Source organism: Antechinus flavipes, chromosome 3, assembly GCF_016432865.1.
Source record: "Antechinus flavipes isolate AdamAnt ecotype Samford, QLD, Australia chromosome 3, AdamAnt_v2, whole genome shotgun sequence".
Taxonomy (NCBI): domain Eukaryota; kingdom Metazoa; phylum Chordata; class Mammalia; order Dasyuromorphia; family Dasyuridae; genus Antechinus; species Antechinus flavipes.
The window spans coordinates 548,713,135-549,001,492 of record NC_067400.1 but is presented as its reverse complement, the minus strand read 5'-3'; the positions used below and the strand labels follow the sequence as shown (position 1 = coordinate 549,001,492).

Sequence of the window (288,358 nt, the reverse complement as noted above, 5' to 3'; positions counted from 1 at the left end):
GGACCCTGCCCACTCTTTGTGCAAGTCCTGATGTGTTGTATAGGAAATGACGATTCTGGTGGGTGGAGGCAGGGGAGTGAAAAAGGAAGGGGAGGAGAGCTCAGAATTATATACTGCAACAAAGATAATGTATGAGGATGTATTCTGATGGAAGTGGATTTCTTCAACAAAGAGATCTAACTCAGTTTCAATTGATCAGTGATAGACAGAAGCAGCTACACCCAAAGAAAGAACACTGGGAAATGAATCTAAAACATTTGCATTTCTGTTTTTCTTCCCAGGTTATTTCTACCTTCTGTATCTCGGATATACTGTTGCATATTTAACATGTATAGGACTGCTTATCATTTGGGGGATGGGGTATAGGGAAGGAGAGGAAAAATCGGAACAGAAGTGAGTGCAAGGGATAATGTTGTAAAAAATTACCCTGGCATGAGTTCTGTCAATAAAAAGTTATTTTAAAAAGTTAAAAAAATAAAGTCAGGCAAGGAGCCTTAAGCTTTTGGTCTAAGAAGAAATAAAACATAATCATTGTCATTTCTTCACCTGAGATAATAAAATTGACCCCAAATAGTAATGAAAAAAAAGAAGAAGAAAAGAAAAGTGGGAGGGGAAAGGGGAAAAGTGAAGGGATAGGCCAAATAAAAGGGAAAAGAGAAATAGTAGAGGAAAGGTATACAAAAGGGGGAGCTCTCTAAAGGGGCAGGACTTCTTGAGACAAGTAGTGTTTATAAGTAAAATACTGGGGAGGATGCAAAGGGGAAAAGGAAAAATAAAATCATATTTGGGTTTAATAAGATGGCAGGAAATACAAAATTAGTAGTTTTGACTGTACATGTGAATGGAGTGAATTCTCCCATAAAATGTAAGTGGATAGCAGACTGGATTAAAAGGCAGAATCCTACAATATGTTGTTTTCAAGAAACACATTTAAAGCAGAGCAATACATATAGAGAAAAGACAAAAGACTGGTGCAGAATCTATTATGTTTCAGGTGAAGTACAAAAAGCAGGAGTAACCATCCTGATCTCAGATCAAGCAAAAGCAAAAATTAATCTAATTAAAAGAGATAAGGAAGGGCACTATAGCTTGCTAAAGGGTAGCACAGATAATGAAGCAATATCAATATTAAACATATATGCACCAAGTGCTATAGCATCTAAATTCCGAAAGGAGAAGTTAACAGACTTGCAAGAAGAAATAGACTGCAAAACTATAATAGTGGGAGATCTTAACCTTGCTCTCTCAGAACTAGATAAATCAAACCACAAAATAAACACGAAAGAAGCTAAAGAGGTAAATAGGATACTAGAAAAACTAGATGTGATAGATCATTGCAGAAAATTGAATAGAGACAGAAAAGAATATACTTTCTTCTTGGCAGTTCATGAAAACTATACAAAAATTGACCATATATTAGGACATAAAGATCTCAAAATCAAATGCAGAAAGGAAGAAATGGTAAATGCATTTTTTTCACATCACAATGCAATAAAAATTACATTCAATAAAGAGCCAGGGGGAAATAGACCAAAAAGCAATTGGAAATTAAATAATCTCATCCTAAAGAATGAATGGATGAAACAGAAATCATAGATACAGTCAGTGATTTCATCCAAGAGAATGACAATAATGAGACAACATACCAAAATTTGTGGGATGCTGCCAAAGCGGTTATATGGGGAAATTTTATATCTCTAGAGTCTTACTTGCATAAAATAGAGAAAGAGAAAATCAATAAACTGTGCTTGCAACTAAAAAGCTAAAAAAGAACAAAGTAAAAATTCCCAATCCAAAACCAAACCTGAAATTCTAAAAATAAAAGGAGAGATCAATAAAATTGAAACTAAAAAAAAAAAAAAAACCTATTGAATTAATAAATAAAACTGAGTTGGTTTTATGAAAAAACAACAAAATAGATAAATCTTTAGTTGATTAGAAAAAAGAAAGAGAAAAATCACATTGTTATTCTCAAAAATGAAAAGGGAGAACTATCCACCAATGAAGAGGAAACCAGAGCTATTATCAGGAATTACTTTGCCCAACTTTTTGACAATAAATTTGACAACCTATGTGAAATGCAGAAATACCTACAAAAATATAGGTTGCCCAGATTCACAGAAAATAAATTACTTAAATAGTCTCATTTTAGAAAAAGAAACAAAACAAGCTATTAATCAACTACCTAAGAAAAATTCCCCAGAACCAAATGGATTTACATGTGAATTCTGTCAGACATTTAAAGAATAATTAACTCCAATACTATATAAACTATTTGAAAAAAATTGGGAATGAAGGTTTCCTACCAAATTCCTTTTATGACACAGACAGAGTACTGATACCTAAACCAGGCAGGATGAAAACAGAGAAAGAAAATTATAAACCAATCTCCCTACTGAATATTAATAACAAAAATCTGAAACAAAATATTAACAAAGAAATTATAGATAATCATCCCCAGGATAGAACACGACCAAGTAGGATTTATACCAGGAATGCAGAGCTAGTTCAATATTAGGAAAATTATTAACATAATTGACTATATCAATAATCAAATAACAAAAGCCATATGATTATCTCAATAGATGCAGAAAAAGCATTTGATAAAATCCAACACCCATCCCTATTAAAAAAACACTACACAGTATAGGAATAAATGGACTTTTACTTAAAATAGTCAGTAGCATTTATTTAAAACTGTCAGTAAGCATCATATGTATGGGGATAAAATGGGACCATTCCCAGTAAGATTAGGAGTGAAACAGGGTTGCCCACTATCACCATTGCTATTCAATATTGTATTAGAAATGCTTGCCTTGGCAGTAAGAGAATAAAAAGAGATTAAAGGAATTAGAGTGGAGAATGAGGAAATAAATTATCACTCTTTGCAGATGGTATAATGATATGCTTAGAGAACCTCAGAGAATCAATTTAAAAAATTATTAGAAATAATCCACAACCTTAGCAAAGTTGCAGGATACAAAATAAAACCATATAAATCATCAGCATTCTTATACATTTCTAACAAAAATCCAACAGCAAGAAATACAAAGAGAAATTCCATTTGAAATAACTGTTGATAATATAAAATATTTAGGAATTTATCTGCCAAGGGGAAGTCAGGAACTATATAAGCAAAACTACAAAATGGTTTCCACACAAATAAAGTCAGATCTAAGCAAATGGAAAAATATTAAGTGCTCTTGGATAGATCAAGTGAATATAATAAAGATGACAATACTCCCTAAACTAATTTATTTAACACAATACCAATCAAACTTCCAAGAAACCATTTTACTAAACTATAAAAAATAACAACAAAATTTATCTGGAAGAAAAAAAGATCAAGAATTTCAAAGAAATTAATGAAAAGTAAAGTAAATGAAGGTGGCTTAACTGTGCCAGATCTAACACTATATTATAAAACAATAATCATCAAAACCATTTGGTATTGGCTAAGAAATAGGGAAGTTGATCAGTAGAATAGGTTAGGGTCACAGAACAAAATATGCAATGACTATAACAATCTAGTATTTGACAAACCCAAAGGCCACACCTTTTGGGATAAGAATTTACTATTTGACAAAAACTGCTGGGAAAAAGTGGAAACTACTATAGCAGAAAGTAGGCATATACCCACATCTAACACTGTATACCAAAATAAGGTCGAAATGGGTTCATGATCTATCCATAAAGAATCAATAAACATATTAGAAGAACATAGGATAGTTTACCTTTCAGATTTGTGAAGGAGGAAGGAATTTGTGACCAAAGAAAAACTAGAGATCATTATTGATCACAAAATAGCTAATTTTGATTATATTAAGTTAAAAAGTTTTTGTACAAACAAAACTAACACAGACAAGTTTCGAAAGGAAGCAATAAACTAGGAAAATATTTTTATATTCAAAGGATCTGATAAAGGCCTCATTTTAAAAAATATATAGAGAATCGACAAATTTATATAGTTATATAGTATCTATATATTTATATAGTTATATAATTATATAGTTTATATAGTTCAAGTTTATATATTTCAAGCCATTCTCCAATTGATATATAGTCAAGGGATATGAAGACAATTTTCAGATGAAGAAATTGAAACTATTTGAGCCACATGAATAGGTAGTCCAATCACTATTGATCAGAGAAATGCAAATGAAGACAACACTGAGATACCACTACCCACCTATCAGATTGGCTAAAATGACAAAAAAAAAAAGATAATAATGAATGTTGGAGGGGATGTGGAAAAACTGGGACACTGATACATTGTTGGTGGAACTGTGAACAGAGCCAACCATTTTGGAGACCAATTTGGAAGTGTGCTCAAAAAGTTATCAAACTGTGCATACCCCTTCATCCAGAAATGTTTCTACTTGGATTATATCCCAAAGGTAACAAGTTACTTAACAGACCCCTCCATTTTCTCATCCATAAAAGGAGCTAGAGAAAGATATAGGAATCCACTTCCGTATCTTTGCTAAGAAAACTCCAAATAGGGTCAGGATACAACTGAAAAATGATTTAACAACAATTTAATTATCTCTGGTCTATAGAGTCCTTGAATATTCTATTGAACATTGTGAAACTTGCCATGGATTCTTTTCAACACTATTATCTATCCTTCCTTGATGCTAAGAATCTGTGTTGGAAATAGCAAAAGAAAACTAGAAATTTAGGATAAAGGGGTTGAACATTGTAAAAGGTACAAATTTGTGTTAAACCCAGATACAGTTATCCCCTTCATGGAGATTAGGGGGATAGTTCCCCCACAATCTAGAAAATTGGTGTAAAATTTTATGACTTCCCAGTCTCTGGCTTCATGGATTTCCTAATCTTTTTTTCTTGAAATGTCTTCAATTGACTTATTAATGCCTCAGTGGTGGCCAATTGCAGCAGCCATTTTGTCTAACTGAAGCGTAACCAACAATTTCACTTTTTTTCACTATATTTTCTGTGTTGTCTGTTATGGGCCAGAACTTGAAACAAGGTGCTAAGTAACTGGAATTGAGGAGATAGTGGTTAAATCTAGTTTAGCATTGATTTAATCCTACAATAAATAATGGTTTCCTAGTGATATAATGATTGATGTATACTCAGTGTGGGGCATATAAGGAAGAGCTGTCAGAGCTAGGAAGGAGAAGCACACTGGAGGCTCTTGGAGGCAGAGATAGATTCATTCCATCTTCCACCTTTGTTCTGGTTGGAGGCTGAAGTACAAATCTTTGGATTCGGAGACATTTGGAGGGAGCTAGAGGCAAAAGCTGGCAGAGGCAAAGGACTAGTAGCAGGAGCTCTCAGAACCAAGGAGAGAGATATGCCTCTATTAAAGCTAACAGAGTCCCAGGAAAAGAGACAAGACTTTGAAGGAGACAATAAAGGATTTGGCTTTAACACCTGGCTGCATTTGGGGTGATTACTGAAGTGAAACTAAGGCTGCCTCCAGAAGCCCCCCAAGAAACCTGCTCTCAGAGAACATTATATTTTAGAGAAGAATATTACAGTTGTCTACTAGCCTTTGCATATCATGTAGCTTCTACAAAATTCCCCAAAAAATGTAATTTAATTTCTTATGCTAACCCATAATATATTGAAATGTCAACAGGGAAAGTCATCATATGGAAAGAATAATTCTATAGCCAAGGGACCAGAATTTCCAACATGCATAACCTTTACAATCTCTGGCTGGTTCCCTTAAATTTTCTATGCATCAAATTAAAATTGGACAAAAAACTTCTTAACCTTCATAGAATTTTGTAGTGTTCAACAAATGTTTGTTCTTTAAAAATGTTCTTTAAAAAATAAATGCACTCTGATTTAAATGATTCAAACAGAACAAAGGAAAAGGTAGCAATAGGAAAAATACATATTGTCAAATTTCTCTTTGCATTTTAAAAGATAAATTGTTAAGACTAAATCACGTGCTTATTTAAAATGTCATGCAATACTCCCTTTTTACAAAGGATGTTAATGTGCAAACTTTCTAAACTCAGGCTTTTTTTTTTTTTTTTTTAATTTTTTTATTTAATAATTACATTATATTGACACTCATTTCTGTTCCGATTTTTTTCCCCTCCCTCCCTCCACCCCCTCCCCTAGATGGCAAGCAGTCCTTTATATGTTGGATATGTTGCAGTATATCCTAGATACAATATATGTTTGCAGAACCGAACAGTTCTCTTGTTGCGTAGGGAGAATTGGATTCAGAAGGTATAAATAATCCGGAAGAAAAACAAAAATGCAGATAGTTCACATTCGTTTCCCAGTGTTCTTTCTTTGGGTGTAGCTGCTTTTGTCCGTCATTTATCAATTGAAACTCAGGTCTTTGTCAAAGACATCCACTTCCATCAAAATATGTCCTCATACAATATCGTTGTCGAAGTGTATAATGATCTCCTGGTTCTGCTCATTTCACTTAGCATCAGTTCATGTAGGTCTCTCCAAGCCTCTCTGTATTCATCCTGCTGGTCATTTCTTACAGAACAATAATATTCCATAACATTCATATACCACAATTAACCCAGCCATTCTCCAATTGATGGGCATCCATTCATTTTCCAGTTTCTAGCCACTACAAACAGGGCTGCTACAAACATTTTGGCACATACAGGTCCCTTTCCCTTCTTTAGTATTTCTTTGGGATATAAGCCCAATAGAAACACTGCTGGATCAAAGGATATGCACATTTTGATAATTTTTTGGGCATAATTCCAGATTGCTCTCCAGAATGGTTGGATTCGTTCACAACTCCACCAACAATGCATTAGTGTCCCAGTTTTCCCGCATCCTCTCCAACATTCATCATTATTTTTTCCTGTCATCTTAGCCAATCTGACAGGTGTGTAGTGGTATCTCAGAGTTGTCTTAATTTGCATTTCTCTGATCAATAATGATTTGGAACACTCTTTCATATGAGTGGTAATAGTTTCAATCTCATCCTCTGAAAATTGTCTGTTCATATCCTTTGACCATTTATCAATTGGAGAATGGCTTGATTTCTTATAAATTTGAGTCAGTTCTCTATATATTTTGGAAATGAGGCCTTTATCAGAACCTTTAACTGTGAAAATGTTTTCCCAGTTTGTTGCTTCCCTTCTAATCTTGTTTGCATTAGTTTTATTTGTACAAAGGCTTTTTAATTTGATGTAATCGAAATTTTCTATTCTGTGATCAGTAATGGTCTCTAGTTCATCTTTGGTCACAAATTTCTTTCTCCTCCACAAGTCTGAGAGATAAACTATTCTATGTTCCTCTAATTTATTTATAATCTCGTTCTTTATGCCTAGGTCATAGACCCATTTTGATCTTATCTTGGTATATGGTGTTAAGTGTGGGTCCATGCCTAATTTCTGCCATACTAATTTCCAATTATCCCAGCAGTTTTTATCAAATAATGAATTCTTTTCCAGAAGTTAGGGGCTTTGGGTTTGTCAAACACTAAATTGCTATAATTGACTATTCTGTCTTGTGAGCCTAGCCTTTTCCACTGATCCACTAATCTATTTCTTAGCCAATACCAAATGGTTTTGGTGACTGCTGCTTTATAATATAATTTTAGATCAGGTACAGCTAGGCCACCTTCATTTGATTTTTTTTTCATTAATTCCCTTGAGATTCTCGACTTTTTATTGTTCCATATGAATTTTGTTGTTATTTTTTCTAGATCAATAAAATATTTTCTTGGAAGTCTGATTGGTATAGCACTAAATAAATAGATTAGTTTAGGGAGTATTGTCATCTTTATTATGTTCGCTCGGCCGATCCAAGAGCACTTAATATTTTTCCAATTATTTAAGTCTGACTTTATTTGTGTGGAGACTTTTTTATAATTTTGCTCATATAATTCCTGACTTTCCTTTGGTAGATAGATTCCCAAATATTTTATGGTATCAACAGTTATTCTGAATGGAATTTCTCTTTGTATCTCTTGCTGTTGGGTTTTGTTGGTGATGTATAAAAATGCTGAGGATTTATGGGGATTTATTTTGTAGCCAGCTACTTTGCTAAAATTATGAATTATTTCCAATAGCTTTTTGGTAGAATCTCTGGGGTTCTCTAGGTATACCATCATATCATCTGCAAAGAGTGATAGTTTGGTTTCCTCATTGCCTACTCTAATTCCTTTTATATCTTTCTCGACTCTTATTGCCGAGGCTAGTGTTTCTAATACGATATTAAATAATAATGGTGATAGTGGGCAACCTTGCTTCACTCCAGATCTTACTGGGAAAGGTTCCAGTTTTTCCCCATTGCATATGATGCTTACTGATGGTTTTAAATATATGCTCCTGACTATTTTAAGGAAAAGTCCATTTATTCCTATGCTCTCAAGTGTTTTTATTAGGAATGGATGTTGGATTTTATCAAATGCTTTTTCTGCATCTATTGAGATGATCATGTGGTTTTTGTTTGTTTGGTTATTGATATAGTCAATTATGCTAATAGTTTTCCTAATATTGAACCAGCCCTGCATTCCTGGTATAAATCCTACTTGGTCATAGTGTATTATCCTGGTGACAATTTTCTGTAATCTTTTTGCTAATATTTTATTTAAGATTTTAGCATCAATATTCATTAGGGAGATTGGTCTATAATTTTCTTTCTCTGTTTTCAGCCTACCTGGTTTAGGTATCAGTACCATATCTGTGTCATAAAAGGAGTTTGGTAGGACTCCTTCAATCCTATTTTTTCAAATAGTTTATATAACATTGGAGTTAATTGTTCTTTAAATGTTTGGTAGAATTCACATGTAAATCCATCTGGTCCTGGGGATTTTTTCTTAGGGAGTTGATTGATAGTTTGTTCTATTTCTTTTTCTGAGATGGGACTGTTTAGGATATTTACTTCTTCCTCTGTTAGTTTGGGCAAGCTGTATTTTTGGAGGTATTTTTCTATTTCATTTAAGTTGTCGAATTTATTGGCATAAAGTTGGGCAAAGTAACTCCTAATTATTGCTCTAATTTCCTCTTCGTTAGTGGTGAGTTCTCCCTTTTCATTTTTAAGACTAACAATTTGATTTTCCTCTTTCCTTTTTTTAATCAGATTTACTAAGGGTTTGTCTATTTTGTTGGTTTTTTCATAGAACCAACTCTTAGTTTTATTAATCAATTCAATAGTTTTTTTACTTTCAATTTTATTGATCTCACCTTTTACTTTTAGAATTTCAAGTTTAGTGTTTGACTGGGGGTTTTTAATTTGTTCCTTTTCTAGCATTTTTAATTGCAAACCCAATTCATTGACCTTCTCTTTCTCTATTTTATACAAATAGGCCTCTAGAGATATGAAATTTCCCCTTATTACCGCTTTGGCTGCATCCCATACATTTTGGTATGATGTCTCATTATTATCGTTTTCTTGGGTGAAGTTATTAATTATGTCTATGATTTGCTGTTTTACCCAATCATTCTTTAGTATGAGATTATTTAGTTTCCAATTATTTTTTGGTCTACTTCCCCCTGCTTTTTTGTTGAATGTAATTTTCATTGCATCGTGGTCTGAAAAGGATGCATTTACTATTTCTGCCTTACTACATTTGAGTTTGAGGTTTTTATGTCCTAATATATGGTCAATTTTTGTATAGGTTCCATGAACTGCTGAAAAGAAAGTGTATTCCTTTCTGTCTCCATTACATTTTCTCCAGAGATCTATCATATCTAGCTTTTCTAGTATTCTGTTTACCTCTTTGACTTCTTTCTTATTTATTTTCTGGTTTGATTTATCTAATTCTGAGAGTGCAAGGTTAAGATCTCCCACTATTATAGTTTTACTGTCTATTTCTTCTTGCAGCTCTCTTAGTTTCTCTTTTAAGAATTTAGATGCTACCCCACTTGGTGCATATATGTTTAATATAGATAGTGCTTCATTATCCATGCTACCCTTTAGCAAGATATAGTGTCCTTCCTTATCTCTTTTAATTAGGTCAATTTTTGCTTTAGCTTGATCTGAGATCAGGATGGCTACCCTGCTTTTTTGACTTCACCTGAAGCATAGTAGATTTTGCTCCAACCTTTTACCTTTAACCTGCATGTATCTCCCCGCTTCAGGTGTGTTTCCTGTAAACAACATATTGTAGGATTCTGGCTTTTAATCCATTCTGCTAACCGCTTCCTCTTTATGGGGGAGTTTACCCCGTTCACGTTTATGGTTAGAATGACCAATTCTGTATTACTTGCCATCTTGTTAACCCGGTTTATGCTTTCCTCCCTTCTTTCCCCTTTCCCCCCCTTCCAAGTATTAAGCTTGTGAGCACCCTTGCTTCTCACAGCCCTCCCTTTTTAGTGTCCCTCCCCCCGCCTTAGAGTTCCTCCCCCTATCTTACCCCTTTCCCTCCCAGTTCCCGTATTCCCTTCCGCTTAGCTTATTCCTTCCCTTTCCACTTTTCCCTTCTCACTTTTCAATGAGATGGGAGAAGTTTCACCATAGATTGAATATGTCTTAAGATTTTTCACTTAAAGCCAATTCTGAAGGCAGTAAGATACCCACTATATTCATCCCCCTCCATTCTTTCTCTCAGATATAATAGGTTTCCTATGCCTCTTCATGAGATGTACTACCCCCACTTTACCCTTTTTCTGGTACAATGTCCTTTCCACATCAATTTCTAGAACAAGGTATACATGTATTCTTTATACATCTATGTAGTCAAAATATAGTTCCCAAGATTAATCTTTACCTTTTTAGATTTCTCTTGAGTTCTATATTTGTAGATCAAACTTTTTGTTAAGTTCTGGTTTTTTCATCAGAAATAGATGAAATTCGCTTACTTCGTTGAATGTCCATCTTCTTCCCTGGAAAAAGATGCTCATTCTCGCTGGGTAAGTTATTTTTGGTTGCATACCAAGTTCCTTAGCCTTTCGGAATATCATATTCCAGGCCCTTCGATCTTTTAATGTGGATGCTGCCAGATCCTGGGTGATCCTTATTGTGGCTCCTTGATACTTGAATTGGGTTTTTCTAGCCGCTTGCAATATTTTTTCTTTCATCTGAGGGTTCTGGCATTTGGCCACTATATTCCTTGGTGTTTTGATTTTAGGATCCCTTTCAGTGGGTGATCGATGAATCCTTTCAATGTTTATTTTTTCCTCTGTTCCTATGACTTCTGGGCAGTTCTCTTTGATAATTTCCTGGAAGATGGTGTCCAGGCTCTTTTTTTCATCATGTTTTTCTGGGAGTCCAATGATTCTCAGATTGTCTCTCCTGGATCTGTTTTCCAGGTCTGTTGTCTTCCCCAGAAGGTATTTCACATTTTTCTCCATTGTTTGATTTTTTTGGATTTGCTTGACTGATTCTTCTTGTCTCCTCGAGTCATTCAATTCCACTTGTTCAATTCTGATTTTCAGTGAAGTATTCTCTTCACTCACTTTTTTAAAATCTTTCTCTAATTGTCCCATTGAGTTCTTTTGTTCTGTGGAATTTTTTTCCATTTCGCCAATTTTGTTTTCCAGTTCACTAATCCTATTTTTCAAGGATTTTACTTCTTTATCCACTCTCTCTTTAACTGACTTCTCCAGGCTCTTTTGCCAAGCCTCCCTCTCCTTTTCCCAAGCTTCCTTCTCCTTTTGCCAAGCCTCCCTCTCCTTTTCCCATTTTTCTTCTAGCTCCCTTGTGAGAGCCTTTTTAATCACTTCTATGAGGTTCATCTGTGCTGAGGAACAGACAATCTCCTCCTTTGGGGAATCACCTGGGGACTGCCTGTTTTTAGTCTCCTCAGGATTTAGAGTCTGCTCTCTATCTGTGTAGAAGCTGTCAAGGGTTAAAGTCCTCTTCAGCTTCTTGCTCATTCTGTCTATTAATCAGAGACAAACTACCAAAGAAAAACAGAAAAAACTGGAGTCTTTCTTTGGGGGGGCTGGGTGTGTTATCGAGCTTCCTCTACAGACTGCAGGGGGCAGCAGTGAGGCACTAACAGGACTGTGCTGCGCCTGCGCTCTGAGATCCCAAAGCGTGCTGAGTCACTGAGGGGGGGGAAGGGGGGGGCGGCCAGGTCCTGAGAGACTCCAGCTGTTTGCGGTTGTATTTTTCAGCCCCGGTGTTTTTAGCTTCTCTGCTGGGCTGTTGACTTGCTGCAGGTTCCAAACCTGTAGCGAAGCTCTCCCCGCAGAGACGGCTACGATCACTCCCCACCCCCTCTCAGCTCTGCTCCCGTGCTCTCACTGCCGCTGCCCGCCGCCTGCGCCCGATCTAAAACCGCCCCAGCCCTCCAGTAAAGACAGACCTTTCTTGGCGGATCTCAAGGATGGCTTCTCTTGGTAACTATTTGTGGGTTTTTTTTTCAGTCAAGCATTGATTCAGAGGCTTGTAATGAAGTGGATAGTGAGAGAAAGCGCGGAGCTTATGCAACTGTGAGCCTCCTCTCCGCCATCTTAACCGGAAGTCTAAACTCAGGCTTTTAATAAAATAATGTCTGCAAACTCAGACTTTTAAGCTTTAGTCAAACAATGATAATTCAAAATGACAACCATAAGAAGTTCTGGAAAGGGTAAGTATGGAGCTACATGTTCCTTATGGTTTTGGAGAAAAAGGATCTTGGATCTTCTACACAAACTAGATCATGAGTCCAATAATGTCTCTTCATTCATTTTGTTATAAATACATGTAAAAGACATGAGTATTTTTATCCTCAATTAGTATCCTTTTTTTTCTAAAATTTTCATCCATTTTAGTCTCTCTCAGCCCACATACTATTGCCATTTTTCTGAGTTGTCTTTTCTAATATTTTTTTTCTCCTTAATTTTTTTTTTTTTTGCTATCAGGATTTTATTAAAGGTTTCCACAATAATGCACTTATTTTGAATGAAAGAGGATAGACACTCTGAAAATAGAGATGTCTCTGTGACATTGTCACATTTCTACATACCCAGTATTATGTAATACCTTAGGATAAAGGCAAGGGGATGGGGATGGGGGAGCTTTGGGCAACTTTGCATTCCTCAGAAGGAAGTTTGTAAAGGAGAACAACATATCAAAGAAAAAGTTACTATGAAATCCCTGCCCATTATTCACTCAATTTTCCATTTCTTTAATCATGTTAGTTGGTTTCTACCCTCAATGTGACTATATTGGTATCTGTAAAGTGAACTAAATAATTAAATGACAAACCACTGTAATGGGCTGAGGCTTGAGTTGATGCATTGAGGTGCCAAGCACGTGAGGCTAAATAGTAATTGGACCATACTCTATTAATATATAAGCTTGGAGAAAGAATGGCCCCTGCCCACTCTTTGTGCAAGTCCTGATGTGTTGTATAGGAAATGACATTTTTTTGGTGAGTGGAGGCAAGGGAGTGGAAAAGGAAGGGGAAGGAGAGACTGCTGGCTGGCGTCTTGACAATGCTCGTGTTGCCATTGCGACGGCCCTTCATCTCCAATCTCCCTCTGCTAGCTGGCTTTCTGTCACAGTTGCCCATATTGCTATCGCAATCTTTCTTGCCCACATTGCTATAGCAATCCCTCTCATCTCTACTAAGAATAAAGATTGAAGATTTTTCCCTTAACCTGAATTCCTGACTCCAGCTGATTTTAAATACATGGTCATCACAAACCACAATAGAATCTTTGCCAAGAAAACCCCAAATGGGGTCAACAAGAGTTAGAAATGACTGAAATGCATAAACAACAAAAAGTATCAAATCCTCAGATTTCCCTGATTTCAAGAGATATAAGCTTTCAAAATTCAGATATATCCAATGCCCCATGTAGATCATAGGATAATAGAACAAAAGTTAGAAACCTTAGAAACAACTAAGTTCAAATTTTACTCTAGAAGGACTGTAGATCACAGCATAATATTTTCACTCTTTTTGTTGTTGTTTGCTTGCATTTTGTTTTCTTTCTCATTTTTTCTCCTTTTTGATCTGATTTTTCTTGTGCAGCATATTTGTGGAAAAATATAGAGAGGAATTGCACATGTTTAACATATAATGGATCACTTGCCAACCGGGATAGAGAATGGGAGAAAATAATTGGAATGCAAGACTTTGTAGGGGTGAATTATCCATGTATATATTTTGAAAATAAAAAAATTTAATTAAAAAATGTTGTTGGAGATACAGGATTTGAGGAACAAGATGAACTGAGGAGTCTTGAATTTGAGACATTGGAATTAATAGAAAAAAGAAATTTTTGTTCATGCAATATGAAAGATTAAATGAATAACACTGACATGAAGCTGAGCCTGAATGACCAATAGGATTTGAATAGATGGAGAGATAAGGAAGATATCCCAAATAGAAGGAGTTTTATGAATAAAAATCTAGAGATCAGAATAAACATGTGTATATGCACTCACATGAGCAGCGGACTATGCAGAGAAGATTTTCCAAGTACATTCAGAGTCTTGATAGTCTCAAGTTCAGATTCCCTCTGCCACCTTCACCTGACTCACCCTCCATATATGCTTCAAACCTTCCTAAAAAGACATTGGGGTGCATACCCTTTAGCAGTGTCTCTGCTGAGTCTATAACCCAAAGAGATCATAAAAAAGGAAAAGAACCCTTTTTGTAGAAGTAAGAAACTGGAAACTGAGTGAATTCTCATCAATTGGAGAATGGCTGAATAAGTTATGGTATATGAGTATAATGTAATATTATTGTTCTCTAAGAAACCATCAGCAGGCTGAAAGACCTGAAGAGACTTAAACAAACTGATGCTAAGTGAAATGAGTAGAACAAGAGAACATTATACACAACAACCACAACATTATATGATGATCAGCTGTGATGGATGTGATTTTGCCCAATTCTAATAGATTTGTGATGGAGAGAGTCATTTGTATCTATCACATTTTGTATATGACTGAATGTGGATCACAATATAGTATTTTCACCTTTGTTGTTGTTTGTTTGCTTGCTTTTTTTTTTCTTTATCATTTTTTCTCCTTTTGATCTGATTTTTTTTTTGTAGCATGATAAATGTGGAATTATGTCTAGAAGAATTGCACTTGTTTAACCTAAAAAAAGAAAAACATTTGAGTATAGCAGAGAAAAAAAAAAGGGCTGTCTGATATATTATATAACAGACCAAAAGACCATACAAGAAAACTAAAAGATTTTATTGTTTAGTTGAATACAATTATTATTTTGTAAAATTATTCAGAGTTTTCATATGCAATTTCAATCATAATTAAGCATAAAAACATATAGTGCATATTATTTTGCAATATAGACCATCATACAAAATTACTAGAATTTTATTCAATTTTTTAAAAATTGAATTTAACAAAGTTCCAATATAATCAATGTCTGATCCTACCTCTTCAGGTTGTTGTAAAAATCAAAAGAAATTATAGGTAAGGCAATTTGCAAACCTCAAAGCACTCTATAAATGTAAGTTATCCATCAATTGCTATTATTATTAACTAAAGTAGAGCAAAATAGACCTTTTATACCATTTCTCATCAGTAGTCTGAAAATAGCTTATTTTAGCAATTAATTATCAAGAATAATTAGGTAATATAGGAAGCTATTTGATAACCTTTTTCATCACATAATAAGGCCTTCTTATTCAGCTTTTTTCTTCTCTCAGTACCCTCCAGGTATTAAAAATTGTCAATTCTAGTTCAGGGAATGTGATAGCCAGATATGTATATGAGAGATCAGTCATATTGTATGAATTGATCTAGAAAAACCTTATCTTTTTTTGTTTTTTTAAGAAAAGTATAGTTTTTCATCTTATGATTTATACAGATTTTGTTTGACATTAGGAAATATGGTTAGTTGTTTTCTTTTTAGTCATATAAAAGAATGCTTAAGATGAAAAAAGAGAACCTGTGATGTGTTAATAATTTTTAATATGGTAGTATCTCCCGTGTCTTCTCTGTATATTATCTATGTAATGTTAGTTTCTAATAAAGTAATATTTTAAATTAAAAAAAAGAAAAAAGAAAGAAAAACCTTATCAAACCACAGTCAAAACAATGCCCCCATGATCTCTGAGAAACTGGTCAGCAAAATAGAAGGTATAGATTATTTCACATTTGCTACTGACTGTATGTGTTTGCATGTATCTCATTGTTGTACTTATACAAATGTAAGAATAATTTTCAAAAATATTCAAGTATTACATTTGTTTTATGATCAAATTAGAACTTAGTCTTATTCAGTAATATACAAATTCCAGTATCAATACTAAACCAAAAGTCTTGTTAGAAGCTAACCAGGAGAAAAGCATATAGCTTCCCATTTGTATATTGTCTTATCTGGAAGGATACCAATAATCCCTTAAAATTTCAAACATTTAGACTAGGGGACCAGAAAGTATTAAGTTTAACATTATATTTGTGAGAATTTTTGTCTGTACTTCAACCCTGAATTCCCCACACACTCTGCCCTCAACTTCAAGTCACTTCTTAGAGTAAATAGATGATTTATGACAGTCATATTCACAAAAATATCATTTATATTGCACTTTAATATTTCTAAAACATGTCATATTACCTTACCCAACATAACAACCTTGTGAGGCAGTTATTATTATCTTCATTTTCCAAATGAGGAAACAGATTGATAAAGGTTAAATGAGTTACCTGGTGTTTCCAAGTTAATAAATATCAAAGGAAAGACTGAAATGCAAATTTTTCTAACTTTAAGTCCCATTAACTATTTAAGGAGAAAAAATTTCATTGACTTATTCTGGCAATAATTGAAAACAAACTGTAATATGCTGTGCTTAAATATGACTTGGTAGTTGAAAGTCAATCCCAGAAAAAAAAATTGTTTCTAAAGTAATATTAATGTTAAAACTCCAAAGAACAAGATGAAAAATGCTACAACCTCCAGATATGGAACTAATGGACTCTGAGGAAAAATTGGAGCATATTTTTTCCTTTTTTTCTTTTTTCTCATATAACAATATGACTATTGTGGAATTATGTTTTGTATGACTTCATGTGTATATGGTTATGGTATTTCTTGCCTTCTCAATGGGTGGGGAGTGTAATGTTCTTGTTGATTTTCTTTTCAGCAGATTAAAGTCCAAATTCTTTATTGTCTCCTTGCCTGGCTGGGCAGCTTTCTGGAGAGCCTTTCAGACTGGCCTTGGTCTCAGTGGGGGAAGTGCAGGAGGCCTGTCTGAGGGCTTGTGCTTCAGCCTCCAGCCACCACAAAGATGGACAATGGAATTAGTCTGTCTCTGCATCCCCGCTGGCTGTTATATACTCTATTATAATTACACTATCATAGGTGTGAATCTTGTAGAACTATATCAAGTACTAAGTACATGTACTGAACTAGAGAACTATTAATCACCATGCTAAACTTGATAATTCCAGTTAGTTAGCACCTTGTAAGAATCCTTGTTTTAAGTACAAGAGTTCTGGCCCATAATAGGGAGGAAGAAAAGGAAAGAGAGAACTTGAAACCAAAAATAAAAAATAAGTGATGTGCATATAGGAGTTTGCCTTGGTGAAACTTATGCTGCACTGAACAAGTCAAGTTGTTAAACACCACTGACCTTATTTTGTAGACTCATTGGCAGATAAAAACATAACAGAATCTCAGTATACTTAAGAGTTGAGAAGACATCTTGTCACAAAACTGTAAATTAAGAGTTAGAAGAGACTTTAGGAGATATTTAGTCTAAATCCTTAATTTTACGATAAGGAGTATGGGGCAAAGAATGCTTCAGTAATTTACCCAAAATCACATAAATGGCAAGGGGCAGAGCCAGAATCTGAGTATAGATCTTTTGAGTCCAAATAAAGCAGGTTTTCTCCTTCCATTTTTACATAGATGTACCATTATTGGAATCATGCTCTTAATTATTCATGAAGAAACTTGACAATAGTGATGTGCAGAACAAATTGATAGAGAACTCACCTTGAAACTAGAAATCACTAAAGGAAGAATTAAAATTGTAAAAGCTGGGAGATAATGGTAGATTAAATGGTAAGATTTGAGTGGAAGGTGATTTCTCAATTGATTATTGAATTTAAAGGACTAATAATGAGATAGCCAGGTAAAGCTACTAGAGAGCAATTGGAAATGGAAGTCAAATGAGAGGTCAGAGCTGAAAATACACATTTAAGAATTATTTAATGCATTGTTTTCATTTGGTTATTAACAATAGATAAATTAATCTATCAATACTTTATCCAAGGATTGATCTGAATTTCGTGTGTGTGTGTGTGTGTGTGTGTGTGTGTGTGTGTGTGTGTTTATAACCAGGGTTTTTAGTCAAACTTAGGGTACATTCCATGAAATTCTTTAAAATGGTGAGGGAACTGCTCACACAATATATTTACTTCTTTGAAGAGCAGAATAAGTGAAAGAGCTTTGGAAGGAGAAAAAAAATTTGTGATATTTTCAGAACATGTGTAGTGACAGATTTCATTGGGTATCAATCCCAGGCAAGTAAAAAGAGAGAGATTCACTTTGGAAGTAGTACACACAATTAAAGGAAGCTGATGGTTCTCAATATCTCTGATTTTCAGTTTATCTCTATAAAGATTCTGAGGATTTTTACCTTGGGTACAATTAAACTGTCTTTCTAGGTTGAATTATAGTTTTATCTTGTAAAAATTTAATGTAAAAATGTAATCCTCACTTATTTTTCTGGTATAATCTGTAGAATTTAACTGATACCTGTTCATTATTTGCTTAGATAAATAGATTTATCTTCTCTTTACTATGTGGTCTGATATTTTGTATATCCAGTATTTGGTGGAAAGGAGTGAAATTAAGTTCAGTGAATGAATTAAAAGCTTGATGGACCCAAACCCAAATGAATTTTCCATATACAAATAGCAATTGCCATTTAGCAATGTATTAGGCAGCTAGGATGCAAAATGTATTAAACTTCTCTGGATATATTCATGGACAGAAAAGAAGGAAGGAAAGAAGAAAGGAAGGAAGGAATGAGGGAGGAACAAAAAATTATGTATATTATGTAAAAAGATTGTTTAATTGGAAGGGTCCTCAGAAGCTTTATACTCCAATCTTTATATTATGAGGCAATAATTAATCTTACACAAAGCAAGATTTAGATGTCATCTGGTATAATTGTTTTTTTTTTTTTAATAGAAATAGAGACTAGAAGAGATGACCTATTAAGATCATACAGATAGAAATTGGCAAAATTACAATTAAACTTAGATTTTTGGATTCCAAATCTAGTACTAATATTTTAAAGAAGCTGGTAAGTATCTGAATAGGATTTGAATTGGCCTATTTTCTCTACCTCCAGTGCTCTTCCTACTACGGCAGTGTGTCTCTCCATATTGCATTTCATACAACAATAACAATATGAATCATCATCATCATCATTGTCATCAAATAACTAACATTTATATAATACATTAAATTTTGCAAAGGATTAAATGTGCTATCTCATTTGAACCTCAAACATCCCAGTTATGCAAGTATAGTTGTTGTGCACCCTTTCTTTTCTAAGAAGACCAATCATATCATGGGTGATGTCTTGACTTACAGAGTTGCTCAAAATCATCATATCCACTGTATTTTATAGAATCATCAAAGTCAACTATTTAGGTAAAAGTCAGGATGACTAGAGAAGGCATAGGATGTAGTAGATGACTTGATATCTTTGATGTCTGACTAAGTCAGTCTAAGAGGTCTACATCACTGGGTTCAACCACCTTCATGGAAGACTATTGGAATAAATTATTTTATACATATTTTAACTAAGGCAAATCTTCACATACTTATGGTAAACATTCCCCTAATTCAAGGAAACAATCTGTCAGTTGTCCTCAATAGGGTTTAGGCTACCTCAACAGGGTCTTATTGGGGTCTGGTCACTGCAAATGCTACTTGGAGCTACAGGTGACTGCTGAGTGTGTATAAAAACCAAAGATGAAGAAGCAGCTCTGAAAAGGGCTCAGCAATTCCTCCCACCAGAGGTACTATTCCTCCTTGAATATTCCATATACCACAATCATATCCATTTTACAAATGAAGAAATGAACACACAGAGAGGTATGATGACTTTCCCAGCATCATGTACCTAGTAAGTTTCTAAAGCAGGTTTTGAATTCATCTTCCTGACTCTAAGACCCACATCTACCCATTGACTCTTAACTTCCATAGATATAATGGCTGATGCTATTAATGATTTTTTTTCATTCAGTATAAAAACATAGAAAAGAAATAAGATAATTCATCTACATTTGTCTTATTTTTATGTCTCATTTGTAACAATTTAGTACATTTTAGTATATTATATGTTCAGAAAATTTCTGAGTTCTTTTTTATTATATAACTAAAGACAAGAAAATAAGATAGATTAGTCATGTGACACAATCAGAATATTCTACTGGTATTCTCAAAATATCAAAGGAAAATGAAGAAAGCTTTTAGCATGATGACTAAATCTCCTGTGGTGAACTTGGGGGCTAATATGGACGCATCTTCCATGGGAGTAGGCAGGTCTCTATTGGTTACATTCCATCTCATTGAAAGAAAACCTCAGTGAAATCATGGATTATAAGTATTTGAGAACTAGAGATCAATAGTTTTTTTTACAAATTTTTATGATTTTTAAAATATTTTACTGACATAAAGAAATGTATTCATTTTATATACAAGTATACATAGATATGTGTGTATGTGTGTGTGCGTGTGTATATACATACATATATATATATATATATATATATCATATAGCTATATATCATGTGGTATGATACATTCCAAAGTGGTAGTTGTTTTTTTTTTTTAATTCAGTTCATACCTACCTATCAGTGCCATGAAAAATGTATTAAGAAAGAAGCTACATTTAGAATCCATATTAAGTTGAAGGCATTCATTAATTCTTTTAATAACATGGTTTTCCCCTGTGGCTAAAATAATCCAGAACATTTGTGAAATATTATGGTATTTATAGTTCTAACACAACACTATTTCCAGTAACATGCACACACACAGGGTAATAAGAGTAGTATCCTTTCTACATAAGGGTATCCTTACATATCTTTTGATGGAAAATATATATTTTAAGTACATTATTATTTTAATAGAGTAATGCCCATTCTTATTTGTAAGCATGTCACATGATTATCCATGAGCTGAATGTAAATTAGATCATCTATTAATTTCTGGTGAGGTGGTCTATAAAACCTAAGTGATGAAAATGATTAATGCATTATTCTGTTTGATTCTCCTTTCCAAGTAGTGAACTTTGCATTTTTAAAGAAAAAAAAAACCCTACAATCACCTCCAAAATTGGTGACTCCAGTCTCAAGTTCTGACAACTTTGTTTTAAAATTAAAAAGTAAATAATCTCCCTGGGTTCACAGAGACTCTCATCTGATGCTACATAGAACACTCTAAGGATGCCCTGATGGTCACACAAATGTTACCACAAAAAAGATGAGCACCCTTGACCACTACTCAAAGAAAAGCAAACTTTATACTTTTATGTATTATACTTGAATAGATAAAGCCACAGAGACCAAAATTTTCTTTTGGCCATAGGTCATCAGACTTTGCTATCTGCATTTATCATATTAAGTGAGGTAAAGAAGGGAGGTCTTTTATCAATTTGATGAGTTTTTTCAATTAATTGAATGAAACCGTAGAGCATTACCTTTTTCTTGGTTGCATTTAAGAAGAAACTCTTTTTGGCAGAAGGGCACATTCACTGTTGTCTTATACAAAAAACTTTTGTTTTGGTTTCAAGGATTGGGAATAGTGCCACTTGTTTACTCCCTGGAATTTTGTAGGAGAGACTCTTCTCAAAGATGCTGCCTTTCTCTGTGATGTATAAAAGCAGCTTAGAATTTATTTTTACTTTCAAAAGATAAATCAATAGACAAGTGATATCCATTTCCTCTCCCAAGGCAAAAGAAATGGTTATTTTGGGATAAGTTCTTGTAATAAGAGAAGACTTAGGAGTAGATTTTCTAAGGTCAAAATATGATAGCAGCCAGGAAGTTATAAGATTTCCTAAAGAGGTACATGATAGAAGAACAAGTGAATGCCAACTCTGGTAAAGGGAGGAATCCTAAGCTTGGAGGTTGACTCACAAGTAATGCATACTTTAAGAGTTCTCAAGTTCAACAATCTCCTAAATTTGAGATTTCAAGGAATAGACCTTCCAGAGAAAGAAGGGGTTTCACTGATGTAATGTGGTCTTTAGTGAAAGAAAATCTCAGTAACATAGTTACAGCACCATCCTATTTGGAGAACAAAGGCAATAACTTATTTTGATAGTGTATGTAGCCAACTCTCTGACAATCCCAATTTTAGCTCCTTCTGAGAGACAAGAGTATGGGTTATTTGGGTATCTTGAGTATTTCTATATCTGTTTGCAGATTCTTTTTAATCCTTTCCATCCTCTGCATTATTTTTGTTGAATGAATAAATCTGTCTTATACCATATTTGCATATGCTACTTTGTATGTTTGTATGGGACCTAGTGATACTTATTACCCACATTGGGGGAAAATGAATATAAGCTTTATTTTAGAAATTTGTTAGAGGATCTCCATGTCAGGACAATAAATCAAAGTGAGAAAATAATACTCTTGGTGTCTAGGAACATATCTTGTCTATTTGAGCCTTGGAGTAAAGGTTACATATGTAATAAAATCACTGGTACTAGAATAAAAAGTTCTCTTCACATTAGTCACCAGACACCAATATTCATGAACCTCAAAGTTTTAAAAAGAATAAATTTGACTTTTAGAAAATATTCCTTTCTAATCCCATAGATAAGTATAAGAAAATGATACATACTATTTTAATGTCAGTAATTTAAAATATTTAAGCTAATGTATTATATGTTAAAAACTAAAGTACTAATCAGAGCAGAGACTAAACAAAATAGAAGGGGCATGGGTCCAGGGAGTCAAATATTATGAGTATAGGTGTCAGTCAGTTAGTATTTATTAAGGGACTACTATGTGCCATGTGTTTTTCTAGGTGCTAACGATAAGGAATGAACATATGACTTCTATACCTCATTTTACTGCGTTTGCTTCTTTTTATGCTTCTCAGATACTGTTTTGTTTTTTGTTTTGTTTTGTTTTGTTTTTTTACAAATTGAAGGTTTAGGGCCACCTTGCATTGAACAAATTTATCTTGTCATTTTTCCAATAGTATGTATTCACATTTTTAACTCTGTGGAGTATTTTGGTAATTCTCACAACAGTTGAAATGTTTCATTATTGTTATATCTGTTACAGTGATCTGTGACCAGTGATCTTTGATGCTACTATTGTAATTATTTTGGGATGCCATTAACTGTGCCATATAAGATAGCAAATAATTGATAAATGTAGTTTGTATTCTAGCTATTCTACCTATTAGTCAGTTCCCATCTCCCTCCTTCTTCTCCAGCTTCCCTATTCTCTGAGATACAACAATGTAAAATTAGGTAAAGTAATAACCCTACAATGTTCTCTAAGTATTAAAGTGAAAGAGTCAATTGATGAGGCAAACTTCATTTTTGTCTTACTTTAAGAAATGGCCACAACTACCTCAACTTTCAGCAACTACTATACTGATCAGCAACAGCCATTAATATAGAGTTAAGATCTTCTACTGGAAGGTCTAGAAAAGATTATAAGTCCTTGAAGGTTCAGATGATAGTTTCCTTTCTTTTTTTTTTGCAATAAAATATTTTAAATTAAGATATGTGGGGTATTTATTTAGACATAATATAGTTATACATTTAAACTATAGTATTGTATAAACATAACTATTATATATACTGGGAAATAAAAAATTCTTATGATTTGATTTATTATGGTATTCTATTGTGGTGTTTTGAAACTGAACCCACAATATCTTCAAAGTATATCTGTATAAGGAATTCCTGGGAGAAAAATTTTGCTCTATCAATGTAAGTTGGGGATTCTTCTGCAATTTATAGTCTTAGAAAATACTAGAGTACTAAGAGGCCAAATAACTTGCACAGTCACACAATCTTTTTGACTCAAAAGCCAGCTCTCTTACTTTGGCTCCCTGTAAAAAAAACTAGTAAAATTGGCATCCTGTTTAAAAAAAAAAAAAAAATCCTTGGATCTATTTCCAGAATTTAATTGTTTCAAGGAACTAAGTCTTACACAGTTAAAATACTGTCACTTCCTGGTCATCCAAGGTTTAAAAAGCCTACCTGGCCTACAGAGTACCACAGATAGTTCTACTATCTCTTTGAGTTCAACACATTTGATTGGCATGACTTTATATGAAGCAAAGGAATTGACATCATATCTTCGCTGAACAACCTTTCCAAGTAATTATTAAGTTAACTTTCATTTATAAAATATTTTATAATTTATAAGAATTTCATTTCTTTTTAATCCCAAGCCTGAACCACTGAAATAGCCTGAGTTCTGCCCTGTAATAGAGGGTAGTATGTATTCTCTTTCAGATGAAGAGTTATATTTGTATTCTCAGTATTTAGTGCAGTTTCTAGTACATAGTTTGTGATGAATAAATACTCTATTTTTCTATCTGCCATTTATTTATTGACATGGTCAGGTATGAAAATCATTATGCATTATATTTTTATAGCAGGAAAAGATCAAAGGTCCTCAATGTTCTCACTAAAAAAAAAATACAACTTTCATTCTTTTTTATGATATCTGTGGAAAATGTGAATATGCACATGTATACATTCATACCTGCCTTTTAAGGAAAGACTTGGGCACAACTCTCATGAATAAATCAAATTTATTTATAGTTCTTTAAACAATTCTCTTGTTCCAAAAGTGGAATTTATGTTTTTAGCTATAGAACTTACAGTTCTAAAAAGAGATGGAGTTGGCCAGACAAGAAATAGTTTGCATAGTATGATATATACATACCAATTATAAAAGAAACTAAGTTTAAATATTATGTTTAAGATGAAGGGTATAAAAATTAACAATTCTGAGAGTAGTTATGATTTCTGATTTGTACTTATTTAGTTATTCAGAAAAAGAGGCAGAGACAGAGGAGACAGAAATATATTTGAGTAAACTGACCAATTTTTGCTCTTCTCAGTGGTATGAAAAATTTATATGAAATAGAACACCCATTAAAAGAAGCAAATTGTGAATAATATGTCTAATACTGAACCAGAAATTTCTCTTAAGAAATACTGCAGAAAAACTCCCACAGAACAATATAGTATATAATATTCAGAAAATAATTGTAATTATAGAGCTCAAATCTTGTTTTAAACTCTAGATTTGTGACTTTAATCAAATCATTTGATTCATCTCAGCTTCTATGAGTTGTAGATTATTTTGATAATAAGAGAGTAAACTGCCCCCAAATGAATGTACTCAGAAAACTTTCTAAACATACAGTAATGACAGAAGCAAATGATAGTTGTAGGGTATCAGGGTCTACCAGCCCATTTTGGTGTGACTGTCTTTAGAGTTTTGATGTTTATAACTGATAAAATTTAAGTCTGAGTTTCCTCATTTGTAAAATAGGAATAATGATAATAGTACCTAATCCATGGGGTTATTGGGATATCCAAATGAGATAACATGAAGCATTTTCCAAGTCTGAAAATGCAATAAAACTATTATTGTTGTTGTAGTTATTGTTGTAGTAGATATGATAGGATATATCATGTAGAAGAGGGATTAACTTTGTTCTGCTTGGCCCTAGGAAGAAAAACTAGAGCAAAATGGAATTCGCAGAGAAGATTTAGTGTTAGAAAAGCTTCCTAATAATTGAAGCCATCCAAAATTAAAGTGGTTGTCATGGCCCTATTTTACTCATTATTTCTATTAATGATTTGAATTTGTGGATATGTGAATTTGGAATAGGGTAAATGAAATGCTGGAGATAACTTTATCTCTAAGGTATGCTGCTTTTGTTTCAAAATTCTTTCCTGGGACCTCTACATGAGGAAGTATCCATGCAAGACACCACACTTGTATCTCAGTTTGGCCTCTGCCTCTCCAAAATACTTTTTCACCCTTATTTACAGCTTGTATTGTTTTCCCCTAATGGAATATAAACACCTTGGGGTCAAAATCTGTATTTCTTGTGACTTTTGTTTGTATTCCAAGGTTTAGCACAGTGACTAGCAAAAACTAAATGTGCAATAAAAGCTTAAACTAATCTTTGTGGAGCTAATGACTTTTTCATTACTATTATTCAATTACTCAGTAGTAACCTTATAGACCTTAATGTTCATGGGATTTTTTTTTTTTTTTTGGCATAAATACTAGAATTATTTGCCATTTCCTTCTCCAATGGGTTAAGGCAAACTGATTATGTGACTTGCCCAGGTTACCGTTTCTGAGGCTGAATTTGAACTCAGGTCTTCCTGACTCCATGCCCCACACTCTATCCACTGAGCTATTTAGCTGCCCCCATTAGACTTTACCAAATTCTGGTGAGATAACTATTTATTGATAAGGAAGTAGAAGGGATTTCTGGATAGGAATAAATTGAACTTGATAAGGTTTGAGGTCCTAAGTTACCCCAAGGATTATCTAAAATGACATACTATGAAGTGATTTTGATTTTCTTTTTAGCCTAGTTAAGAAAGATTGGGGGAGAATAGGGGAAGTAAGACATGAGGCCTATCAGTAAGTTTTGAAGGACTGTCATAGAAAAGAAGAATTTACTTCCACTGATTTCAGAGGACAAAAGTGGGAACAACAGATAACAGAGGCAGATTTCAGATCCTTAGAAAGAAAATGCTTTTAAATAGCTAATGCTGTTAAAAAGCTGAATGTAATAAATGTGGTAGTTTTTAAGCAGAGATTTGACCATTTGCTTGGGAAATTTTAAAGAGAATTCCTAATTATATATAACTTAGATTATATGACCTCCAAAGTTCTTTCCAGATCTGATATTCTATATCTATGTACATTTTGTAATCCAAAAATGATTTCTTGCCTCCAGGGAAATACAATGTGGTTAGTGTAGCCTTAATTGTGCCATTAAGAGAGATAAATGGAGCTGTACATTTGTCTGATGTGAATTAACCTGTTTTAAAAATCGTTTTTGTTTAGCAAATCAGATTTCAATTTTGTTATTACATTCATTGTCTTTTTTTCTGTTAAAGTACATTCCTAATTGTGTTTTGTTAGATTTAATTTCAATGTATCATTAGATTAGCCAAGATGTTATTAATTTTGAAATGCTTTCAGATTTTTGCCAACCTTAGCTATGTTCTAATACATAGCTATGTATACACTATAAATCATGTAGCACAATTAACCCATTCACTTTTGCAAACAATATGTTTTGTTGGTGAACACAGTAATGTAACCATTCCATTGTGCTAAAAGAAAGAGAGAGAGAGAGAGAGAGAGAGAGAGAGAGAGAGAGAGAGAGAGAGAGAAAGGAAGAAAGAGAGATAGAAAGGAAGAAAGGAAGAAAGAAAGAAAAGAAAGAAAGCATCGCTTGCTGTTGTCACTGATCCTACCTCTCTTCCCAATCTGAAGTTCACAGCATTTCTTTCATGGTAAAATCACCAAGGAGAGAGATGTCAATTTCTTATGTGTATACCTTTTGTATGCATACTCAGGTCTAACTCAACAGCTAGCTAAAAGATCATCCATGCAGTAAGCTAATAGGAGGCAGAGAATATCTGTGCATTCTCTGGATCAGGGAAGTAAAAAAGCTAACCCTCCATCATGAACTTCTTTGGAAGCAGGATCAACAAATTTCCATGTGGAACTGATACTAAGTGAAGTAAATAGAACCAAGACAACATTGTACACAGCAACAATAAGAATACACGATCATCAATTCTGATGGACGTGACTCTTTTCAACAATAAAGTGACTTCAGGCCAATTCAAGACTTGAGAAGGAGAGAGCCATCTACATACAAAAAAGAGGACTATGGGGACTGATTCTGGATCAAACATAGTATTTTCACCTTTTTTGTTGTTGTTTGCTTGATTTTTGTTTTTTTCTTTTCTGATATGATTTTTCTTGATCAGCATGATAATTGTGCAAATATAGATGAATTGCATGGTTTAACATGCAGGGGAAGGTGGGGGAGATTTGCAACACAAGGTTTTGCAAAGGTGAATGTTGAAAACTATCTTTGCATATATTTTGAAAATAAAGTTATTATTTTTTAAAATACATCTTTCACAAAGATTTCATAAAAATTACAAATTTCCATGTACAACTGCTCCAAGCAGAGCATATTGCATATGCTTTAAGGACTGAGTTCTCATTGACTAGTCCCTTCTTTTTTAGTTGCATTCTTTCCAAAATCATATATTGAATCTTAGAATCATAATCCTATTCCTTAAGATATTTTTCTTCCTTTCTCTTGATTTAAGTTCTTCTTTTTGTTCTCCTCTTCCTTCTCATCCCCCTCCCATTACTTCCTCTACATATGGATACAATAGTAAGATTTTAAATGGAATTTAAAAAAGAATAATTACATTTTCCTGTCTTTTGAAACAACATATAAAGGAATATAATGTAATATTTTATTGTTAATTTAAAGTCATTTTAATGTACATTAACTATTCCAATGGGTACTATTAAATAATGATGTCATCATGGGGCTATTAAGGTAGATAAAACTAAGATTTTTCCTTCAGTGATTTTCCTCAGGCTGCTATTCTTTTCTTTGTTACTTGTTTTCCTTTCCTTAGCTGAGCTCCACAGTCTCTTTTTGGTAACTGTAAGTAATCGGTGTGCCCTCCTCTTTCCTGGCTCTTTACTGCTATTTTTTTACTACACACACTTGCACACACACATGAATGCAAGCATAAAACTCAATAGATGAATATATATTCATTGTCATACAACTGGATGTACATTGAACTACAAAGTATAACAATGTTCTAGACATAAGGTGATCAGGATCTAAACTAGAATACAGGCTGTATGAATACATAGGAGATAATAGAAGAATGAATAAAACTTGACAACTGATAGGATATAATGGAAGGCAATGGAAAAGAAAGTGTCAAGGATGAAACAAATTTTATGAAATTTGGTGACCAGAAGGACATTGTTGTAATGAACAGAAATAGACATGGTAAAAGAAAAAAATTCTCTTTGAGTAGAAATAAATTAATTCCATTATTGACATATTGAACTTGAGATGGTTGAAATAGAACATCTTTGTGGAGATTGGTTGGTTGTTCTCTTTTGTTCTCTAATAGAAACAAAATGAAATCATTAGCTTAGAGTCAAATTAGTGGGTCCCGCTGTGAGTGATCAGACTAATGTAAGTTCAGAATGCTCTGCCACAGGTGGGACACAAATAGTCCCTACTATGAACATTTGGGGTAGATTATCTAACTTTGTACATATTGTATTTCTTATTTCTCATATTGTATTTCTGTAAGCTAATTCAATTCTGCTTTGTTCATCGAGCACAGTACCTTCTCTGAGGAGGGCATGTCATACCTGGTGGTTCTGTGCCAGTGTCTCCCATCTCTTATAATCAATTCTAAACTTCTTTAGAGAGATCTTCAGTATCCTTGTATCACTTGTAAGTGCTTGTCCTGTGTGAGTTCTCCACAAAATACTCTTTTTAGCAAGCATACATTTGACATTCAAACAATGTAGCCAACCCAATGGACTCTGAAATAGATTTTGAATGCTTGACAATTCATTTTGAGAAAGAACCCCAGTGTTTTATATTTTATTTTGCCAGGTGATCTTCAGAATCTTCCTTAGAAAATTCAAATAGAAGCAATTCAGTTTTTTGTCATGATGCTGGTATATAGCCCAGTTTTCACAGGCATACAACAATGAGGTCAGCACAACAGCTCTGTAAACATTCAGTTTGTCAGTCAAATACCTCTTCTCTCCCACATTTCCTTCAGAGCCTCCCAAACACTGAGCTAACTCTGGCAATGCATATGTCAACCTCATTATCAATGTAGATATAACTGTAAAGTATATTGCCATGGGAAATGAATTTATCCACAGCATTCAAGATTTCTCCATTGCTGTAGCCAATGGTTGGTATGGTGTTGGCTAATGAAGTACCTGTGTTTTCTTGGTGTTAATTGTTAGGTCCAAATTAGCATGAGTAGCAAAGAATTGATCCATACTTTGATGCATCTCAGCTTCAAAAGCTGTATTGAATATACAATCATGTGCAAACAAAAAATCAGGCACCATACTACCACCAGTTTAATTTTGACTTGTATCAATTTCAAATTGAAGAATTTACTATCAGTGTAGTAGATAACTTTGATGTCATGTTTGTCCTTATTGAGGGTCTTTAACCACATGGCTTTAACCATCCTGCTAAAAAGCAAACACACAGCCTTGTTTCACTCCACTGGTAACTGGGAAAGCTCGAGAGCATTATCCAGAACCTGGGCAAGCATGTTATCATGAAACTGACAACCAAATTTCAACATAATTTTTTTTGAGAATTTCTTTTTTTAAAAATTTAATAATAACTTTATATTGACAGAATCCATGTCAGGGTAATTTTTTTTACAACATTATCCCTTGCACTTGTTTCTGTTCCGATTTTTCCCCTCCCTCCCTCCACCCCCTCCCCTAGATGGCAAGCAGTCCTATATATGTTAGATATGTTGCAGTATATCCTAGATACAATATATGTGTGCAGAACCGAACAGTTCTCTTGTTGCACAGGGAGAATTGGATTCAGAAGTTAGAAATAACCTGGGAAGAAAAACAAAAATGCAAATAGTTCACATTCGTTTCCCAGTGTTCTTTCTTTGGGGGTAGCTGCTTCTGTCCAGCATTGATCAATTGAAACTCAGTTAGGTCTCTGTCAAAGAAATCCACTTTCATCAGAATACATCCTCATACAATATCATTGTCGAAGTGTATAATGATCTCCTAGTTCTGCTCATTTCACTTAGCATCAGTTCATGTAAGTCTCTCCAAGCCTTTCTATATTCATCCTGCTGGTCATTTCTTACACAACAATAATATTCCATAACATTCATATACCACAATTTACCCAGCCATTCTCCAATTGATGGGCATCCATTCATTTTCCAGCTTCTAGCCACTACAAACAGGGGCTGCCACAAACATTTCCCTTCTTTAGTATCTCTTTGGGGTATAAGCCCAGTAGTAGCACTGCTGGATCAAAGGGTATGCACAGTTTGATAACTTTTTGGACATAAATCCAGATTGCTCTCCAGAATGGTTGGATTTGTTCACAACTCCACCAACAATGCATCAGTGTCCCAGTTTTCCCGCATCCTCTCCAACATTCATCATTATTTTTTCCTGTCATCTTAGCCAATCTGACAGGTGTGTAGTGGTATCTCAGAGTTGTCTTAATTTGCATTTCTCTGATCAATAATGATTTGGAACACTCTTTCATATGAGTGGTAATAGTTTCAATTTCATCATCTGAAAATTGTCTGTTCATATCCTTTGACCATTTATCAATTGGAGAGTGGCTTGGTTTCTTATAAATTAGAGTCAGTTCTCCAGTTATATTTTGGAAATGAGGCCTTTATCAGAACCTTTAACTGTAAAGATGTTTTCCCAATTTGTTGCTTCCCTTCTAATCTTGTTTGCATTTGTTCTGTTTGTACAAAGGCTTTTTAATTTGATATAATCAAACTTTTCTATTTTGTGATCAGTAATGGTCTCTAGTTCATCTTTGGTCACAAATTTCTTTCTCCTCCACAAGTCTGAGAGATAAACTATCCTATGTTCCTCTAATTTATTTATAATCTTGTTCTTTATGCCTAGGTCATGGACCCATTTTGATCTTATCTTGGTATATGGTGTTAAGTGTGGGTCCATCAACATAATTTTTCATAAGCCCTTTTGACCAACAGTGTCAAAGGCCTTGGTCAGATCTACAGATTTTGTATACAGAACTTTATTCTGCTCCTAGCATTTCTCCTGGAGTTGTCAAGTTGCAAACACCATATTGACTGTTACTTGGCCCCTTTTGAAGCCACACTGGATCTCAGGTAGATGACCTTCTTCCAGATATAGGATCAGCCTATTAAGAAAGATTCCAACAAAAATCTTGCCAGCAAGGACTAAGAGAGAGACACCTCTCCCCAATGATTGTCACAAGACAACGGTTCCCTTTACCTTTAAAGTCATGGACAATGGAAGCATTCTTAAACTCTTAGACTATAACCTCTTATTTCCATATAATCTAAAAAATTGCAATCAGCTTCTATATGAGCAATGGACACCCCCAGCCTTGTAAATCTCAGCTGGAATTGAATCAACATCAGGTGCTTTGTCATATATAAGGAATTCAAAATCTTTTCTTCAATTGGGACTTGAACTAGGGAATGATTGATTTCAATTTGAGGTAAATAGTCAATGGCTTCAGTATTGATTGATAATGTTCTGTTGAAAACACTATGGAAGTGTTCAGCCCATCTCTGCAGGATTATGTCCTTATCACTAATCAATGTGGCTCCAAGCATTGAATCGTTGAGATGCACTATAGACTTTAGGCCCATAAATAACCTTCAGTTCATCATTAAAGCACTTTGTATTATTACTCTCAACATAAAACTGAATTTCATCTGCCTTCTTACTGAGCCAACAATTCTGTATCTCTCTAAGTTTAATTGTAGTTTACTTTTGATGGAAACAATGCTACCTTTTTATACTGTGCACACCCTGTGGAGTTATTTTTCATTTAGAAATTTCTAAATTTCATCATCATTTTCATCAAACTGGTCTTGATGTTGTAAGTGTTCTGACCCAGATAAGCAAATGTAGTGCTGTACACCAAATTTCTGAAAGCTGCTCACTCCTTTTCTGCTTCACTGTTGTCAATTGTGTGTTGCTCAACTGACCTTCCAAGTTAGCAACAAACTGTTTCTCTCTAAGAGAAGCACTATAATTTGTTGATATTAATTCTTCTAGTTATTCTTTGCCTTGGGGCTATCACTTTTGTTGAATTAGAATATTCATCTTGGAGACTATAAAAGTATGATCAGTCCTGCACTCTGCACTACACATTGCCTTTGTCACTCTCACATCCTCTCTGTCTCTTTCCTTACAAACCCAAAGTTTATTAAATGCCAATATATGCTGCTATCCATGAAGTTTTATTGTGTTTAATTAAACAGAATGTAGTATTGATGATGAGAGGATTAAGAGATGCACAAGTCTTCAGTAGTAAGTGACCATTACCATTACTGTTTTCTACTTCATTCTTTTCAAGAACTCCCTGCCATTTCTGGTAATCTGAGCCACCTCTAGAATTATAAACTTGAACTCTTTTGACATGTTGATGATGAGGGTCTCCAGGTCTTCATCAAAAAAATTTTTTTGATCTCATCTGGGTTCATTATGATGGGAGCATAGGCACTGCTAATGGGGCATGACTTTCCTGCAAGTGGCAATTACATTGCCATGAGTCTGCCGTACCTTCCTTTTGGAAGGAATATGAACTTGTTTACAAAACCTATACCAGCTTCATGGTGCTTCCTTCACTGTGGAAGCTCATAAAAAATGTGTGTCCAGCTCTGACTTCAATAACCTGGTCTTCATTTGTCTTGTTTCTCTCAGGGCTGCTATTTGGATATAATACCTACTGAACTCTTTAGCAATAAGAGATTTTCATCTTCAGGTTTATTGGGTTTTATGTTGTCTATAAGTGTGCTCACATTTCATGTACCAATGATGAGTAGAATAAACTTTGCAGAAGTTTTTGGTGCATTTTTTAGTGTTTCAACCACAAAGTGAAATCCTCACCTATCATGGAAATCAGACCAGGGTTGGGCAAACAGACAATTTTTAGGGCACCTTTTCTAGTCCCTTCCTCACACCTGGAGGTGATCAGTGTGATTCTTAAAAAGCTGCTCAGAGCCTAGAAAGATGCTGAATCCCATTGTGGCTTCTAGTGAGATGACCCTGTGGCCTGAGCTGTCTGTGTTCATGGTTGTGAATACAGCTCCCAGTGTATCCCGCACCTGTTACTTTGTGACTCACTCATTGCCACAGGAGTTTGAGATAGGTAGAAACAGCAATATGATATGGTGATGTCTTTTGATCTGATGAATTAGATTTAAGTAAGGCAGAGTTGTATGAAGTCACCAGCCCCATTCTCTTTTAGAGTCATCACTATTCAGCGGCAGAACAGAATTAAGGTCATCTTAATTCTGGTGATGACTTGGGTAGCAGTGGGTGACCTTGACATCTCTGAAGTCTAACAAAGTTCTAAGCACTCCACAGCACCTACATTAGCTACCTTTATGGTCATTGAAACAAATTTTTCTCATCTGCCCATTCTACCAGGGGACGCTTCATATACTTGTGGTAAAGATTCCTTTAACTTATGTATATGTCTATATCAGAGATAGACATATGACTATGAATTGAGAAAAGGAAAAGAACAGATTACTTATTGAACCTGATAAAATTAAATTTATTTTCCCCTAAAGGTTATTATTAATATAATTGGGACCTACAATGCAAAAAATATTAACTTTCTTTTTGTTATTTATTATTATTGTTGTATTACTATTATAATAATTTATATATTATTTGTGATATATTATTAATAGTATTGTATTATTATAGTATTATTAAATACCAAAAACAATATTGTAAATACATTGGATAACCTTTTAGAAAATTATCTCACAAAGACAGGGAAAAAAAATTTAGCAGGGCATCTGTTGATCTAATGATCTAATTATAGGTTATAGACTTAGACTTCAAGGAGCCTCAGATATTTATCTAGATCTATCCTTTTATGTGGGCATTTTTAATTGAAATTGCAGGAAAAAGTAAAATAATGTCCAGACAAAACTGAAATACTAAAGACACTGGTGAACAGCAGATGTGACAGAAAAAGATTCACCAGAATGGAAGATATAGCCAGTTATTTTCGGGCAAGATAATCTGAAAGCAGGTTAGTTAAAAGATTTATGTTCTCATGTATCTATAATGTCACAGATTAGACAATAGACATTCTTCACACATGAGGTTTCACTGAATGAGCTCATACTTTTAAAGAACACATATAATAGATAGAAGGAGGGGCACAAAATTGAGAATGAGTACTAAATAATGGCACAATTTTTCCTAGAGTGAGTTGAGACTTGAGGAAAAATGCTATAGACAATAAAGGCTATTTTAGCTGTGCTTAGGTCTATGATGAGACTAAAAAGAAGAAAGAAAGGCTAGGTCTTCACCACTGGAAGAAGATGGAATAATGAGAAGAGAGAAGATGGGGAGCTTATATCTGCCTTTTCTAACAAGAAGATTGGTCTTTAAATTAGAAAAGAAGATTGGTCTTTAAATTGCAAGAGGAGAAATGTATTCTTGCTTTGTAGTTGATTTAGGGAGAGAAAGTAAAATGCCACTAATAAATTATTTGGGTATCCTAGTAAAATTAATTCCAGGTGAATAGTATTCTATATTTTAAAAAAGTGAACTTGTAGAACTGATCATATAAACATGATAGATAATCTCTGAGAAATCGTGGGGTGAAAAGTAGTGATACACAAAAGATTGCACTCAGAAAAAAAAAATGTTATTCTGATTTTCATAAATAGGATCAAGATTGAGACTGGCAACATAAACTGATAAGTTTGAATTCAATCTCTACAAAAATTCTAAAAACAATTATTAAATGGTTTACAAGTGCTTAGAAAAGAAAATACTGATTCCTAGCCACCAGCATATTTTCATTAAGAATTATGCCTAAGAAAATTAATCTTATCAGTCAATAAATTGGTACTGTCAGACTCTTTGTGACACACTTAAGGTTTTCTTGGCAAAAATAGTGGAGTGTTTTACAATTTTCTTCTTCAGCTTACTTTACAGATGAAGAAGCTGAGGCAAACAGGGCTAACTGATTTATTCAGGGATACAACTAGTGAGTATCTGAGGCTGTTTTGAACTTAGGTCTTCCTAACTCTAGACCTGGAACTCTATCTATTGTACCACCTAGTGACATTTTTTTCATTTTCTATGGAGTATTTATATGAATGAGTCAAAAGAGAATATGTAAGGCTTGGACACTTGTGAATAAAAGTCATATAGTGATCACCAATATGTTGAAGGACAAAATTAGATTTGAGATCCCAAACTGCTGAGTGATTGCCAAATCCAATGAGATAGAAAATCATAGAAGTAACTAGATACCATGAATAGAATGCTTTACCTGGAGTCAGGAAGACCTGAACTCAAATCACACTAGCTGTATGACTCTGGACAAATATTTTCACCTCTATATGCCTCAGTTCCTTCATCTATAAATTGAGCTTAATTATAGCACTCATCTCCTGGATTGTGGTGAGAATGAATGTGATATAGTTCTTATGAAACATTTACAACTTTAAAGTACTATATAAATATAATTTACTATTATTATCATTAGTTATTATATAGACAGATGAAAAATTACATATTGCATGAGTTAAGATTGGAGAGATTCTGCTAGTAAATTATTAATATGAAAAGGCTTTAGAGCTTTAGAAAATTTCAAGTTCAATGCAAAGTCAACAACAGCACAAGAAATGCTTTAAACAAATATAGTATTAGGATGTATTCTTAGGAGATTATTTTGTGTAACATGGGAAGTTCTAGTCCTACTACACTCTGTCTTGGTCATCCCATATCTAGAGTATTGTGATCAAATCAAGGAATCATATTTGGGGGGGGGAGAATAATGACATGATAGAATGTGTCCAGAAGGAGGTAATCAAGATATGAAAGCGTTTGAGGATCAGTTGAAGAATTTTAACATCTTTGATAGTGGAGATATTACAACTGTATTCAAATATGTGGTGTGATAATGGGGTAAAGCAAGTGTGTGATGTGGTAATGTAGTGAGTTGAACCACTGACAAAGCTAAATTGGTATTGTTTGATTGTTAAATTTTCATTTTAATATTTATATCAGAAATCGGCAAATTAAATTTGACAATTTATTAAACAATTAAAACAAAAAAATAAGCCAATTTACCTTAAAAGTGATAGAAAATGTTAAAATAATACAAATCAAACTTAAATATGTTATAAACATATTATTTGAGAAATGTAAGGGATTAGAGTTGCATTTGAGTGAGGAATGAAGAACATTGGTCAGAAGTCTAAGAGATGAAATTTTATTTTTCCTTTTAAATTTTTCCTTCCTCTTTTCATTCATTCTGGAGCTTCTTGTTCTACACTCTTTTTCTTTTAGGTCTTAAATTATTAAAAGAGCTTTATAATTTCCTTGAGGACTTATTATTCACATTTCATTATATTTTTTACAAATTCTCTATTGATTTATCTTCCTAGACTCTGAGTTTTTATTATGATTTTTCCTCTTGAAATATGTGATCTTTCATCTAAAAAATATTCTGGCATTCTCTTTCTTACTCTTCTTTCTTAACTAGTGGGTATAGCCCCTGATGTGGATTGTAATGGATTCTCAGATTCTTTATATCAGTAATTATATCATGTATCACACTGAGTCAGTGTCATGAGTAGAAAATCCTTTTTGTTTCAAATCTAGAACAATCATAAATGATTGCCTCCTTTACCATTTCCTCCTTTGTATCTGTTTTCTTTATGGTCTTGATGAACATATAAATACTTAAATTCATCACTGGGGAAAGTGGGGAAATTTAAGGACCACTAACCTAGGATCAGACACTATTAAGAAGATAGTATATTTTCAGTGACCCCTCTCTTTCATTTGAGGGGGCAAAATCAGATTCTTCCACTTGTATGATGGGGGAGGTCAAGGGTTGTGCTGACAGAGTTTCTGAAGCTTAAGAAATATGGGTAGGGGTCCCCTAATGGGCCACAGATATAACCAACTAAATCTGCCCCTGGCATTGAAGTGTTTAGGTTGATGGCAGAGTTAGATTTCACTAATGAGATCTTAAGTTTGCAGTAAGAAGTATGATATAGAGGAACAAATTAGGGATAGTTCCATTTTACTGTCTTGGTCAGGTTATAAGCGAAATATTTTGTTTAGCTTTGGATATCAAGTTTTAGGAAAGATAGTTATAAATTAAAGGAACTCAAAAGGAGAATGGTCAAGATGAATTTCAGATAGCATTCATCCTTCTTCCAGCCCTGTTCTTAGGTTCTAGACATCAAAATCTTAGCATCTCATCTTGATAGTTCTCTTAGTGCATAAGGCCTTTAACCTTGGAATATCTAAGCATCCTTGTTGTCTTATTAAGATAGAAGTTTCCTCTGCAAAATCAACCCTTTTCTCCTATTGAGAAGGCCAAGTCTGACCTCCATTATTGTGTCCCTGAGTTTTGGACTTCAAAATCATAATCCCTTTAGTGTGTTGTTATCAGTTAAAATATAATTTCCTTGAGGTTAGGGACTGTTCTTAATTTTTGCCTATCAAAGTTTTGTTCTATAAGTCCCCCTTCCTTTTCCTTCCTTCCTTCCTTCCTTCCTTCCTTTCTTCCTTCCTTCCTTCCTTCCTTTCTTCCTTCCCTTTTTTCCTGACAATATAAGGATGGCTTGAAATAATGACCTCATAATATTACCCCCCAACTAAATATAGACTGGACTTGTTTTTCTTGGTCCAAAGAGATAAAACTGAGAATAATATTCATATAAAGAAACAAAAGTAAGGGAAAAGCTCCCCACAATTAGAGCTGTTTACAAGTATAATGAGGTGCTTTAGGAAGCAGTAGTTTTTTCTTCTTGGAGGTCTTCAAGCAAAGACTAGAAGACTATTTATCTGGGATTTTCTACAATTTGGTTTAAGCCTTAGTCATAGAACATTCACCCCTCATTTGCTTTTGTTTATCTTCTTATGTGTCAGTATGACTAGTGGTTTTGTTCAAATTCTACTTAAATCCTGGCAAGTTCTTTAATTCAGAGCTTTGTTTGAAAATTTACAGGTGGAAAATTCATGGATTGTAAAGTCCTAGAATAGCTGACATGAAAAACTCTTGACAAGAAACCCTGCCAAATGTTGGGGAACATTAAACATTTTTTTAAAAATGTGTTCCCAGCCTGAGGCCTTGTGTATTGAACATCAAACCAAAGTGAATTGTTATTAATGACTTGGGTCAGACCCTCGCAGCTGTAGCAACCTGGCCCTACTCCATTTAACCTTCCTTCTCTTTCTTATTGCCTCTCTCTACAGAAGAATAGCCTTCATTTTGCCTTTGATAATTTTGAAGATATTTTTATTAATAATCTTTTGTTTTTAATTTCTCCTCTATCTTCTCTCTCTGCTCAGAAAGCTATTCCTTTTTTTTAATTGCTTAAAAAAGGGAAAACGAAAAATAAGAAAAATCAGCAAAGCTAATCATCATTTTACAAGTACTTTTTGTTTTAATTGTAGATTACTATCTTAATTTCATGTTATTTCATTTTATGTAGAACTAGTTATCAAATGTATTCACCAGTTTTTCCTTTCATGAACCTCTATCCCATTTCACCCTATTAATCCCACCCCAAATAGTCTTAAAACAATTGCCTCTACAATTTCAATTACCCCTTTGACTGATGGGGTAGGGTAATGGAAATGAAGGGGAGTGAGAATTAATAGCTTGTTGTGCTATTAAGAACATAAATTGAAGAGTGAAGTGAGCAGAACCAAGGAAATGTTGTATAGTGCAATAGCATTTTTTTCAAAGAATAAATATGAATGACTAAGTTATTCTGACTGTAGGTATTCAAATCAACTACAAAGGAATTATAAAGGAAGATGCATCCATCTCCAGAGAAAGAATTGATAAATGGAATATGCATAGTATTGTTTTATATTGTCGAATGCTGGTTTTCTATAGTATGGGGTGGGGAGGGAGGGAGAAAGGGAAACAGTCCAGAATTTAAAATGTAACAAAAAATTTTAAAAAATATTTTTGAATGGGGGAAGAGAACACATTTTGTATTATGATGGAAAGAGGCTGTGGAACCTTGAGTATGATTCTATATCTTTATATCTTTGTATACATTCATAAATACATATATATGTATATTGAATTATTCTCTTAAGTATAATATTTGAAAAAAAATTTGTTCTTATTCTTTCATCCCTTTACATGCTATCTTATAGTAGATAGCATTCCAGATTTGGAATCAAAAAGTGTATTTGAGAAAATAACTAAATCTCTCTGATGAGACTGCTTTCTCTTTTATAGAACAAGGATAATCATGTGACCTATTTCAGAGAGTTTCAGAGCAAATAAGGTGATTTATTCAAAGCACTTCGCAAACTAGAACAATGTACAAATGCAAAATATTGTTATATTATTTTATCATCATTTTTACCTACTGTGAATAGCTAGAATATTGTATGCAGCTTCAAGGAGTTAAGATACATGTATCATCATGTGCACTAGGATGATATAATGTCTTCAACTTGTGAATCATTTAATTTAATATTTAGACTTAATTGTGATAAGTATAATTTGCCATTACCTTATTTAAAATTTTGTCTATATTTTAAAAAATATAACCCTTCCCAAACAAATAATGATTTAGTGAAGCATGTCAGAGATATAGGGAAAGATATTTTTTTTATTTAGGTAATAACAACAAAACAAATAAACACCCTGTCCCTTACTTAAGAAAATGAAGTTACTAATTCATTTGTCAGCAGTATATCACTAAGTTTTGAAATTATGAGTTGATTCTTTTCCACAGTAGTAGTCCCATAGTTGTCTCAAACTAGTTCCCTTGTGAGCAATAATACATATTTACTAGCTAAAAGTCAAAGTTAATAATGGCCATAGAAGGTAAAGTAGAGTGAGGGAAAGTGGATGATAAGTTCAATGAACCAGCAAGTCTGGCATCATTAGCATTGCAAGAATGAATTCAGCTCACAGGTCTCTAGTTAACTCTGGTTTTGTAGTACAATTAAAATATTAAAAAAGTAAAAATAAAATAAAATGTCAGTCATGATAGAACATGTGGAAATTAAGTCATTGGTTCTAAGGACTTTTTAATGAACACAATTTGTGGGAAAGCATTTTTAAAGCTAACTTGCCCACAGAATTCCTTAAGGCTTAAAATGAGAGAAAAAAATGAAATGGTAGGAAGAGAACTGAATTTGGAATCAAATCTGGATGTCCTTGGCTGAGCAGCTTTATGTCTATGGATCTTATTTTCCTCATTTGTAAAAATGAACATTTTCTCCATTTATGAAAAGAGATCCACTCAGACATCTTATTTCTCATTTGGCTATACTATGCTAGGACTTCTTTGATGGTCTTTTATATCATGTTCCAGGAAGCTCATTATTGGGATAACTATCCTGCAAGATCTCATCAGTCTTTGTATTCAACCTTATTATTATCCTTGGTCTCTCTGATTGAAGGATAGAAGCCATGATCTCCAAACTTTCTTTTAACAGAGAGCTCACCTTAGATTCTTTCACATTTCTCACCTGGATGAACTAGTCTGGGTCTTATCTGACTGGGTTCTCTACCATGTTCCATCTTCCTGCTTTCCTCTCTTGCTTTCAGCTTGTCTTTCAATGTTATCTTCCCCTGGTAAACTCCAAGTTCCTTGACTTTAGTTGTCCTTCTGTCTTTCATATCTATTTCTTTAACTTTTAGCACAGAGTCTGGTACATAGTAAAGACTTATTAAACTGAAATAAATATTTCAGTTGTTTGTAAAAAAAAGAAAGAAAGAAAAAAAAATTCCCATTAGACAATTAGAGTTGTCTAAATGGAATGGGTTTCTTTGAGATTTTTGAGTCTCTTCAAAAGAATTCAAATTGGCAGCTTTAATTAGGTAATTGTAAAAGGAAATTCCAATTCAGATATAATTTGGGTTCTATTACTCTCAAGATTCCCTGGCTTCTTTGAAGACACTATTCAAATCCTGCTTTTTGCAGAAAGCCTTTCTTAGCTCTTCTCTCTTGCAATTGTTAGTGCTTTCCTCTCAAAAATTACCTTCAAGCTATTGTGTATATAAATTATATAGCTATATCTATTAGAATATGAGCTTTTTGAGAGCAGAGACAATGCCGCCTCTCTTTATATGGCCAAAACTTCACACAGTTCTTGGCATATAGTAAACATTAAAATAAATGAATGTTGACTAATTCCTTAACTAACTGTTAAATGTTTTAAGACTGGCTAAACTTGACTGATTATGGTGGCCCATGCCTGTAGTCCCTGATGCCTGGGAGGCTTAAACTGGTAGATTATTTGAATTCTGGAGTTCTACCTGTATTAGTTCTAAGCTATAGTCAATTGACCAGGTGTCCATACTAAATCTAGAACCAATATGATGATCCCTAGAAAGGGGAGAGCTAGTCTCTCTAATCATGGGGATTAGATATGCCCCCACATAGACATGCCCCACATAGAAAGTCCAAGACAGAGAATGGGAATGGGAGAGGGAAAGATTAATTAGATTCATTTGTCCTCACTTATGTGTTAGCACAATTTTCCCAGGAAAGATATTTTCATATACAAAGATTCATGAAATTATCCAGTCTAAATGGATAACAAGTTACATAAAATTATTGGCTGGAACTGTCAGTAGGCATCAGCTGGTCAATCTATCAACAAGCATAAGTGCTTAGCCTCTGTGCTAAGAGGAAATTTAGCAAGTAAATGAGGAGATATTTCAGTTGAAGTGATTAAGTTTCTCCCTATTCTATCTCCTTATATTCTCTAAATTATTAGTTATTTTTATTTTCAGTAAGTTGTCATGAACGAACTCTTATTTTCAGCACTATAATGAAGTGGAATCTCAATTGCCCTAAGGGATATGAATGAAAGCTCCTTTCTAATTAGTTACTGCCTAAGGTTTCTTCTTCAAATTAATCATTTGTCTCTAGGATTTATTTTTCTCTGAATGATGAATGAGTAAAGTACTATTACAGATTTTGCTTTTTTTCCCTATTAATTGAAAAATTACAGTTTTCAATATATGCCCTATGTCATTAGGGAAATGTAGGGAGTAACGAAGGAGTCAACAAAAATAATTGAGAACAGTTAAAGAAAATTAATAACAAAAATATAGATTATTGATTTTCTTCTTAATTGTGGGACAGACCTTTTCCTACCCCAAACAAACTAAGTGAACTCTAGCCTTCCAACATACTACCATACTTTGCATGCTGATCTTATCAATTCTTACAAGTCAAACAGAGTTGAGATTTAAAAGGGAGGAAGGGAAAACCCTGAAGCCAAAAGGAAGCCGTGTTGATCTCCCAGATGATTTGTTTTAGTCCAGTCAAAAACCAATCCAGTGTCATATAGTGCAGGTAAAGGTCATAGTGCATTGAGTTATAACATCTCAGAAGTAAGACTTCTAAAGCAAAGTTTGTAATTTTAAAAAAGAAAAAAATGAGGGCCCATGGAATTTTGTGAGAAATGCTTTATTTAGCAAAAACCGTGCAACTTATCCCAAAGATCACAGATTCAAAGTTGTAAGGAATCTTGGAACTGAAGTATCTAATTCCACTGGAATGACTGAAGTATCTAATTGCACTCTTTCATTTTACTAATGAGAAAACTGGGATACAGAAGGAGTTAAAGATTATACACAAAAATAAGCATCAGCGATAAGGTCTGAATCTCTGATTCCCAGACCATTCTATTGTACCATGCTCACCATCAAAATTTCCTTTTTTTAGATAATGAAATATACTTTCAAAGTCTAAAATGTGACTTTTCTCTCTTAGATAGGAGCAAGTATTGGATCTGTGATTTCAGCCATATAAGAATTCCTGTATAAGAAAACTCTATCAATACAGGCTCGCTACTTCTTTACAAATCTCAAAGCAATGAGAGGTTAAGTCCTTGGTCACCCAGTTATTATGTGTTAGAAGAGGGATTTGAACTTAGCACTTCTGGACTCTAAGGCCAATTGGCTGTCCACTATGCCACACTGTTTCTTATTGGCTCTTAGATATGGTGAGAAATTAAAAATGTACTAATCCGAGTATATAAGACCACTTTAATATATACATTTCTATATAAATATATTATTGACATTATTATTGGCATCACTATAGTCATCCATTATATGATAAAACCCTATGGTTAAATTAATATGTGCTTTGATATTTAGTAGTACATTGTAAAAGTGCATAGGAGGAAGATGATGAAAACTATGCTGTGGAATATGCATCAAGTGAAGTGAGTAGAATCAAGAGAACATTGTATACAACAAGAAGATTATGTGATAATCAACTCTGATGGATGTGGCTTTTTTCAATAATGAGGTGACTCAGGCTGGTTCCAATAGACTTACAACGGAGAGAATCATTTACATTGAGACAGAGGATTGTAGGGACTGAATGGGGATCACAATATAGTATTTTCACCTTTTTTTTGTTGTTGTTTGCTTGCTTTTTTTTCTTTCTCATTTTTCCCTTTTTGATCTGATTATTCTTTTGCAGCATGATAGATTCAGAAATATATATAGAAGAATTGCACATCTTTAAAATGTTGTATGACTTGCTATCTAGGGGAGAGCATGGGGCAAAGGGAGGGAGAAAATATTGGAACACAAGCTTTTTCAAGGGTGTATGTTGAAAACTATCTTTGCATATAACAGGAAATGAGTGAACCCAAAACCTTGTCTACCTCATAAAATCACAAATTTAAATTGGAAGGAATCTTAGACATTATGAAGTCCATCTTCCTCATTTTACAGATGAGGTAACTGAAGTCCAGAAAGGTCACACTGCTAGGAACTGTTCTAGGTTGTATTTGAATCCATGTTTCCCTGACTTTTTATCTAAGGCTTAAATCTTCATTTCATGAATGCTTTTTTAAAGAAAAGAATCAAGAGATATTAGTCATGATAAGCATCATCTAACATCCACAAATACTTGAAATTGATTATAATGTAATATTAAAGCATTTTAAACATTATGAACAATGGATCAGAGAAATGATATTTTATCAAGATTTTGACTGTGTAGGACAAATCATAGCTGTCTAGAATGTTGAAATAAATTTAATAGGACAAAATTCATCAATCATAAATATCAAGTCTCATCCTTGGATTTGAACAAATGAATTGTGCAAGTATAGTAAGAGGAAAGACATGGTTAGACATTAGTTTGTCTGAACAAGTTCTGAAGATCTTAGTGGCCTCCAAGTTTGATGAATTAAAAGTGCAATGTTTCAGCATTATAAATACATATAAAAATATACACACATATGTTATAATATATTCTAAATGTTATACATGTTATGCATACACACATGTATATATACATATACTCACATAAGCATAGTTAAATATGTAGTACTATATATGTATGTGTGTGTGTATATATATATATATATGTGTGTGTGTGTGTGTGTGTGTGTGTGTGTGTGTGTGAATATATATGTATATATGTATGTAATTACAGTTATATAGTCTTGGACTTCTTTGAAAGTTATAACTTCTCGGAATAAAGAGGTGATAGTTCTCCTGTACACTGTTTTGGTGAGTGAATAAAGTATCAAGTTCCTTTCTGGGGATTTCTGTCCAAGAAAGAAATCGATGGAGTATCCAGAGGAGAACAACTAAGATGATGATGGACTTTGAGTCCATGCTCAAAGGATCCATTAAAGGACGCGGAGATATTTCTTTCATGGGGAAGAAAAGACTGGCTGTATATGATAGCTTTTTTCAAGGACTTGAAGGGCTGTCATGTGAAAAAGGAAACATAAATTCAGTTTATTTTAGAGGGCAGAATTATGAACAATGGATTAAAGATACAAAGGGACGAGTTTAGGCTTTAGACACAGAAGAGGTTTCTAACTATTAGAGTATTCCCAAAGTAACATGTTGTTGATGTTTAGTTATTTCAGTTGGGTCTAACTTTTTGTAGCTCCATTTGGGGTTTTCTTGGCAAAGATAACAAAGTGGTTTGCTATTTCTTTCTCTAGATCATTTTACATATAAGGAAATTGAGTCAAACAAGCAAGTAATTTGCCTAGAATAACAGAGCTTCCAGTAAATGTCTTGTGGCAAAATGGGACAGCTCACTTAAAATTTCCTTTTTGCCAGATTTCAGGGTTCACAAATTCTTTCTCATTTGGACCTGTGTCTCCAAGCAGATGGGATCTCTCTCCCTATGCCCACACCTCAACAGTCTGAGGCCATATTTGAACTTAGGTCCTCCTGATTCTGGGCCAGCATTCTATGCACAACATCATCCAACTGTCCCTCAAAGTAACACAGTCAGCCTCAGAAGTAATGAGTGGAATTCTACTTACTGAAGATCAAATGGTCACTTGTCATGCATATTGTACTAAGAATTCCTTTTCATGTATGAGTTAAACTATATTGCCCAAGAAGTTGCCTTCAATACTTAATTCCCATAAGTCTATAAAGATGTACAAAGAAACCTGCCTTCTAAATGAAAAATTATCTCTATGATACTAAATGATTTAGAATATTGGAATACCCTACAACCCAAAAAATAAAACTATGAGATGCCAAAAAGACAAGGGAAGATGCATAATGGGCATAAATAAGTTTCAGTGTATTTCTTATATTCTAAGTGCTATGATGGTTAGAGTGCTGGAACTGAGGAAGCTCATGAAGGCCTTGGTGAATATTATCTCAAGTATTTATCAACTATATGATCACTTAACCTCTTTCAGTCTCAACTTCTTTATCTGTGAAATGAGGATAATAGCACATACTTCACAGGGGTTTTTAATTAATCAAATTATGTAATATAGACTTTGCAAATTTTAAAAGGACTATCTAGCAAATTTTAAGACCTATTTGAAGTCTCAAAAAAAAAATGGAACATGTGGATTGTTCATATGGAAAGAAAAGAAGGATATATTTATTAACTAATTATTATGTCACAAGTACTGTACTTGCCCAGAGCCACACAGTCTACCTTGCTATAGAACCTTAGGTAAATTACTGAATCTTTCTGGTTCTTAATCTCTTTATCTTTATCTTTAAAATTAGGTTAATCTAAAAGAGAGCCACTAGGTAGCACAGTAGATAAAGTTTCTGTCCTGAAAGTGAGGAAGATCCAACTTCAAGGCTGGCCTCATATATTTACTAGCTGTATGACCCTAGGCAAGGGTGTGTGAACCTCTTTGCCTCAGTTTCCTCATCTCCAGAATGTGCTGGAGAAGGAAATAGGAAACTATCTCAGTATCTTTGCTAAGAAAACCCCAAGTGAGCACACAAAAAGTCAGACGCAACTGAACAATAACGAAGACTAAAAGATCTCTCAGGACCCCTTTCAACTCTGAATATTCTCTAAAGCAAAAGTTGATAGTTTTAAAATTTCCAATTATGTTTTTTTTTTTCCCTTTCATTCTATGGACCTTCTAACACCTGACAGTATCCTTTTTTGAATCAATTTAAAGAACCAAAAAGAAGCTATGCCTAAGCTAAGTTCTGCAACTTGTCTACTTGTCACAGATAAAATCCTCACCTCCAAGTATTTCAAGTGCTGTCTCATGAAAGAGGTATTAGGCTAGCTTGACCTTCAAGGACAGAAGCTGAAGCAACCATCAAAGGAAATGAATTAAGGAAAAAACTTGCTAACAATCTTAGCTATCCAAATATGGAATAGACTGTCTTTGAAGAAAATGAATTTTCTATAGAGGTTTAGAAGCAAAGATTGGGAGCAACTAGATGGAATGATGAATACTTAAGTGCTGGAGTCAGGAAGATCTGAATTCAAATGCAGCCTCAGATACTTATTAGCTATGACCTTAGGCAAGTCACTTATCTCCCAATTGTCCCAAAAGAATAACTACTTGTCTAATATATTGAAGAGAGTATTTTTATTCAGGAATGGGTTGGATTAGATAATCTTTAGGTCCCTTCCAAACTGGAACTCTAATTCATATCATGATAATGCCATAAACTCTGCCCCATGAGAATTTCTATTCTTCTGGGATTCTTGTCCTAAAATTAAGAATATATTGAATTAGAAAGTTTCTCCGAATACTAAATTCTGTGTTACTAAATAGGTTTCTTTCAGCTTATTATTTAGGGACTGGGAATAATGAAGCAAATACCAGTTTAGCAGTTGCAATGTTGATATTCATTAGCCCCTAAAAATTTACTATTGGATAGCAATGTAAAAGAGTATTTTTAAAGTGGATAAAATCATTTCACAATAGGGCTGTTAAATGGCACAGTTGATAGAGCCCCAGATCTGGAGTCGGAAAGATCTGAGTTCAAATGTGATCTTAGATACAACTAGTTATATAAACCTGAGCAAGTAACAAAACCCTGTTTGTCTTAGTTTCTCATCTGTAAAATGAGTTGGATAAGTAAATAACAAATCATTTCAGTATCTTTGCTAAGAAAAAAATCAAATAGACTCTCAGGGTTGGACAGAACGAACAACCATCACAACAAGGGATGCAGATTACTTTTCTGTATTTTAATAATAACAAGTTACATAGCATCTTCATACTTACAAAACTCTATATTAAATATTATCTCAATTTTATCCTCATAACAATCTTGAGGTGTAACTACTATTCTTATCTCCCACTTTACAGATAAGGAAACACATATAGATTTAGTGACTAATCTATAATCACGCTGTTACTTTTGGAACACATAAGATCAGGTCCACTGCTCAATCCACTGTATCATCTCATTGCATCATCAACAGGAAGTTATGTACTTTCTAAACCATTCAATTCTTGTCTTTTTTTTTTTAAATAACTTTTTATTGATAGAACGCATGCCAGGGTAATTTTTTACAACATTATCCCTTGCATTCACTTCTGTTCCGATTTTTCCCCTCCCTCCCTCTACCCCTTCCCCCAGATGGCAAGCAGTCCTTTACATGTTGAATGGGTTGCAGTATATCCTAGATACAATATATGTGTGCAGAGCCGAACAGTTTTCTTGTTGCACAGGGAAAATTGGATTCAGAAGGTATAAATAACCTGGGAAGAAAAACAAAAATGCAAGCAGTTTATATTCATTTCCCAGCGTTCTTTCTCTGGATGTAGCTGCTTCTGTCCATCTTTGATCAATTAAGGCTCTCTTTATCGAAAAGATCCACTTCCATCAGAATACATCCTCAAACAGTATCGTTGTTGAGGTATATAATGATCTCCTGGTTCTGCTCATTTCACTCAGCATCAGTTCATGTAAGTCTCGCCAGTCCTCTCTGTATTCATCCTGCTGGTCATTCCTTACAGAACAATAATATTCCCTAACATTCATATACCACAATTTACTCAACCATTCTCCAATTGATGGACATCCTTTCATTTTTCAGCTTCTAGCCACTACAAACAGGGCTGACACAAACATTCTTGCACATACAGGTCCCTTTTTCTTTAGTATCTCTTTGGGGTATAAGCCCAGTAGAAACACTACTGGATCAAAGGGTATGCACAGTTTGATAACTTTTTGAGCATAGTTCCAAATTGCTCTCCAGAATGGCTGGATGTGTTCACAATTCCACCAACAATGTATCAGTGTCCCTGTTTTCCCACATCCCCTCCAACATTCCCCATTATCTTTCCCTGTCATTCTAGCCAATCTGACAGATGTGTAGTGGTATCTCAGAGTTGTCTTAATTTGCATTTCTCTGATTAATAATGATTTGGAGCATATTTTCATATGTCTATAAATAGTTTCAATTTCTTCATCTGAGAATTGTCTGTTCATATCCTTTGACCATTTATCAATTGGAGAATGGTTTGATTTCTTATAGATTACAGTCAATTCTCTATATATTTTGGAAATGAGGCCTTTATCAGAATCTTTGATTGTAAAAATGTTTTCCCAGTTTTCAATTCTTGTCTTACAAAATGTGAAGACATTTTAAAGATACTTTAAATTGTCTAAATGAACTGTTTTGAGTATTACAACAAAACACTTTTGAGGACTATCTTGTTTTTACAACACCTTTATTCTTAATATACCCTTTACCACTTACCAAAATGGACTCTCTTCTATTCCTTCTAACCAAGAATAAAAAATAAATAAAACAAGGAGAAAAGCCAGCTTGGCAAAACTAAATAAACCAATCTAACAATACTCTACAAAATATTTTACATCCATTTTCCTCCTCTTCTGCAAAGAGTAAAATGAGTCAGACTTTTTTCATTTCTTTTCTAGGATCAAACTTGATCAATATAACTACACAGAATTTGCTTTCCCTCATGCTTTCTTCCTTTTCTTTTCTTTCTTTTTTTGGTTGCCTTTTTCATATATATTGATGTAACCACTGGGCATTGTGTTCTTGATTTTTCTTCTTTCTCATTCCACCAGTTAAAATAAGGGTTTCCATATTTTTCCAAATTCTTCATACTCATTTTTGCTTATGGCATAATAACATTCTATTTTATTAATTTATTACAACTTGTTTAGTCATTTCCCCATTGATGAGCATTCACTTTGTTTCTAGTTCTTTGCTATCTCTAATATATAAATTATATATAAATATACATATACATATATATGTATGTATGTAGATAGATAGATAGATAGATAGATAATTTTCTGCCTTTTATTTCTTGGAAGAATATGCCTAACAGTGAGATCTCTGGCTCAAAGGGTATGCATATTTTAACACTTTGGGGGGCATAATTCCAAAATGTTTCTCAAGTAGTTGAATCAATTCACTGCCCAACCCACAGAGTATTACTAAGCCTGATTTGCCTTAGCCTCTACAATATTTTTCATTATTTACAAGACATCTTTTGTGTACGGGGAGCTCTATGACAGATAAAATCATAAAATATTCAAGAATCAGATGAAAGAATATTGGAAGAGTAGTAAAGTTTTCATTCTGCCATTAAGTAGCTGTGTAATTTGGGGGAAATTGTTTCACCTCTCTGGATCTTAATTCCTTGACTGGTTATTTGAGAGACTACTTGGTCTCTTAAGGTTATCACTAGATAATCATTCTGAATTCAGACTAAAATCACAAAATAAAAATTCAGTCACCTATTTTTACATTTTAATATAGACTAACTGAAATCAAATATTTCCCATACATGTAACTATCTCTACCAACCCCAACCCTCAAGTATATTTTGTCCCCCAATCCCAAAAGCATGACTTTGGGCTAAATACAGGGAGGGAATAGCTGATCAATGTCTATTTTCTTGTAAGTTAAATTACAATATATAATAACAGTTAAATCCTTACCTGAAAAGCAAACATTTTGCTAATGATAAGTAAAGCTGCCAAAGTATTGGAAGGAACATATATGAAATTTTATTAATGGCTTTTTAAAAAATAAATAATGAAAAGGTATAAACACAAGAGGGCAGGAAGAGCTTAAGCTTGACTTTTTCAGTTCTGACTACTGTGAAACTCGATCCAATTTATTTTAATTTACCCTCCAGATATTTATCAATTCTCTCTACATGCAAAGAAATGTGATGCTGACAAGTAGCTTTAGTTTGTACTTGGTCTAATTATTGCAAGGGGAACAGGAACATCTCTAATGACAGCTCTTCAAGCCCTTCCCGGCTTTTTGAACGCCTGGGGCTACTTTCTTTCTTGCTCCTTCCTTAATTTGGTTCTTTCAGGAGTGTTCTCAGACTGCCTTTCTCACGCATTCCAAGTGCCCCTTTCTCTCAGTTTGTGAATTTTGATAGCAAAGGGGGTGGGGAAAAAGGGACTAATAAAGCCACCCAACGCTCAATAGAGTACCCATCGTGTTTCTTAAAAGGGAGAAGAAATGCAGCGCAAGTTTGTCTCTTTTCTTATCAACTCAAATTATTCACCTGAAAATCTGCAAGCAGTCATTCCGAAATGCCTTGATTTCTGAATCCGCTTGGAATATCAAAATTCAGGCTTTAAATCGTTTTCCCGCCCCTCCATTCTCACCTCTTTTCTAAAGGAAAGGGCTTTAAATTCGTTATGAAGAGGGAAAAGAAGAATCCCCAAATTTCAATGGAAAATGATTCTATAATAACTTCATTCCGTTGCAGCATATTCACGCTCCTTCACTAGCAGCTGGGGCATTTGCATTGTAGGGGAAGCCTGTAGGGAGATCTGGTTTGGAGACAGTCTCTCCGTGATCACTAAGAACAACCTGTTGCAGCTTCTTTCCTCTTCTCTCAACCCACCGTTTCTCCGCCTCCGCTTTCGATTGGATTGGCAGTATCTTATATCCAATCCTCGACGAGATTCCCTCCTCTCCAGAGGATCCATTGGTCACTCTGACAGGCAGGAGCAAGGGGGGCGAGGGGCGGGATTTCTCTCTTTGCCCCGGGTCCCACCGGACCTGCAAAGGAGCGGGCAGGGGAAAACTCAGTTTGTAGCGTTCCCCGAGCGAAGAAGTCAGAAGCTGTAGATTCTGTGAAGCTGGCCGGGCTCGGCCCTGGCGGAGCGGTCCATTGAGCAATACCGCCAACCTGAATTGCACTTCGCTCTCCGCTGGGTCCAGTTACTTCAGGGATCATAGGAGAACGTGGTAGATTTGCTCAGCCCCCTTCGCTTCCCAGGGGGTGCTGCTTGCTCCTTGCTCGGGAAGCAGACTTTGCAAGTTCTCAGACGCACTTCCATAGATTAAGGAAAAACCAGCATCATGCACCACGGCGTGAGCAGAGCTTCAAGAACTTTCGGGATCGTTGCAGTGCAGCCCGCGACTGCACGCTCTGTCACCTCCCGGGCACCCTGGGTGCAGCTGCTGCCCTGGCTCTTACTCCTAATTCTGTCACTAGCGAGGTGTGTCTTCGCTCAACTTGAAAGTTCCAGGTCTGCGCTAGTGTCTCTTGGGTTCTCTGGGCCATCTGGTACCCCAGCAGAAGAGGCCATAGTGTTGGCCAATCGTGGACTCCGGGTGCCTTTTGGCCGCGCTGTCTGGCTAGACCCTCTGCATGATCTGGTGCTGCAGGTACAGCCTGGGGATCGCTGCCAGGTGGTGGTGCTGGACAACGACGCACTGGCTCAGCTGCCGGGTCACCTCAGTCCCAAGCGGTTTCCCTGTGACTTTGGACCTGGAGAGGTGAGCTACTCTCATCTGGGCGCCCGCAGCCCTTCAAGAGACCGAGTCAGATTGCAGCTGCGCTATGATACTCCTAGTGGGTCAGTGGTGCTGCCCCTGGTGCTGGAAGTGGAGGTACTCTTTACCCAGTTGGAGATAGTGACCAGGAACTTGCCCCTGGTCGTAGAGGAGCTTTTGGGTACTAGCAACCCGTTAGATCGCCGTAGCCTGGAATTCACTTACCAGCCAGAGACAGAGGAATGCAGGGTAGGCATCCTTTCTGGGCTGGGGGCTCTTCCTCGCTATGGGAAACTGCTTCATTATCCACAGGCTCTAAGAGCAGACAGGGACGGGGGAGGGGAAAGGGAACTGAGGAACCCTCTGATGATGGACTGCAGTGCTTTTCTGGAACTGGGAGTGCGATACTTGCATACAGCCCCGGGTCGCTCCCCAAATCGAGACTGGGTGCCCATGGTCGTGGAGTTGCACCCCAAAGGTGCCCCAATAGGAAGCCCATCTTTGAAACGGGAGCACTTTCAGGTGCTGGTGAGGATCCGGGGAGGCATAGAGAACACTCCACCTAAGCCCAGTTTCGTTGCTATGATGATGATGGAAGTGGACCAATTTGTGCTGACTGCCCTGACACCGGACATGTTAGCAGCTGAGGATTCTGAATCAGACCCTGATTTGCTAGTCTTCAATCTCACTTCCCCATTTCAGCAGGGTCAAGGCTACTTGGTGAGCACAGATGACCGCAGCTTACCTCTGTCTTCCTTTACCCAAAGAGACCTGCGGCTCCTCAAAATTGCCTACCAGCCTCCAGCAGAGGACTCTGACCAGGAGCGTCTTTTTGAACTAGAGCTTGAAGTAGTAGATCCAGAAGGTGCAGCCTCAGATCCCTTTGCCTTCATGGTGGTTGTGAAACCCATGAACACTCTTGCTCCTGTGGTCACTAGAAATACTGGTCTTATCCTTTATGAGGGCCAATCCCGCCCCCTCAGTGGCCCCCCAGGGAGTGGATCCTCCAATCTGGTCATCAGTGATGAGGATGACTTGGATACTGTGCAGCTGGAGGTGGTGGCTGGCCTTCAGCATGGGCATTTGGCTCTCTTGGGTTCCCCTGGTGGAGGTATTGGTGCTAGGCCACCAGGAAAGTATTTCACAGTAGCTGAGCTGGAAGCTGGGCAGGTAGTCTACCAGCATGATGATAATGATGGCTCCCTTAGTGATAACCTGGTTCTTCGAATGGTAGATGGAGGAGGTCGGCATCAGGTACAATTCCTCTTTCCCATTACCCTGGTGCCTGTGGATGACCAGCCACCTGTTCTCAATGCTAATACTGGACTGGTGCTGGCTGAAGGTGATACTGTTCCAATTCCACCACTGGCTTTGAGTGCCACTGATATTGACTCAGATGACTCTATGATACTTTTTGTGCTGGAACCCCCATACTCAGCAACAGGACAATTGCTACTCCGCCAGACCCAACCCCCTAGGGATGGAGAGGAGCATTCTGGAGGCCCCTGGAGGCAAGTGGTAGACTCTCAGAAGGGTATATTGTATGAGAGGTCAGTGATAGAGTGGAGGCAGCAAGACATTGTTGAGGGGAGACTGTTCTATCGGCACATTGGTCCCCACAGCCCTGGACTGGGTCCTGTCATAGACCAGTTCATCTTCAGAGTCCAGGATGACCATGATCCCCCCAACCAATCAGGATTCCAAAAGTTTGTGCTGCGTATTCATCCCGTGGATCGCTTACCTCCAGAGGTGGGCAGTGGCTGTCCACTGAGGATGGTGGTACAAGAATACCAGCTTACCCCACTAAGAAAGAAGTGGCTGCGCTATACTGACCTGGACACAGATGACCGAGAACTGCGCTACACTGTGATACAGCCTCCCACAGACACAGATGAAAATCATGCTCCAGCCCCATTGGGCACATTGGTTTTGACTGATAACCCTTCAGTTACAGTGACTCATTTCACTCAAGCCCAGATCAATCACCACAAAATTGCTTATAGACCACCAGACCAGGAACTGGGGGTGGCTGCTCGGGTAGCCCAGTTCCAGTACCGGGTAGAGGACCAGTCTGGGAATATGGTTCCAGGGACCTTTACTTTTTATCTGCAGCCAGTGAATAATCAACCCCCTGAGATCCTCAATACAGGTTTCACCATCCAGGAGAGGGGCCAGCACATCCTGAGTGAAACTGAGTTACATGCCACTGATGTGGACACTATTGCTACCCAGATCTCCTTCACTCTCACTCAGGCTCCCAAGCATGGTCAAATGCAATTAAACCAAAGGAAGCTAGTAGTGGGTGAATTCTTTCACTTGGAGGACATTGTTCAGGGCAGGGTCACTTATGTCCACAATGGGGATGAATATCCAAGTGATAGTTGCTCAATAGAAGTTAGTGATGGCCTCCATGTGGTACCCATTACCCTCAGAGCAAATGTACGTCCAATAGATAATGAGGTACCCATTTTGTCCTTGCCTACTGGTACCCTAGGTTCCTATCTAGATGTGTTAGAAAATGAAGCTGCTGAAATCACAGCTCATGTAATCAAGGGTACCAATGAGGATACTGATGATTTGATGCTAACTTTTCTCCTAGAAAATCCCCCACTATATGGTGAAATCCTAGTCAATGGAGTCCCAGCTGAACAGTTTTCACAAAGAGAGATCCTAGAGGGATCTGTTGTATATGCCCACACTAGTGGTGAAATAGGTCCATTTCCCAAAGAGGATTCTTTCAACCTGACATTGTCAGATATGTCTCAGGAGTGGCGTATTGGTAGCAACATTGTGCGGGGAGTTACTGTGTTGGTGACCATTCTACCCATTGATAATCAAGCCCCAGAGGTCACTGTGGGTGAGCAATTTATGGTGGTAGAGGGTGATAAAAGGGTAATTACCACTTCCCATATAAATGCCGAAGATATTGATTCCCCTAATGATGATATTTTATGTACTATAGTTACTCAACCTGCTTCAGGATATGTTGAAAATATTTCCCCAGCTCCAGGCTCAGAGAAATCAAGAGCAGGCATAGCCATCAGTGCATTCACTCTGAAAGACCTTAAACAGGGACATATATATTATGTCCAGAGTATACACAAGGGTGTGGAACCAGTGGAAGATAGATTTGCATTCCGTTGTTCTGATGGGATTAATTTTTCTCATAGACACTTTTTCCCCATTGTGATCATTCCAACCAATGATGAACAGCCAGAAATGTTTATGCGAGAATTTATGGTGATGGAAGGTATGAGTCTGGTTATTGATACTCCCATTCTCAATGCTGCTGATGGAGATATTCCTGCAGATGATTTGACTTTTGTTATTACCCGTTTTCCCTCCCATGGTCACATCATGAATCAGTTGATAAATGGTACAGTTTTGGTGGAAAGCTTTACCTTGGATCAGATCATTGAGAGTTCTAGCATTATTTATGAGCATGATGATTCTGAGACCCAAGAGGACAGTTTTGATATAAAACTAACTGATAGCAAGTATTCAGTAGAGAAGAGGGTAATCATATTGGTTATTCCTGTTGATGATGAGACTCCCAGAATGACTATCAATAATGGACTAGAAATTGAAATGGGAGAAACCAAAATTATCAACAACAAGGTATTGATGGCAACTGATTTAGACTCTGAAGATAAAAGTTTGGTTTATATTATTCGTTATGGACCAGGGCATGGCCTGTTACAAAGACAAAGGCCTGATGGTGCAGTTGAGAACATCACGCTGGGCATGAATTTTACTCAGGATGAAGTAGACAGAAATTTAATTCAATATGTGCATTTGGGGCAGGAAGGTATCCGAGACCTGATTAAATTTGATGTGACTGATGGAATAAATCCTCTCATTGACCGATATTTTTATGTTTCCATTGGTAGCATTGACATGGTTTTCCCAGATGTAATAAGCAAGGGAGTATCCTTGAAAGAAGGTGGCAGGGTGACACTCACAACAGACTTACTGAGCACCAGTGACATCAACAGTCCAGATGAAAATTTAGTTTTTAGCATCACCAGGGCCCCTGTGAGGGGTCACTTGGAGTGTACAGATCACTCAGGAGTGCCTATCACCTCTTTCACCCAGCTTCAGCTTGCAGGGAACAAAATTTACTACATTCACACATCTGATGATGAGGTGAAAATGGATAGCTTTGAGTTTGAAGTTACTGATGGACATAACTCTGTCTTTCGTACTTTCCGGATCTCTATTAGTGATGTAGACAACAAGAAGCCAGTAGTCACTATTCAAAATCTGGTGGTGAGTGAAAGTGAAAATAAGCTAATCACTCCTTTTGAACTCACTGTAGAAGACAGAGATACTCCTGATCATCTCCTGAAATTCACTGTCATTCAAATGCCTGTTCATGGTCATCTTATGTTCAATAATACCAGACCTGTTATGGTCTTCACCAAACAGGACCTGAATGAAAATTTGATCAGCTATAAACATGATGGGACAGAATCAACTGAAGATAGCTTTTCATTCACTGTGACTGATGGCACACATGCTGATTTCTATGTTTTTCCTGACACTGTATTTGAAACAAGAAGACCTCAAATGATGAAAATCCAGGTCATTGCTGTAGACAACAGCTCACCTCAAATAGTGGTGAACAAAGGTGCCTCCACCCTTCGCATCTTGACAACTGGACATTTAGGTTTCATGATTACAAACAAAATACTGAAAGTGGAAGACAAGGACAGTTTGCACATTTCCCTCAAGTTCATTGTGACAGAAGCCCCACAACACGGCTTTCTCTTCAACCTGGGGAAAGGCAATCACAGCATCACTCAGTTTACACAAGGTACCATTCTCTTTTCTCTACTTACAGTTACTGAATACAGCAGGTTCTATTTCCGGAAGTGATAGCTTTCATTGATAAATGCAAAAATAGAGTATTAGAATAGGAATAGGACCAGATTCTGCTCTTGGCTCAGTTACTAACTTCCTGTGTATAACACTGTGGATGTCACTTAAACTCTGTGCCATTGTCTACTTTTTAAAATAGGGATACTAATACCTATCTAACTCTGCCTTAGAAGGATGCAGTGAGACTAAATGAGATGATGCTTTTGATTATTATCTTCCCCTTCAGGAAGAAATTAGGAATTCACTGCTTTAGTGCCTTCAGAGCACAAGCTTTTATCCCACTTCTGGATTCTCTGGAATGCTTAGGCTTATTTTGGGGATACAACAAAGAAAACTTTTAATCATCTGTAGTCACGTGTCCAGTTGTACTGACAGCTGATAGAGGGGCTAGGCAGGAGAAGAGGGATGAATGAATGGTTGGGAGGTGATGACATAAGGAAGATAACTGAGAAAGGTATGAAAGACTGAGGATTTTAATGAAAAACAAAAAGCCTTGGATGAATATATAGGGAAGAAGATTAGAAGAAGGAAGTCAGCTAGGAAGCTGAGAAGGGGCAGGAAAGAAGGCCTGTGTCATATCTATGTCTAGAACAATCAGTGGATTTAGATAGCAATAACACTGCCCTATATCTTTCTTAAATTACCTGGGCCATGTTCCTTTTAAGGTTCATACCTTTAAGGGAAAAAATTTCCCAACAGCATAGAAAGAGTTTTTAGCTTTTTGGAAAAATGAATCTATATTTGTCAGTTCATTAGTACAGAGAATTCCCAGGGTAGATACCCCTTCCATAATACAGATTAAAAATGCACCTATAATTTGCAGCCTTAGGGAATTGCCTATGGCACCAGAAAATGAAATGACCTATCTATCCATAATTATAAACACATACACACACAGCATATTTCAGAGGAAAGGTTCAAACCTGGGGCTTCCACATTTTAAGGTTTGTCCTCAATCTATTATACAGTGCTCTTTTGGAAGAATGCTGTTATGTGAACCATAACACTAATAATATTAGTAATAAAAATTATTAATAATAATGTAACTTCAAACATAGATAAAAATTATTTTTTATTTGATTTCAGTTAATATTTTTAAGTTGTTTTTAGAATTCATTGGATCATAGACTGAAAGTTGTAAGGGAACTCAGAAGTTATTTAGTCCAATCCATTATTTTATACACAAGGTAACCAAGAAGGTATATGAATAGCCCAAGGTTTAACAAGTACACAGCTGAGATTAGAAATCCCGGATTCCTGTGACTTCTAAATTAAGTGTTTTGTTTTGGTTTTCGTTTTGGATTTTTTCCCACAGTAGCACACTGACTTCTCCCAATAATTCTAGGAACTTACCGAAATGTTGAACTCCCAGAGAAAGAGTTGTCATTGATTTTTGTATAATTTTATTTATTCTACATAAATATATTTCCAAATGGAAAATTCAAGAACAGAGGGAGAATAGCTGTCCAGTTATATACACCAATGGGCAGCTATATGGTACAGTGGATAGAATACAGTGGATAGAAAGTTAGGAAGACTCATTCTTATGGATTCAAATTTGGCCTCAGATATTTACTAGCTGTGTAGCTCTGGGCAAGTCACTTAATCCTATTTGCCTCTGTTTCCTTATCTGTAAAATGAACTGGAGAAGAAAATGACAAACCATTCCATACTTTGCCAAGAAAATCCCAAATGTGGTTATGAAGAGTTGGACATGACTGAAAATGACTGAAAAACAACAGCAGCAACAACAACAAAACCCAACAATGACAAAACATAGATACCAAAAATTCATCCATCCCCAGAAATATTACATAGTGACTTTTTGTGGCTGTTCATTTATTTCTGATTCTTCAAGAACCCATTTGGGATTTTCTCAGCAAAGATACTGGAGTGGTTTGCCATTTCCTTCTGCAGTTAATTTTACAGGTAAGGAATCTGAAGAAAACAAGGTTAAGTGACTGACTCAGGGTCACATAGGTGGTAAATGCCTGAAATGATATTTGACCTTAGGAAGATGAGTCTTCCTCACTTCAAGGCTGACAATCAATCTACTACATCACCTAGCTGTCCTTTACTTTATGTTAAGAGGACTATGATTTCTTATAACTTTGTGGCTATTCATACATAGTGTACCTTGCGATGTATTTACTTAGAAAAATCACTTTGAAAGTGTTATTATAATAACTCATTATATCCTCAGGATAAATGGTGAATTAATTTATCTTTTCAAGACAAGTTGAGTGAGTTGTATTGGGTGACTTCTATCTAAAGTTCCATACAGATAAAAACAAAAACAAAAAACCTCTGATTAAGATGCTATTGAATATACACAATCAATAATAAATTCAGTAATATCACATTTCCAACTTTCTGTTAGGAAATCTTAAAATGTGGAAAATAAATTATTTAACTAACTCAAGCCTCCTCTCTCCTCCACCCTTCACTAGTCTCTAACTTGCAAACCCTTAAGGAACTAATTGCCTCCATTCCTTAGATAATTAAAAAACTTAAGTACCTTTCTAATCTGAATTAAAATTCTTAGAACATAATATACATTGAACAAATGTTTGATGAATGAATGAATGAATAAACCACTTGCTTTGGCTCCTTCTCTGTTTACATATAGTCTGAGACAGGAAGGGTAAGTGATTTATGCATAGCTACTTATGGTTTAGTTGGTTACCTACTTCAGCAATCTCTCTTTGGGTGTAAACCCTGACCCCGACCTTATGCTCCCTAGCCCCCCTTTTATTTTTTCAAAGTGCTTTAGTTGCTTTCATTAAAATCCCTCTCAGGGTGACAGAATGGAAACTGGATATATATCCTTCACAATGATTTTTATGCTCAGGGATGAAGTTTAACTCTGGGACATCCCATTGGGAGTGTTCTTTTCCTGTTTCTAGATTCCTAGCAATACTCTGCTTTTAGATAGTAAATGCTTTAATAAACATGGGAGTCTCAAAATGTGTTAAAGTGAACTGCTTGCCTGTTTTAGACCCTGGCAAATAGCCTCACACTCCAACTTCTTGAATCTTGGCTGAATGCCTGAATATATCCCAGGGCCTGCAGAGACAGGCAAGTTACAGAATGCCAAGTGTCGTGCCAAACCAGCAAGAAGCTTTTTTTTTTGTCAGGGCCCCTGACATGTACCATATAAATGATGCCATACTGTCTCTCATCTGTTCCAGGTTCTTACAAAGCAAAGAAGGTGAGAGGAATGTTTACTGAGCAAAAAGAGCAGAAAATGATGCTTTAAACATTCTTCCCTATTGTGAAAAGGATTAGGTATTGCAGATAATAAGGGGTCCTGGTGAATTTGGAGTAAAAGGTTAATTAAAGTGATCCCAGACCAAATCCAACAGCTCTAAACACATAAGTTGTCTTTCAAATATTGGTGTATGGCAGCACTCCACTGCTCCCCTCTCCTCCCTGCCCCCAATCCCTTCTGCTTATACCATAGCCTTGTAGCCATTTGTAAATTTAAAGTAATTGTGAATGATGAACCTGCTTTTGTGAAGCTAGAAAACTCATATAATACTAGCAAGGATATAAATATTTACTAAAAAATTACTTTATGTATATAATCAAAGAGCACTCATTTCAACAAGTTGAGGCTGGAGCTTTGTTCATAGGAGTTATTTATGGAGATTAGATAAGTAAGAAAGTATGAAAAAACTCCATTATGGAGTTGCTATGGTTGCTCTTCCAGAAAGAGAATGATATATATGTCTAAGATGAGGGCTAAGCTGAGCTTTAACTTTTGATCATAGAAAGATTTATTGAATTATATTTTGATGGAATTTAGCAAGTTAGAAAAATGTTACAATATTACATATATGTAGACATATACATATATGAATATACACATTTATCTGTGTCTACCATGATATATATTATTATATTTCAGTCTTAAAAATATATTCAGGAAAACTACTAAAACAATAGTTCAGGCAGACTAAAAACATTTAAAATATAACATTGTATTCCAGATGAATATGGAACAAATAATCACTAGAATTCATTGCATAATGCAGTTATATATAGTGGGATTTAGAATTCACTTTGGAGAAGCTTAATGTATTAACCCAAATAGTAAAAATGTGGTTATATTTTACAATTTATTTGCAATTAGTCAAATGATAAATTATGTTTTATTAATTATTTAAAACATGAGAAAATTGTATAGATTAGCAGAAGTAAATCTAATGTTTAATTAACATAAGAAATTTTGTTTATCTCTTAGATGTATTAAAATATATTTTTATCTTCTTAATTCATCTATAATTTAACAAAGGGAATTTGTCTATTATTTATTTACATACACACACACACAAGTTATATTCATACTTTAAACATCTTGAATATGTGTGTGTATAATTTAAGATGTGAATACAACTTAAGAATTTCTGGCTTAAACGTTATTAAATGTTTTTGAGGATAATTGTAGAATAAGATTGCTTTTGTCAATAGTCTTCCTTCTTTCAGATTAAAAACTTGGGTATTATACTTTTCTACTTCTTAAAAGATGAAGTAGGAAGAAAAATATGCTTTTGTCATATTTTAGCTAATAAATATCATTTGCCTTGACTTGGAATGAAAACTCTGTGATAATTGGGTGTCATATAGTGTATTCTTTTTATTTTTAAATAATATTTTACTTTCCCTCAACTACATGTAAAAACAATTTTAGCATTCTTTTTTGTTAAGCTTTGAGTTTCAAATTCTATCTCTCCCTCCCTTCCATACCCTCTTTCTGAGGCAACAAGCAATCTAATCTAGGTTATGCATGTACAAACATGTAAAGCATATTTCTTGATTAGTTATTTTGTGGAAGAAAATTTAAACAAAAAAAGAAAGATAAAACATGAAAATCAGTAAGCTTTGGTCTGTATTCAGACTCCTTTAGTTCTTTGGTAATGGATAGCATTTTTTCCTCATGAATTCTTTGGAATTGTCTTAGATCATCATATTGCTGAGAATAGCTAAGTCATTCACAGTTCTTCATTGTACAATATTGTTTATATAATGTTCTCCTGGTTCTGCTTACTTTACTTTGTAGCATTTAATCTAAGTCTTTCTAGGCTGTTTTTTTTTTTTTCTGAAAAAATCTGTCTCTGTCTCATTCCTCAATTTCCCTTTGTTTAATTCTACTAAACTAAAATCATTTTTTGCTTGTCATTTATTATAGCAAAACACTACTCTTCCATTACAATCATATAGCACAATATGTTCAACCATTCCCCAAATGATGGACATCTCCTCAATTTCTAATTCTTAACCACCAAAAAAAGCTTTCTAGAAATATTTTATACAAATACATTCTTTTCCCTTTGCTCTTTTTATTCTTTAAAGAATCATTAAAAATCCATTTTCAACTAGCGTTTTGTTTCTTGAGAAAGTTTTATTCCTTTCTTATGAAACAATGATGTAGAGCTTTGTTTTAATGAGGAGGTTTTTCAAATTCTGCTTGCAAAAGATTATAATCTTGAATCTACCAATTTTCCTTGAAAATTATAAAAGGAGCAGGGGAAAAAACTAATCAAAGTATTTTAATTCCTGGTCAGAAGTAACCTTAATTTTGAGTTATTTAGTTATGTGGGTAGAGCAGAGTGCAATTTTCTTCCAAAAGATAAGTTAAGACTTGTCAAGATTGAGTGTCCAGTGAGTGAAAAGCTCCTTAGTGGTTGAATTGAGGTTCTACCATACTACTTTCCTGTTATTTGTGCTAAGGCCAAGTGTCAAGTGGGATCCAGGGAACAAAAGACTACTACTTGACAAGGCATTTTTTTTTTCTTTTCTTCTAGCCTTGAATTTTCTATGAATTTACTCAGTTGGAAGGGATTTGGGGGATCAACTAATAATTCTTGCTCCACCCCTGACATTCTATAGATATGATTTTTCATGACATTAGACAAACCTCATTTCCAAGCCTCTTGAATTGGATCTTCAATTAGCAACAAAAGAACATTTCTTTTTCACAATGGCATGTGAAAAATAATGAGTACTAAATCAGATTCTCCTCCCACCCAATCCTAAGTTACTTTAGAAGTTACGTCAACCAGGAATATCATAGAAAAGGGGGGGGGGGCAATTCTGGCTTGGTGCTTTTAAAGCAAACTATTTGAACTTTTTTCCTGTACAAATTCAGTATATAACAGGATGTTTGCATCTTGTTATATGTTTATTTCATAAACTCAGTTGTTATTGTTATACTAGCCTAAGTTTAAATTAAAAGCAGACATACTACCATGTGTTGAAAAGAATGAATTTATAAAGAAATCTATAGCCTGAATTTACATGAAGCAACAAAGTCTGATTTCATATTGATGCAACCAGTAAATGGAATATCTTATCTAAAAACGTTAGGTATTTCATAGGTAATAACATCACCAAAATGCCCACATGTAATTAATAATAGTTAGCCCAAAGAATCTTTTAAAATGACCATTTTTTTAAACCTCTGTAGCATATACAACGTATATTTTACTAACATAGTTTGACCCTGAGAAAATTAATTCATCATGAGATCCATTCATGGAAGATTGTACCTACACAAATTACTGTAAAATAATCCATATACAATTCTATACAATATTGGAACTTGTATTCTTGGAGGCATTAATAAAATTTATTTGTGTACATATTTCCCCTTAGTTGAGCCCTTAAAGTTCTGTTAAAAAGGAGAAAACCCTGACATATTTGTTGAACAAATAAATATTGGACTGTAGTTGAATCTACTTTTAGTGACGATTTACTTTTCATGCAGTTTTAGAACCAGTCGCTATTTGACTTGCCTAAAATAAGTATCACTTTATGATGGTGATTACAATAGTGGAAAAGAATGTTGTTTGATCAATTTCATTGCCAGTACACCATCATAGGGGGAAATAAACTGGTTAAAATCATGAAACAAGTAAAATATTTGAACATAGGGATTCTGTCTTGGTTATTTTTCCGTCTTCATCAAAGTTTATCACAGAGATATTCTGTAAATGATTTTAGTTTAATAAAATTAAACAAAGGGAAATTGAGGAATGAGACAGAGAACAAGTACCTAGGTACTTAGGGTGCCAAGAGAGAAAAGATGGAGGGAAAAGGATACCAGAATTGAGCTCTTCTATTGCCTCACATTTTTTTAGCTAGGCCTGACATTCCCTGTACCTCTGGGTACTCTTTAGTTTCTTTAGCTGAACTCAACTTATCTCAGCATAGTGTAAGTCAGCTGTTGGAAAAACCAAGTTCCAATATGATACTAGGTATTCCCCTTTCAGAGTTCTGTATCTAACAATGGATTCAGGCAAGGGCATGTTAGTGTGTAGATAAGCATTTTACATCTGACTGAGCAAAAAGGGATGGGATGGGGGAGGGTGCAGGTTAATACCTGTTAGATACTTTGCATTTTCCCCTAATTTTAAAAAGTCATTTTATGCTTTTGTTATTTTTTTTTTCAGCTGATATTGATGACATGAAAATATGCTATGTCTTAAGAGAAGGGGCTAATGCCACAAGTGATAGTTTCCAGTTTACAGTTGAAGATGGTGGTAAGTACAGATGTTCATGATGTATTTAATAGCTGCATATAGTTTTGACTGTGGCAAATTGTTATTATTTTTCTATAATGAATACTTGGTATTTGGTATAAGCAATAAAAAAAAATTGTCCTAATCTTTCTGGAACCAAGACAGTCATATTCTGCTAAGAGAAGTGATAAAAGCCTTTGAATGAATTATATGATTTGGAAAAAATGGAAGAGGACTTTAAAAAATTCAGATACCATGTTTTTACATAACTTTTTTTTCAATTTTGACTTAATGGTTCTAGTTTAAGGTGGTGTTTCTCAAAATAGTGCTGTAAGCAGTGGTGCTACAGATAACTAGTTCAGGCTCATAGATCAATTTTTTTTTTTTTTTTTTTTTTTTTTGCTGAGGCAATTGGGGTTAAGTGATTTACCCAGAGTCACACAGTTAGGAAGCATTAAGTGTCTGAAATCAGATTTGAACTCAGGTTCTCCTGACTTTAGGGCTGGTGCTCTATCTATTGCACCATCTAGCTGCCCCCAAATCTCCTTTTCAGCATATTGCTATTGCCCTACATCCAAAGGGTCTAATAATTTTCTCTCTTATAAAACTATTGCTGTTATTCCTCAAGAAAAAAGGAAACTTAAAAACTGAGGGGCAGGGGTAGGGGTAGAATAAATATTTGTGGAAAGGGAAGCAAGAATTATAATAAACTTTAAAAGGAGAACTAAGAAAGTATGTGAAAGAGCATGACATATTAATTAATTATGTCATTTTTAGAGACATTCTAGTATGTAATATATCTATATATGTATATAAACATATATCTATATGCCTGTATACATGTGTATGTATGAATATATGTGTATATCTATATATGCATGTATATATTTGTATTGTATATGTATATATGTATATGTGTACAGGTATATATGTCTATATAGATACATATATGCATGTATGTACATATATATATATACATATACAGATAACATACACATATATACTTTTGCTATTTACTTGCCCTATAACAATTTATACTCTAAAGTAATTATTCAAAGAAATCTCACCAGATAACTATGCCTAACAAGATCCAAAGCATTTAAGGCATGAAGACTGCTAAATATGTACCACGGACCCAATATATCTATCAATTAAATGAGTGCATCTGTCTATATACTATCAACATATTAAAGTTGATTTGGATTCAAGATATTATGTTCTTATTATCTCTGAGAGTCAAAATGAATCCAGCTCATTTCCATGGTAATAAAAAAAAAAGTATAATTTATTTATGTTTCTCCACTGGGCTAATTTTCTCTAGCAAGGCTGTGCAATTGAGAAATTAGGTCATGGTATGAAATAAAGTCTGAAACTGAAATCAATCTTAGGTATTTTCTAAAGTTTTCACCACTTATTTGGAAGTGTCTTTACACATGACTTTCAGTAATAGACTCCAAAACAATTTAAATTCATGTAACAGCCAGAGATGAATAACTAAATTAATAACTCCTGACAACAGATTTTTCTAGGAAGAAATAAAGTTCTATACTTTCATACTTTATGACTTTATTCCCTCCAAAACTGCATATAAGTTGTTATAAAGAAAGTGGAAATAATTCATCAAAATCATTTCAATGTGTGTGTTATGTTTTCATCCTTTAAACAAAATCCTAAATGCCAGGGATCATGTTATTTTACACATTCTTTAAATAGATGGCAAGGTGACAATTACCTTAAAGTTTTAGCCTTTATTCAGACTGTACAAAACAGTGAGTCATTAAAAATTTCAAAATATTTAATGATGGCTAACTGATGATAGTGAATTTATGTTTGGAAATGATAGAAATATGGCTGAGACACTAAGAGTTGTCTGGTGGGAATGAAAACTAAATTATTACATCGGCTTCTTTAGTAACTAGAGTTTCCCATGAGAAGGGGAAAAAAAAAAAACTCAGATTATTGCTTGATATCCCCCTCCTCTCCATAGACTTCAAAGCATTGCTTATGAGCTTCAGGTAAGCCCTGGAAGAATACCTGCTGAGTAACATATGTTTCAGAGTCCCTGGGGAAAGACCAATTTTCCATGAAAGAATCAATACATTAAGGATCTAGAAGCAGAGAATAACAAGTCACAAGTATCTTTAGAGTTGTTTTTGCTTTGATTTTTATTTCTCAGGAGTCTGTGTTACATTTTAAAATTCCTAAATATGTGCATGACCTTGAAAAGCTATTTTCTTGTAAACACTGTTAGTGGATTGTTTCAATCATGTCTGATTCTTCATGACCCATTTGGAGTTGAGCAAGATACTGGAGTTGTTTGCTATTTCCTTCTCCAGTTCATTTTACAGATGAAGAAACTGAAGCAAACAGGATTAAGTGATTTGTTCAGTCACACAGCTAATAAGTGTCTGAGGTTAGATTTGAACTCACAATGAATCTTTTTGATTATAAGTAAAGTACTCTATCCACTCTGATAACTAGTCTCTGAAACCCAATTTAAGATAAAATTCTGTTGTCAAATGTACAAGGAACTCTTAGTGGAATGAATGGATCAGGCTGAACCAAACAAAGACAGTATCATATTAGGAAACTTAAAAAGCTTAAATGGCATAAATATCATTTCAGAATTTTCCAGATCCTCTGTAGAGAAACAATGTAGTTCATAACATCTTTCCATAGAAACTAAACAACTAGATCTAATACAGTGGGAGGAAAACATGCTGAAGACTTACAGTAAAGGAGTTAGGATCCAAGAAGTATACCTGTGTTACTATGCTATATTTAAACTCTAGTAAAGCTGACAGTTATTTTGGTTGAGACAAACTATAATTAAGAATACCTTTTGTGGATTGAAAAGTGAACATTTTATATCTCTAAATATAGCAACACATTCCATACGGTAGGAGTGAGAGCTCTTTCTGAATGTATAATTAAGATACATTTTGAAGTCTCTTTATTTTTAAGGTCCCTGCTGTGTGTACTTTCTGGAATAGTGAATTACAGTAGATGATTCAATTTATCTCTAATCAGATATAATAATTTAATTCATATACTGGTTTATTTAAAATCTTAGTAGTAAGTTGCCATCACTGAATCCCTGGAAGTCATAGGAAACATTTCCTATATTTAATCATCAGGAAACAAATGAATAGTTTAGCTGAATTTGGAATTAAGAGGTCTTTATTCCTAATTTAATATTTAGCCAATTATATCAGATTCTTTTCCAAGTCAATGAGGTTGTAAAGAAGAGTACCTTGTTTTTTAGCTAGTTACCTTCTAAGATAATTGCAGATAGTAACAGAATGCCTAGAAAATTTGTAAATAAAGCATTCAGAATGTGAATTTTGGGAAGCTCTGTGGTGTTTTCTTCTTTTTTATAATATATGACGGTTCTCTCTGGGAGCACGTTTCTTGGGGAGGTTTTCTGGAGACAGCCTTAGTTTCAGTTCAAAGTAATAATCACTTCAAATGCAGCCAGCTGATAAAATCCAAACGTTTATTTTCTCCTTCCAAGTTTTATCTCTTTCCTTGGGCCCGGTTAGCTTTATTAGAGGCCTCTCTCCCTCCTTGGTTCCAAGAGCTCTTGCAGTTTGTCTTTTAGCTCATCCAGCTTCTGCCTCTAGTTCAACTCCGACTCGTGGCTTCTCAATCTCCAACTGACACTCCCCTCTAAATCTTTTCAACTGAACTGATTGACTGACTGACTAAAGCTCTAAAAGCTTCTTATATATAATTTTTTAAAGGTATGAATCCAAAGATTGACTCCTCTCTGGGAAGTGTGAATTTGGATATCTCATACTGAACCCTGAAATCTCCCAAATGTTTGAACTAATATGTAAACTAATGTGTGAATTATCAAAGGTGTTAACTTAAGCATTGTTTCTATCAGTTCCATTAAGTTATCACCTCATAAGGATTCGCTCTAATGTGTGAACCAATAAGCATTGTTTCTATCAATTCCATTGAGTTAACACTAAAATTCTAACAAAGCTCAAGAGTAAAAGATGATGAAAGGAAAATGTGGAAGAGACTTAGGAAAATGAAAAGAGAGAAACAACTTGAATTTCATTAATATATCCTTAACAATGAGAGTAAAATAATAGGATGCTTACCTTCACCTACTGGAACCAGAGGCAGGAGAGCATTCCAGCTTCAGCAGTGTAAGATGGAATGATGTATATAGGGAACAGTAAGTAAGTTAGTTTGGCTGAGCTACAGATGCTTGAGTGAATAACTTAATAAAGAACCTGGAAAGACAGGCTGGAACCAGCTAGTGAAAGGCCTTAAATACCAAATAGAGGAGCTTGTAATTTATTCTAACAGCAATGGGAAGCCACTGTAATGCTTAAACAAAGGAATTGTATGATCAGGATTTTTAGGAATATCAATTTGACTTTGTATGGAGGATTCCCCCAAGTGGGAAGAGACTGCATTCAGGGAAAGTATTTAGGAAGTCATTGCCATACATAGTTCAGGCAGAAGATGATGAGGGCAGTTTGGGTATGAGTAGATAAGAATGGATTGATGCAAAAGATATTAAATGTGTAATTAGCAGGAGAAGAAAACTACTCCAGTATGTTTGCCAAGAAAGCTAGACATGAAGAATCAGACAAGACAAGTCATGACTGAACATAAGTGACAAGACTTGGTAACTGACTGAATCCTGGGTGGGAGTTAAATAAGAATGAAGTGCTGAGTATAATAGCCTGATGGCTGATGCTCCAGTCCATCTTCTATTCAGCTGTCAAAGAGATCTCCTTAAAGTGCAGGTCTGATCATGTCACCTCTCAACCCAATAAACTCCAGGGACTCTCTCTCTCATCTCCAGGCTGTTTGGCTTTTAAAGTCCTTAAAATTTGTCCTTCTCCCCACTCCCTTTTGTAGTCATCAGCAATCATTAAGTGCTATGTGCCAGGGACTGTACAAGCACAGGGAACCAATGAAAATTAAAAGGCTAGAGAAAAGGTTAAAAAAAGATCCATGAGGACTTCTTAGTCTAATGGGAAAAACAATATACAAAATAACTATGTGCAAACCATAATATATACAGGATAAATTGGAGAGAATGCCCAGAGAGAAGACACTGAAATTAAAGATGACTGGGAAAGGCTTCTTGCAGAAGGCAAAATTTAGACTGATATTTGAAGGAAACCAGGGAAGCCCTGAAGTAGGAGAGTAAAAGAAAGAAGAGAATTTCATACATTGGGGATTGCTAGTAATATATATATATATATATATATATATATATATATATATATATATATATATAGAGAGAGAGAGAGAGAGAGAGAGAGAGGAGAGAGAGAGAGAGAGAGAGAGCGCAGTAGGGAGTAGGAATGGAATGTGATAAGTTGGAAAAAGCCAAGGAGTACAGTGTCTCTAAGTCTCAGAATTTGTGGAAATGAGTAAAATGTAAGAGGACTTAGAAAGGGAAGAAGGAAAGTGGTTATGAAGGGCTTTAAAAGCCAAACAAAAGATGTTGTATTTCATTGTGGAAGTAACTGAGGAGCCCCTGGAGTTTATTTAATGGGAAGGAAGAAGTGAATGGTCAGAACTTCACTTTAGCAAGGTCACTTTGATAGATGAATGTTGAATGAACTGGAGTGATGAGAGATTCAAGGCACCAAAAGATGATTGCCAAAAATCAGACATATGATGGGGGAGGGCCCACACAAGCATGGTGATGGTGTCAGAGGAGAAAATGAAGCATTTGTAAGAGATGCTGCAGAGGTGAAGTCAGTAGGACTTGGCAACAAGTCTTGTGGGATGTGAGGGAGTGAGGAGTTGAGGATTATTATCCTCAGTTGGGATGTAAATCTGCATGACTGAGACTAGTGGTATCACAACAAAGTAATAAGAAAATTTGAAAGAGAAGAGGAAAAATAATAGGAGGAAAAAGAATAAATTCTCTTTTGGTTATGTTGAGTTTAAGATGTTTATAGGAAATCCAGTCTGAGATGTCTAATAGGTAGTTACAGTTATGAGACTTTAGGTCAGAAGAGATGTTAAGTCTTGATAAAGTATAGAAATGATCGTTGAGATCATGGATGCTGACAACATCATGAAAAATATAATATAAGAGGGAGAAGAGAAGTAGACATAGGACAAAACCTTGGGGACACCAAGTTAATGGGAATGACTTGGATGACAATCCATCAAGGGAGATTGAGAAGGTGTTACCACCAAACATGTAGATGAAAAATTAGAAAAGAGAAGCTCTGGTAGTTCTTTGTAATATAATTCTAGAACATGGAAATGTCAGATTCATGGTCAAACAAGATGATAACATTGACTATATGCTAAATTTATACATTGGAAAAAATTTTAAAGTTCAAGATCCTTCTACCAATCACTAAAAATGACATTAAAGATTGTTTAATTGTTTTTCATTTTTTTCACTTTCAGAAAGTGAGCGATTCAATTAGAATTAGATATTACTAAGTACCTGCTATGTCTGAGACAGTATTCTAGACTTTGTGAGAACCAAGGCAAAATGTGAAATGGTTCCTACTCCCTAGGAATTTATCTTCTACTGGGAAATCTACATAATTAAGTTATACAACAATATTTGAGGAATGAACTGGTGAACAATAATAACTAACTGCTTCAGAAAATTCAACTTTCCTTAAGAGATAGCAAATAAGTTGGATGTTGAAGGAAGCTAGAAAATCTAAGATCTGGGGTGAAGTGAGAGTACATTTCATGTATTGGTAGAAATTTGTGCAAAGGCATGAATGGAGGAGATGGAATGCTGAGTTTGGGGAAGAATAAGGACACCAGTTTGACTAGAGTGAAAGAAGGGAAATATGGATACATGCATGCATGAACATATTTGAAAGTATATATGGGTGCATATGTTACATGTGAATATGATAATATATTTGCATGATTTATATAGATAAACATGTATATTTACATATATACATATAAATGTACTTAGATATATACCTACATATTGTCTTTTTAAAGCTTATTAAAATTTTGAGTATCAAATATAAAATTTTGACAATCGGAGATCAAACTCAACTACCATTCTGTTATAATTCTATGTAACTACATTAAGCTTTTTTAAAAGTTTAAACTGCACTAAGACTTTTAGGACAACATACACCTAAGTTTTGGTGCACTTTAAACTTTAAAAAACATAATAAAATTTTATACATCAATATGTATATATACACATAAAGTTCCCTAAAAATAGGCTGGGGTCAATCTATAAAGGGCTTTAAATGTAGAGTTGAAGAGTTGTATTTTGTTCTAGAGAGAATAGAGAGCCACAGAAGATTTTTTTTTAGCAGTGGATTTGCAGGGTCAGATTTGTGCTTTAAGAGTATTTTGGTGGTTGTGTGGAAGATGGATTATCCTGAGGAGAAAATGAAAGTAGGAATTTGAATCCCTATTATCCTTACCTTTCCTTTGTTTTGGCAGTATTGTGAGGAAATTTATAATATGGCATTTTTATAAGTTTACCTTGAATACTTCTTCATGTAATGAATTTCATGATTTAGTAAACAATGTTTAGAAAGGTGCTTTTTTATCACTACAAATAAGACCATTTTTGCTATATGCTATCTTTCTATTGCTTCAGCCCTGTTTGTATGTTTTTTTTTTTTTTTAACATTTTCTAGTGTGAACCCTGAGAAACTAAGTTTTGACTAAGGTGGAAAAAATATAGTGAATTGACCTATAGGAAACTCTTTTTTAAAGTCTTGTGACTTCATTTTCTTAACTTAATGGGAAAAGGAATATCATGGGGATTTAGCTATTTGAAAACTTTCTGAACTTTTGATAGAACTAACTATATTTTATTTTTTAAAGTTTACTTTTTTAATTTGTGGAATAAAACATTTTTAACATAATACAACAACAACAAAAAAGATGATTGCATATGAAACTACAAATCTACTATGTACAATGTGCTGTTCTTTTCAAATGTACAAAATTATCATGTAAATTTTTTTCCTTTAATTCTCCTAAACCTAAATCTCATCCCACCCTAGAAATAGCTACTATTAAACACAAATGTGTGTGTGTTTGTGTTTGTATGTGTATGTATGTATATGTATGTAAAATATTCTATATATGCTTCTATTTATCAGTTCTTTCTCTGAATGCTGATTTCATTTTTCTTCATATTTCTTTTATAGTTTTGCCCATTTTGCTCTTTATTTTGTGTAAATCTATGTTTTTCCAAGATCATTGAGTTCACCTTATATAGCACAGTAATATTCCATCACAATCAATAATCACAACTTGTTCAGCCATTCCCCAAATGATGGACACTTTTGCAATTTCCAGTCTTTTGTCATCACAAAGAAAATTGGACATTTTGGAACATATAGGTTCTTTTCCTTTTTTTCTAAAACTCTTTGGAAATAAACCTGGTAATAGTTTTGCTGAGTCAAAAGATATATAACCACAATATTTTTGAAAGAAAATAATAATCTAGCAGCCCTCAGCATAGTCCTGACCTTAAGTATATGGAATATGAAATTCCTATATACCATTCCCAGAGTATGAGGTGATTTTAAGAGTTCAAGGAAAACCTCCCCTACTCAAAAATATCTCCATTATCAATTCACTCAATACCTGAGCCTCCATCATCAGAAATTAATTCCTCTGAGATAAAAGAACTACCTTCTAAGATTTTAAAAAGTATAACTCTGAGAAGAAAATTATTATTTTCATTTTTATAATCTCAGTATAGTGTTGGGAACATATTCAGCCCTTACTAAGTATTTGTTAATTGTTCATTGCTTCCATCTGATAGATTAGAATGGGACTTCTTAAACTTTTTTTCACTTGCAACACCTTTTCACTCAAAAAAATTTTATAGGTATATAAATATATAAAATAGGTATATAAATCAAACATTTACTGATAGTAAATCATAATTTCACAACCCACATTCAATCATGAGACTCCAAATGTGGTCTCAAACCATTTGAAAAAGCTGTCTTTTGTTTGTTGTTTACTATAAGCCAGAGGCCCTAGCTTTTTTTTTTTTTTTTTTTTTTTCCAAGTATAGAAAAAAAAGCTAGGGCTTTTGGCCTGTAGTTCAACAGGAACTTTTTTTTTTTTTTCATGAGTAAATTAAAAGTCTCATAAGGGCAGGAAAAATGTTTTATTCCTTCCTTCCTGCACTTATCTTCAAGTATCTATCAGAAATAATAAGCATTCAATAACAAAAACAAACATTTGGGAATATATTGAACAAATTTTTAACTTTATAAATATCTTTCTCCAAAAATTCCCATCTGCCCTACTGACTTGTGCCACTTTAAGTACCCATTTTTCCTAGCTCAAAAACTCTTCTAGTAGTGAACACTTTGTTGAACAATCCTGGGGACAAGTGGATGCTACTTAGTACATCTTAGCAGAAATTTAATAAGTACTATTTTGGGTTCCTTCTGTGTTTTTCATTCTTAGTGCTCCCTTCCTGCAGATATACATACACCCCATTTGTGATATATTGGATGTAAACTTTGTCAAGGGCTTTTAAACATAACAACTAGATCAGACAACCCAATGAGTTAGAAAATCAGAACAATATATATCATACATACATATATATACATACAACACTTTTGTAACATATACAATACATATATCATGTCATAATATATCGCACATATACAATAAATGTATCTATTATATATTGTGTATCTATTATGTATTTATATAATAAGCAGAGCTAAGGTGCATATGCATATATATCTTACATATATACATATGCACATACATTGTAACTCCCACTCTCACCCCTGGGGGATAGGATAGCACTTTGTTGCAGGTTCCAGAGAGCATGTGAGTATTGCCTCTTAAGGTACAAGTTCTTGAGAAAGATGGTAGCTTGATCCACATATTGCCTCTAGACCTTCTATAGTACAAGCTCCAACAGGGGCTAGATCAGGGCAGGACAGGGCAATGAACTTGATCAGCTCCCAGACCAGGGATTTGTCTCAGACTGGAGAAACAGATGGCCCAGAGCTTGTCCGATGACCAGCTCCCATCCCAAGATGGTAAGTAGGTATTGACAGAACAAGATCTAGCAGAATTCTAGGAGCACCTAGACCTGGAAAAAGTTGGATGGGAAAAAAGCCAGCATCCAGGAAGCATGGCGACGCCAACTAGGGATGCCACTGATCCCCTTATTTTTCACAAAAAGGGAGGAGATCCCCAGTAGTTGGAGTCAGTGCAAGCCCACAGCCACCTGGCTAATACAAACCCAGCAAATGCAGAGCCTGATAGAGAGAGATGGTATTTCCCATCAGGCCCAGATTTTCATCATTTTGCACCATCCACACCACATAATGGCTCAAATTTCTGTAATGATGGCACATAAACCCACCTTGGGAGAACAAATGGACTACTATGACAATGACAAATATGTCTCATTCCTAATCTATACCTTTTCAAGCCTGTGCCTCTATTACCTGGGGCTAAAACAGGGGCTACTTGGCCCTTTAGGAAAGCTATATAGACACTTCCAAATTCCTTTCTCCTTCCCTCCATATCATCACTCAATAACCTTTTCTCCTTTCAGTACATTCCATATCTACTACTCAATGAAAATTCTGGTAGTTGTTGTCTATAGATTTCTAGGATATTCTTCTTCCATCCTCAATGAAGTTAGCATCTGATTCTCTTCTCCCCAACTCTTGTCCTAATACTATAGGGCCCTTCCTATATATTAATACTCTCTAAAATACCTATAACTTATTCCTCCACTCCATCTCAGCTATTATATACTTTTGATATCATACCTTTGACCTTGCCATATCCAAAAATACACCATTCCAAGTACCTGAATGCCCTAAAATTTCTTTTATTTGATAATAAGTTTTTTTGGCTTTCCATCTTTCCATCTGCCTTCAAATACCAAACCCAACTTTTTACAATAAGAGTTAGAGCTCTGTAAATAGGTAGTGGTAGACCCTAATTATAGCAGGAATAGAGGAGTAGGCTTTCCTGGGAATTCTTATACTTACCTGGTCTAAGATGATTTCTCTTAAAATTTACTTGATTTAAAAATTATAATTAATACCCTTATTATTAAATTTATATCAAGTTGTTTTATTCTCAAAATTTATTGAACATCTTAGTAAATATTAAATCAGTGATGAAAAGGAAAGTAGATATTTAAATTAAGGTTTTAGGTAGAAGATGATACCTGGGATAATTATAGAATTTTTTCAAGACCTAAAGCAAAATCCTTTATTTGTTATTTTATCTTTAATTTTTAATGACATTTTCCCCAAGTATATGCAAAGATGATTTTCATCATTCACCTTCACAAAATCTTGTATTCCAAATTTTCTTCCTGTTCTCCCTATTTCCCTTCCCCAAGAGAGAAAGCAATCTGATATAAGTTAAATGTTTGCAATTCTTCTAAACATATTTCTATATTTGTCATGCTGAGCAAAAAGAAAATCAGATCAAAAGGGTAAAAAAAAATGAGAAAGAAACAAGCAAATAACAACAAAAAGGTAAAAATACTATACTTTGATCCATATTCAGTCTTTATATTTCTCTCTTGATATGAATGGCTTTCTCCATCAAAAACCTATTGGAATTGCCCAGAATCACCTCATTGTTAAAAAGAGCCAAATCCATCACAGTTGATCATCATATAATCTTGTTATTACTTGTTATTACAAATTCTTTTGGCTCTGCTCATTTCACCAGTTTATGTAAGTCTTTACAGGCTTTTCTAAAATCAGCCTAGAATAAATCTTTTAAATGATCCTCTACTTTTTTTAAGCAAGGCAAGACTCCCTCACATTACCAGAAAGTTTCATTTGGTACTTCCAAAATAGTCAAACCTTTGGAACTAAATATTGAGGAAACATCTTGCTTATTTCTTTAAACTTGCAGCAAAATTGAAAAGTCCTTCACAGCCTTATCTTTTCGTTCCTTTCCTGCCTTCTCATACTTTGATTCTCTTTGCATATTTCACAATCTACTAATACTTATCACCGTGTTTTTCTACAAATATAACATTTCCAAATATCAACTCTATCCCTTTTTACTGGATGTTGTCCATGCCTAGAATGCTTTCCCACCTCACCTCTTCTTCCTGGTTTTTCTCACAATGCAGTTCAATTTTTTTCTTCTAAAAGAAGCCTTTCCTGATCTCTCCCCATTTTGCATTTATATATCTTTGATGTACATCTTGTTTGCTTGTAGATCTTGTAAAAATCTAAAATTTAAATATTAAAAAATTTAATGTTTTAACCCTAACTACTAATAGCACCTCATGGATCAGATGGAGAAATCAAGGAAAAGAATGAGATGAAGCAAAACACCATCACTAATAACAAAAATTCACTGAAAATTGGAATCAGAGGACCTTGCTCAAGCAATTAGAGTTGCCCTAAAGTAGACTGGAGTTCTTGAGGAGGTGGTAAATTCCTCCTCCATAAAGGTCTTCAAACAGAAGCTCAAATATCATTCATTGACATTTATATAATAGGGATTCCTTTAACATATGTGTTGAACTATCTGGCCACCAAAGTCCCTTCCAACTCACATTCTGTGATCTTATAGTTTTTTTGATTCTGATTCACTGAACTTCTTTTATAAAATGAAGGATTTGAATTTGATCTCTAAGGTCCTTGGCTAACTTTGAATCTAAGAGCAGGTGAGAGGGAGAGAATATTTTTAAATTTTTCAGTTTGGGGTGCTTTTTTATGCAAGAAGACTTTGTAATAAGTTTTGTAAAGTACAATGAATAGCACTGTGGTATATCGAGATCAAGTACTGGATTTGGAGTCAGGAGACAAAGGTACAAATCCTACCTCCCTTGCTATCTCTGGGCAAGTTACTTAACCTCTTTGTAAATAAGGATAATAACAAGTATTATTCAACTGAGATAACATGTGTAAGACATTTTTCAAACCTTTGGAATTGGAAGCTGCTAGCTGATAAGGAATCTACCAATGAAGATCCTCAGCTATGCTACAATTTATAGTCTTAAAGAATTGTCTTAGAGAAATATAGGAAAGGGAGAGGCATCATGTTTTCTGCTCCCCATCACAGCTCCTAATTTAAGGACACCAAAGAGAAGTAGAAATTCTCTCCCCAAAACTCACCCTAATAGCAGACATTGATTCAGTCCAGTCAAATAATTAAAGATTGAATAGAATCAGAGAAGTGGTTCATCATGGGAGTCTGAAGCAAAGGTGACTAGAAGTCAGCTAAACTAATTCAGTCTTCTTAGAAGTTTCTTTGAGCAGAAGAGCATTGAGCTCTTCTGAGCAATGAGACCATTGAAAAGTAAATTCCCTGGCATGGAAAGAAGCTCGGTTGGCTTTTCATATAAACCCACTATCAAAGGTAGAGGAATCAGAAAATGAGCAATTGGGGAACTAAGGCAGGAGAGGGAAGTTAAAACCATCAAAGACCTTAAAAGGAGGAAAATTCAATTGAAACTCTAGAACACATGCAGAGAAGTCTATAATAAATATACTAAAATTATAGAAGATGACTACCAAAATGCCCAACAGAATTTTAAAAATTTCAAGACAAAGTGAATTGAACCAATCCCTTGTAATGTCCGGATAGCTCCCTGGAAGGCCTCAGGATCAGTCAGAGTCAGGATTAATCCAAGTTCTTGGTCTTTAGAGGAAGAAGTGAAGGAGGCAGGCAAGTTACAGCTTGCCAAAGATGTATCCTGGATTCTGGAGTCCAGAGTCTCTAGTCTCTCTCCTGCTACCAGGATGACTTCTCTCTCCCAGCCCTCCAATTCCTACCTACCATTATCTCACCACCAAAACATTCAGCAAGCACCAATGGTAAGGAGAGCCATCATATCACCATCTCATCTAAATATGTATATAAAGCCATTATCTCACATGAATAGGTAATTAGTCTTAAGTGTTCTGCTGTCTGAATCAAGCATACCTTTTCAGAATTTCAGCCCTTTACAATCCCCGATGAAACATAGAATAATACTATTGTTCCCAAGAGAGCGTGGAATTATAGTATAATATATTAGAATGGTTTGATAGAGAAGAATTTTGAGAGCATAAAAACAAATGGCAGAATTTATGTCTTGCATAGCAGAAATAATTAGAATAATCAAAAAAACTTGACTCTGTGGTGGTCTTTTCAAAGAAGCCAAAGAGAAAACAACAAATTCAGAATATAAATATACTGAAATAAAAAATAGGTAAAAGAGAAACAAGAAGATCTCTAAACAAGCAGAACATAGGGATCTCAAAAACAAGATTGTAGACACACCTTTAAGGGAATTACTTAGGGCAATGAGTTAAAGGAATTTTCTCAGGATCACATGGTTATTATGTGTTAAAGGTAAGATTTGAATTCAAATCACCAAGAGATTGAGTCTAGTTTATTATATTTATTTATATTTATTATATAATATTTATATATTATATATCTATGCATTATGTAAATTAATATAAATTTGTATTGTATTATATATTTATTTATATTTATTATATTTATGTATATAATTTATATAATATTTATTATATTTATATATATTATAATTATAATAAGCCATTAACTTTGCATCCAACCAGAAAACAAATGTTTTTTGAAATTTAGGGATATCAATTTGGCATTGTGTGTTAGGTATGTTAGATGAAAGAAGGAAGAGATTGGTTGCAAGGAGACCAATTAAGAAGTTATTGAAAAGTTTAGATAAGAGATATACTAAGCAAATAGTAACAAGGGAACAAGAAGACTTGGGAAAATTATTTTGGCCATGTAGCATTTATTAAGCCACTTTACCTCATTGGGCCTCAGCTTTCTTATCTGAAAAAAAAAAGAGATTTGGATTAAATAACCTCAAAGATCTCTTTCAATTTTAATCTGATCCCGTGATTATTATGTGTTTCATAATAATGCTACAAATTTTTGCTACAAATTATTGTGTGAGATTATTCTTTAAAGTTATTATTCAAAAATATTCTAGTCATGCATTTTTGATGAGCCTATGAAAAAGATCATAAAATATGTCCCACTTGGCCTATGGTGAGGAAGACTTGAATCTGTAATTTTATTTATTCCTCTTATTAAGACAACTGGCCAGCACTGACCTCATCTGAACTCTCATGTGTCACAGGGCAAGCAGTCTCAGAAAGCAAGGTTTACTGTTGGCAATAGAACTGGGCCATCAGGGATACCATTAGTGTCAAGCATTACAGCTGCATCTGTAATCTGGGTCCAAGCCAACCCTTTTTGCTGCTGTTCTTTGACTGGACTTCTAAGTACCCAGATAGTTTTCCATCAATCATACTTCTTAATTCATATGCTCTTGAAAGACATAAATAGAAGCCTGACATAGTAGTGGAAGCTACAAAGTCATTTTTGGATATGTAATATCATGAGTTTACAAGGAGCCTTTCAGAGTTCATATGGTAAATTTGGCAATTTAGTACTCATAAACAAGCAGGAACTGAGCATTGTAAGTAGAAGGAGCAGGGTCATGAAGCTAGAGAGCAATGTCAGAGTTAGTAGTGAAATGAATTGTTGATTACTAGCTTGAACATAAAGTAAAGTGAAGACAAAGAAAAATTTAAATAAAGTCAGTGATCAGGAAAATAAGGTCTCAGTAGAAGCATTAAAAGATTATGTAGACCTATTAGGATTAGAGGAGGAAAGCAAGCATTTTTGGCAATAAAATTAATTGCTGGTGACATGAGAACCAGAGAAAGACATTAATGCCTTAAGGGGGTTATAATAAGGCAGTGAAGTAATGTCAGGCTTGCATAGAAATATTTTTTGATCCATGAGCATAAGAGAGCACATGTTTCAAAATATAGATTCAGGGAATGGGTGTTGGCTGCCATAATTGAACGCCAGCCATTTCTATTTTTCATTGAGTAATACAGAATGGCTCAAATTAGTGTGGTACTTAAGGGCACACACTGGAGAGATCTTTATTTCTCAAATGCCTGGCTTTAAATCTCTATCTCATAAGATTTACCTGTTCTCATGAATGTAGTAAAGAAGCTTCTTACATTAAGTGAAGAATTATGTAAGTTATCCTTGGTCTCTTCCACAACTAAGATTCTGTGCTTCTATGTCTAATATGAGAAGATAAATTCGATGTTTAAAATATAAAATTAAATATAATCTCTCCATGTATATACATTTGCTAATTTCTATTTACAGCTACCTTCTAAGTCTCCTTCAGGAAAAAAATGCTAAAAACACTCTCTTTTGGTAAGATAATTATCCATTAACTGAATTAAATAGGAGAAAAGCTGAATTAAATAGAATGAAGGCCACTTCATTGCCTTTGGAAAATTCTGCAATATTTTTAATGACCCCCAAGCATCTTTTTTTTTTAATTTAATTTTATTTAATAATAACTTTGTGTTGACAGAATCCATGCCAGGATAATTTTTACACAGCATTATCCCTTGCAATCACTTATGTTTCGTTTTTTTCCCTCTCTCCCTCCTCCCCCCCCCCCCAAGATGGCAAGCAGTCCTATATATGTTAAATATGTTGCAGTATATCCTAGATACAATACACATTTGCAGAACCGAACAGTTCCCCCGCTGCACAGGGAGAATTGGATTCAGAAGGTAAAAATAACTCAGGAAGAAAATCAGAAATCAAATAGTTCACATTCATATCCCAGTATTCCTTCTTTGGGTATAGCTGTTTCTGTCCATCATTTATCCAATGAAACTCAGTTAAGTCTCTTTGTCAGAGAAATCCACTTCCATCAGAATACATCCTCATAAAATATCGTTGTCGAAGTGTATAATGATCTCCTGGTTCTGCTCATCTCACTTAGCATCAGTCCATGTAGGTCTCTCCAAGCCTCTCTGTATTCATCCTGCTGGTCATTCCTTACAGAGCAATAATATTCCATAACATTCATATACCACAATTTACCCAGCCATTTTCCAATTGATGGGCATCCATTCATTTTCCAGTTTCTAGCCACTACAAACAGGGCTGCTACAAACATTTTGGCAGATACAGGTCCCTTTCCCTTTTTTAGTATCTCTTTGGGGTATAAACCCAATAGAAACACTGCTGGATCAAAGGGTATGCACAGTTTGATAACTTTTTGGGCATAATTCCAGATTGCTCTCCAGAATGGCTGGATTCGTTCACAACTCCACCAACAATGCATCAGTGTCCCCGTTTTCCCGCATCCCCTCCAACATTCATCATTATTTTTTCCTGTCATCTTAGCCAATCTGACAGGTGTGTAGTGATATCTCAGAGTTGTCTTAATTTGCATTTCTCTGATCAATAGTGATTTGGAACACTCTTTCATGTGAGTGGTAATAGTTTCAATTTCTTCATCTGAAAATTGTCTGTTCATATCCTTTGACCATTTATCAATTGGAGAATGGCTTGATTTTTTATAAATTTGAGTCAGTTCTCTATATATTTTGGAAATGAGGCCTTTATCAGAACCTTTAATTGTAAAGATGTTTTCCCAGTTTGTTGCTTCCCTACTAATCTTGTTTGCATTCGTTCTGTTTGTACAAAGGCTTTTTAATTTGATATAATCAAAATTTTCTATTTTGTGATCGGTAATGGTCTCTAGTTCATCTTTGGTCACAAATTTCTTTCTCCTCCACAAGTCTGAGAGATAAACTATCCTATGTTCCTCTAATTTATTTATAATCTTGTTCTTTATGCCTAGGTCATAGACCCATTTTGATCTTATCTTGGTATGTGGTGTTAAGTGTGGGTGCTTGCCTAATTTCTGCCATACTAATTTCCAGTTATCCCAGCAGTTTTTATCAAATAATGAAATCTTATCCCAAAATTTAGAATCTTTGGGTTTGTCAAACACAACTATAGTTGACTATTTTGTCTTGTGAACCTAAACCCCCAAGCATCTTCTTGAATCAAAGACATATCTCTTTAAAATGATATTTTTTGTAATCTACATGACTGAGAGTTAAGGAGTACCATGGTCTCTGAAGAATTAAAGTTGAAGCTAACTCAAAGTCAAGGAAAATGTTTATGGTAGGTATAAGCAGACCATAACAAATTATAAACAATTGCTCAGGAGAAGAACATAAAAAATGTCACTATTAAAAATGTGTGGCTAGAGGGAAAAGCTGAGTCAGCCACATAGGGAGAGCAAAGGAAACTAAGGAAATATGTTTTCTATTGGTGTCCATGTGATGTTAAGAGAATGAGAGGAAGACCCTTTCTATTTCTTCCCACCCAGAGAATTTTGGGGAAGAAAAGATTAAGTTACATGGAATAGGCAAGCATATTTGGGTTTATATTTATATATATAAATACAAGAAATATCCAAACCGACGAGATCAAAGATCCATCAGAATATGAAAAAAATTAATGTATAGCAATCTACATTTATTTTGAAAGGTTTGATATATATATATATATATATATATATTATATATATATATATATATATATATATATTTAACTACCATCATTAATTATTGTGATTTTTAAAAGTTAAATAAACCTCATATAATATATTTTAATCATCTATATTTTAATTTGTTCTATTCAATTAAATAAGACTTACTTCCTCTAAATTTGTTTCATGTGACTAGCAGCCCTAAAAATATGTGCTGAAGGGCCATTATACATTCAGTTTCTCTGCTTTCTTCTTTTCTAAACCCTTTGCAATCTGGCTTCTAATGTCACTATTTAATTGAAATTGCCTTCTCTAAAGTTCTTATGATTTCTTTATAACTTTTTCCTAATCCTCACCCTCCTTAACTTCTCTGTTGCTTTGGATACTGCTGATCATTTTTTTCCATAGAAGATTCTCTCCTTCCTAGGTTTTTATGATGTTGCTTTCTCTTGGTTCTCCTTCCTAAATTGCTCCTCCGTTTTCTTTGCTGCTTCTTCATCTAGGTCATATCCACTCATTGTGATTGTCCCCCAAAGCTCTGTCCTGGGTAATTTTCAAATTTCACTCTACATAATGCTATCCCACTTGTGAAACTTCCTTTGTTTTCTTCAAGCATCAGCTCAAATCTCACTTTATAGGAAGCCTTTCCAATCTTCACAGCTGCAGGTACTTTACCTCTAAGATTATCTTTCATCTATTTTCTCTAAATCTTGAATGTACCTACTCATTTATATATTATCTCCTTCCATCAGAATGATGTTTCTTGAGTTTTTGAGGATAGACACTGTTTAGTTTTTCTTTTTGTCTCCAGTGGTACATAATAAATGCTACATAAATGTTTATTGGCTGACTACTTGTGGAAATCCCCAAAAATCACATAATTGAAGAATTAAACAGATATAATCTTAGAATTAAAAAGTAATAGAGGCATCTAGGTGGCACAGTGGATACCCTGAAGTCAGGAGGACCTGAGTTCAAATGTGATCTCAAACACTTAACACTTCCTAGCTATGTGACCCTGGGCAAGTCACTTAACCCCAATTGCCTCAGGGAAAAAAAAAATTAAAAGTAATACAGTCAACTCCTATCCAGAATGCATTTAACTTTGTATAATGGAATCAGCAGTGTTGTATATGGAAAGAATGCTAGCTCTGAGGTCAAAAGACATGAGTTTAAATCTTACCTCTGATTCTTACTAAGAGTGTGTGTGTGTGATTTTTACTAAATGATTTAGCTTCTTTGGATCTAATTTTTGTTGTTGTTTTTAGAATGAAAGGGTTAGATTAAATGGCCTTAAGATCCATTCAAGTGCTTGGTCTTGACTTTTCTTCAATATAAATCACAGATACTTACTCAACATTTTAATATTTCCAATACACGGAACCCTCTACTTCACTGCTAGCTTGCTTTAATCTAGATTTTAACTGATGTACCTCCCTACAACTGCCACTCAACAATCCTCAGCAGTTTTGTGTTCTTAATAGCATTTTTTAAAAGCATTTACCATACTTCTTTAAAATATGGTGAGTACTGATGTGACTGTTTAATCTTATCACCTTCCTACCTGATTATCCAATATAAATGTCCATTTTAAATTTACTCTCCTACCTAGAGTGGCAGGCATATTTACGGGCTACCCACCTATTTTAATTTTTACTTCAGTAGTGATGTAGGACATGAAAAGAGTGAAAACATAGCACGTTAATTTTCTGAACTAAAAATATTTATAAAGCATTATACTAGGGTTTCTTAGTATAATTAAAGTTTTATTTTTTACTAGTTAAGTCCTAGAAATAGAGTATGATATATCTTTTATAGTTCATGATGTAGTTCTTTTAAAAAGTAGACCATCTTATATAATAGAAGAATTAAAAGCATATTTAAGTTATAAATTAGTTGATTGACATAATTTCTTTTTTGTTTCTACTGTTTTTCCTACTGTTTGTTCTAACGGATTATTGTGGAATTTTCTTGATTATTGACTTATTTCCATGTGATATAAAAAGAAATTGACATTTTGTTGCTATGTCTTATTTATTATTTTAGTTTTTATTTTATTTTTAAATTTTCAATAGTATTTTATTTTTCCAAATATATGTAAAGATAGTTTTCAATATTCATTTTTGTAAGACTTTGTGTTCCAAATTTTTCTCTCTCCCTTCCTTACCTTCCCCCTCCCCAAAACAACAAGCAATCTGAAATAGGTTAAATATGTGCTGTCATCTTTAAAGAAAAAAATTAATTTAAGGACCATGAGTGCTTTCTCTAGTTAATAATAATAATCATAGAATTTATATATTTCCTTAAGGATTGTGAAGAATTCTAACAAATATAAAACATTAACTTTCTTTCCTCTAAAAAAATGGATGAACTATTTTTTCTAAGCATTAAAATAAACTGATTAATACTCTGATTTGCTTAAAATAATAATTTGATAGTGGACTTATTTTTATGGCTATATGCAACAAACTTATTATCTGATATTACTCTAATCATTTACCCTGTTTCACTTCTCTCAGTGAGGTCAAAGGGACAAAATGTCATGCTTAATCCTATTTGACAAATAAGGAAAAATAGGAATTGATGAAGAGACAAACCACCTGAGAAAGCTATTGGTTTCCTTCCTTTTTCATCCTTCCTTTTTTTCTTTCTTCCTTTCTTCCTCTCCCTCCTCCCCCTTTCTCTCTTTCTTTCTGTCTTTCTTTCTCTTTTTCTCTCTCTTTCTTTCTTCTCCCCTTTTTTCTTTCCCCATTTCTCTTTCCCCCTTTCTTTCTTTCTTCCCCCTTTTCTCTCTTTTTTTTCTTTCCCTTTCTCTCTTTCTCTCTCTTTCTTTCTTTCCCCCTTTCTCTCTTCCTTCCTTCCTTCCTTCCTTCTAAGATTTCTTTGAATACTACATGGACATTTTTAATAGAATGAATCACAGTGTACTAATCCTTTTTCTTAAGAGCAGAAATGTCTATTGACTAAAAGAATATTCATGTTTAATATTTTGCTAGAGGTACTATTTTTTGGAAAAAATAATGTAAATTTAGTAATATTTTCTAATTAGATTTCAAAAGGTATTAGCCAGTCAATAAACATTTATTTAGCATTTACTATTTGCCAGGCAATGTGTTAAGTGATGAGGATATAAAGAAAAACAAAAAAAAAGTGGCCTGTACATTCAAGAAGTTCATCTTCAAATGAAGATGACAACATGATATTTCTTGTAAATAACCAGATAATACAACCTACATGAAGTATAGATGGAAGATAATCTCAGAGGAAAAATATGAGTAGCTGAGAGAACTAGAAAAGGACTCTTACAAAAGATGAGATGTGAAATAAAAAGCCAGGGAAACTTGGAGGCAGAGGTGAGAAGAAGGTCGGGTGATATAAAAGCATTGAGTCTGGAGTTAGAGTATCATATAGAAGAAACAAGATATAGCTGGATTGCAAAGTTTGTGGAAAGAAATAAAGTCATAAATGAGTGTTTTTTCTATTAGAGGAATTTATTTTCCTGTTGGAGGATTAACATTTCCTTTCTATAATCAATAGCTTTGGATAAAGCTAGGAAATCTTAGAAGACTAAGGCTACATTTAAGGAGTTAATGGATTTTTATTATTGTATTTAGCAATTAATATAATAATAGCAAGTTACTATTGCATTTTCTAATAACTGTTTTTTCCCTATTGTTTATACCCATTTCATATAGCACATCTGTCACACTGAACTTGACTAAAGAATTAGTCATTTTTCTTGGAAAGGTCTTCTTGGAGTTATGATTACACTTGAGAGGCAGTGTGGTGTAATGATTAAAACTGATCTCAGAGTCTTTTTTTCAAAACTTGCCTTTGATACCTATTGCCTCTGTGACACAGAGGAAAAAAAAATCGTTAAACTTGGTGCCTGATGGCAATTCTCTGAGACAAATCAGTCTGTATTGATAGTGGAAGTGCTCTCCCAACTTCTAACAAATCCATGCATAATATTGTTCATTTAGTAGAATTTTCTTTCTGAGAAACACCTAGGTCCTAGATACATAAAGATTGTTTTCAATTGCATTGTGTTTCATGTTTACAAATGTTCTGATTCTCTTTACAGAGAGCTATTGTACTCATATTGACTATCACATTGATTTATACCCAAGGCTTCACAGAATGAACAGAAGGGAGGGTAAATGATTTCCTGATCCTAGACTCTCATTGACTCCCCCTTCCATTCCTGACAAACTGATGACAGCAATGAGCACTCCTTTTCTTTCCCAAGATGATTTAGATTTAAATAGATAGATATAATCAGGCTAATATCTCCCTGGTAAATCTAAACATCCAGATGATTTATACACTAAACTAAACTGAACTAAAGCATGGGATGGTGTGTGTGTGTGTGTATGTGTGTGTGTATGTATATATATATACACACATACATACACACACACACATGCTTGGCTACAAAGAAAGTAAACATAGGAGATTTAAAAAGAAATTTAACTTTGGATTTTTTCTCCACACTCTTTTCTTTAACTTCATTCATAATGAAATCACTAAGTAAAAACCATTTGAAAAGAATTTGTTTTTAAGCCATTTTCTTCCAGGTTCTTCTCTTGGGACATTTTTTAACTTTTAGGGTCATATAGTTACCTTTTGATGGTATTTTTTTTTGTTGGAATGTTAAATGGACATTGGGAAATGTTACACCTCAGAATATGCAAATTGTTATTTTATCTAGGTTTCTGACAGTTTACTATTGTTTTGTCTGTTACTGGCTTACAGATAGCTTTTACCTATCTATATTTTAGCCTTTATAGATGTACAAAAATATTTTCTTAACTGTGTGATACTTAATCTTTCTGAGCCTCAGTTTTTTCATCCTGAAAACAAGTATAATAATAGCACATAACTCACTGGGTTATAGTGGAGATCAAAAGATGTGATGTACGGAAAATATTATGTAAAGTTTAACGCACTACATCAAGGTTAGCTATTCTTAGTTCTTATTTTCGTATTAGTTGCTAGAGTTAGGGTGATTATAGGACTGACTTACACATAGTGCTGCATAGGAAACAGAATGAGTAGCACAATAATTTCCTTATTTCATTAGGTTAAGATTTATTCTTCTTGCATACTACATAATACTGGCACAAATGACACCATCAGTGTTATTGCTATTATTTTAATTACAAGACTACATGGTTTTTATACCATCAAAGAACCTATTTTGCAACCTACCACTACTACTTCAAGCAACACATTCATTTTAGATGTTGTCCAATAAAATGTTGAAGGCAAAAAGAGAAGGGAATAGCAGAGACTGAGATACGTGGATATTGTAATGAAATCAAAAACATGAGATTGAACAGATATTGGGAGATAATGGAGGATAAAAGGGTCGGACATAATATGGTCCATAGGGTAACAAAGAGTCAGATACAACCAAATAACCAAAAAACAACAAATAAAATCTGTATCTTTGGGTTTTTTTCATCATGTGGATCTAATCAAGGATTCTTAATCTGGAGTCCAGGAATTTTTTTAAAAATTGACAATTGTATTTCAATATAATTGCTTTTCTTTGTAATTTTATTTATTTTATTTAATGCATTATTATGTTGCAAAGGTGTTCATAAGGTTCAGCAAGATGCTTAAGGAGTCCATGACATAAACAAGATTAAGAGCCTTTGATTTAGATATACATTGAGCCAAATCTTAATTGGATAAGGAGATGAGACAGGAATAACATAGAAAATTACCATTTTGAATAATTTCTTTTCTGTCTGTCTCCCATCCAACTCTCTATGCTAAAAGATCTCAAATTACCAAGTCCTCAAACATTGTATAATGTTTCTTTCATTATATCCAAGTCTAAGGGAAAAGAAGTTCATCTCACAAGCAAGGAAAGAAAGAAGAAAAGGAAGGAAGGAAGGAAGGAAGGAAGGAAGGAAAGGAAGGAAGGAAGGAAGGAAGGAAGGAAGGAAGAAGGAAGGAAGGAAGGAAGGAAGGAAGGAAGGAAGGAAGGAAGGAAGGAAAGGAAGGAAGGAAGGAAAGGAAGGAAGGAAGGAAAGAGGGAGGGAGAGAGGGAAGGAAGGAAAGAGGGAGGGACAAAGAATAGAAAGAAAGAAGGAATGAGAGAAGTAAGGAAAACAGCACTATTACTCATCTGCTATATGCTAGACACTGTGCTAAGCACTTCAACACATATTATTTGCAAATAAAAATTGTTGATGTTTCCTGTTTCCTAGCATCAAATTAAAACTGACATTACTATCTTGAGACTATAAGAACTGAGAAGTCTGATACTTAGAATTGCTTTGTGACTATGAGGTAGCTGTGTATTCTGTATTTAGGGCCTGGTTGATAGAAATGGGGGGGGGGGTTGGTCCTTTTTTAATTATAAGATAAAGAAGAGTCACCACTGTTTTACAGTGAAAGGTTCAAGTCAAAAGGTTAAGTCAAGATGAGACCTCTAAAGACAAAGACTAGATCTTGGAGTAGATGAGAAGAATTCTTGGAATTGGGTCTGAGGAAGACCTCAGAATCTGTACTGTTACCAGCTTCTTGAAAAAGCTGATTAGAGGAAAAGATTTGCCTTTTTGAAGAACTAATTGTGGAGGAATAGTTCTCTATTTTTTCTGGAACTTCTGTCTACTACTTAAGAGGTGGAAACCCCTCAAAGTCTAGTAAATGGAGAAATACTTGAAATAATATTTTGAATCCTAGATTTGGGATGTCATGTTAGACATGAGTCAAGGAAACACACCTGGAAAGGATCTTCACACCCTAGGCTTAGGGTCTCTGTTTCACAGAGTTGGGAGAAGCTTAATATTTCCTCATAAACCCAAAAAAAGGAATGGTCTATATATAGCATCTAGCAGAGAATTGACTCTGTTTAGCAAGAGATTGGAGAATTTTGGGAAAATAAAAGCTCTGTCCATGAAATGCTTGCAGAATAGATTGTCCCTGAGAGATATTGAAGACACAGAGTTCCATAGTCCAGTGCTATGAATTACCTAGAAGAACATGTCCCCGTTCATGTTTCTTCATGTTATAGTATTCTAAGTTTTTGTTTTTTGGGTTTTTTGAGTTTTTCCCCCCCACTGCTTCCCCACAAAGCACTGTATATTACTTGGATAATATGCCTCACGATTATGGTAGAAAATTATATTTTAATTATTTTTGTTTCACCTTCTATTTAATAAATGTTTTTGGTTAAGAAATAATGTGTTAATTTGGCTGATTTGTTAAATGGAAAACAGTTGGAGGGGCTTGGGAGTGATAGTGTATAATAGAAATAAATTCTCTTATTAGGATTGCTGAGAAAGTGAGTTGTATTAGTGTGGTTCTCCAACCAGCCAGGGTTAGTAAAGACTGGATGAACAAACCAGTCTAGAAAAGAAAAAAAAATAGGTCTCAGGCAGTGTGCCACTATACTGCACTTCTACTACTTACAAGTCAAGGTTGTTTTTGAGTCAAGTACTTTATAAGCTATATTTTATAATTATGAACCACCATTATTATCACTTCCTTATACTATGAACTCCTTGTACACTATTACTATATATTCTTCATTTTTAAGTCCCTCACACTTCTATGTTCTTGTACATAATAGGTATCCATTCTTTGATATCCATTCATTCAAAATTTAAGATATCTTGAATAAAACCACTATTACCATAGTAGATAGGATAAAATTCTAACTTGTAGTCCAGAAATGTCTTAGCACATATAAGAATTCATGGTTTATCTTGTAAAATTGCTATACTTAAATATTAAATACTTTTAAAAGTAAAGCTTCAGGCTAATGACAAAATATATTTAATTAAACCAATTCAAAATTCATAATTGTAAAATATAAAATCAGTCAAGTTTCTTTTAAAATGGCCTGACACATATGTGTACACAAATATATAATTAGGTACTATTTTAATGCTCTATATTGAAAGATTTCAAACACTATTTTTATACCATTTCACGAAAGTACATTTTTGAGAGAGAGAGAAAAAAAGACCAGTATTAATTACTAGTTCACAAAATCTGTTCCCAAAGTAACTCAAATCACTTTTGAAAAACTTTACTTGAAAAGATTTGCTGATTAAACCCTAAGGGAAATGGTCCAAAAAGGGGGATTTCTTTTCTCATTGCCAAATCAAAAGAAAATTTAGAGTCTTTATCTAGAAAGTGTATAGGTATACAACATAATGTAACAAAGAGCAGGAAGGATGTGTGAAATATTTGCTAACTAATCTCCAGATTTCCAAACTTCATCAAAGAAACAAGGGAAAGGTAGAGGAAAGAACTGTAGAAGAAAAACATTGGATAATTTTTTTTTTTATTCTCAAAAGTACAGAGAAATTTCTTAATTACTAAATGTCTTAGATTTGATGTAACAGCTTAATGTTTTATAAATGTTAAAGTGCTTTTAAAATTTCAGTTGTTTTTATTATTATTGTACTTAGAATGCTAAATTATGAATTGGAAAGTCTTTTGTCTTTTGTTTTTCTAGAACTTTTATGTAATTTAGGCATTAGCATTGAATGCATATTTCCCCAGGTTCCTTAAGCAGAAAGCACAAGTATTAAAATTTATAACCTAGTTTCATGTTGTCGTTCTCTTCTCACCATGGATAGTGCATACTAAGGAAAGTTTTGTTAGATGGTAAAGATAAGCTTCATGAATTGATTACAACATATATTACCAGATGATGCAGGTCTTCAGATAGAATATAAACTCCCTGAGGGATGAGCTGTTTCATTATTATCCACATCTCTCTAGTATCTAGCACAATGCTTGGTATAAACAAAGCACAAGTTAATTTGTTGATTGATTCAGTTTTACTAGTTGTGAAATTTCATTTTATCATGTGATCACTGAATGATCAAGAAATAGGAAAATGATTTATGCTAAACAGAGCTGGGAGACACTGGTTTATCAACAGTAATTCCCGTTTATTATTTTTTTTAATATTTTTAAAATTTAAGTTCCAAATTTTCTCCCTCCCTTTTAACCTCTCTTATCCCTTGAAAGGACAAGGAATATATCAGTTATACTTGTGAAATTATACAAAACATATTTTCATATTATCCATGTTGCAAAAAGAAAAAATGAAAAAGCATGCTTCAATCTGCACTCCGAGTTCATCAGGTCTCTCTGGATGTGGATAGCATTTTTTATCTTGGTTTCTTTGAAATGATCTTGTATTATTGTATTGATCAGAGTAGATAAGTCTTTCATAATAGATTTTCATTACAGTATTGCTATTACTGTGTACAAGCTTTTTCTTGTTCTAGTTCATTCCACTTTGCATTTGTTCATATAACTTTTCTTACTTTTTCTGAAACCATCCTGCTCATTATTTTATAGCACAATAATATTCCATCTTAATCATATACCACAATTTATTCAGCCATTTTCCAAATGATGGTCATCCCTTCAATGTTTAATTCTTTGTCAGTACAAAAAGAACTGCTATAAATATTTTTGCTTGCATAAATATTTTTATCTATCCCCTCTAATATTTGTTATTTTCCTTTTCTGTTAGGTATGAGGTGGTAACTTAGAGTTGTTTTAATTTATAATTCTCTAATCAATAATAATTTAAAGCATTTTTTCGTGTAGCTATTGATAGTTTTGGTTTCTTCTGTAAAATGTTTTTTTCATGTTCTTTGATCATTTATCAATTAAAGAATGTGTTGATTTGTCAACACTTATTTTTCTAATAATCTGAATAATTGTGTTCATTATTCAGGATACCCTTTTTCCAATATCAACTAAAACCCCACTTTTTAAGAAGCCTTCCCTGCCCCTTCTTAATTCTAATATCTTTCCTCTATAAATTATCTCCTATTTATCCTTTATGTAGCTTCTGAAGTAACTTGAGAGCAGGGTTTTTTTGGCCTCTTTTTGTATACTTAATACTTATCACAGTGCCTGGCATATAGTAGGTATTTAATAAATAGTTATTAATTGGTTGGTAGGGTCTATCTCTGTTACCTTCATAGAGGATCAAATATTTTTCTTACAAAGTTATCCCATTTAGTAACTTGCATTCAATATAATTCTATATAGCAGAGAGACTATTGAATTGAACAATACTGACTATTTCAGACTACTAATTTCAAAGCAGTTAAATATTTGCATTTCTAGAAGGAATTTCTTTAGCAGAAGTCCTCAAATTCAATAAAGTTACAAGTGTTGTCTCAAAAGCCTCAAACTGACTACATTTGTCATCTTTTCCTCTTTTATTTTTGTAATAAACTATGGTTTTCATATTGAAATACTAAAAGAGCCTATTTGAATTTAAGCCCCAATTTCACATTAACTTATGATTTATGTGTCTGTGGATGAGTGGCTTAATCTCTCATAACCTTAGTGTTTTTGTATGCAGGATGTCCTAAAAATCTTAATGTAGCTTTAAGCAGTTGAAACTTAAAATTGCACTAAGACTTTTAGAAGAGTATTATGAAGTGAAGATTAATATAATACTTGCCTTACCAATCTCATGAATGATTGTGAGAAAAGCCCTATGCTTAATAAATAAGAGGATTATTCATAATGTTCTTTTAACTCTTGACTGGGTTGCCCTATGAGGCTTCTAGCTTTAAAAAAAAAAAAAAAAGTTAATTTCACCCAGCTCAGTTTTGTGATGCCTTTCTGCCATTATGGAGAAAGAGCAAGTGATTAAAAACCAAAGCTGCTATCATAACCCTTTGCAAAAAAAGGAAATTTCAGAGTTTCTTCTGATCATAAGTATCTATTTAGTTCTCTATTTCTCATCATCTACATCTGAAGCTAAGTCAAATCCACAAGTTTATTAAATATCTACTATACAGTAAGCACTGTGCTAAGTACTGGAGATAGAAAGAAAAAAAAATATATAGCCTCTGTTTTCAAGGAGCAAACAGTTTAATGGGATAGACAACCCGAAAATACAAACAAAATACACTCAGGATAAACTGGAGATAATCTTAAAAGCAAGCTAGTAGTATTGAGGGGGATCAGGAAAGATATTTTGCAGAAAATATGAGATTTTTGTTGAGACTTTAACTTAGGAGATGGAGATGAGGAAGTAAAGGGCTCCAAGTTATAGTTTATTCCTTGTGATATGATAGCCACATGCCAGTGGCTGCTTAAGGTCTAACTCAAACCTGTAGAATGGATCTCTTAATGTCAGAGAATGATGATGATGATAATGATGATGATAATGATTGATGATGATGATTGATGATGATGATTAATGATGATGATTAATGAAGATGATGATGATGATAATGCAAAGAGACTGAGAGGCAGTTGCATTCTCTGACTTATTTCCTCTTCCCTCTGCCTCCAATTTGTTTCATTCCCAATCCAGAAGAAACATCCTCCAAGGCTACTTTGTAACTCCTTCAAGTGTAATGATTCACAGCTGTGGAAGCTCTCAGAGAATTGACCTGCCCAGCCACTTAGGCATGGTCCTTAACACTTGTTGATGATGAGAAAACAATCTGGGTTCTTAACAGAGGGAACTGAATCTCCTGAAAGAAAGTTCCTCCCTAATTTGGTACATTAATTTCTGCTGAGGTGCTCAAGGCTTGATTCCAATTGAAAGACAAAAGTGCCTTCATTTATTTTATTGATGTTCTTCTCTAACCCTAGTTGTGGAATCTTTATGAGTTTTTACAGGGAAATTTTTACCAACTTTTTCATATTCTAGAGCCAAATCATCCTCTGTATGATCTCCTAACAAAACCATGCAATAGTGGGTGGAGGAAAGAAAAATATTTGTCCATTATCTATCTGATGAACCCACAACTATGACCTCACCCAAATTTGGAATCTGATGGATTTTACTGAAAGAGTTTAATGGTGCTTCAACTAATCAGTAAATCTTCTGCCAAGTTGCCAGAGATTTTAATTAAAAGACTGGAAATGAAAGGTGTGATTGTGAGGTCTGGCAAACCTAAGTATGGTTCCATTACTGATTTTAATTAAGGTGCAAAGTAAAGTATTGTTTTAACCCTTCTAAAGTTTGCATAGGGTAGCTTTTGGTATTCTAGATCCAAGTTTCCCAGTACACTAAGAAAAACTTGCAACTGGCATGCCGAAATAATCCTATAAATCATAAATATTTCATCTCTTAAGTTTCTGTGGATGCTGAGGCAAGAGGGATGAAAGAAGAAGGAAGGAAACAAGAAGGAAGGAAGGGAGGGAGGAAGAAAAGGAGGAAGGGAGGGAGGAAGGAAGGAAGGGAGGGAAGGAGGGAGGAAGGAAGAAAGAAAGGGAAGGAGGGAAGAAGGAAGGAAGGGAGGGAAGGAGGGAGGAAGGGAAGAAGGAAGGAAGGGAGGGAGGAAAAGAGGGAGGAAGGGAAGAAGGAAGGAAGGAAATAAGTATTCATTAAGCATTACAATGTACTTTGCAAGTATTATCTTACTCAATCCTCGTAACAATTCTGGGAGATTAGGAAATAAAGTTGAAAGTAATTTTGAACAGCCAATAACTTTAATAATATAGTGTTTGACAAAACCAAAGACCCCAGTTTCTGGGATAAGAATGCATTATTTGACAAAAATTGCTGGGAAAATTGGAAATTAGTATGGCAGAAACTAGGCATTGACCCACACTTAACACAGTACACCAAGATAAGATCAAAATGGGTTCATGACCTAGGCATAAAGAATGAGATTATAAATAAATTGAAAGAGCATAGGATAGTTTACCTCTCAGACCTGTGGAAGAGGGAGGAATTTATGACCAAAGAAGAACTAGAGATCACTATTGACCACAAAATAGAAAATATTGATTATATCAAATGGAAAAGTTTTTGTACAAACAAAACAAATGCAGACAAGATTAGAAGGGAAACAATAAACTGGGAAAACATTTTTACAATCAAAGGTTCTGATAAAGGCCTCATTTCCAAAATATATAGAGAATTGACTCTAATTTATAAGAAATCAAACCATTCTCCAATTGATAAATGGTCAAAGGATATGAACAGACAATTCTCAGACAAAGAAATTGAAACTATAGACATATGAAAATATGCTCCAAATCATTATTAATCAGAGAAATGCAAATTAAGACAACTCTGAGATGCCACTACACACCTGTCAGATTGGCTAGAGTGACAGGGAAAGATAATGTGGAATGTTGGAGGGGATGTGGGAAAACAGGGACACTGATACATTGTTGGTGGAATTGTGAACACATCCAGCCATTCTGAAGAGCAATTTGGAACTATGCTCAAAAAGTTATCAAACTGTGCATACCCTTTGATCCAGCAGTATTTCTACTGGGCTTATACCCCAAAGAGATACTAAAGAAGGGAAAGGGACCTGTATGTGCCAAAATGTTTGTGGCAGCCCTGTTTGTAGAGGCTAGAAGCTGGAAAATGAATGGATGCCCATCAATTGGAGAATGGTTGAGTAAATTGTGGTATCTGAACGTTATGGAATATTATTGTTCTGTAAGGAATGATCAGTGGCATGAATACAGAGAGGACTGGCGAGACTTACATGAACTGATGCTAAGTGAAATGAGCAGAACCAGCAGATCATTATATACCGCAACAATGATACTTTTTGAGGATGTATTCTGATGGAAGTGGATCTCTTTGATAAAGAGAGCTAATTCAGTTTCAGTTGATCAAAGATGGACAGAAGCAGCTACATCCAAAGAAAGAACACTGGGAAATGAATATAAACTGCTTGCATTTTTGTTTTTCTTCCCGGGTTATTTATACCTTCTGAATTCAATTCTCCCTGTGCAACAAGAAAACTGTTTGGTTCTGCACACATATATTGTATCTAGGATATACTGTAACCTATTCAACATGTAAAGGACTGCTTGCCATCTCAGGGAGGGGGTGGAGGGAGGGAGGGGGAAAATCGGAACAGAAGTGAATGCAAGGGATAATGCTGTAAAAAATTACCCTGACATGGGTTCTATCAATAAAAAGTTATTTAAAAAAAAAAAAGAAAGTAATTTTTAGAAAATGTTCTTAGGCACATATTCATTAAATTATTATTTTATTCCTTTGTTCACTCATTTATCAAGAACCTAGCATTTACTTATTTTTCCAAAGTAGAAAGTCAAGTTGTGCTTTCAATAAGTAACTTCTCAAGCAAGTAGCTCTCAGGACTTCTGTTTTTCTTTTGTTTGTTTTGGTTTTGTTTTTTTATCTATAAAACAAGGGGATTGAACTAGGTCTATTGCATACATTCCATTCCAGACCTAATCTATGCTTCATATTCTATCCAACTATATACTTCATCTATGTCCTTGCCCTCTTCCCTGTCTTTGCTTTCCTGGATCCCAGACTCCTGAGACCATGGATAATATAATAAACTGAATTTTGGAACTACCACCCTGACGCTGTGGTCTTCTGATTGATGAGTCAAAAAAGTACATATGAACTATTTTGTCTAGTCAACTTCAGGTCCCAGTAAATGTTTCACAAATGTTGACATAGCCATTTTCTTGCAATTTACCCTGCTACAGTTTATATATCATATCCCTTTGCTTTGGGAATGGTAATGAAATAAATCTTACCAAAACTTTTAGAAAGAACATATAAATCAATGCCTCTAAAACTTCTCAAGCCAAATTATCCTTCTCTGGCCATTATTTTTTTCTTCAGTGTGTTTTCTTCCCCTAAAATTCCTTTGAAGCAAGGGACCATATTGCTATTGTTTATTGTGGCTTCAGCCATTAATACAGTGAGAATTTAATAAAAGCTTTTTATTCATTCATTAAGTGACTTACCAAAAGTCACATTAGATAATGACAGAGCTGGCCCTTAAAACTCTTGTCCAAACTCTCTGAACAGTAAGAATACAAGTTTATCTTATAGAATAGATTAGTATTATCATATTTACTTCAAAAGATGTCTGATAGAGGGGATTAGTTATTGGCCTGTTAAGCTTTATTATATGGAGAAAAGGCTTCTATATTTGCTATAGAATATCTCTTAACTTAAATGCCCAAAAAAGAGAATATACTGTTGTTGTTGTTCAGTCATTTCATTTATGTCTTACTCTTTGTGACCTTGTTTGGAGTTTTCTTGGCAGAGTTACTAGAATGGTTTGTTATTTTCTTCTCTAACTTTTTTTTATAGATGAGGAAACTAAGACAAATAGGGTATGGCTTACCCAGGGTTATACAGCCAGTGTCTGAAGTCAGATTCAAATTCATGAAGATGAGTCTTCTTAATTCCATGCCCTATTCTCTATCTATCTATCCACTGTGTCATTAATCTGCATGTGTGTGTGTGTGTGTGTGTGTGTGTGTGTGTGTATGTGTGTGTGTGTTGATGTATATGTGTGTATATATCTAGAGAGAGAGAAAGAAAGATTTGTAAGAAGTCCAAAACTGCTTAAATCTAGACTTGATTCTTTATGGTTATTCCTAATTATTAGCCAGTAGTCTCCAAATTAAGAGTCCTGGACCTGTTTAAGATCCAGGGAATGACCCCAATTGTATTGTGATGACTTTAAAGGTGGTATGTTCAACCAACTGGACTATGGGAAGATAGATTATATCCTTTACTAGTCACTACTGAGGCTTGTTCCCAACACATCCTCATTAACTCTTTACCCATTATCCATCTGACACTCCCCTACTCAATCATCTCTTATTGCTGTGCAAGGTCCTGACCTTTCCACTTCTTCTGAGGACTGGCCCCTTAGGGCAGTTATAATTTAATTACCACCTGCACAACCACAGCAGCATCTGCACATATCCACTATATAACTCCATACCTTCTAACCACCCAGATTACCTCAGGGTTGTGAATAGAGTTCCCTGGGAGAGTTGAGACTTTGAGACAGTGACTAGTGAGTGAGAACTCTGCTGTCTCCATATTTTGTTTTGGGTGGAAATGTGTTATATTGGATGAGCTGGCACGGATAGGTTGCAATTTGCACTGCAGATTTCCTTACATTATCTTCACCTCCCACCCTCACTGCACACCCAAACCCTTCCTGCTTGTATGCTTCACTATTTATTCCCAGGGCATTACTGTCCCACGCAGGTTGCAAGTTCTATGTCATCCTTAATTTTTCACTTATTCACTGCATATATCCAAGCAGTCGCCAAATCCTCTTGTTTTTACAACACATATCTCCTTCTGTTTTCTCACACAGCCAATACACTTCTCTGGGTATCTCTCATTTCTTGTCTGGATTATGGTAGGGGCCCCTAATTGGTCATTCTTTCTCAAGTCTTTCCCTTCTCTAATTCATCTGCTCCCTACCCAATAAAAGCAAGTCTGATCATGTCACCACTCTGCTCAATTAACTCCAGTGTGTTCTTATTGACTCAAGAATCAAATACAAATTCCCTCACCATTTAAGAAGTCTGGTGCCCTACAATTCAGTTATACAGGTCTTCTAGCTATTTCTCAAGAATACAATCAAAATATCCAAATAGTAATAGGAAATTGAAGTATTCATTTAGCAGAACTATATAAATAAAGGGGAATAGATTTATACTGAAAACTTTCTTATAAGTGCAAATCAGAAACAATATATATTTTCTTGTTTTTGTTTGTATATGGGGTTAATATCAACATATGAAGAAACATGATACCTGATGAAAAGTTTTTATGGTCACTGACATTTATGATCTATAATTTTTATGGTTGCATTGCATTGTAGATACAAGCAAAAATAAAAATCTTTAAAGATGGAGTTGCTTGGGCAGCATCACTGACTAAATGAATAATTAATTACTAATAAACTATTATTATTTATGTCTAGGCTATTCTCCAGAACATAAGCCAGTTTTTATAAAATAATGAATTATATACCACATTGTTTTTACTAATAAATATATATTCTTGACTCAGGACTTGCACAATGATGTCTTTAACAGAAATTAGTATTATTTTTAATGTAAATGTAGTAATCAATATTTAGTATAAAATCATTTCTGCCCTCCCATCCTCTTATACTCTAAAATACACTAATTGGGATTATATCCAACAGGTCTATAAAAGTTATCCTCTCCTATCATTGATCATTAATTTAAAGCAGAAAATTGTTCTGAAACAATCAGCAAAACTTTACATCATTTTATTAAATGAAAATTACATTTTCATTTAATGTATTAATTTTTAATTTAATGCTTTTAAATTAAATTATTTTTAATCTATTAATTTTAATTTGATATCAATTTAATTCAATGTATTCAGTGCTTAATGTTTGTAAACATTATCCTTGTCACCAAGGGAAATTCAATGATACGTAAAACATAGATGGACCTTGTCCTCATAAAGTTTGAAATAAAAAAGAAAGTAGATTTTTCATTTAGAACATATTTTAGTTGAATATCAATACTGGAGAATATTTCCTTGGGGGTTTTATACTTTATTCAAGTAAGGTTGTCCTTTTTGGGATCACTATTATTTTTGTAAGATGGATATGATAGGTGTTCCACACACCCAGTGACTTTATTTAGAGCTATCATATATGAACAAGAATACATGTATATGATAGCTATAAATGTTAACTCTATCCTATGTCAAGGTTTCAAGGTTTTGCAGTCAGCAAGTTTTACTTGTAATCTTTCATTTCTTTCTGAGTTTAGACTATTCAAAGTAGTTCCTTATAGTAAGATGAAAATTTCAGTAGAAATGATAGGATCTATTCTTTGGTTTTTACATGAAAATAAAGCAACTTTATGTGTACTTGGCTTAATCAATCATTGATAAAAACTGCAGAACAAAGTACTTTAGAGAGCAGTCAATGAAGCAGTGAAGGAAGATGAAGGGCCATATATATGTCTTTTGTTTTCCCAAAAATTCCTTATTAGGCCAAGTTGATTAGAAAGGGGAGAGGGGAGTAAAAAACTAATGGTTTAAGAATTCAAAGGTAAGCAAAAATAGTGTGGAAAAAAAAACACTGGTCTTTCTAAATAAATAAATAGCCTGGGGTCACTGATGCCTTTCACACTAATTTGGGGTTCAATTGAAAAATGATTTAATTACATTTCTATAGGAATTTCCCAGGAATTTCATCTTAGTTTCTGTTGAAATGTATATTGTCCCAAAGGAAAGAGCAACTCATATAATTTCACTTATTTAGAAGAAACTTCTTAATTATATTGTATTTGGGCCAGATTTATCATTTCAAAGGTATTAAAAAAAAAAAAAAAAACTAGCTGTGAGGGAGTTTCTTTATCAATGCAGAGTACCCCCTTCTCTACAAAAACAAAAACAAAAAAAAAAAATAAGTAAGGGGTAGCTAGGTGGCCCTGCTTAGAGCACTGATCCTGGAGTATGGAAGGATTGAATTCAAATTTGGGTTCAGACACTTACTAACTGTGTGACTCTGGACAAGTCACTTAACTCCTCTCTACCCCCCCCCCAAAAAAAAAATACAGTTTAATTTTTAGAGAGTTGTTTGGCAGCATTTAATTGTCATGTCCTGGGTCACATAATCAGTACTTGTCAGATGCAGAATTTAAACTTACATCTCTTTGATCCTCCGATTCCATTCTACCCACACTGCCTCTCACCTCCAATAACAGATAAATTTTTCTCTGTTCACAATAGTACAGTAGAGGGTAATTCCTAAATAAGGTATACCCAATCAATGTTGTTATATCAAAATCACTTTGTACTGATGGCTGATCTTCAGGAATGCAAATATCTTCAGAACTTTGACAGGTACACAATGGAGAATAGCCCACTTCAGAGTTAGTCAGACAATAATTGCTATGTAGTCCTGTGGCAATGCCAGCAAATATCAGGGAGCATCAACCTATATGGACACTGCTCCTAAATACATATAGCTCTACCTCAATGAGTGTTTGTTGCTGGCTTCTCCTCTAAGGATCTACAGCAAGACACAAGGGAATGGCAGCACAGCTCTACTGGAAACTGTTACAGCATCATGCATCTTCTCTTGGCATACCCCTAGGCTCATCAAAAACACAAAGAAACATGTGGGCATTGCCTTTGCCCCATCCAAAAGTTGAACAACAATAGGTCTCTTTAAATAAGGAAAAGGAAAAGTTGGGAGAAATGAAAGGGGGAGAGAGAAGAGGAAAGTAGAAGAAAGGAGAGGAGGGACACATGATTAAGACAGCATAACTTCAGGTCTCTGTGAAGATTTAATTTAAGGTCTATTTGGCTATCCAAGAACATAGAACTTAGGGTTACATTGATTGGAATCTCTCCTGCAAAATTCCCCTAGCTCTTCAGATCTAGATTACACAAAATCTAAATACAGGATAATAATTGGTAGTATTTCTTATTGTGTACATACACACACACAGACACAGACACACACACACACACACACACACACAAACATGCATATATACATACACATTTCTTTCAGAATGCTCCTACTTCAGGAGTATTTATATTCAGAGAGGTATCACATTTTATAGTAATTTATCCATGATAATGTTTGGACAAATGTATTTCTGTAATGCCAGAGAAACTGAAGCAAGATAGAGATTAGAAAGTATTTAATATTTTATTTGAAAGGGAGAGATTTACTGGGACCAAATGGATCCATGGTTTGGTCCCAGGGTTGAATGAGACTATGGTCTCCAAGAATCCAGCAAACAATGTGAGCTCTCAATGACATATTATCTAAGTGGCTCAGACATAAGGGGTAGACAGAGGCAGGGTTGAAGCCAGAGTGCTAAGAGTGGGAAAGGGACTCTGACAGGGGTCGGGGAGGCACTGGACATTCTGGGATTGGGAGAGGCATTCTGATAAGTAAGGAAGAGCTGGGATCATGATGTCTAAGATACAAGGTCTTTTATCCTTATCAAATATTCTGATAATTAGAAGAGAGGGGTGATACTGCAGGATTGACCAGAACAATTAGGAACTGAGGCAGAACAATTCAGGGAAACAGGAAGCAGGATAATTTAGGCAAACTGGCTCAGGATAATAAAAGAGAACTATGACACAACATTTCCAGGGAAGCAATTCATCATGTTTGGTAGAATATTCTTATAATGAAAGGATTATAAATGAAAACATTCTAAGATGAAATCTTAATACACACAATAATAATGATTCATGGCACTCTAGTCCTCCAAAAAAAAGTGCTTATCTCCTGAAGCAGTCTAATTACATGCCTTTTTGTCAGTAAAAGAAGCAATGGAGGCTATTAGATATCAAAGACTTTAGGACATTTTCTTAGAAATTATTCCAAGATATTACTTAAATAATAGCATTTAACCTAGCAAAATTCCTCTGGCATTAGGCCCTTTACTTAAAGTAAGGGTTCATAATGTAGGGCCCTCTTTAAGAAAACACATTTTATAACTGTTTCAATATTATCAGTTCCCTTTGTAATCCTATATATTTCATTTTATACATTTTAAAAACATTATTTTAAGAATACCATAAATTCCATCTAACAAAGAAGTCAATGACACAAAACATGTTAAGAATCTCTCTCTTCCCTGAAACTATTATCTTTGCCTTTATATCATGAAACTATGTCTTTTACATATTATATATTACACATACATCATATATGTGTGTGTGTGTGTGTGTATACATACATATGTATATATTAAAGTGGTAGAATATGTAGTCTTTCGTTCTTAAATCATTTGCCTAGAGTCACCCAGCTAGTAAGTGTATGAGGCTTCATTTTAACAGTTCCTCCTTAATACAGAGCTGATGCTCTCTCTAACCATTGTGCTACCTGGCTGCCCCAAAACCATGTCTTTTATCAGAATTTAATTTTAGAAGAGACCTTTAAAAAAAAAAAAAAGACAATATCTTTTCATTGCCCTTTGGGTCACCTGTAATTTTTATTCTTTTGAGACTTTAATGTTCCATGTTTTTGAAATTTTATGGCATTGAATACTAACATTGAAAAAGATGTACTTTTGTGACAGTGAGCAATTAAGGATGCAAATAAGAAGCATTAAAGCAAGTGCTATGCATTTCCTAAAAAATGCCGCAGCCTAATTAACTCCTACTATTCAATTCTGAGATCAGTTCAGAATTGCTTATCTGCAGGACTTAGATATCAAATATATTTAATACAAATAGTCACATAGTATCAGATAGATGCAGATGAAGATAGGGAAATAAACTCAACAGAGTCATAGTCATAGATATTGACATAAATATAGCCACAGATATAGATACAGACACAGATATAGATGTAGATAAATACAAATATGGACATAGACATAGATATAGGTAGATAATCATGTCAATACAGATATAGACATAAATATGGATGTACATGAAGATAAAATATAAACATAAGCACAAAATCAGGCAATATTCATTTTGCACCCACTTTAGGAAGTAGGTTTGTTTTGTTTTATTTTGTTGTTTCTATAGTCTCAGGGAGAAAGATCTGTAGTGTACCAGAGCTCAGCATAATGTAATTGGTTCATTGTTATTTCTAAATAGATAAATCTGGAGGATATCCCTATACTTGTAAGAAGTCTTTCTCTTCTCTTTGGACTTTGTGCAACACATCAATAATTAGCTGATTCTTGTATATGAAGGAAGTTCATTTTATTTTTTATGTTGTTTTGGGCACACTTTGTCCAGCACTTTCCAACTTTATTTAGACAATATTTGCAATATATAGAAACAAGGCTTCTGAGCAATTGAAAGCCTTTAGTTTCTCTCATTTCTCATTAGGAAGGGAAGGGAATATACATATACATAATATCCATTATGTGTCCACAGCTTTAAAAATATTTTTTTCTATTTTATTTTTACAGTAACTTTAAGAAGTAGATGCAGGTGATGTTATTATCCCCATTTTATATTTGTGGAAGCTGCAGCAAACAGAGATTAAGTGATTTGTCCAGGGTTAATCAGCTGGAAAGTGTCTGAGGCTGTATTTGAATTAAGGTTTTTCTGAATCCAGGCCTATTACCCTAGTGTAATAAGCCTGGAGTCAGAACAACCTTACAGGGATCCTCAAACTACAGCCCACGGGCCAGATGCGGCAGCTGAGGATGTGTATCCCCCTCACCCAGGGCTATGAAGTTTCTTTATTTAAAGGCCCACAAGACAAAGTTTTTGTTTTTGCTATAGTCCAGCCCTCCAACAGTCTGAGGGACAGTGAACTGGCCCCCTATTTAAAAAGTTTGAGGACTCCTATCTAGTCACTAGGTGATCTTTGGATCCCAAACCAATATTTTACTATAGTTTGCTAAAGTATGCAAATCTTATAGCTACAGAGATTATTAGTATGATATCTCTTGTAACTTTTAGTTGATCATTTTCAGTGGACATGAAGTTGCAAAGACATTTTTTTCTCTGTTATGAAATGAAAACAAAATTATGATAAAAGCACCAAAATAGATTGCTTTTCTTAAAAATTGTTCTGGGAAAAATTCACTGAGGACTATATTAACCTTAGAATTTCAAAAATTTATAAGGAATTAACAGATCAGTCAAACTACCTACACACAATAATGTGACAAATTGATTATTTTTATTTTTCACAGAAACCAACTTCTCATCTTAAGTTCTTTTAAACGAATATGAATATGGAATAAAAAGTATTATGAGAGTAGAGTGAAATATCTCTCCAGGTCATCCCAGGCACACAGCTGCCTTCCATGTTAAATTTAAACTATAAACATCATAATCTTGCACAAGATTAACTAGGCTTAAAATTTTACAATGGAAGAAAGTCATGGTAAAGAAACTGCTTCTGTGAATGAGCCATGTTTGATACTGGTTCTTAGTGGTATGACATTTTCTCTTTGAGAGATGGCATTTACCATTTCAGCCTTTGGAAGAAGGTCGTCATGTTTTCATGCCACCTGTTGCTCTATATTTTTGCAAGCTTGTAGACTCCAGGGAATTGTGGAGAGTTCCTATACATGAATGAAAAATGGAGCGATCCTTTTGGTGGGTCGAATAGCTTCACTCTAAAGGCAATTAAAATAGAAATCATATAACTAGACATTGTTGTTGTAAGTTTCAAATGAGATAATGCAAATAAAACACAGTTTTAAAGTAACATATACTGATGATGATGATGCCTGCTCTATTTTACCCTAGCAGAACAAAGAATCTATGAGATCATTTTTACTTTTGTGATTTTTTTTAACTTGTGATAATTTTTTGACTTTAACAAGTATTTTAATTAAAGAACCCCTACTCTAATTAAAGTGATTAGTATAAAAGATGAGAAAACCAAAACTTGTTTGAGTTGAGCCTGAAAATTTGACCACAGCATATGATATTTGTAGGAGAGCTATAAGAGAGAAGATGGAGAAAGTAAGATAAGACCAGATTGTGAAGAATTTTGACTTTTAGAATGGAGAGGTTGGATGTTGTTGGCTAAACAATGGAGAGCTACTGAACATTTTTGAATGATGTAATGATGATATGATCAAAATTTTACTCAGACAAATAAGTCAGTGCTATAAAGTACAGCATAATGGAGGGTTGTTTGGAAGCTTAAAGACGAGATGAAATAGAAGATGGGTGAGACTTTAGAGAAATGTTGATATTAGGACAATGTATGGTAACAGAAATATTTTGGGGAAGGAAGTTAAAGGTGTTCATGTAACATAGCTTCAGTCTTCTCAATAAGTAAGAAATGATTTCATCTTCTGAGAGGAAAGGAAACAGGAATAAAAAAATGGTAACTAAGGAAAAGAGGGAGAAGTAAATAAATCATTTAGTATTTTGAAAAATCTGGGACAGTCTGATAAGGAATTAACAAGATATCAATGAAAGGATTGCCCAGAAGCATCAAACATATCTAACATTGTAGTTATATATGCTTGGATGTTTTTTTTTTCCTTTATTCTCAAAGAGGACCAAAATAATATTATTCTTGAGCTCCAGGTACAATGTATTTGGTTGTGATTGTTCATCTCAATACAAGCTTGAGAGACTCTACCCCAGGTAAGTTATAAATAGTCTATATAAAATAAGAGATAGTGAATTGTAGTGGCCTAGAACTGTCTTCAATGACACCGAGAAACAAGGGAATAGAAACAGAAATATATAATCACAACCACATCTGCAGCTACCACCTCTACCATAACAAAATATTACTCTATAGCTATACTAAGACTGGCGACTAGTACCATAAAAGGTAGGAGAATTGAGGATGTTAAATGAGTAATCTTTTTTTTTCCCTCTTGCCTTTTTTTGTTGTTGTTGTTAAAGCTTTTTACTTACAAAACATATTCATGGATAATTTTTCAACATTGGCTCTTACAAAACCTTTTCTTCCAAATTTTTCCCTCTTGCACCCCCCCATCACCCTCCCTTAGATGGCAGGTAGTCCAATACATGTTAAATATGTTAAATATGTTAAAAATATATGTTAAATCCAAAATATGTACACATATTTGTACAATTATTTTGCTATACAAGAAAAATCAGATCAAGAAGGAAAAAAAAGAAACAGAGAAAGAAAACACAACGCAAGCAAACAACAACACAGAGAGTGAGAATGCTATGTTATAGTCCACATTAGTTTTCACAGTCCTCTTTCTATGTGTAGATGGCTCTCTTCATCATTGAACAAGTGGTACTGATTTAAATTATCTCATTGCTAAAGAGGGCCATGTCCATCAGAATTGATCATTGTATAGTCTTCCTGTAGCCATGCATGATGATCTCCTAGTTCTACTTATTTCACTTAGCATCAGTTCATGTAAGTATCTCCAGATTTCTCTGAAATCATCCTGGTGGTTGTTTTTTACAGAACAATAATATTCCATAACATTCATATACCTTAATTTATTCAGCCATTCTCCAATTGATGGGCATCCACTCAGTTTCCAGTTTCTTGCCACTACAAAGAGGGCTGCCACAAACATTTTTGCACATGTGTATCCCTTCCCCTCCTTTAAGATCTCTTTGGGATATAATCCCAGTAGAAACATGCTGGATCAAAGGATATGTACAGTTTGATACCTTTTTGAGCATAGTTCCAAATTGCTCTCCAGAATGATTGGATCCATTCACAGTTCTATCAACAATGCATCAGTATTCCAGTTTTCCCACATGTCCTCCAACATTGGTCATTATTTCCTGTCATCTTAGCCAATCTGGCAGGTGTTAAACAACTAATCTTGAAATAACTTAGAGTTGAGAGTTGAATCAAAATTAGATAAGATCTTGGAGAAATAGAAGAACTTAAGAATATAGATTTGGGGCTGAAAGGGATCTCAGAGATCACCTCATTTAATTCTTCATTTTGCAGTTGGGGTAATGGTTGGATCAAGCAATTTACCAAAAAGTCATATGACTTGGAATCTAACCACAAACTATCAGTCTCTAAATCCAATACTCTTTCCATTGTACCATAGGACAAGTTAGGAGGGCAAGTCAAAACAATAGAGGACTTATGTAATGAAAGTCACAGTAAAGACTGGATAGAAAGTGTATTATAAGTGGATCTCAAAAGAGAGTTTTGTTGTAATGGTGGCAGAAGTAGTTTATTCAACACCATATATTAAGCAACAATTATGTGTGTGGTATAGCTACATAGAAAAATAAAATATGGTCTGAAAGAGGCTTGGGGAGCAAGAAGTCTATCCATTGCTTCTTTTCATGAGAAAAATGATTCCCCTCATTATCACTTACTCTAAAAATTATCAGTCATTATCATTTACCTTGCAGTTAAACTCTCTTATAACCATTTTCTTCTACATTCAATATGGGCTCACTGAGAGTAGGAATTGTCTTTCTTCACTATGTCTGTGCTCATTATTATGAGGTCTAGATTTGGGGTACCTAAATGAAAATAAGGTCTAGTGGCAGGTTCAGGGTACAAGGAGTCAAATAGAGCTCCCTGTAACCCCTTTGGATACAGTGCAAGGGTGGAGAGTTAAATGAGGTCTAGTGGCGGCTCCCCTGTAAAGGAATTTACAGACCCGAAAAACTAGATTGATAAAAGAGGTTTATTTATTATGGGCATAGGAAGTAAGGTTAAAGTCTAGTTAGTAGTAAAAGGTGTTAGGTAAAGAGAAGAGGGCACTGGAAATATTATTCCAGTGGGCAGAGACCCTTGGCATGCCAGGTGTAAGGCTTGGAACCTCTGCAAAGAGTGGACTACAGCTTGGCTCTTTTATAATGAGAAATTTAGCTAAAAGGGCCCATGGGTGGAATCCCAAGTTGGTTCAGATCCAATTGGGATTGTGAGAGCCCAAGTTGGCTCAGATCTGGTGGGGGCTGGGACAAGCCCAGATCTCCTATTGAAATTCAAAAGGGATGCTTTTGACCAGGATTTGTGAATCAAAAGTCCTAGCTTCCTGAATTGATAATGCATCAGCTAGGAAGGGTTGAGAATCAGAAAGGAATAAATCAAACTGAAAGGATAGTTTCTTAAAGGGACCACAAACCACTTCATTTACTGCTTCACTTACTCACTCACTCAATTCATTCATTCATTCATTCATTCAATGAAAAGGAATTTAGAGGAACAAGGATAGGGTAAGAATTGTTGCCTTGGTAAATAGATATTTCAGTTAAGGTGATAATAGGAAGACAGTACTCATCAAAAAAACATTAGCTATAAGGCAGTTTTCTACCTATAGAAAGGAAGTTTCACTGGATGCAATAAAAGGACCTAGACCTGGAGTACCCAAGATGGACTAAATGTGAAAAAGGAAATCTGATCTGAATGAAAATGAGAGTGAAGAGAATGGAAAGAGTTTCAGAGGACAAATGCTAAGTGGAAAGACTTTTACTGGAGAAATTTAGAGAATTGATCAACACCTGTGCTCCCAAGTGGAATGTGGGTCAGAGAAGCTCCTTTAAAAAATTGCTCCCCTCCCCCAACCTAGGTTCTGAGAAGACTCAGACTTGAAGGGAATAGGCATACATTAAGAAGCCATTATTATTGTTATTGTTGTTGTTATTTTAACAGTCACCAGAGAGATACCCAAAGCAATATCTTGTCATCAATTCTTGATGGCTACTTTGGAACATTTCCTGTTGTAATCAGAGAAGACTTTCAAAATAGGGCTATGCTGAAATGGCAGCAGGGCTCCAAAATGTTAAGGTTAAAGAGAGCATATACAAAGAGAAGTCATGCTAAAGGAGAGATCAATAGTGTGGTTTTTAGGGCTTTCAAGTCCTGGTAGTTCCAGAAGTGTGTTGACAGCTTCTCCTCCATACTGGTTCCACTGTGATCTGTAAAATAGGATGCTTCCTACCTTGACTTGATACACTGCAGTAGTCTGAAATTGACTTTTCAACAGACATATAATTCCTCAGAGTTTCCAAAGAGGGATAGGAGTGGAGGATGGTGTGAGAGGTGGGGGGAGTGGTAGTAGCAATAGGCCTCTGCATTATATATTATTGCTTGCACTAATAAAAATAGAGGATTCTGAGAAGCCATAATCCATGTTTATTTTCAGCAACCAATGTAACTAGAAGCTATAGAATAGCAGGTGGCGTTTTGTTTAATATAGGCAACTAATCCTTATGATTAAAGTCTGAGGAATTGTAAATCACATATGTTGTCATGTTTTCCAGCCCAGATACTGTTTATTAGTTTTACTTAAGAAAAAAAAATGTTCTGAAAAGTCATCGAGTAAAATTCTTCCAGTTCTTATTTTGTTCAAAGCATCATTTGTTCCCTACAGCTTGTGAAATGTCTTTTTGAAACTCTGTTTAATGACTAATTAAGGGGGGAAATGACACTTCTATTTCCTGAGCCAGGAACAAATGGAGAAGGAGGGAGGAGAGGGGTCCAGGAGCCTAAACAAGCACTTGCAAAAGCTCAATAAATTGGTTGCATAAGTTAAAGCTAATTTAACAATAGCCTAGTTAATGTATTAGATCACCTTAACTTTAATACCATGTGGTATTATTTGTGATTTCACACAAATTTCAATTTCAAGAAGATAAATTAAACAAGAGTGCCAGCTCCATAAAGGATTTCATAAGTGCTAGAAATGTTTATCTCATTGCTCTTTCATTTCCCTCACTTATTACATATATTGGAGCCCTTTGAGTTTGATTAAGAATCTAGCTTTAAAAGTTTGTGGAATTGTGGTTTTGCCTCCTTTATTTGTGGAATGATTACTTTATAAAGATTTTGGCCTTTATTATTCTGATGGATGGAAGTGGAACAAATCCTCAAAATCGTTAGAAGAATATTCATTTCTCTTTTTATCCCATACAATCTTTCCTATGCACCCCTCGGGAAAAATATTCACTATGCTGCTGAGAATTATTTTTTTTCTGAACTTAACAAACACCAAATAAAAATGTGGAACCAAAGGAGAGCATTATATATAAAAAAAACTGTAAATTTCTGTTATGAAGAAATTTATTTTCTTTTTTTGATATATATTAAATTCAGTATGTAACTTTCCAAACTATCTTGGTAGTTTGTAATTATTCTCTACTATTCTCTTGAAAGATTTTTTTTTTTGATCCCTAAAGTCCTTACTATTATTGGTATATGTTTTCTAATACTGACCTTATTATTATTCTCTTATTATTATTGGAATAAGTTTTATCTATATTAACATTATAACATGGAGAGAAGATATAAAATAGGGAGGAGGGGAGGGAAAATTGGATTCTGGGGCAAATTGTGTGCAAGGGAAGGATGTGGACTTGAAGGACTCCTTCTTTGTTATGATTTCTCAGTTATGTTGACATCATGACTTATACTTGGGATCAATTGGGGGAAATAGCAAAGCCCCCTGCAAAAAAAGGAATAGTTTGGACATATAGCACCTATTGGTTACTACCTAATTATACATTTTCTATACACTCTCTTCTAACTAATTCTGAATCTTGTCTATAATAGGAGTATGGGTTTGGACAAGTATAGAGAGAAAGAACTTACTCAGATTTAGGGATGCTAAATCTCAACCTATGAATTCATGGTTACCTTTAGGTTCAGAACTATTGAAACCTACAGATGAAATAGGTTTCAGAGAAACTTTGTTAAGAGCCACAAGAGCAATTGGTTTAGGCATGCTTTTTCCAGTCCAAAATGACAGCTCTGAAAGGGTCATAATAGTCTCCAGCTATGTCCTAAAGACAACAGCTGCAGATCTTCATTTGTCTTAAGTTCCAGAGAACATTAGAAGGAAGTCATCAAAGTAGGTTGTTATTCTGACTGGACATCTGACTGGATTTTTATTCACTTCTTCACTTACTTTTCCATTGTTCTCAAGTTCTGGTGTGTTCTATGTTCTTTATTGTTTTAAGGGACAAGATTCCATTAAGTAAAGTATATTCAACACAGAACAAAGGCAATTGAATTGGCCCACCTTGGTTTTTATTTTTATTTCTTTGGTATTATCTATCTTTAAGCTTTCATCACCTGCTTGACATATAATCCTTTCCCTTATTGTCATTTCTTTATTGATTTTTCTTCTGTATCATTAATGAGGACTATGCCATCCTTCCAACTCAGGCTCATAACTTTTGTATCATCTTTATTTCCTCATTTACACTCACCCCACAATGTGGCTGAGCCCTATTTATTCTGCCTTCTTAACAGTTTCTTGTACACAAGCATACCTTGAAAGATTGTGAATTTGCTTCCAAGCCACTGCAACAAAACAAATATCACAATACAGTGAGTCACAGGAATTTTTTTTTGTTTCCCAGTACAAATAAGTTATGCTTCCACAATATTATAGTCTATTTAGTGTTAGGATAGTATATTAGGATAGTATATCTAAGTAAGCAACATACAGACCTAATTTTAAAATGCTTTATTGCTTTAAAAATGCTTACCATTATCTGAACCATCAACGAATTACAATCTTTTTTCTAGTGGAGGATCTTGCCTTGATGATTATGACTATTGACTGATCAGGGTGGTGATGGTTGCTGAAGGCTGGAATGGTTTGTGGCAATTGCTTAAAATTGCTTAAAAAACAATGAAGTTTACTACATTGATTGACTTTCACCGGAATGGTTAGAAGCCATTATATGGTTATTAACTTATCTAATTTCAATGGTGTTGTGTTTCAGGAAATATGGAAGCCAGAAGGGAAAGAGAGAAACAGGGAGAACAGATAGTTGATGGAGCAATCAGGAAATACAAAACATTTATCTGTTAAGTTTGCCATATTATATGGGCATAGTTTGTGATGGCCCAAAATAATTACAATAACAACATCAAAGATCATTAATAGTAAGTTCCATAAAAGATATAATAATAATGAAAAAGTTTGAAATGTGAGAATTACCAAAACGTGATATAGAGATATTATGTGAGCTCATGCTATTGGAAAAATTGATGCCAATAGACTTGTTTGATTCAGTTGCCACTAAACTTCAATTTGTAAAAAATGCAATATCTACGAAATGTAATAATGTGCAGTACAATAAAACAAGGCATGCCTGTGTGGTCCTTCTCTCCTCTGATACTTCCACATCTCTAGTATAGGTAATCATAACTTTTGTCCCACACTGTTACAATAGCCTGTTAGTCGGTTGTCCCTCCTCAAGTCTCTCCCAAATACAAGACGTTTTCCACTCAGCTACCCAAGTCAGTTTCCTAAAGTATTGATCTAATATATTATATTATATTATGTTATGTTATATTATATTATATTATATGTATTATCATTTATAAAATCAATTATAAAATCCTCTTTTGGGTATTTAAAGCCCTTCACAACCTGGACCATCCCTTTGTAGTATTTTTGCAATTTATTGCCCTCCACAAATTCTGTGATATATCTACACTGGCCCACTTATAGTTCTTTCAAGCACAATATTCATTCTTGGTACTTTTGCATGGGCTTTCCTCCATGCTTAAAATGTTCTTCCTTGTCCACCCTTACCTTTTAGTTTTCCTAGCTTCTTTTCAAACTCAGTACAAAGCCTACCGTCTTTAGGAAGTATTTCCCAGGCCTATTAGATGCTGGTGTCTTTCCCATTTTCTATTCTGTCTCTATCTTCTATATATCGAGTTATTTTCATGTTGACTCCCAGAAATGTGAGCTCTTTGCTTTGTATCCCCAGAAGTTAGCATGATACCTGACACTTGTCAAACATAAAATAAAAACTCATTTGTCAGAGTATTGTCAGTTTTATCTCATTTCCCACTTTTGAGATAGATGGAAGATTTACATCGTTATAAGAATACTTGCCCAATGTCAGAGGAGTAAATAGCTGAAGTAGAATTCAAACTCAGACCCTTCCATTATATCACATCGCTTTCCTTGTTCCCTCTCCCTCCCTACCCAACAATCTTTCCTATGTTTCTCAGTACAATATTCTTCTTAATGTATCAGCTCTTATCTGCTACTATTGTGACATTCCTATTAATATTTCCACCTTGACTCAGAGTGAAAGTAAATAGCAATTGTTTCAGTTTTGCCCAGAGGGTCTTCCCCTCCCATTTATTTTTTTTCTTTTTTCTATTAGGTAAAAGAGGCCATTCTCTGACTCCTTTCTTATCTAGCCCATTACTGATTAGATGTTGCTTTAGTCCAACTGAGACCAGTTAAAAACCTTAACTTAAAAAGGTCAAGGTCTCCCACAGCAGTCAGAGCCATCTCCAGTCATCCTGATCAATATCTGGCCCTGGACCAGGATGGCTCTGGAGGGGAAAGTGAGGCAAGTGATCTACCACAGCCCTCCCTCATTTCAGTCCAATTCACTTGCATGTCATGGCATCATCTCCCTGATATCCTGCTCTTCTTTGAGAATGTAGGATAAAAAATAAAAGGAATGAAGGACAAACAACAATCTTACTCAATTAAGTAGGTTTCCTTTCACATTCCCCTCCCTTTTATCTTTCCTTTTTCTTTTCCTTTTTTTACAACTATTTCTTGTACTTTTGATAATGCTTCCTTAAGAACACCCAGAGGGCAAAAGGAGTTCCCAAAGTCCCCAGCAGTAATGGATTATTTTAATGATACCACATATTTTCGAACATGAATCTACAACTTAGAAACTCTGGATTTCTTCCAGAACTATGAGAAAATCTAATCTCATTTATTCTTTAAACAGGGAAAACTTGACCTTCTATGGAATATTTTTATTATTACACTCCTATATGCAACTGGTAAAAAAAAAAAAATGAAGTTTGCTTCTATGTATCAGAAATTGTAAAATTTCAAAATTTCTTGCCTCCACATTCTCAGCTCATATGCTCCTCAGCGTAGAAAACACAATGTTAGATTTTGTATGCCTTGAGTTTTATTATGAAGCTATATTTCTCTAGTAATATCTATGTTTGTGAACATGATTCAATAAAAGGAAAGCATTACCTGTTTTCTTTGATGGTTCTTTCTGATTATACCTGTTAAAGAGATAAGCACTCCTTTATTAGTTGCAGGCAATTTATGTTCTTAGACAAAGAGTCTACCCATCAAAACAGTAATTAGGTGTAACATCACAGGAAAAAAATTATAGTGAGCACTTTAAAAATTCTTTTTTGTTTAGGAGATACATAGAATCCCATATGTGGTTGACTCTTAACATTTAAAATAGGATAGTGGAAATTCCTAAAATGTTACACTTTATTCAATGCTAAGATCTTGTGGTATGATAATAACTATGGAGAAATTCTGGCTGTACAATTTTGTCCTCATATACAATGACCATTTTATTATTATTATTATTATTAGAATAGCCTTTTATCCTTCCAAATGCATGCAAAGATAATTTTTAACATTCACTTTTATATACTGCAACATATCCAACATATAAAGGACTGCTTGCCATCTAGGGGAGGGGGTGGAGGGAGGGAGGGGGAAAAAAATTGGAAAAGAAACGAGTGCAAGGAATAATGTTGTCAATATAAAGTAATCGTTAAATAAAAAATAAAAAAAATAAAAAAAAAAAACATTCACCTTTGTAAAATTTTGTTTTCCAAATATTTTCCCTCCCTCTCCTCTTCCCCTTCCCCTAGAGAGAAAGCAATCCAATATAGGTTTAAAATGTGCAGTTCTTCTGAATGTATTTCTATGTTCATCATGCAGTACTAGAATAATCATATTAAAAGGAGGAAAAAACACTAAAAAGGAAAAAAGCAAGCAAACAAACAACAACAAAAGTGAAAATACTGTGCTTATCCACATTCAGTCTCCATAGTTGTCTCTCTGTGGATGTGGATGGCTCTTTCTATTACAAGTCTATTGGCATTCCTTGAATCACCTCATTGTTGAAAAGAGCCAAATCTGATATAGTTGATCATCACTTAATCTTGTTACTATGTACAATGTTCTCTTGGTACTGCTCACTTCACTCAGCATCAGTTCATGTAAGTCTTTCCAGGCTTTTCTGAAATCAACCTGCTCATCATTTTTTTTTTTTTTAGAACAATGATTAACTTAATATACCTTAACTTATTCAGTCATTTCCCAACTGATGGGTATCCATTCAATTTCCAGTTCCTTGCCACTAGAAAAAGGACTGCTACAAACATCTTTGCACATGTGGTTCATTTTCTCTTTTTTATGATCTCTTTGGGATACAGATCTAGTAGAGACACTGCTGGATCAAAGGGTATGCATAGCTTGATATGTGGTATAGTTCCAAATTGCTCTCCAGAATGGTTGGATCAGCTCACAATTCCACCAATAATGTATTACTTTCCCAATTTTCCTACATCCCCTCCAACATTTATCAGTATCTTTTCCTATCATCTTAGCCAATTTGAGATGCATGAAGCCTATACCTCAGAGTTGACAATGACCAATCTAGTCAATATTCAAATATCATATCTGAAATTTACAATCTTTATGACCTTGAATAAATCATCTGATTCTCTCCTTGATTCTTCTTCTTGATTTCCTATTTTGCTAAATTAAGCATTTGAACTTTTCCAAATCTAGAGCTATCATCCATGGGGTGTAAAGGGAAATCATCCATGGGGTGTAAAGGGAAATAATTAAATTTTGATAGGGCCACAAAAGTAATTCATCTCAGCTTGATTGCATTTCCATCTCTCTTTTTTTCCATATCCTTGAGATTTCTCTAATCCCATCAGTAGACTTCAGAGGGAATAGAATAAAGGGTTTACCATGGACCACTACCATAGGGATGTTATAGATTGAGGAAAGAGAAATAAGTTCAGAAATGAGTATATATTAGTTTCATCCTACCATTAACCATTGTAAACTGCTATTTCAATATCACCTCAAAAGTCAGGTAATAAGAGTTCAAATTTGCTGGCTTCACTGTCACTGATAAAAAAAAAAAAAATAGTTGGACACATAAATTTGAGTAGATTGTTTCCTTTGTTCAACAACTTACTGGGTTTGTTTTTTTTTTTTTTTTTTTTTCCCTCTATTTCATTCTTAAATGCTCAGGATGATTTGACTTAATTCTCTTGCCAGACTTCCAATAACTTTCTTCCATTTCTTCTTACTATTTTATGCAGTAATGCCAGTCACATTTTCCCACTATCCTCTGTAAGATTTTTCAAATAAGTTTATATTCTGAAACAGTATTGCATTTGGCTTCCAAATCTCTCTATTTGGCAAATAAATCACACTTGCTAGCTGAGGCTGCTTTGTTGTCAGATCCATGGCATCTGATTCTACAGCTATACCATGCTGTTAATTCTGACTTATTCAGGCAGATGGCTAGATAAATGCTTACTTACTAGAAATAAATTGGAATGAGGACAGATCTGTGATTTCACTGATTGACATAGGGAACTAGCAGATTAGGAAATTCCCCTTATAAATGGTAAGTACCTTATCTGCAGCTTAATCTTAGAGAATAGTCTAGGGCTTGGAGAAACTAAGTGTAGTCACATACCAATTATGTATTAAAAGCATTTGAACCCAAGTCTTTTGTTTTCAAAACCAGTTTTCTTTCCATTATTTTAATTAGACAAAGAATGGAAGATCAGGAAAATGAGAAATAAACTAAAGGTTGATTTGAAATGTACTCTGGTGTGTTTCAATAAGAAATTATGACTTTAGCAATACTTGCACTGTCATGTGCTATTAGAACACTGTATTGCTTGAAATGAACTTGAACAAACATGAATTGCTAACACAGTTTAATTAGAGCCAATAGGTAAATCTAATAATTGAGTTGCTATTTGCCTCTGTATTTATTATTGCTAGAACAAAAAGGACAAAGGAAATTACATTATCCTATTTGGAGTCATTATTTTTCACAAAGAAACAAAAGAACTATTCTCTATTCTCTTTGTTGATTATATTGTGGTTCATGTCAAGCTGATGAATTGAATCTCAAAACGTGTGCCTAATAGAGTGCTATGAATTCAGTAGGTATCAATATATATTGATGATAATGAAAGACTTTTAGTTGCAAGTGATAACGCAATTATGACCATCATTTTTAAAATGGCATTTGTTTTTCTTAATGTATATTCCAGTATAGAGACCAATAGTCATTTATTCATAGCTTTGACCCACCCACCCTGAGAAAAGTATATAGTAACAATCTTTGCTTTTGAAGGGAGAAGGAATATAGTTTTGATTTTCTATGATTTTTTTTCCTACTAGAATATGGACTAGATCAAAGTTCTGTCATGTGAAAGGAATATATACCACTGTGATGCCTAATGGATATGCCCACAGATGGCACAAGGTAGAGACAAGTTGGATAAAAGTGGTTGTTAATAGCTAAACTATTATGCTAGGCTGTTCCACAGAATATAAAACCTTTAAGTACCTCTTAAAACAACTAATGCCTTTATCTTATCAGAGTGGCAATATTTCAAAAGAGGTGGCAGTTGCTGATCACTCTGATATTTTCTCCTTCATTTGCTTCAATTCATATAATTAAATATTTATTGCATAATTTCTATGCACAGTGAACTGAAGGGAATATGAGACAAGTAAATTTACAATTGTGAAAATAGGGGGGAAAGTAAGACCTATCTCCCAATGTTGCTATAAAGATAAAATGTCCTGTTCAACCTTTAAAGTGCCCTATAAATGCTAAGTATTACAAAATAAGACCAAGTCCCCAACTCAAAGAAACATACTTCAATGGAGGATAAGACTAATAGGAAATAAGATAAAATTAGAAAAATGCCTTAAAACAGTATAGAAATCTTTCTTTGGTTCAGAAGAGAAACTGATGCTACTCTGTTGTGGGATCAGGGAAGGTTCCATGGAGTAACACTTGAGGAATAGAGTTAAAAGACAAGCAGAAACAGGCATTCCCAGGACCTTAGGCTGAAAGCTAGAAAAGACCTTAGAAACTATCTTTCTCAACTTATTTTACTATTGAAGAAATGAAGGCTTTAATATGTTAAGTGAATTATGTAAGTCCCCAAAGGTAGTAAATACCAGAGTCAAGATTTGAACACAGTTCATCTGTCTTTAAGTTCAGCAATGGAAGATAATAGTTTGTTGCCATTGTACAGCCGGAGAAGAGTGATAGGAGCAGAAATCTGCTGAAGCTTCACTTAATTACTAATCAATAGGTTTATGAAAACTTAGGAGAGTGAGGGTTAACTACTGATAAATCTCCCCTTAGGGGCAAGGTCATGATGAAATCCAGTGAACTATCTGTAAATCACTTAGCATAGTATAAAAGCTACTGGTATAATGTATAATAAATCACTTAAATATAAATCATTTAGCATGGTATAAAAGTTAATTCCCTCTCTTTCCCTCATAAGAAGTTAGATGCTCTGGTTGGAATACCTTTGGTGCAAATAGATTCAAGAAAAGCAAGTTATCCAAAAATACCTGGTTTTCACAGTAACTTCAGCCCCATCTTTCTCCACACTATTGTCTGCATGTGGTGAAGGTGAAGAATCAAACAATCAACCACGTGTTTATTAGGCTTTTACTATATCCCAGGTACTATGCTACATGTTGAGGATACAAAGGAAAGGCAAAGCACTCCATATAAGATAACATATGAAGTATACAGAAGATAATTTTAAAGGGGAAGCCTTTAGCAGATGACTAGAGTGAGAAGGATAAGAAAAAATCTTGAAGGGATTCTAAGAGGCAGAAATGAGAAAGCAGAGAATTCCTAGCCTAAGGGACAACCAAAGCAGATACACAGAACTAGGAAATTGAATGTTGTATGTGACCAACAGAAAGTACAGTAGGGTGACTATAGGTTGTTTTTTTTTTTTTTTTAATTTTTAATTTTTTTTTACTTTTAAAGCTTTTTATTTTCAAAACATATGCACAAATAATTTTTTCAACATTGGTCCTTGCATAGCCTTGTGTTTCAGATTTTCCCCTCCTTCCACCCAACCCCTTCCCTAGATGGCAAGCAATCCGATATATATTATATACGTTAAAATATATGTTAAATCCAGTATGTGTAAACATTTATACAATTCTTTTGCTGCACAAGAAAAATTAGATCAAAAAGGAAAGTAAATGAGTAAGAAAATAATGTGCAAGTGAACAACAACAACAACAAAAAATAATAAATAAGAAATTAGATTGTGATCCACATTCAATTTCCACAGTCCTCTCTCTGGGTGTAGATGACTCTCTTCATCACAAGATCATTGGAAATGGCCTAAATCATCTCATTGTTGGAAAAGAGTCACATCCATCAGAATTGATCATCATATAATATCGATGTTGCCATACAATGATGTCCTGGTTCTGCTTATTTCACTTAGCATCAGTTCATGTCTCTCCAAGCCTCTCTAAAATCATCCTTCTGATAGTTCTTACAGAACAATAATATTCTATAACATACATGTGCCATAACTTATTTGGCCATTCTCTGAATGATGGGCATCAGTTTCCAGTTTCTTGCCAGTACAAAAAGGGCTTCCATGAACATTTTTCCACATGTGGGTCCCTTTCCTTCCTTTAAGATCTCTTTGGGATATAGGCCTAGTAAGAGACATTGCTGGATCAAAGGGTATGCACAGTTTGATAACTCTTCAGACATAGTTCCAAATTGCTCTCCAGAATGACTGGATCTGCTCACAGTTCCACCAACAATGTATTATTGTCCCAGTTTTCCCACACCTTGTCCAACATTCATCATTATTTTTTCTTGGATGACTATAGTTTTAAAACAAACAAACCATCAGGCCATCTGGAAATATAAATAATGTTATTGTGTCCTTGACAATGTTTCTGACCTTAATTTCTTTCTCTTGTTTTTCTACTATCACTTGAATTTTCCAAAGTCAAATAAGCAGCTAGACCAGAGTAGGGAAGACCTGAGCATAAACTTAGAGTCAGAATTGGAAACTTACTTATGAATTCAGGAGTGGCTAAACAAAGTCATTTTATATGAATGCAATGAAATACTATTGCATTGTTAGAAATGATGGAGAGGATGGTCTTAGAAAATCTTGGTCTAGAATTGATGAAATGTAAAGTGAGCAGAATAAGGAGAAGAATTTACATAGTAATAGCAATATTGTAAAGATAATCAGCTATAAAAGACTTAGCAATTCTGATCAATACAAATGGCCCACGACAATTTCAAAGGACTCATGATGAAAAATATTTGTTTGGGTCTCTGAATGCAAATTGAAACTTTTTTTCTTTCTTTTTCTTGTTGTTTTCTGGAATATGACTAATGCAGAAATCTATTTTGGAGGATTTCATATTTGTAATAGGTTTTATATTTTTGCCTTTTTAATGTTACAAGAGGGTTGGATAAAAGGAGAAAAACAGAAACTGAAAATAAAACAAATTGATTTAACAAATTTAAATGACATAAGATGAGAATAATAAACACTGGTTTCATTGTTAATGGAACAGTAAATCAATACAAGCATTTTGGAAAACCATTTGGAATTTTGGAAATAAAGTGTTTAAAATATTCATTAAAATTTTCTATTTTCCTCAATTTCCTCAATTGTAAAATGGGAATAATAACAGAACCTACTTCATACTATTATTCTCACAAGTGAGATGATATTTATAAAGCACTTAATATAATGTATGGCATACAATAGAGGTTTTACAAATTCTAATTATGATGATGATGATGATAATTATTTATGGTAAAGATAACTTCCATATTTTATTCCTATATTTAGTGGAAAAAGATTGTTGTCTATCAGGAATAATGATGACTTTTGTTGTATTCACACACCCTTACATATACATATGTAAATATATGTATTTGCATATAAAATGATTCCTATGTCTGTGTTTTATAGAGATTTTAGCATAGGGGAGGGTTGTATTGGTTAAAAACATTTTCTGGCATCTATTGATACAAGCATGTGGCATAATTTTATTTTATTTTTTTTTTAAATTTTAATAGCCTTTTATTTACAGGTTATATGTATGGGTAACTTTACAGTATTGACAATTGCCAAACCTCTTGTTCCAATTTTTCCCCTCCTTCCCTTTACCCCCTCCCCCAGATGGCAAGATGACCAGTAGATGTTAAATATATTAAAATATAAATTAGATACATAATAAGTATATATGACCAAACTGTTATTTTGCTGTACAAAAAGAATCGGACTCTGAAATATTGTACAATTAGCCTGTGAAAGAACTCAAAAATGCAGGTGTGCAAAAATATAGGGATTGGGAATTCAAGGTAATGGTTCTTAGTCATCTCCCAGAGTTCTTTCGCTGGGCATAACTGGTTCAGTTTATTACTGCTCCATTGGAACTGATTTGGTTCATCTCATTTCTGAGGATGGCCAGGTCCATCAGAATTGGTCATCATATAGTATTGTTGTTGAAGTATATAATGATTTCCTGGCCCTGCTCGTTTCACTCAGCATCAGTTCGTGTAAGTCTCTCCAGGTGGCATAATTTTTATTTCCTTTACAATGATAAGTTGAAGATATTTTTTTCTAATGTGGAAGCATTGTTGTATCCTAATACACATTCAAAATAGTCATAGTGAAAGTATTTGTTTTTATATGCATACACATATGTATTTTTCATATGTGTTTATGCAGTTATTTATATATATGTATACATAAATATACATGCATATATTTATCCTGTAGTCTTTTAATTTTTACACTAATATCCATTAGTGATATTTGTCTTTACTTTGCTTTATCATTCTATGGTTTAGACATCTTATTTTTGATGACCATCATATATTTGATAAAAGATGTTTCATAGATATTGGTTTCTCATTTTTTTAGTATATCTGCATAGCATGGATATTCATTACTTTTGATCTTTCAAATCATCAATAACTCAAAAATCATATCTTCCAGTTCTTTCAGTTTCTTATGATATAGGACATATCAAGGCCTAGTGTCTTAAACTTTTTAAGAGAAACTTTCTTACTACCTCCTGCTTATCTTAGGTATTAACTCTCTTATTAGCCTCTGTGCTAAGCAATGCAGAGACAAAGAAGGAAAAAACCAGTCTGCCCTCAAAGATCTCACAGTCCAATGGGGGAGACAACACACGAACCAATACATACAAGATAAATAAAAAATAATTTTCAAAAGGAAGGCACTAAAATTAATAGCAGTTGAGGAAGGAATGTGAAAGTGAAAGAAAGGATTTTAATTGGGACTTAAAAGAAGCCAGGGAAGCCAGAAGGTATAATTGAAGAAGGAAAGCATTCTAGGGAAGGGAAACAGAAAAGAATTCTTATATTTTGAGAGAGGATGCATGGTATTTGTGAAATGGCCAAGAGGCCAATGCCATTGGATCAGAGTACATAGTGGGGAGTAAGTTGTAAGTTGTAAGCAGCTGTAATGAAGAGCTTTGAATGCCAAACGAATATTTTGTATCTGATCCTGGAGACAAAGACATTGGGAGGAGGGGAGAGGAAATGACATGGGCAGTGACACTGTGGTTTAGGAAAAAACTTTGGTAGTTCCATGGGCGATGGATTGAAAAGGAGAGAGAATTGAGGCAGATAGATCCACCAGCAGATTATTGCAATAAGGAGATGAAAGCCTGTAGTAGAATGGTAATAGTATCAAAGAATGGGGGAATATTTGTAAGATGTTGCAAAAGTAAATGTGAGCCTAAGGAATTGGGAGGATAATATTTCCCTCAACAGTAATAGGAAAGGTGATGGGGATAGGATTTAGGGAGAAAGATAATGAGTTCTGACTTGCACATGTTGAATTTTAGATGTCAACTAGACATCTAGTTTAAGACAGGCAGATGTAAGACTGGAAGTCAGCAAAGCAATTGGGACAGGCTAAGTAGTTTACAGATATAGAGATGATAATTAAATTCATGGAAGCTGATGAGACCACCAAGTGAAATAGTGTAAAAAATGAAGAGAATAAGGCCCTGAGGAAGAGGGACACTTTTGGTTAAAGGGCATGATCTGCCATTCTTGTAATTATCTACTCTTAAAACCTTGAAATAATTTTGTACTTCTCCCTCTCTTTCCCTCTAGAATCCAATCAAGTCTGCTTCCACAATATTTCTTAAACTCATACTCTTATTACTCACATTTTCACCACCATAATTTAGGACATTACTATTTCTGGACAATTGTAGTAATCTCTTAACTGGTCCCATCCAGTTTCTTCTGTTATACATCCATTTTATACACTTATACCAAAATAATCTTTCTTAGTGAACATATCTGACCATGTGTTCTTTCTATCTTTCAACATGTCCCAAAATCATTCAGTGATTATCCACTGCCAAATGAGTAAATAATAATAATCCCCTTAGCTTCCCTCTAAGATGTTCAAAGAAAGAGAATGGGTGAAACAACAAATCATAGGCACAATAATTTCATCCAAGAAAATGACCATAATGAGACAACATACCAAAATTTATGGGATGCAGCCAAAGTGGTTTTTAATCTCTCTAGATACTTGCATAAAATAAAGAGAAGATCAATGAAAGGCTTGCAACTAAAAAAGTTATAAAATGAACAAATTTAAAACCCCCAATTAAACACCAAATATGAAATTCTGAAAATAATGCTTTATACAAAGTAGATACCTAATATGAGTTGGTTGAAAGAGATTGAGCATTTTCCCCCTACCTCAAAAGGGGGGGAAATAGGAACAATTAGTATCAACTTCCTTGATTCATTAGGCTAAAGGAGATACCGACTATAGGAATTTTTTTTGTTCTTTTGTCTTTTAAAATTTTTTGTTGAGTTTTAAAAAGTTTTGCTGCATCACACCATTTCCTCCTTATGGAGTTTCAATTTACTCTGCTTTTTCCATTGCCTGTTGTTCTATATGCCTCAGAAACATTCTTCTAGATAAGCCTTTAAGCCCCTTATCAGAACAGGGATGATCAGAAGGTTCAGGTGTCTGCTGTGAGTAAGATAAAGAGGAAAATGGGAGGCTGACATAGTTCACTGTATAGTGTAGTTGATTTTGGCTTAACTTGTTCTGTAACTCCCTGAAACCCTAATCTTTGTTTCTTTTGGAAGTTGATTCTGCCTTTGGTTGTGTGGAAGCTGCCTTAGAACACTGAGTTATAAACAGGGGATGCACGTGTCTCAAAGTATGATTCTAGTTCCAATGAAATAAACATAAAAGTTCTTTGTATAGGTTATGTTTTCGAGCGTTTACTCTCTTCTTTGGGAGGGTACTTCCCAAAGTTACATATTTGCCTTGCAGTTTGATTTAGGAAATTGGTTTGTTGTGAATTAAGCTTTTCATCACAGTTATACTTAATGTATAAATATATTATACAATAAATCAAATATAGTTATACTTAATGTATAACATAATGAATAATTGAAAACTGCCCAGTTTATTGGCATTTTTCTTTTAAGTATTATCTGTTGTTCTCTGGCATTTAGTGAATGATGGAGTGAAAAATATTTTCATTTTAACCTGAGATAGATAACAAAGTACAGTGGAGCTAAAGCTAAAGTTTAGAATCCAAAAACTTCAGGTCATGTTCTTACTGTGATGTTTATCTGTATGAACTTGGATGTCACTTACCCTCAATGGACCTCAATTTTTTTTATCTTTAAAATGAAAAAAATTGGACTAAATGACTTCCAAGGCCCAACATTTTCTCTTCTCCATCTTTTCTTCTGGCAACTTCATAGAGAACTCTTTAAGAATTGTTCTTTCTTGAATTTGGGCTGTTAGCATCAAACATTACACTTTGGCTTCAGGCTGTTTCTTTGAAGTCACATCTGCACTCTAGCAGACTCTCTTTACAGGTAAGGCTTTTATCATCAGTACTTTGTGGAATAGCTCATAGAACTTCAAGAATGAAAACTACAGCTGATTCACTTATTATACACTATAACACAAATGCCAAATCACTTTTTGCCATACAGGAATATTTATTGAGTCTTATCTCATTATCTATAAGACATCTTTTAATCCTCACTCCTAACTTCCTCTGATGAGTAGCTGTGAAACTGACTGGATAAAAAGGATATTGATTTTAAATTATATTCAAATAAAAGAAATGTTGAGCATAAGAGAGTTTTCCAATATTTGAACAGAAACGGGCATCTTAAAATAAGAATTAAAAGCAACCTTAACATTTAAAAGCTTGGGGTATCAAGTTGCAAATGGAGTATATAGATCAAGGGCAAGTAATGTGGTCTCTATTGACTGTAATGCCCTATGTATTTGATTCATTGAAGTTAGTTCTCAAAAAATTCATTTTACCCATGAATTCTCTCCTATGATTATCTTCCCACAGTCCAAAAATTGTTCCTTTGTTGCTTATTAACTGAACAAAGAAAAATGTGGTTTGTCTTGGCTAAAAAGTGAATTTTTGTTATACCAGTTCTCGCTTTTTATGAACATAAAAGAATTTCACAGTCAGGGTAAAGGATAGAATAACCTATTCCAAAGACCCCAGTCTTGTGAGATAAATCAAATAATGAGAAGCTAGACACATATTCAAGTACTGACAGAGTATTTCCCTTGCCTCAAGGATATATGATTGCTTCCCAAGACAGACATAGAAGAATCAAAGAATAATAGCATTCATGCTTAATGTATAGGTTGGATGTAATGACATCTAAAGTCCTCTCCAAGGCCAAGATTCTGTGATTCTGTCACTCACATGTTGCAAAAGATGAATCCTCAACAGGTCTGTCTCTTCCCTCCAAGACCATTGATGGACTAGAACCCAATAAAACTGGGAGAGACTACCCCAAGATGTAACCTTGAGCCAATCCCTTAAAAGCCAGATTTTTGACAAATTCACATTTGATAAGTTGCAATCTTTTAGGAATCTTTTAGGAAAATGCTTTCCCTGAACAAACTCAGCTCTCACCTTGGTTGAATTATTGTCTATTCTTTCTCATTTCCAAATCTTAAATCCGAATTCATGAATCTATCTACCATGACATTATCTGTTGACTAGATTCCCTCTCTGCTACCACTTTCCTATTTTGCCTGCTTGAAGGAGCTGTTTCCTATCTAATTTTCTGTATGTGTCTTTCTGATTCAGTATTAAGCTCCAAGCTATGCACATTTATTTTTCAGTTTTGACATATACTCAAGTAATCATGACCTAGGTTAGCTTTGGATAATAATGATAATTTGCTCTCAGTCTGACTTTCCTGCTAAAGCCATCTGACATCCAGATTTATTGACTTTGACTTTCACTTGCCTGACCAAATCATACCCCAGCTTCCATTTTAAAATATTCAATCTCAACTCTCTAAACCATTCTAGGATTACTCTCCTAGTGAAGTTCCTATTTCAGACCGTGATATAGGCCTGAATTCTAGACCTAACTATCTTCTGTAAAATATAACAATGTAAAGCAATTTTATATTTCAAGTAACTAGACAGAAGCTAAAAACTCCACTATGAAGCTAGTGTTTTTTATTCATTCATTTATTTGTTTATTTGTTTGTGTGTTTGTTTGTGGAGGCATTTGGGGTTAAGTGACTTGCCCAGGGTCACATAGCTAGGAAGTCTTAAGTGTCTGAAATCAGATTTGAACTCAGGTCCTCCTGACTTCAGGGGTGGGGCTCTTATCCACTGTGCCATCTAGGTACCCATATGCTAGTGATTTTTTTAAAGGATTTTTAAAAATAAAAATGATTGTCCAGATCAAATGTCTCCTACTTCATGAAACATTTTCTTATTCACCCTAATCTTTGTATTGTATGTAACACTTGGCTTGAATTTCTCTTATGTAATTCCTTGTCTCATATTTTTTCATAGTTAGCTTTGATATTTCCGAATTTGCTTTTTATATTAACTAATAATTTTAATAACAATATCTCAAATTTACAAAGAAACAATTTGCTAAGAGATTTATGCATATCATCTCATTTTGTCTTCACAATCACCTTGGGAAGTCCTATTATTATCAGAAGAAAGGGTTATAATCTCCACATAAATAGAAACATGTTTTATTTAATTTCTCTAGAAGTTCTAAGAATATTTCTCCTTCTACAGTACTACAAAAACTCATAGCATTTTTTTTAATTCATTGATATATTTATTGCTTTTATTGATGCAAAATGTAAGCCTTCTATGCCATAGAAGCAATTTTAAGAGTTGTTTTGGCCAAACATTTTACAATCTTATATTCTACTAAATTATGACCATATTCACCCAACATTATGGAAAATGTTCTTAATAAAATTAAGAACAAATGACTCTCTAATGATGAAATTATGGTGAGAATCTCCATTTGTTCATCTTTGAAGATACATTATGCTAATTACTTTGTGTTACAATATTCAATAGAATTTTCTCCAGAATCTTCACAGCTACTTGAAAGAAAGTCTCACCAACCCTGATAGGAAAAAATAGAGGGGGATGCACATATTTCCCAGAAAAGTAGTTGAAAAAACAGAAATCTGAGTCAGATTTTCAATATACACATTATGAACTTATTCTATCGTTAGTGAGCCAGTCAACAAGCATTTAATAAGTGTTTTTACTATTTGCTGGGAATAGTGTTTCAAAGGAGATATAACCTGAGTCCAGAAAAGAGCAGTAGATTTATTCCTGTAAAAACACTTTGCGGATAATAAGCAGTGCCTTAACTGACAAACTGCTCCCTGATACTAAATATATCTTTAATACAAATCATCTCTGAGTGATTATCTATGACTAGAAATTCTAGTATGCCAGAGACTTGGAAGAATCAAAATGTTGTTATTGTCATAATTGTCATTATCATTGTTGTCGTGAAGCTAGGTGGTGCAATGGATGTAAGGAAGTGCCAGACTTGGAGTTCATCTTTCTAAGTTCAATTCTGGTCTCAGACACTTATTAGCTGTATGATCCTCAATAAATCACTTAACTCTATCTAATATATTTGGCAGGAAAACCTAAAATGAAATTGTGAAGTGTGATGACCGCGTATTTAAAATCAGCCGGAGTCAGGAATTCAGGTTACAGGAAAAATCTTCAATCTTTATTGGAGTGAAGAGGTGAAGAAGGATTGCTATAGCAATATGGGCAAGAAGGATTGTGATAGCAACATGGGCAGCTGCAACAGGAAGCCAGCTAGCAGAGGGTGATTGGAGATGAAGGGCTGTAGCGATAGCAATGCGAGCAGCTGTGACAAGACAAGACGCCAGCCAGCAGTCTCTCCTTCCACTTCCCTTCCCACTCCCTTGCGTCCACCCACCAAAAACGTCATTTCCTATACAACACATCAGGACTTGCATAAAGAGTAGGCGGGGGCCATTCTTTCTCCAAGCATATATATTAATAGAGTTTGGTCCAATTACTATTTAGCCTCATGTGCTTGGGACCTCAGTGCATCAACTCAAGCCTCAGCCCATTACAGTGAAGAGTTTCTCCACCTCCATTTTTTCCCATCATTGTTGGTTAGACTGATTTCTTTCAGGTTGTTGTGGAGGTTTTGAAGGAAATTTAATTGAACACTATAACATAAAGCAATTAACATAATGTTATCTTTGAAGATGAACAGTTGAAGACTCTTACCATAATATCATTAGAGAATCATACTTTGGTGAGAACATTTTCTATGATGCAACATGAACATGTCTACTTTATTCCTCACTTGATATCAATATTCTGTGGAATATTTAGCAATTATTTCCATGGCTGCATCTGCACACATATATATATATAAAACTTTAATTATATATAAATATACAAATTATACATATATAAATTATACATCACATATTATATATAATTTATATACATATAAATTATGTATATAATTTCTAGGTACATACAGAAGATACTTTGCAAAATAGCCTTGAGTTGCATTGTTTTTGTTTGATAAAATTTAAATAAATAAAAAAAGTGGGATCATTATGTTCTTTATAGCTTTTAGTTAATCAAGTAATCATAAAGATGTAACTATTGCCTTCTGGTTACCCTTTATATTTTTGTTAGAGACTATTTCCATAAAGATATAATAACAATAAGAAAATGAACATATGGATTGGTAAATAGCTGTCACTTTTGCGCGTGTGTGAAAAAACATATCATCATGATCTTCCCCAATATTTCTCAATCTCTTTAAGATGTCTTAAAAATTGATGTTTGAATGCTATTAAATTATGTCATCTACCACAGAGATTTCTATTTACATATTTATATAAATGTGGGTGCCACTCTTCTAGATTCCATTTTCCTAAATTCCATTGCTTTATTATAGTAGTATTTAATTCAACAATTAAATTCAACAATAATTTATCAAGTGCTTAAGTCTGAGGCACTTTGCTAGACATTGAGGGTAAAAAATCAAAAAAGAAGTTCCATCCTGCCCTCAAAGAGCTTAAAATCAATTAGGGAGAAGTAATATTTTAAAATAAATAAATATGAAATGTTCACAAAGAAATACAAAGGAATTTTGGGATACTAACGAGATGGGATGATGAGGAAAGGCTTCATGTGGAAGTGATATTTGAACTTAGCCTTTAATGAAGCTAGGGTTTCCAAGGAGGGAAAAGTAAAAAGGGAGAGGATTCTAGGTCTGAGATATAGCCTGGGAAAAGACACAGATTTAAATGTTGTACTTGGAGAAAAGCCCAAATCTGATGGCTCTACTATTTTTGTTAATGAAATATTTCATTATAAAAATTATTAAACAGTATGTCTCTTCTTTGTCTTCTCTTCAGTTTTAGTCTGAATGCCCATCTGATGATTTGGCTTTAATTAGAATTGACTTCCCATTCTCTATTTACTCATTTTCTTCTCAAATGCTTTAATATTGTATTATAAAGCAATACTGTTCAGAGCCTTTCATCATTCTCTGTGATATTTTTGTAAATGAAGTTCTCTTTTTTGAATCGAGCAAGGATGATTATTCTTAACTATAAGGTGGTAAAGCAGTTCCTGGAATAACATTTCTAAACCATTTCCACATTTTTATTTTGTGACATCTTCTTCCATCGATTGAACTCCTTTAAGAGAAATTATTATACCCAAAGTCAATGTCTTTTCATTTATCCATTTCACATTTTTGGAATCAATAGTTTGTTTAAATAAGTCAGAATGGAGGAGTCAAAATTATATCATTTCTAGCCTTTAAAGTGATTTAATTTGATCTTTGATTGATAATCTGACTATACACACACACACACACACACACATATATATATGATTCCAAAATGACAGCTATATTTATAAATATTTTCTGTCAAGATATAGAAAATTTAAGTTTTAAAGATGCTACTTGGTATTCATCTTATCCAGTATCTTCCAACTCTCTTCTTGGAGAAAATATTGATGATATATAGGTGAGAAGTTTCCAAGTACATAAACCATTATCTAGTTTTGTTCATTTCTTGATCCCAAATCATATTTTTGAATACTCAGTTTTATTGGTCTCCCATATGCTCACAGTGACTGTTATTGGAGTCACTGATAATCAAGGTATATATTAACAGAGTTTAGAGCAAAGCTTCTTAAACTGTTGAGTCAAGTACTTAAAGTCACAAAATTATGATTTTTTTAGTAAATGTTTTATTTGCAGTTACCTATTTTATATGCCTATCCACCTGACTCATGTAAAAATTTCTTGAGTAAAAGAGGTTTCAAGAGGAAAAAGTCATTGTCAACTTATTCATAGAATGTATTTCTTCATCATCTATAATGGATGTTCCCCAATAAGCTGCCATAGAAGTCTCTGTTTAAGCCAAATGATCATGTGCCTCATTAAATTATGATTTTTGTTGCCTGAGACTACACAATGGAATCAATCTTCTCACTTCTTTATTTCCCTATATGAAGACACCAATTCTATTGATGAGGTGATGTCATTAATAAAGGGGTCTTTGGTATGGATTTAAAGGACAAATTGATTGTTGTATTTTATTCAATGTAGTTATGTTAGGGTTCATAGTTTATATTGACTTAAAATGGAAAACTAGTTTGTCATTTTGCTATTTATAGCTAAGTCAAAGGCAACACAATATAAAAGAACAATAACTTTTGTAGGCAGAGGTCCTTAGACAAGTCCTTGATTGTGCTATCCATGCCTATAAAAGTAAAAAGCCATCTAACTTCTCTTGATCTCACTTTCTCCATTTACAAAATAAGGAAATTGGGCTATCTGACCTCAAAGGCCCTTTTTTGCTCTAAATCTATAATCACATTATTCTTTGCCATATTCAAAAGCTGTCTCTAAGAAACATTTTTTTCTCTCATGGGATATTTATGTAGATAAGATTTTACTCTTTTCCTGCTAGAAAAACTGATGTTCTTGACGTATTTGAGTTATTTTACTACTTCTGAACTTTTTGCATTTAGAATTATGATGCTGGCTTGCAATATATAAATAGACTTTTTATCCTCTTTTGTTTTCTTGTAGCAAAATAACTAAACAAAGAGCTTTTATATAAGTCCAGGGCATTTGAATCACCAAGGCAGAATTGGGGGATGGAAGGTGGGGCTCTATTTCTAGCCCTGGCATAACTTTAAAGGGATCAGAGCCATCACCAAAGAGTTTATCCAATCAAATATTAGAAGTTAAACACAAAAGATTACTTTGCAAAATTAATCTGAAATAAATGAAAAGAAAAAATGTAAAGCAAACATTTCTGGCATTTGTAGTGGTCTATTCAACCTATTTCATTTGTTGTATCAGCTAAGCAGAGACAGAGGTAGGGATGGAATTCTGGACAATGATTCCTTTCTAAGAGAAGTGTAATCTTTTGGATAGGAAAAACTGTGTGTGTGTTGGGGAAGGTATGGCATGTGTTGGGGTGAAGGTGGGGAAAAGAAGTCATCTTTTTAAACAAGGGAAATCAGTTTCAGGGATGGGGGCTGACCTTTACAGGAATAGCAACCAAGGGACCAGGTGTGAGGCAATATATTTCTTTTTACTTTAAAGCCTAGAAATTTTAGACTTTCCAATCTTGATTTTGCCATTGAAAACAAAGGCCTTGAGTCAGATCATGTAACCAGCTTATGTGAAAGGAATAAAACTAAATCAAACTAACCCTTGAACATCTCTTTGGGAAGTTTGAAACTCTATTAAATTCATAGTCACAATAGTATCTAAAAAAGATTAATGAAGGGAATATAATTTAAAATAATAATTGTTTTGTTTTGTTTTCTCTGACAACTGACTTATGAAATAACTTATAATGAAATCCCCAATCTTTTATTCCTCCCCTCCCCCCAACCTTTCTTTTTTTCTTGACTGTTTCTGTGATATTTCAGGTGGAAAGAAGTAATTTTTTAAAATATAGTTTAAAACCCCCAGCAACCCAAAATATGACCCAGACAGTAATTCAGGGTAATTGCTATGCATTTTGTATATAGTAATGTGTGAGGCACTATTTTACAAATAGGGATCAGAAAACAACCTCACATCACAGGGAATTAACCAAGTAAATGGTGCTAAACCGGTTACTCTGCGGTGGTGACTGAGAAACCCAGCTTTCATTTCCAAGTGGAGTCTCCTTTTGGGGGAAGTTGTCTGGCGCCACAAAAGGAATTAGGCTATGATTTGAGCAAAGACCCGAAGGCTATTAAGTTTATTTTAAGAATGTGTTGCCAGAGATCTAATAAATTTGTTTGTAGCTGCAGGCAGTGCATGCATGGAACCTTGCTGAGCCAGGTGGCGGGTTGTATATGCATGAATGTTAGTTGTTTCTTTTTTTTCCCCCTAAAGCAGGCAAAGGGTGTAAATCTTTCTCTTGAACTTAATTCAATTCTAGTTAAAATAGGTATTATTTCCACAAATAGATTCCTCAGACTGTGTTTTCTCGCTTCTATTTTTGAATATATTTACATTTATATGTTTTGGTGGGAATAAAATTATAATAGAAAACACACAAGTAATAGTAATGAAGGAAACAAAAAATAAGGTATAAAATTGTTTTGTTGGATTTTTCTCTGAAATCTTAGGGATGCTGTAGGGAGGGGAAGCTGACAGTAAATATCTTCAACAGGGATACAAGACAGGGCTATTACCAACTACATTCTCCTCTACAATGGGGATTCCAGCAAATTAAGAAAACAAATACATAATTTTTTGTGCACACATTTTAGTGTCAGTCTTTCAACTATTCCAAATGAATGAACTATGATCACATTGTTTAATCGGACTTGGGAATCATTGCTCCAATGCATGGAGGACTTAAATGCAAGATTTAGGGGCATTAGCTATACATTATGATCATAGAATTTTTAATTAGAAAAAAGTTTAGATAAAATGATGATCATAACAAGTGTAATTATAACTAATTTTTGTGTAACACTTTAAGGCAGTGGTCCTCAAAGTGGAATCCAAAGAATTGTTGGGCTCTCTGAAACCCTTTCAGAGGGTCTACAAATTCAAAATTATTTTTTAATTTCTAATATATTAAATAGCTATAAATATAACCCATGTGAACAAAATCTTTTTGAACAGATCCTCGATAGTTTTTTTTTTTTTTAACAACATGAAGATACTGAGAACAAAAGTTTGAGAACCACTGCTTTAAGGTGTGCAGAGTGCTTTACAACTATCATCCCATTGAATTCTCATAAAAACCCTGGGTTATTTTCATTTTAAAGACAAAGAAGCTGAGGCAGAGATTTAAGTGACTTATCCAGAGCCACATAGTTAGTTGGTATCAGAGTCTGGAATGTGAACTCAGATCTTCCTGAGTTCAGCATTGTATATATTATATCGCTATGTACTATACATGCACGCACACAATTAACAATTATATAAAAATTAATAACATAATAATAAAACAAGTACATTATGTCATAATATATTATATAAAGAAATATATAAATAATTAATATAATATATTAATATGATTATATCAAATATCTATTAAAATATATAGTAGGACTATGTATATATGTATACATATATATATAAATATATATATATATATATTTATAATAGCTATTGAGAAATATTTTTATTTTTAGCTAGTGGTAATGTATGTGTATGTATATGTATATATGTATATATATTATACAAATATATAAAAAGATAAATATTGGTATAGATATATAGCTGGTATTTCTATGAATTCTTAAGGTTTGCAAAGTATTTTATAAATATACCATTTTATTTTTATGGGAGTTAGATGCCATTATTACCCCTATTCTATAGAAGACAAAAGTGAAGCAGACAGAGTCCAAATAACTTGTCCAGAATCACACAGATAGGAGTGTCTAAGGCAGGATTTAAACTCAGAATTTATTGAATTCAGTTTTCTCTACTTCCTGAACCACCTAAATGTCATCAATCTAACTTCTTCATTTTACAAATTAGAAAATTTTATATTTTACTCAGTCTATATGATATATGCTATCTCATTTGTTTGAATGTAAACTCTTTTAGGGCAGAGACTATTCCATCTTATCTCTGTCTTCCCATCAGTTGGAACAATCGTTGGCACATAACATTCATGAAATAAGTATTTGATTGATTGATTGTCCTAGAGCATGATTAGTAGCTGATCCCAGTTTCAGGCCCATGTTTTCTGATTCCAGAGATTCTCTTTCCCATTCTACACTGCCTTAATTAAATGTATCATTATTTTGAATATCTAAGAATTCAATTAATTCTACAGGAAAAAAATCATATTTCTATAGTACTTTAGAGTATGTTAAATATGTTAGTCATAAAAATCTTGAAAGTTAGATAATGAAAGTAATATTTACATTTTGCAAATGAAGAAAGTATAATTTTGTGAGAAATAAAAGACTTCTGGGTCACAGCTAGTATTTTAGATGGGCTATGAACCCAATTATCTATACTTCCACTATATCTTTCAGAAGTGTGTCTGTATATACACAGACACATTATATACACAGACACACACATATTTATTCAAAAATATGTTTTGGCATCTTTTTAATTTCTAGAACAGTGTTGTGGAATTCCTGATACATGGAATGATTGGCTCTTATAAAATGTGCATCATGGAATAATGCCTTTATTGATGCTGTGGTTTTGAAAATGCACCACTAACGTTATAAATTTTTAGTCATGTTGGTAACTGCTTATTAGTATGTGGCAGGTACTTTGCTAAGTCCTAAAGATAAAAAGAAAGTCAAAGAGTATCTCTGCCCAAAAAATGTTCACAGTTTTTTGGAGGAGAAAACATGCAAACAATTATATAGAAAGAAGATACATGCAGAAAAAAATAGAGATAATCAAGAGAGAAGACACAAAAATTAAAAGGGAGCAGAAAGGCTTTCTTGCAGAAGATGGGTTTTTAATTTAGACTTTTCCAGGCAGGGAAAATAACCTATGTAATAGCAGAGTTGGAAGACAGAGTGTCATCTCAAAGGATTGTAAATGAGTATAGTATTCCATCAATGTTACTTTCATTCTAGGTGTAGATGGAGCTATTCTCCTTAGCATTTGACTTTTTTCATCTCCGTTTTTGTCTCAGCTTCTCTATTTATATGGTTTGGATGACAGAGGAAATGCTTTTTTCCAGTATAGTGACACAGAATATATCTTCTTTAGGCCTTAAATAGTTTTCATGAATTTCTATAACCAAAACACTTATAACCCTGTGGTCAACCTGGCAAGAAGCTCCTCCTAGTCTGTTCAAGATGATCAATGGATAGACATCTCATGGTCTCTCACTGGTTCTAGCTTTTTTCCATCTTGGTATGAACTATCTGAATTTGGACTACATTGATATAATCTTGAAGAATTCCAGTATTACCTCCAAATAATTCATGAAGCATCAGAGTAGGACTTTAGTGGAAAAATATTTATATTAATGATAGTGCCAAATTTAGTTCCTAGCTTTAAATTCATTCTTAACATTGACAAGAACTGGTTTTCCCATAATTTGTTGTTGTTATTGTTTTTTGTTCTGTCAGAGAACTATTACATTTCAACTAGTTGTTGGTGATTGAAGGGCTGTTTTCCAGAAAGTCCCTATTAGAAATTCAATGGGCACCCTGGAATTACCCTTGATCAAGCACGAGCCAGAGTTGTCACACCAGTTTTGTGTTTAAGAAGCGTGCCTCATCTTCTGAAGAATCAGACAAGGCTGTGTTTTTAGGGAGGGTTAATTGGAGGTTGTGATTCTTTGTTGTTCTGAAAAGGTATTGAGTTCCCATGGCCTATATGAAGAAGTCATTAGACCAGCTGGAAAAGTTCAAAAGAGGTCTTTTCATCAAGATTTCTGTGGCTTTTTAGTGATAGTGTTTGGGGACAAAGCATTCGGGATTGTGGTTTTCAGCTGTCGGGCACCTGTTGTGTGGATTTATGACATCAGTTAAGTACTTTAATTTGTTTCAAATGAGACTTAGTGGATAGTTTATAATACATCACATTTTATCCATTATAGAGGCCTTCTATGGATCACATATCATTCAGGATTAAATCTATGTTTTTGTTTCTATCTTCTTAGACCAAACTGAAGGAGAATTTCTCAATGTTTATCAGTTGAAAAATTTTGCATATTGAGGACATTAAATTTATGCAGTACAGTCAGTGATGAATTTGCAGACATCTCCAGAAAGATGATATAAAAAATCCACTATATGTCTAGTTCCATTCTCTTTCCTGAGTTCCAATACCACATTATCACCTATATATTGGACTTTTCAAATTGAATCTTGCTTACTATATCACAATGCCACATCTCAAAATAAATTCCAGCTTGAAAATTAAAGTTTGGAGGCCATTTGGATTAGGAGAGATTAATACTAAGTACATCAAGAGCCTTGAAAACAGTACTGTATTATATATAGCATGACACATTAACTGATGCTCATAATCTCCCCACAAGTGATCAATAAAAAACTTAAAGTATTCATTCAATATGTTTTGTTCTCCAAATCAAGGAAGAACAATATTATTTGGAGACCTTGGAGGACATTTTGCAATGAGATACAGATACTAGATTTTAAGCATTTTTAAAAAATCTTTACTACCATTTTGTTTAATCTTGAGGTCACTTTGAGAGTTTCCTTTTTTCATATTTATATTACAGATACTTATCTAGGATGTTAACTAAGGAGGGGGAAGGTCACTAATTTATGACCTGTAGAATATTTACACAACTGCCGGGGTTATGATTGAAACCTGAATGAAGGAAAAGTATCATAGACAACACAAGTGCATTTATTACCTTAATGAAATTTTATTAGTGTTCAGTTGTCTGGGCTCAGTGAGTGCTTGAGATGTACTTTGGGAGGTATAGTTTTTGAATGCCTAAATCTGGTCTGTGTTATGTTAGCAAGTCAGGCAGAATGTTGAGTATGGTCAGCTTCACTTGTCTAAACCTCAGCTGATTGTGCTGTGCTCTGGGGTCACCACCCTCCCCTTTCCCTTACCATGTAAAACAGCTTCTTGGACCTAGACCCAAGCCATGTAGGAGTTGAAAAATGGGAGGTGTGCTATCCTAGGGGAGAAAATGAATGTAAAGACATAGGACTAATATTTAGAAAGGCTAAGGGAAATTATAACCAAGAAAGAAAACAAAAATAAGCACTTTTATATACATTTACAAAGCATGATTGAGATAATTCCTACTCGTCTTATTCCTAACTTTTTGGACTTCAGAATCATTCCTTCTCTACTGTTGATTCATTCTGGAACTTGTTAGATTTTCTAACCATGAAATAACCTTTCAGTACTGCTCAGCAGGTCTGCCCCGCTTTTCCCATGTACAAGTTCTTCCTGAAACCTCATTCTGTGGAAGAGTCCAGGCCAGTCTGCCTTCTTTCTCCTTCTGATCCTGTTACTGACTTTCCAGATTTCAAAAACAGTCCTTCAATCTAAGTACTTCCCTCCTCTCTCTGTCCATTTAGATCTTTTTTGTCTGTTATCTTCCCCTGTTAGAATGGAAACTTCTTGAAGGCAGGAAGCTTCTTGATTTTCTTTTGTGCTTCTATATTTCTATCCCCAGTGCTTAGAATGATTTCTGACACATGCTAAGTGCTTCATATATGCTCATTTTCTTCCTTTGTATTATGCTATTTTTCCCATTTTGCCCATAATCATGCAGCTAGTTGTATTAACAATAAGATTTGAATGCAAATCTCCCAACTCCAGATCTTGGATGTTTGGCATTCTACCACAAATATCCTGTGTGCTAGAGATGGGAAAATTATAAAGCATGTTAGTGCCTTAAAAAAAAAATATTCATAGTTAGTCTTACCCCATTTTACAGATTTGGGAATTGAGACTGAAAGAAAGACAAAATCTTGTCCATAATCATATTGTGAGTTTTAGAGTCAGGTTAATAGAATCATAGATTTAGAGTCAGAAGAGATCTTCAGAGTCATCTACTTCATCCTCCTTGTTTTAGAAATGAGGAATATGAGGCTTTGAGAGCTTGGGATTGTTCCAGAGTCATAACAGTTAGTAAATGGAAAAGGTAGGATTTGAACTCACATTCTGATGCCAAATCATTTTGAACTTGAAATCCAGGGTTTTGAAATTAAAATGAATTAAAAATAAGAAAGTGATAAAGTATATAGCTGGAAAGCTATAAGACTGGTCCATGCGGATGCTAATATATTGGATGACAATACATTTAAACAGAAAGAATAATTGATTTAGAAACAGAGGAACTGGATTTGAATCTTAGCTCTGCCACTTCCTATCCGTGTGGCTTCTGGGAAGTTGATTACCACTCTGGGCCTTTTTCTTCATCTCCAAAATATAAATAGCAGATTAGGTAGGGAAGTATGACATGCATGTTCAGTGAAGAGAAACTTTCTAATTTCAATTTATTATTGCAGTTGCTTGATTGTGTTCATGTCTTTGTGACCTCGTGAACCACACTGTCCATGGAATTTTCTTGACAAAAATACTGGAGTGGTTTACCATGTCCTTTGCTAATAGATTAATGATTTGCCCAGGGTCACACAGCTAGTAAGGCTGGATTTTGAACTCAACTCTTCCTAATTCCAGGCTCCGGGATCCCTCTACAGAGCCATCTAGCTGCTCTAGTCTCAGCTAACCTCCTTTATAGAAGTCATGTGAATTCAGTGCTCTCATATTCTCTTATCCTTCTCTTTTCTAAATCTTCACACTGAATTCTTATCTCATCATTGAAATGAAGTTGCCCTTTCCAAGAGATAATGGTCTCTTATTTGTAAAAATCAAAAGACCTTTTTTTCTTAATTCTCATCTCTCTTGACATTGCTATTCAGCTTCTCCTATTAATTTGCAAGATTCTGATCTTTTCTTCCTTATTGTCTTACTGCTCATTCTCAATTTCCTTTATTAGAACTCCATCTATATCATGCTCACTAACTAAAGGTGCCTCACCAAGTCTTGGACAACTGACTTTTTCTTGTCTTTTTTTTTTTTTTTACTGTCTCATTTAATAATCTCATTTACTCCCATGGGTACAATTTTCATCTCTAGACAGATGATATAGAGATCTTCTGTCCATAGCCAACTCTAGTCTCTCACCTGAGTTTCAAACCTACATTATCAACTCATTGGATTTTTCAAGATGAATATCTTGTCAGTATTTCTTAATTAAATGTTTCCATGTACCTTCCAATCCAGCTATACTGATCAGTTTGCTGCTCCCCACAAATGACACTCCTTCACCTCCCCTCTTTATGCATTTACATTGCTTTTCCCCTTTGCTCTCCTTCCTCACCCCAAACTCTTAACAACCCTGGCTTTCTTCAAGACTCAGATGAAGCATCACTTCACTGCTACTCCTTCCTTCTCTTCTAAGACTGCCTTCCAACTTCAGGGGTGTGTGTGTGTCTGTGTGTGTGTGTGTGTGTGTGTGTGTGTGTGTGTGTACCTATTTATGTACCGGCAACCTTAGAATGTGAGCTTTTTGAAGGCAGGAATTGTTTTGGGCTTGTTTTTGTTCCTGATTTATTTGTTTTCCAAAATACTGACCTTAAGTACTTAATAAATGCTTGTTGATTTGACTGGAAGGGGAAAGCATGACTTAAGGAGTAATGGAAAATAAAATTAAACAGGTTTAGACCCTATTATGAGCAGCTTGAAAGTTATACTGATATAAATAGAATTAATTTTATATGTTAATAGGGTATTATAGACTTTTAAGCAGAAAAAAATGACAAGGAGAAAACAGGATTCAAACTATATTGCTTAACAGTGATATGGAAGAGGCTATGGAGGGAAAAATTGGAGTTATGAAAACTTGATAGAGAACTCGATTATTAATTCAATCATAAAGGGATAAGGATAACTAGATCATAATTTTAACAAATTATAATTCAACATTTGTTAAAGAGTCTGATACATGCAGAACATTGTGCTATAGTAGTAGACAGAGCACTCCAACACAGGAATACTCCAGATTCAAATATTCTGCAGGCACTTGTTTATGTGACCCTGAGCAAATCACTTAATTGCTAACGGTCTCAGTTTCCTAAAAAAGTAAATAAGGAACATAATCTCTATCTTTCAGGGTTGTTGTGACAATAAAATGAAATAATGTTTGTGTAGTGCATAGGACAATGCTTAGTGCATAGTAGATGCTTCCCCTCTCTTTTACTCTCTAAAGAGCATTTGGTCTAGCAGTAAATACAAATATAATACAAACTAGTATATGATGAATGCATAAAATAGGTACAAAAGGAAGGGTTTTGTTTGCTAGAAGTAAGGAGAATTTATTTCTGACTGGTGAGAATTAGGAAAGTAGACATTGGAGTTAGACTTTGAAGTATGGATAATTTCTTTTATTTTTAACCCAGACAATACTTCTTCCTTCTGTTTCTTCTTTGATTTTCTTTTGATTGGTTATGGGACAAGCTGGCTATTTCTGTCCCCAAAATATGATTTCTTATCTAGAGTGAGCTAATTGAAAATGTAAACTACAGAGATACCAGAAGGGAAAGAAAAGTTGAAACACACCTTCCAATTCTGTCCATTTTTTAGCCCCATTTCAAAAAGAAATTACTTATCATAGCTATGCTCTTAACCACACTCACTTTTCTTGGACACAGTTGGGACATATCAAAGGATATTGTAATAATGAGGACTTTGAGTGTCTGATTACCATTTTTCCTTTTTTTTTTTGAACAAGCATAATAGCTTTCACATTAGAGAGATCACACATTTTCTTTTTTTTCTGTTAGGCAGTTCCACTTAGTTGAAAGTTGCGGAAAGAAAGTCTTCTCTCCCTAGCCTAGTAGGAGAAATTAAGATATTTGTGTGCCCAAAGGAACAAAATGGAAAACATTGAGATATTTTTAAGTGGCTATATAATTAAAGTGAATTAAAGTACTTCCCAAAAGAGTTCTACTAACCCAAAACAATTTTTGAAAAAGTTTTGTTGTTTTTTAAGAAGTCACAAATGTTCCATTCAATCACTAATAGAGCAAAACTTGATCTTCAGTGGCCTCTTGTGGGGAGTTAAGGATTCATAGCAATGTTGTGCCTTACCTGGCATGCCATAACCAGAATTAAGACATTGGTGAAGGTGAGTTAAGTGGTCTGTTTTGTGGATGTCAGATTATTATCCTTTCTTCTGGTACTTACCTTCTTTGCTCTCTCTCCCAAATTCCATCTCTTTCTCTCTCTTTTCCTCCCTTTCTTTCCCTCTCGTTCCCTTTTTTCCTCTTCCTTACCTATCTCTCCCTTCTTTAATCATATGTAAAGTTTTGATTATACTTTCAGAAAATAAAGGGAAAATAAGCAAGCTGCTCTTTGGAAAAGTAAAACAATTTAATTAAAATTTCAATTTCGTAGCATTTAACTATTGTTTCAAATATGATAAAGCATGTTTTTTGAAGGAGAAAAGTAGTTGTGAGCTACCTGTGATGAAATTCCTTCTGCCATTATAGAGCGACAGTCTTCAACTAAAATGTTAGGGAATTGCCTGGGATACTGACAGGGTAAGTAACTTGCCCACAGTCCCAGAACCAATGTGTGTCAGATGCTCACCTGAAGTTTAGGTTTTATTGAGGACAGCTGTTTAACAGCTACACTAGGCATGTGTTTACATGAGGAGATTCCAGCTCTAGAACAGAGGTTTCGTGAATGTCTATCATCAGTTTGAAAGAATTTTGAAGGTCTTCATTTTTCTATAAGATCCCTAGGTGTTTCAAAACACACAAAAACACACACACACACATTTTATTATTCATTTGTGTCTGACTCTTTGTGTTCCCACTGTCCATGGAGTTTTCTTGACAAAGATACTGGGATGGTTTGCCATTTCCTTCTCCAATCAATTAAGACAAACAGACTTGCAGGATCATTCAGCTACTAAGTATCTGAACCTGGATTAAATTCAGGTCTTCATGACTGCTTACACACAGAGACAAACACACACAAAAAATTCATTTTTAAATGATTTAAATGAAATACAGAAGAAAACTTCCAATGAAATGAAAATATTTCATTTTTATTCAACAATTAGAGAGACAACAAAAGGGTTAATTATTCCAATGGGCACCTGAAGATCTCTCTCTTCCAGAGATCTAAATTATATTCTTGGTGTTAACACATTTCAGTAATGAAAATATTAAATTTATACTTTGATAGTTATGTTGAATATAAACACAGTAGAGAAGGAGTAATATTTATTCATTTAAATGATAATTATTATTTATAAAATTGGCTATGGAACTGAAAAATAATTGGCAGCATACTTATAGATGTCTTGGTTGTACTTAATTCATTTCATTTTTGTCCTGACCTGGGGCAATTGTCCTTTGAGTGATATATACCCTGGGTAATCATAACTTTCTCCATTCCTATTAACAAGGTGGTGGTGGTTTGCACTTTGTTCTCAGAGAGGACCATGACATCAGAGAGGTACCATGATGTACAAATGGATTGGATTTATGTGAGGGAGGGCTGTGTAAGATCCCTTCCAGAGCCATCTGGGTCCAGTAGCAAGATATAGATCAAGATGACTGGAGATGGCTCAGGATTAACAATGTGGAATGTACTTCTGTATTATGATGCTTGGTCACTTTGTTCTAAAATCAAACAAAACAAAGCAAAACATTTAAAAATTCTATTATTATTATTTCAGTTATTATTAACAACAAAACACAAAGATCTATTCCTTACTTGTCTATCACTTTGGAGAATAGTTACATTACTAAAATTGTTTCCATTACTTCAATATCTTTTATTTTCAAATTATTTTTCTATTGATTTTCATGAAAAATTGGCAATGCTTACCTGAAAATAAATGTTAGTCTCCAAATGTAATAAAATCACATGGAAGAAAGCAGTGGTTTCTTTACACACACACACACACACAAACACACACACAGAAATGATAATCTTCTGGTAGTAACAATACTTAGAATATCAAGAGCAACTACTAAGTGTTATTTACATCTAAAGAAAAAAATAGATAATATTATTTCACTCTGTCAATCACATGTTTTGAAAAAATGCCCCATTTCTCTTCCTTTTTCTAATTAGAAGAACATGCAGCTCTCATTTGTTTTTCACAAATGCTATCAGTTTGACATAATGGGACAAAATGTTTTTTTTTTTTTTAAAGAAATAAACAGATAGAGCTCAGATGAAGTGAGGGGAAGATACAAAGACATAGTAAGCCATGGGTTAACAAATAGCACATTTAGTGGCTCACCCAATGGTAAATGAAGTTAAAAGGGATTGTATACATCAAAAATATGACTGAGGAACCAAAGAATTCTGTAAGATAGGTATCCATGAATTGCATAACAAGTTATTACAATGATTTTTATTTTCTATAAATTTAAAACTGTACAAGATTGTTTCATAAGGAGATATTAGATGCTAAATTTTTGTGACTCTTAGTGAATGCTTAGGAATGTATAGACAGAAAAAGGACACCATTATAACTTTAATATTGTACTTTCCAGGAGGAAACAAATTGACAAACCAACATTTTCACCTGAATTGGGCATGGATCTCCTTGGAAAAAGAATACTACCTGGTCAATGAAGACTTCAAATTTTTGGATATTGTCCTCAAACGAAGAGGTTATTTGGGAGAAACTTCTTTTGTCAGTAAGTTCATTCATTTGGTTTTTCTATTCTGTTCTCTGTTGAAAATGTGCATTTTCTTTCCTGGAATGGGAATCTCAATGAAATTTTATAATTCACTTCTAAATCTTAGCAATGCATAATATCAACTAAATTCTTAAGATGCCAATAAGCATGTGTTTACAGATTATTCTAAGTATTAAGTGCTGCGACTTGCCTTGAAAAAAGTACTATCTAAGACTTGTAATGAAGGCTTCAAGTCTCAGGGTACTTCCTACTCAGAATCTTTTTTTTTTTTTTTTTTTTTTGGTAGTTAGGTGTTATTTTTAGTGTGTGGCCCCAGCGAAGGGACAAAAGACAAGAACATCAGAAACCTGTTTGCAAAATACATCTCTTACAATACACCACCTTCAACAGGCCCTCAGAAATAAAATTCCATAATGGAAAGTTGTTTCTACATAGAGGCTTGAAAACAAAATAAAATAAATGGCGCAGATATATTATGATAGGGAGAGTGTGCTTCCTCTGTGTTTAACATCTAGAGGGCTTTAGGATGTAACCATGTAATTAAACTGTTGAAATAGTTGTATGAAATCCATGTGAACATTCCTTTGATAATGAACAAACAAAAAACCATTCAGTAGTAACTCATTAAGCATATAGGAGGTACTTCCTGTCATGGGTTGCACTTGAATGCTCAGGTGAGCCCTTACAAGTTCCAGAGAAATAAAGCACACTAGACAAAGGAAATGTTCTTTGTGCTTTTAAAGTCATCACTCCTGGTGGTGTTATAGAGCCTTGCATAGTTATCATGCTTTTCCTCCTAGTCATCTCACATTAAAAAAATAAATAAATAAATAAACATAACAAAACTAATGCTAACTGGAAGAGAAACTCTTCTTCTATTGGATTGTGTTTGTATGCAACTATAAAAAGAAAAGAAAGTATGCTTATGACTTTATGGTAGTAATGTGGTGATCAAGTGATCACAGGGTCATAGCTTTAAAGGTAGAAGAATTTGAGTTCATTCAGGCCAGAGATATCAAACATATGGCACAAGGGCCTCTGAATTGAATTTTAAAAAAATTGGAAAATATTTGACAAAAATAAATAAAAATATAATAGAACATAGAGAATATTAATATGTGGTTTTGTCAGTCAATGAGCATCCCTTAAGGATCTTTATGTAGTTTAGTGGTCCTATTTCTATTTAAATTTGGCCACAAATGTTTGAGTACATGCCTCTCATTTTTCAAATGAGGAAAGGAAAACCAGACAGATTAAAGTTAGATCACACAAGTAATATGGTTGCAGTGCCACCACAATCTGAGAAATCCATGTAAAATTATTTAACCCTTCTTGTGTTCCATGAAGAAGTACAAATTATTGTGGAATTAAAATATAAAATATATTTATATGATACAATAATATACATATATTTTATCTATTTCTTAATTTCTAACTTTTTCTTTGTCTACTGGCCTTCATGTATCGTTATGTCTTTCACAAAACTCCCCAAAATTCCCATCTAATTTTTTTGTCTCACCTAATGGGGAAAGTTGTAATGTGCAAGGAATAATTGTAAGTGGAAGAACAAGAATTCAATCAACAATTATTTAAATGCATGTCTTCTAACTCAGTCAAAAAAATTTATTAACTTTTGTGTGCCTTTGAAACCTGGATAGTCTGTCAGTGCTGCCCACAAAGCTGAACCACTTTTACTTGAGTTATCTCAGGAAGATCCTGATGATCACCTGGCAAAATAAGGTATCAGACACTGAGGTCCTCTGTTAAACTGACCTGCTAAAAATTCATTTTTACTGTAGAGAGCAGAACTCTGATAGATTGGCCACATAGCTTAAATGCCACTCATTTTTACCCAAAATACTGTTTTATGGCGAATTTGCACAAGATAGGTGATCACATGGTGATCAAAAGAAGCAGGATAAAGATACTCTCACAATCTCTGAAAAACTTAACATCACAGAACAATTCATTATGGCCTACCTGTATCAAAAAAAGGAAGGAAGGAAGGAAGGAAGAAGGAAGGAAGGAAGGAAGGAAGGAAGGAAGGAAGGAAGGAAGGAAGGAAGGAAGGAAGGAAGGAGGAGGGAGAGAAAGAGGGAGGGAAAGAGGGAGGGAGAGAGGGAGGGAGAGAGGGAGGGAAGAAAAAGGTGCTGAACTTCATGCACAAAGAATAATCATGGAAGCACAAAGGAAACAAGAGCTGCACAAATCCAGAACCACTTCTACTCTAAATGTTCTAACATACCACTTGAGCTCAATCTGTGGTCTGGTTTCCAAACTCATTTTGAATTGATCAACCATAGCCAAATATTAGAGTCAGATGCTCTGACTCCTGGTCTCTGTTTTTCTGGAAGTTATAGTCAAGTGGGGAAACTATGTATATAACTATGTACAAATAAGCTATATACAGGATACATTGAAAATAATAGAGGGAAGGCACTAGAACTAAAGGAGAGTAAGAAGTGAAATTTTAACTAGAATTTGAAAAAAGTCGGGGAAATATTGAGGTAGATATGATGAAAGAAATGGCAGTGATATTTAAGATTCGTTCCAGCTTTCAAGCTAAGATCCTTCAATCAAATTATAATTTGTTTTTGTAACCATATTGAATTACATAGATGTCTTTCTTGCAAAGTGAGAAAGAAGACCAACTATATCAATAATTCTCACTTACATTTTGGGATAGCTAGGTGGTATAATGGAAAGAGCATTAGGCCTGAAATCAAGAAGATTAATCTTCAAATTTGACCTCTAAGACTTTACAGCTATGTGACCAAATTCAAGTCATTTAATTCTATTTACCTCAATTTCTTCATCTCTAAAATGAACTGTAGAAGGAAAGTGCCAACCCCTCCAGGATCTTTGCCAAGAAAACCCCAAATGGGGTCAGAAGAGTTGGATATAACTGAAAAACAACTGAACAATGATAACAAAATCTCATGTTTACATATAACTTTTAAGTTTAGAAAACACATTGCATGCATTATCTCATTTGATACTCTCAACAATCCTGTGATATAACTGCCATAATTATATCTATTTTACAGATGAGGAAAATGAGGTGGGAGAAAGGTTATAGGACATTCCAAGGCCACATGGCTTTTTCATTTCTGAAGTAAAATAATAGCCCAAATTTTCCCTATTTGGGAATTACTCTAACCAGTAATCCATTCAATCTTTCAGGTAGGGAATCTCAACCAAATTGTCAAAAATAGAGAAAAAATCACTAAAGCCAATTTTATTTGAGAAAAGGCACCAGTGTCACAAGAATAGTAGCAGTGTTAATGATCTTATTTATCTCCTACATGTCCTGGAATATTTCCTTTTTTTCTCTGTAGACAATTACAACACAATAAATAAATCTGTTTCCTCTTTAGATTGGAATTTGTAGCAAAAAATAAATTATTTTCCTTAATATGATTTATATGTAAATTATTGTTTTCATGTTGTCTCCCTCATTAGAATGTGAGCTCCTTGAGCACAAAAATGATACATTTGCCATCCTAGTTCTTCCTAGAATTTAAAACAGTACTTAGTATATGATATACATTTAAGAAATGCTTATAATTTAAAACTATTTTTAGATCTACAAATCTTGTACTATATAGATTTTTTCCCCAAAAATTTTCTCTAGCTTTGATTCTAAGAATCATTTGCTTCATATTTTTTAATTTCAATTTTTGGATGACAATATAGTCACAGATAATTTTTAAATCTCTTTCCTGACTGTGATCCTAACCAAATGACATAGCAATAAAACATCAGGACAATTCATTTTTCACACTTTGATACAGATCCAAGACTGGTATTTTATTTGAACTTTGTGCCTTGAAAGGAAATGGAAGAGAGGGTTAAAAACAAATCTCTTTATCAGCTCTTATAATGTTTGCATCTGTTTGCATTTTGTGTATTTTCTCAAAATGAGGGGTTATCTTTACTTTATCAGCTACAACATGACCAACTAGTGTTTAATCAATAAAGTCAGCAGCTGCAGAATATTCTCAGTAGATGTTCTTTCAAGACCTTGTCTTTAGTTCATTTTGACCTGCTGGCTTCCTTTTGGTTGAATGTTAAAACAATGAGCAGTTTCATGCTATATCTGGTTGTCTTATATTTGTTCTGTATGATATCTGGCTTTCATTTGGAACAAAGCATTTTTTTTTTCTCCAATAGACATGGATGTCATCAGCCGCAAAGATACAAGATTTTACCACTGTAAGTGGTTAACCTCACAGAGTTACTAAATAACCTGAGGTAACAGAAAGTTGGAAATCTCCCCTTAGTGGCCCACACCTTGTCAGTCAGAGCAAACAGGAATAGGATTTAGCATGTCACGGCCAGAAGTAATGCTCAGCTATAAGAATGGCCTTTTAGTCTTCAGAACCTCAAAACGCTTCCTTTCTCTGCGTGTGATTCAAGTCTTTATGTGTGCCTGAAACTTCATCTCCTTATTCAAAATTTTCTAGAAAATACAAACCAAAAGAAACAAAACAAGACAAAAAAAAAGCTTTTTTTCTATCACAAATCCCTATGCAATCTATTAATATGTTCCCAAATATTTGACAGTATAGCTAATGTCAGGGGAGAATCACTAGAAAATTCAAGAGCTGTATTTATAATTGCTTCATTCACAAATCCCCAATAGCAAAAGAGAATGTATGTAAAACTTCATCAATTTCACTAGTGTGCTTAAAAATCAAAGGCCTTACATTAACGTGCAGAGAGGCTCCTTAACACTTCCAAGTCTTAATTAGGGCCAAAGGGTTTTGTTTAAAAATTAATTATCTTTGGAAGAAAAGTATGAACTTTAGCACAGCTCGAATTACTGAAGTGATTTTCCTTGCTGCAGGTAATGTTTGGCAGAAATATTTCTGTTGTGTGTGCATTTTACCTTTTGAATGGATTTCTGCACAAGAGTGGGTGGGGTTCCCAAGAGACTGGTTTTTCATTTAGCTTTAGACTTCATTACTTCCTGAGAAGAGGTAAAATGAATAAGGTAGAAATATAGTTGTTTGGCTACTCATTGTGTGTATTTTTTCTTATCCCAGACCAACTAATATAAAGTTGACAAATGCAAAACATTCAAAGTAGATATAAGAAGTACAGTGCCTGGCACATAGTAGTTCTATATAAGTTTTGATTGTTACTATTATCATTATAATCAATAAATACATTGATAAATCAACCAATGTGTATTGTTGTCAAGTGCCTACCATGTAAAAGTAATCTTCTAAGTGCTATTTATGGGCCATACAAGGCACCAGATACCTGTGAGAGCCCATCAAAGAAGACAGTGCCAGAGCAGGAAAGAACTAGTTTTAAAATAAAATAAAATAAAATAAATTTTTTAAATAAAAATAAACTAGTATTTAAAACTATTATTTTTGATAATTACTAGTTGTGTTATAATGAGCAAGTCATTTCACTTTGCATAACCTTAGTTCTCCCATCTGTAAAATGAAGATAATATTTATAGTTCTGAATTGTAAGGTTTTATTTATGGCTCAAATTTTTTATGGCTCAAATTAAGATATATACTTTGTAGACTTTAAATACCCTACATAAATATCAATTCTGTTTGCTTCATAGTGTATAGCACAATGCCATAGACAGAACAGGTACTATATGTTTTAGTTTACGATTATTTTTCTTTCCAAGGAATATTCATTTGGGTCATAAAATGGTATTAATATCCCATTTATGTTATTTTATTATTTTCTTGAATAAAAGTACTCTCATCACATTATATTTACTTTGTATTCCAGAAGAAAATAAAACAAATCAGAGATAAACTGATTTTATATATATATATCTACATGTATATGTACATACACATATACATACATACACACATTTCTTTTACCATGGAGTCCTAAACTCACTCCCTATTTGTGGACTGATTACTTGAACCATAGATCAGAGACAATTGAAGAAGAAATGGGAAGAAGTTGAGTGGGGTCAAAGGTTGTGTATCTCCAGTTTTAGATCCAATCATTTAAGCAGAAAACTTTTCAGTGACCAAAATTAGGAGCTGATTAAAGCAGTTTTATGCCAAGGGTGAGGTAGAAACTCATAAATTGAGAAAGGGAGGAAAAAAAGTTCAAAACTAAAAGGAAATTGCCATGTAAAACACAGGGTGAGGAAAGTGGTAGGGAGGGGCATGGAGAAGGGAAAAGTTTAAACTGTCTATGAAAGGATAATACCAGATAAGTTTTGGGTTTTTTTTTAAATGGCAGTATACTAGCCATGTTCAATTGGATACATGTTGCTATGGGCCTGCCACATGACAAAATTCAAAAATAGGTTTTATACAATATTACAAAGATCTCTTGAAAGCCTACTAAGGAGACTTTTTTTTTTCTTTTTGGTAACTAATAATTTGAGTCTGGAATCTACCCGAATTTATTTTCAGCAAGAATAGCCCTCATTGAGGAAGTAAATTTACATAAAGAAGTTATATTTTTTAAATGTCACTCCCTTCTAATATACAAAAATAAGAAAATAATGTCATTTTTTAAAAACTGGGCAGCACCTATCAAAAGGTCAGTATTAGCAGGTATCTTCTGTCAACAATGCCACTGGGGATAAATAATAGATCCCATCAAACAGTGATCAGTATATGTGCTGGAAATCTTAGCAATGACTCTCCCTTTTATCAATCAGTGTTGGCAGCTAATTGAGGTTAATCCAAGAGGTGTTGAAAGCTATGCCAAATTGCATAAAGAGTTAAGAGAACAAAAAGGTTGTTCCATGACATTCTACAGCATAGCATATCTGTCTAATTTTTTAATTTGTTTCTTCTCTCCAGATATATAAATTTTAGTTTCTATTTTTACTTTAAGAAAATATGTTATTTTGGATTCATAATATTTTCTCCAAGTAGTTCCATTATCAAATATAAATAGTCCATAACACTGGAAAGGATATATTAATTCACTTGATTTTTCTCAATACATGGAATTCAATTCCATCTTTACTTTTCAGGATTAAATATATCTGTAAAAAAGAAGTATATGGATTAAATCAGAAGTAATTACAATATTTTAAAATTCAATTAGAATCAATTTATCATTTGAAATCAAAACATCAAGAAGCATATTTGTGCACCTACTGTATACTGGGTATTGTGTTAAACTCTAGAAAGATCAATAACAAAAGCCAAAGGAAATTGCAATATAATAGTAGAATAGAAAGAAAAATAATCTCTTTCAACAATATGAATAATGTTAGGAACAGAAAATTGCTTCTGATTTCCATTTATTACCAAAATTAACAGACTAAATTTTCTGCTATTGTAAAATAGCCGTAGTCTCAGGACCAACATTAAAAGAAACATTTCTAGAAAGGGATCTAAAGACTAATTTTTTGAGAAAAGGAAAAATGAGAAGAAGAAAGAGGATGGGAGGGGAAATGAAAGAGAGCAGAGAGACACAGGGAGAGACAGAAATGACAGAAAAAGAGACAGAGATGACAGAAAGAGATAGAAACACACACAGATAAAGACAGAGATGGAGACAGAGACAGAGAAACAGAGACACAGAATATGAATCAATCAACTGTAAGTAGAAAAACTTGTAAGTGATTTGATTTCAAATGAAATTAAGCAAAACTAATACTGTGTTTCTTTAAAAGGTATTGGCACACAAGATGGTACAGCAAAAAAAGACAGAGACTTCAAAGGAAAGGCACAGAAACAAGTACAATTTAACCCAGGTCAAACCACAGCCACATGGCGAGTGCGAATTCTGAGTGATGGTGAACATGAACAGTCGGAAACCTTCCAGGTGGTGCTATCGGAGCCTGTCATGGCTGCTTTAGAATTCCCTGCTGTGACAACAGTGGAGATTATTGACCCAGGAGATGGTAAGAGGATTTAATATATTTCCCTTTTGTTTCCAAGAATAGCCTCCATTTAATACATTCTCAAAAATGAATTGCAGTTTGAAATTTCTCTATTAAGAACTTTCCAAAATAACAGTTCTGTATTCAGTAAACATTAGGACTAAAATTAGAAATTAAGTGGAAGTAGTTTTTTTTTTTTTTTAAGTCATTTGTACCACAAATATGGGTTAATTCATGTTCTCTTTCCATTAGTTGCTCTTTCCATTTTGGTTTGTTTTCCTTAAATTATTATTTAAGAGCTATTTGACATATGACAGAGTAAACCAGGCCAATTGATATTTCCTATTTGAAAAACAGTCTCTTCCTACTATTTCTAACGTCTTATCAATTAGATTTTCAATTATGACTTTGGGCAAAACATTTAGTTTTTCCTTTATAAAACAAAAGGGCTATATGAGATCTCCCTGAAAGTTCTTTCAGTTCTGGACCTAAGACTTTATAAACATATAAATATTATCCCAAAAAAGCAGCAGGGTTTTTAAAATTCCTTTTGAATTAGGTTTTCTTATCCATGAACATGCTTAGGTCAATGGTGGTCAATATGGGTGAACCTTACTCCTTGCCTCTGACCCTTGTTCTCAGTACTGTCACAGGCCCTCAGGGTTTTCTTTTTATCAGTCCTAGCTGAAAATAATGTCTGAGCACGTTTTTGAGAACCATTTTTTTTTAAAATGAAAACCTTTTAGAGGTTCTTCTGAAGTTAAAATTTCCTCTGTCAGAAACCATGGTTTGTTTTTTAAATGGCTAGCTCACTTTGCTTTGTCAATCAGAAAGCTCTTAAACCTCTGCCAAGATAAAATCGACCTGAGTGCACTAACCAGAAGAGTCATGAGGAAATCCCTGCTTTAGATGGTTGAGCACAGTTAAATGTAGAAAATAGAGACTCTATTGTTACAACTTTAATTTAGAAAAAAAAAAAATCCAAAACCACCCTGTCTCTCATTTAGTTAAATGCACTGTTCAAATATATTCTGGAGTCCCATAAAAGGGCAATTAGCATTAAAATTTGATTTGGTCAGCATGGTAGAAAGATAAACCAGTCTTTCATTCATCCGGTCCTGAGAATTTGGTAAATGCCCATGTAACAAAGCTTTCTGATTTAAAAGCCTCATTTGTCCTTAATGTCCACTCATGTGTTAAAATTTTGTTTGAATTAACTTCTGAATACTTGGTTGCTAACTTACAAGGCTGAATTTCTTTGTATTAAGAAAGAAGAGATTTGATTCTGCTCTAGTATTTTTTAGTTCTATCTACCTCTTTATGCCTCTAGTCATATGAAATTGAAGGGTTAGAAGTGAGCCAAAGAGACTTTCTAAGCTGGAGTCTGTCTTCTCTATCCTGTATTCAAAGAGGACCTGTGCTGAAACCATCTTAATTGTCTGTCATCCTTTAAAATCTCTAGAGGAAATCTTAGTTTCTTTTCATTAATGCAGTCTCATATATGAAATCTGGATAATTAACAAGTGCTGCTTAATGACTAGATTGTGCCCCTCTTCCTCCTACTTAAACATTTTTCTTGTTCTCATTTCAGTACAAAATAGAGAACAGCATATTAATAAATCATGGAATCAACAGTGACCCTTTCTTCATCAGATTAAATGACTCTTTGATCATCCCACAGAGAATAAATTTCCCAAACCTTTAGTCAGTGATTGCTTTACTCTTGTCCATGTCTAAATTCTTCATATTCCTTAAAAAATTAGAAGGCCTTGGCTATGGATCATATAAATGATGAGAGGAAAGGAATAATCATAGTTATTTTATTTTCCTTTCCCAGAACGTAATTTCTCAGATTTGAACCAGAAAACCTGGTTCAAATTCCACCTCTGATACATCCTGGTTCTGTAACTTTTGGCAAGCCACAATCTCCTGGCGTCCTCAGAATATTATTTGTGAAAAAGTTATTGAACTGCCTTGGTAGAAGCATTTTCTCTCCTGGAGGCCCCAATCCCATAGATACCATCAGTCCAATCTCTGACTGTATTCTCCATTATAAAAACATCTCTATCTCTTCATAAAGCGAGTCCTAGCTGAAAATGCTATCCCTCAATTCAATCAACAAAAATCGAATAAACACCTCTTTGGTTCAATTTTTTTGCTAAGAACTGAGAATAAAAAGGTCAAAAAGAATTACATGTTACCAAGGGAAAAAACTTGAACATATGGAAAGAAAAAAAAGAAAAAAAGACATTTTTATAGAGATTCTAGCAGATGAGGAGATCAGAAAGGGCGAGTGTCCTCCTCTCATCACCCAAAGATAAAGCTTTAAATCCTTTGATTCCTTTCTTACTATTATAAAGACAAGAATTTTGTCATCTATGGAAAAGATGAGTTTAAATATCAAGAAAGCCTGAGCCTTTGTATATATTTTATGTAGTAGGTTCCAGGTACTACAGCAACGCAAAGCTCTGGAAACTCACCCCAGCTTGAGATTTTTTCATGACAGAATTTGAGTTTAGACAGATTCAATCCTAGATGACCTTAGTCAGCTCTATCCTTGATGCTGACAGTTGTTGACCATTGGCACCTGTCACTTGCCCCACACAGTGGCCCTTCACACATATAGAAGACCACCCAAGTATTAGATGTACTCAAGAAGTTATGGGTATATGGAACTTAAGAAACCAAAGTTTTCTTGCAATGATTCATTACCCTTGTCTTTAAGAAGAAAAGTTGTTTGGTTAGTTGAAAACTTAGGGAGAAAAAAGCAGATGTTTATATAGCCAAAATAATGCACTCACTACTTTGTAAATTTCAGTATCTTAATAGAAAAAAATGGCTTATTTCCATGCCATGTGATGCAAAAAAAAAAAAAAAAAAAAAAAAAAAAAAAAAAGAAAGAAAGAAAAAGAAAAAAAATCAACTTTATCTTATAGGCCCACAGAAAACTTAACACATATTGCTAATTTTTTTTTCCTTTTCTCTCTGCTTCTTTCTGTCTTTTCTGGCTCTTTCACTTTAGAGTTCTATTTTGTTTTAGTGCAATAAAATAGTACTCTGTTCCTTGTTTTTTCATTTGTTTTATATAGAGTCAGAAGCTGAAAGGGACATTCCAATTACCCTCACTTTGGAGATGAAGGGATTGTGCTCTAGTAGATTCCTTCCTTAGCTTGTTAGAAGCTAAACTTTTTTAGAAGGTATTATTTGACTGTTTTTTCTTAAGCCTTGAAAAAACTGGAGATGAGAGAATGGAAATTCTTCCCCTAAGCAATTCATAGGATCATAACATCACAAAAATTTAGAGCTGGAAAAAATTTTGAAGTCATTAAGTTCAACTCCATCCTATTTTTCAGAGGAAGAAACTGAGACACAGAGAAAGTCTATCATCCAGGTTCTCACAATTAGCAAGTATCTAAAGTTAGATTAATACCCAGGTCTTCCTGATTCCAAGTCCAATATTCCATCCACAATGCTTCTGTGTGCAGTAACCATCTCACTTTGTACTGATCATTTGCTGATTAGGTTGGAATGTCCCACAAAGCAGACCCCACTAATTCCTGGGAGCACTGAGTTGAATTCCTACAAGTGACAAGTCCTTATAGATCCTTGTATCCTTCTTACTTCTAGTGTTGAAAGTACAGAAAGCATTCCCACATCATAAGGAACAAATGGCAAATTTGTCTATCAGGAACTTATAAACATGTCAAATGTCCTGATAAATTAATTTCTAGAACAGATTTTAACAATGCCCTTCACCTAGTAGAACATAGTGGTTCACTTTGTTGCTCAGAATAATGATTTTAAACACAATCACTTTGTGACTTAAAAAAGTTTCTCACTTTTTCATTTTTACCAACCCATTCTCATACCTTACCACCTACTACTGATAAGTAGTGTTTTCTCACTTCTCAAAGAATCTGTGAGATTTTGTTAATATTTGTTTAGATAAACACATATTCTTAAGGGAAAAAACCACATAAAGACAAATATTTATTTCATAAACATATTTTAAAATATGAGTACAATATGATTTTCCAGAAAAACAAAAATATTTCTACCTTACATAATTTTTAAATGAAGCTTTCTTTTCTTTTATATTTGTATGTTAACATATTTATAAAGATAGGCCTGAATTTCACTGGACTTACTTTCATTTTAAAATACTTCCTTATATATTCAACTAATATTTTCTATATTTATAAAGATATTTATGTTGAAAAGCTTCCTTCATTTTTTATGTCAAACCAGTTCTAATGAGAGCATATGTTTTGTATGCATGGGAGAATAGAACTTTGCTAAATCTACTCTAGCAGGACTGACCACCTAAAATATTTAAGTAATTCAATACTATTATTTAGACTGTGTGTTTGAAGTCTTTCCTAACCTCTTTATGAAAAGAACTAATTGAACTTTTTTTTTTGTAGAATGAGAACAAAACATATACAAATATGTATGTATATTTATAGTCTTGAACTAATGGATTAAATATTTGCCCACTTCAGACACTTTTTCATTGGGACTGTATGTTTGATTAATTATTATTTAACAGAGAATAAGATACATTTACACATAGAAGTCTAGAATTTTGCATGTCTCAAGAATATAATTGAATGAAAAGGGATGGTAACTTTAATGTACCTTGAATGAACTCAAGTTCATAACAGAATTTAGATGACACAGGCACTTTTTTCTCACTAGACCTAAAATTAATCATAATTTGTTACACTGTAAGGAATGCAGGAAGAAGAGAAACATTGGGTGACTGATTCATGTCCACTGCTAAATTTGAAGGCTGAAGTGTCAAGAATTGATAACATTACAATCCATTATAACTGAGAACAGAGTAGTGATAAAGAAAGGAAGCTGGAATCTCAGTCCTGCCAACATCAGGAATTGTGCCTTTGAACAACATCCATGAATTCTCAGTACAGTATGTGGGTCACTGTACTGAGATTAAGATGTGATTAAGAATCTTAAGAGAAAACAGGAGGTTATAATAATTTGTTAACCATAGAATATAAATTTTCTAATAGACACAGAAAAATACAAATAAAAGTGATTGTTGGAAAAAACCTTACTCAAAAAAATCCCTTAAGCTACATGAAATAAACACAAAATTTTGCTGACATAAAATAGCATTCCTTGACCATCCAATATAAGATAGATTGAGAGACATATCATTTATTAAGCACATAACACAGTGCTAAGGATTAGGGATACAAATACAAGGTGACAAAAAGAGTGTCTCTGCCCTCAAGGAGCTTATATTTGAAGGGAAAAGCAACATAAAAGGAAGCTAGAAAGCAGGGTTTGTTGAAGAGAGTGATGAATGGGGAGTATAGAAGGACACATGAAATCAGGAAAGAAGACAAAGTAAATTGCCTAAGTTATTCATGGAATGGTGGTGCCAGGCAGGAACTCACCAATCAGAGAAGATTTGCATGTTTATATGGTATCTCAGGAAAGTTTTCAGCCTCCATGCTATTAAGTTGTACATACAATGCTTTGCCAGACAGTTCTTAGGAGAAGAATGCACTTGTACATGTTGTCATGATTTCAATTACAAGATTCCTATTTACATTCATTCATGTCTCCTCTATGATTGATAAATGATTATTTCTCTGTTATGGAGGAGAAAAAAATAAGACATAGAAAAGTTGATAGATTTTCCCAGGTTTAGTTTCAAATATATAACAAACCCTATATTTGCCATCAATTGTCCACAAATTTAAAGAATGCAATCTAAAAGTATTGTGAATATTTATAAAAAGTTGTTTTATTGGACCAAATTTAATATCAGTCATGAGACTATATTTTCTTTCCTTTCTTGCATTTTTTGATGCAAGTGAGTTTTTAAGAACTCGTTTTGTCCTATTAAATTTTATAGAGTAGTGTCTGTCTATCTCTGTCTCTCTTGTATTAGGATTTGGTTAGCTTATAGAGCAAAGTTCTTTTTTATGTGTCATGGGCCTCTGTTATTCTGGAGAAACCATCAGTCCCTTTTTCAAATAATGCTTTTCAATGTATTGAGAACATAAGATTGAAAAGAAAACCAATTATATTGAAATACAGTCATTGAAATTTACTTTAGAATATAAATCCACGGACCCCAGATTAAGAACCTCTTCCATAGAGAGAAATGTTTCCTTTTCAGAGTGCTTACAATCACTTTTTTTTTTTTTGGCTTATGAAAACTCCTTGGAACTTTAAAGTAACCAACAGTGGCAGTCCCAGTAAGCATCCATATTTTTCTGTTCAGACATTGTTCCACTCGTGCTCATTGGTTCACACAGAAAGCAACAGTTATCACTTAGTTTCCTCTAATACAAAAAACAATAGTATTGATGACATTGTTTCATCCTTTTATATACTGAAACATTCGTTCATTCATTCACTCTAACACGTTCAACTAAGCAGATGTATTGAGCACCAACTTTTTATTGTTAGGTTTTTTTGTTTTGGTTTGGTTTGTTTTCTCTTAACAGTGGCAGATCTTCTGGGCAATACTTATTTGCAAGCTGAGTGATCAATCCCTAAATACATGATCTTTAAATTATTTTCATTCTGCTTCTACTCCTAGTTTTCCAGAATTTAAGTCCCCCTTGGCAGCTCTTTTTAATCTAATTTAAATTGGCCTCATTCTTTTTCTCTTGTTTTTGCTCTTTAACTCCCAGGACATTGCTACTTTAAGATAAACTGATCATGCTGGTGTAAAAGAAAAATTTTACACCATCATCAAATGAGCTCAAAATTCTGTGCCCACTTGAAGCAAGCTGCACACATAAAATTGACAACTCTCTTGAGAAAGTGAAGTACAGAAAAATCTAACTTCTGCTAAGCCCTCTACCACGTTTTCCCTCTAGATATCCAGTAATATTTCCCATATACAAAAAGCCCAAGGGAATAGATAAGCCTGGTACTGTGCCCTCCAGGTCAGCAAGCCCAAGCTTTGTCAAACCAAGTGGAGGAGTGAATTCCAGAACTGAAGGCCCCCCACCTAGATCACCCTACTTTTTTCTCTTTCATTATTCAAATCTACTGACAAATGGCAGGAGTGCTGCCCTCCCTTACTTTATAGGCTTAAGTGGTACAGGGTAAGAAAATAACATTCAAGATTCAAACCTCATGGGGCTTTAATGATTAAAATCCAACACATGGAATTTTTCAAGTAAATTTTATTAATAAGTTCCTGAGTAGTACAGACAAATTGAATCTGTATTAATAATAGCAAATACCATCCAAAAAAGCAGATTTTTCCATGATTTGCAAGTTCTAAGCAAGGTAGAGTAAAATTAATCCACTGGCAAATATCAAATATATGTACATATATATATATATATATATATATATATAAACTGGGTATGATGTGTTTTGCTTTCTTTGTTGCAAAGTCTGATGAAAATCTCTTCCTTGAAATTGAACATTGTGAGTGTGGATTTTGGTTGAAAGGAATTAGACATAATGAAATCTTAATTCAGAAAAGTGTAGCTAATCCAAAGCTGAATTCCACTTCATAGTCTTTTGCTTTTAAATTAAGAATGATATGGGATAAATTATCTAGATAAAAGCAATTGCTATAAAACTAATTCAAATAATAAATTTGGAAATGTTTAAAAGTATATTTGTGAAATTGAAATGCCACAGATTTTATCACATCAGTATAATGACATTTTCTATTATTTTCTTACCTGCAGTATTTCTAATATTCTTTGACAGCCAGAGAGCCATTGTGGTTCAGTGCTTCAAAGAGAACATGATGAGTTGTTGTTTTTTATAATCTTTCTTATAAAGGAAATTGTTAACAAAACCTTTATGTAATAAGTTCTGAAGTAATTATGTCAAACAAAAATTTACTACATATAGTAATATGAAAAATGTCTTGGAAAATCATTTATACTATCTGCATGGAACTTTTTTGTTATCACCCTTTGTTTGATACAGCCTTCTTCTACCATTAAAAAATGAGAAGTTTATACTTGTAAGAGTACACTTGTATATATCATAGCGACTCTTCTAGGGAAAGAGTCCAAATAAATGCTTCTTTACATCTGATGAATAGAGTCCTGAATTCCAAAGGAATTTTTGCTTACAAAAAGTATACATTGTATGATTATCCCTCTAAGCATACAACATCCAAAATGAAAGAGATTAAATTAATTTGCTGAAGTTTTGTTCTCTGTCAAGAGGCCAAAACTAGTTTTCTGGGAAGGTATGCCAGAAGCCCTTATTTAAGTGAGAAAAAGAGATTACAGAAGAGATGAAAGAGAAAGCTTTTTTTTTTTTTTTTAATTCCCAAAGAGATGATACATTGGCTCTGAGTTTGTATGTTTTAGAAGTTTGTGTCCTCTCTACATTCTCTTCCTACCCCCCACCATTGTTCCATAATAGTTTATGAAAGGAAAAACAACAACAACAACAAAAAATAACCAAACACTGGGGAAAATTTGAATATGTATATGGTTATTTTACAGTGATGATCTCAGGAAGTACAGTAATGAATGTTTATCCTATGTTATCTCTGCAGAATCAACTGTCTTTATTCCTCAGTCTGTCTACACCATTGAAGAAGATGTTGGTGAATTGTTCATTCCCATCAAAAGAAGTGGAGATGTGAGCCAAGAATTAATGGTGATCTGCTACACTCGACAAGGTAGTACAAGTCAGGTTAAGGACAAATAATGGCTGGAGAAAAGGGAATCCTTTTGAGGCAAAGACACACATAAGTTTGCACTAAGAGCAGTTCCCTTCCCTTTTATTTTTCATGAACCACTAACAGGTAATGAAACTTGTAAAGCATTATTCATTAAGGAAATAGTACTACTGAATAAATAAGTTTATTTTTCCAAATAACCTTAAATGCTTCTGAAGTAAAATAATTTGATTTGGAGCATTTGGTGGATTATTGATGATGAACTTTAGGACAGAAGTATCAAACATGTGGCCCTCTGTATACAAGTCAGTATTTCAATTTGATACAGGATCAGGGTGTGAGGAAATTCTGAGTCAAATCCAGCTTCAGACATTTATTAGCTGTGTAACCCTTATCTGTAAAATGGAGATAATAGACCCATCTGTCAGAGTTATTGTGAGGATCAGATGAGATACTAATTATGAAGCACCATGCTGAGCACATAACAAGTGCTACATAAATATTTATTATTATCACACAGTAGCTGGTGCAGGTAGATAAGAGTGGTAGACCAGAAATCAGGAAGACTGGAGTTCAAATCCTACCTCAGACACTTACTAGCAGAGTGACCCTGGGCAAGTCATTTAACCCTGTTTGCCTTAGTTTCCTCTTCTGTAAAATGAGATAAAGAAGGAAATGATAAACCACTCCAGGATCTTTGCCAAGCAAACCTCAAATGGAATCACAAAGAGTCAGACAGGACTAAAACAAAAACAATGATTATATCCTATATTTAACACCTAGCAAATCATTTCAACATCCTGGGACTCACTTTCCCTATTTATAAACTGAACTTACTCTTCAGATTTTTGTTGTATAGATCAAATAAGACATGTACACACACACACACACACAGAGAGAGAGAGAGGGGGAGAGAGAGAGAGAGAGAGAGAGAGCGCTTTGCAAAAAGCTATATAAAAGTCAGTAATGTATAGTACCTGGACAGTTGTGTTTTTTTTTTTTTTTTAAATACTTGCAAGGTAACTTAAAATGACAAAATGCTTAATGGAAGAGAGAACATCTGAAATCTTATAGTTTAACTATACCTAATCAAGATTTTGTTTCTTAAGGACAAATACAATATCTTGCTGAGGTATTTATGGGTCTTTCCAGTTTAACTTTTCAGAGGTTAAACTCAGGACCAATTCATATTGGATTTGTAGCTGACTTTTCTGTAGTTCTAATCCATCATCCATTGACAGGTACTGATTTTCTCTAGCATTCTTGGACTGTTTTGATCTTTTAGTAGAAGGAATAAACCAGTTCACCCAGGAGGATATCTTAGCAGGGTAAATCATTACAGTAAAATCAGAGCAGCCAGAGGAAATAGTTTGTTCTACTAGACTGAGGCAAGATTTCAAGATTAACCTTTTACTGGCCACAATAAAAACAACGAAAAGATTATTGGAATTTGTACCAAGTTCCCTCTTAACTATAGGGGTTATAGTTACTATAGGGGTGCTACTCACTGCCTCTAACCCTATGCAGCATTCCTAGGAAAATCTTTGGGAGATACCCTAACTATAGATTCCTAAAACACATTAAAGTAGCCTTAATTACCTAACCCAACAGTTTCCTTCTTCCTTAGAAATATATATTTGGCTTAAAAATAAATACTGTTCTCTGTTTGGAGCATCAAAAGTCAATCAGGTTGTTTATAAACATGATGGAACAAAGAATGAAAGTTTAGATGCTTCAATATTAAATTTTAGTCACAGCATCTTTCAAACTTTGCTTCTGCATGAATACAGCATTTATACATATAATCTGTAACATTAAAATTTGTAACAGGTATTTATGTTTAAAATTTTCCTTTTCTTTTAATATCAAACTATTTTCAACCAAAATGTGGCTCTAACTAAATTGATTTTGTATAGCACATGATTTTTTAATTAAGGTTCTGAAGAACCTTACTAGAATGAAATGTTTTGCTTACCAAGAACATTAAAATTTTCCATATAGCTTTTTAAAAGCTGCACTTAGGTGAAAACAGGCATCCATAATATTTTATTAATCTCTGACCATATTTTTATAATTCCTAAGAGAGGTCTTTAAATTGTACTTTAGATTTGGAACTCAAAAGGAGAAAAAAATATTTATTTTTAAGTGGCTTGGATTCAGCTTTAAATCCTTAGAATTTTAAATAATAACTAATGTAGTAGGAAAGGGAAAGAAGAAGTAATTGATCATTATGATAATACATTGGGAGAACAAAGTGAAATCCTAAGTATGAAAATTAGTGTCTTTGAAAGCAATTTTGAGATTTTTTTCCTCATGAAACTTTTTGACCATTTTCTCCCCCTAGGAACTGCAACAGGGACTGTCCCTACATCTGTGCTCTCCTATTCTGATTACATATCCAGGCCTGAGGATCATACCAGTGTTGTCCGATTTGACAAAGATGAACAGGAGAAAATGTGCCGAATTGTTATTATTGACGACTCTTTGCATGAAGAGGCTGAAACATTTCACGTTCTGCTGAGCATGCCCATGGGTGGAAGAATTGGTTCAGAGTTCCCAGGGGCTCAGGTTACGATTCTCCCTGACAAAGATGATGGTAAGAACTAATTTATCATTCTAAATGTTGTTTCTAAAAGAAGCAAAATGTGGCAAAAGATGATAATTTAAATGTCATCCTCCCATATCAGCTTAGTGTTCTTTCCATCCCCACCTGTTTCCCTCCTCAATCAAGCGTAAAGTTAGTGAAATAGAAGTCTTTGAAAAGCGGCAATATTCGTACTTATTTTTAGAATTAATTATTCTTATTGTGACTCCTTGATATCTCTGCAAAATATGTAATTTTATCCTCATAATATAAGGTCCATACATAAGTGGTTTCATTTTATATGCTGCATAACCTGATGCCAGGCAATATCAAATGATTGATGTTTTTTTTTAATGATGAGGGAAAAAAATAAGGAAAGCAAATGCAAGTAAATCCAGTTATTTTCTGCTTGTGCTAGTCTGGACGGATTGGTAATTAAACTCTATATCCAAAGTCATTCCTGATGGAACCCGCCAGGCAGGGATGTTAAATCAGTAACTAGAAAGCTTGTGAAAGAGAACAGGAGAATCTTATTCCACTCCATCTCCTTAAAGAGAAATTCCGAAGAAAAATTCCTTCCTCTGATAGGAAGAATGACAAAGATTGAGAAACAGAGAGAAAGAGAGAGAAATAGACAGATAGACCGAGATACAGGCAGACAAACATGGGTTTTATAACCTTTCTATGTAGAATGGTATGTTATTGGGTTTGTTTTGGGTGTTATTTGTTTTTTAAACAACCAATGACAAAAGAATGAGGTGTGGATCACCATCTGGGGAACTGCAAAGAGATGAGGATATAAGACTTTTATTTCTTCTCCCCAGCCAGTCTTTCTCTTAGGGTAAAAAGAAGAAGAATAACAAAGTCAGTGTCTGCTTTGGAGAGAAAAGCTATTGGATCTCTGACACTTAAGCACCCCTGAAATCTCATGAGTTAGGGACAGGCTGCATGACTGGGGAAGTCATTTAACTTCTTAGTAGTCTATGCAACTCTTTAATGTTACATATGGTGCCTGTCTATATTGGTAAAGGGAGTTTCCTTAATAGGTAGTTCTCTTTAACAATGAAGTATATGCCAAAGGGTCTTCCTGGTCCCCAGATATCCCCAACTCATGAAAGCTATCTAGTAATTTTAAAAGAATATGCATTGCTTAATTTAAGAAATTGCCTTTCAGCTCTGTTTAAAACTTTCTTTTTAATATTTTCTAAGAAAAGAGATCCTTCAAAAAGAGATTGGCTATCTATATCCAGAGAAATATAATTCTGTTTATTATATTCAAATTTTCAAATACATATACATAGTGGGAGAAGGGGGATGAGAATGATACAAAGGTTTGAGGAAAGAATGCAAAGGAAAACTTAGAACAAGTTAATCAAATAGTAATAAAATTCCTACTTCATTTGAAAAAGATCTTCATGGATGGTGGAAGCATTAACAGTTATGGTCATCATCCCTGTCTTCAAAAAGACCAGTAATATTGAACTGCCACATGATTTTTCATTCTCTTTATTTTGGGCCAATGGGAGAGGAGAAGCAAGGCTAATTCAAAATAGGACCTGCTTTAAAAAAAAAAAATAATAACAACAATTTTTATCTTACAAGTCAGTAGAAAAGGTTTCTGTGAAACTCATGATACAACTAAGTGGCAATGACTTGAATGCTCAATCTGGAGTTTTCCTGACTCATTTTACTTGAAACATTTAAAAGCTGTGAGACCCTAAAAAAAAATTAAATTACCTCTTTCAGCCTCAGTTTATTCATTGTAAAATGGGAATAGGAACACCTAGATGGGGCAATGGATGGATTCTAGAGAGTCTGGAATCAGGAAACTTAAACACTTCCTAGCTAGGTGAGTCTGGATTAGTCACTTAATTTTGTTTGCCTCAGTTTCCTTCTCTGTAAAATGAGCTGAAGAAGGAAATGGCAAACTCTTGCAGTGTCTTCGTGAAGAAAATCCCAAATCGAGTCAGGTAGAGTCAGAAATAACTAAAACTGCACAACAACAAATTGGAGATAACAAATATGTATTTCACTGAGTTGTTTTGAGGATCATATGAAATAACACTTATAAAGCGCTTTGCAAACTATGAGTTCTGTTAGAGATAGTAATGACCCTGTCAAGAGATATTGCTTCCTGGACTTTGTTAGTATACCTCATACACCACCTGGTGGCAACTTTTCTGGATTGCAGACATTGTTCCTGAGTCTTCTGAAATAATGAAATAGCACACACACACACACACACACACACACACACACACACACATTAATAGATGTATGTATGTATGTATGTATGTATAAAAACCAAGAATATTAGACATTGAATCGGGGGTCCCGTGTGTGTGTGTGTGTGTGTGTGTGTGTGTGTGTGTGTGTGTGTGTGAAAGACAGAGACAGATATAGAAAGACAGAAACAGAAATAATGAAAATCTGGAGGAATATTTTTTAAAAATCAATTGTAATGAGTTTCAAGATATGACCTGTTAAATCTAAATTTATGTTTCCTTAACATTTCTCCCTTGCTCTCTGAAGGAGGATATTTGCATCTCTATGTACATGAATGCTACATCTGTAATTTTATCCCTGAATTCCATCCCGACTTCTGTCCTATGTCCTCCACTCTGTTGGATATTTCCTCTTATACTTTCTACTCTCACCATATTTACAGCAGCATCCTCAAACACCAGCACCCCTTCTGACTTCCATGTTTCTGTCAACAGGATTCTCATTCTCTCCATCACCCAAATTATCGGTCTCTTTCCTTATCCTATAACTACCAATCCATAGAAAATAAGTCATCAAGCAACAAGTCCTGTCCATTCTCTTTTCTTTTATGTTCCTACCATCTGTCTTTCATTATCTCTATGGAGCTTTCAGTACTTATCATCACATGTCAAGATTATAGAAATAATCTCCCACAAGATCTTATCACTTTAATTACTCCTGTTATGAACACTATACCCTAGTGAATCTGCCTAAAATAAGCATCAAAAACATTTCATTTTTCTATTTGCCTATAACAGACTCTCTAGGGTTTTTTTTAATGTGTCGTGCATACTTTTGAGAGGTAGATAAAGTTTATGGGTTCCTTTTAAGAATAATTTGTTTAAATGATTGGAGGAAGTGCTAAAAATTTTACCTAGAGGTTAATGAAAATATTTTTTCCACCCAAGTTTATGGACATCCTGAAATATGTCAGACTTCAGGCTCAGAACCCTTGGCTTAGAGCAGTATGGAGAAGGATTTCTTTTATATAAATTGTTCTGACTAACTTATGAAAAAATAAATCAAGGAGAAGAAAAGAAACTTATTTTAGTGGTAGGTGATTTTAAAATTTAATATGTTATAAAAAGTTGAATTCACTTGATTTACATAGTAATAAAATAATGTAAAATTTTATTATCATAAGTATTTTTAAAATGTACTTAAATTACATATTGTCTACATTTTACATTCTCCCATGAAATATATCTACTTATACTGCTTGGTTTTTCTTTTGATATTTTAACATTCTGAGTCTACCAGTTCAGTATTAGATCTCTTTATCTCTAGTTCAGTGGTTCACCTGGCTGTGTTACACTTTGCAGTACATCTCTTTTTCCAATTATACTTATCCTGAATAATTTCTGTATGAAGAAAAGTCCACATTCTGACATTATTGTCTATCACTCCCACTTATACATTCCTTGTTCCATTAACCTTCTAGCCTTCCTCCAAAGTGAACATTCTATCTCTATGCCTTTTCATACTTAGTTGTCCTTTCCTGTTTTAAATGTATTTCAGTCCTGATCTCTGCCTCTTAGAAACCTTAGTTTTTCTCCAAGACTCAGCTCATTTGCTGTTTTCTAGTGCCCTATTCATGTGTCACTTTCTTTATCATGCTCCCTATCCAACTATCTTTATAACCATCCTTTTCAGTCTTTTATATATTGTCTTCCTCCATTAAGAATGTAAACTCCTTAAGAACAGGAACTTGTTTTTTTAGCTTGTATTTGATTTCCTAGCATTCAGTTCAGTATCTGACACATTATAAACTTAATAAATGTTTGTTCACCAATACACTCCTGAAATTACATTTTATTATTCAATGTGTCCTCAAAGCCATTAAAGTTTAAAACTGCACTAAAACTTTTAGAATATCTTATAATTCAATTAATCAAAAAAACATTTATGAAGTGCCAGCAATGAGTTAGACACTACATTGACACTGCTCTGCACTCATTTCAGAAGAATGTTAACTCTTTAAGGACAAGAAATCTTTTTGTCTTTGTATCTCAGTCAATTTGGACATGTTAGGATTAATAATATTTGTTGAATTGGAATGTATTAATAATATCAAGAATCTACTAAATTAATGAAATATTAGTATTATAGGTAAAAAGGGAAAAGGGAAGAAAGACAGACACAAGCACATATATATAGTATCAAGAACCCAAAAAACATTGTAAGAAATGATATGAACATTTTTATTCATTTTAATGTGCCTCTCTACAACTTTTATTCATTGTTTCATTTCTTTTTTCATGGGCCAAAATGAAATCAATTCTTTTGTAAATATGAACACCTTTCATAGCTTGAATACAGAATTATATCCTACTTTAATCTCGTCTCTTGTAGACCACAAATCTGGGTGACTATGTTACCCCTTCTCCCCAATTTAATAAAGTTCATTACTTCCAGGATTAAATATAAATTTTCTGTTTGGCTTTTAAAACGCTTCAGAACCATACCCCTTTCAACCTTTCCAGTTTTCTTACACTCTAATCTTCTCTTATGAACTCTGAGATCCAGTGACCTTGGCCCCTTCCAGGGCATATTCACTGGCTGTTTTTCTTTATAAATGAAATGCCTCTCACTACTCATCTATTTTCAATTTTCCCTGGCTTCACTCTTGGGTACTTAGGTACTTCAGTAATTAGTTGTGTGATTAGGTACTTAATCACTTAGACACTTGGGTTTTATGGAGTGTGAGCTATTCATTCACTTTTCAGCTACCTCTCATCTACAGTTCCAAAAAGCTATAGTATTTGAAGCAGCCCCACTTGGATAAAAGTCTCTACCTAAAGCTTGTGAAGACTTCCCCCCACAAAATCAGTGAATTAGACTAATTTGTTCTAAAGACCAGGAAAGTGGCTCAAGCAGGTGATGTGGAGCACTTAGAGTTCAGTCATCCACTTCCTCCTGGGCCATTGCCAATTGTCCTAGCTTTGGACCTCTCACAGGACTTTGATGAATCTGCAAGAGTAAGGCTAAAAGCTTTGTGAAACTCTTCCTCACTTCAATATAATGTATACAAAAGTCAAGACTTTATCTGATCACCCTGTGATGTCATTGATCCTCTCTGAAAATAAGGACTAACAATTTAAGGACATACTCAGGAATTTAGGCACTTACATATATATATAGGGCACATATATGTGTGTGTGTGTGTGTGTGTGTGTGTGTGTGTGTGTGTGCGCCTTATACATATGTATGTATAAGGCGCACACACACACATATATATATATATATTTACTTAGATACTTAAATGTTAAGCTCTTTAGGGACATAAACACTTAAATATTAGGTGGACATAAAAAGTATTTGGGTAATTATGTCCTTAGACACTTTGGTATTTTGGGTTATAATTAGGATTGGGTACAATTCTGAACTGGATTAAATCATTTTTGATTGAGCTGAACTATTTTAAAGAACCTGAACTGCTTTGAAACGATTTAAAGCCATTTAGATCACTTTGAACTAGTTCAGACCAGATTGAAATGGTCTGAACAGCTTTAAATTAGATTTAAGTGATCTGAACCTATTTAAATTGGATTAAACTCAAGTACTTAAATATATGTTAGGTAATTGATACTTTCTTATATAGCCAATTAAGAAATTAAATACTTTGTTACTTCAGTAATTTTGTAATTTGGCATTTAGCTACTTAATTAGGTACTTTGGTAATCAGTTAATTAAGTACTTAGGTGTTTAGGTAAATAAGTTTATGGATATAGACATTAGGTAATTAGGTACTTAGCCATAAGTATTTAGGAATTTAAGATTAGCTTTAGGGTTAGGGTTCAAACCAGATTTAAAGTTTTGACCCCAAATCTTTCTGTAAGAGGCCTTTTCTTAATCTTAGTGCTTTCTCACCACTATCTCCAATTTATTTGTACAGAGTTGTTTGCATTTTATCTTTCCTATTAGACTATGGACTCATTGAAAGAAAGGACCTCCTTCCTCCACTTTCTTTGTATTTTCTACACTTAGAAAGTACCTGGCACTTTATGGATACTTTAATAAATTTCAGTGACTGACTCTAGGCTTGATATTCTAAAATTCTATCCTCATCATAGTCATCAATGGCTGTAGCATGGTTGTTAGCTCATCCATCATTTGAAGAACTATTATTTCTACTATAAGCAGTTGCCCTGATTTGCCAGTGCAAATTCTTGCATTCCATTTCCCTCCAGAGGATTTTATGAATTCCTCCCATTTCTTTCCTCACCAAAATACAGGCTACATATCCCTTTTCCTTTTTTTTCAAGAAAAAGGAATACTGATCAGAGGGCTAGGAAGAAAGCCAGGAAAAGAGGGGAAAGAAAAATTGAATCTGATGGAGAGAGAGACAGATCAAAAGAACTGGAGAGGAAGTAAGAATAGAAGGTAGATAAGGTTTAGTTGGTATTTCAAAATGTTAGGGCTTCCTATTTATCACTCACTTCAAAGCTTATCTCATCAATGTTTTTGTGTTGCTAATTAGCTGATTAACCACTTTTCCCAGCTGGTAAATTATTATGGAATAATATGGAATATGGAATAATAAAGGAAGGAATAATTACTCCACTAATCCAACTAGTTGTGGCTATTTCCTGGGCTCTGGTAACTAGAACTATTTCACCTGTTGGCTGGATGAGACTAACTTAGAAGCTACAGACCCATCCTACCCTTTTTATTTATATATGTAAAGAATACAATAACCTAACCAGGAGAGCTTTTTAAAAAATCCCAAAGTCACCCTAGGTAATCTGCAAGAATTTGAAGACCTCTTTCCCTGAAAATAGATATTAATTTGCTACCAATGATTCCCCTTTGACCAACACTTCAGGTCTGAGCACCCAGCTCAACTTCTTGCACAACTCTTGCGCCCCCCCACCCAGTTTTCTTTGACCCCAATAAGAAGCCAATGGAAACCTATCAAATTTACCCATGTTGAGTACTTAATTCTATCCAAGGTCCAAGCAGACTACCTGTGTAATCATTCTGAGTGACTGGCCCTCCACTGTGTATCTCCCCTTGATAAAGTTAATGTTTCTCTCCAATAAACCATTATCTCTTTGAGGCATAAGATCTTTGCCAGGTCTGGGACTAATGATTCAACAGATTCCTATTTTCCTTAACGTTTTGATTTAGGAAACAGAGGAAATAAAGGCTGAATCAGGAATTTTGTGGATCAGTGGCATGGCCTTCTAAAGAACAGAGTGAGGCTAGGACCCCTGCTCATTAAGTATTTGTTGAATGAATGAGTAAATGAAGGAATAGCCTGGTATGGCCAAGAAAGGGTTAATCTAATCACCAAAAGTACTAGTTATTTACTTGGAAACTAAGCAGGGCTCCTTTTTATTAGTCTGTACTTAGGCAGAGTTTATAAAGGTTTAGATCTATACATATATCTGAGAAGGAAAAAATTACAATAGCTATGGGCTCTAGTGAATTTTATTACTGACTTGATCTGATACTAAAATTTATAAGCATTGTACTTTTAATGAGTCATGAATATCTAACCCAAACATATCTTATCTGTTAGTTTGCTTAAGACTTCTGCAAGGCTTAGAGAGTTCTCAACCTAAAAGAAACAGTTCGCTTAGTCTTGGTAGAAAATGGACTGGATGGTACAGGAGTGTGATAGTGAGTAATTCTTCACTGGACTTGAAGTTGATCTTATCTGAAATGTGAAAATATATCCCCCCTATAGGGATCAGTGCAAAAAAGCAGTGGGCTGCCTTTGCATTTGAGTTCACTCATCTTGGAAAAACTCCATTCTTGTTAATTGGCAGCCTCAGCAAAGAAACTGGAGATGAAATGGATCACAGAAAGTTAATCACTTTCTCATTATTGAAAGGATTTAACTATTGGAGTGACAAAAAGAAACCTCTTCTATAAAGAAATTCCTCACTAAAAGATAAATAGGAAATTTCTATGTCTGTCTCCTTAATTTGGGATTCTAGGTATTCAAATTCAATTATTTAAAAAAAAAAAAAGCAGCATGGTAAGGAAATGTAGAAAATGCATAGATTTGATAATTTTTGCATTTTATTTGTAAAAACAAATTTGAAACCCTGAATAACTGCATAAACATAGAGTTGAAGAATGATACCTTTTAAACCAAGGAGTTTGTGGTTTATACTAGAAGTAATATAGAACTGTGGAAAGCTCCATGACTATGCAAGTATTGTGGGCAAACTGTCTTAGGACCATCAATTTGTTAGTTGTGAAGAGATGATTTGGAGCGAAGAGGTTTTATGTTGGGAGACTAATTAGGAAGCTATTAGAATAGAGTAATTGAAAGAGGTGATAAAGATCCAAAGTGGTCTTATGACCTCATAAGTGGAGAGATATAGATGTGAGAGATGTCAGGTAGATAGAAGTAGTGGATTATATGAGACTTCAGGGAGAAGAAAGCATCAAAGAAAACATAAGTGATAAGAAGAATGATAGTGTCTTTGTTGAACCTAAGCTGTCCTTGAGATGAGTAGATTAGGAGTTCTAAACCATTTTTTGAATTATGGATCCCTTTGGCAATCTGGTAAAGCCCAGGTCAGAATAATAGTTTTTCTTTAAAAAAAAATAATTTATTTTATTATGAACTTAAGAAATAAGCATTTCCATAACATAGTAGAATGGGGGTGGGAGGGGAACATTGTATATAAACTACAAATCTTAGAATAATATTTTAAATGCATGAAATAAAATACATATTATAAATGAAATTATAAAGAGTAAATTAATAAAGAAAGCCAATCATATTTTAATTATTAAAGTAATAAACTTAAAAAATAACTTTATGGATCCCATTTAAAGAATCTTTAATCTAGTTATAAATGTGAGACGAGTTCAGGTGAGAGATGAAGTTGTGATATGTAGCTTTGGGACTCTTCTGCATAGAGGTAAGAAGAGAATAATTTGAAAGTATGGAAAGCTAAAAAGAATGAAGAACAATGAAGGAAAAGTCACTGTTTACCAACAAAGAAATAATTTCTAATCTAAGAGAGGGCATATTAAATCAAATGGTAGTGGCAATAGGAAGAGGCCAGAGTAGACAGGCAAGATTTGAGAATATAAGGTTTGATAATGAAGTGGGAGCTGAGAGAAAAAAGGAACAACCAATGTAAATAACATTTTCCTTAAGAGTTTACCTGTGAAAGAGAGAGTAAATATAAGATGAGAGTTTGAGGGTCTAATGTAAGAAGGAAGAGATCTGTGTATTTTTGTAGGTAGCAGGAAAGGAGCCAATGAACAAAGAAAAGTTAAAGAGAATAATAGGGAATGACCAAGAAAAGGTGCCCAAAGGAAACAAGAAGAAATGATAACTTTCAGGAACCCAAGTGGAGGGGTATACCTTAATAAGGAGAAAGGGAAATTCTTCATCAGACAATGGAACAAAAGAGGAAGAATGAGTGTGAGGGGGTGACATTGAGAAAATCTGAAATACATAATTGGAGAGGAATAAATTATTTGTAAAGGTTTCACAAAATTAAATTAATACATGAATGCTAGTTTTTAGTACATTAATTTTTTCCAGTAAAATATGAAAATAGTTCTGCTTAAGATAAAACAGAACGAGATTGGACAAGTGTTTAAAAGAAAAGTTTAGAACATCTAATGCAGATCCTAAGATAGACTTACCAGTAAAAAGTGAAAAGAATGTTTGGAAATCTTAAGGGCCCAACTGAAAACAAATAACATAAATTTGTAGTGAATAATTAGCATGACTTTGTGACTTCCCCAGGGACATTTAATAGCATAACAAATAGGAACTGAGAGAATATATGATATGAGTACTCTAGAGAAGAAATTTGGAAAGACTTAAGTAGGGAAAAGACAAGCCAGACTAGGGATTCAAGGATAGGGAATGGCGTGATGTTGAACTATAGGATAAAGATTCTGAAGCAAAGAAAGTAGCTGAAATGGGGAGGTGTGACCAATTTGGGAAAATAATAGGGGCTTAGTAACTAGAAGCTATGATGAGTACAGAAAAAATGTCAATTGAAGGTTTATGGGCAAGAAGGGATGGAACAGTAGGAGGGTATGATCAATTAAAAGAACTCTGCTTTTATAAAAGTTAAATCCATATGGACCATGATGAGATCAAGTATTTGACCAGCCTGTATATAGCTGAAGTGACCTGTTAGATGAGAGGTCTATAATAACAATAAATAATTATATATATATATATCCATGAGGTCTATAATAACAATAAATAATTTTATTTATATATATATATATATATATATATATATCCATGTCATATATATATATATATAATATATATATATATATATATATATATATATATATATATATATATATTGGATATGGTACAAGTCAGAGCTGAATGAAGGGAACCCTGTAGTCTGGGTGCTTGTTGGTTATAACACTGAGGCTTGGCTCAAGATTATCCCTCATCCCTAGAAATCCTTCCTTCTGAGTTACAGGATGCTCTGAAAACATAGCATTTCTAATAAGACTAACATTTATTTTCAGAATAGTTTGTATTGTTTTATTTTATCTGATATACATTTCACTTGTACAGATTAATGGGTACTTTAGAATTTCAGAGCTTTGAATAGGGTGTGTTCTCAGCACATAGGAAACTTTTTTGCGCCTGTATGATTCATCACTGCTTGGGATTTGCTTTCCCAGCTCCTCCACAGACAGATCACAGAACAACAATGTTGGCAATGGAGACTGTGGAATGTGGGGCTCCTTCATTATGCCCCGAGGGGAGTGTGATTGAATAAATGCCAAAATGGCTTCACTCTTGGCATAGTTCTGGATACAATTTTTGTTGCATTGGATTCTAATTATCAAAGAGAGTTGCACAAAAGGAGACTCCTACTACTTTCATCCAAAGAGGTCTCTCATTGAAGGGCAAGCATTTGGCTTTCTCTCCACAGATCCATGAATCTTCTATCTCTAGATATATACTTTATTTACCACTAAAAATCAAATGAAAACTAGAATTGTAATTCTGTTAAAGTGAATGAGAGATATGATGCTTGCAGAAGTTGAGCCTTACAAGGACAATTATGATTTATTTGAATCCTATGGATATAGGATCAGGTCTTCATCCCTACATGGTCAGAAAAACAATTTTTTATCACTTCATTCAGTGGTTCTAAAATTTCATTCACACTAACCAAATACAAAAGAGTCTAAGAAACCAGAAAGACAATTTAATTAATCAATTCAGTGATTTAATCATGTATCTTCCATCTCCTAACTCCATGCATTTACAGTGCTTCTCCCCCATATCTGAAATGCCCTTCCTCTGCCTCTTTTGGATTTTCTGCCTTCCTTCATGGCTCAGCTCAAATTCATAACCTCAGTAAAAGCTCCTCCCACAAATACTTTCTCTTTAATATTATCCCCCATCTATGCTGTAAATGTCTTATATGACATAGTTATTTGTATGTTATCTTCCCAGTTATAATGTGAGCTCCTTGAAGCAGAATCTGTATTTTTACTTTCTTTATATCCATGGGAACATAAAGTAAAAGATAGTCCCAGTACTCAATTCAAACTCAATTTCTAATTGGAAAAACAACAAGCAAATATCCATGGCTGTTGATTGACTAACTTTTCTGCTCAGCACATCTTGGCAACTATCTCAAATTAAAAGATGGAAAGCAAACTTTAACTTGCACTGATACAGGTATTATAATCATTTCATTATCATTAAGTTACCTATAACAATAAAATCAAAAGTCTGGCAAAAAAACAAACTTTATAATACTTGTCTATTTGTATATATTTTATTATCTTCTCAGGTAATTAAAGTGCAGGGCTTATCTCAACTTTTAAAATTTGTTTTGTTTTGTTTTTATCTGTCTAGCATAGTATTTGTACATAGTGAATGCTCAATAAATATTTATTTAATTGAATATACTTTTTCAAAGATTTCTAGTGGGCATACTCACCGCCTGTACCTGATCTCTATCAGACATAATGTCCATCCGTCTCCCTCCCTCTCCTTCTCCCTCTCTCTCTCTTTCTCTCTCTCTCTTTCTCTCCTCTTCTCTGTAAATAAATACTGATAAATTCTTAACTCTTTGACTCACTTTCCCCTTAAATTCCACACAGAACACCATACTTCCATTTGCATGTTACATGCCATAATTTCAAAGATTACAGCTTATCTTATATTAGTTACTTTTACAGCAATAAAATGTAAAAGACAGCCTAATCTCTTCAGAAGGAAGTTTGCACAGAATAAATGAGTCATTTCTGTTGCTGGTTAATCTCATCCAATTTACGTTGATCTTTTTAGACCTAATTTTTCCGATAGTTCCCTAAATTCTATTAGTCTACTTATTTATAACTGACATTACTTTATGATACTATTGAGGTATCTTAGCCAAAGAATCCAAGACATTATTATCTTAACAATTAAATCCATGAAATCAGTGTCTTGTTTAAAATAAAACACTTTAGAACTTAAAATGATATTCTTAGATTGACAATTGCAAATGACATGTCCTGTTTTAGTGAAAATACGCCTATTTAATGATAAATATTTTTATATCACTTATTATATGTTAAGCATTTTACAATTATTATCTCATTTGATCTCAACAATAACTCTGGAAGGTAAGTACTATTATTTTCCTCAATTTTTACAGATAAGGAAACTAAGGCAGACACTTTTTGTTGAATGATTTGCCAAAGTTCACACAGATGGTAGCTGAAAATTTTGAATACTTCCACACTGTAGTCTAACTAAAAGTTATCAGAAAATTAAAGTAAAAATCTTTAAATTAAAAAAAGAAGATTTATTTCAAGTTTGTGAGACTTAAAAACAATGCATCCCATTTACTAATCATCTCTAAAATAAGGACCATCTACATATTTGAAATATTTTTAAGAATATTTCTCTCATTAAAGGGAACTCTCCATAGCTCTTTGTGTCAGGGGAACATTACTCTAGAAAAATACTCTGGCACTTTTAGGACAACATGGATAATTAATTACGAGCAAAATTTTGCTAGTACAAAAATGATAGCACTGATTTATTTATACTTGTACTTACATCATTAATTCAGATGGATTTCTCCAGGAATGCTGATAGTTTATCAGTGTGATAAAACTCTTATTCCCATTAAGACCAAGGACATTTATTTTGTAATATATCTAAATACAGTCTAAAAGAGGTTTTATTTGTTTTCTTTTGAAAAACAAACTAATTCTAAGAGAATTCATTGGTAGTCTGGACTCATCAGTATCATACTCTTATCAGGTGAGATAACCTTTTTATTTCCATTTTTTATAGTAGCACTTGGCAAATAAATAGGATATAGACATCCTTCAATAATACCATTGATTCTTAGTCTCATTACGTTGAATGTCCCTTCTTCAAGTGCGCATTCCACCCATGCCATCTCATTTTGTGAGATTTTGTGGAAATTTTTGTGGATTCCCCTTAGAATATTCACCTAACATGGTCACAGTCTTTCATTTATTATTGTTCAGTTATTTTTAATTGTGTCCAACTCTTCATGATCCCATTTGGTCACATAGACCAGAAATGAACTCAGATCTTCCATGCTTCAGACCCGGCACTCTTATTTGCTTTATCATATAGCCGCCCATATCAGATGGTTTTCTGGCATTGTTAATATGTTGGGTCATTCTAATGTTTATGAAACATTTTCCTCTTGCCCTTCAGGTCACTTTGCCTCAAATAATAATAAAAACATTTACTAAGCACTTACTATTTGCTAGACACCCTGCTAAATAAATGCCTTACAAATATTGTTTCATTTGATCCTCAGAACAAGCTTGAAAAAATAGATAGTTTTACCAGTGAGGAAATTGAGTCAGTCAGAGATTAAGTGACTTGCCCCGTATTACACTGCTGGAGGATGTCAGAGACTAGATTTGAATTCAAGTCCTCCTGAGTATATAACAAAGGAGAAGATTCTTTGAGTTATTCTACTTTTTTTTTCAGTTCTCACAGTTACACTGTTAAAAAAGCATCTATTTATGCAGGAGACAACTATAAGAAAATAATACTGTAAATGAGCATTCAAGCCTTTGGCAAAGAACCTGACAAGACAGTGGAACCTGGGTGTTGCCTGACAGCTAACTGTTCATTTATCAGACAAATAAGCTAGAAATAGACATTAAAGAAAAGTGACAAAGGCAGCAAGTTAAATATTAAACCAACAAATAGGAAAAACCAAACCCTCCCTCCTTTCCTAATGGTACCTTTACAAACATAGGAGTTTGGGTTAAGTATACAAAAGAAAACCTCTCCCTCATTTTCTAAACCTTGCTTTTCTCCTTTGTTTGTCTGTCATTCTCCCTTGTCTCGTCACTGTCTATGCTGGAATTCATTTGTGTTTTTGTCTCTAAACTAAAATTAACTAACTAAAAGGAGACAGTAGGAGAAGGGGGGGGGAAGGAAGAAGGAAGAAGGAGAGAGAAAGAGAGAAGAGGAGAAGAGAGGGAAGGGTGGGGAGGAGAGGAGAGGAGAGAAGAGAGGGAGAGAGAGAGAGAGAGAGAGAGAGAGAGAGAGAGAGAGAGAGAGAGAGAGAGAGAGAGAGAGAGAGGAAGAGAGAAAGAAGGAAGGGGAGGGAGGGAGAGAAAGGGAGAGAGAGAGAATGAGAATAAAAGAAGGAGAGAAGAAAGGAGGGTGGATGAGAGGGATACAGAGACAGAGACAAAGAAGGTTAATGAATGATTTTTTTTTTCCCTTGTTCATGTGTCTGATCACTGCCTCCTAACTCATTTCTCTCACTGTATGAAAAAAATAAATAAACCTCCTAGGATAAAGGGGATTTTTTTTCTCTACCAATTCCTGTGGCTTAGGGGCTACAAAAATATCCTAGTAATTTCACTTACTATCCTGCTTCCTCTGCTGCCTAATCTGGCATCTATTGGGAAGCCTTTTTGTTTTTATACCAGGTCTACTCATTTCTCTTTCTGTATGATAGCTCTGTAAAATTAAATTCATACAAGTAAACCAAGTAAATAAAAATGAAAAATAGATGAATATTTAATCAGTTAAAGGAGAGTTTTTTGAATATCCTTAATATGAAAGCTAGCTGCAGTATAGGTACTCAGAGACAACCATTCTATCTGCATTAATATGTGGGTTTTGTTTTTGTTTTCTATTAGTCAACATTCACTGAGCACCTACTAGAGGACACTGTTCTAGACTTCTGAGGAAGATAAAAAAGAGATAGATATAGTTCTTGCTTGTAAAGAGTTTGTAATATAAAGAAGACAGGTCAAAGACAAACAACATATATTTATGAAAAAAGACATAAAAACACATCTATGCAGTGCATCTAGGGCATCAGCAATCCCAACAGTGCAGTTAACAATATATACACACATTTCTAAACCTTCTTGTTCTTGGGCCCCAGTGGGCAGACATAGGAGCCATAGGTATAAATTGCAGATAGATTGGATAAAGGAAGAAAAACATTTTCTAAGCCCTTGAGCTATTCAGAAATGGAATGAACTGCCTAGGGAAGTAAGTAAAGACTATTTGACAACATGACAGATATGTTGGTTCTTTCTCATGGACTAGAGGCCTCTTGGCCAAATTTAATTTGGGAGAGATCCCGATAATCTGGCACACTTAAGGTGAACATTAAATAAAGAGAAGATGAATAATGATTGCATTATGCATTCTGAAGCAAAGAGATAGAAAAGAACAAGGCAATTCTGGGAAACAGACTTAGCTGGACATGAAGGGGAATAATGTGAAACAGAAGGCCAAACTATGGAGGACTAGAGTCCTAAATTAAGGAGTGCGCATTTGTTCTTTTTTAGATCTTATAGGAAGTACATAACTAGGAAGTATCTGACACAGAAGTAAAATTCAGATCTTCCTTATTCCTTCTGTCTACTACATACAGAAAAGAATGAATGGTTAACATGGAGTCTAGAAAAAAAGGAATATTAAAGAGTAAGAATTTGTGACATTTATATTTTAAATTTATTTATTGTACTAAATGTAAAATTTTTAAAAACTGAATAAAAAGACAGAAAAGGAAAATAAAAAGCAACAGAGAACATTGTCATGTGCCTGGAACATCAGGGAGGATTTAAAATATATAACAATAAATTTCCATTTCAAGAAAGCATATATAATGGTAGAAGAACTTATATTCATGAGTGTTCATCTTTTCTTTGCTTCCTTGGAGGTTGTTCTCTACTGTACTATTTTAAAAACTTTATTCTGTTTTCCATTTGAGACCATCCAAAAGGGCAAAATTCATCAAATACTACATTGGATACTTTGTAGCTGTGTGATTCTGGAAAAGTCATTTAATCTTTTTTTAATCCTCAGTTTCTCCATATGTAAAATGAAGATTATAATAACATCTGCCTCTTGGGCTTCTTGTAAGGATCAAATGTGATAACATGTGTAAAATGTTTTCCCAAACTTAAAGTATTAAATGTAAAAGTTAAAAGTTAAATTATTATTGTTGTCATTTGGCAGGCATGAGTATTCCAGGTACTAGAAGGTTATTATACTATACAGTGAAGCAGGAATAATTAATTGCTTCTAGCCCCAACTTATATAAACTATCCCACAAGAGCATTTAACTCCCTTTGCTCCCTTTCCAAGACCACCATGAAACTTTCTAATTATTAACTTAATTTACTTAGTAGTTTCATATCAAGAAGGGAATTGCCTTAGACAAGTGTCACAAGTATTCCAATCACTAAGAAAGTCCATGATCTTGAGAAATTAATGAATCGAAACTGGTCTACAAATGAATCACTTCCCCAGAGCCCCATCACTCATGGATTTTTTTTAATTGAAACTTTTTATTTTCAAAACATAGGCAAAAATAATTTTTCACCCTTGACCCTTGCAAACCACTGTGTTCCAATTTCCCCCTCTTCTTCACATCCCCTCCCCTAAATGACAAATAATCCAATATATGTTAAACATGGTAAAAATATATATGTAAATTCAATATAGGCATACATATTTATACAATATACCTACATAAGAAAAATCAGATCAAAAAGGGAAAAAAATGAGAAAGAAAACGAAATTCAAGCAAACAACAACAAAAGAAGTGAAAATGCTATGTTGTGATCCACACTCAGTTCTTGCAGACCTCTCTCTGGTTGTAGATGGCTCTCATCATCATAAGATCATTAGAACTGTTCTGGATCATCTCCCTGTTGAGAAGAGCGATGATGTTTTTTTTTTTTTTTTTAACCAAAAACTGTGATTTCATCAATTTAGAGAGAAAGGAATTCACCTACTAATGTAGATTGGAACTGAATAAATAATGTATGGTATTCAAGAATCACTTGAGATCCTGAGATTTACCCAGGCAGAGTTATACAATCTGTATGTATCAAAGGCAGGGTTTGAACTCAGATGTGTTGGGGTTTTTTGTTTGGTTTTTTTTTTTTTGGCTTTTGTTTTTGTTTTTGTTTTTACTCCCACACTAGTTCTCTGTCCACTAAGCTAAGTTGCCTTTCTGTTCTGGATGTGTGGCTAAAATCAAGTTACTGAAATGCAAAGCTAAGGATTATACCTCAGGTCCACAGTGCCCCCCACTTGCTGGGCAACACTTTGATAAAACCTGTTTAAACAGTTAGTCTACTCTTCCTTTTTGCTCTTTTCACTGAGGAAGGTTTGATTGTGAAACAATTTTCTCTGAAAAAAAATGGAAATGATATGCTAACAAATTTTCAATCTGCTTCCCATGGTTTCACATCTTTGACAGCTAAATTTCCCATTTTGTTTTTCAGAAGGGGATTTTATATAGACAACAAAAGTCTATTGAACAGTAATGCTATGATGTGGTATTTACTGTCTAAGTGGTAGGCATGAATTAATGTTAGATAATAGACAGTAGAGGTCAGGTTTAATAATGCTACCACATCGGGTCCTTTATTTTTTTCAGGTACAATAAAAGCCAACATTGGCTGCATTGTGATTGTCTTTGCTGATATTTACCTATATGTTAATTAGGAAATATTCAAGCTAAATATTTTGAATCCATTTTATCTCTGAGCCTAAACCAGTAGGTGGCTTCAGCTAAAGTTGTTGGCTTCTCAGCCAATCCTGGAAAAGTCATCATGCTAGATCTAAGCCAAGAATAAGTAAAAAGCTGCATGGTGGTCTCTTTACTGAACTCAGTTCAACCCCATTCAAAAGCAGGCTGTCATCAAAAAGATTTTCTTGACAGCAGGAGTTCTGAAGACAGGGAATAAAAAATCAGTTCTTGGAATACATGGAGATTGTGGTTGTGTGGGAGGAATTCATCTTTTTCATTTATCCTGAGTTAAAAGACTTGGTCACTGGCCTGTTTCTGCTTGAAACAAGTGCCTCTTTTAATATAAGCTACAGTTATGCAATGACAATTTAATCATATTGAAGGACTAGACACAATTAGTGTAAGATCTGGATTCAATGAAAGGGCAAATCTTTATTTAACTATAAAATTAGCCATATGTAGTTGTATGAGCTTTAGTTAAAACAATAGAAGGATTTAGGGAGAAAAGGGATTTCTTCCTGTCACATTAAATAAATTATTCATTTAATTATATCATTAGCACTTTTTGACTACTTCTTTACCAATCCACCTTATTTCAGTTACCACATATCAAATAAAAAGATAAGAATTTGGAAATGTTCAAAATTCTTGCACTTGTTGAAGTATGTAATGGTCTAATTTATCAACTCTGTCACCTCTGTCCCCAATACTTTCAAATAACCCTTATATGTGGTATGATTTCAAGTCTGTTTGTTGTGTTGGTCCCTTACCTTTGGCCATACTCTTACCTTTTCAAAATATTTCTTAAGATTTGATGCCCAGAACAGAACACAATACTGTGTAGCATAATAGACCTGTAAAGACCACGGGAATTTATACCTTATCTAATTTTTATATTTCTCCAAACAGCTATCATAGTGTTCTGCATACAGTACATGCTGAATAAATTTTGACGAGTTTTTTAAAAACCAAAATGAATCAAAATGTTGTCTCACCAAGATAGAATGAAGCAAGATCATGACCTGCTTTGAGAACATTGACTTTTCTAGTCATCATAACAAGTTGTTGACTAATTTTTGAGCTACCCAAGTCCACAAAAATCTTCTGGATATCTTGGTGTGGGTTGTTTTTAGCTTATTAAATTTAGCACATTTTTTTCTGTCTGTTAAGAAAATTTTGCTTCCTATTTCTCTCATTAGTTATATAACAGGGAAGTGTCAAACTCACAAAGGCTAATAAGACTCCCCTAACTAGGTTAATATAATTGGGAAATGTTTAAGCTAAATAAAATATAATACAACATGGATCATGTTAATTTGTGGTTTTCTAAATCTGAACTACAAGAATCCATTTCTATTTGCATTTTATAACACTGCTATAAGCTATATCCTTTCAGATAGTAATATAATTTACAAAGTTGAGAAACATGCAATCTTAAACTTTTAATAAACTCTCTGCTAAAATTGTTGACCAGATCAGGGACAAAGAAGCATTCTCTAGAGATTTCCATCCAAAGTTGCCAAGAATCAATATTCTTTTACTCAATCTACTCAACTAATTTAGAATATATGTAACTGAAATTTTTATTCAGTTCATATTTCTCAATCCTATGCACAAAGATTTTGTAAGAAACTTTGTCAAATCAATTCTGGGAAATCAGATTTGGAAAGAATTTTTGAGGCAATTGCCTCAATCTATAATAATTAGTCATCTAGGCGCTGACTGGAGGAGACCTCCAGGCATGAAATAAACTCATAGGGGTTCTACTTTGGATAGCTCTGATTGTTAGGAGGGACAGCTAGATAGTTCAGTGGATAGAGCATTTGGCCTAGATTCAGGAAGATCTGAATTCAAATATGATTTCAAAAACCTACAAGCTATGTGACTCTGAGTAAGTCATTTTTACCTTAATCTGTTTACCTTAATTCGTTGGAAAAGGAAATGGCAAACCATTCCAATATCTTTGCCAAGAAAGTCCTGGACAGTATTGGCTTGCTATGCTCTACAGGGTCACATAGAGTTAGACCTGGCCAAATAACCAAGAAATAAATTGTTAGGAAGTCCACACACACCCTCTATTGAAATCAATAATCTTTGGATCATTAAATCCAATGTTTTCTTACATTGGTAACTGCTGACCACCACTTTCATATTTGAAACAATTTCCTTCCTTGACTTCCATATTACTTCTCCATACAACTTCTTTTTTTTTAAATGATTCTTCTTGACTTAATTTCATCATTTTTGTAATGGATGTTTTTTTCTTTTTCATTTTTTTTAATTTAAAACTAAATACAAGATAGGAAAAAAAATAGAAAGAAAAAAATGACAAAAAAGGACAAAACAAACAAACAAAAAATATTGTCATGGACCTAGTAGAACAGTAGGGAGATTTCACAATATGTAACAAATGATTTCTATTTCAAGAAAACATAGGTAATAATAGAAGACATTTTATTCATGACTTCATTTGAAGCTGCCACCTAAATATTTTTATATTTTATAGCTTGATAGAATTCTACCTTCAATATAACCAAAGCCAAATCCATCATTTCCCTTGAAAATTACTTCTTGTCTTTTAAACATTGTAATGGGATTGCTATCTCCCAGGAAATGAGACAAGCAACTTTGCTTTATCTTTTACCTTATTTTTACCTTATTTCCTACCACTTTCCTTCATATCTTCAACCAAACTAGACTTAGGAGTCAGAAAGTATCCCCAAACCTGAAATATGTTTATTTACTTTTATTGCTCAAATGTTGAGCCTTTGTATAACCAGAAAAACAAAAGGCTATTTATGTCTTGTCCTATAGTTTTAGAAGAATTTTTCAGTATGACATCAAATTGGTGACCATGTTGGAATTATTTTTGGCCTATGATTTTCCAACAAAGCCACTGATTTGGTAGTAAAAGACTTTACCTCTTAATATTTTGTCACAATTTGACTCTTGTGTAAGGTGCTTTAAAATGGTTTATTTGGAAAGAGCATATATAACTAGATTAAAAAAAAAACCTCATGGATATTACATGGAGATTAGTGCCATGGTGCAGAACTAAACCCACCAGCCTCCTTTCCTATAGTAATATAGGAAAAGAACAGAAAATTGACCCCCACAGTGGAATTTCTCATTTCACTCAGCTGAAGTAACAAATCCTTATCTAAGTAGTTTCCTTGGCCAGTCAATCTAAAAGCTAATAATCTGTTTTCAGTATTTCCATATGTAGTTTTAAGCAAGTATATTCCTCATATGTTTAAATGTGAAAAAAAATGGAATAGCAAATAGAGATCTCTGAACTCCCAAAAACAAGTATATAATGTAACCAAGAAATTTCTTATATGAATATCTGGCTCATTCCTGGCAAGACTGTAAAACACTCACTGTATCTTCTATATATAGAAATTGTTATGCTAAAGGTTATATACCAAAAGGTAGATCTCCATAGATTATCATAGTCTATCATTTTATACTTAATTTTATTTGTATTCGTTTCCCTGAATTCTATATTCAGCAATATTAGCCTCTGCCACATACATTTCTTTATATAACTTGCACTGAAATATTCATTCCCCAAGATATCCCCCACCAATTCAGGCTAAAACCCCTCAAAGGCATCTTTGAGAATTACCAAAGTCATACTCTGCCATTATATGAGACTTTAGGAACTTTGCCATGCTGGTGCTTGAATGACAGGCTTCTAGACATCATTTAATCCTTACAATGAAAGGTTTCCATCTGTTATCTTGATCTTGACCCATCTGTGTACACACTTTCCAATAGAATGTGACTTTCTTGAGGATAAAAACTGGTCTGCAAAAGCACATAGTATAGCATGTTACTGACACATAGTTTTGTTGTTGTTTAGTTGCTTTTAATTGTATCCAAAACCTTGTGATTTAGTGGGGATTTTTTGATAATGATATTAAAGTGGTTTGCCTTATCCTTTTTCAGCTCATTTTACAGATGAGGAAATTGAGGCAAACAGGGTTAAGTGACTTGTCCAGGGTTACACAGTTATTAAGTGCCTGAGGCTGGATTTGAATTCAGGTCTTCCTGACTCCAGATCTGGCATCTAACAACTGTGTCACCTTGCTATGATGAACACATAGTAGGCACTACATAAATTTTCATTTGACCCAGAGACCATCCTCCAGAATATGATAATAATAATTATCTTTTAATCATTACTCTTTAGGTCTAGTCATTTAACTAGTAACAACCAGTTGGACATTCAACCATACCTTTTTTCTTCATCTTATCTCCAATGGGATCTCTGGTTCTCCTTGTAGAATGTCTCACTGAAATCCAGATGTTAGCACTATTTCTTTGATCTATCATTATAGTAAGTTATTTTTTAAAAAGTGAAGTTATTCTGGCATAATTCATGCTGTGAAAAAATGGTTCTGTTCCTTGTAAAGCTATTTTAACATTTGTTATGATTGTTATTTAATTTTGAGCTCCAAATTCCTTTCCTTTCCTTCCCCCTAATTGAGAAGACAAGCAATTTGATATAGGTTATATGTGTGCAGTCATGCAAAACATATTTCCATGTTAGTCATATTATAAAAGAAAATAGGCTAAACCTCCCCCAAAACAAAAATAAGTTTTAAAAAAATTGTTTATCTCTGTTTTTACATCACATTCATTTCTAGACATGCCACTTTATGCCTTCTTTTGTAATAAATAAAAAATTAACCAAAATTAACTGGCAGAGCCACTGTACCAAATGAGGTATGGTTCATTATACACTCATAATCCCCTGCCCTGCCCTGCCCTGCCTGCCAAACATACCTCTCTACCAAAAGAAGGAAGTTGCAATTCTCATCGGCCTTTATAATTATTCTGGATCCTACAGACTTCACAATTCACATAAGCCTTAAAAACAGTTTTAGAGCTGACAGGGATCTCAAAAGGCATCTAGTTGAACCTTCTTATCAAGTTTCTCAAAATTCCTTATATTAATCTTTTCTTAAGGCACAATAATATTTTATTACATTCATATACCGTAGCCATTTCTCAATTGATGAGCACTATGAATTATTCTTGGGGAACCCAACTATCTCCTGCTAATCACACTCTTCCTTTCTTAATGTTTATAAACAATCTCATTTAATAAACATTTTAGATTTCTGCTAAGAATCAAAATTAAATTTACTAGCCTCTAATTTAATCATTTCATCTCTCCCAAATTTTATTTTTGTAAAAGACATAAAATAAAGTAGCAGAAAACATTGTACTTGGAAGAAGGAAAGACTTAATTTCACAGACCACTTTCAAAACTTAGTGAATGAGCTGGGCTATCTTACCTAAGCTCTTTGAGCCTAAGTTTCTTCATCTGTAAAATAGAATATCTATAGAATCTTCATTCTATGTCATGTAATATAACTATGTAAAACATATTGAAAATACTAAAATCCTGTGTGAATCTCAGCTATTTCCTGTAACTTTTCATAGATCACTGAAAGTAGCTCTGTAGCCATGGGCTACAGATTCTTTCAGTTCCTTACAATGAATATAAGTACTTTAACCTAGTGAATATTCTAAAATTCTTCTTTACTTTAAATCTATGATTCTATGATCCTAATTAATGATCGTTGTATTATTGTGTGGGTAGATGATTTTAGAAATTCTCAATGTATGTTATAGGAAGGAATTAAAAGCATGTTTTCCATTACTATTTTCTTTTTTTCTCTTTTTAATTTATGGAATAAAATAAATATTCACATAACATAGCACAATAAAAAATGATTATACATGAAACTGCAAATCTACTATGCACAACGTGCTATTCCTTTCAAATATACAACAAAATTTTCTTGTAAATTTCTTTTCTTTTCCTTTGCGTTCCCTTCCCTCTTCTCCTGTCCTAGAGATGGCTATCATTAGATACAAATAAATAAATAGTTATGTAAATAAATACTATATGTATATGTAGATATATATATATATAATATATGTGGTAAATATACACACATATATACATAAAATTATTCTATACATACTTTTATTTATCAGTTCTTTCTCTGGGTACAGTCAATCTTGCTTCATATGTCATTTATAATTAATTTGGGCATTTATAATAGTCAAAATAATTAATTTGCTCAAAGTTGTTCTTAAAAAAACAATATTGTTCTTATGTATACAGAGTTCTCTTGGTTCTTTTAAATAATTTGCATTGGACTTCCGGTTAAGATGGCAGAGAGGAGGCTCACAGTTGCATAAGCTCCGCGCTTTCTCTTACTATCCACTTCATTACAAGCCTCTGAATCAATGCTTGACTGAAAAAAACCCACAAATAGTTACCAAGAGAAGCCATCCTTGAGATCCGCCAAGAAAGGTCTGTCTTTACTGGAGGGCTGGGGCGGTTTTAGATCGGGCGCAGGCTGAGGGCAGCGGCAGTGAGAGCACGGGAGCAGACTGGAGAGGGGGTGGGGAGTGATCGTAGCCGTCTCTGTGGGGAGAGCTTCGCTACAGGTTTGGAACCTGCAGCAAGTCAACAGCCCAGCAGAGAAGCTAAAAACACCGGGGCTGAAGAACACAACCGCAAACAGCTGGAGTCTCTCAGGACCTGGCCGCCCCCCCCCTTCCCCCCCTCAGTGACTCAGCACGCTCTGGGATCTCAGAGCGCAGGCGCAGCACAGTCCTGCTAGTGCCTCACTGCTGCCCCCTGCAGTCTGTAGAGGAAGCTCGATAACACACCCAGCCCCCCCCAAAGAAAGACTCCAGTTTTTTCTGTTTTTCTTTGCTAGTTTGTCTCTGATTAATAGACAGAATGAGCAAGAAGCTGAAGAGGACTTTAACCCTTGACAGCTTCTATACAGATAGAGAGCAGACTCTAAATCCTGAGGAGACTAAAAACAGACAGTCCCCAGGTGATTCCCCAAAGGAGGAGAGCGTCTGTTCCTCAGCACAGATGAACCTCATAGAAGTGATTAAAAAGGCTCTCACAAGGGAGCTAGAAGAAAAGTGGGAAAAGAGCCTGGAGAAGTCAGTTAAAGAGAGAGTGGATAAAGAAGTAAAATCCTTGAAAAATAGGATTAGTGAACTGGAAACAGAAAACAGCTCTCTAAAAAACAAAATTGGCGAAATGGAAAAAAATTCCACAGAACAAAAGAACTCAATTGGACAATTAGAGAAAGATTTTAAAAAAGTGAGTGAAGAGAATACTTCACTGAAAATCAGAATTGAACAAGTGGAATTGAATGACTCGAGGAGACAAGAAGAATCAGTCAAGCAAATCCAAAAAAATCAAACAATGGAGAAAAATGTGAAATACCTTCTGGGGAAGACAACAGACCTGGAAAACAGATCCAGGAGAGACAATCTGAGAATCATTGGACTCCCAGAAAAACATGATGAAAAAAAGAGCCTGGACACTGTCTTCCAGGAAATTATCAAAGAGAACTGCCCAGAAGTCATAGGAACAGAGGAAAAAATAAACATTGAAAGGATTCATCGATCACCCACTGAAAGGGATCCTAAAATCAAAACACCAAGGAATATAGTGGCCAAATGCCAGAACCCTCAGATGAAAGAAAAAATATTGCAAGCGGCTAGAAAAACCCAATTCAAGTATCAAGGAGCCACAATAAGGATCACCCAGGATCTGGCAGCATCCACATTAAAAGATCGAAGGGCCTGGAATATGATATTCCGAAAGGCTAAGGAACTTGGTATGCAACCAAAAATAACTTACCCAGCGAGAATGAGCATCTTTTTCCAGGGAAGAAGATGGACATTCAACGAAGTAAGCGAATTTCATCTATTTCTGATGAAAAAACCAGAACTTAACAAAAAGTTTGATCTACAAATATAGAACTCAAGAGAAATCTAAAAAGGTAAAGATTAATCTTGGGAACTATATTTTGACTATATAGATGTATAAAGAATACATGTATACCTTGTTCTAGAAATTGATGTGGAAAGGACATTGTACCAGAAAAAGGGTAAAGTGGGGGTAGTACATCTCATGAAGAGGCATAGGAAACCTATTATATCTGAGAGAAAGAATGGAGGGGGATGAATATAGTGGGTATCTTACTGCCTTCAGAATTGGCTTTAAGTGAAAAATCTTAAGACATATTCAATCTATGGTGAAACTTCTCCCATCTCATTGAAAAGTGAGAAGGGAAAAGTGGAAAGGGAAGGAATAAGCTAAGCGGAAGGGAATACGGGAACTGGGAGGGAAAGGGGTAAGATAGGGGGAGGAACTCTAAGGCGGGGGGAGGGACACTAAAAAGGGAGGGCTGTGAGAAGCAAGGGGTGCTCACAAGCTTAATACTTGGAAGGGGGGAAAGGGGAAAGAAGGGAGGAAAGCATAAACCGGGGTTAACAAGATGGCAAGTAATACAGAATTGGTCATTCTAACCATAAATGTGAACGGGGTAAACTCCCCCATAAAGAGGAAGCGGTTAGCAGAATGGATTAAAAGCCAGAATCCTACAATATGTTGTTTACAGGAAACACACCTGAAGCGGGGAGATACATGCAGGTTAAAGGTAAAAGGTTGGAGCAAAATCTACTATGCTTCAGGTGAAGTCAAAAAAGCAGGGGTAGCCATCCTGATCTCAGATCAAGCTAAAGCAAAAATTGACCTAATTAAAAGAGATAAGGAAGGACACTATATCTTGCTAAAGGGTAGCATGGATAATGAAGCACTATCTATATTAAACATATATGCACCAAGTGGGGTAGCATCTAAATTCTTAAAAGAGAAACTAAGAGAGCTGCAAGAAGAAATAGACAGTAAAACTATAATAGTGGGAGATCTTAACCTTGCACTCTCAGAATTAGATAAATCAAACCAGAAAATAAATAAGAAAGAAGTCAAAGAGGTAAACAGAATACTAGAAAAGCTAGATATGATAGATCTCTGGAGAAAATGTAATGGAGACAGAAAGGAATACACTTTCTTTTCAGCAGTTCATGGAACCTATACAAAAATTGACCATATATTAGGACATAAAAACCTCAAACTCAAATGCAGTAAGGCAGAAATAGTAAATGCATCCTTTTCAGACCACGATGCAATGAAAATTACATTCAACAAAAAACCAGGGGGAAGTAGACCAAAAAATAATTGGAAACTAAATAATCTCATACTAAAGAATGATTGGGTAAAACAGCAAATCATAGACATAATTAATAACTTCACCCAAGAAAACGATAATAATGAGACATCATACCAAAATGTATGGGATGCAGCCAAAGCGGTAATAAGGGGAAATTTCATATCTCTAGAGGCCTATTTGTATAAAATAGAGAAAGAGAAGGTCAATGAATTGGGTTTGCAATTAAAAATGCTAGAAAAGGAACAAATTAAAAACCCCCAGTCAAACACTAAACTTGAAATTCTAAAAGTAAAAGGTGAGATCAATAAAATTGAAAGTAAAAAAACTATTGAATTGATTAATAAAACTAAGAGTTGGTTCTATGAAAAAACCAACAAAATAGACAAACCCTTAGTAAATCTGATTAAAAAAAGGAAAGAGGAAAATCAAATTGTTAGTCTTAAAAATGAAAAGGGAGAACTCACCACTAACGAAGAGGAAATTAGAGCAATAATTAGGAGTTACTTTGCCCAACTTTATGCCAATAAATTCGACAACTTAAATGAAATAGAAAAATACCTCCAAAAATACAGCTTGCCCAAACTAACAGAGGAAGAAGTAAATATCCTAAACAGTCCCATCTCAGAAAAAGAAATAGAACAAACTATCAATCAACTCCCTAAGAAAAAATCCCCAGGACCAGATGGATTTACATGTGAATTCTACCAAACATTTAAAGAACAATTAACTCCAATGTTATATAAACTATTTGAAAAAATAGGGATTGAAGGAGTCCTACCAAACTCCTTTTATGACACAGATATGGTACTGATACCTAAACCAGGTAGGCTGAAAACAGAGAAAGAAAATTATAGACCAATCTCCCTAATGAATATTGATGCTAAAATCTTAAATAAAATATTAGCAAAAAGATTACAGAAAATTGTCACCAGGATAATACACTATGACCAAGTAGGATTTATACCAGGAATGCAGGGCTGGTTCAATATTAGGAAAACTATTAGCATAATTGACTATATCAATAACCAAACAAACAAAAACCACATGATCATCTCAATAGATGCAGAAAAAGCATTTGATAAAATCCAACATCCATTCCTAATAAAAACACTTGAGAGCATAGGAATAAATGGACTTTTCCTTAAAATAGTCAGGAGCATATATTTAAAACCATCAGTAAGCATCATATGCAATGGGGAAAAACTGGAACCTTTCCCAGTAAGATCTGGAGTGAAGCAAGGTTGCCCACTATCACCATTATTATTTAATATCGTATTAGAAACACTAGCCTCGGCAATAAGAGTCGAGAAAGATATAAAAGGAATTAGAGTAGGCAATGAGGAAACCAAACTATCACTCTTTGCAGATGATATGATGGTATACCTAGAGAACCCCAGAGATTCTACCAAAAAGCTATTGGAAATAATTCATAATTTTAGCAAAGTAGCTGGCTACAAAATAAATCCCCATAAATCCTCAGCATTTTTATACATCACCAACAAAACCCAACAGCAAGAGATACAAAGAGAAATTCCATTCAGAATAACTGTTGATACCATAAAATATTTGGGAATCTATCTACCAAAGGAAAGTCAGGAATTATATGAGCAAAATTATAAAAAAGTCTCCACACAAATAAAGTCAGACTTAAATAATTGGAAAAATATTAAGTGCTCTTGGATTGGCCGAGCGAACATAATAAAGATGACAATACTCCCTAAACTAATCTATTTATTTAGTGCTATACCAATCAGACTTCCAAGAAAATATTTTATTGATCTAGAAAAAATAACAACAAAATTCATATGGAACAATAAAAAGTCGAGAATCTCAAGGGAACTAATGAAAAAAAAATCAAATGAAGGTGGCCTAGCTGTACCTGATCTAAAATTATATTATAAAGCAGCAGTCACCAAAACCATTTGGTATTGGCTAAGAAATAGATTAGTGGATCAGTGGAAAAGGCTAGGCTCACAAGACAGAATAGTCAATTATAGCAATCTAGTGTTTGACAAACCCAAAGCCCCTAACTTCTGGGAAAAGAATTCATTATTTGATAAAAACTGCTGGGATAATTGGAAATTAGTATGGCAGAAATTAGGCATGGACCCACACTTAACACCATATACCAAGATAAGATCAAAATGGGTCTATGACCTAGGCATAAAGAACGAGATTATAAATAAATTAGAGGAACATAGAATAGTTTATCTCTCAGACTTGTGGAGGAGAAAGAAATTTGTGACCAAAGATGAACTAGAGACCATTACTGATCACAGAATAGAAAATTTCGATTACATCAAATTAAAAAGCCTTTGTACAAATAAAACTAATGCAAACAAGATTAGAAGGGAAGCAACAAACTGGGAAAACATTTTCACAGTTAAAGGTTCTGATAAAGGCCTCATTTCCAAAATATATAGAGAACTGACTCAAATTTATAAGAAATCAAGCCATTCTCCAATTGATAAATGGTCAAAGGATATGAACAGACAATTTTCAGAGGATGAGATTGAAACTATTACCACTCATATGAAAGAGTGTTCCAAATCATTATTGATCAGAGAAATGCAAATTAAGACAACTCTGAGATATCACTACACACCTGTCAGATTGGCTAAGATGACAGGAAAAAATAATGATGAATGTTGGAGGGGATGCGGGAAAACTGGGACACTAATGCATTGTTGGTGGAGTTGTGAACGAATCCAACCATTCTGGAGAGCAATCTGGAATTATGCCCAAAAAATTATCAAAATGTGCATATCCTTTGATCCAGCAGTGTTTCTATTGGGCTTATATCCCAAAGAAATACTAAAGAAGGGAAAGGGACCTGTATGTGCCAAAATGTTTGTAGCAGCCCTGTTTGTAGTGGCTAGAAACTGGAAAATGAATGGATGCCCATCAATTGGAGAATGGCTGGGTAAATTGTGGTATATGAATGTTATGGAATATTATTGTTCTGTAAGAAATGACCAGCAGGATGAATACAGAGAGGCTTGGAGAGACCTACATGAACTGATGCTAAGTGAAATGAGCAGAACCAGGAGATCATTATACACTTCGACAACGATATTGTATGAGGACATATTTTGATGGAAGTGGATTTCTTTGACAAAGAGACCTGAGTTTCAATTGATAAATGATGGACAAAAGCAGCTACACCCAAAGAAAGAACACTGGGAAACGAATGTGAACTATCTGCATTTTTGTTTTTCTTCCCGGATTATTTATACCTTCTGAATCCAATTCTCCCTACGCAACAAGAGAACTGTTCGGTTCTGCAAACATATATTGTATCTAGGATATACTGCAACATATCCAACATATAAAGGACTGCTTGCCATCTAGGGGAGGGGGTGGAGGGAGGGAGGGGAAAAAAAATCGGAACAGAAATGAGTGTCAATATAATGTAATTATTAAATAAAAAATTAAAAAAAAATAAAAAAAAATAAAAAATAAATAAATAAATAAATAATTTGCATTTCTCTAATCAATAATGATTTAGAGCATTTTATGTAACTTTTAATATGAAGTTACTATTTTCAAATGAAGCCTATTTTAAATTTAAATATTGCATATTTTAAAGTGATAAAAATTCAATCTTGTCTCCATTTTTTAAAAAAAATTCATTTACATTTAAGTAATTGTGTGACTTAGGGAAATAAATAAAGGAAATATACTGTTAAACATAGATTTCTCAATAGCTATATTTATTTTTAATGAAATGTATCTTTTTGTGGTCTGAGTGGGTGAGTGAGAAGAAAATGAGTAATTAAGAATAGCAATAAAGGTATGATTGTATAGATTCCAAGAAAGGAAAGTGACTAAAAGGTCATATATCATTGAGGTCAAGTTATTTGTTAGCAGTTAAATATCTTGGTTTCCCAACACTAGCTAATATCACCAAAAAAGCCAGCTACCCTGCTGTTGAGCGGCTTTCCTACCTTGCTGGAACCATTAGAACTGTTTATAGCAAGAAAGATGTTAAATAGATTTGTTCCACTGTGCATATACATGCACACACACACATATCTCATCCACTTGAAACCTTGTTGTCATTCCCATTAAACTATTTTAGCACCCCTTTAGAAGAAAAGGCAAAGGTTAGAGTTGTTTGTAAGCACAACCAAGAAATTAGCATATCTTACATTTCAGAATGACATTATCTTCACCATCAAGATATATGAAATGACTAGTGCCAGAAATAATCTCTTTTGCTTGTTGATTGAGTAAAACAAAGTTATTCAGTAAAAACAAAACTTGCAGAAGTAGGAATAGACCCTAAAGATGACTGACTCCAAGGATTATTAATATTTTTGTGTAACATGGACTCTGCTGGCAATTTAATAATCCTATAGATCACTTCTCACAATAATACTTTGAAGTGAATGAGATAAAATACATTATATTATGAAAAAACAATTATATTGAAATATTAAAAATAAACAAACACTCCAAATAAGTATGAAACCCTTACTTTCCAGATGAAGAAATTGAATCATGAGAAGTCATGTTGCTATCAAAAACAGCTATAATTTCAATAAAAGTCCTTTCAATCCAGTTCCATTGACTTTTCACCATACCATGCTACCATGGAAATATGGCAAAAATGTAGATACCTCAAAAGTCTTAGTGAAGTTTTAAATAAAGCTTGGGATGTCCCAAATGTCTTACTGCCATTATCAACTTTATTTATCTTAATTGCCTTCTTTATTTTAGTTTACTTAAAATTACACTGAAACTTTTTGAGACACCCTTTATATTTAGGTTAAGTCTTTGGATGGACTGTTATTATTCATGAGATTGAAGAAATGTAACTCATGTGGTTACTTACTAGCACTCTGTGAACATCATGTGGGGTTGATATATATATAATGAATGAAAAATCCAAGTGACAAAGTTTCTGAATAATTAATAACTAATGTATTAATTATGCCAGTTAATAATGAATAAATTGATGATCCGTGGTTTCTTATAGTAAGTATAGTAAGTAACCTGATTGGTGAATAATTATTGTGGGTTGGGCTCAAAGTTTTCAACTCCTCCTACTGAGAATGTTACTTGACCATGAAGCTCAGTCACCTCTAGCAATTAGGACAAAGGAATTCATCCCTACCCAGACCTCTCTGGTGGGTTTTCTCATGATCCATGAGCTGGATCATCCTCAACACCAACAGAGGAGTGCAAGGACATTAACTTGTTCCCTCAGGACAAGAATTCACAAAGATTAGATTCTGTTTACATTTCAATTTCCTGGTTAGGTGTTGTCTAGCCCAAGATCAAGGAGCATGTATCCCAAGGATTAGGGAAAGCTCATCTGCCAACCTTGTTCTTCAGATTGACCTACAGAGAAGCTAGTCCCTAAATGTGGAAATAAATAATATATAGTATACATACAAAATAAATACATAGCAAACTTTTATCAGAAATGACTTAATGAAGAAGCTATTACTTAAACAGAATTTTGAAAAAAACTATAGATTCTGAGAAGTCAAGGTGATATTGGAATGCATTCCAAACATAGAAGATATGACCAATAAAGAAATGTTAAGAGGGGAGATGAAAGATCCTATGGAAAGATCAGGAAGAAGGCAATTTTGCTGACCTACAAAATACAAGGAGAATTGAAATACATTAGAAGCCAACTTAAGCAAATGATCAAGGGATGTATAGTGGGAATTTGCATCTTTATGAATTGTAGCTTCATTCTGAAGACACAAGGCAGAACTTGACATCTATCTATTCTTCTGTCTTTTTAAAGAGGTGCAAATGTTCAAAACGTGGGATACAACATGATCTTTTCATGTTAGTGAAATAAGCTACATTCAAATGTAGGGCATTGTAAAGGGTAGGAACTTTGGGGAAATATACTTAATGCTCAGTATGATTGATTGATTAATTGATTGATTTTAAAATAAGTTTTTATTGATAGAAACCATGCCAGGGTAATTTTTTACAGCATTATCCCTTGCACTCACTTCTGTTCCGATTTTTCCCCTCCCTCCCACCACCCCCTCCCCCAGATGGCAAGCAGTCCTATATATGTTAGATATGTTGCAGTATATCCTAGATACAATATATGTGTGCAGAACTGAACAGTTTTCTTGTTGCACAGGGAGAATTGGATTAAGAAGGTGTAAATAACCTGGGAAGAAAAACAAAAATGCAAGCAGTTTATATTCATTTCCCAGTATTGTTTCTTTGGGTGTAGCTGCTTCTGTCCATCCTTGATCAATTGAAACTGAATTAGCTCTCTTTATCGAAGAGATCCACTTCCATCAGACAACATCCTCAAACAGTATCGTTGTTGAGGTATATAATGATCTTCTGGTTCTGCTCATTTCACTTAGCATCAGTTCATGTAAATCTCGCCAGTCCTCTCTGTATTCATCCTGCTGGTCATTCCTTACAGAACAATAATATTCCATAGTGTTCATATACCACAATTTACTCAACCATTCTCCAATTGATGGACATCCATTCATTTTCCAGCTTCTAACCACTACAAACAGGGATGCCACAAACATTTTGGCACATACAGGTCCCTTTCCCTTCTTTAGTATCTCTTTGGGGTATGAGCCCAATAGAAACACTGCTGGATCAAAGGGTATGCACAGTTTGATAACTTTTTGAGCATAGTTCCAAATTGCTCTCCAGAATGGCTGGATGTGTTCACAATTCCACCAACAATGTTTTCCCACATCCCCTCCAACATTCCACATTATCATTCTAGCCAATCTGACAGGTGTGTAGTGGTATCTCAGGGTTGTTTTAATTTGCATTTCTCTGATTAATAATGATTTGGAGCATATTTTCATATGTCTATAAATAGTTTCAATTTCTTCATCTGAGAATTGTCTGTTCATATCCTTTGACCATTTATCAATTGGAGAATGGTTTGATTTCTTATAAATTAGAGTCAATTCTCTATATATTTTGGAAATGAGGCCTTTATCAGAACCTTTTATTGTAAAAATGTTTTCCCAGTTTATTGTTTCCCTTCTAATCTTGTCTGCATTTGTTTTGTTTGTACAAAAACTTTTCAATTTGATATAATCAAAATTTTCTATTTTGTGGTCAATAGTGATCTCTAGTTCTCCTTTGGTCATAAATTCCTCCCTCTTCCACAGGTCTGCGAGATAAACTATCCTATGCTCTTCCAATTTATTTATAATCTCATTCTTTATGTCTAGGTCATGAACCCATTTTGTCAGTATGATGATTTAAACAAGGTGTTAACTCAGTGGAGTTGACAAGACAATGGTTATCTAGTTTATCATGTGAGTTCTCTAGTTCAGTATGATTGCCCTAGTGATATAATGATTGGTTTATAGTCAGTATACTATAATGATGTAATTGTAATAGAGCATATATAACTGGGACAAACTCAGCCAGAGTCAGACTCGGAGAAGACAGAGAACTGAAGGCTGGAGCTCAAGTTCTTGTACTCAGACAGACTTCAAGATAGAGACAGTCCTGGTCCACTGAAACTAAGTCACATTCCAGAGGACTGCCAAAAAGCTATCCCAGCCCCAGGCAAGGAGACAGACTGTGAAGGAGACAATAAAGACTTTTGGACTTTATCCCTAGCTATTCTCATGGTAATTACTTTGCTGAAATGAAGGTTGGTCCCAAGACTTTCAGAAAGCAAACCAGAACATTACAAGGCATTTTTAAAAAGAACATATGGCATTTAGAGATATTAGAAAAAAAAAAAAGGTTTCAATTATATATAATGCAACTCTACTATGCTTTTCTATTCTCTATGAGTAATACTTTGAGTCTACTACAATTCAAGGGAATACTAATTCTTTATTTGGAAAGGAAAGAAATCCTAGAGGTCAAAGTTTTAGAGATTCTGATATAATATGAAATAATTAGGAGAATTACTGCCAGAGAAATCCTTTGGGGGACATCTGATCAGAGGGACACTATACCACATCTGCTAAAATGGTGGTAGCAGGGGCTTGTTAAAAGTCACTTGCAACATTTTTGTAAAACCTAATCACAGAATTGTGGAACTTAAAATTGAAAGAAACTTCAGACATTATACAATCCATACATTTTATATATTATGAAACTGAAACTTAGTGAGCTCATATTTATTCACAATTACATGGCTGATAGTAGTAGAGCTAGTATTCCAACTTTAGTCTCTAGCTTCAAATTCAGTGCTCATTTCACTGAGTTCATGAATTTATATGGGACCTAGCTTAAAATGTACAAGGAGCAACTGCTCAGTTCACATAGCTCAGGAATTTAACCAAGTTAAGGGATTATCTATCTTTCTGGTAGATTAATGCTTTGGCCTGTCTCCTGCTGTATCTTTTCTAGATAAATCCTGTCTTAAATTTATTTGGTCTTTTTGATGTAAACCTTATCTACATTACACTCATATTTGACAAAGGACCTTAAAAAGAGTAAAATGAATACTTATCAAAATATGCCATTCCTTCTTGCATCTTTTTAATATTTCAAGGTGTATTTTAATGATTTATTATCAATATTATTATTCATTTAATAATTGCATTGTTTTAATGCTCTTATTTAATTCAATTTTTTGCAATTATTGATATTAAAAACCCATTTTATAAGTGTATGCATATAATTTATTGTTGTAGATATCTTACTATTAATACAAATGTTATCAAAATATAGGTATGTCCATTGCTAGAACCAACAAAGGTTTAGAAGAAGAATTAAAAGAGTCAATCAATATTGAAAACAATAGAATCTTTATTTGGTTCATTTAAGGAAAAGTGTGACTTAACAGAGAACTCTTAGGTTCAGCACACAGAGAGATAAACACCTCTGGAAATGGGAGACATGGTCACCAAGGGAAGAAAACCAAAACAACATCCAGTCTACTCCTGAAACTGGAACAGCACATGACATAGCTAAATTAGGCAGCCTACTAAATTCTTTGGTCATGATGGTCTTTGGAATCTCTGTCTTGCTTATACCAAGCAACCACCTACCTTAAGTTCTCACCAGTTTGATGAGTGATATTTTTATGTTCATCATTATGCATTAGGGCAACTCCAGAAGCTGAAAAGACACAGTGTATGTACAGAAAATTGTGGGGTCCTGCTCAGTAAGTTCTGACAGGTTTTCTAGCTCTACTATCATAGATAGGGAGAAGTCAATTAGCTGGAAAACTGGAAGTTTCTAGTTTGGAAGATTCTGGGCATAGAATTCCAGACAGTGGTATTTAGGGTATGAACTGGCTCTAGAAAAGAGGCAGGGAGGAGAAAAGATGTTGCTAGGGCAAATGGTCCTCTGGACTGAGAAGGGTGAAGCTTTTTCCTTTATAGCAGTTGCTGCAGTTAGGAATATGCAGAGTCATGAAGCTTCAGTGAGTTTGGTTTCCTCATAAAACCCCCTGCCATCAAGCAATAGTTCTCTTCTAATTACAATTGCTTTAAAGTCAGGAAAAGGTTTACCTCAAGCTATTTTTGTATGACTTATTATTCTATTTAGAGATAATGCATGATACTTACATATAGTTAAATACAATTAGATAGAGTTATTCATCCTACTGACACATAGTATAATTTCCCTTGGGCTCCAAAGATGTTAAGGTTCCTATAAAGATGAAAATGAGTGCCACATTGCAAATGAACACAACAAAAATATATATTATTTGCATGATATTTAGGTATGTATCAAATCATTTTTATAAAGTTTGTAACAAATAAAATCATTTAATTCTATAGTTATCATTTTAAAAGGGTTGTAAAATGATACTGCGTTTTTATCCTTTACTCCATTATTCTATTTGGCTGGACAGATGATTTGAAATGACATTTTATCCAGACCTAGCAATAACAAAAAACCCAAAGAGTTTATACTGGCACTTTGTTTTAAGAAGTTTCAGGTTGATTTGGACTGCCAAGTACTCAATTAGAACACAGCAATCTGTTCATCATAAAGACAGCTGAAGGATTTGGAATCAATCCTTCCATTGACATTGTCCAGCTCAGTGGTTGCCAATAGCTTCAACTGCAATCTTGTGAAACTGATGAAAGAAATAGTAGAGGTTCACTAGCTAGTAATGTATAAATAATCTGAATGCAATAACTTTGGGGAAAGGAAATCTATCTTCACACCTGATCAGGCTGAATTTATCTCAGCTTAAGTTTCTCCTCAAGTATTTATTAATCTATCTCAAAGTTCCTAGAAGTATGCTGCGATCCAAATCTCCTCAGTTGAAAAGCCTGTTTGGAGTTCATTCTTTTTTTTTCTAGGAGAGAATTATACTTGGTCTGAAGGATAATTTTCAATAATGTGATATTAGAAAAACATTATAAGCCAAAGCTGTGGTGCCATATATAGATATATTGGCATAACATAATCTTGCAGAAAGAATTAAAAAAAAAAAAAAAAAAAAAACTTGCATTCAGAATCTGATGTGTGGTATTTGCCAGTATGTTATACTGTCCAGATATCTAAAATATGACTTAAATTATATAGCTTTTAACTGGATGTCAATTAAGTTAGGAAAGTTAAAAAGAATGGCAATTGTAAGGGGAACAGGAGGATTATGGATCAAAGTTGTTTAAATACATATGTAAATACCAACACATCAGGAAGTTTTCCTAATGGTGAATGAGGAAAAGGAATTACAAAAAACAATATGCTAATGTGAGGATGAGTGCTAACACAGAAAATTATCCCCATTTTATTTTTTTAAAAAAGCATCAAGCACCTTGTTGACTGCTGTTATCTATCTGTGGTAGGAGGAGGCATGGTACTGATAGATTCATTAGTGTGTGGAAAGGAGTGCAGAAACTGTGAGAAAAAGGTCACTGTATTGGAAGGTACAAGTGAGAATGGTATGAAAAGGGAGTAACTCTAAGAGGAGTTCCCAGAATTACTAAGTAGAGTGTGTTAATGCATCTATATGAATATGTTGCTTAATTTCCATGCAAAATTTGAGGTTTCATAAATAAATATGATGTCAGAATGTGAGTAGTGATCTAGTAAACTAGCAAGAAGCAATCTCAAGGATATAGTCCTCTAGACTATGAACTCCTTTGTTCTTTTTTGGTGGAGGACAAGAAATCCCCAGCAGTTAACACAGTATCTGACATGAGGTAGTGCTTAATAAATGTTTGTTAATGACTCCAAAAAGGAATAATCAGAGAAATGATATAGTATTTCTGTAGATTGTTGCACATTTTTAACATGAGGCAGCAATTTGCCTTCCTTCTAGTTGTTAAGAGGAAATATCTGAACTTAAAAATATGGGATAGAAAACATCAACTTCCTTTGTTTTCTTCTCTTTTTACCTACAGGCTTTTACTAATTCCCAGCTAGTTGATGGTTAGAGTTCTATGCTTAGAATCAGGAAGACCTAAGTTTTAAGAGGACTTCCAACATTAACTAGCTGTATGAACCTGAGCAAGTCACTCAAATCTCTGTTTGCCTCAGCTTCCTCATCTATAAAATAATAATAACACCTACCTCCCAGGGTTGTTGTGAATATCGAGTACACATTAAGTACTATATACATATAAGTTATTATAATTATTAATTACCTTTAATTTATTTTTAGCAAAATTCTAGAAAATATTATTAAGGGAATGATTTCTAAACATTTACCTTCCTTCCCCTCTCCTCATCAATTCAAGTAATTGCTATTCATGCTGATTGCTTTTGGCTCAAGTACAAAAATTCCTAGCTTTACTTCTGTTGTCTTCCTTCCAATTTTATCTATAAATGCTCTCAGGATGACCTAATGACTTAACCCAATCTTAATCTGTGCTCCTTCTAAACTAAATTTCTCCTTAGCACAATCTTTTTTTTTTTTTTTTTTTTTTGGCGGGGGCGGGGGAGGGGGGGAGGCGTAGGGGGAGAATCTTTATTTTAAAACTTTCCTTTCAATAGAATCTTCCATGGTTTGTGTTTTGATAATATAGCTTTTAAGGATTCAGGCAACAAATCTGTGACCAGGGAATGGAAACTTTTCTGGAAGTTGTTTTTTTTTTTTTTGTTTTGTTTTGTTTTGTTTTTAATGAAATATAGTAAATTTTATGCCCTTAAAAAATTGTCTATCCAATAGCATAAATTCATCAGTTCCCTTCAAACTATAGCAGTCTGAACCTGTTGGTCTGCTAACTTTACTTTCTGAAAGAGCATAGCTGACAAGGAGACTGTTAAAAAGACTTTTAAAATCTTCAGGAATCATTGGATTTCCTAACACAAGATGAAACTGTTTTAGTTCTTGAAAAACCAGCGAGAATCATTGGATTCCTTAAGATGAAAAATTGTTGATGAGACTTTTGCAGTACTTCAGGGCTTACAGGAACTATTGGATTCTTGGCACATGAACTAATGGACAATGGATTCCTTATGGACTATTTCTAGGACTTATGGACATGTGTAAATTTTCAGGTTGATTCATGTTGTTACATTACTACTAGCCTGTGTTATATTGCTATGTGCTTATGTAAATTGTGTATAATGCCTCCCATATTGATGGATTTATGTATACCATGTATATCTGTTACAAAGTTCTGGCCCATATTGATGGATTTATGTGTACCCCTTCAGAAACCCACTAATCTGATTAGATTTCCTATTTCCTTTGGTGTTTTCATCTAACAAAAGAAAGGGGGAGATGTTGGAATCTTTACAAACTGCTAACTCATTAGAGTTGATCTAATCTTACAAGATGTTTTAGGCAGAACCTGAAACAAGGTACTAAGTAGAACTGATTAGTACAATGCTTGTGTTTGCACCTTTACTCTTGAAGTATTTAAAAAAGAAATCGGGAAAATGGAGGATGCTCACTGATTTAAGAAAAGTGAATGAACAGATGGAAACTATGGGAACTCTTCAGCCTGGACTTCCATCTCCTACTCAGCTTCCTAGAGAATGGCCTCTTTGGGTTATAGACATCAAGGATTGTTTCTATTCCATTCCTCTAGATAAGGAGGATATGAAAAGATTTGCCTTTTCAGTGCCCAGTGTTAATTTAGCTGAGCCTTATAAAAAATATGAATGGACAGTTTTGCCACAGGGAATGAAAAATAGCCCTACTATATGCCAAATGTATGTTGCTACTGCTCTTGCTCCAGTAAGAAAAGCATTTCCAAAAGTTATGCTATTACATTATATGAATGATATATTGGGATGTGCACCTGAGGAACAAATGCTAGAAGCATGTCTACGAAAGACCATAGAAACACTAAGATACTACAAACTTCATATCACTACAGAAAAAATTCAAAGGCATGCTCCTTTTCAATATTTAGGATATGAAATATATCCTAAGGCACTTACACTACAAAAACTGTCGTTAAGAACAGAGAGGTTGAACACCTTAAATGATTTCCAAAAATTAATAGGAGATATCCAATGGATGCGTCCAGTATTAGGTTTAACTACCAATCAATTGCAACCCCTATATGACATTTTAAGGGGAGACACTGCTTTAAATTCACCATGCCGGCTTACAAAAGAAGCTCAAGAGGCTTTGAGAGAAGTTGAACTGGCTTTATCCAATGTAGTTGAAAGAGTAACTCAAAAACCCTTGGAAATATCAGTTTTTGCTACAAAAGAAGCACCCACAGCAGTCCTTCATCAAGGAGACAGTGTGATAGAGTGGGTGAACCTCCCAGCACAACCAGAACAAAGCCTTACGCCTTACCCAGTGCTTGTGGCTAGAATTCTATTAAAGGCCATTAAGCGAGCAGTACAATTATCTGGGACAAGACCTGACAAGATATACACCTTTTATACAAATGCACAAATTAATGTATGCTGTGAAACCATCCCAGAGTGGCAAATTTTATTGGCCATGGCTCCAAATTTTGCACATGGATCGCCATTAAAGATAACCAGACTACTGCATAATTGGCAATGGATTTTTGAGGAGAAGGTTTCTAAGGTTCCTCTTGAAGGACCAACTATTTTTACAGACGCAGACAAACAAAATATTTGTGCTGTATACTCTCATGATTTAACCGTAAAAAGAGTAGTCAGAACTCCTTTTCAGTCCACTCAGCAGAACGAATTATATGCCATCATGCTAGCTCTCACTTATTACGCAGGCAACATAAATATAATATCTGATTCAGCCTATTCAGTAGGTGTGGTACAAAGAATTGCCACAGCCCAAATAAAATTTGCAGCTTCTAATATATATCAGCTCTTTAAGGAACTTCAAGAGTAAAGGTGCAAACACAAGCATTGTACTAATCAGTTCTACTTAGTACCTTGTTTCAGGTTCTGCCTAAAACATCTTCTTGTAAGATTAGATCAACTCTATTGAGTTAGCAGTTTGTAAATATTCCAACAACTTTCTACTTTAAAAATATGAAAAAATAACCATGTAGAGTAAGTGTTATAAAGAAAAAAAAATTCAGCAAAATCAAAGAATAAAAAAATCTGACAATATATGCATTGTTCCAGTGGACCTCTCTAACTTGTTGATCTACTTCTCACCTCTATAAAGAGTAGATAGTGTTTTCTCATAGTTCTTCTTTCAAACCATACTTGTTCTGTGTAATTTTACAATATTAGTTATTTTTGTGGTTATTCTTTCTATTTCCATTTTTGTAATCATTGAATATATTGTGTCCTGCCTCCATTTACTTCACTTTGCATCTATTCATTGCATTCATCATTTTTCCAGCATAATGATATATTCATATGCATGTTTATCTTAGGAATTGAATATCCACTTTGTTCCCAGTGTTTTACTATTAATTTAAATACTAATTAAATGCTTGTCTCATCATTCTTCTGTGTAATTGTATCCCTATACATTAATTCTGCTTCTGTCAGACTTTCCTCATGCTGCTTATACTAGTCAGCTCTTATGTACAAATGTTAATTATCTCATTATTTTCCTTTAGCTCATACTCCAAAGACTAAATGTCTTTAATATATTTTTAAATTTTCCTAACATAAGACATCTATCTAGATGTCTAATTCCAAAAACAAAATGGAGTTTCATCTGTTCCATCTCTCTCCACTGACTGGAATACCTGAACATAATATTTAGAGATGAGATACCCTGATGCAGAAGTATAAGGTGAGCCTTGAATCCTGATATATTTTCCTACCTTTTGGCATAGGATGAAGTTCAATTATAATAATTTCACTGCAATCAGGTTTGATCATTTTGTCATTTTTATTATTTACATGGTTATCATGCTTTACTGATTATGTTTGCTTGATTTCACTGTTGCTCATATATGTTCCTATATGTCTCTTTATTCTTCATGATTATTTTCTTGTGGCACAATAATGCTCCATTTCATTTATACTTGGCATTTAATTTATTTTAAATGCTTGGATATCCTACAAGTATCTTTAATAGAAACTATCCTGGACTCCCTTCCATTTTCCTATTGGCTTCCAAATTCCTCAGAATAACTGAAGAGATCCATGAACCTATGTCTGGTCTCAGCAGTGGCAAGGCAGCCTTTGATTTGGAATAAAGTTTTTTTTTTCATTTATACTGATTTCTGAACCACTTCCATTTAACTGAAGAATCTTTTGAATCTTAAGTGGAAGCCATTATGATTTATGCAAACTGAAGAAAAATGTTACAAGCACCTATATCTACTTTTCTAATTTTGAATCCAAGTAGATGTAACAATTGATTGAGGAAGTTTTATTGAATAAATGAAAAGTGTTCCTTCCATGCTGAACAAATGAGCTAGTTTATACAATGGATAGAGTACCATGTGACTTTACCCCCTGATGAAGACATTAAAGCTAAGGTACAAACTGGGATTAGAGACCCTACTATGCTTAGCTGTAAACTGAGGTAATTAAATAACAAAATTACTCACCAGAGAACTACAAGCCACTGCTTAAAACTCAAAGGACTTTCCCTAGAATCAGAAAGACTCTTCTTCCTGAATTCAAATCTAGCTTCAGATACTTCCTAGCTATATGACCCTGGACAAATAATTTAATGCTTCTTGCTTCAGCTTACTTATTTGTAAAATGAGCTAGAGAAGAAAATGGCAAATCACTACAGCATCTCTGCCAAGAAAAACTCAAATGGAATCATGAAGAGTCAAACAGTACTGAACTACAACATGTGCTGAACACTGGCTTAAGTGCCAAAGATACAAATATAAAGATAATTCCTGCCCTCAAGGAGCTTATATTAGAACATAATACACAACGAAATGCAAAAAAGTCAGGGATGTAGTAGGGATTTTGATTTGGGAAGTTAGTGCTGGTAAATGTGGGAGTAGATTAAGACATTCGTTTAAGAAAGAATGGCAATATGGGTTTGATCATGGTTCCTATTCTAAGTAGGGAGCAGAGTGGATTGGAAAACACATGATTTGTCAAGGAAGTAGACAAAAGGTGGCCAGGAATATAATGAAGTATATCTGGAACCTGTTTAGATTTGGTAGGCCTCGTAAGCAATGTGAGGGATTCACCAACCTGGATGGTAGACTTCCAGGGCATAAGTTGTAGAACCAAGAATCAAGTCCTCCAAGTAATGGTGACTGAATTCCACCAAATGTTAGGAAGTTTTTCTTTCTTAAAATCTCACTGCCTCTTTACAGTTGATTCTCATTGCTCCTAGTTCTGACCTTCAGACCCAGGAGAAAAAATCCAATCCCCCTTTCACATGAAAAATTTTGTATTCTTGAAGATTTCTTGAAGATAGATATAATGTCTTCCCTCTTCCACAAATCTGTTTGTAGTTGTTATTTTTAAAGTTTATGGAATTAAAAAGCATTTTTCCAATGGTGTCATAAAAAGATAGTTGCACATGAATCTACAAATGTATTATATACAATTTTCTGCTCATATAATTGTTGTCATGTAAATTTTTTCTTTTTCCCATCCCCTTTCCACTTTCCTGGAGATGGTTAATATTAGACCCAAATATGTATTTATCAATTCTTTCTCTGGATGCAGATAGTTTCTTTCTTCATATGTCCTTTGTAATTAATTTGGGCATTAGTAACAGTCAACATTTTATCCATGCTAAAAGCAAATAAAAAAAATTAGTTTCTTCAACTAGTCTGCAAGGTCTTGGGCTGTCTGGATTTTCCTCATTTGAATCCCCTTCTGCTTATCAATTCTACTACCTTGATAATTGGAAAGCATGTGAAAACCAAAAGCAATATCCATCTAGCCCTCTTCAAACATTGCTGGTCATGAATTCTGATAATCACATGAAGTTTGGTTAAAGTTTGTCCATGAACTCATTTTGACTCTGAGAAAGGTCAGATGAGAGGTTCAGAGGTAAATTGATAGTAGAATATCTGATAATGTTATCTTTAGGGGGTCCCCATTTGAAATCTGTAGGAAAATATGGGTCTTAAGTTACTAGCACACTCTATAGACTGTAACTATTCTTCATTGAAAGGAAAATTTTGTGAGATTTGTGAGAAAAGAAGCTGTGTAAATGCATCCTTTTAATCTCCTGCCTATAATAATTAATTGCAATCTATTAAGTTTATCTTGTACAAAAGGTTTTTAATTTCAATCAAAAAATTTTGATAGTGTTCTTCAAGATTTAAATACAACTAAAAACATAGGAATGTATAGTGGTGGTGATAGGATAAATATATGTATTTAAGTAATATAAATAAATTGAAATAGAAAAAAATCTTGGTAAAATATTCTTCACTGATTGTCACTTAGCTCCTTTTCATGCAGGTTATTTTTTCCCCTTAAAAATGAAGACTGTTTCTAGATACAAATAGTAGTCTCCTATGTCTGAGACATCTAATCTAGATATATAATCTAGATGTATTACTTTTGTTGGTAAAAATCTGTGGTACCATCCAAGACCCAAGTTCTTATTCTTATTACCCTCTACTTCCTAGAATCACACACACACAAAAAAAATGAATTTATTTGCCACTAAAAATAGTGGGAAGAAATTGTCTTTTTAACCTCATGTCCTTTTTTCAGTCCTGAGCAAAAAAATTACAATACAAATTTTTATTCTTGAATGTTGAATACTGAAACAGGTATTAAAGATCTTATAATGTGGTCCTATTTGTCATATACATAAATGAGAGTAATGTGATTTAGCTTAAGAGAGCAATTAAAATGTTCTTTTCATCTCATGAGATAAAATGTGGTTATAAACTGATGCTTATATCTAGACACCACAGACATTAAAAAAAAAAAAACTTATTTATTGCCCTCTGGGAGAAAAATAGTTCCATTACTTTTCCATTATCTCTTTTGCAGGTATGTTATATAATATGCCAATCCTCCTCATCACCTTCTGCATATAGGAAATACACATGATTCTATCTGTCCCATTTGGAGCAAAAGTTCAGCCTTGAAAATTGTAATGATGTTGAATGAGATTATGCAGTCCTTTATTTTAAATTTTTATTTTAACATTTTTATTTAAAGTTTTGAGTTCCAAATTCTATCATTTGCTTTTTCCCTTATCTCCCCTCTCCCTGAGTAAGTAAGCCATAAGATCTAGAATGTACATGTGCAATTATGTAGAACATTTCCATATTAGTACTTTTGCCCAAGAAGATTTGAATAAAAGGGAAAAAAAGAAAGGAAGTTAAAAATAGCATGCTTGAATCTGTATTTAATAGGCATATAGTATACTTTAGTATACTTTAGTCTTTTGGGATCATCTTGGATATTGTATTGCTGAGAATAGCTAAAGCACAAACAGTTTTTCATTGAAAAATATTGCTGTTATTATCTCCTAAGTTTTCCTGCTTATGTGTCCCCTTCACTATACAAAAATTCATGTAAGTCTTTATAGGTTTTTCTAAAATCATTCTGCTTGTCATTTCTTATAGCACAATAATATTCCATTATAATTATATACCCAAGTTTGCTTAATCATTCCCCAATTTAGGGGGACATCCCCCAAAGTGATGTCTAACTCTTTGATTTCAACTAGGCCACCACAGAAAGGGTTACTATAATTATTTTTGCACAAATAGGTCCTTTCCCCCCCCCCCTTTTTTTGATATCTTTGGAATATAGACCTAGGAATGGTATGCTGGATAAAAGGATATGCACAATTGTATAGCCCTTTAAGTATAGTTTCAAATTGCTTTCCAGAATGGTTAGATAGTTCATAACTCCATGAACAGTGATTAAGTTTTCCCACATCCCTGCCAACATCTAATATTCCTTTTTTTAATCACATTGGCTATGTATCTGATTGTCTGATAGCTGTGAACCTCAGAGTTGTTTTAATTTGCATTTCTCTAATGAACAGTGATTTAGACTTTGAATTATATCTTACTAGTTCTTATTAACTTAGTAACACTTTTTAAAGGATAAGACAACCTCTTCGAGCTTTAGCTTCTTTTTCACTAAAATGGGAGTAACATTCATTTAGCACTTTGTTAACAGGTTTGTTATTTGTATCAAAATTAGATGATGTACAGAAAATCCAAAAAAGCCTTAAAAGGATTCATAAATGTCAGTTATTATTTTTCTTCAAACTGTTCTCCTCTTATAGAAAAAACATTTTGAATCTTGAGTATTCAAATAATAATAGTTGGGATTTGTGTAATTCTTTAAAGTTTACTTTGATTTAGTCTTCAAATAATCCTGTGAGACTGGCACTTCAGACACTATTATCCCCATTTTATAGAAGACTTAACTGAGGTTCAAAGAAATTCTGATCTGCCTATCATCATACAATTAGTGACTGTTTCATTCAAACCAAGGTCTTCCCTGACTCTAACTCAAATACTTTATATACTATCCTGCACTGTGTTTATTACTTGGCATTGGCAGAAACACAAGGCTAATAGTTACTAATTAGTGAGGTGGCACACTTGATAGTTACAGACTTAAAGAGTCAGAAAGACTCTTCTCCCTGAGTTCAAATCTGACCTTAGGTATTTAGAATCTGTGTGACCCCAGGCAAGTCTGAATCCTGTTTGCCTCAATTTCCTCTTCTGTAAAATGAACTGGAGAAAGAAAAGGAAAACTATTCAAGGATCTTTGTCATGAAAACTCCAAATGGGGTCAATAAGAACCAGATATGATTGAAAAACAACTGAGCAACAATAAAAGCTCATAGGATATTTTCCTGATGTTCTTCATACTACAAGTTCCTCAGTTCTCAGTTATTCATATTAGTAACTTTTATGGCTCACTGTCATGACTGAAATGTTTAGTTGCTGATAACTCCTGATCAGAGTTTTATTTATGGAAGGGCTTTCTAGTTTTTCTTTATGATTTACCACTAACTTACTCAGCTGCCTTTGATTCATATGCCAAAACCTTAATGCTCATGGAAGCTTTTCTAAATATTATGAAGGGCCAACATAAATTACATCTTCAAGTTCCTTCTCACCTGTTCTCTTCTTTTCTTCTGCCTGCTGATTAGATGAAAGATACTGATCCCCATCTTTCTGCCCCATTTTCCTTTATTTTTGCTGGCTATTGCAAATCACCTTATGTAAGAACTGTTATGAATTTTTTTTTTCTCATAACATATTGCTAGCTTGCCAGGCTCTCTTTGATCCATAATTAGCAGATTTCTGCCAAAATTCTAAAGAAAAAAGAAGCTGTGCTTAGCCATTGCCTGGGAGATCTTAAACTGAGATTCAACTGCTGAACACATGTTGTTTTATTTCTTCTCTTCTATATCCTCCTCAATGATCTGGTTCCAGACACCTACATCATTTTATTATTTCATTACCATAGCATAGTCAATGTATAGGAATGACAATATGATAAAACTTGAGAGGGGTAGCAAAGTTGAAGAAAAGTAATTGTATGAATTTGTGTTTTTTATATTAGCTAGACCTGACTGAGCTTTGTTTGTAGATAGAAGTTACCCAGATGATAGGAGGAAAAATTGAAGATAAAAGAATAGAGCTAGTCAATGGAGTTAGATTTTAGAGGAGAAGGGAGAGATTGGTTTTCAAAGGTATGTTGTTAATGACAGGCAAGTAGAATAGATTTACCTATCCTTTTACATTGTTTAAAGTTGCTTAGTCATTCTCAAAGCTTTCTCAAAGTTAAAGAATATCCTTTAATTCAACCATACTATATAATATGTTGTCAAAATAGATATGCTTAAATGTAAAATGCTCAAACTTTTCAAGAGATAAGAAACTATGTTTGTAAAATGCTGCATATTCTGTGAGACATTGTTACTTCATAAGTTGGTTTTGTTTAATTGTGACCCTAGAAAGGAATCAAGGATTTAGTGAGAAAGATACATTAAGAAATGATTGGAACATATGTCATATCTATCTATAGCTGGATTTCTTTTTTTTAAGAAATGCATATACTTATTGAACTGGATGAAATTTCAGATTTAAGTAGGCATTTGGGATCTGATCTAAAATCAATTTATTGAAGTGAGTAATATTTTGTTTTAATTGTATTTTAATTGTTCATTGTGGTGTTTTTCTTCTTTAAAATAATAATCATTCTCTCTCTGGGAGAAAGCAGGTTTCTCTGGGAGGTTTTCTGGAGGCAGTCTTAGTATCAGTTAAGAGTAATAATCACCCAACACGCAGCCAGGTAATAAAAGTTCAGATCTTTTATTGTCTCCAATATAATCCGGTTAGCTTTTCTTAGAGGCCTCTCTCCTTGGTTCTAAGAGCTCTTGCAGCTTTGTCCTTTGCTTCTGCCTCTGCTTCCTTCACCCTCCAGCCAGCACCAAGTTGAATCTGTCTTGCCTCCAAAGAGCTCTTGCAGCTTTGTCCTTTGCTTCTGCCTCTGCCTCCAGCCAGCACCAAGGTAAAAGTTGTAATGAATCTTTCTTGTCTCCAAGAGAGGGTTTCTGGCTCTCCTAGAGTGCTCTGTGTCTGCCCAGAGTGCTCCTCTCCAATGTAATTCAGCTGAACTCCCCTAATTGGGCCTCTGCTTTCTTCTTATATATCAGAGAGCAGAATTATGGGTTTTTTCCCATAGTGCTCTCTGGCCCTAAGAGCTTCAAGGGAAGTGTGAATTCGGATATCTCATATTGAACCCTGAAATCTCCCAAACATATAAACTCCAATGAGTAAAGGTGTATCAATTAGTTCTACTTAGTACCTTGTTTCAGGTTCTGGCCCAAAACATCTTCTTGTAAGATCAGATCAATAATCTATCAACTTTAATGAGTTAGCAGTTTGTAAAGATTCCCACAGTTCATCTTGAACTAGCCTTATTCTCAGTGTATGTCTTCCTTTTCTGATCTTATATGGATAACTTAAACATTTCCCTGATATAGGGAATAAGTGGAAGATCTCCAATATATTGTATACATCCTTTATGGAGAATTTATGAAAATACATGAACAAAAATAAGGAATTGTATTCTTCACCTGGAAAGGGACTTCTCATGTCTTTAAGATTACAGCTCCATTGAAATATGGATGAATTATGCAAAATGCAAAATAAAATATTTTTGTTTATGTCATAGGAAACTATCCATATAATATACTAACACAGATGAAAGGGATGTTATTGTCACTGTAATGATAGTGTTGGTATTTGTTATTTTCAAATCCACCCCATCCCTAAGCAAGAAATTCTTTTATAAAATTTAAAAGTTGTTAATCAGTCTCTGCTTGAGCACTGTCAGTAATTGGATATTCCTAACTTATTGAAGAAACCCATTCCATTTTATAACAGCTCTAATTTTAGGGAGTTTTTCTTTATATCAAGTCTATATCTGCCTTTTTAATAACATTTACATGACAATCTTTTGGATATTTGCCTTTAAAATTTTCTTCTTCAGGCTAATTATTCCACTTTCTTCAAATATCAGTCTTTAGATTTTCCCCTAGCCTAGTCACTGTGTTCTGAATATGCACAAACTTATTGTAAAATGTACTTTATGTAATAGTCTAGACATAATTTGATCCCACATTTCTCTATCATCTCTTTCATCCTAGAAATTATAAAATGAAATTAGCTTTTCTAGTTGCCAGGTCATGTTGCTGATTCACATTAAGTATGAAATCTATATGAATCTTCTAGGTATTTTTCTATGAATTGCTCTCTAGCCACATCCATCTTATTCTATATTTGTAAAGTGTTGTACAAACCCATGTTGGACGTTATAATTATAGCTTAATAAGTTTTTACTTATCATATTCAGCCCTTAGTTGTAGACTGTTAAGGCATTTTATCCCATATTTGTCATTTAATATATAACATAACTCCCACCTTTATTCCTTTCATAAATTTGACAAGCAAGCCATCTATGTTATCCTACAGACTGTTGACAGATTTATTGAATAGGAGACCAAGAATAGATTCCTTAAACACTTCCACTGAAGTGCTTTTTACAAGTTTATAAAAATCCATGAGCAACTACCAAATCCAATTAATTAAACTGTGATCCAATTCATATCTTTCTATTATATTTATAAAGTGATATTACTATAAGATGCTTTGTTGAAATCCAAATACACTATGTCTGAAGTATATATATATATCTATATACTTGATCTATAAGTATAGTCTTCTGACTTGGTTTTCATTGTTTAAATGAACAAATGAATAAATGTATGAATTATAATTAAACTCCTGAATAAGCAAAAATTAAGTGAAATTAAAGATGATAATTTAGCTTGAACTACAGTTTCTCCAGCATTTAGCACAGTGCCTGACTCATAGTAGATTATTAATAGATGCTCATTGATTTGATTTTTAATCTAACATCATCCTGGAATCACAAAGAGAGAATTCTGTATTTAAAAATAAACAGTCACCATTGTTAATGGAAAAAAGAACACCATTAATAATATGTATTCTTTAATTTAGTAAAGCACAGATGTAATTCTATATTGTTATCAAGTGTGAGTTAAGTTATTTTTGGTAATATTGCTCAGACCCATGTTGGACATTATATTTATATCCTAATAGAATTTTAATCATCATATTTAATCCTTTGTTGTAGATTATAAAAGCATTTTTTCTCAGATTTGTCATTCAATATATAATTTATAACTTCCAGTTTTATTCCATCCACATATTGACAAATGTGCCATCCCAACAGATCATCATATAATTTGATGTTTTCTGAATGATTTCAAATGATTATGACTGAATATTATTTTCCCCTTAAGATATTCTAATTTAGTGAGTTTACATCTTATCTGAAAACTTAGGGAAAATAAAAAGCTTGAATAAGACTCATTTTAAAACATTATTGCTGTATAGAATTATAAAGTAAAGACCCTTTGGTCCATAGTTGACCAAATGAACATAGACTCAAAAAAAGAAAACTGAGATTTTAAATAAGTTTATGATCAATAACAAGAGTTTTCTTTATTTAAAACATTTTATTCTATTCATTTTCCCATTAATATAGAGAAATATAAGGTGGTGAGGCCAAAACAGAATTCTGGGTTTGTGATGGTAAGGGGACTAATGAAAGCAGATATAGCATAGATAAATAGAATTTCTTCCCCTATTGAATCATTAGTTGGTCCCTTAACCCAAAAAAAATCTAATTTATCCAATAACATAATTTGCAAGGATTGTAAGGGGGGAAAGATTAGTGAATTTCTTTATTGAACACATTGGATCCAACTCAGTGTTTTTTCTCCAAAATGATTTTGGGAGCCTTTCAGAAAACTCAGATATTCTGTGGTTTGGAAGCTGGTCAAAATAAGAACTCTCTGTGTTAGTTACTCTATCCAGCCTCTTTATCTTCACCTTTGTCTGCTTGCATTGAAGTGAGAAATGTCAGGAATTTATTGGCTTACATTTAAAGTCTAACTTGACTAAGGTTAATAAGATAACACCTTCATCTATACACACACACTCACATGCCCTGGCATCCAGAAGAGCAGGAACAGCTCAGGTTGAAAGGTCTAAAAGTAGGGAAATATTTCCAGGAGATTTATCACCCATTTGACCAAAATATGCAAACAAAATCTCTAAGTTTGGTATCATATATTTTAAGAATTCTCAAAAAAGACTATTTGCTAGTTGTATTAGAGAAAATAAGAACAAAAAAATTAGCTTTCTTGCATTCAGAATTATTTGATCCAAATAAATGAAATAAGTGAAGAAATTAAACTATGAAGCAGTACAAAATAAGGGTCTCTCTCTCTCTCTCTCTCTCTCTCTCTCTCTCTCTCTCTCTCTCTCTCTCTGTGTGTGTGTGTGTGTGTGTGTGTGTGTGTGTGTGTATTTATTCTTGTGAGCCATTGGTGTTAAGGAATGAGCTTAAATTAAAATCATATCCTCTGAAGCATGAAAATCAGGCTCACAATGGCCTTGTGTTTTAAGAAGCAAAGGCTCAAGCTCCATGCCTCTTTTTGCCTAGGGCCACCTTGGTTTTAGTGCAAATCCAAATTGATAAAAAAAAAAAAAAAAAAAAAAGCAGCAGAATATAACAAGTCACTTAAATTTTCTCATACTTTTAACTCAAAACATATGTGTAGTCAACCACTTTGTTGACTAGAAGCTGAGACTCAAGTAGCAAGTATCTATCCTCCCAAAACTGTGAATCAGGTAGTGAAATGACTTTCCACAGATGTCAACTTATGCCTCAAACTCCACTTATCTATATCATAAATATATGTGATTAGTCAGAAAGTAAAGAAAAAAAGGCAATAGATAGGTCAGCACAAATCTATTACTAATACTGGGAAAAGTAGATATGAAATCTGTTCTCCCCAATTCTAAGTGGCTCCTAAGGAGTTCCAGTGAGACAAACTTAATTTTATTTGTGAACCCAGATTTCATACAGACTAATCAAAGTACCTCAAAAGCCCAAATAGATCCTTAAACCTAATCTATAGTGACCCATCCAACTATGTTAATCTTGAAAATGATTAATTCTCAGGATTAGAGTTGATACAGAGGCCTCAGGATCAAAGATGAAAGGGAAACAGGTGATGTGATTAGACTTAGATAAGTCATGAGTTAAACAACGGAATGCCGTCCAAAATGAAGCCTTACCCCAGAGAAAATAAACCAGTCAAACAAAGCTATTCAGCATCAGGTAACAATATCATTTTTAATATAACTGACCAAAACTAGCTGTCCTGTAGATAAATCAATGGAATTCTCTTTAACTTTGGAATCGGGGGGGGGGGGGGAGGAGAAGAGAGGGGGAAGGGGAACAAATACTGATACTTTAGGCTAATCATCTTTTATGACACTTTTAGAAGTTGTTATGATTCAGGAAATATGAAAGACACTCAAAACTTCATTCGTGTCATAACTCTTGTGCTGATGGGATTCTATTCTAGTAATGGGGAATTAAAAATGTGATATAAGACTAATTAATGTTGAGTATATCTAAGGTTCATAATTGCAAATTAATTTTCATTATCTATAAAGTTGAGGATTAGAAGAGAAAATAAAAATAACATGATTGGATTCCATTTCTTTCTCACAGAGCCAACTTTCTACTTTGGTGCTGTTGAGTACTCTGTTGATGAGAGTGCTGGATTTGTTGAAGTATGCATCTGGAGAACTGGTACTGATCTCTCAAGGCTTTCTAGTGTCATGGTGAGATCTCGGAAAAGTGAGCCCTCATCTGCAGATGGTGAGTCATTTCTTATATTAGTTCTTATTTATTTATTAAAGTTTCTGATAAATCTGGCCCTTTCTATATGACATTACTATATTTAATTTAAAAACTAACCCTAGCCCTGCCATTTACTATTTATATGACTTTAGACAAGTCACAGTCTACCTAGACCTCAGCTTCCTCACCTGTAAAATGAAGGCATGAATGGACTAAATGACCTATGAGATCTTCTATCTCTAAATTAATGACTCCATGATACATCAAATGAATTCAATTAAATAAATTCCCTTTGCTTTTTTATTAGAGACATTTTCTAAGTATTGTGAAGAGGAATATTATGTGCATCACTGAACAGAAATGTGAAGAAATATATATAAATTTGAATATATATATATAAATACATATATATAAATTTGAATAATTAAAATAACAAAATATTACAGTTGGCTTACTTAAAATATTTTTTATCACTGTTAAGTAAATATGAGATTTTTTGGCATTATGAGGGGTCACAATATATTACATGAGGCTTAAACTAAATTATAAGCTAGTGACTTAATGATCTTTTTCATCCAAGAGTGAGATATGTATTCGGCAATTTCATTATGTTATATATGTATCACTTGATTCTGTTTTCTTAAATAGAAAAACAAAAAAAATCTGTTTATCTTCTTTTTAAACTTTTGCACCATAATTCCATTTAATGAATAGACCTAAATATCTTTATTAGGGTTCAATTATGTATTATGACTAATTAAGGAAGCCAGATATTTGCAAGTTCAATGAATAGATAAGCATAATTACATGGTTTAAGCTAGTGAAAGATTAAGAGGAACTCTCTAAAATGGAACTCTGGCAAGGCTATCATGAATGATGCTGAGGGCAGGGTATTGAAATGATTCAATGTGACTCTGTAGAAAGCTCTCTGATGAATTCACATTCAAAAAGAACATTTACAAAAGATGGAAGTGATGGATATAAAAAGAGTGGCACAGACCTATGAGAAAATTTTTAGAAAGGCTAAAGTCTAGAGTGAGCTGAAGGTTGAGGGGAAAAAAAAGCAAAGGACAACAAAAAAGCCTTTTTCAAGCTGTTTATCAAGAAGAATAGGGAAGGGCGTATTCTTGGCTTAGAGATGAGGATGTGATGTGACTTTTTTGTTGTTCATTGATGCTTTATTAGAAAGTAATATTAAACATTCATGAAATCAATTTCTTTGTAACTATTTAAAATTGAATAAATTAGTTTCAATCATATAAAATGTCCAGAACAATGTATCATTCATTCTTCAGTCTCCTTCTGCATTCTTTGTTTCTTCATTAACTCCAGTTATCTTTTTCTTTCACATAGGAATAGTGTTCTGGTCTGGCTTTTTGTGGAGGTGGGAAGTAAGGCTTTAATTAAATTTAATTCCATTTACTTCAATAGGAATCTATTATGTGTCTATTTTGTGCCACTCTTAAGATGCAGTGATTTTGTGAGCCTGAGCAAGGCACTTAAATCTCACAGTGCTCTAGGCAACAAAGACAAGAAGTTGAAGATAAATTGATATTTTGCTTTGGTTAAGGAAGTTTCTTTTCCTGTGCCTGTGAAATCATAGGCTCAGTCCTTATCCCAACTTCATATTAGGAACTGTGGTAGGTATTAAGGACACAAAGTCAGAAACCAAATAATTCCTGTCCAAAGACCTTAATCTCTGGATTATTAAAGGTCCCTCGAGATTTCTTTATGTTCCAGATGTTTATCCATCTTAATTATATTAGACTATTGAAACTTCTTAAGCAGATCCCTGCTTTAGAAATATCTAGTGGCAAGCTTATAGAAGTGGAAATATAATGGAGAAAGACTGAATGATGGAAAAACCATTAGAAGAACCTATCATATTGAAATAACATTAGGACCTAACTATAGTGAGAAGTGATGAGATCCTACTTAGGATGTTAATGAGCAAATGGAGAGAAAAAAAAGATTCAAGAAATATGGGGGCTGGAAGAGGGTGGAATTGACAAGATTTAGCATTTATGTGAAAGATGAGGGAGAAAAAGTTACAAAGTCGTAAATGTGGGTTATTGGAAGGATATTAGTTTCTTTTGTCATTTTTTAATTGGTTAATCCTTTATTTCCTAAAAGCTGGAACTGACTATGTGGGGATCAGTCGTAATTTAGATTTTGCACCTGGAGTTAACATGCAAACTCTCCGAGTCACTATTCTGGATGATCGAGGACAACCAATATTAGAAGGAATTGAGAAATTTGAATTAGTATTACGTATGCCTATGAATGCTGCCCTTGGAGAACCCAACAAAGCCACAATTTTTATTAATGATTCAGTCTCTGATTGTAAGTATATATTCTCTTCACATTCATAATTTTTAGAAGTGCCATAATGCTATCTGAGTATTACTACATTAACATTTGAATTGGGATCATGTTTTCCATAGGTAAATTTTATGGAATTTTTCAGTCTCTTAAAGTATTTTTAATATTTGCCTCAAATCAGAAATTATGATGGAATTGGAGAAAAGTTGCTATGACCTCTGTTATTCTGGAAATTTAAAATTCCATTCAAATCAACATTTCTCAAACTGTGCAAGACATCACATTTTTATTACTTTGAATTGTCATATTACTTTTTTTCTTTTAGTTGAAACAATCCAAGTTCCATGTGAAATAATACATAATCAATTTTTTTGTCAGCTTTGTTTAATGTATGCAGTGGCCACTTATGCGTGAATTGTTAAATTTTCAATATAAGCACTTACATCTCAGAAGTCAGCAAATATTACAAATCAGGGCTTGATTTATTCATTTTTATTGTCTAGACATTTAAAAATGATGGAGAAATGTTAAAAATAAGATTAAATTTTAAAATGTATTGAACATACATTTTTTTTTATTTAGATAGGTAATTGTTAAACATTTACCAACATATTTCTAACTATAACCTACCTCAAACCTGTTGTGACCAGAATTCTCTAGAAAGAACTAATTATTCTTTTTGATGTCATTTTTTTTAAACATGTCTCTAAGTAAAAAGGATAAATAGTTTAAAACGAAATGTATTTTGAGCAGCTTCATCCGAAATTTAGTTTTCAAAACATTCTGATTTTTGTTTATTTTTAATAGTGCCTAAGATGCAATTTAAAGAACGTGTATACAGTGGGAATGAAAATGATGGCCAGATTGTTGCCATGATATATAGGAGTGGGGATATCCAACATAGGTCGTCAGTGAGATGCTACACTCGACAAGGATCTGCGCAAGTAATGATGGACTTTGAAGAACGTCCAAACACAGACAGTTCCATTATCACATTCCTTCCTGGTATGTTAAAACTCGGATTTTGGGTTATACATTGCATATAATATCAGGTTTTTTTAATGGATGTATTGAATGATTTTGCTGGTTTTCTGTCTTATTCTTTTTTTAAATATATATATATATATATATATATATATATATATATATATATATATATATATATATACACACATTATAAGGGATAGCTTTATAGGAGAAAAGGGAGGAACACAAACAGAGATTTAGATTATATAAAAACAAAATAACAACAAAAATAGATTTTTAAAGAATAAAATGAGAAAAAATTTTCATTATGCATTATTACTTAGTAGATTTTCATTGTCACAAAACTTTTTTTTGTATTTAAAAATCTAAGAATATTTGATTGTGATTAATAACCACTATAACAAGGTTGATAACAAATTTATTCTTTCTAAAGAAAAAACACATTTTAAAAAGTTGTTAAATTTAAACTTTTTCTCAGTCCTTTATGGCAATGGATATAAATGATTTTTAATTCTCTTGATTTGTTTTTTTTTTCTTTCTTTGATTAAGGTAGTGTTAAATAATAGTTTACATGTTTAAAAGGACATGAAACTAAAACAATAAAGAATAGTATTAAAATAATTATTCCTCAGGTCTCTTTAAGACTAAAAAGGGAATCATGGTTGTCCTGCCTTGTTGGAAAGAAAAAGCCTCCCTCAATTTTTGTCCCCATTGCAAAATGATGACAATCACAGTAAACCAGTTTTATGGGGAATAATATGAAGCTCTTTACTCTAGAATGCCAAGAGGATGGTCTTATGGCTAGGCTAGCAGATAGCTATAGACAAGCTCAGCCTTCCTCTCTGTTGCTATTGTCAATTTCCCTTCTCTCAAATGCTATTATCTTAATTCTAGTTCAGCCCCATATCATCTCTGTCCTGAACAATTAATTCAATAGTTGCCCAACTGCCCTGAGTCTTTTTTGTCTCCTTTCCAATATACCTAACTGGCCTGATTCATTTCTCTCTTTTCCAATTTATCTTCCATATAAGTGCTTAAATAATCTTCCTGAGAACTATGTTTGACAAAGTCACTTTTTGGAGTACCTGAATCATTGCTAATGGGATAAAATATATATTTCTTAGTCTAATATTGAATTTTTTAAAAATATATTTTATTTAATTAAATATTTATCAATTATATTTTTATTCCCTTTAATTTGTAATTAATGTCTACTATAGCTTACAATTAGAAAGCCTCTAAAATCATGAATGACTTCAGAATTCTGCAAATTGAAGGCCATAACATTTTGAAGTTCTATTTTCAAAAAAAATTAAAATAAGAAATTAAACCTGGCTAACCTTTATATGTCAATATGGAAAGCTACCCATTTTATTAAAGACATAGGAACACAAATGCAAAATCTCTATGAAATTTGGAAAATGTATTCAGTTTTCTAAAAAATATGTTCTATATTTATGAGTACAGGTATTTTCAGGGTCTTTTTAAAAAATTGCATCCAATTCCACTTATATTTTTTCACTATGTAAATGTACTTTATGATTGGATTGTATGATAATGACTTATCAAGTTCTTGCATTCTCATTCCAGGTGAGACTGAAAAGCCCTGTATTCTTGTATTGATGGATGATGTGATCTATGAAGAAGAAGAAGAATTACGTCTAGTTCTTGGTACTCCACAAAGTGAATCCCCTTTTGGAGCTTCAGTTGGTGAACAAAATGAAACTTCGATAAAGATCCGAGATGATGCTGATAGTAAGAAAATATTTTCTCTGTTCTAATGTGAACTAAGCATGGAGATTATTACCAATATAATCACTTTTTCTTTATTTTTCAAAAAATTTCAGAGACAATTATTAAGCTTGGAGAAACCAAATTTAGTGTCCATGAACCAAAGGGACCAAGTCAATCAGTCATTGTGAAAATTCCTGTGCTTCGCCAAGGAGACACTTCAAAGGTTTCCATTGTGAGAGTACATACAAAAGATGGCTCTGCTGTCTCAGGAGAAGACTATCACCCCGTGTCAGAAGGTAAGCAGAAGCCATATTTTCTTTTAAGCTGATTAGTGTTTAATTGATTTTCTATGCTGATCAATGCATTTGCCAAAAAAGAAAAAAGAAAAAAAAAAAAAGAAAAGAACTATTCACATAGATACATGAATATCTCTCTGTTGCAGTGGTTGTCCATCAGTTGGGCAATGGCTCAACAAATTGTGATGTGTTAAAATAATGGAATATTACCATGTTAGACAAAACAATGAATTTGATGAATAGAGAGAAGCAAACACTTAAATGAAGTGATACAATATGAAAAAAAAAAAAACAAAACAGGAGAACAATATACACAAAGACTAAAACATATAAACTGAACAAATATCATCCAGCACAGAACAAATCAAAATTGAATGCTAGGAAATTACAATGAAGTTTGATCCCAAAGAAAAGCTTGTTTGTTTTTTTGTAGAGAATGGGAATCATAGATATTGAACATTGCACATGACAGACTTTTTTCATTATGTTGGTTAATTTTGCTGAACTATTTTCTCCTTTTTTTTATCCTTTTTTATCCTTTGACAAGGATAATTCTCTATGACAGGGAAGGAAGAGAGGATGAAGTATGTAAGAACAACTAAATTATTTCAAAAAGAAAATAAATCCATTTAATGATAGATTTGTAAACAAAATAAAAGGAAATAATAAATTCTTAGGCTTGACATTGTTGTATTCCCAAAGAACAAAATATTAACATGTATTGACTAAATAGTTAAAGAAAAAAATTTCCATTTCATGAAAGTTAATAGAAAAAAACAAGATTTTATAGGTGTTTGTATACACCAAAGCACTATTTTTCAATAGTAAGAGATAAATTTTGGTTTAAAAGGGAAATAAAGCCAAGATGGAAGAAATTAGACAGGTCTTTGAGTTATTCCTGATTTCCCTTAGAATCAACACCAGATCAAGCCGCTGAATGGATTTTGAAGTGACAGAGCCTACAAATATTTGGAATATAATAAATTTCCAGCAGAAAATATTTTTAGAAGAATTTCGGGAAAGGTCTGTCCGGGTTGGGCAGTTTCTAGCCACTAGAAACAGGGCTGCCACAAACATTTTGGCACATACAGGTCCCTTTCCCTTCTTTAGTATCTCTTTGGGGTATAAACCCAGTAGTAGCACTGCTGGATCAAAGGGTATGCACCATTTGATAACTTTTGGGGCATAATTCCATATTGCTCTTCAGAATGGTTGGATTCGTTCACAACTCCACCAACAATGCATCAGTGTCCCAGTTTTCCCACATCCTCTCCAACATTCATCATTATTTTTTCCTGTCATCTTAGCCAATCTGACAGGTGTGTAGTGGTATCTCAGAGTTGTCTTAATTTGCATTCTCTGATCAATAGTGATTTGGAACACTCTTTCATATGAGTGGTAATAGTTTCAATTTCATCATCTGAAAATTGCCTGTTCATATCCTTTGACCATTTATCAATTGGAGAATGGCTTGATTTCTTATAAATTTGAGTCAATTCTCTATATATTTTGGAAATGAGGCCTTTATCAGAACCTTTAACTGTGAAGATGTTTTCCCAGTTTGTTGCTTCCCTTCTAATCTTGTTTGCATTAGTTTTGTTTGTACAAAGGCTTTTTAATTTGATGTAATCAAAATTAAGAAAACAACTCCTTAAAAATAGATTTGGTGAAATGTAAAAATGAAAAAAAAAAGAATAACTCCCTAAAAATAGAATTGGTGAAATGGAAAAAGTCTGGTGAACAATTTCAATTGGTCAAATGCAAAAGAAGGTTAAAAAAAAAACCTAATTGAATAAAATAGTTCATTAAAAATTAGAATTGAACAAATGAAAATGAATGACTTAAGGAGATAGCAAGAATCATTCAAACAAGACCCCAAAAATGAAAAAAATGTAAAATAGCTCATCAGAAAAAACTGATCTAAAAAATAGATCCAAGAGAGACAATCTAAGCATTATTGGCCTACCTGAAAACCACAATGAAAAAAAAATCCTAGAAAACATTTTTCAAGAAATAATCAAGGAAAACTGCCTTATGTCCAGAACCACAAAGTAAAGTAGCCATTGAAAGAATTCCTCTGAAAGAGACTCCAAAATGAAAATTCCAAGGAATGTTGTAGATCAATTCCAGAATTATCAGGTGAAGGAGAAAATACTACAAGCAGCCAGAAAGAAACAATTTAAATATTGAGAAGTCACAATCAGGATTACCCAAGACCTAACAGCTTCCATTTTAAAGGATCAAAGGGTCTGGAAAATGATATTCTAGAAGGCAAAGGAAATTGGAACACATCCATAAATCAACTGCTCAACAAAACTAAGCATTATATTTCAGGGGGAAAAAATGGACATTCAATGAAATAGGAAATTTTTCAATTGATCTTCAAACCCAGAACTCAAAAGAAGCATAAAAAGGTAAAAAGGGAAGAAAAAACCAATTATGTTTTTTAAAGGTTAAAATATTTACATTCATATATGGGGAAAAGATATTTTTAATTCTTGAAAACTGTTTCTTTGTTAGGAATATACTTAGAGGGTATAATATACTTTGACTTTATTATGATGATATAAAAAAAGAAACTAGGGGTTGTGGTGTTCTTTTTTCTAAAATATATGATGGTTCTCTCTGGGAGCAGGTTTCTTGGGGAGGTTTTATGGAGGCAGCCTTAGTTTCAATTCTAAGTAATATTCACCTCAAAGGGAAAAGGAAAGAGGAAGGCTAATAGAAGGAAGAAAAAAAGTAGAAGGGCAAAGGGATAAGAAAAAAGGGGGGTGGATCTGTAAAAGAGAAGGGCAGATTGAAGGATGTGGTGGTCAAAAGCAAAACACTGGAGAGGAGAGAAAGAAGGAAGGAAAAAGAAAACTATAATTGGTGAAAGGGGTGGGGAGAGATGGCAGGAAATACATAGTAATTTAACAATGAATGTGAATGGAATGAACTCTCCCATAAAACTGAGGCAGATAGAAGACTGGATTAAAAGCCAGAATTCTCCAATATGTTGTGTACAGGAAAAAACATTTAAAGCAAAGTGATACAAACAGAATAAAAGTCAAAGGCTAGAGCAGAACATATGCTTCAGGGAAAGGGGGGAAAAAAGCAGAGCTAGCAATCCTGATCTTATATCAAACAAAACCCAAAATAGATCTAATTAAAAGAGATAAAAAAAAGGAAATTGCATTTTGCTAAAAGGTACCATAGATAATGAGGTAATATCAATATGAAACATATATGCACCAAGTAATATAGCATCCAAATTCCTAGAGAAGTTAAAAGAACTGCAAGATGAAATAAACAGCAAAATTATACTAGTGGGAATCTCAACCTCACTCTGTAAGAACTACATAAATCAAACCATAAAATCAAGAAAAAAAATAAAGGAGATAAGTAGAATTTTAGAAAAGTTAGGTATGATAGACCTTTGGAGAAAATTGAATGGGAACAGAAAGGAATATACTTTTTTCTTTGTGGTATATGAAACCAACACAAAAATTGACCTTGTATTAAGGCATAAAAATGCAGAACTCAAATCAAATCAAATCAAAAGCAAATGCATCTTTTTCAGATCAAGATGCAATGAAAATTGTATGTAATAAAGGCCAGGGGAAAATAAACCAAAAAAAAAAAAACAATTGGAAACTAAATAATTTAATCTTAACCAAAGAGTGGGTGAAAACAACAAAAAATAGAAACAATAATTTCAACCAAGAAAGTGATCATAAAGAAACAACATACAAAAATTTATAGGATGCAGCCAAAGCTTTAGATGTTTAGTTGAATAAAATAGAGAAAGAGATTGAACAATGAATTGGGCATACAACTAAAAAATTTAGGAAAAGAACGTTAAAAAACCCCAATTAAATACCAAATTTGAAATTCTGAAAATAAAAGGAAAGATTAATAAAATTGAAATAAGAAAACTCTTAAACTAATAAACAACTAAGAGTTGGTTTTATGAAAAATCCAACAAAATAGATAAACCTTTAGTAAATTTGATTAGAAAAAAAGGAAAGATGAAAATCAAATTGCTAGTATAAAAATGAAAAGCATGAACTTTCCACCAATGAGGAAGACATTAGAGCAATAATTAGGAGCTATTTTGCCCACCTGTAAGCCAGTAAATCTGATAATCTAAGTGAAATGGATGAATACTTAGAAAAATACAGATTGCCCAGATTAACAGAGGAGGAAATAAATTATTTAAAAGTCCCATTTGTAGAAAAAGAAACTGAACAAATTATTAATCAACTCCCTAAATCTCCAGGGCCAGATGGATTTACAAAGAACTCTATGCAACAATTAAAGAATAATTAATTCCAATACTATGTAAACTTTTTGGAAAAATAGGGAAAGAAGGAGTTCTTCCAAATTCCTTTTATGACACAGATATGGTGCTGATATCTAATCTAGATAGGGTCAAAACAAAGAAAGAAAATTATACATCAATTTCCCTAATGAATATAGATGCAAAAAATATTAATAAAATAAATTAATAATATTAATAAATTAATAAATGCTAATAAAATATTAGCAAAGAGATTACATGAAGTTATCACTATGATAATACACCATAATCAAGTAGGATTTATACCAGGAATACAGGACTGGTTCAATATTGGGAAAACTATTAACATAATTGACTGCATCAATAATCAAGCTAACAGAAATCATATGATTATCTCAATAGATGCAGAAAATGCAGTTGACAAAATCCAACTTCCATTCTTATTAAAAACACTAGAGAGCCTAGGAATAAATGGAATTTTCCTTAAAATGATCAGCAGCATTTATTTAAAAGTATCAGCAAGCATCATATGTAATGGGGATTAGAAGCATTCCCAATAAGATCAGGGGTGAAACGTTTCCCACTATCACCATTACTATTCAATATTATATTAGAAATGGTAGCTTTAGCAATGAGAGAAAAAATAAATTAAAGGAGTTAGAGTAGGTAATAAGTAAACAAAATTCTCATTCTTTAAAGATAATATAAAGGTATTCTTAGAGAATTAACTAAAAACTACTAGAAACAATTACTTTAGCAAAGTTGCAAGATACAAAATAAATACACATAAATCATCAGCATTTCTATATGTTACTAACAAAGGTCCAGCAGCAAGAGATACAAAGAGAAATTCCATTTTTAAAAACTTTAGATACTTTAAAATATGTGGGAGTCTACATGTCAGGAACTATATGAATACAAGTACAAAACTTCCCACAAAATATAATTAGATCTCAACAACTGTAAGAATATCAAGTGTTTGTGAATAGGTTGAGCTAATGTAATAAAAATGACAATTCTACTTAAATGAATCTACTTTTCACTGCCATACCAATCAAACTGCCAAGAAATTACTTTACAGAGTTAGGAAAAAAATAAGTTCATTTGGAAGGAAAAAAAATGAATTTCAAGACAATTAATGAAAAAAAATTGCAAACAAAAATGGCCCATCTGTACCAGCTCTAAAACTATATTATAAAGCAGCAGTCATCAAAACCATTTGGTTCTGGCTAAGAAGTAGAATAGTTAATCAGTGGGATAGGTTATGTTAACAAGACACAATAGTCAATGAATATAGTAGTCTGGTGTTTGATAAGCCCAAATAGCCCAGGTTCTGGGATAAGAACTCAGTATTTGACAAAAATTGCTGAGAAAATTGGAAAATAGTTTGGTAGAAACTAGTCATTGGCCAATATCTAATATCCTATATCAAGATAAAGTTGAAACGGGTTCATGATTTACATATAAAGGATGGATACTATAAGCAAATTAGGAGAACAGGAACCTCTCAGATCTGTGGAGAAGAAAATTTATAGCCAAAGAAGAACCAGAGTACATTATGAAATGCAAAATGTATAATTTTGATTATATTGAATTTAAAAGTTATTGAATAAACAAAACCAATACAAGCCAAGATTAGAGGGGATATAGAAAACTGGAGAAAGAAATCTTTATATCCAAGAATTCTGATAAAGGCCCCCTTTCTAAACTATATAGAGCATTAACTCAAATTTATAAGAATAAAAGCCATTCTCAAATTGATAAATGGTCAAAGGATATAAACAAACAATTTTCAGATGAAGAAATTAAAACAATGATAAAATGCTCTAAATCACTATTGATCAGAGAAATGCAAATTAAGACATCTCTATTACACATACTACACACCTCTAAAATTAGCTAAAATGACAGGAAAAGATCACGATAAATGTTGGAAGGGATGTGGGAACACTGGAATGCTAATACATTGTTGGTTGAGTTGTGAATTGATCCAGGCATTCTGGAGAGCAATTTGGAACCGCGTCCAAAGGAGTATCAAATTGTGTATATTCTTTGATACAGCAGTATCTTTATTGGATCTACAAACCAAAAAGAAAATATTAAAAAGGGAAAGAGACCCACATGTGCAAAAATGTTTGTAGCAGCCCTTTATGTGATACAAAGAACTGGAAACTGAATGCGATGTTCATCAGTTGTGTAATGCCTGAATTTGTTGTGGTATATAAATGTTAGGGAATATTATGTTCTATAAGAAACAATCAGTAGGGTGATTTCAGAAAGGCTTGGCGTGAACTGATGGCTAAGTGAAGTAACTAGACCTAAGAGAACCTTATGCACAGCAATAAGATTATGTGATGATCAATTCTGATGGATATGACTTTTTTCAACAATTCAACAATTAGGTGATTCAGGCCACTTCCAGTAGAGTTGTAATGGAGAGAACCTTCTGCAACTAGAAAGAAGACTGTGAGAACTAAATCTAGACAACAACATAATATTTTTACTTTTTTTGTTGTGTGTTGCTTTTTAGCTTCCTGGCTTTTTTTTTTTTTTCGTTTTTAATGTGATTTCTTGTGCAGCATGATAAATGTGGAAATATGTATAGATGAATTGCATATATATATATATGTATATAGACGAATTGCATATATTTAACCTTTAAACAGATTACTTACTGTCTAGGAGAGGAGGTGAGGGAAGGGAGGGAGAAAAATTTAGAACACAAGGTTTTACAAAGGTAAATGTTGAAAATTATCTTTGCATATATTTTGAAAATAAAAAAACTATTATTTAAATTTAAAATTTATAAAAAATAATTTTAAAATTATTTTTAAAAAATTTAAAAATTAACAAAATTAACAAAAAGAAAAAATATATGCATTGAATCATCTACCTAAAGTGATTACTCATTTTGTCCTAATAATTGGCCTAATTTTTCAAAGGGCAAATATTAAGTGTTGTCATCTATTTTTAATCTGTACTCTATTTTTATCAACATATCATCCCTTCTCTATCAGGATGTCCAGAAATAAATAAATATGAGCAATAATTCAACTCCATTCTTATTTCTAAAAGAAAAAAAATAATTTAAGCAATAAATAAAAAATATTTTAAATACAATCAAGATCACAGGATCTAGAACTAAAAAGTACCTTATAAACCAGCAGTCCATTTCCCTGATTTTTCAGATGGGATAAGTAATGTTTTACTTATCCTCCCTCCCTCCCTCAGGGAGGAAAAGTAAGTCATTCCCAGGGTCATGCAACTAGTAAACAGCAAAATGAGTCTGTAAACCAGTCCTTTGATTTAAAATTTAACCTTCCATCATGCTCTACTGTCTCTAACCATTTGATTTTCCAAAAGTACAATCAAATTAAATTATGCATTGAAATGAAAACAAAAACTAAAACTCTACTTAAACCTTTTTTTGTCAACCCAGAAGAAAAACATCCTCTGAACTAGTGACAAAAAATCATCTCAGTTGATTAAATTTAGTTTATACCTAGTTAAGTTAACTTGTAGTTCGTATTCTAGAGCAACATAAGATCTGGATTTAGAATTTGAGGCTCTGGGTTCAGATTCTAACTGTAATTTTAGAGAGTTTACTTCAATGCTCTTGACCTCCTGTGTAAAACTAGAAGCTTGGTCTAGAAATCCTTCTAGCTCTAAATCTAGACGTCTGATTTTATCATATTGTGCTTTTTGGGTATTCCTGATATTGACTAGTGGTAGCCATTAGGAAATGAGCCATGAAAATAGAAAATTCTGCTTACCTTTTTAAAAAAAATTTTTTTAAATTAATTTAAAAATTTTAAGTAATCTGTTCTATAGACTTTAGAATTCAATCTATGTTTTTTATATTTGTAGAAATTGAATTTAAGGAGGGTGAAACCCAGCATATTGTTGAGATTGAAGTACTCTTTGATGGAGTCAGAGAGATGAGAGAAGCCTTCACTGTTCACCTGAAGCCTGATGAAAACATGGTAGCTGAGACACAGGTAAGTGAGTAATCCTCATATGTGCAAGTCACCATGTTACAGACTTATTCCAAAATCTGCTACAAAAATTCTATAGACATTCACAAGATGAATGCTTGAGGTAGGGTTTAAGCCCCGTTCTTCCTGTGCCCCATCAACCATGATGTGTTGCCTCTTACTTGGAGCCTATGCCATCATAGAACAAGCTCTGTTAGGTTTTATCAAATCAGAAAGGTTTGAACTTGGAAAGAGGTGGCATCTCTCCTTGCAGAATAACCTAGCAGAATAAGTTCAGAAAGTCATCTTACCATAAGTGTGGCCTCCAGGAAATGAATGTTGTTGGTCATACCAATGAATTAAACCATCTACTAAAATCTTAAGAGACTTAATATTTCAAAGATTATACTACATAGATGAAATCACAGCTTTCATAAAATACTGACATTTCCTTTCTGAACAAATCTAATGATTTTGAATCAATGAAATAGATTCCTTAATCACTTATCTCTCAGTCCAAATTTCCTCATCTGTAAAATGGGGATAATAATAGCATCTACCTCCCAGGGTTATTGTTTTGAATAAATGACATAATATTGCTAAGGTGCTTATTATAGTGTCTTGAATTTAGTAAAAGCTTAATTGTTTCATTCCTTCATTTCATTATAAGGATAGATACTGGATCTGTGTCTTCCCTGATACAAAGAACAGATGAGGAAATTCTCTCTAACTAATGCAAGTTGGCATTTTCTTTATCATTAGTTATTGTGTGAGCTTGGGCAAATCATTTAATTAGAAATTAATAACAGCACCTAGTTCACAGAATTTTTGTTAGAATAAAATAAAGTTTATATATACACATATTTACATGCATATATATACATATATATGTACTATTTTACAAACCTTAAGCTGGTTATTCTTGCTGTTAAATTAGAATCTTAGAGAGTTGCCTAAAACACTGAGATTAAGTGATTTGTCCAGGGTCACATAGCCTGCATGTTTGTTTAATGGTTAGACCTGAATTGTAGTAGGTCTTCCTGTCGTGAAAGCCAGATCTCTACCTACTACACCATTCTTGACTTTTATACTTCTGTTAAAGTAGCCTAAGATAGCACTTGCTTTTTGGCTAAAACTTCTTATCTTATCTTAAATTATCATGAGAGCTTTATCAAAAACCATGATGAAATCCAGATACACTGTTTTTGACATTTTTCTGATCTACTAATCTAGTAACTGAAGGGCAGATAAAATCACCATTCTCAATCTTAAACTATTAATCTATTGTGAATGTAAATTCAAAATAAAGTTTGGTTTTTTCCACTAATTTCATAGTGAGTCTCTTTTACTTTATAATAGTTCTCTTATAATGACTTGTTTTGTTTTTACTTTGTTATTTATTAAATTCAAGAAGTAGAGAAGATAATCACTTTCATCTATGATTAAAGAAAGAAATACTAATCATATCAACAGTCAATTTTGATTAGTGTATTTAGGGTAAAATTATTAATCAATGGTATTTATTCTTTTTTTTTCTAGGTGACCAAAGCCATTGTGTACATAGAAGAAATGAACAGCATGGCAGATGTTACTTTCCCTTCTGTGCCTCAAGTTGTGTCCCTTTTGATATATGATGACATTTTCCAAATTAAAGACAGCCCTGGCCCAGTGCCTGGCTATCCTGTGGCTTGTGTTACAGTGAGTAGGAACTGTGGAATACTTGAAAATAACCGATTTTAAAAAGTCAAATAAATTTGTTTTTTTCTGGATATAATAATCTTGACATTTCCAAAGGAAAATTATGATGATATTTAATGAATAATTTATTTTTATTCACTCACTTATCCATTCCTTCATTCATTTGTTGAGTGCCAATTATGAATAACTATTTCTTAGATGCCTTGGGAATAGGAAAATTAATCAAGATAAGATCATTGTTTTCAAAAACCTTGCAAACTATTATAGAATTTTTCAAAATGTTCATAGATAACTACAATGATCTATCTATGTAATAAGGGCAATATAAGAGATAAAAAAATAGGCATTTCTTATAACATTGTTATATCTTTCCAATGGTTAATAAATTGTTCTACCCACAATAGTTAATTAACAAATGATGGTTATTTTGGATCAAATTAAATTGAATTCAGATGAAATGGTTTGACATATTTTTAGAATGTTTCATAGAAGAGATTGACTTGGAAGAATTGTTATGAGCAATTGGATTGGGAAAGATGGTATGGAGTTTAAAAGAATTCTAAGTCAAGGTACCCAATCAAAGATATAGATCTATTAAAGCACAAATCATATGTAGAAAATGACAAAAACATAAAATAGAAGAGATAATACATTTGTATTGTGACTGCATCATATAAGGCACCATGTTTTTCTTGTGTATTAAATATGAACATAGTCTAGTTTATATATTTTCTAAATCATTGTACTCAGAACTGAGCACAATACTCCAAATGGCATCTGACAAGGTGGGATTATCACTTCTTTATTCATGGAAGCTACATCCCTCCTAATATAACCGATGATTGCATTAGCTATTTTGACTGTCATATCATACTGCTGACTCATAATGAGCTTACAGTACAGTATAAACATAGATCTTTTTTTTTTTTTCAGAACAACTGCTAAATCCCCATGTTTACCCATATTACATATGTGAAGTTGATTTTTTTTTGTATACAAATATAACACTTTACACATATTTCTCCTGAATCTCATCTTATTCGATTCATCCCAATGTTCTATTCTATAAGATCTCTTTGGATCTTGACTCTTCATCTCCTGTGATAAAGAACTCAATTAAGATCCAGTTAATTAAGAACAATCAATTAAGATACAAGCCAATTCTTTTAGTTTCCATGGTATTCATATATAGTCTCTTTCCAGCATTAGAAGTATGGTCTAAGAAAATGAACTCATGATTTTTGTTGAATGAATTAATAAATCTGAAAAGGTAGCTTAGAACTGAATCTGAAAAAGTAGAATGTAGGATTTTTAGATTAAATTGGGTCTACAACATTTTTTTTTTGGTTTTAGCAGAAAAGGATAAATTCAAAATGGTGCTATAGGAATATTATTCTGTCAATAGTGTACAGTATAGAATGAAAAGAGGACAGAACCCAAAAATATCAGTCAAATACTCATTACCTTATTCATGTATCTTCACTAAAGTAATAGCAATGGATATATCAAAAAGTAAGACTTTTTTCCCCTGACTGGGGAATATTAAATGAGCTATGAGGAAGAATCAATATAATATAACATTATCAACATAATATAACATCAATTATGGTATAATATAATATAATAATAATCAATATGATACTTTAAAAAAAAAAGCAACATGTAGTTTATTTTGGAGCCAAGGAGACTAAGGTTCAAACAACACCTCTGATAATTACTAGCTGAGTGATGCTGGAAAAATCATTTAACCACCCATTGTTATAGGGAAAACAAAGTTGTTATGACACATTGGTGGATGAAGTTCCATTACTTAGGAATTCTCTGTAATGAATGAAATCACAGGTCTAGTCTCTATCCATTTTGTTTGATTCTAAAATTTGAAGACTGGATAAGTGGGAAACATTAATACCATGAAGAAAAATAGGAAAGTGAAGAAAATAAATTTATATGTAGAAGATAAGTTTGATATCTTGAACAACCAGATGCTAGTGTAGCATTCCTATTCAAGATGTTCATTGAAAGTGTGGCAATGTTGGATTAAGGTGAAGGAAAAGACAGGTCTAGTCTACTATAGAAATCTTTATTTAAGAAATCTGTACTTCTAAGAAAGCATCAAGGGAACTTTGGAAGTAGATAAAATCACTTTGAAAAGAACAATTTCAGGTAATTATATATAATTGTCACAATAACATTATTTATGTTTTCCATAGGCTTGCAACCCCAAATATTCTGATTATGAGAAGACAGGCTCCATATGCGCAAGTGAGAGTATCAATGACACTTTGACTAGATACCGATGGCTTGTTAGTGCACCCACAGGCCCTGATGGTGTGACCAGCCCCATGAAAGAAGTGGATTTTGACACCTTTTTTACATCCTCTAAGATGATCACTTTGGATTCCATTTACTTTCAAGCTGGTTCCAGAGTACAGTGTGCAGCTAGAGCTGTGAACATTGATGGAAATGAAGGACTGGAACTAATGAGCCCAATCGTCACTGTGAACAGAGAGGAAGGTAATTTCTGCCCTTATTCATTTAAAGTCAAAGTTATATAAGTCAAATATAATATGTAACATCTACATTCAGAACAGTATTGAAAGTTATCTTTCTTTCAAGCAAATCAGCATCACTCTATAAGTATTCTATGCTTTTTGTTACAAGAAACAAACTTTTTGCCTGTTCTGAAGATCATGATCTCACAAGTACATTTAATAATGGTTTAATTTACATAAATTCAGTTCATTTGTACACATTTAGGAACACATATATAACATGAAGTGAAGAATACTGCAGTTATATATTTAGTATCTGCTATTTAGTAAAAATGTTTTTTAGGTCAAATATAACTCTTTCTTTAAAAAAAATGCAACATGGTATAGTTTATTTGGGAATCAAAAGATTTAGGTTCAAACACCACTTTTGACAATTATTAGCTGTATGACCTTGGGGGGAAAAAATCACTTAACTCTTTACTCATTGTTATATGGAATACTAAGACTATAAGCTGTGAGTCATTGGTGGAAGGAGTTCCCTTACTTGGGAATTCCCTGTTAAAATGAAATCAACAAGTCTAGTCTCTCTCCCTTTTGATTTAATCTATAGTTTTGAGTGTTTTTGAGATCAAGCAATTGCTTAGGTAACAATACTAAACTTTGCCATTACACAAAATGATCTAAAAATGAAATAGACTTTCTAGTTACTTCTCTCTTTCATTTCCATTGTAATGTTGATCTGTCCATTTATTCTTCTTTATTCTGTGTGAATAGAAATAGATAAGAAATTTAATATTATCTTTTCATAATCCAAGAGTTTGAGCCTTTCTGCAGATTATATTCTGCATATTATATAAATTTGTGTTGAAAAAATATAGAAGCAGCTAGGTGTTATAATAGATAGAATGTTAGACTTAAAGTCTAGAAGAACTGAGTCAAATCCTTCCTAAGAGACTTAGCTGTAAGACTTTGGGCAAGTCACATAACCTTTTCCAATCTCAGTTTTTTCCTCTTTAAAATGGAAAGAATAATATCTCCCTTACAAAATTGGTGTAAAGATCAAATGAGATATATAAAGTTCTTTCCAAATCTTAATATACTAAATAAATGCTCGTGTACTATTATCATAAGATATTTTTATATTTTATATTATAAGAAATTATATGTCAGAATTATTGGTGTTTTGGGTTTTTTGTGCCCTGAGTGACTTTTACTTTTTTAAGATATGATTCAGTATGAAAGGGAAAAAATTTGTATCTTTGGCATCTATTTAATAAGGATAGCTATAATTAGTTGGAAAGAACATGCAATGAGTTTAATTTGTGAACCAAAAAGTATATGTTTATTTAAAATCCCTTCATATTTACACATACAACAAAATGCTTAAAAAGATAAATATGCTAATTCAGCTAAATCAACTCAGTGATTTTTCCTATTTATTTCATTTATTTGTGTGTATATGACCTTCCTAGTATAATGTTATAAATTTAAAGCTGAAAAGAATTTTAGAACACATAAAGTCCAACTCCCTTAACTTACATATAAGGAATCGGAGGCAGAGAAAAATTTAGTGACTTTACTGTTACAATACTAATCAGTATCTGAGATAGAAATCAAATTCAATTTGAATCAGACACTGTTACCAGCTCTCTACCTACTAATCATCCACTTTCTGTTGTCATTAAGAAGGCTTCATGATCATAGACATCGTATTAAATTAACTCAATGTCCTAAGGCAACCCCCCAAAAAAATTTCCACCAACAAACAAACCAAAAAAACCCCACCTCCTTGTGCCTTTAGTAGAGCACATAAGATAGGTAGGATTGCCTCAGAACCATTTACTGGATTGTCTCATTTCTTAATGATATGCCTTGTAATGATATAACCTGCTATTACATGTTTTTTTTTTTTTAAATTGGTATTAAGAGAAATTATCTTTTTTTAAATATACATAAGTTCCATAGTAAGCTATTCTTCCTTTCAACTGCACATGCAAAAACATTTTTTATACTTTTCACAAAGGTCTTTGTCAGCCTCGGGTGCCAGGTGTGGTCGGTGCAGAACCATTCTCAGCCAAATTGCGTTATACGGGCTCTGAAGATGCAGATTACACAAATCTCATCAAGCTTACTGTCACAATGCCCCACATTGATGGTAGGTAAACTAAATTTGGTCAAATAATGAAAATGTTTTGGTAATTAGAATTTTTTTTCTTAGTATCCTAAGAAACCCCACCTTTGAAGGCCTGTAGCTAGCATGCCCTAAGACTTATTCTGCCTTTTTTTTTTTCCTACAACAGCCTTTTTTTTTCCCTCTGTGTCTTTGAAATTCATTTTCTTCCTTCTATCTTTGAAATTCAATAACTTGGTTGTTTAAATGTTAAATGAAGCCACAGACAAATACTTGAATCCCTCACCTTTGAGAAATAGGAATACATATGTAGTTGCTTCTAAAGTGCTTAGTAACTTTGCTTAAGATTAAGATTAAGATTAAGCATTCAGAAAACAGAATAGTTGATGTAGATATCAGAGCATTCCCTTTTAATATATGATGAGTCTATGTCTCTAAATATTTATAATAATTAGGATGTTTTCTGCTTTTTTTGAATTCAGTGACATTTTGTTTTTCCAATTATATGTAAAGATAGTTTTGAACATTCATTTTGTAAGATTTTAAGTTACATTTTTTCTCCCTTACCTTCTTAAAACAGCAAGCAATCTGATATAAGATATACATGTATAATCATTTTAAACATTCCCATTAATCATTTTGTGAAAGAAAAAAAAAACAGAACAATAAGGGAAAACCATAAGAAAGAAAAAGCAAACAAAACAAAAGTTGAAAATAGTATGGTTCGATGCACTTGGTCTCCATAGTTCTTTCTCTGGAAACAGATGGCATTTTCCATCTCAAGTCTATTAGAATTTTCTTGAATCACCACATTGCCGAGACGACTAAGTCTATCATAATTGATTATTACATCAACCATGCCATTACTGTATAAAATCTCCTCCTGGTTCTGCTTACATCATTCAGCATCAGTTCATGTCAGTCTTTCCAGGCTTTTCTGGACATCTCATTTTTTTCTAGAACAACAATATTCCATTACATTAATATACCATAACTTATTCAGCCATTCTCCAATTGATTGGCATCCACTTATTTCCTAATTCCTTGTCAACACAAAAAGTTGCTTTGAACATTTTTGCAATGTGAATCTTTTCTCCTCTTTTATGAAAAAGCTTTTTAAATTATGTCTGAAAAGCAAATAGCAGTCTAAAATTATTTCACTAATTTTTCTAATTATCTTTAATTATTCTCTTATAATTATGAATTAGAATTTAATCTGTGACTCAGATTTGTTGGGAAATATAAATATTCTGTACCCTAAGTACAGAAGGTACTCCAAAATCTTGAGTTCAGTCAATCAATTTACTTATTGTTATAAAAATTCATAATTAAATTTTGAAAAATTTTAAATTTAATTTCATGATATAGTGCAATGTCTCTAATTTTTGTGTGTATATATATATATATATATATATATATACATATATATCATATGTAGAGAGAGATAGAAACAGATAAACAGGAAACAGAAACAAACAGAAAGACAAAGACAAAGAGACACAGAGAGAGAGAGAGAGAGAGAGAGAGAGAGAGAGAGAGACAGAGGGGGGAGGGAGATGATGTAACCAAAAGGGTCAAGAATAATGAGGGTAAAATCTGCCTGTTTCACTAAGGGTGAATACTGGTTGCCTCCTAATGTAAGATTATGTAAAATTTTATGGAGAACAGGGGAGGAGAGGACAGGAAAAGATAAAACTAAGAAGATTGCTTGTTGCCCCATTTGTCCAACAGCAGAATAATTCATACTTTAGTTCTCAACCTACAATCTGAGAACCTGTTTGAAGGTATAACCTGGATACAGGAAGGATGCAGGGATGAACCTCAGAAAGCAGTCTAATATAGTGGAGAAAACCCTAGCACTGGAGTCTGAAGACCCAGGTTGCAGTCACAGATCTGATATGAGTTTCTTTGTCCCTCATAGTTTTAGTTTCTTCTGTAAAATATGGATAACAATATTCCCTATGGAGCAGTTAGTAAACATTAAGACATAGTTTAATAAAATGGGAAGGGTGTTAAATTTTGAATAAGGGGAATGAGTTCTAATTTTGAATCCATTACTTCCTGCCTATATGACTTTATCCAAGTCATTTCACTTCCCTCAGCTTTAGTTTAGCCATCTATAGAATGAAAGACCATGTAGCTTGGTAAGTAGGCAGGGGTTAGGAATCTGGAAGACCTAGGTTAAAATCCTCCCTCAGTTATTTACTACTTGTATGAGTCTATATCTCAATATCCTCATCTATAGAATGAGAAGCCTGGAATTTATGGGCTCAAAATTTACTTCTTATTCTCAATCTCTGAATGATAATCTCTAAGGATTCTTCATCTCAAAATCTCTAATACTATATTCCTTGAAGTTCTATAAAATATAAATTATCCTTATGTAGTTTATGCAACCCATTTCATAAGATCTCTACCCTAGACAATTTTTAAAGTGACCACTAGACATGAACAATAACAATTATCATAACTTGTAGGTATGCTCCCCGTGATCTCCACTAGAGAGCTGTCCAACTTTGAGCTGACTCTCAGCCCTGATGGCACAAGAGTTGGGAACCACAAGTGCTCCAACCTCCTGGATTACACTGAAGTAAAGACTCATCATGGCTTCTTGACTGATGCTACCAGAAACTCAGAAGTGATTGGAGAGACATATCCTTACCAATACAGTGCATCCATCAGGGGTTCTGGAACCTTGAGATTCTACCGCAACCTTAATCTGGAAGCCTGCTTATGGGAATTTGTCAGCTACTATGATATGTCTGAGCTCCTTACAGACTGTGGAGGCACCATTGGGACAGATGGGCAGGTAAGAGTTTATAACATATATTCTTTTGTCCCTAATGATCAAGATCGTAGTTTTTTTACATATCTCTGTGTAGAGGACTTTTGCTTTGTGCCTTGGATACAGAATAAATCTAACCCAAATTAACCATCTTAGTATAGATATAGATTATAGATATGGATATAAAAACATTTATATATACACACACATATATCTATACCTATATAGGTGTGTATATATTTGTATGTGTGCTGTTGGAGAAATAGATTACTAAGTAGTCAATGACTTAGTGAAATTCTATCACTAATACTGTGGAGGAAAAGACAAAATGATTTCCTATTGATAGTGAATCAATCTCATCAGTTTTGTATATGAAGGATAGAGCATCATTATTATTAGATCTTTAGCTTATCCTAACATACTTTGTTTTCTTTATAAAATTTTCCTTAGAAATTTTAGCCTTTTATCTCCTGTTAAATCATAAGAACAGATTTTTCCTAAGAAAATGAGTTTTTAAAAAATTTGTAGGATTAAAGTCCTTAACCTTTATTTTTATCATTAGACCCTGCCTTGGCAGTCTTATGAAGCATGTTTAAACTTTCTCAGACTATTGTTTTTGGATCTATAAAATAAAATACATAGAATTATGAAGGAAAACAATTTTGTTGAAATATAGTTATCAAAACTGTAATTTTTCATGAATGACAGGTTAGAAACCTTTGCTATAGAGGTATTTAGATAAATCATATAATACATGGTGTTACAAATTTGGCTAGTGTTAGGAAATGACTTAGCTGTGCTATTTTCCTATGGTGTTAAAATGTAGAAGAAGCAAAGCAAGAGATAGCTCACTCTCAGCCTCATTAAACTTCAAAGCTATGAAATTTACTTTGTTCAGCCTGTGTTGATGTGGGCATATAGCAGTGATTTTTCAGTGCTTCCCCAGGCAGTAAGGAAGTGTATAAAACATACCTGTCTAGTGCCAGAAGAAATTGGTAATTGTACTTACCAGCAAAACACAAACAAAAGAATCCTGTAATTCTTACTCGTCACTCAAAACCATTTAAAGCCATCTATAGAAATAAGGATTCAGGTTAGTAAGCCAGAACTTTATGTGTAATAATTAGGCATTTTAGTTCCTTGGGTATAAATTGTCACCTTTTATGAAAGAACTTTTGAAACTTTTAATTCAGTAATTGGCTATTCTGTTTATATCTTCTATGCCTCAGTACAGGTTTTGCATTCTTTAGCTGAAAACATTGTGTTTCTTAAAATTTCCTAGAATAAAAGTGTTTTTATTAATAAAGCAGAATTCCCCCCCAAAAAAATTCTTAAAGTGAGGAAATTTTTCACATTATATTTTTCCACTACAATTAAAAATTAAGTACTAGTTTGCTCCCAACTCTCCCATTTGCTAACCTTATAATTATGATACATTTATTAAGTACTTACTGTGTGCTAAGAACCATGCTAAACTCTGGAGATATAAAAAAAAGCAAGAAGCTATTTTTGTTCTCAAGGAGCTCATATTCTAATGGGGTGACAGGATGTGAATAATTAGGTGCGTAGAAGATATAAACAGAGTAGGTAGAAGATAATATATTATGCCATGTTCTTTAGTGATTAAAGTGTTATCATTTAATTGCAGCTAAAAGGGACTATGGAGGTCATCTAATCTAATCTTTCATTTTATAGCTTAAGAAACTGAGTCTCACAAATATGTGATATGCCCAGGGTCACTCAGGTAACAGTTCTCAAATTTTACAAAGGAGGAGAGTGTGTTCCAAAGATATTAAATGAGTAGCCAAAGTCATACAGGCAGTAAATATCAGAGAAATTGTCATATTTTATCCTTACAACCTTGATAGAGAAAGAGTAATTATCTCAGTTTAACAGTTGAGAAAATCAAGTTACATAGTAGTTAAGAGATTTGCTTGAGGTCACATAGCCAAGAACAGTCTAGAATTCGGATCTCCTAACTGCCAGACCTGGAATTCCCTCCATCAATATATAGCCCATTCCATAGCTTTTCATCCTACAGTACTCTTATCCAGGAATGTCATTTATTGAGTTACCATTGCCAGTCACTTTAGGGCAAAGAAAAGAGACATTTAATATTTTCAAGCTCTCCTTCTTCACCTCTTCTCCCTAGCTTGCCTGAGTTTTTCAAGACAGCTCAAATCCCACCTTTGGCAAAAGGTACTATCACTAGTGCCTTTGTCTTGGAAAATGGCTTCATCTATCTGTTTATATCTTGTATCACCTAGTTCTTTACATATTGCTTTCTCTTTTTAGAATTTGAGTTCTTTAAAAACAGGGATAATTTTTTTCTTTGCTTTCCTTGCACACAGAAAGCACGTAAAAGTTTAGCTGCCAATTCACTAACATTAATATATTGAAGCTCTAAAAACAGAGTTAAGCAGAAAGGGAAAAGGAACCCTTACACATATGATCTGAGAAACCCTGCCTTATAGAGAGGAAATCTAAAACCCACCCCATCCTAGTTTGTAGAATTTCCCACATCTCCTCAAAGAGGGAAACTTTTAAATAAGGAAACAGAGAAAGTGCTTCCTAGTTCTAAGAAACCATGCTTTCTAACTAATGTCTTAAAATCAAGAAACTCTAATAACTGTTTAAATGAAGAAAAGTACAGAGGAACTACATGAGGCACCAAATGCAGTATATAGAAAATTGGCTTGGAAAACAGAATTTGCTGAGTTCAAATCCCATCTTTGATACTAATGCTATGACCTTGCAGCCCTCTGTGCTCCTTGAAATCTAAAAAGTTGCAAATAAAGTGCCAGCCTACGCTGATAGAGGGAGTTTTTTTCTTCTTCTCAGAGTTCCTTATATTCTAGTTCTTATCTCTCACCTACTGAAGAACATTTCACTTCCAAGATTCTTTATTCTTCCATTCTCTTTCCCTACTGTCAGAAGAATTTTAGGATTTAAGGGGTCTTATGTTGTATTTTGAGGCAAGATTTGCAAAGAAGTGTATAGCTTGGGCTTAGAAAAATCCTTGGGATAATTTTGTTTTTGCAATGCTTGTAGTCAGTAAATTTCTCTCAGTTTCCTAATCTAGCTATGGTATAGTCCAGTAGTCGGTCAGTTAAACTGGGATTAATGGTTAGGATATAGTGAAATTGCAGTTAATAAGTATACTACTCTATGCCAGGGCAGCTAGGTGGCAACACTGGATAGAATACTGTGCCTGGAGCTGGAAGGACTGAGTTTAAATTTGACCTCAAACACTCTCTAGCTGTATGACCCTGAGCAAGTCACTTAACCCTATTGGCTTCAGTTTTCCATTTATAAAATAAATTGGAGAAGGAAATGGCAAACAATTCTAACATCTTTGTCAAGAAAACCTCAAATGGTTTCATGAGTCAAACATGACTGAAAAAACTGGACAATAAAAATGTCTCTTTCAAAGCCCCCTTAACCCCAATCTGGCCTTGACAGCCCAAAAGACATGAAAATATGGATTCACACAAATATCAGTCATTGATAGTCCTCTATTTTCAAGCACTGGAGCTCCCTGGTTCAACAAATGTTTAGTAATGGCAACTTAAGACCTTTGTTAGGCATTGGAGATAGACTGTAGTCACCATTCCTGTCATAGTCAGTGAGTTTGGCACCTCTGCTCTAGGCAAGTTTTTAAAAATCTTAGTTGCAAAAAAGCTGCTGAGATGTCTTGGTAGAGGAGCTTCCTCCCCTGAGAATTCTTCATACCAACTCTTAAGAATGAGAGAATCTACAAATTGGTATATATTCCAAGAAAGATTTAACCAGTGATTTTTTAAAGGAAAATTATTTTATAGTGTAGTTTACCCAGTATCATATTAACTTATTAAGTAGTAGTAGCCTGAATTTTTTCCACTTGTGATATTGTATGATAAGGAGTTGTATATTAATGCAGGATCTTGATTTCTGCATCTGATTCCTGTAAGCTATTTTACTTTGAACAAGCCACTTAATCTCATTCAATCTCAGTTTCATCAACCATAAAATGAGATGATGTATTTCATATTATTATTGTGAGGATCATATGAGATAAGATATGTGAAATACTTTGTAAACTATAAGACACTTATATAAATGATAGAATTGTACTTACAGTAAAGTGAAAAGGGTGCTGAATTTGGAGTAGATGTAAGCTTAGATCTCATCAATGACACTGTGTAACCTTGAGCAAATAACTTAATGAACACTTGGGTCAATTACTCCCTTATCCTATAATCAATCAAAATTTGTGGAACTCCAGCCTGGGATCATTCCCATAATCCACACTTTTGATCCTATTTACATGCCGCTGAACAGAGAGATAGGTAAAAGTCATGAAATCATATTGACTGTGTTTGAGACAAATGTATGTTACATAATCTCAATTTGGCCCTCCTTTTATCAAAGCAGTTCTTTTCCATCTCCATAATCTCATCACAGTAGTTTGAAATCTCTTCCCAAGCTTTCCATATCATTCCTTCACCTAATCTCACAGCTGAAGAAATTGTTTCATCCTTTACTTAAAAAAAAAAAATGGAGGCCCATTTTACCCTTTTCGTTTCACATCACTCAGATGTTTTTCATCACTTTCTTCTTTTTCACTATTGTCTGCTCTCTTCATGTACACTTGACTCCTTTCCAAGTTGTATTCTCAGGTAGATTACCCCCTTTATCATTCTACCCCTTCAATAAGTTTTAATATCTCCTCTACTGAATCTTTCCCTGCTCCCTACAAACATACCCATGTTTTCCCCATAATGTTTCTAGGGTCAAATATATGTTTGGCACTCAAAGCCCTTCATAAACCAGTCCTCTCCAACTTTTCCAGTCTTCTGTTCCTCTCCTTGGATCCTAATTCTGCTACACTGACTTCTTGCTGTTCAAATCACTAGATATGAGGACAGATAGGTGACAGTGGATAATGGATAGAGCATTGGATAGAGATGGGGAGATCTTAATGCAAATATGACTTCAAATACTTATTAGCTGTGTGATCCTGGGCACAAACTCTGTTTGCTTCAGTTTTCTGGTCTATAAAATGGAGGAAATAATAGTACATGCTTGATGACCTCTAAGATCCTAGCCAAATCTCATGTGACCTGTTATTACTATGATATATTATAACAATGGATTTTCATGACAGTTTTGAATATACTAGAGACTCCTAATATTTTATTTATGCATTTTGCATTTAATTAATGTGATTTGCATATGCAAATAAATTCATATTTATTTATGCAATATACAATTTTTAGAGTTAAGAAATGCAGTGTACAGCTTTGGCAAATCACTTGTTACTGACCTTGGTTTCCTCATCTGTAAACAGAATGGGCAGGATTGGAGGGCAACCAAGGTCCCTTATAACTCCAAGCCGATGATCCTATAATGCTACTCTTCTTCTGAATCACATTGCATTTTTACTTCTTAAACTTCATCTCATTGATGGCTATCCATTTTTCTGTTTTATCCAGGTCAGGTTGAATAGTAATTCTACCCTCCAAGATAGTAATTTTCTAAGCCACACCTTTATAGAAAATGCAGAGCTAGCTTATTCCTGGTGAAGTATTGTTCCTAGAAAAAAACTAACAATGATTCTTTGATTCTCTTTTTCTCTGTTTAATTCTGGTATTTGTGTAAAGGAGAAAAGAATTAAATAGAGAAACCTAGTTCTTGCTCTCACTTTCGGGTTGTCAACATTATTACTCCTAGCCAATAATCCTACCCCAAGGGGTAAAAGTTGGCAATTGTTAACTTTCCCTGGGTTCAGTTACCCCTGGGAGATTTCTGGTACACAACACTATGAATGACAAATGATGAAACCATGAAAAAAAAGTTTGAGAAATACACTGATAATAATAATATGTTTTTATATAGACCACCAGAATGGGGAATGAAATACTTCTCAAAAGATGCTCTTTTTTATACATACTGGGAAACAAATTTAATAATAAAATTGTAATCTCAGCTATCAGCATTGTATATATAGAGAGTAAAATTTTGTGTAAAACATAAGAATTTCAATATCTTGCCAAAATTAATACTAAAATCTATCTTCATGAAACTCCTTTTTAAAAGTGTACTTTTTACCCATGATACAATCTTAAACTGACTCTCAAAAGACAGTTAACTTCCCTTCTCCTTTGTGCTTCTCTTATTAATATGAATAATTATAGTGTTTTTTAAAGTAGCTCAGAACTTAGCCCCAAAACTCAAAGACTCCTGTGTCCAAATCCTTTATTTTATAGGTGAAAAAATTAAAATGACTTGCCTAAGGTCACACAGGTAGTGAGAATCAAACATAAGAATATATCAACTTAGATACACTGGTCTCACAATCAGTACTGCTTCTTCTGTAACATCCTGTCTCTCAGAAATGCAAATGGAATTAATCCAGCCCTTGCATAAATTCTTCCTTCTTTTTCTGAATTAAATTCAGGCCTTAGCAAAAAAGAAAGAGAAAGGGAAAGGAAAAGGGAGAAAAAGAGGAAGAGGGAAAGGGAGAGGGAGAGAGGAATGAAGGAGGAAGGGAAGAAGGGAGGGAAGTAGAGTGAGTAAGAAAAAGAGAGAGAAAGAAGGACAAGGAGAAGGAGAAATAAGGAAATGGAGATGGAGAGAGAAGGAGAAATATAATATTTATGTATCATTTTTAGCTATGCCTTTTTAATATACAAGAAGCAGAAATCACTATAGCAAAATGGATTGATGTTAGTACAGGAATAAGGAAATAAATAAATAAATATTTATCTTCCCTCAAGGACTTTACATTTTGTCAGGGCAGATAACATATAAGTATCCACAAAATAAGTATCCAGAAGGTAATTTGGCTGGGGAAGGGAGCAGCAATAATAGCTAAGTAGACTAAGGCAGGCCTAATGGAGGAGATGGTATTAGAACTGAGTTTTGAAGAAAACTAATGATGGAAATTAAGGTCCAAAGACATAAAGGAATTCATTGTTATTCATTCGTTTACAACCATATCCAATTCTTTATTAACTATTTGGGGTTTTCTTGGCAAAAATACTGGACTGGTTTTCCATTTCTTTCTCCAGCTCACTTTACAGATGAGAAAATGGAGGCAAACTTCATTTCAGTAACTTGTCAAGAGTCACAAAGCTAGTGTCTGAGGCTAAATTTGAACTCATGAATCTGAGTCTTTCTGACTTCAGAGCCATTACCACCACCACCACTAGGGTGCCCATAAATAAATTCAAGGTCACATGAATATTCAGGAGAACTTTCAGATCTAATGATGGACAGAAGCAGCTACACCCAAAGAAAGAACACTGGGAAATGAATGTAAACTATTTGCATTTTTGTTTTTCTTCCCGGATTATTTTTATCTTCTGAATCCAATTCTCCCTGTGCAACAAGAGAACTATTCGGTTCTGCACACATATATTGTATCTAGGATATACTGCAAAATTTAACATATATAGGACTGCTTGCCATCTAGGGGAGGGGATAGAGGAAGGGAGGGGAAAAATCAGAACAGAAGTGAGGGCAAGGGATAATGTTATAAAAAAAATTACCCTGGCATGGGTTCTGTCAATAAAAAGTTATTATAAAATAAATTTTAAAAAAATTAATAAAAAAAAAAAGATTTAAAAAAAAAAGAACTTTCAGATTCTCTGACTCCAAATCCAGTGCTCTCTCCATTAGACTATTTTACCAAAAATATGTCCAGCTTTGAATTTGTATAGATAGAGTTACATTTATTTATTGATAAATACTTATCAATAAATAAATGTAACTCTATACATTCTTTCTTTTTATCTTTACAAAGGAGCATTGGGGCTTATTTTTCTATTCTTACAGGTAATAAAAACTGCACCACCATCTTGCATCTGTATACTAGGCAAATTTGGCATCTGCCAAGCAGGAACCAGAAGTTACCTTCATATATTTCTTTATTAGAACTGGCCTCATAGACCAAGGAAATTATTTAAACCAATTTTGCTTACATCAAGTTAAGAGGGAGAGCTTCTTGAGTACTTTTTTTTTTGGGGGGGGCGGGGTAAAGTACAATAAATAGCTTGAAGCTATTCTGACCAAATGAAGTCACTTAGCTTCTCTTTATCATTTAGTAAAGAGGTCATATTTATGTATATCATAAAATGATGTTTCAACTGATTTGAATTCAGTGACTATGTTGAATTAAAACTCCACTAAGTAAGCAATATGGCTTTTAAAGATTTATTAAAACTATCACTATGTTATTAACAAGTACATAAAGATTATTTTTCTTAACATAATGATATTCTGGAGAGTTTTTTAATGGCTTTTTTCCAAAATAATAAATGGAATCATTTTAGAGAAAGTTCCATAAATGTCTTATTACCAGGTAACATTATAAAAGCAAGTACAAAAAGACAAAGGTTAAACACTGTTGTTTCAAAACTGATTTGTGTTAATTTTCATTTTTATAAAGAAAAATAAGTCTACTATTTTTCATTTTGTCTTCAAGTGACTTGGCCAACTATCTCACTAGGACAGAATCTGAACTTGAATATATTGTTAGATAAATGGACATCTGATAACATTGATCAGTGGACATGAATAGGCGATAGGGAAACAACTCCTTATATAGATATAGTTTTAAACACTAAACTTGGTGTTTAAGTTCTGAAGAGTATCCAAATCCCTATGACTCAGTACAAAAATTTCAAAAGTAAATGAATGATTTAAGTTAGCTGTTTGATCTTACTAATTCCCCAGCTGCAAACTATGTGAAATGTTTTGTTAATGTCCCTAACTGTCCCATATTACAGTATTTTTAACTATTTTTAAGCCATTTTTAGAAACAAAGTTTATGCCTAAAGTAAAATGAAACTAGATTAAATGAAATACAGCAAAACAAAATAACTTCAAGGTTAAGTAAATTAAGAACATATATGGCCAAATTTACAACTTAGATAAACTTGTAGATAACAAATACTCTGGGGGGGAAAAAGATGGCCTTGGAGAAGGAAATGGCAAGCCATTTCAGTATCTTTGCCAAGAAGATTCCATGGAAAAAAAGAATCCATGGGGTCATAAGAGTTGGATGTAACTGAACAACAACAGTCCCCCCAGTTATAGAATTTTCCCCTTCTTTTTCAGTGTCAGCTAATCTTTAGTTCTAGTCACCATGTTACAGATAATTTCTCCCATCAGAAACTCTGTACAAGATGACTAGGATCCTTTAACAATGATATACAAGAAAGAGCATTGGATTAGGAGACAGAGTAACTGTGTTCAAGTTATAATACTGCTAAGTTCTATCTGAGTAACACTGAACAGTTTGAGATCCCTTTCATCATTTGTAATCTGGCATAATGCTTGTTTGTGACTTTTGATAAATACCTTGTAGAGGATCTACCAATGGAGTATTGACCTTCCTCTCATTTTTTCAAAAATTTTCAGATACATTGCAGAATTCGGGCTATCAATCTGTTGCCCCTAAACTACATGGCTAGCCAGACTTCTTCTGATCATCTATGTTCTGGAATGTCCTTTATATCAGTCCTAAATATATCATGAATCATTACCATCAGTAATAGGTGATAGTATTGTCCTTTGAAGTATCTATAATTGTGATTCTTCTGAAATCGTGATAGCTCATGATTTGCAGTGGCATAATCACCATTGATGGTCAACAGAGTACAATTTTAGTTCATTTGAAACATTGTACAATCATAAGAATTTGATTCAGTTCCATCTCCTCCTATTTGATTTTGGGTCCAGTTTACTAGCCATCTATATTTACTGTGCATCAGGCATGATGGTAAGCATTGTTGATCCAAGATATATGTACCTATATGTGTCCTTCCAATTGTAGGTGATAGTCTGGATAGTAGGCATTCTTTATTCACTTTGTTTTTCTTTGGGGAATCTCCAGTGATAAATTTGAAGTTCAGGCACTAGATGATAAGATTGTGGAGAGCAGTTGGTACCAAATGTTGGGATTTGGTCATGTGAAGAGTTCACAATGGCCACTCTCTTAACAAAAGTTACATTTATTTAAGAGAAGTGATTACAGATGAAATGAAAAGATATAATAGATACCAGGATTGGTAAATAGGAAATCGATTTGGTAGAACAATAGGGTTACCAAGGAAAGGAATTTGGAAGAATCCATCAAAGAAACATGCCGTGAGGTGGAAGTACTTCATTGATTATTAGCACCCTAAAAGAGTTAGTTATTTGTAAGAAGGAGAAAGACACCATGAGGCATGGGGGAAGAATGAGGAGAAAGACATCAGAAGACAGAATACCATCATGGCAGGCTCAACCCAAAAGGGATTCGGCAAAGATGGCATGAGTCATGGACAGATTAATGGTGGAAAACTAACCTTAGGGTTTAGCATAACTTGAATTTCTGACTGGACATAGCAAGATGAGACTATTCATGACCTTCACAGAAGGTAGGGCTAGAAGACTGAATTGATTCCCAACAGTGTCCTTCCCTGCTTGTCTCTAGGAATAATTTTATCAGTACTTCAGGTACTTCCTTAGTCAACCCTATCTCATTACTCAAAAACTCATCACTGAGATTCTTTTTTTGAGTGATCATGACTTAGTCAATTTGGTTTAGTCATTTTCATCTTTTGTGATCCTGTTCAGGGCTTGTCATGATCTGCACTATCTTACCCACTCTTGGGGGAAAAAGTATTCTTGTTAATACCAACTTCTGTACTTTTTCCTTTCTTGACCTCAGACCACATTTTCTAGAATAGTTTCCATTATCTTTCTTTTTTGATAGAATCAGAGTGATGCAGAAGAAAGGGAACTAGACAGAATCAGAAGATATCTGGGTTCAAATTCTGCCATAGATACTACTATGTTCTATAATACACTGGTATACTGTATGATAGAATGTAACTCCTTGAGAGCAGGGATTGTCCCATTTTTCCCTTTTAGTAACCATAACACAGAAGCTATTTAATATATGGTTTTTGCTTGATTTATTGCTTACTTATGAGCATAAGCAATCTTAGTATAATGGCCATCATGCATATAATATTAAAGCTTGTTTCCTAATATGCAAAATGGAGGGGGATACAATTTAACTTAGAGGAATATTTTGAGCAAAACATCGTACAAACATTCAAGTACTATATGTGTGAATTATCATTACCCACTTTTATTTTGAAAAGAAGGCAACAACTAATTTATTAAGCATTTATTGTGCCAAGCCTTGTATTAAGTACTGGGGATATGAATACAAACAAAAAAGAAACACTTTCATTGCTCTTAATGAACTTGCATTTTAATTGGAGGACACAACACATTAAAGGAAGATGAAAAGAAGGAGAACAGGGCAAAGGTAGTGATTGTGGATCATGTGTCAAAGTCCCCAAGATGAATGGTCTGGAAGAAATTCACCAATGGGAAGGTGAACCAGCATGGCACAAGGATGTTTCAAGATGAGATGGTAATTTATGCTTAGATGCAAAGTCCAGAAAGTCAGAAGCAGAATCTAGAGGGGAAAGTTCTGAATATCAAATTATGTAATGATTTAATTTTAAAGATAACATTATCTCCATAGGGTTTCTTCCACTTCAGCCAATGCAATAGATATTGAAGTATAAACTTCAGTTATCTTCATTGTGATCTGTTTATTTCTGCTTATTTTCAACACCAGGAAGCAACTTGATCCCTTGCCCAGAAAATAATGCTTCTTGTTGACTTTGGGCAAATGATGAAACCAACCTGTTATTTCTTTTATTTGCCTTTGTGTGGAGAATGTATGATCAAGGCTTCCATTTAGCTTCAACATCTTTATGGGGTTTTTTTTGGTTTTATTTATAGTGATAATATCAATGTGGATGTGGTTCAGATCTTCTAAAGGCCAACCAAGAATGAAATAATGTATGTTGAAAAGCCTAATAATTATGTGGTTATTGGCACTGTCTGCTTTCCCTTCCACCAGGGATTCATTGTTTTCCTCTAAACACACACAGTGAAATAAGTACTAAATTAGTTATGTTGTTTAGATTCATTTGATGTATTATGGGGGTATTGAAAAATAAAAAATAATTTATTAGGTAAATTTAATTAAAAATATATATATATATAAGAAAGGGCAATGACAACAAAAAAAATCTATAAACTTACTTCTGTCCTTATAGTAAGACAGAATTGCCCAAAAATTGGAAAGAGATATCACAATATTTCTTTTGCCTTCTCAAATATAAAGCTGATGAACTAGAGAATTTTCTTTTACACTTAAGGAATTCTTTGGACAACCCCTACTAGAATCACTTAATTAGGAAGCATTTTTTATTATTTCATTGTATGCTTTTCTATGCTTTATAGTACCTTCTATGTTGTTCATCCTCAGTATTGAATAACCTCAACATATCAGTTCTATAAGGCGGTAATGTCTTTAATGTCTTTTGTTTACAAGAAATAGAGTAAATGTGGAAGGAAAGTAAGGGTCATTCCAACACATTATTCACTATGTTCAAGAGAATGAATGAGTGCATCTGAAAATATGTGTCTTAGTGTGCTTGAGAATTTAAGGCATAGCTAAAAAATGACTTGCCCCCCTCTATCTTTTGGCAGAGTTGATGTTTCATAGTCTTTGTTCAATTTGTCTGCTGTCTCCACAAGTCACTAGATGAAGTAAAATATGAATAACTGGGAACTTTTCTTAGTAAGGGTCTTAGCATAGACAACAGGAGGAACAGAAGGATCTATTCCCCTGCCCATTTAAAGAAGTCCATTGATAATTCAAACAATTAATAAACATGTGTTAAGTCCCTGCTATGTACCAGGTACTGTGCTAAGTGCTGGGGTTATGAACACAAGTGAAATACAATCCATAAAGCTTTCCTCAAGAAACTTTCAATCTAATAGGGGAGACAATATGAAAACAAAAACAAAACAAGCTATATAAAGAGTAATTAGAGGACAGAACAGTGGTACTAAGGATTAAATTCAGGTGGTTTTTAAGAAGGAAATCTGTCTCAATTACAGCTACATTGACATTGTTTCTTTTTTGAGTTGATTTTTCTGTTTCATGTCTAAGTCATAAAGGTTTAATTTTAATGACGTCCCTGGCAACAAATATTACAGAATTTAATTAACTATTATATTTAGTAAGCATTTTATGTAAATTATTTTTTAGTTATTTTTCACAATAGTCTGGAAAAGTTGATAGATTGAAGCAATAACCTCTTTAATTTGTAGAACAATTTCACTTTTTCTTGTTTAATTTTATCTACTCAGCATATGTGGGAAGGAGGATAGGAATTATACTTGTTTGTTTGGACTAGAAAAAAGATATACTGATATTTTCCATTTCCCAGACCAAGCATTCCTTTCCTGATAGTACTAATTATCAGTTTTCTCTGCCTCCTAGATTTATTTTCTGCTTCCTTATCTTTTTAACTGTTGCATCCCTCAATAGAATGTAAGTTCCTTAAGGACAGAAGCAGGTTGTCATTTTTGTCTTTGCTCTTCTCTTGTGTATCACAATACTTTGCCCATAACAGGCACATTAGAAATACTTAGGGAATAAATGAATAAATGTTAAATAGCTTTCTCAAAGTCTAGAGATGAAGGTAAAGCTAAAACTCAGTTTTCTTCATCCCAAATTTAGTATTTCTAATAAACCAGACTGCCTTTTCCCTCAATTTGCTCCATTTTACACATGAGGTTGGTGAACTATATATAAGGCAAGCTCTGAAATTTTTTAAAGTAAAACTTGTGATAAATTTAATTTGCATAGAAAAATATCAATCTGAATTGACCATAACACATGAATTAATCACTTTTCCTGTAGTAACAAAAGATTATTTAAAGGACTATTACTAAATTGCTGTAATGATATATGCCTATTAATATATTTTCTCAAATTACTTTTATGGATTTCAGCAAGTGGTTGAAAATACTAATTGACTAGGAATCAAACAGCTTAATAAATGATCTTTCTCTTTAATATGGATTTGTTTATTTGGTGATTCTATAACTTACATCTCATGAAAAGTAGACAAATTATTGTAGAGGTGGCAATTAAAGTTGCCCAACAATCCATTGGTTTCCAGCTCAGTAACTGATGTATTTGTTCCTGTTTAACTTCATCTCATTTGGGGGAAACAATTTTTTTAAGCTTTAAGTTTTCCTTTAATATTATTCTGATTATACTAGTTATTGATAATGTCACTTAGCCTAGTATCATAAACAATTAATATTTAGTTTTCTGAGCTGTCATTTTCCATGTGTTGATCAACTTCCATGGCCAAATTTATTTTAATAATGAAGGCCTATAAGAATTTGATTTGGAAGCATTGTTTCATTAAAATGTGTCAGCTAGAGCAGTGATGTAAACTCAGTGGTTTTAGGTTATTACTTCTTCATTTAAACTATTTAATTTCTTCTTTAGCAGCCTTGCAAACAAACCAAAGAAATGAAAGTCAATCTGAGTGATTGAAATACAGCAGGGTATATAGTGAAGAATAGCTACTTCTTCATATTGAAAATAAAACTTTTTCAAATCATATATTCTCATTTCTTCCACCCCTTCAACAAAATGTTTCAGCAAAAGCATTTGCATTTTAGCAGGTAAAACAGTGGTCTGGGAATAAGAAGATCTGAGTATTCATCCTGAATTAACCTCTTGCTTTCTATGTAGCCTGGGGCAAACAACTTGAATTTTTGGTTTTCTCACAAAATGAAGATAATAACTAGCCTGTCTTACCTCACAGGACAGCTGTGAAGCCTAAAAGAGACCACATATAAGGAAAATTTTTGAAACTTTAAAAAGATTCATAAATAAGTTCATTAATTAATAGGTTTGTTCTACAATATGGAGAAATTTTCTAAGTAAGGTTTTTGTTGTTTTTTTTTTTACTGCCATGTAGATTGTCAAAATGGCTTGCCAGTTTAAACTCAGTATTACTTAACTCAAACTTAGATACACAATTGTAACTCCCCCAAGTTGATATTTCTTTACCTCAAATTCCATCTTGTTTAATACCCCCTTTCTATAAAGCAGGGTTTTTTAGTCATTTGTGTGTGTGTCATGAACCCTTTTGGCAGTCTAGAAAAGCTTATAGATATTTTCTCAGAAAAATGCTTTTTAGGTAAAAAAGTGAAACATTAATATAACATAAGAAATCAATTATATTGAAAAAAAGATGTATTTTTCCTATCCAATTTTCCTCTAAAATCTAGAGGCTAGTGTGCCCCACATCAAGAATCCCTATTGTAAAGCAGCTAACTTACATGTGCTTTATAGAAATCCCCTATTTCCACAGGAATGCCTACATTATAGGTTGTAGAATTTAGAGAATCAATCAGTCAGACAACAAGCATTTAATAAACATTTACAATCTGCCAGGCATTACTCTAATTGCTAAGGATACAAATATAAGCAGAAAGAAAAATCTCACACTTAGAGAGCTTACATTCTAATATGGGAAGATAAGACATTAAAAAAAAACAACTAAAAAGAATTGGGGTAGGGAAGAAGATACCTGACTGGCCATGATGGAAAAGTCCAGCCTGGATACCATCCTTAAATGAAAGTTCTAGGAAGGGCTATCCAATCAAAGGGAGCTGAGCAATAGAGATACTTTTGAAGTAATGCTCTGGAGAATATACTCTTTTCATTTATATAGACCTAGTGGAGAAGGAAATGGCAAACTATTCCAATATTTTTGCCCCCCAAAAAAACCCAAATGTGGTCATGAAGAGTCTGACATGACTGACAACATAGACTTCCAACAGCTGTAGGAAACTGCAAGGGTTAGTAACCTAGTTATTTATCAGATATATATTATGTACATGTTCATGTATATTGAAGTGATGAATAAATGAATGAAAATAATTTATTAAAGACTCTACTAAACATAAGAATCTAGCTAGAAAAAATAAGACAATATCTATTTTCATGAAGCATTCAGGGAGGAGGAAATATATTAAGAGGATAGAGCTTCAGTAAGTCAAAAGGAAGACAAGACATATGGGGTAGCATCTGGGCCAAGGACATCCCATATAAATGACTGGAATAGTTCTAACAGTACACTTGACCATACTGGCTTGACTGCTGCCCAATTCAATTCAACTGCCTTGTGCCTAATAGTGAAAAGCATTGTAGTAGGTACTGAGCTGGCGAAAAAAAAAAAATTAACCTGTCATCATTTCTGTGCCTACAATCATTCAACTTGTATTTCTTAAGTGCCTATTGTGTATCAGGCATTGTGTTAACATCTGTAAAAAAGTCAAAAATATGATCTTATAATAACTCACATTCTAGTTGGGAGAAACAATTTGCAAATAATAATATGCAAACAAGATATAGACACCATAAAGTAGAGCTAATTTCAGACAGAAGACATTGAGATTAAAGAGAAATGTAAAAAAGACTTCTTCCAGAAAGTATGTCTTTAGCTGAAATTTGAAGGAAGCCAGAGAATCTAGAAGGTGGAGATAAGGAGTGAAAGATTTTTTAAACATAGGAGACAGCCAGTAAAAATGCTTGGGGTTAGGAGATCGTTAAGATCCTGGACTTGGAAAAGATTACTTTTGTTTGGGGAGTGAAGAGAGGTAAGAGTTTAAACTCTAAATTGGACAGTTCCTCCTGGGTAGCTATTGACCATTGAAAGCAGGGTTTCTGTATATTTGGAAGTAATCCCATTACAAGCAGGCTGTGCCTAGCAACATAGAAGGTAGATTTTGATTGCTTACACAAGAAAATTCTACAAACAGAGAACCATCTTGGGCTGAGAAAGTGGTGCTTTTGGAATTTTATTAAGAAAAAATTGCAAAAAAAAAAGTAAAGAAAGAAAAAAGGAAGGAAAGAAAGAAGAAAAGAAGGGAGGGAGAAAGGGAGAAAAGAAAGGAGGAAGGAAAGGAAGGAAAAAAATAAAAGAAAATGAAACATTGTAATTATAATCACCAAGCTTGACTCCAGAAAAGAGTTGGGATAATATCCCTCTTACTCTTCTTTGCAAAGAGAGGAGACCACAGTTAAGGAATATTACTTACACTGTCATATGGAGTTTAAATGTTGGTTAGGTTTCTGAACTACTTTACTTCTGTCTTTAAAAAACAAACAAAAATAATTTGTCATAAGAGTTGGTTTGCAGCAAGGTGGGAGGGCACATGTACACAAATATACAAATATAGACACATGTACATATGTTTTAAAATAGAAATGTTATAAAAGATAGCAAAAAATAAGATTTTTTAAAAAAACATAGATTGAACTGGAGTATTATTTAGCAAGGCCATTTGGACCTGTAGCACTGAGCCTTGCCTGAAATAGCAATGTTCTGTGGGGAGGAGGTAGGGATTATGGAATCAAAAGTCAAAGTCTTGATTGTGGAATCCAAAGTGTGAATCCTGGTTCTGTTTGTAAGGTGTGTAACCTGAAACAAATCCCTTCATTTCTACGAATTCCATGTTCTCACTCTGTAAAATGAGGATTTGGACTAGAATTAGATGATCTCTAAGTTCTGTGTCCATAATAGTATACGTACATCTCATAATGGCACTATAAATAAAAAAGATGATCTCTCTCTCTCTCTCTCTCTCTCTCTCTCTTCTCTCTCTCTCTCTCTCTCTTTATCTCTATCTCTGTTTCACTTTGTCTGTCTTTTCTTGTTCTCTCTCTCTGCTGTGTGTGTCTCTCTCCTTTCCTCTCTCCCTCTATCGCTCTATCTCTGTCACACACACATGCACACAATACCTTTAGAATAATCAGTAATCTAAACTATGCTTTTAACACTTCAGGGAAATAGTATAAGATCCAGATAAATGCCTCGGTTACCAATGTTCCTTGAGACGTAGGCCACTTTGGAAGCATCCCATGCAAGGTTACAGTCAGAAAATATTTCCTTCCTTGTTTCATTGTCTACAATGTGGCCCAGAAATTTTTTAATGGAGTGGGCAGCTGGGAGCAGAGATTGTTCCAAATAGTGGAACTGTTAGCTTTGGATAGTTGTGAACTCAGATTTCAGACTAAAAATACTTTGCTGTATATGAAAACAGTCCTAATAACAGGTCTTTAAGGGAGCCTGAATTGATTGCTATAGAACAAAAATGCAGTAAAAATATTGCAACTTTAGTGATTCCTCTCACCAATGCTATTAAATAAGAGGGGGATAAAAGCTCTTTCTATGAAGTAAATTAGCCTATTCCTGGACTTTAGCTTTTTTGTTTGTTTGTTTGTATTGCTTTTTTTTTATGGTATATTGTTTAGGTGCAATATTGTTTTTTCTTGTGTTTGAGTACAATTATGAATAGAATTATGTCATCCTTTTTAGGTTCTGAATCTAGTGCAGTCCTATGTCACACTGCGAGTTCCGCTCTATGTTTCCTATGTTTTCCATTCCCCTGTTGGTGTGGGAGGATGGCAACATTTTGACCTGAAGTCTGAGCTTCGACTAACTTTTGTGTATGATACTGCCATCTTGTGGAATGATGGAATTGGCAGTCCACCAGAAGCAGAGCTCCAAGGTAGGTTCTGGGATTTCAAGAGCTTTAAATAATTTCTATTAAATATTTATAAATATAAATTTGTTTCTTTAATATTAATAAATATACATATGAAACAGCATACCTTTGACAGTCTGTTAAAGTTATTGGAAACTTTCTCAGAATCATGTTATTTGATAATTGAAGGTAAAACTCAGTTTCTATTAGAAATTACTGAAAATAGATACTTTTTTAATCACATAATTTTACAGACCCTCTGGAATTTATTTTAGGACTCCTGAGGTCTATGGACCTGTGATCTAGAGGTATATAATCTGAGGATCCCCTCCCAGTTTTATGTTCCTGCAAGATTGGAAACATTTCAATATATCTAATTACTCTTTTAAAATAGCATCATTTTTCATGAAAAAACACTTGATTTTACTCCCATAATTTAAATATATAGAAAGCTGTATCATTTAAAACTCAGAAATATTACGATATATAAATCTTATAAAAGAAAAGAGAAAACATTCTGCCAAACAAAATAGCTTGCATATTGCAAAATAGCCTTATAAATCAGTCAAAGCAACATAAAAGCCAATTTTAGTTCTTGAAAAGGAAGAGATACTTTTAGTAACAGATATATCATCAGAAAAATTGCATAGGCTTTTATTTATGAAAATGTGTGTGCAATAGAAACATGCTAATCTGTCATTGGGAGATGATTGTGAGAAGTATAGTGAAAAGTGTCAGCGTAGGACCATACTACTTTTCACTTTTCCTAGGCAATCATTTTTATATAAAAAACATGTTAAGGTTTGCAAAGAGTTTTCTATTTATTATCTCATGACCTTAGATTCATCCCCATTCCATAGTCATGATTCAAAATTCAGAAATATGCAGTTAATTAGTTCCATTAATCACAACGTGGTAGTATTTACTTTCAGAATTATGGTGTTATCCTAGTTATACATTGTGGCACAATGCCCATAATAATCTTTAAAAAAAAAAGAATAAAGAAAAAAAGAATGGACAGGATATTTCAAGTGTGAACTCATCATCTTAAGTGGATTATAGTTTTGTTAAGAGTTGTGTCAAATGGTGTGATATTATTGAAAAATTACCCAGAGATCATCTTCAAACTTTTTTTTTCTTTTGCTTAAAAAAACACAGAGCACATATTTTAAGTGACTCCTCATGGTAGTATTTTTTTATGCTTCTAGTCTCCAGCATAAGGACATCACCATCCTTCTTGTACCTAGGAGCCAACTTGTGTCAGACATCTAGATTTCCTGGTTTGCTTTCTGCAAGCTTGTGAATTTTAGTAGAATCTGAAGAATGCAGGTATCTTTAAAACCATGACCCACAAAACTCATTAATTCTGACAAATTTGTCATGGTTTTTAGCTGCTAACTTCATTTCTTTAGGCTAAAGCTTAGAGAAGACTTTCACAAGGCGTAAGACTCCTGGTCATTCTGCTTGGCTTGCAGAGTTTGCAATGACTTAATCTACTTTTACCAATCTTATTTCCTTTCATCTCTAGAAATCTTTTACCACAGGGATAGAGAGAAAGCCAACTTCTGCTTAAACCTAGGTCTGTAGAATTCTGCTCTGATCTCTCTGTTGAAAGCACCAGGAAAATTTAACAATATAAAATAATTTTTAAAATCCTTGAACTATTGTTCTTAAAAATACCTGCACTTGGATCTCTTATTCCTGTTTGTTTTTCAATACTTTTTGGTTTCTTTTCTTGTAGGTTCCCTTTATCCAACCAGCATGCGCATCAGTGAGGAAGGACGTTTGGTGGTAAACTTCAAGACAGAAGCTCGATTTCATGGTTTATTTGTGTTGTCCCATCCTGGTAACAGCTTGTTTTCATGTTCCTATAATCTTACCAATAAGACAGGCATAAGTTTCTTCTGCTTTCAAAATTTTCAGTGCATTTGACCATTGACAGAAATTTTACTTTTAACATGCAACATATAATCAGTTTTCTATTTTTTTTAAAAAAGCTTGAATGTTGTTTTTAAACATTTTAAAAGTGGGAAGTACTTTCAATAACAATGGCTATGTTAAATAGTTTTGCTTATTTTTTTTTATGGAAAAGTGAGGAGACCTATAATTGGGGAATAAATGATTGATATACCAAAGGAAAAATGTGTTATAAAAATATAGAATTGTGAGAGAAAAAACTGGAATTTCAGTTTCTTCCTCAAGATGAAAAACTGACTTTTGTAACAGTATTTTATGGATATTATCTAAAGTATTTTACTTACAGTGGTATTCTATGAAATGCCTGTCCTAAATGCTTGGCTAATTTTAACAGTCAATAATATTCTCAAAATTGAAAAAAGTCCTCATTTAAAGAAATATTTTATTAAGATCTTTTTCTAATTTAACTCCTCATTTAATTATACCAATACCCATCATTTCAAAGTCCATATGTCATTCCAAAATGTGCATATGTCCCCCAAGAATATAAGAACATCATCCACATTCTTTGTGTAGTCTTCCCTCTTCCTGAATGTGTGTTCTGACAATAGAGAGAATGAAATGGCCATTCAGAGAATGAGGTTTTTCATAATATCTTCAAAGAAATCAAACTGAAAAAAATAAAGAAACAATCAATATAATTTTATTTTCTTAGCATCGACTATCTATTGAAAAATAGGGACTTTCTGACATAATTTACTAAGTTAAAATGTTTCAAAGTTTAAAATGCTTTAAAGCCTCATACGAAACTTTAAAAATAGATTCTGTACTTAAATTAGAATTGCCCAGCTGTGTTGACTGTAACTAGTTATATTAAGTTCAGCCCATAACATCTGTGCAGTAGAATAGTGAATAGACTCTAACTCACTAGAAAAGAGACCTTAAGTAGTGCAAGTATTTCAATGAACCATGTCATAATTATAAGGGGCTTTAGTAAGCTTCTTGTCCAAAACCCTCATTTTACAGTAAAGAATTTGAAGCCCAGATGGGTGAAAAAATCCAAGATTACACACATTGGCAGTGCCAGAATTCAAACTATATCTTCTGGCTTCAAACCTACTGGACTACTATATCACATTGTCTCTTGAGTGTATGGTACAATGTAGTGAAACAATCACAAAGAAACAAAATGATTTGCTATCTAGTCCAGGTACTGCAACAAGCAACCAGTTTTAACTTATACAAGTTAATTTCTTTGATTTCATTTCCTCCTTTTCCTGTCTACTACACAGAGATGTGTGCAATAAAAGAGATAATGTATATAAAGATGTATTTTTTAAAATAAATTACTTTAAAATGCAAAGTATTATAAACACCATTATTATTGATGTTATTATTGTTGTTGCCTTTATAGCATCTTCCACAAGCTCTGTGATCATCTCAGCTGATCATCCTGGCCTGACTTTTTCTCTCCGCCTTATAAGGAGTGAACCAGCATATAACCAACCAGTCCAGCAATGGAGCTTTGTTTCTGACTTTTCGGTAATTGATAAAGAATCTACCTTTATTTCCTTTCATTGGTGGCTGGAAATCAGGAAGTTTTAATTAGATGTCCATAGACTTTTTAAAACATTTTTTACAAATGCATTTCAATATAATTCTTTCCTTTTGCAATATTATGTATTTTATTTTATATACTTAAATTGTTATTCTGTGAATAAAATTGGCTTCACCAGCCTACCAACAGGATTCATGATAGTAAAAAGGTTGAAAACCCTTCCCTTAATCTTAACTCAACTTTTTAGTTGAAGGGCCATATTTTCTCTTTTTCCTTTCCAGGTCAGGGACTATTCAGGAACTTATACTGTGAAACTTATACCATGTACAACCTCTCCACATCAGGAATACAGCTTACCAGTGATTTGTAACCCTAGAGAGCCAATCACATTTGACCTGGACATCCGATTTCAGCAGGTAACTCTTAGAGAATTATTTCTTTGTTGTGTTGATTTATTGGCAGACTTTCATAATTGTGAGAAGTTACCTTTAACCAATGTCATCCATATTAAGTATCCAACATTAAAAAAAGAATTATGGGATTATTTTTCAAATGAAAAGGGTATTCATAGTTGAAATTATATCTATTTGTATTCACTTTAACTATAGTTAAATTAAATACCTTCTAAACATTATACAATGGTAAAAACTTTATTCACTTTAAAAGATTCTGAGATTTTGTATTATTGAATATGCAGCAATTCCTATTATAGACAAAGTGTTGATGTATTCAGTATTATATTCCAATAAATAAATTAAGTATAGAATTTAGAGGAGCATACGGATGAGTTCACACAAGCTCACAAGCCAAAGCCTGAAAAAAGGACCTAAAAATTAGCTCATGAACAAGTTAGAATTATAATAAAAATTGAAATACATGTAAACTCTATAAAACGTTCACTCTTTCCCCCAAAATCTTCCAAACAATTCTATCAGTTTTTAGCATGCTACCATTTTTCCAGTCATCCAGTACTATAATCTTTACCTTCAACTCTTTACTCTCACTTAACGTTTCCAATCAATTGCCAAATCTTCCTTAACATATATTTCCCCTTTTCTTCACTCATGCATGCACAAACTTAGTTCAGACCATCACCATCTCTCACCTGAACTACTGCAATAACCTGCTACTGCTATAGTCTCCCAACTGGTTTCCTTATTGTACCTCTCATACTTCAGCTGATTTTACACTCAGCTTTCAAAGCAATTTTTCTGAAGCAAAAATCTGGCAATCTTTCCTCTTACCCCCTATTTAAGAAGCTTCAGTATCTCCTTCTCACCTAAAAGATAAAAAAAAAACTACTCGTTGGACATGTAATGCTTTTCACTATCTGTCCCCTTCCTACCTTTCCAGTCTTATTATACTTTTTTTCCCCTTTATAGGTGCTACAATCTATCCTTATAGTTTCTCAAATAAGTCTCATCTCCATGCTTTGAAATGGCAGTTTCCAGTGCTCTACCCCTTAAACTTTTTTCTCTCACTCTGGTTTCCCTTAAGATTCAGCTCAAATCCTATTTCTGCAGGAGATGCTACTTCGTCCTCCCAGCTGCTAATACCTTCCCTATATCAGATTACATATCTGTAATATAGTCTGTATGTATCTTTTATTACTAGATATATATATATGTGTGTATATATATATATGTATATATATATATATATATATACATATATATGTACCTATATACATATTTATATATCTGTTCTCTATTCTATTTGAATATAAATTTCTCAAGAAATGGGATTGTTTTTGTTTTATTTTTAACTCTTTTGTACCTTTAAAACTTAGCACAGTGCCTCTCGCATCCTGAGCATTTAATAAAGGCTTGTTGTCTCCTTTTGACTGAGATGCTAATATAAAGGATCTATTGAGGATCACTAGTGGGTACTTTATAATATTTAAAGTTGGGAAAAACCCTTAGAAGTCATCTAGTTTCATTTCATTTTGCAGATGAGAAAAACAAAGGCTTTGAGATATTATGGGACTTACTTAATACCACATATTAGCAAAATTGGAACTTGAACTTGAAGCAAAACTGGAAATAATGGCATTTCTGACTCAGAATTCAGTATCTCTCCAATTCTTCATGCTGTTCCTTCTGCTTAAACTGCAGGTTACACTAGGAGCAAATCTTTAAGATAAGCCAAGTTCACTGAAGAAAGAAGTAATATCTAACGGACTTTGTGTCTCCTGAATTAGAATCAGTAGAATTCTCTTGATAGAAAACAAAACAAGGGGGATAACTCCCTAAGGGATACTTTTATGTCTCTATTGCATATTTTTCTTGATGTTTAAGGAGAATTTAAATTCTTACACTTTGATACTGGCCCAAGCTATGTTACATTGTTCTGCATAAAACAGATTTGGAGGTTGATAAGGTTCAATGAGTAATATCGAATGTTGGCTAACTAATCTAACTACATACATTCCATAAGACAAACTAGTGGAAAAGAGCTTAACTGGTAGGATTTTTGCTTTTTTCCTTCCCTATAGACAGTTTGATCCACCATTTTAGTGCTTTTCTGAATCTTACACATAAGAAGTAAGTGACAAGTTAGTATAGTAGTATGGGGCTCATAGTTTTGAAGACCTCAGTTCAAATTCCACGAATGTCATTTAACTTCTTTGAACTCTAAGAAACAGCCCATTAAGACTCACTTACTAAGCAGTGAATCCTGTTTATTTTCCTAAGTGAAAGAACAAATTGAACAAAACTTTTCTCAGGTTTCTCCTTTAATATCTCCTAAGCCATGCTCTGTGATTCTTCAGGTAAAAGTAGTTCCTTGGATTTTGTCAAGTCCCCAAAACAATACATAAGGTGGTTGTTATATACTGACCCAAAGGAACCACACTTGTGTTTCCAACCCATCTACCTAGTGGGAAATTAATTTAAGTGGTACCAACTCTGTTTCAAAGCACCATGGCCCATTACAGATGGCATGTGGTCAGTATCAATTTTCTCCACCAACAAAATCATATTTTTATATTGATCTAATAGGTCTCATAAGGGCAAACAAAATCACAGCTCCTGGCATAGTATCAATATAGTATATCAATAGCAAAATGACTGAGAGTAGATTACAATGAGATTATCCAAAGCATAAAGACAATAGTAAAAGCTGCTTTTTCTTGGCAAGCAAAGGAGAAAACAACAGTGTTTTATTTTGACATCTTCACTTTGTTTTTAGGTCAGTGACCCTGTGGCAGCAGAGTTTAGCCTGAACACACAAATGTTTCTCCTATCCAAGAAGAGTCTCTGGCTATCTGATGGATCAATGGGATTTGGGCAGGAGAGTGATGTTGCTTTTACAGAAGGTATGTTTATATGTGAAAGAGGTCTAATTTAGTTGCTAATCAAGTATATAAAATTGTTACTTTTAAAATTATTTCCATATAGAATAAACCAACTCTCTTTGGAGGAATTTTTTTAATGATTTTAAAAATTTATTTTCATATGAGCTTTTGAGCTGAATTTTTGCTATAGGATAATTGCTAGATTTGAGGAAAGTGTCCTTACCTGAATGATTTTTAATATATACATATTATGTAAATACATTTTTATTTTAATTTTCATAAGAATTACAGGGATTCAATGTATATATATATATGTATATATATGTGTGTGTGCGTGTGTGTGTATATATATATATATATACATATATATATATACACACACACGCACACACACATAAGAGAAGAAAGTGTGAAACATGAATTTGTAAGATGAAACAAAAACCCTAGAATATTAAAAAAGATTATATTTGTGATTATGACTTCTACTTTTTAACAATTATTAAACTCATTCTAAAATTTATATATGTATATATATAATATATATTTCCTTTAACATGGTAATATACACATTAATCTTGTTTTCATAATCTTTTTTCCATATCCAGGTATTTAGAATCCTAAATCAGTTATTTTACCTCAGTGTCATAAATGATGGCAACCTATTCCACTAATGTACTTTTTCTATTTTTTCATCCGTTATCAGATAGTTTTATTAATTCTGCTATGGAGGACAATTGCAATAAAGAACACTTCCATCCTCTGTTATTTTTCTTTTTCATAATCCCTTTAATATTTTGTTTTTGCTTTTATTATGACTTTGCCACATGAGAAATATGGTGTAGAGGACAGAGAGCTTGTCTTGGAATCTAGTCATGTGGCCATGTGATCCTGAGCAAATCACTTAATCTTTCAGGCTTCCAGATTACTCTCTAGGACTGTGAGTTGCAAAAGAGACAAAATGTAGTGGGAGAGAGAATTCTTCACCTGGAACTCTTTATATAGCTCTGTTATATATAACAGAATAAAGTGTGTGGGTATCTAGAGAGATATCTATGTGATTTGTATTTTAATCTTTATAACATTAAATACACAGATTAAAATAAGAAGTATTTATTGAATATATGTAATTATTTTTACTTGTATAAATTTACTTTTTCTTATTTGTACAAAAATTGTTTTGTAGTTGACTTTATGTGTCTAGCATACATCATGACACTATAGTCGAGAAAAGAAAGTACTGAACTTAGAGTTCGGAATTTCTGAGTTCTCTTTCCAAATTTGAGACTGTGATACCTTACAAGTCATGTTTTAATGACCTATCTTAGTTTCCTAGAACTAACTTTAATAAATCTTTAGTTATATTTATGTATATGTCTTGATAACTTAATTCCCAAATACATCAAATAATTTGTTATTATTTTAGATATTATTTCTCTGTAGAGTTGAATTATCTTTTGAAACACTTATTGTGGGATTTAGCTAAAACATTTTATTTTCATTTTTATGTCATCTTAAACTGGCAGGTACTTCAGAAATTGTTTTAGGTTTTGTTTCCATGCTATTTTTTAAAATGAAATAAATATAATTGATCATTAAAAGACCTTTTATTTTTAAAATATTCACTTGTAAAGGGTGTTATTCTATTCTGTTTAGAGTTTTTTAATGTAAAATAAGTTAAATTATAATAGGATGCTTCAAATATCAAATGCTAAACCAAGCTGTGAGGGCTACATTTAATCAAACCTTAATCACATTGAAAAAGCTACATTGACTTGCTGGGATGGACATGAAACAGAGCAGGTTTTCCTAGAAAAGTCTTGAAATAAACTAGACCATTAGACAACCATCAAGGGGCCTTGTAATACACCTAGAATCAAGTCAGAGACTGTTTTGTGCCCAAAAATGTGACCCCTTTACCATCTCTTTCACAAAAGCTAAATAAGGATAGTACATCCCAGGGCTTCTTAATTTTTTTTTTCTACTCATAACACCTTTTCATCTGAGAAATTATCTAAAGCAAACATTTACTGATAACAAATCATAATTTCATGATTCTCACATTCACTTATGTGACCCCATATGAGATAATAACCTACAATATAAGAAGCCTTGGTATAGTCTACTTCTTCTTTCAGGTGACATCATTTATGGTCGAGTAATGGTGGATCCTGTGCAGAACCTGGGTGATTCTTTCTACTGTAGCATTGAGAAAGTGTTTCTATGTACTGGAGCTGATGGATATGTACCTAAATATAGTCCAAGTAATGCTGAATATGGATGCTTAGCAGACTCTCCCTCTCTCCTGTATAGATTTAAAATTGTGGTAAGTATCCATAATTTAAGGCACTGACTTTCTCTGTTTTATTAATACAGTCTAGTCTTCTTGAACTCAGTCACATGGAAGAAAATTTGTCTTGCTTCTAATTTACAAAAAGGAGGGAGAAGAGAGGAGGAGGAGGAGGAAGAAGTGGGGAGAAAGAAGAAGGAAGGAAGGAAGGAAGGAAGGAAGGAAGGAAGGAAGGAAGGAAGGAAGGAAGGAAGGAAGGAAGGAAGGAAGGAAGGAAGGAAGGAAGGAGGAAGGAAGGAAGGAAGGAAGGAAGGAAGAAGGAAGGAAGGAGGAAGGAAGGAAGAAGGAAGGAAGGAAAGAGAGGGAGGGAGGAAAGAAGAAAGAAAGGAAAGAGGGAGGAAGGAGGGAGTGAGGGAAAGAGAGAGGGAGTTTTATTAATACAGAGAAAGAAGGAAGGAAAGAAAGAAGGAAGGAAGGAAAGAAGGAAGGAAAGAAAGAAGAAGGAAGGAAGGAAAAAAAGAAAGAAAGAGAAAGAAGGAAGGAAGGAAGGAAGGAAGGAAGGAAGAAGGAAGGAAGGAAGGAAGGAAGGAAGGAAGGAAGGAAGGAAGAAGGAAGGAAGGAAGGAAGGAAGGAAGGAAGGAAGGAAGGAAGGAAGGAAGGAAGAAGGAAGGAAGGAAGAAGGAAGGAAGGAAGGAAGGAAGGAAGGAAGGAAGGAGGAAGGAAAGAAGGAAGGAGGGAGGGAGGAAGGAAGGAAGGAAGGAAGGAAGGAAGGAAGGAAGGAAGGAAGGGAGGGAGGGAGGAAGGAAGGAAGGAAGGAAGGAAAGAGAGGGAGGGAGGAAAGAAGAAAGAAAGGAAAGAGGGAGGAAGGAGGGAGTGAGGGAAAGAGAGAGGGAGTTTTATTAATACAGAGAAAGAAGGAAGGAAGGAAAGAAGGAAGGAAGGAAAAAAAGAAAGAAAGAAAGAAAGAAAGAAAGAAAGAAAGAAAGAAAAAAGAAAGAAAGAAAGAAAGAAGAAGGAAGAAAGAAAGAAAGAAAGAAAGAAAAAAGAAAGAAAGAAAGAAAGAAAGAAAGAAAGAAAAAAGAAAGAAAGAAAGAAAGAAAGAAAGAAAGAAAAAAGAAAGAAGAAGGAAGGAAGGAAGGAAGGAAGAAGGAAGGAAGGAAGGAAGGAAGGAAGGAAGGAAGAAAATAGAAAGGGAGGGAGGAAGGGGGAGAGGGAGAGACAGAGAGACAGGGAGAGGGAGAAGAAGAGGGAAAGGGAGAAGAAGGAGGATAGGGTGAAGAAGAGGGAGAGGCAGAGGGAGACAGAGGAAGAGAAGGAAGGAGGAAGGAAGGAAGTTGTACTCTTGGCTTACAAAGTGTAATGTTATCTTCAGTAGCCAATTATTTCCTTTATCATTTAGGACAAAGCTCAACCTGAGACCCAAGCCACTAGTTTTGGAAATGTCCTGTTCAATGCCAAACTTGCTGCAGATGATCCTGAAGCAGTTCTCTTGGTTAAGCAGCCTGGATCTGATGGATTTAAAGTTGACTCCACGCCACTATTTCAAGTAAGTAAATAAGTTACTCTTTGAGATCTGAGGATTCTGGGCAAATCATTCAACTTTGCAATGTCACAGGCAGCTCTCTAAAACTCTATGTTGAAGAGAACATAACAACCTGTATTGGCAGAGGAAGATTCCTCACCTAGGAATTCCCTCTTCAATGAAATTACAGGTCCGGCTTTTACTCCTATCCATAATGCATGGAACATATTAGGCACTTAATAAATGCTTGTTGAATGATCAATAAGTGCTGAAATATGTGTTGAATGAAGGACTACAACAAGCTAAATAAAATTAGCATTCTTTAAAACCCATCTTCTGTTTACTTTCTAGGATGCAATTATCAAGACTGGCCAAAAGCTTTTGTCTGATAACTTTTTGTTTGTATGTTTTCCAGGTGTCCCTTGGCAGGGAATGGTACATACATACAATCTATACAGTCAGATCAAAAGACAATACTAACCGAGGTATTGGAAAAAGGAGTGTGGAATACCAGTACCACTCTCTATCAAATTCTGGGGTCCTGAGAACATCCACAGAGAACAGAAAGAAAAGAGAGGCCAGAAATGCTCCACCACTTGCCAAGGAAATTGGGGCTGAAAATAACCGAGGGACAAACATCCAGCACATAGCCCTGGACCGTTCCAACAAGAAGCAGATCCCCCAAAGAGAAGTTCCTTTGGATGGAATTCTTCCCAGGGAGTTGAACAATAGCAACCCTGAAGTAAACCTCATCACAATTATCACAGGTGTGGCCACTGGCCTGCTTACCATTTGTCTAATTGCAATTACTGTACTGCTGCTAAAGAGGAAACAGAGCTCCAAAAAGAAGGATGTCCCAGCAGGATCAGGGAGCAGTGAACCAATGATGCCCCAGCACAGGTACACTAGCGACAGCTCAGAGGTTTGATCTCAGGTGCTACAATTCAGCCTCAAAAAGGAAGCCAGAGTGTAATACTGTGAACGGACAGTTCTGGAATCTTTAGGCATATTCACAGACTCTGGTTTGAACCCTTCTTCTCTTTCTACAAACACAAGAACACTTCATAGCCAGTCTCTCGTTCTGCCAAAAGCTCAGCCCCATGTCTTCACAGCAGTGATAGTTGCTGAAAGCACAGCATGGAGAAGGAATGACATTTCACTGAAGCAATTTCTCAAAAACATGAAGAAGAAACTATCCAAAGGTGCTAGTAGATCTTATGAATGGTGTAAGAGGAAGTCTGTTCTTTCTCTTTTTCACTTCAAAGGTGCAATTTTCATGTTGTTTATTCAGGATGTACTGTTTATTACTAGAAACTTCATTATCACTAATCTGGCAGAATGGGAAGCACATCGTTTGACCTGACAAGTTTTCCAAGAAATGAAGACAGCACAGAATTATGACTGGGGCTATCTCTTAATCCATGAGTTTCGGGTTTCCTAAACTGTGGGAGAAGGAGAGAGAAGAGATCTCCCAATAGTATTTGATCTGATTCTCACCCTCCCCAGACCCACTTTGTTTTGTTTGCTTATTTAAGTTTATATTTAACCAAAGAATATGGTCTGTCTAGAAGAGAGCACATCTTTATGGAAGTGGGACATCTCTGTCCTGGTTATAGACTACTAAATAGTGAATTACCCTTCTTGACAATACCAACAGATATGGGAAAGGACACGGGTTGGGTGGAATGTTGGTCATCTAGAGAAGATATAAAGTTAAACTCATATATAAGACAGGATTCTAAAAGAATTAAGCCTAGAAAATACCTGCAACTCTGAGTCCTATATCTTATAGTTAGATAGGACTTTATAGAACATGGGTGTGAAGGAGCAGCACCTACTTTATTGGAGGGATTTATATTTATTAACATAGTAATGTCTGATGGTGGGGTCTTTTGAAAGTATATAGAGAATGATAGCTTCCCATGTCCTGTCAGGCCAATCCTCAGTCAGTGTGCATTTGCAGCATGGTCACACTTAGATGTATGAGAGTCAAATTAATAATGACACATTTTAGGAATGTCCTAATTAGAAACTGATCCAAATGGAGAGACCCTATAGTTGCCACGTTAAAAAGGTCCCACAAGTTACTCAGCTTCATAGATCTGAAAAAAAGTCCTTCTTAATCCAGAAAAATCTCTTTGCAAACCTAATGCTTTTGAATTAGCCAAAACTTTTTAGTGCAACATCTAGAGTCTTTTTAGATATATACATATATATACACACATGTAAAAATATATATATATTTATACATATGCACATGTCTATACGTATAAATGTGTATATATGTATGTATATAAATGTGTGTGTGCAAATGCTTATGCAAAAATCTAATGTAAAAGTAGCTCTCAGTCATTATATGTACTATTAACCTGATTTGGGAAAACTACCTGTGTATAGTTGGGAGAAAACTTAGGCAGTTTGGCACTCAACATTGTAGAAATCTCTGAGAAAAAAATAGAGTTGGCTAATTCTTCACTCAATAAATGAGTTTACCATGGTTCAATTACAATTCAAAGGAACCCACACAGCATCTCTTACCACGCAGAACTATATAGTTCCCTGAATCCTAGAATTTCCCCTACAAGTCAGTGGTGAGACATCTGGAAACATCCACCCGTCTACCATATTTAGTGTTCTGGCCAATGTTATGTGCTCTTTGGCTACCTGGTATGAATTGGCTACTTTGTATGAATTGGCCACCTTGTATGAATTGAGTATTAACTCTGTTGCAGTAAACAATATATGAATTATATACCATTTCATGGTGTTTGGGCCAATTTGTACAGAGTATAAAATTTCATCTAACCTTGTGTTAAAACATCAAAAAGATGGTACACAGACCAAGCAAAACTACCCTTTAAGATTGTGTTATAGCTGTCACCATTATAACAAGATCCTTCTGAGACTTCCAATAATGAATACCTTTACAAACCCATCTTAGATCAAATTCCATTTTATAATGGAGTGTTTTAGCGATGCTTTTATGGATAGTTCATGCCATGTAGAATCCAATATACAGGCAACTTTCCCTATTAAAGAACTAGAAATCTTTGTTTCCTTTTTATTCTTCTTCCCCCTCTTTTTTTAGAAAGCTTAATTTCATTTTAGTTTGGGGAGCAAAGAACAAGTGTCTTAAAATCAGCTGAGTTAAAATTATGCAGCCTAACTTTCTTAATTCTATAGGACTCAAAGGAAATTCAATGTTCTCTAATGAAATCCATTTCAATTTACTATAGCATAGAGAGAATCTTAACCTTCATCTATAAATTGTGCTCCTTGGCCACCAAAAATTCAATTCCTTGAAAGAATGTATTTTATAGTAAGATTTATTGACCACACAGATTTTTTAAAAACTAGTTAATTTTTTTCATTTCCAATATTTTATTATTATTTTGTCATGAGTTCACATCTTTGAAAAAAAAATTTCTATTGTCTGGAGTAGGAATGGAGCCAATTCCCTAGATAATCAAAAGCTGCTATTTGGCTATTGATTAGAATTCATCCTACTGAAAATTCATAGTATTAAAAACAAATGTCACTGATCTTTGTAAAATTTATGATTGTGCTAAGGATCCACTGGTGAATCTTTTTGTTTGTTTCTATTTTTTACATGTCAACAAGTAAATTAAAGTTATGTTTACTTAGGTTCAAACAGTCCAAATCTCTCTCTGCATTCAGCTTGTTCTATTAGTTACTGTGAGAAATAAGAAAATAGAATGCATAGTTCTTTCCCCTTATGGAAGCTTTCTTACCATAAAGTTTTCCCTGAACCAAGAGTCCTATCAGTGTGGCACTGCATGGACCTTAATTCAAATTCCTACTCTGACATTTACTACTTGTCTAACTTTGGGCAAGTCCCTTAATTTCTCTAATTCCCAGTTTCTTCATTTGGATAATGTAGAAGAGGAAGCCAATAGATCTCTAAGGTAACTTTCAGCTCTAAATCTTCGATTCTATGATTTCTAAGGTCTCTTGTAGCTCTATAACTAAAATGACCAAAATTCATGCCTAGAACAAGAGGAAAATATTAATAATACCTTAAGAAACTGTAGTTTCATAAACCCCCAGCTGCTTTTCCTATTAGGTTGTTCTTTAGGGACAGGGACTGTCTTCTGCCACTTTATGTATCTCTAGTGTGTAGCATAGGACACGGTACCTAAAAGGCACTTAATAAATCTTCACTGACTGACTGACTTTGTGTTAGAGACATAATTCGAATCAAGGTCTTCCTGACTAGGCTTTAAATTTTGTACGCCCTCTACCACATTACCTTGTCTCTTGAGTGCTAATATTTGCCATTAAAAAACAAAAATAAAATATGTTATTTGCCTTTGTCACCACACATCTGTATTTATAAAACGTGAATGAAAGTTCTCGAAGAACAACTTTATTTCACATATCTATAAAGCAGCTGGTAACAATGTAGATTTGAATTCTTATCCAATTAGTAGCATCATTTTATTAAAAGAATGGAGCATAATATTTAATTTCAGTACTCATAGGTAATAGTATCCATATTTGTTTCCTGAAATCCATGTCCTAACAAGTTTTTTCTCTGTAAGAATTAAATATTATATGTACAAATATTTTAAAATTCAATTTTTAAAATTCAACAAACATTTATTGTCTATTATGCTCAAAATACTGTTTTTGTCTCTGTAAATTATTGTTATCTTAAGGATTATAATTATAACTTGTTATTAAAAGGGAGCTTCATTTTGGACCTCATCCAATAATGTTTAGTTAGTGAAGTACCCAAAGGACCTCATTATAAGCCATTCTCACTCATAATTTCATCCTATAAAATGAACTCTAGGTGCCAGGGTTAGAGAGAGGCAGACTTTCACTTTTACAAAGGTGCTTTGCTCCTCAACCCCATTAATAATTTTGGTGCTCAGTAAGTATTAAATGACTATGCTAAAGAGAGGATTAATCAATTAATTATTGTGTCTTTGAAAAGAAAGGCCTTTTGTTTTTAAAATATGTAGTTAAATTTCTGTTGTATTTTTAAAGAAACCATTTGAATATATGTTTGAATCGGTTACATGGTTCAGATACAAAATATCTTTGTTTTTAAAAGTGTAAGTATTAATCTCAATGTTTTCTTATTTTTTGTTTTAATTGCAATAAAAAGTACATTCTATTTGGATTGAAACTCTTCTCTTCAGCCATTGCACTGACAAAAGAGAAATAATCATAATTCTTGTTCATATAAGACTGAGATTTACAAAACGTTTTCCTTGTAATAGCCCTCTGAAGTATATAAAGTAAGTGTCATTATATTCATTTTATGGATAAGGAAAATGAAGCTTGGAGAGCTGAAATGACTTGGCTATGACACCAAAAAAAAAAAATGAAACTGATGAGTAATAATAACTATTTTCATTTATATAACTCTTTAAAGTTTACAAAATGCCTTACTCAGAAATAGTTGATTAATATAAACATGATAAAGACCCCAATGGTTAAAGAAGGACCCCAAAACTACCAGTCTGTTCAATATGCTGAGCTTCATTCAGGTAACCATGTCATTTGTCAAGAATGTAGAAATACAAGTTCCTCTATTTCTGTGTTCTGGAAACAACACCATAGAACTAAAGACAATCAAATATTTTATCTCCAGTGTGATGTGGCCCCCATTATGTAGATCTGAACAAGGGTAAGAATTAACTCAGAAGGTCATGTTCAATGAATCTAATCTTATATCTCCAAAATAATTACTATCATTTCCCACTGATTTTTATTTTACATATTTATTTCACATAAAATTCTTGTCATTTACTTTTATAATCTGATCTCTTTAGCTATCTCAAGAAATCAGTTAAAACACTTTTTCTTATTAGGATGAAACCCACAGAGAAATTGATTACCTAGGTATGGTATCACAATAAAGTAGGAAAGGTATGCTGTTTGGAGTTAGAGGAAGGGGTTTGCATCATTACATTTGTCATTATCTACATCACCTGTGTGACCTTGGATAAGCCAAAATCTCTCAGTTCCTCAGTTTCTTCATCCTTAAAATAAAAGCCTTAGCACTGGGAAACGGATGTGAACTATCTGCATTTTTGTTTTTCTTCCCGGGTTATTTTTACCTTCTGAATCCAATTCTCCCTGTGCAACAAGAGAACTGTTCAGTTTTGCAAACATATATTGTATCTAGGATATACTGCAACATATCTAACATATATAGGACTGCTTGCCATCTAGGGGAGGGGGTGGAGGGAGGGAGGGGAAAAATCGGAACAGAAAAGAGTGCAAGGGATAATGTTGTAAAAAAATTACCCTGGCATGGATTCTGTCAATATAAAGTTATTATTAAATAAAATAAAATATATAAAAAAAAAATATGATCTCTGAAGTCTACTCCAATTGTTCAGAACAACAGTGATAAGGATGAACTTGAAATTCTCTGTCTTTGTATTATCACTGTTTTAGAACTTCCCAGCTCATTATATTCTCAGTGACGTGATTTTTAATGAAATAAAAAAGCAATAAAAACCCAAATCTCAAATAATAGCAATCAACTTATTTAAATCAATTTAATCCTTAACACATATCATCAAAATAATCTTTCCTTGAGAAAATGCCATTATAAAATGGCATGATAATGACAACAAAATTAAGAAGGAAAAATGCTTATTGCACGTGGTAAGTATTAAATGCTTTTACACTGTTAAAATGTATTGGTTAATTCATAAAATCAAAGAATCACATAGGTGAAGACTTTCATTTTTCAGTACTTCCTGACCCTTTAAAACAATTTTTTATCATTGCTCTAGGGTTCTATAAATTTTTTTGATTTCGTTAGATTATTGTCTCAAAATGGAAATGCAGACTATGTTTCAGAATACATGATTCAGAATAGAAATGACATTGAGGGAAGTTAAAATATAAAAATTTAGTCTTTCCCCAAACCCAAGACTGATTAAAGGAAAGGACTCAAAAGTGAAAGTTTTCCTATTGACTTGTATTAGGATGTGGCTTAAAGCATGTTTCATTAGGATGTTTCTAACTCCTAAAACATCCCTTTGTCTTTGTCCAAGTACCTTGGGTTTTTTTTGGTTTTGTTCTATTTCGTTTTTCATTTTCCCTTAAAATACTCAATTTTACAGGATACCCTGTCAAAGTTAAACCAACTCCAGCAGTGGAATCCTACTGTGATACCAATAATTCAGATTCTGTTTCATTTCTAATTAAGTGAGTATGGTTCTCATTACTATTCTCTGCCCCTTTGGGTGCTATTACTGATGCCTCTAGATCAGAGCTCTATTCATCTGAGAGATAGGATAAGTCAGCACAGCACCTTTCTATGGGATGTCTCCTCTCTGCAGAATCCTGCAATACATTTAAATAAAAGATCAGGCAAGAACTAGCCAATAGAAAACTAAAAAAATCACTGATTATTTTAATGGCACATTTTCCCAGTTAGTTTGTTGATGGCTTTTTAACATTGTCTTAATAGACAGAAAAAATCGAGTTCATACACTTATTGATGATATGCAAATTTTTTCAAATAGTATGCAAATTTATTTGAATTTTCAGTGAAATAATATATGAAAATAAACACCATTAATAAGGAAAATAAAGACAATGTGTTTTGGTGATTAGGTCATCCTTGGAGTTAAGAAATCTTGGTTTGAGTCCTAATATGTTCTGTGACCATAGACAAATTAACCTCTCAGTACCACGGCAGCATTTAAGACAAAACTTGAAAAGAATTAAAGATCTAATAATCTCCTTGTTGGGTCAAATCACAGGTCTGAACCAAAAGAGAGAAAAATAATAAAAAATTGTGCCTACTAGAATTAATTTTAAGTTTAATTCTCTGCCCTCTCCCTCACCTTTTTAACAATCTCATTGAAGCTGGTGGTAACTGATTAAAGAAACAGTTCTTAATTGCATACTGAACTTAAAAATGTAAATAAAATAATAAATGTGTTATGTGACATATTTCCTGATATGAGTATTTTGTAGAAAAACATAAGAACTCTACTCAAAGGACAAACTGATGAAAAGTAAAATAATTACCAAGATGGAAAAAAGATAATAAAAATTTATGGACAAAAGGCATCCATGAAATAATAATAAAATTATTGGATGGGGAAGGGAGGGAGGATTGTAAAGCTTACAAGCTTATTAAGATGATTAAGGATACTACCCATCTCTGGATGAAGAGAGTATAGACTCACAGTAAAGAATGAGATATATTGGGGCAGCTAGGTGGAAAAGTAGATAGAGACCAGCCCTGAAATCAGGAAGACCTTAGGTCAAATCTGACCTTAACACTTCCCAGCTGTGTGACCCTAGACAAGTCATTCAACCCCAATTGCCTTGGCAAAAAAAAAGAAAAGATGTATTTTTCTGAACATTGTGTAAGAACTTATTTTGCTTGATTATGTATATTTAAAATGTTTTGGTTTTCGATCTATTTCAAGTGGTGGGGAGGTAGAAGTCAGAGGAAGAAAAAATGTTTTGTTAATATAATTAAACTTTAAAAAGAAAAGTCCTAGACATCTATCCCAGGATCTTCCACTATAGTTTCAATAATTTGAAGTCTTTGGCAAAATATTTCAGGCCAATTTTCCTATTAAATAACTTTGCCTTTCCATTGAACAAGGAACTATGTGTATAGTAATTTTATTAAGTGCCTGCTTCTTCTTCGAAGTGACCTTCACATATCTGATCAATTGATCTAGTTACATTTTCTAAATTATCTAGTTATATCATAAAATTATATATGTGCATATATATGTAATGAATCTATTTCAAAGCTTTGTAGCCCATGTAATGTTTTCTATCAGATTGCTTATAATGCCAGCAATGTGCAAATATTTCATTCCCATTGCTAATTACAAATGCTAAGATTTTTTTACATATGCATTTTCCCCCTCTGTTTTCTGTACCAACTATTTTGTCTTAAGTCCATGCCTATAATAACTCAGTTTCTTTATTGGAAAAAATATATAATTATTTACTTTCTGATTACATCTCTACATATGAGTACTGATAAAAGATAACTGAACAGTATCTTGATGCTTGCTGGAACTTGTTATTTAGATGAAAAGCATAAAATTATTATGGTTTGCAATAAACTTCCATTATTTTACATTCATTTTATTTGTTTCAGTTTTAAATATTTTGAAATCTGTATTTGAAGTATTACATGATGGTTGTAAGAGATGAGGATTTTGTCATCTGGTAAAGTCAGAATGCTTAAATTTGAATTCCCTCATTTCCTCTAGAGTAAAATCTTGACTTAATTTTCTTGTTTAGTAAAAAAAAAATTAGTCAATTAGCAGATAGATATATTTGTTGAGATTCTAGTACAGGTGAGTGCTTTTCTGGAAGCTACAGCATCTACAATCAAGAAATTTACAAGGTAATAGGGAAAAATAAGACCAAAACATGTGACAAGTAATATAACAATATACAAGGTAAATAATAGATATACCCTGATTTATGTATGTCCAACTTAAGTGTACAGACATCTTGAAAAATGAAACCAGACTGCCAAACATAATCCTTTCCCTATGACAATTATTAGAGATTTCCTTCTCCTCTGTCACAGTGTTGTTCATGATTACTGCTTGCCTCTTTCCAACCCATTTACCTCAGTTCAAGGTTCCCTCTCCCCTTACATCATTTCTGAGTTTCCCTGGGAAATAAAGGTAAATCATTCAAATTATTTATTATTATTATTATTATTATTGCCTTTCAGTATCTTTCTGTACAAAGTCTATTCAAAGAAAAGAGAAGTCGGAGGATAGCTATATGGGAGTTATACAATTTTTTCCCAGTTACTAACAGTAAAAATTAATTGAAAAATTCATAGTACTGGCTTCAGAAAGAGTGTAGAACATGAAGGGCTACATGAACGTGACACAGGCACAAGGGAAGAGAGAAAACTTGATGAGAAGCAATTAAGAGATAGGAGGAGAGAGATAGCAATGAAAAAGGGCCTTAGTTATCCTCTAGAAGCCAAAAAAAGAGGGGTTATAGGAGTTAATGATGACCAATAATATCGCAAGATTTTTTTTTAGACTTTAATAAATGTGTCTCCTAGGAGCTAGATAATTAAGTAGATAGAGCACTAGACCTTGAGATAGAAAGACCCATCTTCCTCTCTTCAAATCTAGTCTCAAACACTTACTAGCTATGTGACCCTGGGTAAGCCACTTAACTCTTTTTACCTCAGTTTCTTCATCTGTAAAATTAATTGGAGAAGGAAGTGGCAAACCACTCCAGTATCTCTAATAAGAAAACCCCAATTGAGGTCATGAAAAGGCAGACATGACTGCAATGAATGAATTTCATCCATTATAGGTCCTGATCCTCATTACCTGAAACCTTCATTCATCCCCCCAACATCCATTCCTGCAGCCAGCCAGTAACAAAGTCAACTAGAATTTATTAAGCACCAATATGTGGTAGACATTGTACTCAGCAGTAGAGATTCAAAGAAAGGCAAAAGATTCCCTGCTTTCAAGGAGTTCACTATCTAATGAGAAAAATACGAGAAGTGTCAGGGTCCTTTTTAGCAATTGCCCAAATAAGCCAGCATTGGATCCAAATAGAAAGGTAAACTAATTATTTATCCACTGCAGTGTGAACTCTGTCTGCAGATGATGGATATAGGCAGGAAAGGAGACTTATTACAATAAAAAAAAAAAAAGAATGCTTCAATTGCTGCAAGGTAAGCATGTGTCCTTTAGCACAGTCATTTTATGCCAAACAGAAGAAAACAGTATCTTCTTTATCAGTCAGTTAGTTAATTAGCATTTATTAAGCCAGTTCTCTGTGTTTTACTCTGTAGGATAAAGAGAAAGAGAAGAGTGTCTTGGAACTACTGAGATCTTATGAGTTTTCTTTTGTAATCCAAAAGCAGTAAGAAAGAAGCAGGTTACTGAAAGGACATTCATTACCATCCACAGGATATTTCACAGAAAGGGAAAGAAAAATAATAGCAAATACAGAACAAAATGAGTCAGTTATATTCTCTGCCAATCCAAAAAAGTTTTTCATACTTTGTTTTTAAAGAGAATCAATGATACTATGAAGTGGTTTCTTGACTTGCCCATGAAGTGGATTTAAGTGACGCAGTTACATAAAATCATTAGCCTCAATTTTTCCAGAATTATTGAAGTCCTATGGCAAGACAAAAGTCAAAGTGACTGAGACAATATACAAATAATTATTTACAAATAAGAGATGTACAGAAAATTGAAAAGAGAATAATTTCAGAGAGAAGGCAGTAAGATTAAGAAGAAATATGAAAATTTAGCTCAGACTTAAAGGAAGCTGGGAAAGCCAGGAAGTAGTGATGAAGAGGCATGGAGAAACAGCCAAAAAAAAAAAAAAAAGCTACTGCAATGGTCCAGGTGTGAGGTGACAAGGCTCTAAATCGGGATGATGTTAGGGTTAGAATGGAGAAAGGGGCATATATTAGAGATATTACAAAGTTAGAAATTATAGGATTTGGCAGCAAATTAGACATGGAGGATGAAAAAATGAGGAATTGAGGTTGACATCAGATTTCAAGACTGGGTAACGAGAATGGTGATGCCCTTGACAGCAAAGGGGAAAGTAGGAAAAAGGGGAAGCTTTGGAAGGGAGAACAATGACTTCAACTTTGGACATGATGAGTTATCTACTGAACTATCAGTTTGAGATGTACAGCCCTTACTCAGGCCAGAAGTGTAACCTGCAAGTAAATGAGAATTGGAGACAGAACCCACTCAGACTGTCTTGGAGAAAAAGTATAAAGGAAATGGGAGATGAGTTCTTAGCTTCCTAACTTTCAATTATAAAGTCATTTTTTCAGAGAAGCATTATTATACATGCTCACTAGATTCTATGGAACCATTTAGGGATAGTTTTCTAAAGCTATTCTGAATAGTTTTACTATATATTTATGTTAGATGATTCATTTCATATATGTGTGTATATATATATATATGTGTGTGTGTGTGTGTGTGTGCATGTATTATATGAATATATCTACACACATACATACATATTTTCTACATAATAGAGCTATCTCTCCAAATGGATGAATTCCCTCAGCAGGTAGCAACTTCCCCTTATCAAGATGTATAAGCATTTGTCATATGTGTTGAAGTATTTATTTATTTGGTATGAACTAATGAGGACTCTTGTAGCTCTAATCTGTTGTTCTATTCTATCATATTTCAGATGCACTCTGGCCTGTGGTATCTGCCCCAAGAAAATGTACGTTATTCATATCACTACTTCTACGGACATGTATCTGAGTTTCCATCAGTTTAGATCAGCTAATCACAGATCAAGCAATTTCTGCTTAAGCAGTGACACAAAGCAATATATGATTGATTTCTGAATAGATACAAACAATGAATATTTGAGAATTTCAGAAGTTATAACAGTGAGCACAAGTGTGTGAAATGTCTTGATAAAGGAAGCAGAATTGGGTCTTGAAAGATGGGTACAAACCCAACTTGTTCTCCCTCATCTTTAAAAATCTTTCACTTAGACTTGCAGTTCCCTCAAGGTATCAATATTTTTTGCAGCTAGGTAGAACAGAGAATTTGGAATCATATTCTTCTTCCTTAGTGTAAATACAGCCTGAGACACTTACTAGCTGTGTGATCCTAGGCAAGTGCCTCAGTTTTCTCATCTGTGAAATGAGCTGGAGAGGAAAATAACAAACTACTTCAGTATCTCTGCCAAGAAAACCCCCAAAGAGGTCACAATCAACAACAACAGTAAACATTTTAGTCCATCTGTTTGACATACTTAAATAGCTGTCATCACGGCCAATCCATCATTCCTTTAGAAACATGCCCAGAAACAGGACCTGCTCTCATCTATTCCTTGCTGTATGTTCAGTAAACATTACCTGGAAATAACTATATATCACAATCTCTTACATGTTCTGCTAACCATCCAATAGCATTTTTTTTTCATTTTAACATCCTATGCCATGCCATCCATCAGTTTTGAAGGCACACACATTGTCCACTAGATTTTTCCATTGTGCATTCAGCCATCTTATAATTCTGTCATTAGGTGACTTCAAATGATTCAGAAGTCTTGTGGAAACTGGGAAGTTTTTATTGCCTTCATCTAACTGAAGCATCAGTCATTTTTAATGGCCCCAGGAGAGACTTTCATTATGGTGCTGAAAAAGAACTACTTCTCATTGTTCATCCATTAAAAAAAATCACAACTGACAGTTAATAATAGTTGACATAACTGTGTCCCTCACCCCAATGGTATTCCAGGACATGCTGCTATTGGCTAAAAGATGGGATAAAACTATGTCTTTAGAGGTGATTTAATGGAAGATTTCTAGGTTTTAATTTTTATTTAACATCAAAATATATAAATTATAGATAGGGCTAAGATAAGAATATCAAAACAAAAACCACACACACATTCTTTCGCTTAAGTCTCTGTTGGCTGGACTAGACTGGAAGAATGGGTTTGGGGAAATCAGTTCCAATATACCCTAGAGAGCTTGTTGTTAAATTTTAACTATGAGCATATATACCTCAACAAATGCTCCAAATCGAGACACAATTTTTTGCTTTATTGATTACCTAGATATAAGGAAGTGATGGAGAAAATGTCAATAATACAGATCATACTTAACGTGTGATCCACATTTTTTTTCAGAAAGCCAGTTGTTAAACATTTGCCAACGTAGTATTAACTGGGGACCCAGGAAAGAGGATTTATTGCTAGCACAAATTTGAGCACATTGAGCTAGAAAAGGAGCCCCTTGGACAAATTTTACATGAGAGCTCAAACTATATGATATGCTATCACACAAAAGTTAAGTGAAGGTTTTTCGGAATCAAGCAGAGTCAGATGGTATGTATAAAAGTAAGATCAGTGGACTTGGAAGCAAATCTGAGTTCCCGTTCTAGCCAATCTCCTTAGCATTCAGTGTTACTGTGATTGAGACATTGAATCTTAGGGTTACTCCAATAGAGCTAAGAGAAGTAGGTAGAATGTGTGGTGTAGTTTCTTATATTTCTAAATCCTATGATTTTTCCAGTCCTTGTAATGTCAAGGCCCCTTCCAGAACCAGAGCCTTTGATCATGCTAGCTTGAATCAATGGTATAGTTGTACCATTAGCCTTAGACACAAAGAGGAAACACGTTTGCATTGTTTTTTCTGCCTCTATAAGCCCAGTATTGTAAATCAAAAACCCTTTGACTCTAATCCCAGTTCTGCTCCTAGTAGCTATGTGACCTGAGTAAATTATTTAAACTCTTTTCTCAGTTTCTTGCATGATAAGAAAAAATAGAAGCAGTAGGTAGAAGTTGCAGAAAAACAAATTATTAAAATAAAAAAAAATTTCCTGGAGATTTGAATGATCACAAAGTGGAATTGCTGTCTTGGAAAATAGGTATTACCCTGTCAGTGGAAGGTCTAAGTGGAGGCTGATGGCCAAATGTCAAGAATTTTGTATGGAGATCTTTGTTCATGTCTTGGTTAAATCGGGACTGCTAAACATCCCAATTAACTATGAAATGAAGCAAAAGTATGGAAATCTTCACAGAAAGAAATCTCACTTGATATTCTGATCTCTTTTCTCTATTTGTCCCTTATAGACCTTGCAGCTTTACCACTCTATCTCCCAGTGATCCTGAGAAGACTTTGGTTTGGGTAATGGCTATTTAGAGCCAGCAGATCATGAGATCAACAATGTCCTTATCCCTTGGAAGTCATACACATGCCACAAAGTTAGAATATTAATTAAGTTTTCCTCCTCATTTGCCTATCTCTAGAATTCAGGACTCTGGATAGAGCATCAAGCCTGGAGTCAAAAGAATGGAATTAAAGTCTAGCCTCAGCTGATTACAGCATTGTACCCAACACATAATAAGTGCTCTGTAAATGTTAGTTATTATCATTAAGATAGATTTGCTTTTAAGAACAGGATTAATTCATCTCAAAGGATACTGGGTTTCTCTTTACCTCTCCTTTGAAAAGAGAGGTAAAACTACAAAATGGTAAAGACAATCTGAAACTGCAAACAAAAGTATGCAATAAAGATCCAGTGGGTGTTGCATTTGTTCATTTGGGTTCAGGCCATTGATTTACTTACTTCTTTTATTGAGTTTATGAAGGCACTAATATTTTGTTATAGAATGAAATTAACATATAAAATCTTTTAAATCTGAGTTCTTGAAAATTTTTGCCCAAGGAGCAGTAAATTTGATTTTAAAAGCCTGTTACCTGGCTGCTATTTAATTCATAAGGCAAATGCTTAAACATCATTTTCTTTCATTTTTAACTTCAGTGTACAAATGTATCCCTGAGACACTAATACATTGTTGGTGGAATTGTGAATACATCTAACCATTCTGGAGAGCAATTTGGAACTATGCTCAAAAAGTTATCAAACTGTGCATACTCTTTGATCCAGCAGTGTTACTACTGGGCTCATATCCCAAAGAGATCTTAAAGAAGGGATAGGGATCTGTATGTGCACGAATGTTTGTGGCAGTCCTCTTTGTAGGGGCCAGAAACTGGAAACTGAGTGAATGCCCGTCAATTGGAGAATGGCTGAATAAATTGTGGTATATGAATAGTATGGAATATTATTGTTCAGTAAGAAATGACCAACAGAATGATTTCAGAAAGCCCTGGAGAGACTTACACGAACTGATGCTGAGTGAAACGAGCAGGGCCAGGAGATCATTATATACTTCAACAACAATACTATATGATGATCAATTCTGATGGACCTGGCTATTCTCAGCAATGAGATGAACCAAATCAGTTCCAATGGAGCAGTAATGAACTGAACCAGCTATGTCCAGAGAAAGAACTCTGGGAGATGACTAAGAACCATTACATTGAATTCCCAATCCCTATATTTTTGCCTGCCTGCATTTTGGATTTCCTTCACAGGCTAATTGTACAATATTTCAGAGTCCGATTCTTTTTGTACAGCAAAATAATGGTTTGGTCATGTATATTTACTGTGTATCTAATTTATACTTTAATATAGTTAACATCTGCTGGTCATCCTGCCATTTAAGAGAGAGGGTGGGGGGAAAGAGGGGAAAAATTGGAACAAAAAGTTTGGCAATTGTCAATGTTGTAAAATTACCCCTACATATAACTTGTAAATAAAAAACTATTTTAAAAAATGTATCCCTGAGACTAAGTTTTCAGCAATACATTCAAAATGAAGTCTGCTAACTTTCATATGACATTCATTTCTCAGTCATTATGCCATGAGATTTCCTGAAACAAATTTGTCAGAAGAAATCTGGGTCATACAATTTGAAATCTATGGTAAGACTTGAAAATGTGAGAGAGAGAGGATAATACACAGCAAGTGATTACCATGAACAAATGATATAGATTAGATCCCATGTTAAGCAATTAAACAAAAACAGGCCTACATCTGAATGGAAGAGACATTGGAGGCCATCTGCTCATGAATGTTTTTTTTTTTCACTTTCATGATACACACAAAAAAAATCTGAATATTTCATAGTGTTAAAAGAATTATGGATCTTAAAAGCACACAACAAAGGAGTTATTAATTGTAAAGTAATAGTCACTCACTGGCTTTCACTATCTAATGACCAGATGTGTTATTTCACCCCTTCTCCCAAACTTTTCTGGTGATTTTAAGATGTGGCTGTTTAGTCTCAACCAGTTAGTGTATTCTCTCAGTTTAAGGGATCCCAGAACCCCAATTCCACTGAATTTCCTTTATACTAATAGCAGATTGTTGTATCCATAGGGACATATTTCCTAAGAGACTGAGTATCTTAAGTCAAGAAACAATCTCTTTCACAAAGCATTATTTAGTTCAAAGATATAGTAAGAACAAATATACCAACATCCTTCCAATACTTGGGGGGCTTTATAAACCTCTTTAATTTATGGGGAAAAGAAAGGGATGAGATTTGCAGCTTAACTGTTCGTATGCACCATAATTCTATCAAGTCCAAAGTCCCTCTGGACTTGTGGCTCAACAGCCTGGACTTTCCTGGCCTCCCTAAGGAAGCTAATGGGCTAGCAGTATCATCTGGCTTTGAATCCTGATTCAAAGGTCACCATGGCTCAGATCCCTGGGTTCAGGGCTGCTTTTGCCTGGAACTGAAAAGAACAAACAAAACAGAACAAAATCCCAAGCCCACTGCTTGGGGTTACAGAGTCTTAAAGGGGAAAGGGGAAGTAGCTCTTCCTCCACATGAAACTTAACATATGGTATCTATACTTGGATTAAAGGAGACCTTTAACCCCAGAGACTGCCAGAGACAGGAATGAGACTGTGCTAATCAAAGGATTTTAAATACATGTCCTCTTCTGAGTAGTCAGCCAAAAGAAAGAGGTTGTTCCCAGCCACAGAAAAAAACAACATCGTTGTAAAAATAGCTCACATTTATATAGCACTTACCTTGTACCAGGCACTAAGTCAAACAATTTACAATAGTTATTTTATTGATCCTTACAACAACGATAGATACTATCATTATACCCTTTTTATATACTAAGAAACTAATGCAAATAGGGTCATACAACTAGGAAGTATCTAGAACTGGATTTGAATTCAGGTTTTTCTAACTCTAGACTTTTCCTCCACTCCCCCTCAATCTCCAGGATCCACAACCTCTGTTAGTTTCTCTGGGCTAGAAAATTGACTGACTTCTTTGCTTTTCTAATTAGAATTCAATCTAGTACATTTATTAAATCTTTGTTTAGAAGATGTAGGGAAAGAACTAGATTCTAATTCTCTTACTATATCATCTTGATGCAGTTCTCAATGGTAGATATTCTCATAATCAGGATAGGCCATTTTATCTAATTCATCCATTAGTGCTCAGTGGCCTCAAGCTGAGAGTAGGACTTTGGGAAAATGGGACATAGAAATGGTGAATTTTTGAGGAGACAATGAAGTTAAGGGGAAAAAAAAGAAATGACAGATAATTCCTTTTTTTAAATGATTTTTAAAATAACTTTTTATTGATAGAAATCATGCCAGGGTAATTTTTTTTTACAACATTATCTCTTGCATTCACTTCTGTTCCGATTTTTCCCCTCCCTCCCTCCCTCCACCCCCTCCCCAGATGGCAAGCAGTCCTTTACATGTTGAATAGATTACAGTGTATCCTGGATACAATATATGTGTGCAGAACCAAACAGTTTTCTTGTTGCACAGGGAGAATTGAATTCAGAAGGTATAAATAATCCAGGAAGAAAAACAAAAATGCAAGCAGTTTATATTCATCTCCCAGTGTTCTTTCTTTGGGTGTAGCTGCTTCTGCCCATCTTTGATCAATTGAAACTGAATTAGCTCTCTTTCTCGAAGAGATCCACTTCCATCAGA

General features: G+C 33.8%; 1 protein-coding gene across 1 annotated transcript; it reads left to right on the top strand.

Annotated features, from left to right (window-relative positions):
* Window positions 1-52,265: 52,265 nt before the first annotated feature.
* On the top strand, window positions 52,266-272,268 carry FREM2 (FRAS1 related extracellular matrix 2). The gene is made up of 24 exons (XM_051990726.1): window positions 52,266-57,498; window positions 65,018-65,107; window positions 145,337-145,483; window positions 153,119-153,349; window positions 161,853-161,978; window positions 164,323-164,574; window positions 218,180-218,329; window positions 220,445-220,654; window positions 221,441-221,638; window positions 223,211-223,375; window positions 223,468-223,650; window positions 231,800-231,930; window positions 233,446-233,604; window positions 235,815-236,118; window positions 238,120-238,251; window positions 240,705-241,036; window positions 259,270-259,462; window positions 261,180-261,284; window positions 262,770-262,897; window positions 263,195-263,329; window positions 266,103-266,229; window positions 268,344-268,531; window positions 269,895-270,041; window positions 270,433-272,268. The coding sequence occupies exons 1-24, from the start codon at window positions 52,266-52,268 to the stop codon at window positions 270,943-270,945; spliced, it is 9,579 nt and encodes a 3,192-aa protein (XP_051846686.1). The 3' UTR covers window positions 270,946-272,268.
* The last annotated feature ends 16,090 nt before the right edge of the window (window positions 272,269-288,358 follow it).

Excerpts from the sequence above, each read along its gene's own strand:
- FREM2 (XM_051990726.1), top strand. The coding sequence starts at position 52,266 with ATGCACCACGGCGTGAGCAGAGCTTCAAGAACTTTCGGGATCGTTGCA. Across the intron at positions 218,330-220,444 it reads TGAGCCCTCATCTGCAGATG|CTGGAACTGACTATGTGGGG; the intron begins GTGAGTCATTTC and ends ATTTCCTAAAAG. Across the intron at positions 233,605-235,814 it reads ATCCTGTGGCTTGTGTTACA|GCTTGCAACCCCAAATATTC; the intron begins GTGAGTAGGAAC and ends TGTTTTCCATAG.